This window comes from Lithobates pipiens, unplaced genomic scaffold, assembly GCF_037356315.1.
Source record: "Lithobates pipiens isolate NorthernLeopardFrog02 unplaced genomic scaffold, aLitPip1_a1.2 Scaffold_18, whole genome shotgun sequence".
NCBI classification, from domain to species: Eukaryota; Metazoa; Chordata; class Amphibia; order Anura; family Ranidae; genus Lithobates; species Lithobates pipiens.
In genome coordinates, this window is record NW_027507758.1 from 655202557 (window position 1) to 655490914 (window position 288358).

The 288358-nt window shown below is 48.4% G+C and overlaps 1 protein-coding gene across 1 annotated transcript; it reads left to right on the forward strand.

The window, feature by feature from the left end:
* Positions 1-21948: 21948 nt before the first annotated feature.
* On the forward strand, positions 21949-222156 carry PLB1 (phospholipase B1). Its single transcript, XM_077489431.1, has 57 exons — positions 21949-22099; positions 34789-34838; positions 42584-42644; positions 45614-45672; positions 49488-49525; positions 49682-49725; positions 51210-51264; positions 51355-51406; positions 58066-58143; positions 72938-73000; positions 74701-74783; positions 86224-86290; positions 93465-93548; positions 96184-96249; positions 96547-96630; positions 98945-99011; positions 99085-99143; positions 103426-103499; positions 105682-105725; positions 112354-112462; positions 115404-115464; positions 117407-117487; positions 120703-120768; positions 121429-121529; positions 126861-126942; positions 132250-132354; positions 136502-136597; positions 137342-137413; positions 140584-140649; positions 143447-143507; positions 150593-150651; positions 155025-155098; positions 156404-156447; positions 160383-160491; positions 166197-166248; positions 170266-170346; positions 173462-173527; positions 176189-176289; positions 177976-178057; positions 182280-182384; positions 182484-182579; positions 185806-185877; positions 188229-188303; positions 199071-199134; positions 201363-201421; positions 202726-202793; positions 203122-203165; positions 204279-204378; positions 205338-205389; positions 206966-207046; positions 209336-209401; positions 210435-210529; positions 211283-211364; positions 211781-211879; positions 213748-213843; positions 216771-216845; positions 220476-222156. Exons 1-57 carry the CDS (start codon positions 22036-22038, stop codon positions 220686-220688), a joined length of 4302 nt encoding a protein of 1433 aa, XP_077345557.1. The 5' UTR covers positions 21949-22035; the 3' UTR covers positions 220689-222156.
* The last annotated feature ends 66202 nt before the right edge of the window (positions 222157-288358 follow it).

A 288358-nucleotide genomic window follows, 5' to 3' on the forward strand; every position in this document is an offset into this window, starting at 1 on the left:
ATATGCGTGCGTGTGCGCAGATGCACCGGAGGTGTTCTGACAGGGGCTGAGGTCACAGGTCGTATTCTTCAGCCGCCATCTTGGGTACTGGCTAGCCCTTCCTGACAATATCAGGCTCTACCACCAGTTACGTGACAGTCAAGTTCCAATGTAACCTATGTGTTACTATATTATATCACTCTGGATTCTGTTCGTGAACTATGAATCTATCAATTTTAACATGAGTCGTTCTATGTCCGGTTACAATATCAATCAAGGGCTACTATTATTCTTGCGGACTGTTTATGAATTATGAATTATTGAATTTATTACATATGTAAAAATAGATTTTTCTCTAGTACTTTTTCATTCTTTTCTAATGATAGGGATTAGAGGAACTTTAGAATATGCAGGTACCATCTTTGTGTATATAGATATTTATATTATTTATTATGAATTATTAATGTGTGTTATTGTGATACAAAGTATCAGAATATATTATATATTTTTTTTTGTCTACAATATATTCTGATACTTTGTATCACAATAACATAATAATCACAATTTCTTTTTTATTCAATATAATTTTTTGGCCCACCATATACTTCATCTAAAGCTTTTAGTCCATATGATAGGGATGGGGGCAGATGACTACGTTTGCCTCATACAAAGTCCCATAAACTCCCCTCCCGTGGTAGGTCTGTTATTATCTTGTTTACACCCTGGTGGGGGTCAATGTTTAAAGATTTTATCAGTGGATTTATCCCGATATATAAACCTCAACGTTTCTCAACCATCGATATCAGCGATTGGAAAGGGATAAGGAATTGATAAGGAGGTCAGGTTACTGGATCAACTCTTTTGCAACATTGTTCAGCAATATCTTTCATGTGATTCGTAGGATGACTAAGTGGATCTATCAGTAACATAAATCAATGATATTCTAAACATGCGGCAAAACGTTCCATTTGGTTCCTTTGTTCTACGGCACAGCCGGGGGCCCCTGAACCCGGGGGGCCCCACCTCTGCTCCACACTGTCCACACACCAGAAGGGATCAAGCCAGGTAGCGGTAATGTTAAGGCCACACACACCGAGGAAAACCTCCCGCGAGAGGCCACAGGACCATATCGCTTATCCCGGAGTTCATCTTTTTGAAATATAAAACTGTGATAAAATTTACATAAAAGCAACAACCAAGCTACTCTATACTCTATACAGGGGCGTAACTATAGGGGGTGCAGCAGTAGTGACCGCAACTGGGCCCTGTGATGCAAGGGGCCCATGCAGCCCCCTCTACATATGGCTGGCAGCAGCATAGGCAGCTAGGGGTACCAGTGCACCATGCACACGGGTGGCTGGAGGTGGAGGATGACTAGCAGAGCTCCATGCTCAACTATCGCAATGGCTGCTCTTTAGTTGTGCATTCCCCGCATGACCTGTGTCCTCGGCTGGCTCCTCAGAGTACCCCTCTCCTGCTCCATGCATTGCCGCTCAGTCCGATGTCTGTTCTCCCCAGCCAGAGTCCCGCCCCCCCGAGTCCGATCCACACTGCACTGCATAATTCTCCCGGGTAAACAAACTTTAAGCACACAGATACAGTGCAGCCCTATGAGAGCCCCCCGGAGGACACTGCAGGCTTGTCTGCCAGCCCCCCTCCTCCCCCATCATACACAGATGATGAAAGGTCTTTCTGGGAGATATGCTGATCGCCCGTCCAGCACACTGGATGGAGCCCAGGCCAACATGGATGAGTGTGTGGCCTGCAGCTTGGTCATGGTGAGTGAGAGGACCCCATCCCCCACACACCATTACATACCCCCTCCATTTCCCCCTGGGGACAGGGACCCCTTCTCACGTGGGAACAGGGACCCCCACCTCCCCTGGGGACAGGGACCCCTTCTCACCTAGGGGCAGTAACTTCATCTGCCCTGGAGAAAAGGACCTCATCTCTTCTGGGGACGGGGACCCCATCCTGCCTAGGGACAGTCCCCCAATGGGGCACCTAAAAATGTAAAAGAAAATAATAAAAAAAAAACTACTGATACCAGTGGTGGAACTACAGGGCTCACAAAGGTCATACCTGTGACCACGCCCTGGAGTTCCACCGCCAGACTCGGAGGGAAGGGCCCTGGCTGGGGTTCAGGGGGGCCCTTCGTGGTTTCTTGCATCGGGGCCCTGAAGGTTCTAGTTACGCCACTGACTCTATATGACTTTTCCTTGTCCCGGCCAAACAGGTCTGTACATGGAACACACAGTTCTTCTCTTATGAGGTCTCTCCCTGTGCTTCATGAACCAATCTAGAAGATACAATGGAGACAATTTTGCTGGGAATCTGAGAGTCATTAGCACCACATCCCTCGTATATACATAGTAAATCAAGAATCAAGAAGTTGCAATTTTTTTTAGGTTTGCGAAAACACAACAACAATATTGATAAAAAAAAAAAAATCTAAATTTTATTTAAGAAACAAAATCATATCCAATATAACCATACAATACATAAACAGATGCAAACTGATTGCGTCTCGACATGTTTCGCCTCAACGATGGCTTCTTCAGAAGAACTTATTATCAGACACTGTACATATGGTCACTGCATGTTCAATCAATATATAAAGTTATAAAAAAAAAATCTAAAGGCTCCAGAGTCATATGGATATATCAGTTGGATAATTTGGTGAAACAATAGAGAATGAATGAAATACTTTTATAGCGCACAATGCAAACTGAATCGCCTCTAGGCGCTGAGAGAGAGGTAGATAATTCTAGTGGTCCATCTGTAAGAAACCACGTTTATAACAAATCCTAGACATCATAGAGTGCAAGCGAAGGTTCCCTTCTTAAGTGAGTGGAGAAACCATAGTTCTCAAATTCCTCAGAAATCACCATAGGGAATCTCCCAAAGGAAGGGTCTCCAACGTTCCTCTCACGCTCCAGCATAGGGGCTCTGGCGCCCGGCTGTGCCATAGAACAAACTCAATCAGTTTGAGACTCAATACGTTTGCATCTGTTTATGTATTGTATGGTTATATTGGATATGATTTTAATGTTTTTTAAATAAAATTTTGATTTTTTTATTTTTTTATATTGTTGTGTTTTCACACCCTAAAAATACCAACTTCTTGATTCTTGATTTATTATTTAGAAGATACAATGGCCAAAAAAAATAAAAAATCATTCTAGATGTCTGAACAAGAAAGTTGTAATTGTATGTGAATAGTCATGGGAGTAGCAGGAATTGAAGGAGACAACATTTCTGGTAAATAGAGACCTAAAAATTATACATTATATGCCCAAAGTTTGCGAACATGTGACCATCACACTTATATGAGCTTGTTGGACATCCTTTTCCAAAACAAAGGCTATTGATATGGAGTTGTCCTCTCATGGATATTAATATGGAGTTATCCCCCCCCTACATGGCTATTAAAATGAAGTTGTCCTTCCATGGCCATTGATAATAATAACCATCAGGGGACAACTCCATATGGGTTTGCCACCCGCCCCCCACCATGGCCATTAATATGGATCTGTCCTCCCAATGGCCATATGGAGTTGCCGCCCTCCTCCAATAGCCATTACTATGAAGTTGTCCCCCCGTGGCCATTAATGTGGAATTGTCCTCCCGATGGTCATTAATAGGGAGTTGCCGCCCTCCTCCAATGGCCATTACTATGGAGTTGTTGGAGTTGTCCCCCCATGGCCACTAATAAGGAGTCCTCCACATTTCCATTAATATGGACAGTGGCGTAACTAGAACCTTCAGGGCCCCGATGCAAGAAACCATGAAGGGCCCCCCTGGACCCCAGCCAGGGCCCTTCCCTCTGAGTCCGGCGGTGGAACTCCAGGGCGTGGTCACAGGTATGACCTTTGTGAGCCCTGTAGTTCCACCACTGGCATCAGTAGTTTTTTTTTATTATTTTCTTTTCAAATTTTTAGGTGCCCCATTGGGGGACTGTCCCTAGGCAGGATGGGGTCCCCGTCCCCAGAAGAAATGAGGTCCTTTTCTCCAGGGCAGATGAAGTTACTGCCCCCAGGTGAGAAGGGGTCCCTGTCCCCAGGGGAGATGGGGGTCCCTGTCCCCACGTGAGAAGGGGTCCCTGTCCCCAGGGGAGATGGGGGTCCTTGTCCCCACGTGAGAAGGGGCCCCTGTCCCCAGGGAGAGATGGAGGGGGTATGCAATGGTGTGTGGGGGATGGGGTCCTCTCACTTACCATGACCAAGCTGCAGGCCACGCACTCATCCATGTTGGCCTGGGCTCCATCCAGTGTGCTGGACGGGTGATCAGCATATCTCCCAGAAAGACCTTTCATCATCTGTGTATGACGGGGGAGGAGGGGGGCTGGCAGACAAGCCTGCAGTGTCCTCCGGGGGGCTCTCATAGGGCTGCACTGCATCTGTGTGCTTAAAGTTTGTTTACCCGGGAGAATTATGCAGTGCAGTGTGGGTCAGACTCGGGGGGGGGCGGGACTCTGGCTGGGGAAAACAGACATCGGACTGAGCGGCAATGCATGGAGCAGGAGAGGGGTACTCTGAGGAGCCGGCCGAGGACACAGGTCATGCGGGGAATGCACAACTAAAGAGCAGCCAGTGCGATAGTCGAGCATGGAGCTCTGCTAGTCACCCTCCACCTCCAGCCACGCCTGTGCATGGTGCACTGGTACCCCTAGCTGCCTATGCTGCTGCCGGCCATATGTAGAGGGGGCTGCATGGGCCCCCTGCATCACAGGGCCCGGTTGCGGTCGCGACTGCTGCACCCCCTATAGTTACGCCCCTAAATATGGAGTTTCTCCCATCCTTCAATGACCATTAATATGGAGTTGACCCCCCCTCATGGCCACTGATAGGAAGAAGCCCCCCCATGGCCTATGGAGTTGCCCGCTTTGCTGCTATACCATCCTCCACTCCTCTTGGAAGGTTTCCACAAGATAGTGGCGGGTGCCTGTGGAAATTTTTGACCACCTATGGGGTCAGGTACTGATGTTGGATGACAGTCACCATTCAAATTCCAATTCATCCCAAAGATGTCCAGTGAGGATGAGGTCAGGGCAGTGCTGGGACAAGGTCATCCAGTGCCCAGGGCAAAGATGGTAAAGTGCTGCAGCACCATGTGGTTTGGTGTGTGTGAAAAAATGTGTGCGTTATCAGATGTGTAGGGGTACCTTTAACAATTAATGGCACTGCTGTGCATCTACCAAAGGACAGTGCGATTCTGTGTTTTGTCAAGAAAACCGCAATTTTGTGCATGATCCCGACAAGCAAGCGCGTGAACCATTTTTCAATAGAGGGCACTATATGACAGAACACCGGACCATAGTGAAAGTAACAGGGAAGAAGGTGAAGTGTCCTGGGAAGGAGAGCACGTTGAGGGTGGGAGTGTGGCTTGTTGGAGGAGAGAGTGATTATTAGCAGCAATAAATAGCAGAGATAAGGCAGAGTTGGATGAGCGGAGGAGTCCGGTAATCAGTATATGCAGTGAATACACAGTCACTATTGTCTGTGAGGCAGGAACAGCAACCGAAGCTCCCAGTGTGCCCTCCTCCCCTCAGTTTAAGACACCACCCAGGGAAGTCGTCCCCCCTCCCGCCCATCCCTTGTCCCGGCCCTGGGTCAGGGCTCTGTGCAGGACACTCGAGTTCCTCCAAACTAAACTCGTCACCCCATGTCCTTATGGAGCTGGCTTTGTACACAAGGGGACAGTCATGGTGGAACAGAAATAAGTCTTCACCAAACTGTTACTACAAGGTTGGAGGAGCACAATTGTCTATAAAAAGAGTCCCCTAGGCCTAGGCCAACCAAGGCCCCATGAAGGCGTTGAGGGCTTGTTGTTCATTCACATATCTCTGAAGGTTCTCAGGACACTCAAGTTCCTCCACACTAGACTGTCAAACCATGTCTTTATGCAGCTGGCTCCACTTTGCATCTACAACATCCTCCACCCATTCTGGGAAGACTTACCACAAGATTCTGGAGGGTGTCTATGAGAATTTGTGCACATTTGTGACGTCAGGTACTGATGTTGGATGAGCTGGCGTGCTCTGTGCAGGACATAAGAGTTCCTCCACACCAAACTGGTTGCAACATGTCTTTATGGAGATAGCTTTGTACACATGGAGGGCACAGTCATCTAGAACAGAAAAGAGTCTTCACCAAACTGTTACCACAAGGTTGGAAGAGCACAATTGTATATAAAAAGAGTCTTCTAAGCCTAGTCCAACCAACGACACATGAAGGCTTTGTAGGACTCGTTCATTCACATATCTCTGAAAGTTCTCAGGACACACGAGTTCCTCCACACCAAACTGGTTGCAACATGTCTTTATGGAGCTGGCTTTGTACACAGGGGGCCACAGTCATCCAGAACAGAAAAGGGTCTTCACCAAACTGTTACCACAAGGTTGGAAGAGCACAAATGTCTATAAAAAAGAGTCTTCTAGGCCTAGGCCAACCAAAGACCCATGAAGGCTTTGTAGGACTTGTGTTTCCTGAGAACTTTCAGAGATATGTGAATGAACAAGTCCTACAAAGCCTTCATGGGTCTTTGGTTGGCCTAGGCCTAGAAGACTCTTTTTTATAGACATTTGTGCTCTTCCAACCTTGTGGTAACAGTTTGGTGAAGACCCTTTTCTGTTCTAGATGACTGTGGCCCCCCTGTGTACAAAGCCAGCTTCATAAAGACATAGTGTGACCAGTTTGGTGTGGAAAAAAAACAAGTGTTTCCTGAGAACTTTCAGAGATATATGAATGAACGAGTTCCTCCACACCAAACTGGTTGCACCGTGTCTTTATGGAGCTGGCTTTGTACACAGTGGGGGGGGGGGGGGGGGGCACAGTCATCTAGAACAGAAAAGGGTCTTCACCAAACTGTTACCACAAGGTTGGAAGAGCACAAATGTCTATAAAAAAGAGTCTTCTAGGCCTAGGCCAACCAGAGACCCATGAAGGCTTTGTAGGAATTGTGTTTCCTGAGAACTTTCAGAGATATGTGAATGAACAAGTCCTACAAAGCCTTCATGGGTCTTTGGTTGGCCTAGGCCTAGAAGACTCTTTTTTATAGACATTTGTGCTCTTCCAACCTTGTGGTAACAGTTTGGTGAAGACCCTTTTCTGTTCTAGATGACTGTGGCCCCCCTGTGTACAAAGCCAGCTTCATAAAGACATAGTGTGACCAGTTTGGTGTGGAAAAAAAACTAGTGTTTCCTGAGAACTTTCAGAGATATATGAATGAACGAGTTCCTCCACACCAAACTGGTTGCACCGTGTCTTTATGGAGCTGGCTTTGTACACAGTGGGGGGGGGGGGGGGGGGGGGCACAGTCATCTAGAACAGAAAAGGGTCTTCACCAAACTGTTACCACAAGGTTGGAAGAGCACAAATGTCTATAAAAAGAGTCTTCTAGGCCTAGGCCAACCAAAGACCCATGAAGGCTTTGTAGGACTTGTTCATTCACATATCTCTAAGTTCTCAGGAAACACAATTCCTGCAAAGCCTTCATGGGTCTTTGGTTGGCCTAGGCCTAGAGACCCATGAAGACTTTGTAGGACTCGTTCATTCACATATCTCTGAAAGTTCTCAGGAAAAAAAAAGAGTTCCTCCACACCAAACTGGTTGCACCATGTCTTTATGGAGCCGGCCTTGTACATGGGGGGGGGGGGGGGGGGCACAGTCATGCTGAAACAGAAAAGGGTCTTCACTAAACTGTTACCACAAGAGTGCACTTGTCTACAATGTCTTTGTATGATGGAGGATTACCAGGACCCTTCACTGGAGACACCTGATCTCTATAATGTGGAGGGGGTGCACATACCTTTGGTCATATAGCAGACATACTGTAGGTATTATGAGTGTAAGTCATCTTTGTATCCCAGATAGAATAACCCTTTAATGTGTTTATCGGTTTTGCGAACACAACAGCCTTGGGATCAGTCATTCTCATTGATAAGGAGCATTTCTGTTATATAATAACTGAATGTACAGATAAAAGTCACAGATTCCTCTGTTCCACCGCCACTGATAGATGACGAAGCAGCTGGATCTCCTTCATGTGCGGATTCATTCGTCTCTCTATTGGATGACATTTATTTTTAAATAATATAATATTATATAATATAATATAATAATATTGCATTAAACTTAGGCTGCCCATACATTATACCATCTACCAAAACCATATCATATGAGGTCAAACCTAAACACTTTCAATTTGTATGCAGTCAGGCCGGCCCGTCTACTACACAGGTGAAGGTAAATGTAAAGGAAATTGAACAAGAAATTGTATAATGTATGGCCCGGCTTAAAGTGATATTAAAGTCTTGTGTTTTTTTCTTTAAAAATAATAAATATGTTATACTTACCTGCTCTGTAATGGATCTGCACAGAGCAGCCCCGATCCTCCTCTTCTCACGGGCCCCCCCCGCCGGCGCTCCTGGCCCCTACTTCCTGCCAAATGCCCCCCACAGCTGGCACCTTGCACCTTGCTCTGTGTGTCCATTCAGACATGGAGCTGCAGTTCGGCCCCGCCCCCTCGCTCTCCTCATTGGCTCACTGACTTTGATTCACAGCAGCAGGAGCCAATGAGCCCCACTGTGCATCTCAGCCAATCAGGAGAGCGAGTCCCGGACAGCCAAGCGTCTCGTGAAACATCACCGGAATAGAGAGGGGGCTCAGGTAAGTATTAGGGGGGCTGAAGGGGGTTGAGGGGGGCTGCTTCACACAGAAGGTTTTTTATCATAACGCATTGAATGCACCTTCTGCCTTAGTCTAAACCAAATCACTTTTTTTTGTACCCTGAAAAGTAATGTCATAATGTGCTAGTATGCATCGCATGCCCAGTGACGGAACAAGGGGTGGACAGCTGCCCTGGGCGCAATGGTTTATTGCAGGGATGTGAGCACCTTGACCCTTACCCTAAGGGGGGGGGGGGGGTGCACAGTTTGCATCTTTGCCTTGGGCGCTCGATAGCCATCTCCCAAGACTCCTATAATCCCCCCCCCCCCGCTCAACCATTCACTGGTAAGTTCAGTGTGCTGCTGTTTCTCCTCCCCCCAGCTCTTATACAGCTGAGAACAGAGGGAATGTAATCCCTCTGTTTTTGCAACTTTGTCATGTATTAATAAAGCTGTACATACTGAATCCTCGTAACTAGTTTGTGTATCCAGGTGAATCATATTGTGGTTTAGAGGAGAAAGATGGCCTAGATTTGGTGGTAAATAGACATGTGCACTGCCAAAAAAAAATGTTTTCGTTTTTTTTTTGTTTGTTTTTCGGGTCATCCGTTATGATCGCAATTCGTAAATTTGTAAAATTTGAACATTCGGGAATTTGAAAATTCATAAATTTGCAAATTCAAACATTCAAAAATAAGAAAGAAAATCCGAAAATTCAAAAGAATAACTAACTATTAAATTATAGGTATTGAAATTTCCTTTCAAATTTGGCTGTTAGTGAACGTAACAAAAAGGAATTCATCCGAATTTACAAATTATCCAAAATAACGAATGCCGCATCTAAACCAAAGGAACAGAACAAAATAATAATAACATGTTTTTATTATTATAATTGTTATTTATTATTATTAATTTGTTACGCTAATAATAATAAATAACAAATTATAATAATAAAAACATTTTATTATTATTTTGTTCTGTTCCATTCGTTTAGATGCGGCATTCGTTATTTCGGATAATTCTTAACATCGGATAAATCCGTATTCGTTACTTTCACTAACAGCCAAATTTAAAAAAAGAAATTCCAATGCCTATAATTTAATAGTTAGCTGTTATTTCAGATTTTCGAATTTTCGGGGGTTTTTAGGATTTTCCAATTTCTAATTTTTAAACTTACAAATATTAAAATTAAAAAAATTTATTAAATGGATTTTTTTGTTAATTCGGATATTTCCGAATTAACGAATTTGTCGAAATTCGTAAAAAAAAAAAAAAAAAAAGAATTCGGAACGAAACAAATTGCATATGTCTAGCAGTAAAATTTTAATAAATATCTCCTGTTTTTTTAGCTTTAGCCGTATATTTTTTTTTGCTATTACCGTGACCTGCCAAAGAAATAAATAAATAAGTATTCTACGTTTCACGGTTCTAGCAATATGACAATTTTGCACACCTGTTTTTTTTTTTTTTTGCATACCCTATTCTTTTAGACATCTTTTCTTTCTCCTTACAGGTGAAAAGCAGTGGGGAAAAAAGGTAGCATTTTTGAATGCACATATATGTGTTCTATTGACCAGAATATTCATTTATTCTGGATATTAGAATGTGTTAACCACCTCAATGCCGGGAACTTTCGCCCCCTTCCTTGCCAGCCCAATTTTCAGCTTTCAGCGCCGTCACATTTCCAATGACAATTGCGCGGTCGTGCTACCCTGTACACAAATGACATTTTTTTTATCATTTTGTTTGCACAAATAGAGCTTTATTTTGGTGGTATTTATTCACGACTCTGTTTTTTAGTTTTTGCGATATAAGCGAAAAAAAAAAAGAATGGAAATTTGGAAAAAAAAAAACTATATTTTCTTCTTTCTATTTTAAAAGGAATCCAATAAAATCAAATTTTGTCATGAATTTAAGCCAAAATGTATTCTGCTACATGTTTTTGGTATAAAAAAAAAAAAAATCCCGTTAAGTGTATAATAATTGGTTTGTGTGAGGAGTGAGTGACTTGTATAGCGCTACCTATGCGAACTGAATCGCCTCAGGGCACTTTCTTGCCACCAGAGTCCATCTGTGGCTTTTTTTTTTTTGCGTGGTCCTTTACCCCGTAAGGTCCTGACACGCTTTGACATATACATATTAAGGCCAACTTTTTTTTTTTCTTTTTTTAGACAAGGTCTAATCAACCTACCAGCATGTCTTTGGAGTGTGGGAGGAAACCAGAGTACTCGGAGGAAACCCACGCAGGCACCGGGAGAACATGCAAACTCCAGACAGATGGTGTCATGGTCAGGATTTGAACCAACGACCCTATTGCTGCTAGGTGAAAGTGCTAACCACTGTGCTGCCTATGTGATCACGGACATATGTACGCAAATGATCATGTACAGATGTGTGCAGGTGATCACGGACAGATGTGTGCAGGTGATCATTGGAACATGTGGTTTTAGTGGGACATACAGGGCCGCTGATAGGCCAGTACAACTGGCTCTGTTGTACCGGGCCCAGACAGCAGGGGGGCCCGGGCAAGCTGAGCAGTAAAAGAATTAATATAATAAACCACAGCCGATCAGAGCCCATCCGACTCAACTACCAACTAAATAGCGCCCACAGGTGGCGGCAGGGGAGGCACTATTTCCTCTATTTCGGGCGCGGAAGAATGCCTCTCCCGCACCCGCTCCTCATGCTGGCTGTGGCTCAAGTCCCAGCCAGTGCGTCCTCTATCGTGCCCTCCCCCTGGCGCCGCGGAGTGATTCCTCCCCCTCCTCATGAGATAAGTGTCAGTGAGGCGAGTGGTGGTGGCAGAAGACAAAAAAGAAGTAGCTGCAGTCTGAATGGAATCGTTTGTGGACACTCCAGTCCAGGCAGCAGCAGGATCAGGGAAGAAGTGCCTCGTGGGGCTCAGCTAGAAGTTACACAGGTGTGTGCTTGCTTTGGGGGGGGGGGGGGGTCAAGATCTACTACTGATGCAGCAGCATATATACATTATGGTATTGGCAACATGGGTGGCACTGTCTGCAGCAGAATATGGCATTGGGTGGCATGGGTGGCACTGTCTGCAGGTAGCACATGCGTTATGGCCCATAACCCATGTGCTCCCTGCAGACAGTGCCACCTATGCCGCCAATGCCATATTCTGCTGCAGACAGTGCCGCCCATGACACTAATGTCATAACACATGTGCTGCCTGCAGAGACAGAGCCACAATGCTGGCAATGGCATTATGCCATTGGCGGCATGGGTGGAAATATCTGCAGCACAATATGGCATTGGCGGCATGGGTGGCGCAGTCAGCAAGTAGCACATGTGTTATGCCATAAGTGTCACGGGTGGCACTGTGTGCAGCACATTAAGGCATGGGTGACACTGTCTGTAGCACATTACGGCATTGGCGGCACGGGTGACACTGTCTGTAGCACATTACGGCATTGGCGGCATGGGTGGCACTGTCTGTAGCACATTATGGCATTGGCGGCATGGGTGGCACTGTCTGTCGGTAGCACATGCATTATGGCCCATAACGCATGTGCTGCCTGCAGAGACAGTACCACCCGTGACGCCAATGCCTTAATGTGCTTCAGACAGTGCCACCCATGCCGCCAATGCTTCGTTTCAAGGTGGGGTCTGGGGAGGGGCCAGGGGCGGGGCTGAAGGAGGGACCAGGGGTGGAGCTGAAGGGGGCCCCGTCAGGTAGGCTGTACGGGGCCCCATGATTTCTATCAGCGGCCCTGGGGACATATGTGGGGGACATGTGTTTTTATTATTTGGGGACATGTGTGTTTACACTAGACTGGTGATCAGTGAGTAAAAAGCTGTAAAAAAACAGCTCATACTCACTGATCACCAGACGGCTGCAGCGATCCGCTCTCCTCTCCTCAGCGATGACTTCTGTGAGAGGAGAGGAGAGCCGATTGTCTGTCTAGCAACCGGCTGTTTGTTTACATCACATGATGGCTGTGATTGGACATGGCCGTCATGTGATCAGGAGGGCCAATCACAGAGCCCTCCTGCCAATCCGAGATGCGCCGTGTCCGGGTGACGCGAGTGCATCGGGATCGCACCGCTGCGCGTGCGTGCGATCCCCCTCCTTCTGACGTACATTCCTGAACGTCCACTCAGAAGGAGAAGGCTCCTACCTGGCTGTTTATGTACACTGGCCTATGTACATTGGTGGGAAGTAGTTAACAAGCAGACACGCATAAAAAAATAAAAAACGTAAAAAGTTATGTTTTTTTAATGCCCCTCCCCCACTGACAACCTCACCCGAGTCTTTTTGAAAAGTTCTACTGGCTGTGGTGGCCCTTATCATAATAAAAGGGATACGCTTGTACCATTACCTCGATGACCTCCTCTTGCTGTCCCAGGATAAAGAGCAATTATTGATCCCCAAGGAGCAGGTCATCTCCACATTGGTTGACTTCAGGTGGCTCCTAAACCTGGAGAAAAGCCACCTAGTACCAGTCCAGCGTCTGATATACCTTGGGGGCCCGGTTCGACCCAAAGCACCATCTCCTCTCCCTGTGTGGAAAAGGTCCCAGTTATTCAGGAAAGAATTTCACAGGCTCTGAACTCCTCAAGCCTGAGGGCCTTACAGTGCCTAAGAATTATCGTCAGTGGAGGCCCGTCCATAGGGGGCGCCTGGGCGCCGTCCCCCCCCCCCCCCCCCCCATGTAGTAAAAAAAAATGTGGAATTTTTTTTTAAAACATGTCCATTTAAAAAATATATTATTTTTTTTTTTTAAATGTCCCTATGTGCACTGTATCCGGGCGCGGGCGCAGCGCAATATGGGAAGCGCCACGTCTATGCAATCACAAGATTGCAGACGAGGCGCTTCATTTGCCCCAAAAAAAAAGCGCTCTGTGGCGCAGCCGATCGCGCCACAGCTTCCGGCGCAATGGACTGGCCGAGCGAGTGCATAGACTTGCACTTTGAGTGAGCGGTGGGCGGTGCTTCCGACGTCACTCAAGGAAGTGACGTTGGCAGTCTGTTCTCTTCTCTTCTCACTGTCGTCCCGCCTGAGAGGATCACAGGTAAGGCATGGCCATGCTTTCTGCTTTCCTTATTAAATATTCTTTATTCAGTGGCACCCCCCTCCACATCCACAATATTTCTTATTTTCAGACCGGACCCCCCCCACCTCCACCCTTAATTCAATAGCTATTTTCGGCGGTATATTCTCAGCGCCGGCGGCATACAATCACCCCCCTTACTATCGTTGGTCGGCAGCATACAATTACCCCCCCCCCCACCTCCGCTAAACAAGATAAAAAAAAGGGTTACTATCGGTGGTCGGCAGCATACTAATCAGCTCCCACCCCCCCCCCGCTCAACAAGATAAAAAATATATATGCTTATAAAGATATATGCTTTTTTAGTTTACAGCAGATATGTGTGATTTACAGAATGCAGATATGTGTTATTTGCAGATTTCAGAATGCAGATATGTGTGATTTACAGAATGCGATTTACAGAATGCAGATATGTGCGATTTACAGAATGCAGATATGTGCGATTTACAGAATGCAAATATGTGCGATTTACAGAATGCAGATATGTGCGATTTACAGAATGTGATTTACAGAATGCAGATATGTGCGATTTACAGAATGTGATTTACAGAATGCAGATATGTGCGATTTACAGAATGTGATTTACAGAATGCAGATATGTGCGTTTTACAGAATGTGATTTACAGAATGCAGATATGTGCGATTTACAGAATGTGATTTACAGAATGCAGATATGTGCGATTTACAGAATGTGATTTACAGAATGCAAATATGTGCGATTTACAGAATGTGATTTACAGAATGCAGATATGTGAGATTTACAGAATGCAGATATGTGCGATTTGCAGAATGCAGAATGCAGATATGTGCGATTTACAGAATGCGGATATGTGAGATTTACAGAATGCAGATATGTGAGATTTACAGAATGCAGATATGTGCGATTTACAGAATGCAGAATGCAAATATGTGCGATTTACAGAATGTGATTTACAGAATGCAGATATGTGCGATTTACAGAATGTGATTTACAGAATGCAGATATGTGCGATTTACAGAATGCGATTTACAGAATGCAGATATGTGCGATTTACAGAATGCAGATATGTGCGATTTACAGAATGCAGATATGTGAGATTTACAGAATGCAGATATGTGCGATTTACAGAATGCAGAATGCAAATATGTGCGATTTACAGAATGCGATTTACAGAATGCAGATATGTGCAATTTACAGAATGCAGATATGTGAGATTTACAGAGTGGAGATATGTGAGATTTACAGAATGCGATTTACAGAATGCAGAAATGTGCGATTTTCAGGTTGCTTTAGTAGAGCCTTTTGTATAATGTGCAGCCTGGTATATGATGTGCAGAGCCCCGTGTATAATGTGCAGCCTGGTATATGATGTGCAGAGCCCCGTGTATAATGTGCAGCCTGGTATATGATGTGGCTTCCATAAGGGGCGTGGATTGTGAGAAGCGGGAGGGGCCAAATCGGGAGAGGTGGGGTCTTGCACCCACCCACATCCTAAAACTTCACCAGCTGCCACTGGTCACGATGGTCTCTACGACCCCCATGGTCAAATGGTCTCTGTGGAGGTTACGTCCCGTTCAGACGGGGTTCCTTCAGCAATGGCATTCGGGGGACATCAATCAGTCCATTCGCATAACATCAGTGATGAGGAACAGCCTCTTTTGGTGGCTTCAGCGCAGGAACCTACTCACTCGCCACTCCATTGCCCCCGTCTCATGAGTCATGGTCACGACCGACGCCAGCGGTGATGAATGGGGAGCCCTCTGTATGCCAGAGCTGGCACAAGGCAAGTGGGATGCTTGTCTCCACAATCCGGGCTTCAATGTCCTGGAACTTTCGGGCGGCCTGGTGTGCCCTTCAATCTTCTTCGCATCTCCTGAAAGGGGAGTCAGTGGTACTAAGGATGGACAACATCACAGCAGTCTCTTATGTGAGGGGGCAAGGGGGCACTCGGAGCCCCACCCTGCTCCAAGAGGTCGAACCCATCATGTCTTGGGCCCACAAGAATCTGGCCAATATTTCATCAGTCTTCATCTTCGTGGGCGGCATCCCGGCACGTGGCTCCAGATGTCTTCTGCAAAGTGGCCTCTTGGGCCTCCATTAGTACCTTTGTGTCACATTTCTGCATAGAGCCTCCTTCTCCATCTTCTGTGAACTTTGGTTTAAGGATCCTGTCAGCTGACGGGGCAAATTAAATCTTTTTTGTTCAGCATACCCGCCCCGCGTGGTCTGGCTAGTTATTCCCCACACGTAGGCTGCCATGGTAATTTTCCTTTCCTGATGGACTCCATGGCAGACGGAGTTCCCACCCACTTGGCCAAAGAATTGGCAAGTTCCGGAACGCAGTCCCGAGCGGCGAGTTCGAATTTATGGGTATGGGGTCCTATAGCATTGGAGAGGAGGCGGGGTTACCCCACACGTAGGCTGCCATGGAGTCCGTCAGGAAAGGAGAATTACGGTAAATATTTGATACAAAATGTTCAGTTTTATGTATTTATCGTGTCGTTTGCTCTAATGTAAACCTGGAAGCGATCAATGTATTGCTTTTATTACTCTGAGATGTTTACTGTTTTTTATGACTTCATATTACATAATTACAGTTTACCTCTCAAAGGTGGCCGATAAGACAGTTTATAGGTCTGAGAGATAAACAGAAGCTTCTCCCATGATTCCCTGAAACATAAAATACCCCCCCTCCCCCCCCCCCCCCCCCGAACACTCAGGACTATGTACATTTATAAATAACCTGTCACGTCTCTGAGTCAATTTTACATATATATATATATATATATATATATATATATATATATATATTTTTTTTTTTTTTTATTGTTTATATAACATCTTTAAATAAACATTTATTGGAGAGCGCCCCCCTGTGATACTGGTTTTATAGAGAATCCTGAGATTTATCAAAGCACAGCAAGAGTGGATTTTGTTTCAAGTTGCCAGAGAGGAAGGAGGAGGAGTCACCACAGCCATGTGACCACCAGCATTCCACCCACCGACACCAATGATGGGGCACTATTCCTCCCACTGATACCAATGATGGGGCACTATTCCTCCCACTGATACCAATGATGGGGCACTATTCCTCCCACTGATACCAATGATGGGGCACTATTCCTCCCACTGATACCAATGATGGGGCACTATTCCTCCCACTGATACCAATGATGGGGCACTATTCCTCCCACTGATACCAATGATGGGGCACTATTCCTCCCACTGACGCCAATGATGGGGCACTATTCCTCCCACTGACGCCAATGATGGGGCACTATTCCTCCCACTGACACCAATGATGGGGGACTATTCCACCCACTGACACCAATGATGGGGCACTATTCCCCCCACTGACACCAATGATGGGGCACTATTCCCCCCCACTGACACTAATGATGGGGCACTATTTCTCCCACTGACACCAATGATGGGGCACTATTCCTCCCACTGATACCAATGATGGGGCACTATTCCTCCCACTGACACCAATGATGGGGCACTATTCCTCCCACTGATACCAATGATGGGGCACTATTCCTCCCACTGACACCAATGATGGGGCACTATTCCTCCCACTGACACCAATGATGGGGCACTATTCCTCCCGCTGACACCAATGACGGGGCACTATTCCTCCCACTGACACCAATGATGAGGCACTATTCCTCCCACTGAAACAGATAATGGATAACCTGTGGATTTATAAGCTGTGTGCATATTCTGAGCTTCAGTTTTGTAAAACCACAGTTTTTTATTGTAAGCTAATGTCATCCTGATAAGCATGCAAATAGAAACCTATTTTCTATGCAATCTACAGAGAAAAAGCATTGAATTGTGTTCATTTTAAAATAACTAATGTTACTGCAAAAAGTATAATTTTTTCATTAATAATAATATTAATAGTAATAATAAAAGTATACAGTTTATTCTGTAATTTGTCCCATTTATGATAACCGTAACATTCCTTTTCTATTACAAAGCATGGCAAAACTGTTTTGTTTTTATATATTTTTTTTCACATTTTTAAAATGTGTCATTAAAAAATGTAAATAACAAAATAAAATAAAAAATAAAAAAGTCTAAGTATTAATGGTAATAAATAAAAAAAATAAAAAAAAATAAAAAAATCAGCAGCAATATATCAGGAAGGAGGTCTGATTCTGGGAGTATTTAAAGGGTTAATTAGAAACACATTTAATGTATTTATTTTTTTGAACTGGCGGGGCGTGCGTCCGCTGAGCGCATGTGCAGATCAAAGGTCACTGCTATGAATGAACAACATAAAAATGAAAATGCTGCGAGCGTCAATTTAGACAGGAGACGCGAGAGGAGCCCATTTACACAGAAGATCTGATTTGCTAATATTTGCCGCCGGGGAATTTACAATCGGAGAAACAAAAGCTTGTAAAACCTAAAGTTTTTTTTTTAATGTATATTTATTGAAAAATTTTTAATCAATACAAAAGAGTTGTAAATACGTTACAGTATTCATTAATATTGGCTAAACATAGCAATGGCTAAAGTTTTTTTTTTTTAAGGGCGTACATTGAAAAAAAAAAAAGAAAAAAATATGCCAAGCAGGTCTTTTTCAGCGGTCACTATATTTTTTTTTTTTTCTAATTATGTTTAACCACTTGGCGCCCAGGCCAAGTCTGACATTTCTCTCCTACATGTAAAATTCATCATTTTTTTTTGCTAGAAAATGACATAGAACCCCCAAACATTATATATGTTTTGTTTTTTTAGCAAAGACCCCTGGAGAATACAATGGAGGTCTTTGCAACTTTTTATCTCGCATGATATTTACGCAGCAATTTTTCAAACACGTTTTTTTTTCAGAAAAAAAAAAAGTTTCATGCTTTAAAAAAAAAAAAAAAACTGCAAAGTAAAGTTAGCCTAATTGTTTTGCATGATGTGATAGATGAAGATACGCCGAGTAAATAGATACCCAACATGTCACGCTTCAAAATTGCACGCGCTCGCGGAACGGCGCCAAACTTTGGTATTTACAAAATCCCCATAGGCGACTCTTTAAAATGTTTTACTGGTTACATGATTTGAGTTACAGAGGAGGTCTAGAATTATTGCTCTCGCTCTAACGTTCACGGCGACACCTCACATGTGTGGTTCGAAACACCGTTTTCATATGTGGGCGGGACTTACGTATGCGTTCGCTTCTGCGTACGAGCTCACGGGGACAGGGGCACTTTAAATTATTTTATTTTTTTTCTATTGTTAATTTTACTTTTATTGTTTTTAGTTTGACACTTTAAAAAAAAAAAAAAAAAAAAATGTGATGACTTTTATTCCTATTACAAGGAATGTAAACATCCCTTGTAATAGGAATATGGCACGATCGGACATATTTACATTGAGATCGGGGGGGGGGGGGGGGGGAATAAGACACCACATCTCACCTCTAAAAATCAAACCTCTAAAATAAAAAAAAAATGAAATTAAAAAATTAAAATAAAAACGATCACGGCTTCCCAGCCGAGGCGGCGCCGTTATTTGAATGCAGAGGCCGGGCGTGGCGTCATAACATCGCGCCCGGCCTCCGAACGATCATAGAGACTCTGCCGACCATCTGGTCCGCCGGAAATCTCTATGATTATTATCTGGGAGGCCGGCGGATCCTGTGACCGACTCACCGATGGAAGCGGTGAGTCGGTAAGAGCGCCGGAGGGCGGCGGGAGGGGACGCCGCTATGATCGTTCTTATGGTGCAGGGAATCGCCGGCTGAAAATGGCGATATCTGAATGATGTCTGTGGCCTCGGGAATCATTCGGATATAACCCCCGAAAGTCGAGGCCGTCTCGGGACGTACCTTGGGCGCCAAGAGGTTAAATGAATAAATTGTCGCCGATTGATTGATTAGCACAGAGATGATGTAATCCATGCACAGAGCACTCTGGGATCAATATGTAATCATCTATTGTGTAGGAGATACGTCCTGAGAAATGTAATCGGAGTTGCTGATTGGCTGATGAGTGATTAAATACAAAGTAACAATCGTTACATCATTTTAGTTCATTGCTTTGTAGATCACAGGGGTGACGATCGATCTGCATGTGACAGAAAACGATTTTTAAATAAAATGTAATTCTATTTCACCCCAAATTAACCCCAAATGAACCCCGATCATCCGATCAGCCGAACCCCTCCCTGCCCTTTTTTTTCCCTCATTAATTTGTAAACAAAATTTTCCTTTTCATTCATTTTGTTTATTTATTTTCCTTGTCACGACACACACTCACCGGCCACTTTATTAGGTACACCTGTTCCAATTGCTCGGTAACACAAATTGCTAAATCAGCCAATCACACGGGAGCAACTCATTGCATTTCGGCATCTAGACGCGGCGAAGACGACTTGCTGCATCAGAATGGGGAAGAAAGGGGATCTCGGTGACTTTGAACGTGGCATGGGTTGTTGGTGGCAGACGGGCCGGTCTGAGTATTTCTGGGATTTTCACACACCACCATCTCTCGGGGATTACATAGAATGTGGGGAAAAAGAGAAAATATCCAGTGAGCGGCAGTTGTGTGGAGGAAAATGTCTTGTTGAGGTCAGAGGAGAATGGGCAGACTGGTTCCAGATGATAGAAAGACAACAGGAACTCCAATAACCTCTCGTTACACCCAAGGTATGCAGAATACCATCTCTGAACACACAACACATTCAACCTTGAAGCAGATGGGCTACAGCAGCAGAAGACCACACCGGGTGCCACTCCTGTCAGCTAGGAACAGGAAACTGAGTCTACAATTGGCACAGGATCACCAAAATTGGACAATAGAAGACTGGAAAAACGTTGGCTGGTCTGATGAGTCTGGATTTCAGCTGCAACATTCAGATGGTGGGGTCAGAATTTGGCGCATGGATCCATCCTGCCTCGTATCACCGGTTCAGGCTGGTGGTGGGGGTGTAATGGTGCGGGGGATGGGGTATCACCGGTTCAGGCTGGTGGTGGGGGTGTAATGGTGTGGGGGATGGGGTATCACTGGTTCAGGCTGGTGGTGGGGGTGTAATGGTGTGGGGGATGGGGTATCACCGGTTCAGGCTGGTGGTGGGGGTGTAATGGTGCGGGGGATGGGGTATCACCGGTTCAGGCTGGTGGTGGGGGTGTAATGGTGTGGGGGATGGGGTATCACCGGTTCAGGCTGGTGGTGGGGGTGTAATGGTGTGGGGGATGGGGTATCACCGGTTCAGGCTGGTGGTGGGGGTGTAATGGTGTGGGGGATGGGGTATCACCGGTTCAGGCTGGTGGTGGGGGTGTAATGGTGTGGGAGATGGGGTATCACCGGTTCAGGCTGGTGGTGGGGGTGTAATGGTGTGGGGGATGGGGTATCACCGGTTCAGGCTGGTGGTGGGGGTGTAATGGTGTGGGGGATGGGGTATCACCGGTTCAGGCTGGTGGTGGGGGTGTAATGGTGTGGGAGATGGGGTATCACCGGTTCAGGCTGGTGGTGGGGGTGTAATGGTGTGGGGGATGGGGTATCACCGGTTCAGGCTGGTGGTGGGGGTGTAATGGTGTGGGGGATGGGGTATCACCGGTTCAGGCTGGTGGTGGGGGTGTAATGGTGTGGGGGATGGGGTATCACCGGTTCAGGCTGGTGGCGGTGGTGTACAGGCACCCCCCCCCGGTCGGTCAGTCACCAGCCCCGCTCTTACCCCATCTAGGTCACAGGCAGCGGCTTCCCCTGCTCCTCCGCCTCGGTGGCCAATGGGATCGCTTCTCTGCTTGGCAGTTACTGCAGTTGTTCCAGTGCTGAGTAAATGAGGCAAGGGTTCACTTTACAAAGAATACCCAATCATATACAGGGAAAATTGTAATGCATTTTTGTTTGCATATGATTGGATGATGGAAGTCAGCAGAGCTTCCCCTCGTTTACTAAGCTCTGGAGCAACTGCACCTGCAGAGTACTCAGTCTATTTGTCTTTAGTAAATCTCCCCCAATGCATCTTTGTATCAGTAGTGGGGTACAAATGAAACACTGATGTCATTTTTGTTGCAATCCGCGTGTCCCCCCCCCCCCCCGCCCGCTGTGTGTCGTCCCCCCCCCCCCCGCCCGCTGTGTGTCGTCCTAAGACGCAGTGACAGTCCCCCCCAGAGAGGGAGCCATCATGTCAGATAAGGTTTTACAAGGGTGACAGTGAAATGTTTGTGCTCCAGATGAGGTTTATTGCGCCTCCAGCCTGGGATGGCGCTCTCTCAAAGGTGAGAATGATAAGAGGCGGTTTATGGTCGGCGGGTTATCAGACACAAGCCGGGGATATAAAAGCCGGGCGTCTTCTCCAGCCATACACAGCGGTTTCTACCCTTCCACCGACTATGGGGGGGCAATACAGAGCGACCCTCCGCCTCCTCACTCTGCTTCTTCTACACCTGGCCAGAGGTAAGTCACAGATAAGTTATTATCGGGAACTTTATCATTCATGGCTTTAGGACCCCCCTCCAGTCCTTGGCACCCCGCTATGTGGTATCAGTGCACATTATATTAATCCCAAAACTAAAAATGTCATATATTGCAGCTTATCGATCACTAGATGTGGCGGCTGCATTCGTTTTCTTTTTTTTTTTTTTTTTAAGCTTTTTTCCACCCTCTGTTTTCTCCTGGTGATCGGGCCAGTAGCGCACCTCTGTATAAGAGCGCCACCTCTCTACATGAAGGACTGGGCACTTCCACCCGGCGGCACCGAGGTTGTGGGTTCAAATCCCAACCACAGTGCTACCCGCATGGAGTTCGCATGTTCTCCCTGCGCCTGCGTGGGTTTACTGCGGGCACTCCGTTTCCTCCAACACTACAAAGACCTGCTGGGGGGTTAATTGGCTCCGGATTAAATAGGTCCCAGTATGAGTATGTAGGAATGCGAGTTAGAGCTCCTTAGATACAAAGTAACATTGTTTATAAACATTGATCAGACGGGAGATGGAGAGATACAAAATAACATTGTGTATAAACATTGATCAGACGGGAGATGGAGAGATACAAAAAAACATTGTTTATAAACATTGATCAGACGGGAGATGGAGAGATACAAAAAAACATTGTTTATAAACATTGATCAGACGGGAGATGGAGAGATACAAAATAACATTGTGTATAAACATTGATCAGACGGGAGATGGAGAGATACAAAGTAACATTGTTTATAAACATTGTTTAAACAGGAGATGGAGAGATACAAAAATTTTATTTTGTATCTCTCTATCTTCTGTCTGATCAATATTTATATACAATGTTACTTTGTATCTATCTCGTGTCTGATCAATGTTTATAAAGTAACATTGTTTATAAACATTGATCAGACAGGAGATAGAGCGATACAAAGTAACATTGTTTATAAACATTGATCAGACAGGAGAGAGATACAAAGTAACATGGTTTATAAACATTGATCAGACAGGAGATAGAGAGATACAAAGTAACATGGTTTATAAACATTGATCAGACAGGAGAGAGATACAAAGTAACATTGTTTATAAACATTGATCAGACAGGAGATAGAGAGATACAAAATAACATTGTTTAGACAGGAGATGGAGAGATATAAAGTAACAATGTTTATAAATATTGTTTAGACAGGAGATAAAGAGATACAAACAATATTACTTTGCATTTCTTTCCCTCCCATCTGATTAATGTTTATAAACAATGTTACTTTGTATCCCTCTATCTCTTGTCTGATCAATGTTTATAAAGTAACATTGTTTATAAAAATTGATCAGACAGGAGAAAGAGAGATACAAAGTAACATTGTTTATAAACATTGATCAGATAGGAGAGGGATAGATACAAAGTAACATTGTTTATAAACATTGATCAGACGGGAGATAGAGCGATACAAAGTAACATTGTTTATAAACATTGATCAGACAGGAGAGAGATACAAAGTAGAATTGTTTATAAACATTGATCAGACAGGAGAGAGATACAAAGTAGCATTGTTTATAAACATTGATCAGACAGGAGTGAGATACAAAGTAACATTGTTTATAACATTGATCAGACAGGAGATAGAGAGATACAAAATAACATTGTTTAGACAGGAGATGGAGAGATACAAAGTAACAATGTTTATAAATATTGTTTAGACAGGAGATAGAGAGATACAAGCAATATTACTTTGTATCTCTTTCCCTCCCATCTGATCAATGTTTATAAATAATGTTACTTTGTATCCCTCTATCTCGTGTCTGATCAATGTTTATAAAGTAACATTGTTTATAAAAATTGATCAGACAGGAGAGAGAGAGATACAAAGTAACATTGTTTATGAACATTAATCAGATAGGAGAGGGAGAGATACAAAGTAACATTGTTTATAAACATCGATCAGACGGGAGATAGAGAGATACAAAGTAACATTGTTTATAAACATTAATCAGATAGGAGAAGGAGATATACAAAGTAACATTGTTTATAAACATTGATCAGACGGGAGATAGAGAGATACAAAGTAACATTGTTTATGAACATTAATCAGATAGGAGATAGAGAGATACAAAGTAACATTGTTTATGAACATTAATCAGATAGGAGAGGGAGAGATACAAAGTAACATTGTTTATAAACATCGATCAGACGGGAGATAGAGAGATACAAAATAACATTGTTTATAAACATTAATCAGATAGGAGAAGGAGATATACAAAGTAACATTGTTTATAAACATTGATCAGACGGGAGATAGAGAGATACAAAGTAACATTTTTTATAAGCATTGATCAGACTGGAGATGCAGAGATACAAAATAACATTGTTTATAAACCTTGTACAGATGGGACATTTGACTATTTGTATATACAGTGTTTGCTCGGATTGCCTTTGTTTTCAGTGCATTTGTACAATTTCTTGAAAAACTAAAGTAAAAAATATGCTGCTGTAATTTCTGGAGCTTTTCAGAAATGTGTCCTCCAACTCAATGAACCCTTCACATAGAATGCTGAATAATGAATTATCATTCACACAGAAAAGCCAGGTACTGTTTGTGTTGTGTTGGGTTTTAGGGTGTAGAAGGGTGCTATGCAAGAGCTCTAAGGTTGAGCGCTGGTTTAGGGATGACACAGTCGTGTGTTCACAAATGTCTGACACAGATCAGCCCCTGCTGCGGCCTCTCAGCTCATGACTTTCTATGAAGTCTGATCACTGGCGGGACTGAGGAAATGCTTCCTCCTGCTTGCAGCAGACTGATGACATTATCTCAGCCAGGGCAGTGATACCGATTCTATAGTTTGTGACAATTTTAAGAATTTCTTCGGACTTGTAAAGATCCTAAAAGTTGTGTGAATCTTTAGATTTTGCAGAGAGAACCTCGGAAAACTTCTGATGAGGAAAATAAACATTCATTCCGAGTCATTATCTGAACGTTCCAAATACAAATGTTCACTAAACATAAATAACAGTAAAATCTCTTTGATCTGCGGATCGTGTGGGAAATTTTCTGCCGACTCCAAAGAAAACAAACAAGAAATTCACATTTATTCACCTGCAAAAAAAGGAATTTAAAGTTTTATTTTTTTATTTTTTTTTAAATTAACTTAATCTGTATTATAGGAGAGCAGAACAAAAAAACACAAGGGGTGGGGGCAGAAGGAACACGTGCCCTGTACAGAACTTTATTATATAGAGGGGGCGCACCTTCCCTGCCTCCCCTTCAGATCCTCCAGATGCCACCTTGTGCAGAGCCCAGGATTGGGCATCCTGCATACAGTGGGGGGTGAAGGAGGGGCTGCACCCAGCATGGAGAGCAGAGCGAGCAATGGGGCCCCCATCACCACCATGTGTAGCCCCTCCTCCTCCACACTGGGACTAGGGGCTCCTATGTGTGTATGGGGGCTCCAGGGTTGTTTGTTCACTTTATTTACCTTCTCCAGCAGAGCGGAGATGGGGGTCCCCTCTTATCACCTCCTGCACCCTTCCTGGATGGGGGTCCCCTTCTACTAGAGGTGGGGAGGGGGGTTCCTGTATTCCTGGATGGGGGTCCCCTTCTACTAGAGGTGGGGAGGGGGGTTCCTGTATTCCTGGATGGGGTCCCCTTCTACTAGAGATGCAGAGGGGGGTTTCTGTATTCCTGGATGGGGTCCCCTTCTCATAGAGATGTTGAGGGGGGTTTCTGTATTCCTGGATGGGGGTCCCCTTCTACTAGAGGTGGGGAGGGGGGTTCCTGTATTCCTGGATGGGGTCCCCTTCTACTAGAGATGCAGAGGGGGGTTTCTGTATTCCTGGATGGGGTCCCCTTCTCATAGAGATGTTGAGGGGGGTTTCTGTATTCCTGGATGGGGGTCCCCTTCTACTAGAGGTGGGGAGGGGGGTACCTGTATTCCTGGATGGGGGTCCCCTTCTACTAGAGGTGGGGAGGGAGGTTCCTGTATTCCTGGATGGGGGTCCCCTTCTGCTGGAGGTGGGGAGGGGGGTTCCTCTATTCCTGGATGGGGGTCCCCTTCTACTAGAGATGTTGAGGGGGTTTCTGTATTCCTGGATGGGGGTCCCCTTCTACTAGAGGTGGGGAGGGAGGTTCCTGGATGGGGGTCCCCTTCTACTAGAGATGTTGAGGGGGGTTTCTGTATTCCTGGATGGGGGTCCCCTCTAATCACCCCCTGCACTCCTCCTAGATAGGGGTCCCCTCAAATGTATTCCCCCTGGATGGGGTCTCTTTCTACTAGAGGTGGGGAGGGGGTTCCTGTATTGCTGGATGGGAGTCCCCTCTAATCACCCCCTGCACTCCTCCTGGATGGGGGTCCTCTTCTGCTGGAGGTGGTGAGTGGGTTTACTTTATTGCTGGATGGGGGTCCCTTCTGATCACCTCCTGCATGCCTCCTGAATGTGGGTCCCCTTTTGCTGGAGGTGGGGAGGAGGGTTCCTGTATTCCTGCATGGGGGTCCCTTCTAATCACCCCCTGTACTCCTCCTGGATAGGGATCCCTTTCTACTAGAGGTGGGGAGGGGAGTTTCTGTATTTCTGGATGGGGGTCCCCTCTAATTACCCCCTGCATTCCTCCTGGATGGGGGCCCCTTTCCACTAGAGGAGAGGAGGGGGTTCCTGTTTTCCTGCATGGGGGCCCCTCTTATAACCCCCTGCACTCCTCCTAGATGGGGGTCCCCTTCTGCTGGAGGTGGGGAGGGGGGTTCCTCTATTCCTGGATGGGGGTCCCCTTCTGCTGGAGGTGGGGTTCCTCTATTCCTCGATGGGGGTCCCCTTCTGCTGGAGGTGGGGATGGGGGGTCCTCTATTCCTGGATGGGGGTCCCCTTCTGCTGGAGGTGGGGAGGGGGTTCCTCTATTCCTGGATGGGGGTCCCCTTCTGCTGAAGGTGGGGAGGGGGGTTCCTCTATTCCTGGATGGGGGTCCCCTTCTGCTGGAGGTGGGGAGGGGGTTCCTCTATTCCTGGATGGGGGTCCCCTTCTGCTGGAGGTGGGGAGGGGGGTTCCTCTATTCCTGGATGGGGTCCTGTTCTGCTGGAGGTGGGGAGGGGGGTTCCTCTTTTCCTGGATGTGGGTCCCCTTCTGCTGAAGGTGGGGAGGGGGGTTCCTCTATTCCTGGATGGGGGTCCCCTTCTGCTGGAGGTGGGGAGGGGGGTTCCTCTATTCCTGGATGGGGGTCCCCTTCTGCTGGAGGTGGGGAGGGGGGTTCCTCTATTCCTGGATGGGGTCCCGTTCTGCTGGAGGTGGGGAGGGGGGTTCCTCTATTCCTGGATGGGGTCCCGTTCTGCTGGAGGTGGGGAGGGGGGTTCCTCTTTTCCTGGATGGGGGCCCCCTTCTGCTGGAGGTGGGGAGGGGGGTTTCCTCTTTTCCTGGATGGGGTCCCGTTCTGCTGGAGGTGGGGAGGGGGGTTCCTCTATTCCTGGATGGGGTCCCGTTCTGCTGGAGGTGGGGAGGTGGGTTCCTCTATTCCTGGATGGGGGCCCCCTTCTGCTGGAGGTGGGGAGGGGGGGTTCCTCTATTCCTGGATGGGGGTCCCCTTATGCTGCAGGTGGGGAGGTGGGTTCCTCTATTCCTGGATGGGGGCCCCATTCTGCTGGAGGTGGGGAGGGGGGTTCCTCTATTCCTGGATGGGGGTCCCCTTGTACACAGTTTGATATCTTTGCTCTGGGCAGCATGCCCCAACATGCCCCAGTAGGCCCCAACATGCCCTTGCATGCCCCAACGTACCCTAGCATGCCTCAGCATGCCCCAGCATGCCCCAACATGCCCTAGCATGCCCCAGTACGCCCCAGCGTGCCCCGACGTGTCCTAGTGTGCCCCAGTATGTCACCACGGAGCGACCGCTAACAAGATCATTAATGTGACATTTGTCGCAATTAGGGATGAGCTTTGAGTTCGACTCGAACATTGCCTGTTGGCCTGTTCAGCGAACAGTGAACAATTTGGGGTGTTTGCGGCAAATTCGAAAAGCCGGAACACCCTATACAAGTCTATGGGAGAAATCGAAAGTGCTAATTTTAAAGGCTAATATGCAAGTTACTGTCCTAAAAAGTGTTTGGGGACCCGGGTCCTGCCCCAGGGGACATGGATCAATGCAAAAAAAAAGTTTTAAAAACTGACTTTTTTTCAGGAGCAGTGATTTTAATAATGATTAAAGTGAAACAATAAAAGTGTAATATTCCTTTAAATTTCGTAGCTGGGGGGTGTCTATAGTATGCCTGTGAAGGGGCGCATGTTTCCCCTGCTTAGAACTGTCCCTGCACAAAGTGTCATTTGTGCAGGAAAAAAAGTCATTTAAAATCACTCGCAGCTGTAATGAATTGTCGGCTCCCCGCAATACACAGAACAGTTATTGAAAGTCATTGATAAAAAAATAAATAAAAAAAAAGCGTGGGGTTCCCCCAAATTCAATTACCAGGCCCTAAAGGTCTGGTATGGATATTAAGGGGAACCCCGCATCAAATTTAAAAAAAAATTGACGTGGGGGTCCCCCTAAAAATCAATACCAGACCCTTTATCCAAGCACTCAACCTGTCAGGCCAAAGGAAAAGAGGGGGGGGGGCAAGAGAGCGCCCCCCCTAGAGCCGTACCAGGCCACATGCCCTCAACATTGGGAGGATGCTTTGGGGTCCCCCCCAAAGCACAATGTTGATGGGGACAAGGGCCTCATCCCCACAACCCTGGCCGGTGGTTGTGGGGGTCTGCGGGCGGGGGGCTCATCAGAATCTGGAAGCCCCCTTTAACAAGGGGACCCCCAGATCCCGGCCCCCCCCCCATTTGAAATGGTAAGGGGGTACAAAAGTACCCCTACCATTTCACAAAGAAAGTGTAAAAAATAAAAAGTCCTTTATTAAAAATAAAAACAAGAATAAAAAAAAAAGATTCCAGCGGTGGTAATCCACTCTTGCTATCCAGTGACGGATGATCATCTCTCCGGGGTATGAGTGCTCTCTGTATTACGGGAGCCGACAATTCATTATAGCCGCGAGTGATTTTAAATGATTTCTTTCTTTCAACACTCATCTTTATCTCTCAATCATTTATAATGTATCTCTATTCATCTGCTAAATCTTACCAGGAGATCATGTGACCCCGGCCAGGACTAGAGGGGTTCATTGGGTGACAACACTCTCCTAGTGCTTGGGAATGCAGCCGTGATGTTGTCACTCCACTGTAAAAAAAAAAAAAAAGAACCAAAATGAAGCGTTAGTAGCCAGTGACATCATTGGCGGTATTTCCACCCCCCGAACTGAGCACCGTTGCTATTGCCTTTGCTGTCCTCTGGAGGCATTGCATGCTGGGAAATGTATATTCAAGGAGGCCAGGCTACACAGAACAGCATCGCTCCCAACTGTCCCTCATTCCAGACAATGTCCCTCTGTCCCTCTTTCCTCCTCATTTGCCCCTCATGTTGCTCTGATTTGTATAGTTGTATATAAAATGCACTTTTTATCTATCAAAAAGTCTTTCCCAGTGATTAACTTTTCATCCGATTTCTAAATTGCTGCATTTGTAAATTCCAAAAGCCAATATAAAGGAATAATAGTGGTAAAAAAAAAAGCCCTTGTGGGTTTCACAAATCATTTTTGTTGTATAATTCTCCTTTAAGAGGGCGTGGCAGGGGGGGGCGTGTCCTATGCCTGCATACTTTTGCTTATAGGGGTCCCTCATTCCCATTTCAGAAAGTTGGGAGGTATGGGGTGGCATTGCAGACCTGCCTAGAGGCCCTCTGAAAGCCCTGCTAAATTGGGCTGCACAGGATGATGGGAAAGCATTGTATAACATGACTTAAAGAGTAACTCCACTTTTGTTGAGAAAAAAGCCCCTCCCCCTCTGGGTGGTCTCTGAACATTGCAGGGATTGTAACAAACTTTGCTGCAGATTTCTACATTTGTTATTCTGAAGAAATCCCTGTGTGTTCCTCTGTGTCCATGTGGGAAAGTGATTTTAATGGGGGCATTTAAAGTGGAGTTCCACCCAAAAGTCGAACTTCCGCTTATTTGTTCCCCCCCCCCCCCAGGTGCCACATTTGGCAACTTTCATGGGGGGGGGGCGGGGACCGGTTTTTTATAGGTACCCTGTCACCACTTCCATCGGACCTCAGCTCGAGCGGTTTCATAATCTGAGTGGTTTCATATTTATCAACCAGCTGCTGCAACTGCAGGGCTCTGAGCATTTCCTCCCCACCACATCTGAGCAGCCCATGTGACTATAGAGTCACACATGTGGGCGTATACACATTGACAGGCCACTCTCTCCCTCCTCCTCCATGCCCATTATCTAGCTAAAAACAACGGGGGATGGGATATTACATTTAGATTGATGGAGGCTTCACCTCCCTCCTACTTAAAGGGGTTGTATCCTTTTTTTTTTTTTTTAAATAACAAACATATACTTACCTCCACTGTGCAGCTCGTTCTGCACAGAGTGTCCCCAAACCTGCTCTTCTGGGGTCCCTCGGCGGCTCTCGCGGCTCCTCCCCACATCAGAAACCCCCCCCTGGGAGAAGCGCTCTCCCGGGGGGGGATAACCGAATGCTGGACTCGGCCCCGCCCCCCTGGCGCACATGTCATTGGATTTGATTGACAGCAGCGGGAGCCAATGGCTGTGCTGCTATAAATCTATCCAATCAAGAACCGAGAACCCCGGGCAGTGAGAGACAGCACGTCCCCGCTGGGTCAGGTTCGGGATGACTCGAGGGTTCAGGTAAGTAAAACGGGGGGGGGGGGGGGGCTGGGAGTCCGGTCACTGACGGGTGTTTCTTCACCTTAATGCATAGGATGCAAAAAACACGAACCTTTACAGCCCCTTTAATGCATCCTCTGCATTAAGGTGAAAAAACTTCTGACTTCTGACGCCCAGGCCGGAGGGGGCCGGACACAGAAATCTACCCACCATGTTGTTGCCAAAAAAATAATAAAGATTTGATTGTTGATATTTGTATGACATTTAAAACAGTTTATTGATATTACTTATATCATTTTACTCTGTATTCCAAAGACTGTTTTGTTTTTGACCATGTGACCGGCAGCAGAGGACTCGCAGCTCCTCCTGCTTCTGTTTCCCTGCAGACAGGCTGGGAGAGAGCCGGGGTCATGTGACAGCTGGATATCCATTGGGAAAAAGGGGACTTAGGTGGTTTATTTTATTAAAACAATTAAGGCGCCATTATCCATACAGGGGGTCCCCGGGTTTCCGAACCCGTTAGGGACTGTCCTCCTGTTTGTAAATCGGAAATGTTCGTAAGTCGTCCGCGTATGCGCAGAATGACAATTACGGACATTTCCGATGTTCCGTTGAAATGCCGTTCTGCGCATGCGCGGCAAATTACGGACATTTCCGATGTTCCGTTGAATGCCGTTCTGCGCATGCGCGGAAAATTACGGACATTTCCGTTATTTTCCGTGGCTCCGTCTGGCTGCGCATGCGCAGAACGGCCGATGTCCGCGCAGAACAGCAGAGGGTCCCCGCAGGGCCCGGTTCGTAAGTAGGAGTTTTGTTCGTAGGTCGGGCGTCCGTAAGTCGGGGACCCCCCGTATACAGAAATAGAAGGGAGAATGTAAATTACACAGTGCGTGCTGCGATGCGGAAACCCTGCGAATCCCCTGCGGGTTTCCCGCATCACGCGTCTGCCCCTGGCAGTTCACACTTGCCCTATGCCAACTGCTGGGAGTGTCAGTTAAAAGCTACTGACGCCCCAAAATCAGTTCGCCCATCGCAAGTGCGATCTGCAAACCCCGGTACAGGAATCAGATGTGAACAGCCATGCGATTCCGATTCTGCTGTGGACCAAAAAAAAAAGGGTCCTGTGCGAGTTTGGATGCAGATTCAGCCATACTACCTGTGTGGCTGAGATCGCATCGCACAAGAGATCGCATGTGATTTGCACTGCTGTGCGAATCACATCCATCTCAGACATCGCACCCTCAGTGCCGGTTCACACCAGCGCGATTCCAGTGCCGGTTCACACCAGCGCGATTCCAGTGCCGGTTCACACCAGCGCGATTCCAGTGCCGGTTCACACCAGCGCGATTCCAGTGCCAGTTCACACCAGCACGATTCCAGTGCCGGTTCCCGCATCGCATAGAACTCGCAGGCAGTACAAACTGCCCTATGCAAAACCACTGGGGCGCGTCAATAGAAAGTTAATGACACCCCCCCCCCCCCCCCCCCAGATCGCTTCGCATATCGCATCTGTGAATTCGGATAGGAATCGCATTGGGAGTGAGCATCAAAGCGATCCGATTCTGGTGCGGACAAAAAAAAGGGTCCTGCACGATTTTGGTCCGAATGCGATGCGAATTCAGCCGTACAATCTGTATACAATCTGTAGGGCTGAATTCGCATCGCACAGACATCGCATGCGGTCTGCACAGCAGCGCGTTGTGAATCGCATCCATGGCCTGACATCGCACAAGTATGAACCGGCACTAAGTCCTCTATTATTGTTTCCTGGTTGTAAATCGAATGTAATCTTTTAAAGTTTTTTAATCGATTAATGCTGAGAGCTTAATACATACAGTATGTTATCTTATCAGCACCGGCTTGTGAAATCCTTGTTTCTATGTATATTTTGTATGCTGTTTCCATGTATCGCTTGTAAAGATATTAGTCCCCAGAGGCGGCCATATTTCATTGTCATGTACTGTATATAAGATCTGCTTCCTGTGTATGCGGAGGGACTGTGCTGTGCATTCAGCTGTTTGATCAAAATTTGCAGTAATCTCTCTGCAGAGGTCTGACACACCCCTCAGAGCTGGAGTTCTCCAATCAGCAGGAAAGGGGCGTGATCTTTTTGCTGATTGCAGCGCTATAGGACTGACCATAGGCGTGTGTAGGGGGTGTGCCAGGTGTGCCTGGGCACACCCTAATCACTACATGCAGTGCCGATTCCCCCTATTGCCCGGGCTTTCCCCCCCCACCACGTGTTGCCCCCCCCTCACCCGCCCCCCAGTGCTGCTGGCCTTCCTCCTCTCCCCCGGCTGCTGCAGGGTATGTTTCAAGCTGGAGAGTGGGGGGGAAGGGGCTAAACAATATGTAATTTACCGACTCCTTCCTTTTCTAAATGAACACACTGAACACATTCACTCGCTGAGTTCATTCATAACTGAAGCATAGTAAACTGTGTTTACTATGCATTAAGAGATTAGGCTGAGTGTCTGGAGGTCCCATGCACCACACCCCCTAGTATTCCAGGAAAAGCAAGTATTGAGGAAATAGTTTTATTTTTTATTTTTTAGGTGCTAAAACAACATAAAATACATTTTGTATACAAATATTCAAGTTTTTTTTGTACAAGTTAAAATCATCAATAAAAGAAATGTTATACATGTACGTGGCAGTTAATCCAGTTTACTCAACATGTTTCGCTATATTTAGCTTCTTCAGGAGTAACTTTTGGATGCTACGCATGTAAAACACAAAATATATCAAAAATTAATAAAAGATGAACAAATAACATTTTTTAATATCAATAAATCAGTAAAAGAGCGGTAAAAGAGCAGAAGATAGCGGAGGAGCCCCGGCGAGAAGACCCCCGAAGTCGGAAGAAGACCCCCGGAGCTGTCTAATAAACGACTTTAAAAACCTGTGCTGTGTGTTTTTTTTTTTATTGCCACTTTTTCCCTCAGGTGAATGGGTAGGGGTACGATGTACCCGATACTCATTCACATAGGGTGGGGGGCCGGGATCTGGGGCCCCCTTATTTAAGGGGAGCTCCTGGATTCCGATAAGCCCCCCCGCCCGCAGACCTCGACAACCAACGGGCAGGGTTGTCGGGAAGAGGCCCTTGTCCTCATCAACATGTGGACAAGGTACTTTGGGGGCCCAAAGCACCCCCCTATGTTGAGGGCACATGGCCTGGTATAGCTTGCTCGTCCCCACCCACTTTCCTGACTGGCCGGGGCTGCGTGCTCGCATAAGGGTCTGGTATGGACTTTGGGGGCAACCCCACACCGTTTTTTCGGCGTAGGGGTTACCCTTAAAACCCATACCAGCCAACGGGGCTCGCGAGGTGTCAATCTCGCCCATGGAGGCGGCGACATAGACTTCCTTCGCTAGTCCCGCCTACCTGGAGTCACGTTCAAAATGAACGGACTTTACTCCGTGTGTGGGCAAGTCCGTTCATTTGGAAAGTCCGGCGGTCTAGCACACAGACGGGCGGATTGTCCGCCGGAAAGCCGAGTCCGGCGGACAATTCTGAGTCAAGACTTCTTTCAAAGTCCGCCGGGCTTTTGGGAAGAAAAAGTCCGCCGGAACCCACACACGGTCGAGTTGTCCGGCGCACTAAGTCCGCTGGATAGTCCGATCGTGTGTACGCGGCAATAGCGTTTTACATGTGCGGCATCCAAAAGTTTTCTCCTGAAGAAGCTAAATATAGCGAAACATGTTGAGTAAACTGGATTAATTGCCAAGTACATGTATAACATTTCTTTTATTTTGACTTGTACAAATGAACTTGAATATTTTTATACAAAATGTATTTTTTGTTGTTTGGCACCTAAAAAAAAACAATTTCCTCAATACTTGTCTTTACTATGATTCAGTATGTAAACCCCTTGCAAATATGCAGCCTCTCGATGTCTAAAGAACCAAACAGTTCAACTTTTGGACGCCTTTGGTTACCCTGCACCCAGAACGATCACGTCTTATTCTCGTTTTAGGTCACCCTGTTGGAACGGATAACAATGGAGAAGAACTGAGCAGTGACCCGGTAATTATTACTATATTTGGTACAGATCACCTCTTTATGTATGTTATCGATCAAACCCGTGTACATTGTCCGATCATATGCCTGAGCGCACGTGATCCGCCACAGGAAAGGCCGCTCTGCCGCCGTGTATGTAAATTGTACAGTCGGCAAGAGATTAATAATGAGAAGAAAAAAATCTTTTGGAAAGTTGGGGGTTCACAGACAGTTTCTGTTTCAGGTATCCCCAAAACGAGTGTGACGAGGGTGATAAACGGCGTTTACATTTTCTTACAGGGACTGAACAAAACAAAACACGTCTCATCATTTTACCATAGTATTTGTTGAGCTATAATAATGTTTTTTTATTTTTGTTATTGCATGCATTGTCTTTATTTTTATAAAAAAACAAAAAAAAAACAATGAACTGCATATGTGCGAGCGGCTCAGCACTGGTAATGCGATTTGTCGGCAGCCTGTGTATCTTGGGGCACCAATTGGAAACTCCCCACCTACACAGTGCCATCTTAATAGAATCATGGGCCCCCGGGGGGGGCAAAGTAATGCACTGGGGCCCCTACCAGGAAGATGGTGACCTATGGCGCACGTAGCAAACAGTGGTCGTGCCTAGGGATGAGCCGAAACACCCCCCGGTTCGGTTCGCACAAGAAGTTTCGGACGGACCGAAAATTCGTGCGAACTTTAGAACCCCATTGAAGTCTATGGGACGCAAACGTTTCGAAATAAAAAGTGCTAATTTTAACGGCTAATATGCAAGATGCTGTCCTAAAAAGGGTTTGGGTACCTGGCTCCTGCCTCAGGGGACTTGAGTCAATGCCAAATTTTTTTTTTAAAACTGCAGTTTTTTCGGGAGCACTGATTTTAATGACGATTACAGTGAAAAAAAAAAAGTGAAATATTCCTTTAAATATCGTGCCTGAGGGGTGTCTGTAGTATGCCTGTGAAGTGCCACGTGTTTCCCGTGTTTAGAACAGTCCCTGCACAAAATGTCATTTAACTGAAAAAAAAGTCATTTAAAACTGCTTTCGGTTTTAATGTAATGTCTGGTCCCAGCAATATGGATGAAAATAATTGAGAAAAATGGCATGGGTAGCCCCCCTACCCATTACCAGCCCCTTTGGGTCTTGTACGGATATTAAGGGGAACCCCGTACCCATATAAAAAAAGGAAAGGCCCCCCAGGCCCTATATACCCCGAACAGGAGACAAGACAGGGACTGTGTAGGTTTGTTGTGTTAAGTAGAATCTGTTTGAAATTTTGAACTGGTACATTTTTAAAGTGTAGCTCCAGTCAAAAAAAATATTTTTTTCAGCTTTTTGGAAAACATAGGGAAGGGTTATCACCCCTGTATAATTTGTTTTGTCGTCCATCTTTTTTCATCTCACTTGCTGTTGTCTCCTTCCGTTTGCAAGTAGGAGATATTTGTAAGTTGGATGTTTGAAAGTAGGGGCCTGCCCTATATGCTCTGCAGAAATGGCGGAACAAGGTGTTGGTTTTGCCACAACATTGTAAGCCCTCAAAGTGACTCTTGGTGGGCGCTGGAGCGCCCTGCTGTGAACGATTATATCAAGAATTGTAATTACATGACATTGTTGAACAGTGGTAGAAAAATTGGGCCTTTGGTGGTTGTGGTGCTGGTGCCACAACACTATAAGTCCTCACAGTTACTCTGGGTGGGCACAGGAAGGGGCCCTCCTGTGAAATATTATATCAAGAATTGTAATTACATGCCCCTGTTAAACAGGGGCAGAAAAATTGGGCCTTAGGCACTGCTTGCTGGTGCCACGACACTGCAACCACTCCCATATACTCTAGTTGGAGTGCAGGAATGAGCCCTGCTGCAAAGCATTGCATCAAAAATTGTAATTACGCGCCCCTTAAACAGGGGCAGAAAAATTGGGCTGGTGGCGTCACCCAGAACCAAAAATGTTCTTCCAAGCTATCAGCAGGATCATTGAGGAGGAAGAGGGTAGTCAGTCAGCATAACATGACAGTCACTCAGCATCAGCATAGGCAGTCTTGAAGGGATGTGACATTTAAAAAAAAAATTATTCGGTTACATCAGCTTTAGGTGCTTGGTAGCTGGTGGTGATCCAAGACTGATTCATCTTTATGAAGGTCAGTCAATCAACCAAGTCGGTGGACAGGCGCACCCTGTGATCGGTTACAAAGCCACCAGCAGCACTGAAGGTGCGTTCCGAAAGAACGCTGGATGCAGGACAGGCCAGTAGCTCAATTGCATACTGTGCAAGCTCTGGCCAGTGATCCATCCTCAAGACCCAGTAAGCCAGAGGATTTTCGGTGGGAAAGGTGTCCAAGTCTGACCTTGCCCCTAGGTATTCCTGCACCATGTAAATTAGACGCTGGCGATGGGTGCTGGAACCGATCATACCTTGGGGCTGCGGACTAAAAAATTGTCTGAACGCATCGGTCAGACAGCCACCTTCTCCACCGCTCCTTCTGACTGACCGAAGCCTCAGTTTGTAACCTCCCAGTCTCTGGGAACGCGTTGCACAGACCTTTCTGCAAGGCCTCCCGGAGATGTCTCATCCTCTGCTCCCTCTGCGATGGCAAGATAAGGTCGGCAACCTTACCCTTGTACCGTGGATCAAGGAGAGTGGCCAGCCAGTAATGGTCCCTCTCCTTGATCCGAAGAATACGAGGATCCTTCCGCAGGCTTTGCCGGATCAGGGAGGCCATGCAGCGTAGGTTAGCTGAGGCATTCGGTCCGGGGGCCTCTGGGTCACTAAGGACAACATGATCCGCAGCTACCTCCTCCCAGCCACGTACAAGTCCACGTGTTTCTTGGGACTGTAAATCATCCCTAAAAGACTGCTGCTTCTGATGCTGAGTGCCAGCCTCCACCTCCATGCTGACACAATCATCCTCCTCCTCCTCTTCCTCTTCCTCCTCCTCATCCTCTTCCTGTGTGATGGGTGGCACAGCAGGAACACTGTCTGGATAAAGGGGGCCTTGAGAGGCAAGGAAGTCCTCCTCTTCCTGCCTCTGTTCTGTCTCAAGTGCCCTGTCCATTATTCCACGCAGCGTATGCTCCAAGAGGTGGACAAGAGGTACAGTGTCACTGATGCATGCACTGTCACTGCTCACCATCCTTGTGGCCTCCTCAAACGGTGACAGGACAGTGCATGCATCCCTGATCATGCCCCACTGGCGTGGTGAAAAAAACCGAGCTCCCCTGACCCTGTCCTGGTGCCGTAGTCGCACAGGTACTCATTGATGGCCCTCTGCTGCGTGTGCAGCCGCTGCAGCATGGCCAACGTTGAGTTCCACCTGGTGGGCATGTCACATATAAGGCGGTTCTTGGGCAGGTTCAACTCCTTTTGGAGCTCAGCCAGCCGAGCACAGGCATTAAAGCGGTAGTAAACCCGCAAATTTTTTTTTTTTTTTTTTTTTAAACCTGCAAAGCAAAAGGCATAATGAGCTAGTATGCACCGCATACTAGCTCTTTATGAAATACTTACCTTAGAACGAGGCCCCGACATCTGGCCCGATCCACGCCGAGGGAGCTGACATGCTCCCTCGGCGTCTCTTCCGGGTATCGCGGCTCCGGCGCTGTGAGTGGCCGGAGCAGCGATATCGTCACTCCCGCGCATGCGCATGCGCCGCTGCAGTCAGCGGCGCATACCGAGGGGAATATCTCCTAAACCGTACAGGTTTAGGAGATATTTTTTTTACCTACAGGTAAGCCTTATTATAGGCTTTCCTGTAGGTAAAAGTTAAAAAATTGACCATACAACCACTTTAAATGATCGGCGGAAATGCACACAGACTTTCCTGGCCTGCCTCAGGACATCCTGTAAGCCGGGGTACCTGCTGAAGAACCACTGCACCACCAGGTTAAGGACGTGAGCCACACAGGGCACATGGGTCAGTTGTCCCTGTTGGAGGGCGGAGAGGAGGTTGGTGCCATTGTCGCAAACCACCATTTCTGGCTTAAGCTGGCGTGGCGTCAACCACCTCTCGGCCTGCCCCTGCAAAGCTGACAAAACATCCGCCCCAGTGTGGCTCCTGTCCCCCAAACAAACCAGCGCAAGCAAGGCATGGCATCGTTTTGCCTGCGTACTTGCGTAGCCCCTGGAACACCTACGAAGCACCGCTGGTTCTGAGGACAGAGCACTGGAAGAGGCCATGGAGGAAGAAGAAGAGGAGGGGGTGGAGGAGAGAGGTGTGTCACAACCAATAGTAGCATTTTGGAGGCGTGGTGGCGGAACAACCTCCAACACTACTGCACCTTGTCCTGCATCCTTCCCAGCTGCCAGAAGAGTGACCCAATGGGCCATGAAGGATAGGTAACGTCCCTGTCCATGCCTGCTGGACCATGAGTCAGCGGTAATATGCACCTTACCACTGACCGCCCTGTCCAGCGAGGCAAGGACATTGCCTTCCACATGCCGGTAGAGAGCTGGAATGGCGTTTGTGGACCTGCCACTGAGGAACCGCACATTGCACAAGCTCACGGAAGGGGGCCGAGTCTACCAACTGAAAAGGCAGCAGTTGAAGTGCTAGCAATTTAGCCAAGCTAGCATTCAACCTCTGGGCATGTGGATGGCTGGGAGTGAACTTCTTTCGCCGGTCCAGCAGCTGGGGCAGGGACAATTGCCTGCTATAATCGGACGTGGGTGTACCGCTAGCAGAGTGCCCGGAAGCACTTGGCTGTGACACACCTAATTCTACACCTTCATTCCTCTCAGAGCAGGTTTCAGAGAGGACTGAAGGTCTAGTGGGGTTGGAGATCCCAGCTGATGAGGAGCAAGGAGAGGTCCACTTTGTTCTTTGATGTGGGTCTTTGAGGTAAGCTTGCCAACGAGCTGCATGGCAGGTCAACATATGTCTGGTCAAGCATGTGGTGCCCAAACGGCTGATGTTTTGGCCACGCGAGATACGCTTGAGACATATGTTGCAAATAGCAGCGGTGCGATCTGATGCACTCATCTCAAAAAAGGCCCACACCAAAGAACTCTTGGAATAACGTGCAGAGGCAGCGCCCTGCACAGGCGGAGCTCTGCGGTGTGATTCAGTCGGTGTGCTGCCCCCAAGCTGGCCCCCGGAGGGCATCCTGCCTCGTTGGAGATGGGCCTCCTCCTCCTTCTCCTCCTCCTCCTCCTCTCTCCTATCAGGCACCCACGTGGAGTCAGTGCCCTCATCATCCCCTCCCTCGTCATCACTGGAGAAAACCTGGCAGTATGCTGCAGCTGGTGGAACATGACTGCCAGATTCCTGTCCTTCTTGAGCATCCCCTCTCTCTGCACTCACACTACTGCCTTCCTCTAGCTGAGTGTCATCATCAGAGCCTACAAAACACTGGGCATCCTCCTGGAGCATGTACCCAACACTGTGCTCAAAGAGTTCAGGGGACTCCTCAGGAGGACATGGTGGATCTAGGAAAGGAGTCACTGATGATGACATTGAGACGAGGACATGTTGGCAGCTGCTTTGCTAGTACCCTGAGCCTGGGTGAGAGAGGATGAGAGAGGATGAGGAGGGCTTGGTCATCCACTCTACCAAGTCTTTGGTATGATGCGGCTCAACACGTCCAGCTGCCGAAAATAAGGACCATAAGGATAGGAGAGCTGGAGCATTGTGTGTATAAGGCAGCAGTGTGATCCAGGGGGAGGGGGTCAGAGAGCCGGAGCATTGTGTGTATGAGGCAGCAGTGTGATCGGGGGGGGCAGAGAGCCGGAGCAATGTGTGTATAAGGCAGCAGTGTGATCGGGGGGCAGAGAGCTGGAGCATTGTGTGTATAAGGCAGCAGTGTGGTGGGGGGGGGGGGGGGGGGGCAGAGACCTGGAGCATTGTGTGTATAAGGCAGCAGTGTGATCCAGGGGGAGGGGGGCAGAGAGCCGGAGCATTGTGTGTATGAGGCAGCAGTGTGATCGGGGGGGGGGGCAGAGAGCTGGAGCATTGTGTTTATAAGGCAGCAGTATGATCCAGGTGTAGGGGGGCAGAGAGGCGGAGCAATGTGTGTATAAGGCAGCAGTGTGATCGGGGGGGGCAGAGAGCCGGAGCAATGTGTGTATAAGGCAGCAGTGTGATCGGGGGGGGCAGAGAGCCGGAGCAATGTGTGTATAAGGCAGCAGTGTGATCGGGGGGCAGAGAGCTGGAGCATTGTGTGTATAAGGCAGCAGTGTGGTGGGGGGGGGGGGGGGCAGAGACCTGGAGCATTGTGTGTATAAGGCAGCAGTGTGATCCAGGGGGAGGGGGGCAGAGAGCCGGAGCATTGTGTGTATGAGGCAGCAGTGTGATCGGGGGGGGGGGGGCAGAGAGCTGGAGCATTGTGTTTATAAGGCAGCAGTATGATCCAGGTGTAGGGGGGCAGAGAGGCGGAGCAATGTGTGTATAAGGCAGCAGTGTGATCGGGGGGGCAGAGAGCTGGAGCATTGTGTGTATAAGGCAGCAGTGTGATCGGGGGGGGAGCAGAGAGCTGGAGCATTGTGTATATAAGGCAGCAGTGTGATCGGTGGGGGGCAAAGAGCCACAGCATTGTGTGTATAAGGCAGCAATGTGATGGGAGGGGGCAGAGAGCTGGAGCATTGTGTGTATAAGTCAGCAGTGTAATCGGGGGGAGGGGCAAAGAGCCGCAGCAATGTATGTATAAGGCAGCAATGGGATCTAGGGGGCAGAGAGCTGGAGCATTGTGTGTATAAGGCAGCAGTGTGATCGGGGGGCAGAGAGCCAAATTATTGTGTGTGTATAAGGCAGCAGTGTGATCGGGGGGCAGAGAGCTGGAGCATTGTGTGTATAAGGCAGCAGTGTGATCCAGGGGTAGGGGGGCAGAGAGCCGGAGCAATGTGTGTATAAGGCAGCAGTGTGATCCAGGGGGCAGAGAGTTGGAGCATTGTGTGTATACGGCAGCAGCGTGATTGGGCGGAGGGGGGCAGAGAGTTGGAGCATTGTGTGTATACGGCAGCAGTGTGATTGGGGGGAGGGGGACAGAGAGCCGGAGTATTGTGTGTATAAGGCAGCAGTGTGATCCGGGGGGCAGAGAGCTGGAGCATTGTGTGTATAAGGCAGCAGTGTGATCCGGGGGGCAGAGAGTTGGAGCATTGTGTGTATACGGCAGCAGTGTGATTGGGCGGAGGGGGGCAGAGAGTTGGAGCATTGTGTGTATACGGCAGCAGTGTGATTGGGCGGAGGGGGGCAGAGAGTTGGAGCATTGTGTGTATACGGCAGCAGTGTGATTGGGCGGAGGGGGGCAGAGAGTTGGAGCATTGTGTGTATACGGCAGCAGTGTGATTGGGGGGAGGGGGACAGAGAGCCGGAGTATTGTGTGTATAAGGCAGCAGTGTGATCCGGGGGGCAGAGAGCTGGAGCATTGTGTATATAAGGCAGCAGTGTGATTGGAGGGAGGGTGGCAGAGCCGGAGTATTGTGTGTGTATAAGGCAGCAGTGTGATTGGGGTTAGTGGGGCAGAGAGCCGGAGCATTGTGTGTATAAGGCAGCAGTGTGATTGGGGTTAGTGGGGCAGAGAGCCGGAGCATTGTGTGTATAAGGAATGTAAAATTCATGTTAGTGGTCCGCGGGATTCAAAATTGTGAGTTTAGGAAGGTTGGTGACCCCCCATCTAGAACATACTGTATCTCAGGACATGGATATGGATTCCTTAGATAACATTCAGATGGCACTTTTCGAAGTAAAAAATATTGATCGGAGGAGTAAATGAGTGGGGGGAGGGTACAAAGGCTAACGCGTTCCTTTGTAGTTCATTAAACTCTTATTATCTTCCGCAGAGATATCTGTTCCCGTGTAATCGTAATACAAACATTCGATCTGGAGTGGAGCCAACGTCAGGTGAGTGACTCTCCTCTCCACAAGGACTCCTCTCTCCCTCCTCCATTCATTGTATGCAGACACTGAGAACTTTTTCAAAGGGTTTTTTTTTTTTTTTTTTTTCCTGGTGTGAAACTTTTATATGTTTAAAGTCTGAATGTCCCGAGGAGTGGAAATCATCTGTATAGTGACCCGAGACGGATAGAAATAGAAAGTCCAAAACACTTTTATCAATTCAAATACTGACAGCCGAATAAAACCCGAAACCCCAGCGAGGTGGCTGACCGTTTTGTCTTATAGAAGGAAAAATCTTTCTTCATGGCCTCTGTCAGTGTCGGGGGGTGTCGGGACCGACTGAACAAGTGAACCTAGATCAGAGGGGTGCACAGAACAGGCTTCTGGCTAATGAATGGAGGAAAAGCTTTACTGTTAGAAGTTCAGCTTCACTTCAAATCTACAAGAATTTGCGGAAAGTATGAAAGCTGAAATAGTCAGAGCTACTGCGAGTGCACAAGGTAGGTAGTTGTGGAAGGGCTAATTAAAGAGCACCTGTCACAAGTCCATTCATTCAACAAAAATATTCTCATTCGATTATATGAGCATTTACTATAATTCATTTACTTGTAATCTCCTCCCCTGTGTAGTCATCCAAAAGCCCTGAGACCGCTTCTGAGTGCCGCCATCTTGGATGCAATATCAGCAGCCCCAGCTGCCACTCAAATGATACTCTATAGTGGGGGTATTGAATTGAAGGAGGTCCATTCACTAAAATTTTCTTCCAGGGGGGGGGGGGGGGGGGTTTGAATCTCAAGACTGTATGATGACTCAGATTGTAGACATTGTACTGTACGTCTATCAAAAAATGAGAAATTCCATAGAAATTCCACAGTATTTATTCCCATCAGAGTGCCCCTTTATGTCAGGTTCCCTCATTTGAGTGCCCCTTTATATCAGGTGTCCCCATCAGAGTGCCCCCATAGATGAGGTTTTCCCATCAGAGTGCCCCTTTACGTCAGGTTCCCCCATCGGAGTGCCCTCCTACATCATGTGTTCCCATCAGAGTGCCCCCATACACAAGGTTCCCTCATTGGAGTGCCCCTTTATATCAGGTGTCCCCATCAGAGTGCCTCCATAGATGAGGTTTTCCCATTAGTGTGCCCCCATAGATCAGGTGCCCCATCAGTGTGCCCCCATAGATCGGGTGCCCCATCAGTGTGCCCCCATAGATCAGTTGCCCAAATCAGTGTGCCCCCATAGACATAGATCAGGTGTCCCCATTAGATGGACCTCATAGGAGAGCAGGTGTCCCCATCAATGAACAGGTGTTCCTCACAGTCCCCCTATTAATCAGGTGTCACCCTACAGAGTGCCCCCATACAGCAGGTCTCCCCATCATAGTGTCCCCATACAGCAGGTCTCCCCATCATAGTGCCCCCATACAGCAGGTCTCCCCATCATAGTGCCCCCATACAGCAGGTCTCCCCTTCATAGTGCCCCCATGCAGAAGGTCTCCCCATCACAGTGTTCCCATCAATGACCAGTTGTTTCCATCATAGTGTCCCCATACAGCAGGTCTCCCCATCATAGTGCCCCCATACAGCAGGTCTCCCCCTCATAATGCCCCCATACAGAAGGTCTCCCCATCATAGTGCCCCCATACAGTAGGTCTCCCCATCGTAGTGCCCCCATACAGCAGGTCTGCCCATCATAGTGCCCCCATACAGAAGGTCTCCCCATCATAGTGCCCCCATACAGAAGGTCTCCCCATCATAGTGACCCCATACAGTAGGTCTCCCCATCATAGTGCCCCCATACAGTAGGTCTCCCCATCATAGTGCCCCCATACAGTAGGTCTCCCCATCGTAGTGCCCCCATACAGCAGGTCTCCCCTTCATAGTGCCCCCATACAGAAGGTCTCCCCATCACAGTGTTCCCATCAATGACCAGTTGTTTCCATCATAGTGCCCCCATACAGTAGGTCTCCCCATCATAGTGCCCCCACACAGTAGGTCTCCCCATCATAGTGACCCCATACAGTAGGTCTCCGCATCATAGTGCCCCCATACAGCAGGTCTCCCCTTCATAGTGCCCCCATGCAGAAGGTCTCCCCATCACAGTGTTCCCATCAATGACCAGTTGGTTCCATCATAGTGCCCCCATACAGAAGGTCTCCTCATCATAGTGCCCCCATACAGAAGGTCTCCTCATCATAGTGCCCCCATACAGCAGGTCTCCCCATCATAGTGCCCCCATACAGCAGGTCTCCCCATCAGTGTGTTTCCATCAATGACCAGGCGTCCCCATCAGAGTGCCCATCCTTAAATTTCAGTTGTGAACCATCACAGGGCACCTGTAGATTGGTAGAATCCATCTAAGTCATGGATAGGTCCCTGTAGACAAGCAGACAGGGGGTGGGGGCTTGAAGAAGAAGCTTGCTGCAGGAGGTGGAAAGTGGGCGGAGAAACTTGCTGAAGATGGCGCCCAAGTGACATAATTGGTTTCTATGACCCCGGTGATCCTAGCAACCTATGATGTTAGTGCAACAGAGATCTAGTGCTGCAGACTCTCAGGCTTACAGTCTGGGTGGGAGTGTCACTTGGTCCGGGTCCGGACCGTGGTCCCCATTTTTAATGAAGGCTGCTCTATAGTATTCCCCTTCATTCTTCTCCTGGTTGCTTGATATATTATGTAGGGAGGTGCAGGGTGGAGGAGCTGGGCCAGCACAGAGAGTATTTAGACATTCTAAGAAAGAGGCGGGGAATATGATATGCAAGGAGGGAGATGTACCGGAGGTTTGGCTTCCTGCTTTACCTGACATGAGAAATCAGCAGATTGTTCACTCATTGCTACTGTGGGCATTTCCACTGGAGGGCATTTGGAAGATGGCAGAACACTGCCTGGGATAGTGCAGGCTCTAGAAGTCCCTCCTCAATAGGAGTGTCACCTAGAGCAACGATAACCTGTATTTATTTATTTTTTATCTCTTCCAGTCCATTCTCTGAGTCCTTCCGACATTAAAGTCATCTCTACTCTCCGAAGCTTGAATATTGTAAGTATCTCATTCTGAAAGGTCAATGGCTTCTTTATTATTCCATGCACTGGGTTCTCTATCTGTGGGGGGTCCTTCCTCAGGGGACCAACAAGGGGACACCAGAGGGAGATATTTTCCATAATGTTTATCAAAAATACTAGTCCCGCCGAACTAAGTGATTTCGGCCAGTTTTCGGCCCGTGTGTACCCAGCATTGGTACAGCAATCTGTACGTTTATTTCCGTTCAGCCCACAGGGTGTGTGCCCAGCTTTAGGCTCATGGCAAACGGGACCAAATGCTGACTTCCTTCGTGGCGTTACTCTTCGCACAATAGCTTGTCCCCAGCTCCCAGAGGTCTCCTGGAACGCGCAATCATCACTTGGTCATCAAACTCATGTGTCCAAATCCCAAAAATAGGGACAGAGGCGGCAACAAAAGCACATTTTTTAGCACAGCGGGGAAAGGTTGGAGCCATGGCCAGGTTTCCATTAGTGCGCCGTCCTGTCCCGGTTACCTCTGTAGCCTTCATTTCCTGTCCCGGTGACCTCTGTAGCCTTCATTTCCTGTCCCGGTGACCTCTGTAGCCTTCATTTCCTGTCCCGGTGACCCCTGTAGCCTTCATTTCCTGTCCCGGGTTACCTCTGTAGCCTTCATTTCCTGTCCCGGTGACCCCTGTAGCCTTCATTTCCTGTCCCGGTTACCTCTGTAGCCTTCATTTCCTGTCCCGGTTACCTCTGTAGCCTTCATTTCCTGTCCCGGGTTACCTCTGTAGCCTTCATTTCCTGTCCCGGGTTACCTCTGTAGCCTTCAATTCCTGTCCCGGTTACCTCTGTAGCCTTCATTTCCTGTCCCGGTTACCTCTGTAGCCTTCATTTCCTGTCCCGGTGACCCCTGTAGCCTTCATTTCCTGTCCCGGTGTCACAGGGGCGTCACTAAGTGTCATCTCTCACTGACAGCAACAAAAACCTAATAGAGGACCAGCTAGTAGTTACTCGCCGTCAACTGGACTTCTTCTGTAATTGTAAAGATGTTTCATTTCTTCTCCAAGTTCGGATCTAATGAGTGTCCAGGAAGAGACCCCAACATCTATAACCACACAGGGAGCACCGACACCTTCAACCAACCATCATGGAATATGTGGATGTTGATTGAACAAGTACAGGATGTCCTCCAAAGAACGTCCCTTTTACTTATGATGTAGGAAAACTGAGTCTAGACCTGTAGAGTTCTTGTCCTACGTTGGGCCATTTGTATGCTGAGATGTTGCTTTATCACCCCAATCTATAGACTTTTGCATTCCACTGCATATGCCCATATAACAGATGGGTTCCACAAATTTCATCCCTCCCATCCTGTTCTTGGACAACCAATAGGGCCCCTACCAGCTCGCATTAGGTGTCCCCATCACAGTGCCCCTTTACATCAGGATCCCCCCATCACAGTGCACCTTTACATCAGGATCCCCCCATCACAGTGCACCTTTACATCAGGATCCCTCCATCACAGTGCACCTTTACATCAGGATCCCCCCATCACAGTGCACCTTTACATCAGGATCCCCCCATCACAGTGCACCTTTACATCAGGATCCCCCCATCACAGTGCCCCTTTACATCAGGATCCCCCCATCACAGTGTCCCCGTACATCAGGTTCCCCCATACATCAGGTGTCTCTTTCACAGTGTCCCCATACATCACAGTTGTGTCCCCCTTCCTCTTTTCCTCCTTTCCTCTTTGTACTCACAGATCACAAATGCTGTTTCCACCTGCAATGAAAGCAGCTCCCACTTCCTCTCCTGCGCTGAGTCTCAGCCTCAGTCTCAGTGCCAGCTCTCTTCTGCCCCCTGCAGGAGGGAGGAGAAAGCTGAATCCTCTCTCCAGCAGAAGCCATCCAATGCTGCTCCTTCTGACAGGGGTGACATTGCAGTTACTCCTGTCAAAGAAGAGCGGCACAAGCAGCCAAAACACCAGTGCACCTCTCAACACAGCACCTGCTCCCCCCCCCCCCATTGTCCTGGCCCTGATCACAGGCCCCCTATGTGCCTAGAGCCCCTGGGAGGTGCCCAGGTGTGCCCATTCAAGCCCTGCCATGAGGACTGGAGGAAGGTGTCTGTGCTACCTGTGTGGATATCAAGGTTGGGGTAAACGCTCATTATTACTGAAGAAGTGCATGGAGAAGATACAACCCATCTTCAACATTACAGAACAAGTCCAGCTGAATGTGACCAACTACTACCAGATCTACCATGACCTGGATACATAGGACCACCCCCTACCAGATCTACCATGACTTGCATACATGGGACCACCTAATACCAGATCTACCATGACTGGGATACTTGAGACCACCTAATACCAGATCTACCATGACCGGGATACATGAGACCACCTACTATCAGATCTACCATGACCAGAATGTATAGGACAACCTACTACCAGATCTATCATGATCAGAATGCATAGGACCACCTACTACCAGATCTACTATGATTGGGATACATGGGACCACCTACTACCAAATCTACTATGAGAGCGGGATACATGAGACCACCTTGTATCAGATCTACCATGACTGGGATACATGGGACCACTGACAACCAGATATGCCATTACCGAGATACGTGGGGTAACCTACTACTAGATCTATCATGACGGGATACATGGGACCGCCTACTACTAGATCTACCGAGACCTGGATACATGAGACCACCTACTATCAGATCTACCATGACCAGAATGTATAGGACAACCTACTACCAGATCTATCATGATCAGAATGCATAGGACCACCTACTACCAGATCTACTATGATTGGGATACATGGGACCACCTACTAACAAATCTACTATGAGAGCGGGATACATGAGACCACCTTGTATCAGATCTACCATGACTGGGATACATGGGACCACTGACAACCAGATATGCCATTACCGAGATACGCGGGGTAACCTACCACTAGATCTATCATGACAGGATACATGGGACCACCTACTACCAGATCTACCATGACCGGGATATATGGGGCCACCTACTACTAGATCTATTGTGACCGGGATACATAGGACAACCTACTACTAGATCTACCATGGCCTGGATACATGGGACAACCTACTACTAGATCTACCATGGCCTGGATACATGGGACCACCTACTATTAGATCTACCATGACTGGGATACATGGGACCACCTACTACTAGATCTACCATGACCGGGATACATGGGACCACCTACTATTAGATCTACCATGACTGGGATACGTGGGACAACCTACTACTAGATCTACCATGGCCTGGATACATGGGACCACCTACTATTAGATCTACCATGACTGGGATACGTGGGACCACCTACTACTAGATCTGCCATGGCCTGGATACATGGGACAACCTACTACTAGATCTACCATGGCCTGGATACATGGGACCACCTACTATTAGATCTACCATGACTGGGATACGTGGGACCACCTACTACTAGATCTACCATGGCCTGGATACATGGGACAACCTACTACTAGATCTACCATGGCCTGGATACATGGGACCACCTACTATTAGATCTACCATGACCGGGATACATGGGACCACCTACTACTAGATCTACCATGACCGGGATACATGGGACCACCTACTATTAGATCTACCATGACCGGGATACGTGGGACAACCTACTACTAGATCTACCATGGCCTGGATACATGACCTAATAGAGGGTCTAGCCCCCCCCCCCAAGATAAAAGTAGACAGTATGGCTCCCTCCATTGAGTATGACATCTTGTGTGTGACATATTGCTCTTTTATTTACAATCTTGTATCCTTGTGTTCCACAGAAGTCAGATGACAGCCCCAACAAGAGCAAGTTTGCAAGGTAAGCTGGGAATTCTTTCTTGGGGAGCGGAGATCTATGGGGCGGGAGATTGACACGTGATCATATCATATGATTGGTGTCAGATTTGGAGAAATTATGAGGAGTGATAGGAATGAATCGGTTCTTTATCGGTGCTTTCTCTGTTATTATCACCAGGCTGGAACAGACCCTCCTACGAGCCAGCCAGCTCACCGAGTCATGTGAGTAGATTTCCGCTGTGTTACATTGTATCTTATGCACAGGCCGGTAGAGGAAAGTAGTCCGACCCCGGGTCACACTGATGTGACAATCGCTCTGACTTTAGAGCACTTTTCGCATCAGAAGTCGGACCCCATTCGGTGCAATGGAACCCTTCTAATCGGTGCTCCAACTTAGAAAAAGGTTCCTGCACTACTTTTGGTCTGACTTTGGTAGGACTTGCATTGACTTCTGTTAAGTCAGTAGCATGCAAGATGTGTCAAAGTTGCGCCGGGATCCAACTTCGAAGTCGTGGGCAGTGTGAACCCCGAGCTTAACTAGAAAATATGTTAGTAAGGAGAATTCATTGAGGCGTAACTAGAATCTTCAGGGTCCCTGGTGCAAAAAAACATGACAGGCCCCCCTGATCCCCTGGCCCGGGGCCCTTCCCTCCGAGCCTGGTGGAAGAATGCCAGGGCCCATCGCAAGTGCCACCTTTGCGATCCTGATATTTCCGCCACTGGTGTCAGAAGTTTATTATTTTTGTTATTTTAGTTTATTATCTTTTTTTACCATTCTATGTTATCTTTATTTTATTTTTTTTCCAATATTGTCTATTACTATTTTTTTACAATTTTTCAGGAGCCCCATTGGGGGGGCTTTGGTGAGATATCAGGGGTCCAAACAGACCTCCGATGTTTCACCTTTGAGACAGAGAAAGGAGATTGAGCACACAGCCCTCTATCTCTGCAGCCTCAACTGCATAGAATGAATGGAACAGGAAGAGCTCTGTACAGAGGCTTCCTGTTCATTCACAAACTGGAGCATAGGAAACACAGTTTTCAGTTATGAAGGGACAGACTCAGTAATCGGTACGGATCACTGACTCTATTCATTCAGGTAAGGAAGAGACAGGTAAATTACACATTTACCAGCCCCTTTCCTCTCTCCATCCTGACAAAACCTCCCCCGCAGTGCCGGCAGGAGAGGGGAAGGAAGAACCCAGCAGAGCTGTTGGGGAGAAAGGGGGGGGGGGGAGTGGAAGAGAGCACAGGGGAGCCAGGAAAAATGATAGGGGCCTGGGGGAGCGCTAATAAGCTGGATAGAAAGAACCGATCCCCTCCCTCCTACAGCTGTTGAATGTCTGCCGGAGGGAGAGGAGGAGAAGCGGGCATTTAGCAGCTGTAGGAGGGAGGGGATTGGTTCCTCTATATGCTGCCGCCCCTCCTATCCAGGTGTACAGGGGGCCACACAGGCCCCCTTGGAGCGTTTGGCCTGGTTGCAATTGCGACCCCTGCAACCCCTGCAGGTACTCCCCTGTGAGATCTGCTAAGACGTGTTGATCTTGGTGAAATCTCATTTGCCAGGATCGGCTTCTTCCCTTTTTATCAACTACAAAATGACTCAATGCAGAAGAGAATACACCCGGCCCCTTAACAATGTGAAAGCATTTGGTCAGTGGTTGCATTTATTGTATAAAAATGTTTATTGTGTTCCTCTTTGGCAGACGTTGGACAAAAATTGTATTACTCCGTCTCCAACGTATCGCCGGTGTCACAGAAGTGAGTATTTAGACAGGAACGTATGTTCAGGACATTGCTCTGCCAGATCTTGTAAAACCTTCTAAAAACTGCTTTGTATTTGCATTTCAGTAACCTGGTGGATGAGGCCAAGAACTTGGTGCAAACTCTCAAGCAAGATTTGGTAAGTGCGATGGATGGTGCAATCTTGTATTAAAAATGTGCCATGAAAAAGTTTAAAATTGTTGTATGTTTCGATACTGTATGGCTAAGGCAGGCCATAAGATGAAGTCATTTTCTTTCCTGCAACCATAGGTTTCCCTATCAATGCAGTCAGTTTTGATGGGGGAATCCCTCGCGCAGAGCTACTGTGTTCTCCCGACAGGGTGGGCATGGGGAACCGACCCTGCTGGGAGAACACAGTGATTATTGCTAGCGGCTAGCCAGAAAAAAAGAACCTAGTGCTCACGGCACGGTGTAACCCCTCAGGATCTTAATAGGCAGACCAGGCGAGTAGATAAAAATAGTATTAAAGTTTATTACATGTGAACATTCAATAAATAGAAAAAGATAACATTATAAAACACAGCAATATACCCCAATACACGCATTGGTATGGAGACAAGCCGCCCTTAGGAAGGTTGGTAGGCTAGCATATGTACATACTGGTGGTGACCCCTGACATGTTTCGGACCTATGTAGTCCTTCTTCAGAGGTTTATGTCATTTGGGTCATGAAAGTTCTATAATGTAGATATATATAGTATATTAGTAACACAATAATCAGTATCTAAATGTATCAAAAAAGTGCACGTATCTTATCACATCTAACATCTATCACATTTCATGTTGGAAGTCTTATGGCGTGTTTATGTGGTTTCCATCCATCCCGGTTGAAGGGCTTCAACCATAAATAGTATATTAGTAACACAATAATCAGTATATAAATGTATCAAAAAAAGTGCACATATCTTATCACATCTACCATGGGAAACCCCTAGACACACATGAGGTCAAGAAGGTAAAGGTAAGCCCAATAAAACCAGCAGCTCCTTCGGGGGTCAGTGCTACATTAGTAACACAATAATCAGTATATAAAAGTAGCAAAAAAGTGCACATACCTTATCACATCTAAGTTGGCAGCAGTAGAAACTGTACTTACAAAATACACAAATAATTGATACAACCAACCGGAAATCTGAGGGTGAATGGTCTCACAGATCGAACCTCCTACCCTTCTTGGTTCCATCTTTGGGCTCATCATGGCGGCACAATTCGATCCGTGAGACCATTCACCATCAGATCTCCGGTTGGTTGTATCAATTATTTGTAGATTTTGTTAGTACGGTTTCTACTGCTGCCAACTTAGATGTGATAAGATATGTGCACTCTTTTGATACTTTTATATACTGATTATTGTGTTACTAATGTAGCACTGACCCCCCCGAAGGAGCTGCTGGTTTTATTGGGCTTACCTTTACCTTCTTGACCTCGTGTGCATCTGGGGGTTTCCCGAGGTAGATGGCCCAAAGAATTGCAGAAACTGACACTGGATCCTCTTTTTGGGATATTTATTTAAAAGATAACACAGTCTCTTAACGAAGGGTGGAGGGTTAGGAAGGAAATTCAGGTACCTTTTTGGAATTGCAATAGATAGGAAGTCTCTCACAATAGAAGTCCAGAGAGTTACAGTTTCACAGCTGGATTCTCACAGCTACCGGATAGACCTCCTCTCACCAGGCCTAGAGTGTTTAAGTAAAGCAAAGTCTCTGCCACAGACTTGGATGTAACTGAAGGACGTAGGTAAAGTTAGAGAGCCATCATACGGTACCAGTATTTCGCAGCCGGTCCGGCGATACCGTATGAGTGTAGATCCATTTAGTGTCCTTCAACTGAGCCTCCAGGCTCCTTCAGAGGAGCCAGCCTTGTGCCTGGCCTCCTCCAGAACAGTCCTCCCCTGGTTGCTTCTCCAGTTGCCGGGCCTCTCCACAGATGAGACGGCACCGGACCACCTTTGAATCCTCCTTTCAGTTACTTTGCCTCGGGCTATCCAGCCCCGAGACTCGGAATTGGATGGATCCGCACCCCAGGCCATGAGGGCCATGGGAGCTGCTCAGGAGGACCAGGACCAATCAGACAGAAAGATCTTCTGGACCGGAGCCCAAAAGCACATGATGGCAGTACCTTAAGTACCCTCTCCCAGAATGCACAGCAGGATGACACTCCCACTGGGCTGGTTCTGAGAAAAGTGGCACTCGATACGCCTATCTCAACTGCGTTCTCACACTTGCCAGCGGTGGCAGTGACACCTGTGGTCGAGGAGAACCCAGTGCAATCCAGCTAGACTGGTACTGAAACCATAATTTGGCATAATTAACCCTAAAACCCAACTGTGGTTTTAGGAATATTAAATAGAAAAAAAAAACATATAGCGCTTGCTCGTCAGGAGCCGGCGCTACACTAATATACTATTTATGGTCGAAGCCCTTCACCCGGGATGGATGGGAACCACATAAACACGCCATAAGACTTCTTATATATCTGCATTATAGAACTTTCATGACCCAAGTGACTTAAACCTCTGAAGAAGGACTACATAGGTCCGAAACATGTCAGGTGTCACCGCCAGTATGTACTAGCCCACCAACCTTCCTAAGGGCGGCTTGTCTCCATACTGATGCGTGTATTGGGGTATATTGCTGTGTTTTATAATGTTATCTTTTTTCTATTTATTGAATGTTCACATGCAATAAAGTTTACTACTATTTTTATCTACTCACCTGGTCTGCCGATTAAGATCCACAGGGGTTACACCGTGCCGTGAGCACTAGGTTCTTTTTTCTGCCGTTGCATTGTGGATTAGACAGACCTGGTTTTTGAACATACACCTACCATTTCCTCCTGATTTCATTGGTAGCATGCCAAAATCTGACATTCTGGTTGTACCCAAGAAGATCGATGGAACAATCAGCCTGCCCATACATGGTTCAAATCTTGGCCGGTGTCTGCTGAACCAGCCAATATTCGAACCATCTATGGCCGGCTTTAAAGTGGGTGTAAACTTTAGCCTTAATGGCATTTAGTTTGTAAGATCCCTGTGTATCCTAAAGCATCACCACCTATTTGTAATAGAATAACCCGTCTCTCTATTTTTTGGAGTTCAGGACTGCTGAACTTTTGCAGCTTCTGTGCAGCTACTTCCTGTCTACACTCCAGGGGTGGCTGCATGGTACTGCCTTGCATCGGCATAGCTACCAGCTGTCCCTCATTTGGTGCAATGTCCCTCTGTCCCTCTTTCCTCCTCATTTGTCCCTCATGTTGGTCTAATCTGTATAGTTGTATATAAAATGCATTTTTTGTCTTTCAAAAAATGTTTCCCAGCACTAAACCTTTCATCTAATTACTAAATTGCTGCATTTGTAAATTTCAAAAGGCAATATAAAGTTATAGTAGTGGTAAAAGCACTAGTGGGTTTAACTAATAATTTTTTTTGTATCATTCTCCTTTAAGGGGGCGTGGCTAGGGGTGTGTCCTATGTCCACATACTTTTGCTAATAGGTGTCCCTCGTTCCCATCTCAAAATGTTGGGGAGGTATATATGGGGTTTGCTGATAGTGATAACTAGGGATGCACCAATACCGATACCGGTATCGGTATTGGCGCAGATTCTAGCCATTTTCACGAGTATCGGAAACCGATACCGGAAGTGACGTAGCTTGGGAGCGGACCGCCGCCTCCGCCCCTCCGGACAGTGCCCTCCCCGCCGCCTCCTCCCCTCCGGACAGTGCCCTCCCCTCCGCCTCCTCCTTCCCTCCGGACAGTGCCCTCCCGGCCTCCTCCTCCCCTCCGGACAGTGCCCTCCCCGCCTCCTCCTCCCCTCCGGACAGTGCCCTCCCCGCCGCCTCCTCCCCTCCGGACAGTGCCCTCCCCGCCTCCTCCTCTCCTCCGGACAGTGCCCTCCCGCCTCCTCCTCCCCTCCGGACAGTGCCCTCCCCGCCGCCTCCTCCCCTCCGGACAGTGCCCTCCCCGCCTCCTCCTCCCCTCCGGACAGTGCCTTCCCCGCCTCCTCCTCCCCTCCGGACAGTGCCCTCCCCGCCGCCTCCTCCCCTCCGGACAGTGCCCTCCCCGCCTCCTCCTCTCCTCCGGACAGTGCCCTCCCGCCTCCTCCTCCCCTCCGGACAGTGCCCTCCCCGCCGCCTCCTCCCCTCCGGACAGTGCCCTCCCCGCCTCCTCCTCCCCTCCGGACAGTGCCTTCCCCGCCTCCTCCTCCCCTCCGGACAGTGCCTTCCCCGCCTCCTCCTCCCCTCCGGACAGTGCCCTCCCCGCCGCCTCCTCCCCTCCGGACAGTGCCCTCCCCGCCTCCTCCTCTCCTCCGGACAGTGCCCTCCCGCCTCCTCCTCCCCTCCGGACAGTGCCCTCCCCGCCGCCTCCTCCCCTCCGGACAGTGCCCTCCCCGCCGCCTCCTCCCCTCCGGACAGTGCCCTCCCCGCCTCCTCCTCCCCTCCGGACAGTGCCCTCCCCGCCTCCTCCTCCCCTCCGGACAGTGCCCTCCCCGCCTCCTCCTCCCCTCCGGACAGTGCCCTCCCCACCGCCTCCTCCCTTCCGGACAGTGCCCTCCCTGCCTTCTCCTCTCCTCCGGACAGTGCCCTCCCCGCCTCCTCCTCCCCTCCGGACAGTGCCCTCCCCGCCGCCTCCTCCCCTCCGGACAGTGCCCTCCCCGCCGCCTCCTCCCCTCCGGACGGTGCCCTCCCCACCTCCTCCTCCCCTCCGGACAGTGCCCTCCCGCCTCCTCCTCCCCTCCGAACAGTGCCCTCCCTGCCGCCTCCTCCCCTCCGGACAGTGCCTTCCCCGCCTCCTCCTCCCCTCCGGACAATGCCTTCCCCGCCTCCTCCTCCCCTCCGCACAGTGCCCTCCCCGCCTCCTCCTCCCCTCCGCACAGTGCCCTCCCCGCCTCCTCCTCCCATTGGCATCACTAGGTGCAGGCCCACCCATCCTAACAGCCCACAAGCGTTGTTTTCTTGCTGCACAATGCCTTTAGTCCCTGACTGTCTCCTGTACCATGCCTTTAGTCTCTGACTGTCTCCTGTACCATGCCTTTAGTCTCTGACTGTCTCCTGTACCATGCCTTTAGTCTCTGACTGTCTCCTGTACCATGCCTTCAGTCCCTGACTGTCTCCTGTACCATGTCTGCAGTCCCTGACTGTCTCCTGTACCATGTCTGCAGTCACTGACTGTCTCCTGTACCATGTCTGCAGTCTCTGACTGTCTCCTGTACCATGCCTGCAGTCTCTGACTGTCTTCTGTACTATGTCTGCAGTCTCTGGCTGTCTCCTATACCATGCCTGCAGTCTCTGACTGTCTCCTGTACCATGCCTGGAGTCTCTGACTGTCTCCTGTACCATGCCTTCAGCCCCTGACTGTCTCCTGTACCATGCCTTCAGCCCCTGACTGTCTCCTGTACCATGCCTGCAGTCTCTGACTGTCTCCTGTACTATGTCTGCAGTCTCTGACTGTCTCCTGTACCATGCCTGGAGTCTCTGACTGTCTCCTGTACTATGCCTGCAGTCTCTGACTGTCTCCTGTACTATGCCTGCAGTCTCTGACTGTCTCCTGTACCATGCCTGGAGTCTCTGACTGTCTCCTGTACTATGCCTGCAGTCACTTCTGCCTATTGTCTCCTCCTTCCCTCTACCAGCTGTCACCTCTGCCCCCATGTCTCCCAATAACCCTCCTATCCCCATCCCCCCCCCCCCCCCTAGCGATCACAGCCTTTTCCATCTAAACTCTCCCACCCCACAATCCCTACTTCACCCCACCCTCAACTACCTTGCCCTCACTTACCCCTCCCACCCTGCCATCATCACCCGGCATCCCAAACAACAACCCCCCCCCCCCCACCTCCCAAACCACCCCTCTTCGTATATGATAGGTATCGGTAATTGGTATCGGCGAGTACATGTCAAGGATCGGTACTCGTACTCAGTGTCAAAAAAGTGGCATCGGTGCATCCCTAGTGATAACAGACCATGCATAATGTATGTCGAGTCCGTGTCTTGTAACCTCCATCGGACGGATTTGTGAGCGCGACAACGCAGGAGCACAACTGGGAGACGGGGGACAGAGCGTTGTCACCTTATAACAGGAAGTGCCGGAAAGAAACATTATCATTGAAGGAGTACCAGGGAGTATTTTCATGAAAGCTGTAGATTTAAAAATAATAAAAAAAACTCTCTTGAAATGACATTAACATGTTAAAGCGTATAAGAGAATTCAGTAATTGAGTTTACATCTAATTTAAACGTTCTAAAAGCCCCCTTTCACACTGGGGTGCTTTACAGGCGCTACAGCGCTAAAAATAGCGCCTGCATATCGCCTGTAAAGTGCCTCTCCTGTGTGAAAGTCCCCGAGGAGCGGTGCGCTGGCAGGACGCTAAAAAAAAAAGTCCTGCAAGCAGCATCTTTGGAGCGGTGAAGGAGCGCTGTATACACCGCTCCATCACCGCTCCTGCCCATTGAAATCAATGGGCACTGCTGCAGAAACGCTGCCAAAGCACCATTGCAGCGGAGCTTTTTGGGTTGTTTTAACCCTTTTTCAGCCACTAGTGGGGGGGGGGTTAAAGCCGCCCCGCTAGTGGCTGAATACCCCCCCGCAAAAACGACGGTAAAGGCGCTGCTAAAGATAGCAGCGCTTTACCGCAGAGAGCCCCGACGCCCCATTGTGAAAGGGGTCAAAGGAAAAAAAAAAAGTGATGTGCACGGCTCGATCTTCTGTAAAGCTCTGTGGAGAAAGAACTAGAAGTATAAGTAAAAAAAATACAGAAAGTAACGGTCTCTCCTGCTCCCAGGTCGTGTCTTTCGCGGACGATTGGAAGATGATCCTGATCTTTGTAACAGCAGAAGATCCGTGTAACTTCTGTGTTCAGGTAAAGATTTACCACAAGAGTCTTATAATGTTTTATAATCTCTTATAATGTCTTATAATCTCTTATAATCTCTTATAATCTCTTATAATGTTTTATAATCTCTTATAATCTCTTATAATGTTTTATAATCTCTTATAATCTCTTATAATGTTTTATAATCTCTTATAATGTCTTATAATGTTTTATAATCTCTTATAATGTCTTATAATGTCTGCTACCCTGAGAGATACAGTATTAAGTCGGTGGACCACAAGTGAGATGTAAAGCCTCGTTACATACAATCAGATTTTCAGACGGGAAATATGTGATGATGGGGCTGTTGGCGGTAAATCCGACCGTGTGTGCGCGCTCCATCGGACAATTGCTGACGGATTTTCCGCGGACAAATGTTGGATGGCAGGCTTTAAAATTTTCTTTTTCCGCTGAGACAAATGTGTGTTGTCGGATTTTCCGAGCGCGTGTACACAAGTCCGTTGGACAAACGTCCAAAGTACAAACACGCATTGCTCGGAACCGAGGACGAGCCGGAAGCGGTCAGTCTTGTAAACTCGCGTGCGTAATGGAGAATTAACATTTGCGACGCGGCAAATGATAAAATGTGAAAATGCGGCGCAACAATTCTCTTCTTCTATAATGAGATAATAATGGAGCTGCTTTGCTGGTGACACTGATGGAGATATTGCAAACGAATTTTCAAAGGCTTTTATCTTCTAGTGATATCAAGAATAAGATTATTATATTTTTTGTTTTTTTGTTTATTTGGTGCAAGTTACCACAACACCATTATCCCGGAGTTTTTAAGATCAAAGATACAACTATGTCGGTGTCCCTTGTTATTGTTACATTGTATTTTTTTAAATGTAACTGCCGATTCCCAAACTGTCAGTTGAAGTAAAACACACAGCCAAGTATTATTCTACACAATTTTTTTATCGTGCAATAAAAAAAGAAAACAAATAAAATTAAATACGATATCTGCCAATAGAACTTAACCAAAAAGTGCATTCTGTGCATCCAAAAATATAGAAAATATACCAAATCCAATCATTATTATTCAACCAAAAAATAAAATAAAAGCCTCATGCATGTGTCCTGCTTCTTAATATAGGGGGTCACCAACGCCAAGAGTTGGTGAAAGCAGGGGTCCGTCATCCGGAGATAATTCCAAAAATCATCCGGATTATTCTCCTGGAGCTCCCGCAGCAAAGGCATATGACAGAATTGGCCCCCATTAATAAAGAAACCAATTTTTGGTCCAAGAAATCCCCCTCCTCCTGTTCCTGGACTGGACTTGGATCAAAGCAATAACTCCAAGGCCAATAATAAATAACACGTTCTCTCCTCCGATTCCGCAACATGGCTGGTTGATGAAAACCAGAAACGAACTGAAAAGCGTGAATCAACACTCACCAAACTTCTACACACATGAAATTAGCAGAAGGAGCCCAAAGGGTGGCGCTAAAGAGCTGAAAAACCACGTAGTACATCAGTACATTCATGTTTGTTGGCTGACAATTCCTTGCCGTTTGTATGCAAAACAAAATCCAGGCACACGCCCTTCGGACAAAACTCAGAGGTTTTGTCTGCGGAAAATCTGATCGTGTGTACAGGGCTTAAGTCTACAGTACTTTTCATGACCACTAGGAAGCATCTTGTTCCCAACAACCATGAAGAACAGGGCTTGCTGTAGGTCACGATCATAAAAGAGTCAAGGCACTCAGGACTTGTTGTAGGATAAGTACTGTATATATATATATATTTGATATATTTGATATATTTGATATATTTGTGGATTTGCTCATACCAGAAAAACATCTGTCACTTAAAGCACAGCTTCAGGCTATATATGGGTTCTTTAATCTAGTGGGCAGCCTTGGCTGCATTACTCGCCTTCAATCCAAAGTTGACCCCATAGTTCCTCTTCTTCACCACATGATGTCCTCGAGCTTCCCAGGAAGGCTCAGGAATTACTATGAGTGCAGGGTGTCATATCCTCACCCCTTGAGCATGGCACCCAGGGCAGGACGTACCATTGAGCTTGACTGGGCTCAAGCCCATGGGCCCCGCCCAATAGGGGGCCCCGCCGAGATACATAGCCGAGTGTACTTCGCTCAGCTCCGTTCACAGTCACACCCAGTCCCGACCTATGATGGACATAACACAGGGACTGGATATGACTGTGAGCCATGCTGAGTACACTACTCTCGGCTCCGCTCGGGACTGCGAGAGGACCCGAGAGCCGCTGGGAGGACCCGAGAGCCGCTGGGAGGACCCGAGAGCCGACGAGAGGACCCGAGAGCCGACGAGAGGACCCGAGAGCCGATGAGAGGACCCGAGAACTGCCGAGAGCTGCCGAGAGGACCCGAGAGCCACCGAGAGTATCCGAAAGCCGCCGAGAGGACCTGAGAGCCACCGAGAGTATCCGAAAGCCGCCGAGAGCCACCGAGAGGATCCAAGAGCTGCCGAGATACACAGGACTCTGTATCTCGGTAGCGCCATTTTTAAACTTCAAGACTGCAATGACAAGGCAGCAAATGACACTGCCAGACTGCATTGATGGGCATTTAAATGTAAGGTTTTTTTCCTTAAAATTCCCTCCAAAACTTGGGGTGCGTGTTATACGCCGGCGCGAGTTGTACGCCGATAAATACGATAATGTATAGAAGGTAGGGCCCGAAAGTGACTCAAGCCCAGGGGCCCCCACCACCCTAAGTCCTGCCCTGATGGCACCCTGCAGGTTTTGGATAGAGTAAGGGAGGGTTATAGCCCCTGTCAGTTTTTTTTTTTTTTTTTTTTACTATCCTTGTCCCATTGCAGAGATAGCCCATAACTTCCTGCCCCATAGCCAAACAGGAAGTGACAGGAAATCTATGCAAATTAAGGGAATCCATTCCCCCCCAGGCCCTCAGAACTAGTGTCCTCGCTCGAAAAATTTCAGGGCAGGTCTTAAACAGCAAGGGGTGTGGCCTTGACAGGAAGGGGTGGACCATATTTAAATTAAAGGGGGAAATGAGTCTAGTCAGGCCTAGGGCAGCACAAAACCTAAATACACTACTGTCCCGGACTATCCACCATTGGGAGAGGACCAAGGAGCAGGAAGAGGACTCGATGGGGTTGATTTACCAAAACTGGAGAGTGAAAAATGGTGCAGAGCTCTGCATGGCAGCCAATCAGCATCTAAATTCAGCTTGTTCAATTAAGTTTTTCCAAAAAAACAAAACAAAAAACTGGAGTCTGATTGGTTACTATGCAGAGCGGCATCTGATTTTGCACTCTTCAGTTTTTGGAAACCAACCCCATTGAGTCATGTGACCAACCAGAAAAAACGGAATAGAAAGGCAAAGCATAGTGCTGGTGGGGCTCTTGGGAAGGGAGGGTGGGCACTATGGCCCAGAGTTGGGTTTTCTAAAGTTTTATGTCCTTTCATGTCAGAAATTCAATATGAAGAAGAAATAAAGAAATAAACGATTACCTGTGATTTCCATACTAAAGCAGAAGAACAGATGGGAAGTTCACGTGATTGTCTCCCCTCCCGGCACTAACCTACATTGTGCTAATGAGCCAAAAAACATCGACCATCATGTTAGAAACAAAATGTGTTACACATGTATGTAACTACAGCATGCAGAATACCAGGTGATCGTTCCTAGAAGTAGGGCAGACGGTGGACATATGGAAATCCTTTCTTTACAGTGCCTTGAAAAAGTATTCATACCCCTTGAAATTTCCCACATTTTCTCATGTTACAACCAAAAACATATTTTATTGGGATTTTATGTGATGGACCAACACAAAGTGTCACATAATTGTGAAGTGGAAGGAAAATGATACAAATAAATATTTGAAAAGTGTGGGGGAGGGGCATTTGTATGGCGCCCCCCGGAGTCAATACTTTGTAGAACCCCCTTTCTCTACAAGTCTTTTTGGAGCAATAGTGCTCCATCATTGGTATCAGTGGGAGGAATATTGCCCCATCATTGGTATCAGTGGGAGGAATATTGCCCCATCATTGGTATCAGTGGGAGGAATAGTGTCTCATCATTGGTGTCAGTGGGAGGAATAGTGCTCCATCATTGGTGTCAGTGGGAGGAATAGTGCTCCATCATTGGTGTCAGTGGGGGGGAATAGTGCTCCATCATTGGTGTCGGTGGGAGGAATAGTGCCCCATCATTGGTGTCAGTGGAGGGAACAGTGCCCCATCATTGGTATCAGTGGGAGGAATAGTGCCCCATCATTGGTATCAGTGGGAGGAATAGTGCCCCATCATTGGTGTCAGTGGGAGGAATAGTGCCCCATCATTGGTATCAGTGGGAGGAATAGTGCCCCATCATTGGTGTCAGTGGGAGGAATAGTGCCCCATCATTGGTGTCAGTGGCAGGAATAGTGCTCCATCATTGGTATCAGTGGGAGGAATATTGCCCCATCATTGGTATCAGTGGGAGGAATAGTGCCTCATCATTGGTATCAGTGGGAGGAATAGTGCCCCGTCATTGGTGTCAGTGGTGGGAATAGTGCCCCATCATTGGTGTCAGTGGGAGGAATAGTGCCCCATCATTGGTATCAGTGAGAGGAATATTGCCCCATCATTGGTGTCAGTGGGAGGAATAGTGCCCCATCATTGGTATCAGTGAGAGGAATAGTGCCCCATCATTGGTGTCAGTGGGAGGAATAGTGCCCCATCATTGGTATCTTTGGTTGGAATAGTGTCTCATCATTGGTGTCAGTGGGAGGAATAGTGCCCCATCATTGGTGTCAGTGGGAGGAATAGTGCCCCATCATTGGTGTCAGTGGGAGGAATAGTGCCCCATCATTGGTGTCAGTGGGAGGAATAGTGCCCCATCATTGGTATCATTGGTTGGAATAGTGTCTCATCATTGGTGTCAGTGGGAGGAATAGTGCCCCATCATTGGTGTCAGTGGGAGGAATAGTGCCCCATCATTGGTGTCAGTGGGAGGAATAGTGCCCCATCATTGGTGTCAGTGGGAGGAATAGTGCCCCATCATTGGTATCATTGGTTGGAATAGTGTCTCATCATTGGTGTCAGTGGGAGGAATAGTGCCCCATCATTGGTGTCAGTGGGAGGAATAGTGTCCCATCATTGGTGTCAGTGGGAGGAATAGTGCCCCATCATTGGTGTCAGTGGGAGGAATAGTGTCCCATCATTGGTGTCAGTGGGAGGAATAGTGCCCCATCATTGGTATCATTGGTTGGAATAGTGTCTCATCATTGGTGTCAGTGGGAGGAATAGTGCCCCATCATTGGTGTCAGTGGGAGGAATAGTGCCCCATCATTGGTGTCAGTGGGAGGAATAGTGCCCCATCATTGGTGTCAGTGGGAGGAATAGTGTCTCATCATTGGTGTCAGTGGGAGGAATAGTGCCCCATCATTGGTATCAGTGGGGGGAATAGTGCCCCATCATTGGTATCAGTGGGAGGAATAGTGTCTCATCATTGGTGTCAGTGGGAGGAATAGTGCCCCATCATTGGTGTCAGTGGGAGGAATAGTGCCCCATCATTGGTGTCAGTGGGAGGAATAGTGCCCCATCATTGGTGTCAGTGGGAGGAATAGTGTCCCATCATTGGTATTAAATCCACGTAAAGATTTTTTCAGGCCGGTTATATTCAATGTGTTTTTATTACATTCGTTATCATAAAGAAATAAATGGAAAATGAAAATACTTTGAGTTGGCGGGATTCATGGTTGGGTGATTCAGCGCGGAGCGTCCTGCCAGCAGATCGGGTTTTGTTCCCATTAAAGCGCCAATTGTCCGGAGATAAGATAACGCGGCCCGGTGACAGAGATCAGCAGATAGCGATCGATCTATTGAGGACAGGCAGATACCATCTCTGTGTAATCACCGGCCGGCATCGATTATCTCAGGCGGCGGTGATAAAGGATGTGGAAATAATGAGAATGGAATAAAAGATTCCCAGTGAAGGATTGTCGCTCGTTTCCTTGTTTACTGGAGCTGGAAAGTCATTACTCCTCATCCCATCCGACCCAGAGACTCAGAAATGTTATAACACACCCAACATCAGATCTCCTTCCTATAAGAAGTGCTATCATTGTGTCATTGTAATATTTCCAGGTATTTATCCCCCCCCCTCCCCCCCCTGACAATGCCTTCATCTGATCTTCTCTCCATAATGGTGACACCATCTTTGTCCAGGCATCATCCAGGGTCACCTTCCACTTCCTGGACTGAGATCCTGTCTCAGGGATGATCAAACCATGTAAATCCTGGTGTCTGCACAGGCTCCTGACACAGATCAGCCCCTTCTGCTGTTACCTTGTAGCATATCCAAAGCAAAGCTGTGTTCTAAATTGCCAGCAAACGACATTTTCCTGCTGGCTTAAATAAATAAATGGCACATGGATCCCCCCAAATGTCCCCCCCCGAAATACCCGCTGGTGATGTCGGCGACGGCTTCCTTAGCAACCATTGGCAAGCTGTCATATATATAGTAGTGGCAGAACTAATGCTTTAATATATGATGTTTGGCTCCCGCTGAGCAGTAAAGCCTCATACACACGATCAGATTGTTGGCCAACTAAACCGTGGACTTTTCTCCGAAGGGCATTCTCCCAAACTTGTCTTGCTTACATACAGCCACACAATTCTTGGCCAACAATCACGAATGTAGTGACGTACTACGTGGATTTTCAGCTCCTTAGTGCCACCCTTTGGGCTCCTTCTGCTAATTTCGTGTTAGTAGAAGTCTGGTGAGTGTTGATTTGCGCTTTTCATTTCGCGCTTTCCCGTTAGTTTCTGAACAGGCCGTTCGTCAACCAGCCATGTTGCGGAATCGGAGGAGATAACGTGCTATTTATTATTGGCCTTGGAGTTATTGCTTTGACCCAAGTCCAGTCCAGGAACAGGAGGAGGAGGAGTCCTTGGACCAAAAATTGATTGCTTTATTAATGGTGACCAATTATGTCATATGCCTTTGCTGCGGGAGCTCCAGGAGAATAATCATTATTTGCTGAATTATCTCCGGGTGGCGGACCCCTGCTTTCACCAACTCTTGGCGTTGCTGACCCCCCTATATTAAGAAGCAGGACACATGCATGAGGCTTTTATTTTATTTTATTTATTGGTTGAATAATAATGATTTGATTTGGTATATTTTCTATATTTTTGGATGCATAGAATGCACTTTTTGGTTAAGTTCTATTGGCAGATATCGTGTTTAATTTTATTTGTTTTCTTTTTTTTTTATTGCACAATAAAAATATTGTGTAGAATAATACTTGGCGATGTGTTTTACTTCAAATGACAGTTTGGAAGTAGGAAGTTACATTTTATAAAAATACAATGTAATAAATACAATGTAATAAATACAATGTAACATTCACAAAGGACACCAACATAGTTGTATCTTTGGTCTTAAAAACGCCAGGATAAAGGTGTTGTGGTAACTTGCCCAAAAAACAAAAAAAGACATAATAATATTATTCTTGATATCACTAGAAGATAAAAGCCTTTGAAAATTAATTTGCAATAACTCCATCAGTATCACCAGCAAAGCAGCTTCATTATTATCCCATTATAGAAGAAGAGAATTGTGCGCTGCATTTCCACATTTCATCATTTGCCGCGTCACGAATGTTAATTCTCCGTTACGACCGCGAGTTTACAAGACCGACTGCTTCCGGCTCGTCCTCGCTTCCGAGCAATGTGCGTTTGTACTTTGGACGTTTGTCCGATGGACTTGTGTACACGCGTTTGGAAAATCCGACAACAGACATTTGTCCGCGGAAAATTTATAAACCTGCCATCCAACATTTGTCCGTGGGAAATCCGACAACAATCGTCCGATGGAGCGTACAAAAGGGTCGGATTTTCCGCCAACAGCCCCGTCATCACACAATTCCCTTCGGAAAGTCCGATCGTGTGTAACGAGGCTTAAAGTGGGGTGCCCCCTAAAAAATTAAGTCAGCAGCTACAAATACTGCAGCTGCTGACTTTTAATAATCGGACACTTACCTGTCCCAGGGTCCAGCGATGCGGGGGTACAAAGCCCCCCCCCCCTCGTTCCCCGCTCCGCTCGCGGCGCCGGCATTCTTACTGTGGGCACCTGGCTGTGGCTTCACAGCTGGGCACCCACTGCGCATGCGTGAGCGGCACAGGGCGCCGTGATAGGCGGCACAGTCATCTGGGACACGTGACAGGTCCCAGATGACTGTGCGGCGCCGAGGGGAAGTGATGTCACCAACCCGGGCAATGAAGATGGCAGACTACGAGGGACCCCCCCTAGCAACAGGCATTTAGAGGTGAGTAAAAAATTATTATTTTTTTCCAATTATTTTTAATTTTATTTTTTTTAAGAATTTTAAACAACTTTTCATTTTTTTTGGTGGCAACACCACTTTAAGGCAAAGACCACAGTAAGTAAGCCAGAACAGCCAATCAGAATCTCTCTTTCCTTACTCTAACACGAATAAAATAAAATGATTTTGGTTGCGGAGTGTTGAGGCTCCTCCTTGAGTTCTTTGATCTCCGGCACTGAAAAAAAGGCAAGATGGAGAATTTGCATTAAGCGGCGTTAGAAGAAATCCGTTGGGTGTGGCGCTTATCAATCCTGGCACACATTCTGATTTTCCAAGTTCAAGATTTAATCAAAGAAAGTTCCTGTTGGCAGTTCTCCCTGCGTTTTTGCTCGGATAATATTCCATAATCATTGCGATTATTGTTACTCAACATGACTTCTGCCTCTCCCGAACCTGAATTAAATGCTTTTCTTATGTCTCTAATGTATTCTAATGCAACGTAACATATGATTAGTGTATTAGCAAAATAGAGCCCCCTGGTGGTGGACTTTTACTTCATCCACAGCACTTGCTTGCGGGACGGTCAGACTGTCTATGAAGCTCTCTATTTTTAAGCCACTACTAGACGCCACTTTTTTAAAGCCTATACCAAGCCGTATATTTCACTTCGACTACTGCTCCGGGGGCCGATTGCTACCCTGCCCCCAGTGTTTCCTCTAGTCCCTTTCTCTGCCCACTCGACGGGTCTGGGGATACTGTGGGCCTTTGTTGTCCACCTGCAGTAGAGCATTTATAGGTGTCTTGGCCTTGATTTTTTTTTACCGTCTACCTCTGGGGGGCCTTGGAGATTAAGAAATCACTCGAAGTGCCCGATTTTGTCTTGTTGCCTTTAATTACAAACATCCTGGAATATCTATTTAATGCTTCATTTTGATTTAAATGTGCTTTTGCTACCTACTCACCCCTGTGGAAGGAGACGTGAGCGCTCTGAAACGCGTAGGGTGACAAGATTTATAGTCTACTGTACTATATATTATTGATAACCATGTTGTTTTAAGCTGTTTTTCTATGATATGTTTTTATGATAGTTCAATTAATACATTTTGTTTCTGATTTACGTTTTTGATCTTTTGTACGTGCCTTCTAAAGTCCACCACTAGGGGTTCTCTTTTTTACTAGTTCCCAATTATTGGATGTGGCACAACAAGACTGCCGTTCTATACAATTTTCTTATGTTCAGTGTATTATTATTATTATTATTATTGTTATTATTTAATCGCCTATGGAATTAATTAAGCGTTTACGAATCTGAATAATAATAATTATTATTATCATTATTATGTACTAATACTGCAGCCCTATATCAAGCTGCCTTCAGCACACTGTAGATCCGGACCTCATCTCCCACAGTCCTCATCTCCAGCAGTCCAACATGTCCCCTGTACTGCTCTCCAATGAAATGTGCTGCTAAGACAGTGCAAGTGTTGTTGATTGGTCAGCTTGATTATTATTATTATTATTATTATTATTAATAATAATAATAATAATAATAATTAATAATTATAATAATAATATATTAATAATAATATAATAATAATAATAATAATAATAATAATAAAGAGATAAAATGAGGTGCCACTCAGGTAGAGAGGTAAAATCCAACTAGACTGCTGTGAGCGCAGACAGGGACAGGGGAGCTCATCTCAGCTCCAAGCTCAAGTGTCAAAGGAAATGAAAAGAAATTTAAGGGTGAAATAAGGACGGCTAAGATAGAACACGAAAGACACATAGCGGAGGAGAGCAAAAAAATCCCAAGAAATTCTTAAAAAAAAAAGTTTAAAAAAAGTAAAAAAGGGAGGACAGACCATATTGGCCCCATAAAGATTGAGGAAGGACATCTGGTTACAATGGATGGGGAGATGGTGAAGGTATTGAATTTATTCTTCTCCTCAGTCTTCACAAGGGAATCGGAGGGCTTCAGTAACCAAAACTGCAGTGTTTATCCTCATGACACATCACAGGAAGCCCCTCCATGGTTATCAGAGGACAGAATTAAAATTAGACTTGGGAAACTTAACATTAATAAATCACCGGGACCAGATGGCTTGCACCCGAGGGTACTTAGGGAACTCAGTCAAGTAATCGCCAGACTGCTGTTCCTAATTTTTACTGACAGTCTACTGACGGGAATGGTACCAGCTGATTGGAGAAAAGCCAATGTAGCACCAATATTTAAAAAGGGCCCCAAATACATCCCTGGGAATTACAGACCAGTCAGACTAACATCAATAGTATGTAAACTCTTGGAGGGGATGATAAGGGACTATATACAAGATTTTAGTAATGAGAACGGTATCATTAGCAGTAATCAGCATGGATTCATGAAGGATCATTCTTGCCAAACCAATCTACTAACCTTCTATGAGGAGGTGAGTTGCCAGCTAGATAAAGGAAGGCCCGTAGACGTGGTGTATCTGGATAAAGGAAGGCCCGTAGACATGGTGTATCTAGATAAAGGAAGGCCCGTAGACGTGGTGTATCTAGATAAAGGAAGGCCCTTAGACGTGGTGTAGCTAGATAAAGGAAGGCCCGTAGACGTGGTGTATCTAGATAAAGGAAGGCCCGTAGACGTGGTGTATCTAGATAAAGGAAGGCCCGTAGACGTGGTGTATCTAGATAAAGGAAGGCCTGTAGATGTGGAGTATCTAGATAAAGGAAGGCCCGTAGACGTGGTGTATCTGGATAAAGTAAGGCCCGTAGACGTGGTGTATCTGGATAAAGGAAGGCTTGTAGACGTGGTGTATCTAGATAAAGGAAGGCCCGTAGACGTGGTGTATGTAGATAAAGGAAAGCCCGTAGACGTGGTGTATCTGGATAAAGGAAGGCCCGTAGACGTGGTGTATCTAGATAAAGGAAGGCCCGTAGACGTGGTGTATCTAGATAAAGGAAGGCCCGTAGACGTGGTGTATCTAGATAAAGGAAGGCCCGTAGACGTGGTGCATCCAGATAAAGGAAGGCCCGTAGACGTGGTGTATCTGGATAAAGGAAGGCCCTTAGACGCGGTGTATCTAGATAAAGGAAGGCCCATAGACGTGGTGTATCTAGATAAAGGAAGGCCCGTAGACGTGGTGCATCTAGATAAAGGAAGGCTCGTAGACGTGGTGTATCTGGATAAAGGAAGGCCCGTAGACGTGGTGTATCTAGATAAAGGAAGGCCCGTAGATGTGGTGTATCTAGATAAAGGAAGGCCCGTAGACGTGGTGTATCTAGATAAAGGAAGGCCCGTAGACGTGGTGTATCTAGATAAAGGAAGGCCCGTAGACGTGGTGTATCTGGATAAAGGAAGGCCCGTAGATGTGGTGTATCTGGATAAAGGAAGGCCCGTAGACGGGGTGTATCTAGATAAAGGAAGGCCCGTAGACGTGGTGTATCTAGATAAAGGAAGGCCCGTAGACGTGGTGTATCTAGATAAAGGGAGGCCCGTAGACGTGGTGTATCTAGATAAAGGAAGGCCCATAGATGTGGTGTATCTGGATAAAGGAAGGTCCGTAGACGTGGTGTATCTAGATAAAGGAAGGCCCGTAGACGTGGTGTATCTAGATAAAGGAAGGCCTGTAGATGTGGAGTATCTAGATAAAGGAAGGCCCGTAGACGTGGTGTATCTGGATAAAGTAAGGCCCGTAGACGTGGTGTATCTGGATAAAGGAAGGCTTGTAGACGTGGTGTATCTAGATAAAGGAAGGCCCGTAGACGTGGTGTATGTAGATAAAGGAAGGCCCGTAGACGTGGTGCATCTAGATAAAGGAAGGCCCGTAGACGTGGTGTATCTGGATAAAGGAAGGCCCTTAGACGCGGTGTATCTAGATAAAGGAAGGCCCGTAGACGTGGTGTATCTAGATAAAGGAAGGCCCGTAGACGTGGTGCATCTAGATAAAGGAAGGCCCGTAGACGTGGTGTATCTGGATAAAGGAAGGCCCGTAGACGTGGTGTATCTAGATAAAGGAAGGCCCGTAGATGTGGTGTATCTAGATAAAGGAAGGCCCGTAGACGTGGTGTATCTAGATAAAGGAAGGCCCGTAGACGTGGTGTATCTAGATAAAGGAAGGCCCGTAGACGTGGTGTATCTGGATAAAGGAAGGCCCGTAGATGTGGTGTATCTGGATAAAGGAAGGCCCGTAGACGGGGTGTATCTAGATAAAGGAAGGCCCGTAGACGTGGTGTATCTAGATAAAGGAAGGCCCGTAGACGTGGTGTATCTAGATAAAGGGAGGCCCGTAGATGTGGTGTATCTAGATAAAGGAAGGCCCATAGATGTGGTGTATCTAGATAAAGGAAGGCCCGTAGACATGGTGTATCTAGATAAAGGAAGGCCCGTAGACGTGGTGTATCTAGATAAAGGAAGGCCCATAGATGTGGTGTATCTGGATAAAGGAAGGTCCGTAGACGTGGTGTATCTAGATAAAGGAAGGCCTGTAGATGTGGTGTATATAGATAAAGGAAGGCCCGTAGACGTGGTGTATCTAGATAAAGGAAGGCCCGTAGACGTGGTGTATCTAGATAAAGGAAGGCCCGTAGATGTGGTGTATCTGGATAAAGGAAGGTCTGTAGACGTGGGGTATCTAGATAAAGGAAGACCCGTAGACGAGGTGTATCTAGATAAAGGAAGGCCCGTAGTTGTGGTGTATCTAGATAAAGGAAGGCCTTTAGATGTGGTGTATCTGGATTTTTCAAAAGTATTCTACACAGTTCCCCCATAAACGTTTACTGTACAAAATAAGGTCCGCTGGCATGGACCATAGGGTGAGTACATGAATTGAAAACTGGATGGAAAAGGACCTGGGGGTCCTAGTAGATGATGGGCTCAGCAATGCCAAGCTGCTGCTAACAAAGCAAACAGAATATTGGCATTAAAAAGGGATCAACTCCAGAGATAAAACGATAATTCTCCCGCTCTACAAGACTCTGGTCCGGCCGCACCTGGAGTATACTGTCCAGTTCTGGGCACCAGTCCTCAGGAAGGATATACTGGAAATGAAGCGACTACAAAGAAGGGCAACAAAGCTAATAAAGGGTCTGGAGGATATTAGTTATGAGGATAGGTTGTGAGCTCTGAACTTATTCTCTCTGGAGAAGAGACGCCTGAGAGGGGATATGATTTCATTATATAAATACCGGACTGGTGACCCCACAATATATAAATACCGGACTGGTGACCCCACAATATATAAATACCGGACCAGTGACCCCACAATATATAAATACCGGACTGGTGACCCCACAATATATAAATACCGGACCGGTGACCCCACAATATATAAATACCGGACCGGTGACCCCACAATATATAAATACTGGACTGGTGACCCCACAATATATAAATACCGGACTGGTGACCCCACAATATATAAATACCGGACCGGTGACCCCACAATATATAAATACCGGACCGGTGACCCCACAATATATAAATACCAGACTGGTGACCCCACAATATATAAATACCGGACTGGTGACCCCACAATATATAAATACCGGACTGGTGACCCCACAATATATAAATACCGGACTGGAGACCCCACAATATATAAATACCGGACTGGTGACCCCACAATATATAAATACCGGACTGGAGACCCCACAATATATAAATACCGGACTGGTGACCCCACAATAGGGAGAAAACTTTTTCGCAGAAGGCAGTATAACAAGACTCGTGGCCACTCATTAAAATTAGAAGAAAAGAGGTTTAACCTTAAACTATGTAGAGGGTTCTTTACTGTAAGAGAGGCAAGGATGTGGAATTCCCTTCCACAGGCGGTGGTCTCAGCAGGGGGCATTGATAGTTTCAAGAAACTATTAGATAATCACCTGAATGACTGTAACACAGAGATATACAATGTTATACTGACATATAATCACACACGTAGGTTGGATTTGATGGACTTGTGTCTTTTTTCAACCTCACCTACTATGTAACTGTGATCCATAAGCTGCACATCATGAAGTAGACCCATGTCCATGGAGTGAGAGGAATGGCAGCCTCAGCCCGGACTGAGAGTGTGGCCGGACTGGAGGCCGGGCTGAGGCTGCCATTCCTCTCACTCCATGCACATGGGTCTACTTCATGATGTGCAGCTTATGGATCATTTCCTTTGAAATAATAATAAAGAACAACACATGCTATTTACTTTACTGCTTCTTGAATATTTTTTGTATTTTGTATCATTTTTTTTTCATTTACTTTAATCAATTGTTTTTTGTTTTTTTTTACTTCTTACTTTTTCTCTGGGTGTGTTTGGCAGTCCAGATCTTCAGCCAGGATAGACCAGCTTGGTTATTAATATATAATAATAATAATAATAAAGAGGCGCACATACAGTATGTTACTTTTAGCAGCTTGAATGTATTTGAGTAATAAAAAAAAGAGGGTTCAGTTGGCCTTTAATTAGCAGGGATATTGTTTTATAATAAGCACATGTATTATGTGTCTACAGTCATTTTTGAATTTTCTGATTTTGAACAGGAAGACCACACAGAACACAAAATCAGGGAACTGAGCCTGGCCCTGGACTACCTGCAGCAAGAGGTAAGTGAGAGTCACACATTAACCTCTTTGCGCCCGCGCTGCAGCCTATCAGTGCACATCAGTGCCGCCTCATCAGCGCACATCAGTGAAGGAGACAAAATACCCGTTTGCCAAATATTATAGCAAACTATGAAAACTTTTTTTTTTTTTTTTGGTCTTTTTTTGTTTGTTTAGCAAAAATAAAAGCCCCAGTAGTGATTAAATACACCAAAAAAAGCTCTATTTGTGTTTAAAAAAAAAAGTGATAAAAATCTCATATGAGTACATTGTTACATGACCGCAATTGTCATTGAAAGTGTGACAGCGCTGAAAGCTGAGAATTGGCCTGGGCAGGAAAGGGGGTAAAAGTGCCCGGTACTGAAGGGGTTAAGATTCCAGGTGCATATGAGGGGCACATACCCGAAAATTATCCAGCCAAGCAACATTTCCAGCTGTGCGTTCAATGAAAATAATTCAATGCGTTTTACATACAACGATCGTAAATCTCGGAATCTGACATGAGCTGCCTGTAATCTACTGCACCGCACCACCGGTAGAGGGAGGGGCAACAATCTCAACCAATCAGAGCGGCACCGATAGAGGGAGGGGCAACAATCTCAACCAATCAGAGCAGCACCGATAGAGGGAGGGGCAACAATCTCAACCATGCTAATCAGAGAATGTATCTCACATAGAGTGGTGCTGTGGATACATAGGGGTATAATACCTGCCACGTCCCAATTAATATTATAAAATAATAATCATGAAATAAGGATAAAAATCAACAATAAAACTAATAAAATTAATTAATAAAATGTTGATTTTTATCCTTATTTCATGATTATTATTTTGCATATGGTGCCTAAAAAGTCCAGAAGCCCCACCTTTTGTCTTTCTTGTAACCAATCAGAGCAGCACCGATAGAGGGAGGGGCAACAATCTGAACCAATCAGAGCGGCACCGATAGAGGGAGGGGCAACAATCTCAACCAAACAGAGCGGCACCGATAGAGGGAGGGGCAACAATCTCAACCAATCAGAGCAGCACCAATAGAGGGAGGGGCAACAATCTCAACCAGAGCGGCACCGATAGAGGGAGGGGCAACAATCTCAACCAGAGCGGCACTGATAGAGGGAGGGGCAACAATCTCAACCAATCAGAGCAGCACCAATAGAGGGAGGGGCAACAATCTCAACCAGAGCGGCACTGATAGAGGGAGGGGCAACAATCTCAACCAATCAGAGCAGCACCAATAGAGGGAGGGGCAACAATCTCAACCAGAGCGGCATTGATAGAGGGAGGGGCAACAATCTCAACCAATCAGAGCGGCACCGATAGAGGGAGGGGCAACAATCTCAACCAATCAGAGCAGCACCGATAGAGGGAGGGGCAACAATCTCAACCAATCAGAGCAGCACCAATAGAGTGAGGGGCAGCAACTCAAAACCAAATCAGAGCTTTACTGCCTTGTACAGTACTGTCACTGAAGTGCGTGACTATGATCATAGAAGGCCGGCCTGATTGGCTGCAGGTTTAGGGTCTGTTCTTCTTATGGACCGAGTTGGCTGGGGGGGGGGGGGGGGGGGGTACAAGGTTGAACTTGACGGACTTCTATGTTTTTTTCAGCCTAGCCCACTACGTTATTATTGGTTCTTACAATTCTTTCCAGAAATAAAAATCATTAAAAAATGATGGGCTTTTTTTTTTTTTTTTTTTTACAGATGCCAAAGACTTTGGTGAGTTTGGTGGACCTAACCTTGCTCAGCGGGCTCTTCCTGTCCAACCCCGAGAACTCTGATATCAGGTGAGTGGGTCTTTAGTAATATGCCCGAACCATTGTGACCGATGTGCTTTGATGTGCCATTTCAGTATACAAGATGGCTTAAATCTCCAACTATAAAAGAATGCGTAGAGAGACGCCTGCACAAGCACTGCACTCTGTATATATCATTGTGAGTTGGTTTGTCCTTCTCTGTTCTGTAGGCCATGGGACGGGATGCATGACTTATGACTCATAACCAGGTGGCCTGCTGACTCGTGTTATCTCATGATAATCTTAAAGGGTCATTGACTTGTATAACTATATATTTTATACCAATACATCATTTACTAACCACTTCCCTCTCCCCTCTTTCTATTGGTATGTTGAACCATATATAAGCTGTAACGCACCTAATAGAATGCACAACCTGCTTCTTGTCTCATGGTGACTCCGGATATCTGAGGGCCCTGTTGGCATGGCAGGACTTAGGGTGCTGAGGGCCCTGTTGGCAGGGCAGGACTTAGGGTGCTGAGGGCCCTTGGGCTTGAGTTACTTTCGGGCCCTACCTTCTATACATTACCGTATTTATCGGCGTATAACACACACCCCAAGTTTAGGAGGGAATTTTAAGGAAAAAAACTTACATGTAAATGCCCATCAATGCAGCCTTATCAGTGTCCATCTGCAGCCTTGCCCATCCATCTGCAGTGTCATTTGCAGCCTTGTCATTGCAGTCTTGAAGTTTAAAAATGGTACCGACGAGATACGGAGTCCTGTGTATCTCGGCGGCGCTCTGGCCCTCTCGGAGGCTCTTGGCGGCTCTCGGGTCCTCTCTGCGGCTCTCGGGTCCTCTTGCAGTCCCGTGCGGAGCTGAGTGTAGCCGAGTGTACTCGGTTACGCCCAGTCCTCGTGTTATGTCCATCATAGGGCAGGACTGGGCGTGAATGAGTGGAGCGGAGCCGAGTACACTCAGCTATGTATCTCGGCGGGGCCCACGGGGCCCCCTATTGGGTGGGGCCCATGGGCTTGAGCCCAGTCAAGCCCAATGGTAAGTCCTGCCATGCCTGTTGGTGTACCTAAATGGACGGGGGGGTCGTCCAGAATACCTACTATTTCCTTTCAGGGTCCTCATTACAGGAAAAGAATGTATTGTAGCGATATGTTATCCTTATAAAGACTTAGTAATGCAAATGTTACTGCACAATTGTATCTATTGGAAATTGAATGGCAACCAATACCGTCCACTCAATACCGAGTCTACTGCTGTGTGGAATGCCTTACCAGTAATATTAGATAGAGGAACCATGATGGAAAGGCTTCACAATGTAAAAAAAACAGTATTTAATAATAATAAAAAAAAAGATAAAAAAATCAAAGTTACAAATAATAGCTTTCCGACCGTGTGTACGCTCCAACGGACTTTTGCTGGCCGAATTGCAGCCAGCAAAAGATTGAGAGCAGGTTCTCAATTTTTCGGTCGGAGAAATTTCCGATCGGAAAATTCCGATCATCTATAGAAATTTCCGACGCACACAAAATTCCAATGCGTGCTCGGAAACAATTTGACGCATGCTCGGAAACAATTCGACGCATGCTCGGAAACAATTCGACGCATGCTCGGAAGCATTGAACTTCATTTTCTCGGCTCGTCGTAGTGTTGTACCTCACGGCGTTCTTGACGGTCAAAAGTTCAGCGAACCGCGTGTAGGCAAGCCAAGCTTGAGCGGAATTCCGTCGGAGAAACCACACAAGATCTTTCTGACGGAAAATCCGCTCGTGTGTGTGTGTGTGTACACGGCATAACATTCTTACACAGGATTGGTAACACAACATTACTGCACAATTGTATCAGTTGGAAATTGGGAGGTTATACATTCTGTCCGCCCAATAGAGTCTACCGCTGCGAATGCCTTACAAGTAATATTATATAGAGGAGGAGCCATGAATAGTCTGAACCTGTCCTTTCAGACTATTTTGACATCTTAAGTGCAAGATTTTTTTTTTTTTTTAAATGGTGTGGGGGTCCCCCAGGCACTATATACTCTGAATGGAAGTATATATACTATACAACCTTCCTTCTATACTCTGCAGAAAATTGGGCATTAGTTGTTGGTGGTGCCAGAACACTGTAAGTCCTCACAGTCCCTCTCGGAGGGCGCTGGAACGCCCTGCTGTGAAATATTACATCAAGAATTGTAATTATATGCCCCTGTTAAACAGAAAAAATGGGCCTTGGGTGGTGGTGGTGCCACAACACTGTACGCCCTCACAGATACTGTTGGTGGGCACAGGAACGCGCTCTGCCAGTTTCTTGTCCTTCTGTGGCACCCCCTCTCTCTGGGCTCACGTTACTCTCTTCCTCAACCTGGGAACCAACATAGAAGCCTTCAAATCACTGCGCATCCTCCTGCAGCATGTACCCGACACTGTGGTGGAGTAGTTCGGGGGACTCCTCCATGCATGATGGTGGGGCTACGGAAGGAGTGACTGTGGACAAGGAGCCGGTGAAATAGGCCGGTTTGGCAGCTCCATGGGAACGAAAACGACTCTGAGTCTGGGTGACAGAGGATGAGGAGGATGGGGAGGATGGGGAGGATGGGGAGGATGGGGAGGATGACGAGGATGGGGAGGATGGGGAGGATGAGGAGGATGGGGAGGATGGGGAGGATGAGGAGGATTGGGAGGATGGGGAGGATGGGGAGGATGGGGAGGATGGGGAGGATGGGGAGGATGGGGAGGATGCGGAGGATGGGGAGGATGGGGAGGATGAGGAGGATGGGGAGGATTGGGAGGATGGGGAGGATGGGGAAGATGGGGAGGATGGGGAGGATGGGGAGGATGTGGAGGATGAGGAAGATGAGGAGGATGAGGAGGATGGGGAGGATGAGGAGGATGGGGAGGATGAGGAGGATTGGGAGGATGGGGAGGATGGGGAGGATGCGGAGGATGGGGAGGATGGGGAGGATGGGGAGGATGGGGAGGATGGGGAGGATGGGGAGGATGAGGAGGATGGGGAGGATGAGGAGGATGGGGAGGATGGGGAGGATGGGGAGGATGGGGAGGATGGGGAGGATGGGGAGGATGAGGAGGATGAGGAGGATGGGGAGGATGGGGAGGATGAGGAAGATGAGGAGGATGAGGAGGATGGGGAGGATGGGGAGGATGGGGAGGATGGGGAGGATGTGGAGGATGAGGAAGATGAGGAGGATGAGGAGGATGGGGAGGATGTGGAGGATGGGGAGGCTGGGGAGGATGGGGAGGATGTGGAGGATGGGGAGGATGGGGAGGATGGGGAGGATGAGGAAGATGGGGGAGGATGGGGATGGAGGATGGGGCTTTGTTATCCACTCCACCAACTCTTCTGCATGTTGTGGCTCAATAACAAGCGTGCCCCACGGCCACCGGCTGAGGATGCATCACGTCCACCACCAGCACTGTTGGCTGTAGACACAGAGGCTGCTTGTCCTCTTTTAGTGGACTGTGAGCGTCTGCCTCTCCTTGGTGGCCTTCCGGACATGATGGGGATTTTGTTTTACAGCACCACACTACATTGTATTATATTCTGTGTACACCACACTACATTGTATTATATACTGTGTACACCACACTACATTGTATTATATACTGTGTACACCACACTGCACTGTATTATATACTGTGTACACCACACTACATTGTATTATATACTGTGTACACCACACTACATTGTATGATATACTGTGTACACCACACTGCACTGTATTATATACTGTGTACACCACACTACATTGTATTATATACTGTGTACACCACACTACATTGTATTATATACTGTGTACACCGCACTACATTGTATTATATACTGTGTACACCACACTACATTGTATGATATACTGTGTACACCACACTGCACTGTATTATATACTGTGTACACCACACTACATTGTATTATATACTGTGTACACCACACTACATTGTATTATATACTGTGTACACCACACTGCACTGTATTATATACTGTGTACACCACACTACATTGTATTATATACTGTGTACACCACACTACATTGTATGATATACTGTGTACACCACACTGCACTGTATTATATACTGTGTACACCACACTACATTGTATTATATACTGTGTACACCACACTGCACTGTATTATATTCTGTGTACACCACACTACACTGTATTATATACTGTGTACACCACGCTACATTGTATTATATACTGTGTACACCACACTGCACTGTATTATATTCTGTGTACACCACACTACATTGTATTATATACTGTGTACACCACACTACATTGTATTATATACTGTGTACACCGCACTACATTGTATTATATACTGTGTACACCACACTGCACTGTATTATATACTGTGTACACCACACTACATTGTATTATATACTGTGTACACCACACTACATTGTATGATATACTGTGTACACCACACTACATTGTATTATATACTGTGTACACCACACTGCACTGTATTATATACTGTGTACACCACACTACATTGTATTATATACTGTGTACACCACACTGCACTGTATTATATTCTGTGTACACCACACTACACTGTATTATATACTGTGTACACCACGCTACATTGTATTATATACTGTGTACACCACACTGCACTGTATTATATTCTGTGTACACCACACTACATTGTATTATATACTGTGTACACCACACTATATTGTATTATATACTGTGTACACCACACTACATTGTATTATATACTGTGTACACCACACTACATTGTATTATATACTGTGTACACCACACTGCACTGTATTATATTCTGTGTACACCACACTACACTGTATTATATTCTGTGTACACCACACTACATTGTATTATATACTGTGTACACCGCACTACATTGTATTATATTCTGTGTACACCACACTACATTGTATTATATTCTGTGTACACCACACTACATTGTATGATATACTGTGTACACCACACTGCACTGTATTATATACTGTGTACACCACACTACATTGTATTATATACTGTGTACACCACACTGCACTGTATTATATTCTGTGTACACCACACTGCACTGTATTATATACTGTGTACACCGCACTACATTGTATTATATACTGTGTACACCACACTGCACTGTATTATATACTGTGTACACCACACTACATTGTATTATATACTGTGTACACCACACTACATTGTATTATATACTGTGTACACCACACTACATTGTATTATATACTGTGTACACCACACTACATTGTATTATATACTGTGTACACCACACTACATTGTATTATATTCTGTGTACACCACACTACACTGTATTATATTCTGTGTACACCACACTGCACTAGTTGAGTGGAGTCTGACCGCTCGGTTGGTTGCTGTGCATTATGTGGGCTGATAATGGAGGTTCCGATAATCTAGATGTGTATGTTGTGCAGTGATGAATTGCTTTATGGTCCTCTGTTGCTATTGATTAATCTGGGTGAAGATTATTGAGCCTCTCCATATTTCTAAGCACCAATAAATGATTACGTATAATCGATGAGGGTGAAGTGACGGGGCGGCACTCTGCCATTTCATTGGTTGGTTTATTGTGTAATCTGTGGAGTGGAGCTATTAGTGTTTTCAGACGTGATCAGATCAGGAGCAAAGTTACAGAATAGCAAATATTCATTTGTTGTTGTTATTTTTAGATATATATGTAATAGAGGTCAGCCTGATATAAAGGATGTTATCCGTGTATGTTAGAAACCGTGTTCTATGTATAGTACATAATATATATATATATATACACATTACATAACCAACGTCTGCTTCCAGGTTTGTAGCCCCGCATAGTGTTTGGGGCACTATTCCTCCCACTGACACCAATGATGGGGCACTATTCCTCCCGCTGACACCAATGATGGGGCACTATTCCTCCCACTGACACCAATGATGGGGCACTATTCCTCCCGCTGACACCAATGATGGGGCACTATTCCTCCCACTGACACCAATGATGGGGCACTATTCCTCCCGCTGACACCAATGATGGGGCACTATTCCTCCCACTGACACCAATGATGGGGCACTATTCCTCTCACTGACACCAATGATGGGGCACTATTCCTCCCACTGACACCAATGATGGGACACTATTCCTCCCACTGATACCAATGATGGAACACTATTCCTCCCACTGATACCAATGATGGGGCACTATTCCTCCCACTGATACCAATGATGGGGCACTATTCCTCCCACTGACACCAATGATGGGGCACTATTCCTCCCACTGATACCAATGATAGGGCATTATTCCTCCCACTGATACCAATGATGGGGCACTATTCCTCCCACTGACACCAATGATGGGGCACTATTCCTCCCACTGATACCAATGATAGGGCATTATTCCTCCCACTGATACCAATGATGGGGCACTATTCCTCTCACTGACACCAATGATGGGGCACTATTCCTCCCACTGACACCAATGATGGGGCACTATTCCTCTCACTGACACCAATGATGGGGCACTATTCCTCCCACTGACACCAATGATGGGGCACTATTCCTCCCACTGATACCAATGATGGGGCACTATTCCTCCCACTGACACCAATGATGGGGCACTATTCCTCCCACTGACACCAATGATGGGGCACTATTCCTCCCACTGACACCAATGATGGGGTACTATTCCTCCCACTGACACCAATGATGGGGCACTATTCCTCCCACTGACACCAATGATGGGACACTATTCCTCCCGCTGACACCAATGATGGGGCACTATTCCTCCCGCTGACACCAATGATGGGGCACTATTCCTCCCACTGACACCAATGATGGGGCACTATTCCTCCCGCTGACACCAATGATGGGGCACTATTCCTCCCACTGACACCAATGATGGGGCACTATTCCTCCCGCTGACACCAATGATGGGGCACTATTCCTCCCACTGACACCAATGATGGGGCACTATTCCTCCCGCTGACACCAATGATGGGGCACTATTCCTCCCACTGACACCAATGATGGGGCACTATTCCTCTCACTGACACCAATGATGGGGCACTATTCCTCCCACTGACACCAATGATGGGACACTATTCCTCCCACTGACACCAATGATGGGGCACTATTCCTCCCACTGACACCAATGATGGGGCACTATTCCTCCCACTGACACCAATGATGGGGCACTATTCCTCCCACTGATACCAATGATGGGACACTATTCCTCCCACTGATACCAATGATGGAACACTATTCCTCCCACTGATACCAATGATGGGGCACTATTCCTCCCACTGATACCAATGATGGGGCACTATTCCTCCCACTGACACCAATGATGGGGCACTATTCCTCCCACTGATACCAATGATAGGGCATTATTCCTCCCACTGATACCAATGATGGGGCACTATTCCTCCCACTGACACCAATGATGGGGCACTATTCCTCCCACTGACACCAATGATGGGGCACTATTCCTCCCACTGATACCAATGATAGGGCATTATTCCTCCCACTGATACCAATGATGGGGCACTATTCCTCTCACTGACACCAATGATGGGGCACTATTCCTCCCACTGACACCAATGATGGGGCACTATTCCTCTCACTGACACCAATGATGGGGCACTATTCCTCCCACTGACACCAATGATGGGGCACTATTCCTCCCACTGATACCAATGATGGGGCACTATTCCTCCCACTGACACCAATGATGGGGCACTATTCCTCCCACTGACACCAATGATGGGGCACTATTCCTCCCACTGACACCAATGATGGGGTACTATTCCTCCCACTGACACCAATGATGGGGCACTATTCCTCCCACTGACACCAATGATGGGACACTATTCCTCCCGCTGACACCAATGATGGGGCACTATTCCTCCCGCTGACACCAATGATGGGGCACTATTCCTCCCACTGACACCAATGATGGGGCACTATTCCTCCCACTGATACCAATGATAGGGCACTATTCTTCCCACTGACACCAATGATGGGGCACTATTCCTCCCACTGATACCAATGATAGGGCACTATTCTTCCCACTGACACCAATGATGGGGCACTATTCCTCCCACTGATACCAATGATGGGGCACTATTCCTCTCACTGACACCAATGATGGGGCACTATTCCTCCCACTGACACCAATGATGGGGCACTATTCCTCTCACTGACACCAATGATGGGGCACTATTCCTCCCACTGACACCAATGATGGGGCACTATTCCTCCCACTGATACCAATGATGGGGCACTATTCCTCCCACTGACACCAATGATGGGGCACTATTCCTCCCACTGACACCAATGATGGGGCACTATTCCGCCCACTGACACCAATGATGGGCACTATTCCTCCCACTGACACCAATGATGGGGCACTATTCCTCCCACTGACACCAATGATGGGACACTATTCCTCCCGCTGACACCAATGATGGGACACTATTCCTCCCGCTGACACCAATGATGGGGCACTATTCCTCCCACTGACACCAATGATGGGGCACTATTCCTCCCACTGACACCAATGATGGGGCACTATTCCTCCCACTGACACCAATGATGGGACACTATTCCTCCCGCTGACACCAATGATGGGGCACTATTCCTCCCGCTGACACCAATGATGGGGCACTATTCCTCCCACTGACACCAATGATGGGACACTATTCCTCCCACTGACACCAATGATGGGGCACTATTCCTCCCACTGACACCAATGATGGGGCACTATTCCTCCCACTGATACCAATGATAGGGCACTATTCTTCCCACTGACACCAATGATGGGGCACTATTCCTCCCACTGATACCAATGATAGGGCACTATTCTTCCCACTGACACCAATGATGGGGCACTATTCCTCCCACTGATACCAATGATGGGGCACTATTCCTTCCACTGACACCAATGATGGGGCACTATTCCTCCCACTGACACCAATGATGGGGCACTATTCCTCCCACTGATACCAATGATAGGGCATTATTCCTCCCACTGATACCAATGATGGGGCACTATTCCTCTCACTGACACCAATGATGGGGCACTATTCCTCCCACTGACACCAATGATGGGGCACTATTCCTCTCACTGACACCAATGATGGGGCACTATTCCTCCCACTGACACCAATGATGGGGCACTATTCCTCCCACTGATACCAATGATGGGGCACTATTCCTCCCACTGACACCAATGATGGGGCACTATTCCTCCCACTGACACCAATGATGGGGCACTATTCCTCCCACTGACACCAATGATGGGGCACTATTCCTCCCACTGACACCAGTGATGGGACACTATTCCTCCCACTGACACCAATGATGGGACACTATTCCTCCCACTGACACCAATGATGGGGCACTATTCCTCCCACTGACACCAATGATGGGACACTATTCCTCCCACTGACACCAATGATGGGACACTATTCCTCCCACTGACACCAATGATGGGGCACTATTCCTCCCACTGACACCAATGATGGGGCACTATTCCTCCCACTGACACCAATGATGGGGCACTATTCCTCCCACTGACATCAATGATGGGGCACTATTCCTCCCACTGACATCAATGATGGGGCACTATTCCTCCCACTGATACCAATGATGGGACACTATTCTATTCCTCCCACTGACACCAATGATGGGACACTATTTCTCCCACTGACACCAATGATGGGGCACTATTCCTCCCACTGACACCAATGATGTACCACTATTACCCTACTGATATTGATGGGATGCTGTTCCTCCCAATGACACCAATGATGGGTCACCATTCCTTTTATTGACATTAAAGAAGGGGTATAATTCCTTTTACTAACACCCACGATAAGACACTAGGACACCAATGACACCAACAATGGGGCACAATTTCTTCCATTGACTACAACAATGGGACACTATTCCTCTCAATGACACCAATGATGGGGCACTATTCCTCCTACAAACACCACATATCAGGACATTTAATAAATCCCACTGGCCACAGTCTGACCCCCTTAAAGTCTAAAGGACAGAAATCTGGCCTTTCATTTAGAAGGTTTGGAGACCCCTGATCTAGCTCAAGAGCTAACAAGAAGCACATTGATAGAAAGGGAAAGCAGAGTGCTGGAGAGATGAGCTCATCCCTGCGCTGCTTCTCCTTTCACTGTCCTGTCACAGACTGGAGGCAGTTCCAGGATGACCTGGAAAATATGCAAATCGACAAACAATAAATCAGATCTTCACCCCCCAGATCACCTGAAGCTCTGCACACGGCCTCCCCCCTTTTTTATTGACTCATTTTTATTTTTTTGCATTCTAGTCCTGACCCCACCCATTCTCACCTAGGCAACAATGGCATTTCCCTGCTGCCTCAGCCTCCTGGGATTCCAGGTCACATATCCCAGGAGTCTGCGGGAGTACCAGCTAACCAGTGGGTGGGGGCAGCTGTAGTCCTCATCGGAGGTAAGGGATTCCAGGTCACATATCCCAGGAGTCTGCGGGAGTAACAGCTGACCAGTGGGTGGGCAGAGCTTTGGTTGTCATTGGAGGTCAGGGATTCCAGGTCAAATATCCCAGGAGTCTGCGGGAGTAACAGCTAACCAGTGGGTGGGCAGAGCGCTGGTTGTCATTGGAGGTCAGGGATTCCTGGTCACATATCCCAGGAGTCTGCGGGGGTAACAGCTAACCAGTGGGTGGGGGGAGCTGTGGTTGTCATCGGAGGTCAGGGATTCAAGGTCACATATCCCATGAGTCTGCGGGAGTAACAGCTAACCAGTGGGTGGGCGGAGCGCTGGTTGACATCAGAGGTCAGGGATTCAAGCTCACGTATCCCATGAGTCTGCGGGAGTAACAGCTAACCAGTGGGTGGGCGGAGCGCTGGTTGACATCAGAGGTCAGGGATTCAAGGTCACATATCCCATGAGTCTGCGGGAGTAACAGCTAACCAGTGGGTGGGCGGAGCGCTGGTTGACATCGGAGGTCAGGGATTCCAGGTCACATATCCCATGAGTCTGCGGGAGTAACAGCTAACCAGTGGGTGGGGGGAGCGCTGGTTGACATCGGAGGTCAGGGATTCAAGGTCACATATCCCATGAGTCTGCAGGAATAACAGCTAACCAGCGGGTGGGGGGAGCTGTGGTCCTCATCGGAGGTCACCTGGCTGAACCTGGAAGAGGTAGCCAGCTTTCGATGATTGGGGAGGACCAACATTCGCGGCACAGGACCACAGGACCCAAACTGCTGCGCCTGATTGGATCGAAGCAGGACAACTCTGGATCCACTGGACAGGTGAGTATCTGAGTCCAGGACAACACTGCATGACAAGTGTGTGGGGCTAAAAAAGAAAGTCAGAGGAGCGACTGAAGTTCCTCTTTAAATGAGATGAATGGGTTGTATTGTAGGGTCGGATCTGATAGGTGGCGCTAACCTTGTGTGTTTATTTCCCACCAGGGAAACCTGTGAGTGTTTCAGGAAGCCGTCCGTCTATTATAAAGCCATGCTCCGCTTCTCCTTCCAGGTGAGCCAATCACATGACCACATGCAATCACTATATTAATGGGTATATTACACAGGAACCAGACCGCTAGTGTCAGCACTGTGCGGTATTTGCTTTTCTTGTGGTTGAAAATGAGGTTTTCATATCTGCCCGGCCCCGATACCTGTAACCAAGGTGTCGCCGGCGGCTCGGGGTCAAGTACAGAGTATCAAGACGCAGCAAGACAGGCGCGGTAGGATGTTATTAAACCAGAGGCCCTATAATATAAAAATAAAGCCCCCCACGGTGGTGGAATGCCAGGACTGGGTCGCAAGTGAGACCTTTGTGACCCTGGTAGTTCCGCCACTGGTGTCAGTAGTCTTTTTATTTTTATTTATTTATTTTTTAACATTTTATTTTATTTATTTTTAATTATTTAAAAAAAAAAAAAAAATTCAGGAGCTCAATTGGGGTCTAAATAGACCTCCGATGTTTCACCTTTGAGACAGAGAAAGGGGATTGAGAACACAGCCCCCCCATATCTGCAGCTTCAGCTGCACACAATGAATGGGCAGGACGAGCTCTGTACAGAGGCTTCCTGTTCATTCACAAACTGAAGCATAGGAAACACAGTTATGAATAAACACAAAGGAGAAATATAATTATAGAGCTAGTCTGGCGGAAAGACTCATTAGAGGCGCCACATCCCTTTTTGTAAATAAGACATAGGAAAGGAAAATTGGGACTTTTCAAGCGCATACAAAGACAATCATTTAGAAAAATAGAAAATGTATTTTGATAAAAAAAATTCATAGGTGAAAATATAAGAATTCCACAATAAATCAGTAACAATTACCAACAAAAGTGTAATTGTATCTCTACATGTTTCGCCTTTTACGGCTTCTTGTGGAGATTCTGTTACACTAGACACTGTGTATGTAGAATGATCACTAAAATAGAAAAATATATATCAGAGAAAACAATTTAGAAAAAAACATTGTTTGTTTCTTCTAAATAGTTTTCTCTGATATATATTTTTCTATTTTAGTGATCATTCTACATACACAGTGTCTATTGTAACAGAATCTCCTGAAGAAGCCGTAAAAGGCGAAACATGTAGAGATACAATTACACTCTTGTTGGTATTTGTTACTGATCTATTGTGGAATTCTTATATTTTCCCCTATGAATTTATTACTGTCTTTGTATGCACTTGAAAAATCCCAATTCTCATTTCCTATGTCTTATTTATGAATGAACACAGTTTACTATGCTTCAGTTATGAATGGACCGAGTCAGGGATTGGTAGGCATCACTGACTCTATTCATTAAGACAAGGAAGGGGCCACTGAATGACACATTTACCGGCCTCTTCCCCACTCTCCATCCTAAAAAGCATCTCCTGCCGCAAGAGAGGGGAGGGGGGGGGGGGGAACCCAGCAACACTGTGGGCGGATGGGGAGGGCAGGAGAGGGCACAGGAGCAGGAGGTGGATAGGAGGGGCAGTTGGGTGGCATGTAGAGCAATAGATTCCCTCTGTTTTCACCTGGTGATCTGGCCAGTAATGTGCCTCCTGTATTAGAGTGCCCCCGCCCACTCTGGATGAAGGAACACAGGAGGTACCTTTGGACAGCAACATTGTCAGTCTGGGGGGGAGGGGACTGTTAGATGGACTAGCAGATTTAGATACACTAGCAAATCAAATCCAAACTCCAGCTCACACGTTATAATCAGTGGCAGCAAACAGTTTTGTTCCTTGTAGGATGAAAGTTTTACATAAAAAAAAAAAGAAAATCATTGTGCACCCCTGTCAGTGGCAAATGGTTTATCTCATCCCTGTAACTGCAAGAAAATGTGTTCTTTTGAAAAACAACAGACTTGCTGGCAGGATCACCAGATAAAAATTAAGGGGAAATAAAAGCCTAAAAAAGGAAACTAATGCAGCCATCGCATTTAAGAATTGGTAAGCTGCAATGTAATACATTTGTGATTTTGAGTGTAATATCGCTTTAAATAAAAGATTCTGAAAGCTCCACGACATTGAGATTGTATTGTGTGTGGAACGTTGAACATTGTAGCAGTCACGCTCCGTCAGACGCGTTCCGTCAGTCTCTGTGCGTCACCCTATAACCGATGCCAAGGTCTTCACACTCTGACCTGACGTGATAATCCGCCAACGTTGTATCTGAGCTCCATCGGCAGATAAGGACTATCAGGGGATCGGTCCGAGGCGGGTCCAGGGAACGCCGCAGATAATTATTATTGGATTTATCTGGAAATCTCAAATCAAAGTTCAGTGTCATCTTCTGATGGACCTTGTGGGGTCACTAAGTAACTAGAAGATACAAAGAAAGATTTATTTCCAGTTGTCACGTTGGGTTCAAGTTTGTTGATTGTGAAGGAGGTTTTCATAAACTCACCTCAACCTTCTCTGCTTTATAATATAAATCCGAGGTTCTCATGAGGAACATTTCCATAAGAACCAATTCCCATCATATCCCCGACACCGGAACATCGGGATCCAAAACAATCAAGTCCCGGCATTCTGGACTCATGAAGGTTTCAGAACAATGACACGCCGACACTTGGGGGTCCAGAACAATGACACGCCGACACTTGGGGGTCCAGAACAATGACACGCCGACACTTGGGGGTCCAGAACAATGACACACTGACACTTGGGGGTCCAGAACAATGACACGCCGACACTTGGGGGTCCAGAACAATGACACACTGACACTTGGGGGTCCAGAACAATGACACGCCGACACTTGGGGGTCCAGAACAATGACACACTGACACTTGGGGGTCCAGAACAATGACACACTGACACTTGGGGGTCCAGAACAATGACACACCGACACTTGGGGGTCCAGAACAATGACACGCCGACACTTGGGGGTCCAGAACAATGACACACTGATACTTGGGGGTCCAGAACAATGACACACTGACACTTGGGGGTCCAGAACAATGGCACACCGACACTTGGGGGTCCAGAACAATGGCACACCGACACTTGGGGGTCCAGAACAATGACACACCGACACTTGGGGGTCCAGAACAATGACACACCGACACTTGGGGGTCCAGAACAATGACACACCGACACTTGGGGGTCCAGAACAATGACACACTGACACTTGGGGGTCCAGAACAATGACACTCTGACACTTGGGGGCCCCAGAACAATGACACACTGACACTTGGGAGTCCAGAACAATGACACACTGACACTTGGGGGTCCAGAACAATGACACACTGACACTTGGGGGTCCAGAACAATGACACACTGACACTTGGGGGTCCAGAACAATGACACACCGACACTTGGGGGTCCAGAACAATGACACACCGACACTTGGGGATCCAGAACAATGACACACTGACACTTGGGGGTCCAGAACAATGACACACCGACACTTGGGGGTCCAGAACAATGACACACTGACACTTGGGGGTCCAGAACAATGACACCCTGACACTTGGGGGTCCAGAACAATGACACACCGACACTTGGGGGTCCAGAACAATGACACACCGACACTTGGGGGTCCAGAACAATGACACCCTGACACTTGGGGGTCCAGAACAATGACACACTGACACTTGGGGGTCCAGAACAATGACACACCGACACTTGGGGGTCCAGAACAATGACACACTGATACTTGGGGGTCCAGAACAATGACACACTGACACTTGGGGGTCCAGAACAATGACACACTGACACTTGGGGGTCCAGAACAATGACACACTGACACTTGGGGTCCCAGAACAATGACACTTCCACATTTTGGGGTCCCAGAACAATGACACACTGACACTTGGGGGTCCCAGGACAATGACACACTGACACTTGGGGGTCCCAGAACAATGACACACTGACACTTGGGGGTCCCAGAACAATGACACTCCGACACTTGGTGGTCCCAGAACAATGACACACTGACACTTGGGGGTCCCAGAACAATGACACACTGACACTTGGGGGTCCCAGGACAATGACACACTGACACTTGGGGGTCCCAGGACAATGACACACTGACACATAGGGGCTCCAAATGTTAGAGCGTTATTGTTATGGGACCCCCAAGTATCAGTGTGTCATTGTTCTGGACCCCCAAGTGTCAGTGTGCCATTGTTCTGGACCCCCAAGTGTCAGTGTGTCATTGTTCTGGACCCCCAAGTGTCAGGGTGTCATTGTTCTGGACCCCCAAGTGTCAGGGTGTCATTGTTCTGGACCCCCAAGTGTCAGTGTGTCATTGTTCTGGGACCACCAAGAGTCGGAGTGTCATTGTTCTGGGACCCCCAAGTGTCAGTGTGTCATTGTTCTGGACCCCCAAGTGTCAGGGTGTCATTGTTCTGGACCCCCAAGTGTCAGTGTGTCATTGTTCTGGACTCCCAAGTGTCAGTGTGTCATTGTTCTGGACCCCCAAGTGTCAGTGTGTCATTGTTCTGGACCCCCAAGTGTCAGTGTGTCATTGTTCTGGACCCCAAGTGTCAGTGTGTCATTGTTCTGGACCCCCAAGTGTCAGTGTGTCATTGTTCTGGACCCCCAAGTGTCAGGGTGTCATTGTTCTGGACCCCCAAGTGTCAGTGTGTCATTGTTCTGGACTCCCAAGTGTCAGTGTGTCATTGTTCTGGACCCCCAAGTGTCAGTGTGTCATTGTTCTGGACCCCCAAGTGTCAGTGTGTCATTGTTCTGGACCCCCAAGTGTCAGGGTGTCATTGTTCTGGACCCCCAAGTGTCAGTGTGTCATTGTTCTGGACCCCCAAGTATCAGTGTATCATTGTTCTGGGCCCCCAAGTGTCAGTGTGTCAATGTGCTGGACCCCAAGTGTCAGTGTGTCATTGCTGTAGGACCCTCAAGTGTCAGCGTGTCATTGTTCTGGAGCCCCAAGTGTCAGCGTGTCATTGTTCTGGAGCCCCAAGTGTCAGTGTGGGGTCCCAGAACAATGACACTTCCACATTTTGGGGTCCCAGAACAATGACACACTGACACTTGGGGGTCCCAGGACAATGACACACTGACACTTGGGGGTCCCAGAACAATGACACACTGACACTTGGGGGTCCCAGGACAATGACACACTGACACTTGGGGGTCCCAGGACAATGACACACTGACACATAGGGGCTCCAAATGTTAGAGCGTTATTGTTATGGGACCCCCAAGTATCAGTGTGTCATTGTTCTAGAGCCCTCAAGTGTCAGTGTGTCATTGTTCTGGACCCCCAAGTGTCAGTGTGCCATGGTTCTGGACCCCCAAGTGTCAGTGTGTCATTGTTCTGGACTCCCAAGTGTCAGTGTGTCATTGTGCTGGACCCCCAAGTGTCAGTGTGTCATTGTTCTGGACCCCCAAGTGTCAGTGTGTCATTGTTCTGGACCCCAAGTGTCAGTGTGTCATTGTTCTGGACCCCCAAGTGTCAGGGTGTCATTGTTCTGGACCCCCAAGTGTCAGTGTGTCATTGTTCTGGGACCCCCAAGTGTCAGGGTGTCATTGTTCTGGACCCCCAAGTGTCAGTGTGTCATTGTTCTGGACCCCCAAGTGTCAGTGTGTCATTGTTCTGGGACCCCCAAGTGTGAGGGTGTCATTGTTCTGGACCCCCAAGTATCAGTGTATCATTGTTCTGGGCCCCCAAGTGTCAGTGTGCCAATGTGCTGGACCCCAAGTGTCAGTGTGTCATTGTCCTGGGACCCCCAAGTGTCAGTGTGTCATTGTTCTGGGACCCCCAAGTGTCAGTGTGTCATTGCTGTAGGACCCTCAAGTGTCAGCGTGTCATTGTTCTGGAGCCCCAAGTGTCACGTGTCATTGTTCTGGAGCCCCAAGTGTCAGTGTGGGGTCCCAGAACAATGACACTTCCACATTTTGGGGTCCCAGAACAATGACACACTGACACTTGGGGGTCCCAGGACAATGACACACTGACACTTGGGGGTCCCAGAACAATGACACTCCGACTCTTGGTGGTCCCAGAACAATGACACACTGACACTTGGGGGTCCCAGAACAATGACACACTGACACTTGGGGGTCCCAGGACAATGACACACTGACACTTGGGGGTCCCAGAACAATGACATACTGACACTTGGGGGTCCAGAACAATGACATACTGACACTTGGGGTCCCAGAACAATGACACATTGACACTTGGGGGTCCCAGGACAATGACACACTGACACATAGGGGCTCCAAATGTTAGAGCGTTATTGTTATGGGACCCCCAAGTATCAGTGTGTCATTGTTCTAGAGCCCTTAAGTGTCAGGGTGTCATTGTTCTGGACCCCCAAGTGTCAGTGTGCCATTGTTCTGGACCCCCAAGTGTCAGTGTGCCATTGTTCTGGACCCCCAAGTGTCAGTGTGTCATTGTTCTGGGACCTGCAAGTGTCAGTGTGTCATTGTTCTGGACCCCCAAGTGTCAGTGTGTCATTGTTCTAGACCCCCAAGTGTCAGTGTGTCATTGTTCTAGACCCCAAGTGTCAGTGTGTCATTGTTCTAGACCCCAAGTGTCAGTGTGTCATTGTTCTAGACCCCCAAGTGTCAGTGTGTCATTGTTCTAGACCCCCAAGTGTCAGTATGTCATTGTTCTAGACCCCCAAGTGTCAGGGTGTCATTGTTCTGGGACCTGCAAGTGTCCAGAATGCTGGGACTTTTCCTCCATTGTTCTGGATCCCATAGAGCAGTGATAGTGAACCTTGGCACCCCAGATGTTTTGGAACTACATTTCCCATGATGCTCCACTACACTACAGAGTACATGAGCATCATGGGAAATGTAGTTTCAAAACATCTGGGGTGCCGAGGTTCTCCATCACTGCCCTAGTGCCAGGATCAGGGATATGAAGGGAATTGGTTCTTATGGAAATGTAATATTCCACTCGCTTTTAGAAATAAAGCTCCACTTCTGGAGTCTATAGACACACAACCTTCGGCGCCCTCCGATATGATCGACTCTTTTCCTGAGAACATTCCCTTTCCTACCTCTGGTCCTCGTCTATAATATGGTGATAATGAATGAACTGAATGAATAAACTTCTTTGGGATTATGTCTTCTCCCGATGGGCGCCCAGCTCTGGGTAGAAAAGCCGGGTATTGTCCTGTAGGCTCGGGCTGTGCCAATGGAAGAGCCAAGCCTTCTTTGGGTGAAGAATATATGGACAATGCCCATCTCCTGACCTAAACCCGTCTGTTTTCTCTCTTGTCTTCTTAGTCTGCACTGGAGAGGATAATAAGCTCCAAAAGGTACGACACCAGAGAAGACTTCACGGTGGTCCTTCACCCCGTCCTACACATGGTGAGTATCATGCAGACCTACATTTGGTTCTGCCGGGGGGCTTCACCTACTCATTATCTGCTCCAGCGCGGCACCTCGCACCTTCCAATTTGGAAGCCAAGTCAACACCATAAACTGTTTTTTTGCGTTCCTCAAACCATTCTTGAACCATTTTTGCAGTGGGGCAGGTAGGTGCCCCCCCCCCACCCCCACCACCGCCTCCTACTGGAAGTCTAACATGGCAGCCGGAGGAGATCATACAAATGCTGCTACTCAACGGTCAATTGTTAGATCATTTTTCAGAGGGGGACCTAAGTGCAGATAAAAAAAAAGTGGGGATCATGTGACCAGACCCTAGAGAGGAGGGAACGCTGACCATAGCTGGGACATGGGAGCCTATAGGTGACATCACCGCCCCAGGCATTACCAGCCATTGATGAGCACTCCCCTGTGTCAGTCAGTGGTGGCTGCATGGGAGAGGAGGGAGCACTGGTAAAAGCTGGGACATGGGAGCCTATGGGTGAAGTCACAGTGCCAGACATTTCCAGCTATTGCTGAGAACTTTCTCTTCTCCCCTGCAGCCATCGCTGGCTGACACAAGGGATCACATGACCAGGCAGGAGAGAGGAGTGAGCACTGATAATGGCTGCTGGGACATGGGAGCCTATGGGTGACATTACCAATCCAGTGTTACAGCCATTGTTCAGTGCTCCCTTGTGTCAGTCAGTGGCAGCTGCAGGGAGTGCCTACAATAGCTGGGACATGGGAGCCTATGGGTGACATCACAGATCCAGTGTTACCAGCCATTGTTCAGTGCTCCCTTGTGTCAGTCAGTGGCAGCTGCAGGGAGTGCCTACAATAGCTGGGACATGGAAGCCTATGGGTGACATCACCATTCCAGACATTACCAGCTATTGTTGAGCATTCTCTCGTCTCCCCTGCAGCCATTGCTGGCTGTCACAGTGGATCACATGACCGGGGCGAGAGCGAGGAGGGAGTGCTGACAATGGCTGGGACATGGGAGCCTATGGGTGAAGTCACAGTGCCAGACATTTCCAGCTATTGCTGAGCACTTTCTCTTCTCCCCTGCAGTCATCACTGGCTGACACAAGGGATCACATGACCAGGCAGGAGAGAGAAGTGAGCACCGATAATGGCTGCTGGGACCTGGGAGCCTATGGGTGACATCACAGATCCAGTGTTACCAGCCATTGTCCAGTGCTCCCCTGTGTCAGTCAGTGGCAGCTGCAGGGAGTGCCTACAATAGCTGGGACCTGGGAGCCTATGGGTGACATCACAGATCCAGTGTTACCAGCCATTGTCCAGTGCTCCCCTGTGTCAGTCAGTGGCAGCTGCAGGGAGTGCCTACAATAGCTGGGACATGGAAGCCTATGGGTGACATCACCATTCCAGACATTACCAGCTATGTTTGAGGTTTCTCTCATCTCCCCTGCAGCCATTGCTGGCTGTCACAGTGGATCACATGACCGGGCGAGAGCGAGGAGGGAGTGCTGACAATGGCTGAGACATGGAAGCCTGTGGATGAGGTCATTGATCCAGGCTTTACCAACCATTGCTGAGCACTTCCTCTTCTCCCCTGCAGCCATTGCTGGCTAACACAGGGGATCATGTGACCAGACAGGGGAGAGGAGTGAGTGCCGACAATAGCTTCTGGGATATGGGAGCATATGGGTGACATTACCGATCCAGGCATTACCAGCAATTGTTGAGTGCTCCCTTGTGTCAATCAGTGGCAGCTGCAGGGGAGATGAGGGAACGCCGACAATAGCTGGGACATGGAAGCATGTGGGTGATGTCATCGCTCCAGGCTTTACCAGCCATTACTGAGTGCTTCCTCTTCTCCCCTGCAGCCATTGCTGGCTGACACAGGGGATCACATGACTGGACCAGAAAGAAAAGCAAGCACAATGGCTGGGACACGGGAGCCTATGGGTGACTACATCGTTCCAGTCATCACCAGCCATTGTTGAGCGCTCTCTCTTCTCCCCTGCAGCAGTCGCTGACTGTCAAAGGGGATCACATGACCAGACCAGAGAGAGGAGGGAGTGCTGACAATGGCTGGGAGATGAAAGCCTATGGGTGATGTCATTACTCCATGCTTTACCAGCCATGTCTAAGCTCGTCCTCTTCTCCCCTGCAGCCATTGCTGGCTGACACAGGGGATCACGTGACTGGACCAGAGAGAAAAAAAGCAAGCACAATGGCTGGGACGCGGGAGCCTATGGGTGACTTCACCGTTCCAGCCATTACCAGCCATTGTCAAGTGCTTCTCTGTGTCAGTTAGTGGCAGCTGCAGGGAAGAAGGGGGAGTGCTGACAATAGCTGGGATACGGTAGCCTATGAGTGACGTCATCACTTCAGGCATTACCAGCCATTGTGGAGCGCTCTCCCTTCTCCCCTGCAGCTGCCGCTGGCTGACACAGCGGATGACATTGCTGGAATTAGGTAAGTGTATAGATTTTTCTTACACAGGTTAGTCAGCATAGATGATAGGAGGGGGGAGGGGACATTTTAAGACTAGTTAGGTTTAGACTGGAATTCTACTTTAAGACTAATAAATTGATCATTTATCATTGAAATGAAAATGTTGTCAGTATTTTCTGTATATCATAAAAGACGTCTCTTCATTTGTAAGGTGGATTCTGAGAAAAAAAACATTAACAACTATGGAGAGGTGTATGAAGTGCAGTGCTCTGAACAGGTAGGTTCCAGGAAATCATTTCATTTTACATGTAAATAACTTACAAAAATCATTGTGCACAGTAATAATCCCAATAATGTGTCCAATGGGTGCATTTCCTATGATTATCATCAGCACCATCTAGTGGCCATATTGTAGTAATTCCCTAATTGTGATATTTGAGGAAAATACCAAATCCTGGCCACTAGATGGAGCTGACATGATATAAAATCATCTTTGTCAGCGTAGTATAAAGTACTGATGAAGTTTGATGACTATGGAGGGGGGTAATGATGTCATGTTTGGCTCCACCTACAGGCAACGCCCTTCCTGAACACGCACAAGAACAGTCCCTACGTGTTGCTTAACGACATGATGGGAGTGGAGAAGAGCGGACCGCAGGTAAGATGGAAGAGACCTTGTCACCATGTCACCATGTCACCGGTCCATTCATTCCAGCAAAGATCTAAAAAGATTCTATGTGCCCCAGACTGGTTCTGGGTGGCGCCATCTTGGATGTGATGTCAGCAGCCCCGCACAGATCTGTTCCTTATGTGACCCGTTACAGTATTCCTCTTCACTCCTCTCCCAGCAGCTGCATTAAAAGTTATTTAGGGAGGGGAGGGGCAGAGGAGCTGGGCCAGCACAGACAATAATTTGTACTGAGATGAGAGGTTTGTGCAGGAGGGGGGGTTGGGGCTCTTTGTGCTATGAAGGGTAATAGGAATGATGGGGGGAGAATTGTGCTAGGGGGGAGGTTGGGGGGGGTGTTGGGGTATTGTGCTAAAAGGGGGGATTGGGGGGTTGTGCTAGGAAAAGGGATTGGGGGGATTTGTACGAGGAGGGGGGATTTGTGCTAGGAGAGGGAATTGGGGGGATTTGTGTGAGGAGGGGGGATTTGTGCTAGGAGAGGAGATTGGGGGGATTTGTGCTACGAGAGAAGATTGGGGGGATTTGTGCGAGGAGGGGGATTTGTGCTAGGAGAGGAGATTGGGGGGATTTGTGCTAGGAGAGAAGATTGGGGGGATTTGTGCGAGGAGGGGGATTTTGCGAGGAGAGAGGATTGGGGGATTTGTGTAAGGAGAAGAGATTCGGGGGATTTGTATGAGGGGGGATTTGCGTTAGAAGAGGGGATTGGGGGGATTTGTACAAGGAGGGGGATTTTTGCTAGGAGAGGAGATTGGGGGGATTTGTACAAGGAGGGGGGTTTTGCTAGGAGAAGGGATTGGGGGGATTTGTACGAGGAGGGGGGATTTGTGTTAGAAGAGGGGATTTGTACGAGGAGGGGGGTTAATGCAAGGAGAGGGGATTGGGGGGATTTGTACGTGGAGGGGGGATTTGTGTTAGGAGAGGGGATTGGGGGGGATTGTGCTAGGAGAGGGGATTGGGGGGATTTGTTGTGCGAGGAGGGGGGTTTGCTAGGAGAGGAGATTGGGGGGATTTGTACGAGGAGGGGGAATTTATGCTAGGAGACGGGATTGGGAGGATTTGTACAAGGAGGGGGGATTTGTGTTAGAAAAGAGGATTTGTACGAGGAAAGGGGTTTTTGCAAGGAGAGGAGATTGGGGGGATTTGTACGAGGAGGGGGGTTTTACTAGGAGAGGGGATTGGGGGGATTTGTGCGAGGAGGGGGGGTTTGCTAGGAGAGGAGATTGGGGGGATTTGTATGAGGAGGGGGAATTTGTGCTAGGAGAGGGGATTGGGAGGATTTGTACGAGGAGGGGGGATTTGTGTTAGAAAAGAGGATTTGTACGAGGAAAGGGGTTTTTGCAAGGAGAGGAGATTGGGGGGATTTGTACGAGGAGGGGGGTTTTACTAGGAGAGGGGATTGGGGGGATTTGTGCGAGGAGGGGGGGTTTGCTAGGAGAGGAGATTGGGGGGATTTGTATGAGGAGGGGGAATTTGTGCTAGGAGAGGGGATTGGGAGGATTTGTACAAGGAGGGGGGATTTGTGTTAGAAAAGAGGATTTGTACGAGGAAAGGGGTTTTTGCAAGGAGAGGAGATTGGGGGGATTTGTACGAGGAGGGGGGTTTTACTAGGAGAGGGGATTGGGGGGATTTGTGCGAGGAGGGGGGGTTTGCTAGGAGAGGAGATTGGGGGGATTTGTATGAGGAGGGGGAATTTGTGCTAGGAGAGGAGATTGGGGGGATTTGTACGAGGAGTTTTTTTTTTTTTTGCTAGGACTAGGAGAGGAGTTTGGGGGGATTTGTATGAGATGGGGAGATTTGTTTTAGGAGAGGGGATTTGTGCGAGGAGAGGGGTTTGGGGGATTGGTACGAGGAGGGAGGATTTGTGTTAGGAGAGGGGATTTGTACGAGGAGGGGGTTTTTTGCTGGAAGAGGAGATTGGGGGGATAGGTACGAGGAGGGGGGATTTTGCTGGGAGAGGAGATTGGGGGGATAGGTACGAGGAGGGGGGATTTTGCTGGGAGAGGAGATTGGGGGGATAGGTACGAGGAGGGGGTTTTTTGCTGGAAGAGGAGATTGGGGGGATAGGTACGAGGAGGGGGGATTTTGCTGGGAGAGGAGTTTGGGGGGATTGGTACGAGGAGGGGAGATTGGGGGGTGACGGTCCTCTTGTGACTGATCTCCGTGATAAAAAGCAGCTTGTTGGTAAAGATCTCACCGGGCAAGTTGTCTCTAGAAACTGCTGCATCCTGCTTCTTATTGTGCATTTTGGGGTGAACTTATCTAAAGTAACTTCTTCTGCTTTCAGGAGAGGAAAGTCGGTTCCAACTTCACCTGCGCGGACCTGAGCCCATCAGACGCGGTGCCGACGTCCGGTACGTAGATCTCACCAGCGGTGGATTTGGCTTTGTTGGTCACAGAGATGAATCAACTTTTATTTCTATTTAGTTCACAATCTGAAGGCGGCCGACTTCAAGGTCATCGGCGCCCTGGGAGATTCGCTCACTGTAAGTACCGCCCACTGCGAATAGTTAACTTCATATACATTGTAGCAAGATTCAGAATTAATGTATAATTTAATTATTAAAGGTTTACGGGGAGGGTTAGTGTTGGGATTACGGGGAGGGTTAGTGTTGGGATTACGGGGAGGGTTAGTGTTGGGATTACGGGGAGGATTAGTGTTGGGGTTACGGGGAGGGTTAGTGTTGGGATTACGGGGAGGGTTAGTGTTGGGATTACGGGGAGGATTAGTGTTGGGGTTACGGGGAGGGTTAGTTTTGGGATTACGGGGAGGGTTAGTGTTGGGATTATAGGGAGGGTTAGTGTTGGGGTTACAGGGAGGATTAGTGTTGGGATTACAGGGAGGGTTAGTGTTGGGATTACAGAGAGGGTTAGTGTTGGGATTACAGGGAGGGTTAGTGTTGGGATTACAGGGGGGTTAGTGTTGGGATTACAGGGAGGGTTGGTGTTGGGATTACAGGGAGGGTTAGTGTTGGGATTACAGGGAGGGTTAGTGTTGGGATTACAGGGGGGTTAGTGTTGGGATTACAGGGAGGGTTAGTGTTGGGATTACAGGGAGGGTTAGTGTTGGGATTATAGGGAGGGTTAGTGTTGGGATTACAGGGGGGTTAGTGTTGGGATTACAGGGAGGATTAGTGTTGGGATTACAGGGAGGGTTAGTGTTGGGATTACAGGGGAGGTTAGTGTTGGGATTACAGGGGGGTTAGTGTTGGGATTACAGGGAGGATTAGTGTTGGGATTACAGGGAGGGTTAGTGTTGGGATTACAGGGGAGGTTAGTGTTGGGATTACAGGGGGGTTAGTGTTGGGATTACAGGGAGGGTTAGTGTTGGGATTACAGGGGAGGTTAGTGTTGGGATTACAGGGGGGTTAGTGTTGGGATTACAGGGAGGGTTAGTGTTGGGATTACAGGGAGGGTTAGTGTTGGGATTACATAGAGGGTTAGTGTTGGGATTACAGGGGGGTTAGTGTTGGGATTACAGGGGGGTTAGTGTTGGGATTACAGGGAGGGTTGGTGTTGGGATTACAGGGAGGGTTAGTGTTGGGATTGACTGAATTTTGCCCCGTCAGTCATTATACTGCAATTAACTAAAATAGGGAAAAGGGAGATATTATACTTCCTTAACCACTTCCCGACCAGCGCACGCCGATGTACGTCGGCAGAATGGCACGGGCAGGCATATTGGCGTACAGGTATGCCCAGTTTTAAATGCCGCCCTGCCATCGCGTGTGCGCCGCCGGCGGCGTGCCGGTCGGGAAATAAAAAAGATACAACCTGCTGGGAAACGTACTCCACTCCTTTATCCCATCGATCAGCTCATTCTTGGCAGGATTCGGGGCTTTATAGAGCAGGAATTCACTATGATGTCATCAACCTAAGGAAAAAAACGTTCTTCCAAATGAGATCAAAGGCATTACATCTGTGCGCTTCCTCTTGGCGATCGTCTTTAAAGCTGGCCACACACACACACCAGGAGAAATTCGATTTTTAAATTTTTTCTTGTTAAGAACTTTCATTCGATTTTTTTTAAAACAAACAAATTTCTAGCAATTTGTGTCGTTTTTATTTAGGAAACTCCATTTTTTCCACAATCAAATGTTAAAAGTAAAGGAAATTTTGAAGCACTTTCAAATGCCATTCATAAGTCATCGAATGTACTGAGAATTTTCCTATGAACAGTCAATTGTAGACATGTGCGCTGTCCGAAAATTGTTTCTTTTCATTTCATTCGTTTTTTGTTTGTTTTTTTGTTTTTCAGGTCATTTTTTATGATCGCAATTTGTGAATTTAAAAAAAAAAAATCGTAAATTTGAAAAAAATTGTTTGTTTTCATTTCATTCGTTTTTTTTTTTTTGTTTGTTTTTCAGGTCATTTGTAATGATCGCAATTTGTGAATTAAAAAAAAAAACGTAAATTTGAAAAAAATTTGTTAATTTGAAAAATTAAAAAACCTGAAAATTCTAAAACCTGAAAAAATATCTAGTTTTTTAACGAATTTCGACAAACTCATTAAACCGGAAATATCCAAATGAATGAAAACCTGTTTAACAAATTTATATGAATATTGGAAAATTCGCAAATTTGAATATCCGAAAAATTCGTAAATTAAAAAAATTCGTAAATTCAGAATTCGAAAATCTGTAAGTTCTGAAAAACGAAAAATTCGAAATCCGAAAATCCGGAAATTTTAAAATACGAAATTCAAAAGTTCGAAAATCCAAAAAAATGTTTAAATCTGAAAGTCAGAACAAAAATTCAAAAAGAACGAAAATCCAAAAATAAGAATGAAACTTCGAAGATTCGAAAGCCCGAAAATTCAAAAAATCTGAAATAACTAACTAATAATAACTTAACTACTACTAACTATTAAATTAGAGGTATTGGAATTTTCCTTTCAAATTTTACTGTTAGTGAACGCAACAAATACACATAAAACAAAAAAAGTTGCGCAAATATAAAACCAAGTAAGTGATCGATGACCAACAGATCAATGTAGATAATCACATATACAAGACCAACGATTAACACCATGAACTCCGACTCATGATTAAAGAGTGAAAAAACCCGTGTCACTAAAGAAGTGATAAATAATGGATGGATGTGATAAAAAGTGAATACAAAAAAGGAAATATAATGTAAAATGAGATACCTATAATGTGAAAATAGATACGTCAAAAACACAATTCAATTGATAACAAGTGCAAAAAAGTAAAAAAAAAGTAAAAGTTCATAGGATGACGCTGAAACATAAAAAAAAGGAAACGCGTTTCAAGATCATCCTATCAACTTTTTTCACTTTTTGCACTTTTTTTTTCACTTTTTGCACTTGTTATCAATTGTGTTTTTGACGTATCTATTTTCACATTATATGTATCTCATTTTACATTATATTTCGTTTTTTTGTATTGTATAACTTAATAATTAGTAATAGTTACATTATTATTCAGAAAAGTTTGTTAAATGGTTTCTCGTTAATTTGGCTATTTCCGAATTGACTAATTTGTCTAAATTCGTTAAAAAACTAATTCGGAACGAAACGGGTTGCGCATGTCTAGTCAGCCCAAATTGTGCCCCCCCCCTCCCCCCATGTAATCTGCATGGCTGTCCTCTAAGCATAAATTCCCCCTTTCGTACAGTACAAATCCACCCTGCTGACATCCCCCCTCCTGGTCTTTACCCCCCCCCCCCCCCAGCTCATCTTACCCTATATTCTCCAGGCACAAATTTTGGCCCCCCCCAAAAAAATTGTCCCCCTCCTTGCACAAATCCTCTAACCTTCAAATCCCCCCCCCCCTTCTAGCATAAATACCCCCCAATCAACCCTATTAGCACAAATACCCCCCTCCAGAAAAAAAAAAAGAAAAATTAGATCTTAGCACAAATCTCCTCTTCACCCATCTCCCCCCCGCAACACAAATCTCCCCCCCCCCTGCGCCCCAAATTACCACTCCTAGCACACCTACCCAGATTTCCCTAGAACAGTGATGGCAAACCTTGGCACCCCAGATGTTTTGGAACTACATTTCCCATGATTTTTATGCACTCTGCAGTGTACTGGAGCATCATGGGAAATGTAGTTCCAAAACATCTGGGGTGCCAAGGTTTGCCATCACTGCCCTAGAACTATTCTTAACCCCCTGCTACCCCTCTCAAAATCCCCCTCTGGACACAAATTGCCTCCCTCCCTGAATCTCCTTGTGGTACCCCCACCACCTCACATGGCAGCTGCCCCCTCCTGCCCACCCCTTGTCCCTGGGTTATGCCTTTCTGATTGTTTTTGGTTGTGAAACTTTTCAATAAACCTGATTTATATGATTTAAAAAGGGAAAAAAAAAAACAATGTAAAAATAACAACAAAATACACAAACAAAAATAGTAAATAAGCACAAATGCAAAGAACATACAATGCGCACAAAACGCACAATACAGGTGATCTATTTTTTTTTTTTATTTAATTTCAAGCAAATTTTGTCCCAGCAACTCTATGAGCAAAATTGGGAGATTGGACTTTAGCAAACATTTTTCTGCCACTAGATGTCCTCAGTCTGGTGTCGGGGCATCATTCCACTGACTTCCTCAGAGCCCAGGTCATCCTGGCCCCGCCCCCAGCCTGTGTCTGGACAGTGAAAGGAGAAGCTGAAAGTGGCAAATGCTTCTATCAGCACAAATCACGGAATGACAAATTACCGATAACAGAACGTCATTTTATTGTGTGTTTTATTTCTGTCTGGAGTTTCAGTCTAACGCGGATTCTCTTTGGTGTTCCAGGCAGGAAATGGCGCCGGAGCGTTTATCATGGACATTCTAGACGTGGTATCCGAATACCGGGGAATGTCCTGGAGGTCGGTGTGAATTGTGGGGCAGATTCTGTGATATTCGTTTTCTTGTAATACGAAGTTAATATTCAGGCCACGTTCACACTTTGTGTAGCGAATGTTTGTGTGGGGGGCGATTTTCACGCGAGGGCAGCCCCTCCCCCTCCAATAATGGAAGGGAGCTCCGGCTCCTTTTTTTGGCGTTTTGCTGCAGATTGATTCTGTTGTGCGACAACTGTGGCAAAATCGCACCGTGTTTGGGGTGCCATTTAAAAATGAAACACGTGTCCTGCATATTGCAGTGATTGCCACGTGATTTGAAATTGCGGGCAGAATGGCGATGATGACAAATCGCTAAGCATGAATGGGGCCTGACAACTATCGAAACGTGAAACAACATGTAAGGAACCAGAATTGTAGACTTATCTAAAGACACACTTTAATGGTTATGGTCAGATTTACTTTATTTGGTTTATAAACAAATTGTTTATATTGTTTATTTATCCCTATAAATATTATATAATACCAGTATATTTAGGAGACAAACATTGATCACAGGATGTATCAATAACACTCAAGGGTTGATTTACTAAAACTAAAGAGTACAAAATCAGGTGCAGGGTGGGTGGTGCAGGACGAATAGTACAGGGTGGGTGGTACAGGGTGGAGAGTACAGGCTGGGTGGTACACGGTGGGTGGTACACGGTGGGTGGTACACTGTAAGTGGCACAGGGTGGGTGGTACACGGTGGGTGGTACACGATAAGTGGCACAGGGTGGGTGGTACACGGTGGGTGGTACACGATAAGTGGCACAGGGTGGGTGGTACAGGATGGAGAGTACAGGCTGGGTGGTACACGGTGGGTGGTACACGGTAAGTGGTACAGGGTGGGTTGTACAGGGTGGGTGGTACAGCATAGATAGTACAGGCTGGGTGGTACAGGCTGGGTGGTACAGGGTGGAGAGTACAGGCTGGGTGGTACACGGTGGGTGGTACACGGTGGGTGGCACAGGGTGGGTGGTACACGGTGGGTGGTACACGGTAAGTGGCACAGGGTGGGTGGAATAGCATGGATAGTACAGGGTGGATGGTACAGGCTGGGTGGTACAGGTTGGGGGGTAAAGGGTGGGTAGTACACAGTGGGTGGTATAGGGTGGATAGTACAGAGTGGGTGGTACAGAGTGGGTGGTACAGGGTGGGTGGTACTAGGTGGGTAGTACAGCATGGATAGTACAGGGTGGGTGGTACACGGTGGGTGGTACAGGGTAGGTAGTACAGCATGGATAGTACAGGGTGGATGGTACAGGCTGGGTGGTACAGGTTGGGGGGTATAGGGTGGATAGTACAGGCTGGTTGATATAGGGTGGATAGTACAGGCTGGGTGGTACAGGGTGGGTGGTACTAGGTGGGTAGTACAGCATGGATAGTACAGGCTGGGTGGTACAGGTTGGGGGGTATAGGGTGGATAGTACAGGCTGGGTGGTATAGGGTGGATAGTACAGGCTGGGTGGTACAGGGTGGGTAGTACTAGGTGGGTAGTACAGCATGGATAGTACAGGGTGGGTAGTACAGCATGGATTGTACAGGGTGGATGGTACAGGCTGGGTGGTACAGGTTGGGGGGTATAGGGTGGATAGTACAGGCTGGGTGGTATAGGGTGGATAGTACAGGTTGGGTGGTACAGGGTGGGTGGTACTAGGTGGGTAGTACAGCATGGATAGTACAGGGTGGGTAGTACTGCATGGATAGTACAGGGTGGATGGTACAGGCTGGGTGGTACAGGTTGGGGGGTAAAGGGTGGGTAGTACAGGGTGGGTGGTACACGGTGGGGGGTACAGGATGGATAGGATGGATGGCAGAGCACTGCACCCTGATCCCACCCAGTTGTGTGACAATAGCAAATTCATTTTTGCTATTTTCACACTAAAGTTCCTCCCCGCCAATCAGGAGGTAGGTCGTGAGACCTGTTCCCTGATTGGCCAAATCGTGAGGCGATCCCATTGGATGCCTAGCCCTTAGGAGGAACAGAGAGGAGACACGCGGCAGAGGAAGCCCTGGAAGGAGCGGACACCAGAGCCGCAGCCCGCACCCCGGGAGAGGATAGATAGATAGATAGATAGATAGATAGATAGATAGATAGATAGATAGATAGATAGATAGAAGGATATTAATGTATCTCTTTCATTCTCGCTCCTCTTCCTCTCTGTAGTATCGGTGGAGATGAAGACCTCAGTAACGTGACCACATTGGCAAGTATGTTCCATGAGAAAGTTTTTTGCAACTTTGTTTATTGAGATAAAAAGGTTTCCAGTACAGAATGATTTGAGCTATAAACCATCTTATGGTAAAAGCATTTCCAGAAATGTGCTGTGCCAATATTAATGACAGGTCCACTTTACAGTCTGCGTCCACCCAGATATGATATTTGGGAATCAACTGGCTTCTAAAATCCTGGAGATGCCCCGTCTCCCCTCCCCCATCACAAAGTTTCCGTCCTACATCATTGTCCATAGGCGTAAAGCCAGCTGATGAAGGCGGCGAGTGACGGATCTTCCAGCCTGTGATTGGACAGTGAGAGGAGAAGCGGCAGACTGATCAGCTCATCACTTCACTCTCTCCTCCTATGAGCACGCTTCTTGCAACTGACTGGCTCAATGAGCCTCGTAACCTCTCCACAATGACGGATATGTGAGGAGAGAAATGGCGGAATCTAGTGCTCTCCGTATATAATACATTTATTTCCCATAAAACAGGGATTAAAAGTCTCACAAGTGTGGCACCCCAAGCAGTGTTAGCTGGACAGACATAAAACATCGGTTTCTCACAGATAAGATGGCCACCATGTGATGTCACCATGCAGGCTCCGCCCTCCCTAGACGCGTTACGCCAAGGCATAGACTTCTTCAGTAGGGGTGGGGCTAAGACGTCTGTACATCCCCTTCTCACACACTGGTGGCTAATCAGCCGCTCATCAACCCAGCCTGACCCCAGACGTTGCCTGATCCCGGACGTTGCCTGATCCCGGACGTTGCCTGATCCCGGACGTTGCCTGATGCCGGACGTTGCCTGATCCGGACGTTGCCTGATCCTGGACGTTGCCTGATCCAGACGTTGCCTGATCCAGACGTTGCCTGATCCCGGACATTGCCTGATCCCGGACGTTGCCTGATCCCGGACGTTGCCTGATCCCGGACGTTGCCTGACGCCGGACGTTGCCTGACGCCGGACGTGGCCGGACGTGGCCTGACGCCGGACGTGGCCTGACGCCGGACGTGGCCGGACGTGGCCTGACGCCGGACGTGGCCTGACGCCGGACGTGGCCTGACGCCGGACGTGGCCTGACGCCGGACGTTGCCTGACCCCGGACGTTGCCTGACCCCGGACGTTGCCTGACCCCGGACGTTGCCTGACCTCGGACGTTGCCTGATATGGAAGAGGGGTCATCACAGAATATAACTGGGGACACGTATCTTCAAAATAAAAAAAAGGTCCAATTATGCCACTATTATGCAATTTTAGGAGCCTAACTACTGATTTTATATATATATATATATATATATATATATATATATATATATATATATATATATATATATATATATATATATAGTGTCTCCCCCGCAGCCACCTTTACAGCAATATACCACAACACTGTCAGTATATCTACTACTGATCGTAAGGTCAACAAGTAGACATAAATACAAATCTCGGCACACATGAACATCCGCAGACACCCGCTATCGTCCGCCTCCGCTATTATCCGCTATTATCTGATTCTGCAGATGGAGGAAAATCCTATTTTTCTACCCGTCTGCAGAGCGGATCGGATGAACATGGACAGACGGTTCCCCATAGAGGAGAACGGAGAGCTGACAGGGCGGTCCCTGCACAGTGTTCGGAGACCGCCCCGTCCGCCACCGGCTCAGCTGGGACAACGGAGCGATCCCTGCTGAGTGAGCGGATCATCACAGGGCGGATCATTACTGATCCGTCCCGTGTGAAAGGAGCCTTACACTCCAATCAGCCTTAACCACTTAAGGACCGGGCCTGTTTTCCAGACTTGGTGTTTGCAAGTTAAAAACAGGGGGGGGGGGTTTGCTAGAAAATTACTTAGAACCCCTAAACATTAAACATTTTTTTTCCTAACACCCTACAGAATAAAATGGCGGTCATTGCAATACTTTTTTTTTCATACCTTATTTGCGCAGCGGTCTTACGAGCGCACTTTTTTTTTGGAAAAAATTAAATTTTTGGAATTAAAAAATAAGACATCACTAAAGTTAGCCTAATTTTCTTTTATATTGTGAAAGATAATGTTACGAGTAAATTGATACCCAACATGTCACGCTTCAAAATTGCGCCCGCTCGTGAAATGGCGTCAAACTTTTACCCTTAAAAATCTCCATAGGCGACGGTTTGAGTGATGGAAGAGGTCTAGGGCTAGAATTATTGCTCTCGCTCTAGCGATCGCGCCGATACCTCACATGTGTGGTTTGAATACCGTTTTCTTTTATGGGCGCTGCTCATATATGCGTTCGCTTCTGCGAGTGAGCTTGTCGGGACGGGGCGCTTTAAAAAAAAAAGAAGAATTTTCTTATTTATTTTACTTTATTTTATTGATTTTAAAACAGTTAAAAAAAAAAAAATGGGTCACTTATTCCTATTACAAGGAATTAAACATCCCTTGTAATAGAAAAAAAGCGTGACAGGTCCTCTTAAATATGAGATCGGGGGGGGGGGGGGGTCAAAAAGACCTCACATCTCATATGTGGACTTAAATGCAATAAAAAAATAAAAATAAAAAAATTGTCATTTGAAAAAATGACAACAAAAAAATTTCACTTTTAAGAGGTATGGGCGGAAGTGACGTTTTAATGTTGCTTCTGCCCTGCTATGGTATGGAGATGGATGGGGGGGGGTCATCTTGGCATCACTCTTATCCATACCCAGCTAGGAAGAGGACCCGATCGCCTACGCTGCTACCAACGGCTCCGGTAAGCGGTGGAGGGCGCTGGAGAGTGGCATGAGGTGGGGGGGACCCTCTCCCGCCGCTAATAACGGTGATCTTGTGGCGAATCCGCTACAGAGACCACCATTATCGTAAACCGGACCACCCACTGAAGAGATTGTTATGGCAGCAGCTGCTGCTGTTGCCGAGATATCCAACTTAAAAGTGCCGACATGTGTATATATATATATATATACAGTGGGCGGTCGTTATTAATAAACTCCTTATTCTCCTCCATTTAATTATTATTTTCCTGCTTTTTTTTATTTATTTTTTTATGTTCACGTCTATTTGTATAAACGATAAACAATGAAAACTTTTTTTTCTGTTTGCTTTGTTAGTTAACATTTTTACACATAAATATTAACATATATTTACACATTTCACATTGAAAAAGTGCAAAAAATAAATTAAGAAAAATCTATTTATTTCATTTGTAAATAACTTTTCAATGCATTGTACTATTGCTGACAGCTCAAGTGTTAAAGGAGTCCGGTAATTGGAGCTGTCAAAAAAGAAAAAAAAAAGCAGCGGGTGATGTTTATTAACAACATTGCTCAGGAGCTGAAACACTAAAAATAAAAAGAAACATTGTTTCTTTTTGTATCTTTCTGTTTCTTCATCTGCAGATCAAATGGATGAACAAATGCTCCTCTGTTTAACCCCTTGTTAACCCTTAGTTTACTCTAATCGGCTTTAATTAACTGCTTATTCTCCTCCATTTAATTATTATTTTCCTGTTTTTTTTTTGTTTTTTTTTTCATGTCTTTTTTATAGACGATAAACAATTAAACCTTTTTTTTTTTTTTTTTATTTGTTAGTTAATATTTTTACACATAAGCATTAACATATATTTACATATTTCAGATTTGAAAAAAACACAAAAAATAAATTAAGAAAAATCTATTTATCTCATTTGCAAATAACTTTTCAATGCATTGTACCATTGCTGACAACTCAAGTGTTAAAGGAGTCCAGTAATTGGAGCTGTCAAAAAAAAAAAAAAGCAGCCGGTAATGTTTATTAACAACATTGCTCAGGTGCTGAAACACTAAAAATAAAAATTATTTCTTTTTGTATCTTTCTGTTTCTTCATCTGCAGATCAAAGGGATGAACCAATGTTCCTCCATTTAACCCCTTGTTAACCCTTAATTTACACTAATCAGCATTAATTAACTCCTAATTCTCTTCCATTTAATTGTTATTTTCCTTCTTTTTTTTTTTTCTTCACATCTATTTTATAAACGATAAACAAATTAAAACTCTTTTTGTTTGCTTTCTTAGTTAATATTTTTATACATATATATTAACATATATTTACACATTTCACATTGAAAAAGCACAAAAAGAAAAAACAAATAAATAAAAAAAATCTGTTTATTTCATTTGTAAATAACTTTTCAATGCTTTGTACCATTGCTGACAGCTGTTAGTTACATATAGTTACATAGTAGATGAGGTTGAAAAAAGACATAAGTCCATTAAGTCCAACCCACGTGTGTGATTAAAGGAGTTTTAAAGGAGTCCTGTTATTGGAGCTGTCAGAAAAAAAAAAAGCAGCTGGTGTTCTGGCAGATAGTGTCCTGCCATCATATAGTGTCCGCCCCGTACTGCGCATGTGCAGTACGGGGCAGAAGAAGCTTCGGAAAATCTCCGAAGATGAACGGCGCCTGCGCCGTGAGTGGAGGTGGTAGCCCCACCATCCAAGCGGACATAGGGTTGTGAAAATTAGAGGGCCCCTCGCGGGCGAGCTTTGCTCGCCACGCTGCGCTCGGCTCTTTTTATTCTAACTCTGTGTCCACTTGGATGGTGGGGATGGAACCTGGACTCACGGCGCAGGCGCTGTTCATCCTCGGCTATTTTCGGAATCCGTGTGTGCTGTGTACTGCGCATGCGCAGTACACAGCGGACACTATCCGATGGGGGACCATATATGATAGGACACCGGCAATGTTTATTAACAACATCGCTCAGGCGCTGAAACGCTAAAATAAAAAAGAAACATTGTTTGTTTTTGTATCTTTCTTTTTCTTCATCTGCAGATCAAAGGGATGAACCAATGTTCCTCAATTTAACCCATTGTTAACCCTTAATTTACACTAATCAGCTTTAATTAACTCCTAATTCTCCTCCATTTAATTGTTATTTTCCTGCTTTTTTTTTTTTTACGTCTATTTTATAAATGATAAACAAATGAAAACTTTGTTTTTTGTTTGTTTTCTTAGTTAATATTTTTACACATATATATATTAACATATATTTACACATTTCACATTGAAAAAGCACAAAAAGAAAAAACAAATAAATAAAAAAATCTGTTTATTTCATTTGTAAATAACTTTTCAATGCATTGTACCATTGCTGACAGCTGAAGTTACATATAGTTACATAGTAGGTGAGGTTGAAGAAAGATGCAAGTCTATCAAGTCCAACCCACGTGTGTAATTAAAGGAGTGCTGTAATTGGAGCTGTCAAAAAAAAAAAAGCAGCCGGTGTCTTGTAAAATAGGGTCCTCCATCAGATGCTGTCCTCTGCGTACTGCGCATGCGCAGTACACAGGAGCACAGATTCCGAAAATTGCCGAGGACGAACGGCGCCTGCGCCGTGAGTCCAGGTTCTATCCCCACTATCCAAGTGGACATAGAGTTAGAATAAAAAAGAGCCGAGCGCAGCGAGGCCGAGCCCGAAGCGTGGCGAGCGAAGCTCGCCCGCGAGGGGCCCTCTAAAATTCTAAACCCTATGTCCGCTTGGATAGTGGGGCTACCTCCTCCACTCACGGCGCAGGCGCCGTTCAGCTTCGGAGATTTTCCGAAGCTTCGTCTGCTCCGTACTGCGCATGCGCAGTACGGAACGGACACATATCGATGGTCGGACTCAATTGGGCAGAACACCGGCAATGTTTATTAACAACATCGCTCAGGCGCTGAAACGCTAAAATAAAAAGAAACATTGTTTCTTTCTGTATCTTTCTGTTTCTTCATCTGCAGATCAAAGGGATGAATTATTTAATTTGTAAATAACCTTGGTTTTGTACCATTGCTGATAGCTGAAGTGAAAACAAAACAGTTCCGGTAGGGATCGTTAATTGGTATCGGCGAGTACTAAAAAAAAAGTAAAAAGTATCGGTACTCATACTCGTAATAAAAATGGCATTGGTGCATCCCTAGTTATAACCCTCCCCTTGATCTATCCAAAATGAAAAAAAAAAAAGTTTTGCTCATAGTTACCGCATGCAGACCAGTCGCCGCAGTTGTACTGCGACAGCATGGCTCGGCTGCGCAAATCGCCATCATATACCTAAACTCCTGAGGAAGCTCAAATGAGCGAAACATGTTGAGTGGTATTTATGGGATTGCTAGATAAGCCAGCCCATTCTGGAAATCTTCCATGTTTGATGCTTTTTAATGTCATATGAATGTATATCTGTATTTGTTTTTCTGTTGTTTCTCTAATAATAAACAAAACTTTTTTATGGATACGGTATTGTAACCCTCTACCTTTTATTTGTGGCACCACCAAAAGTCCCGGGGTTGGTTGACCCCAAAGTCCAAATTCTTGTTTTATCGGTTACAATATTGGGATGCGGTGTCGTGTTTGATTTATCTGCCCCATTTCTATCACTCGACTCTTATCTTCCAATGTGGATTCCTAATCATAATAACCTTTTTATAGAAATCTGTTTAGCAAAACCTCTGATTGTTGGAGATAATCATTAGAGCGATCCCTACGTTCCCCTAATGAGCCGTCCCGTAGGGATTACTATAAAGTGGAATCAGGCTGTAGTAGAACGATCCTCCGTCTTTGGATTATTTTTCTGGTATAATAATACTGCCGTGTACCTACCTAACCCTACCTACCGCTTTCCTCTGCAGACATTCTCCGGATGTTTAATCCCGGTATACAAGGATACTCCATAGGGAAAGGCTTTCATGTTCTGCCACGATCCGCCCTAAACCGAGCCGTTCCCGGAGCCAAAGCAGAGTAAGACCTTTTCCAAATGATAATATGCCCCACCCCCCCCCCTCTCCAGTCATTGGACGACCTCATCTCACCTCGTACCTCCTTCAAAGGGCCCATCCTGAGACAAGACGTTCTGTGATTGGATGGGGCCCATCTTATGTTACATTTCTTATACATTGATAGATCCAACCCATGTATCAACCATGGCGGGTGAACAATAATGGATGCGCGACACTCGCTGCGTTTCAAATGTGTTCTTCCATGAAATTCGACAAATTCGTTAATTTGGAAATATTCAGAATGGTGATTTGTGTTCCTCCAAAGACACGCTGGGAGGTTGATTGGCTCCCGTCTAAATTGGCCCCAGTATGTATGTATGTGAGTTGGGGACCTTAGAGTGTAAGCTCCTCGGGGGCGGGAACTGATGTGAATGTACAATATACATGTAAATTGTCAGCGATATATACAGTGCCTTGCGAAAGTATTCGGCCCCCTTGAACTTTTCAACCTTTTGCCACATTTCAGGCTTCAAACATAAAGATATAAAATGTTTATTTTTTGTGAAGAATCACCAACAAGTGGGACACAATTGTGAAGTAGAACGAAATCTATTGGATTTTTGAAACTTTTTTTAACTAATAAAAAAATGAAAAGTGGGGCGTGCAAAATGATTGGGCCCCCTTGTGTTAATACTTTGTAGAGCCACCTTTTGCTGCGATTACAGCTGCAAGTCTCTTGGGGTGTCTCTATCAGTTTTGCACATCGAGAGACTGAAATTCTTGCCCATTCTTCCTTGCAAAACAGCTGGAGCTCAGTGAGGTTGGATGGAGAGCGTTTGTGAACAGCAGTTTTCAGCTCTTTCCACAGATTCTCGATTGGATTCAGGTCTGGACTTTGACTTGGCCATTCTAACACCTGGATACGTTTATTTGTGAACCATTCCTTTGTAGATTTTGCTGTATGTTTGGGATCATTGTCTTGTTGGAAGATAAATCTCCGTCCCAGTTTCAGGTCTTTTGCAGACTCCAACAGGTTTTCATCCAGAATGGTCCTGTATTTGGCTGCATCCATCTTCTCCTCAATTTTAACCATCTTCCCTGTCCCTGCTGAAGAAAAGCCCAAACCATGATGCTGCCACCACCATGTGTGACAGTGGGGATGGTGTGTTGAGGGTGATGAGCTGTGTTGCTTTTACGCCAAACATATCGTTTTGCATTGTGGGTAAAAAGTTGGATTTTGGTTTCATGTGACCAGAGCACCTTCTTCCACATGTTTGGTGTGTCTCCCAGGTGGCTTGTGGCAAACTTTAGACAAGACTTTTTATGGATATCTTTGAGAAATGGCTTTCTTCTTGCCACTCTTCCATAAAGGGCAGATTTGTGCAGTGTACGACTGATTGTTGTCCTATGGACAGACTCTCCCACCTCAGCTGTAGTCCTCTGCAGTTCATCCAGAGTGATCATGGGCCTCTTGGCTGCATCTCTGATCAGTCTTCTCCTTGTCTGAGCTGAAAGTTTAGAGGGACGGCCAGGTCTTGGTAGATTTGCAGTGGTCTGATACTCCTTCCATTTCAAAATGATCGCTTGCACAGTGCTCCTTGGGATGTTTAAAGCTTGGGAAATCTTTTTGTATCCAAATCCAGCTTTAAACTTCTCCACAACAGTATTACGGACCTGCCTGGTGTGTTCCTTGGTCTTCATGATGCTCTCTGCGCTTTCAACAGAACCCTGAGACTATCACAGAGCAGGTGCATTTATACAGAGACTTGATTACACACAGGTGGATTCTATTTATCACCATCAGTCATTTAGGACAACATTGGATCATTCAGAGATCCTCGCTGAACTTCTGGAGTGAGTTTGCTGCACTGAAAGTAAAGGGGCCGAATAATTTTGCACGCACCACTTTTCAGTTTTTTATTTGCTAAAAAAGTTTAAATTATCCAATAGATTTCGTTCCACTTCACAATTGTGTCCCACTTGTTGGTGATTCTTCACAAAAAATTAAAATTTTATATCTTTATGTTTGAAGCCTGAAATGTGGCAAAAGGTTGAAAAGTTCAAGGGGGCCGAATACTTTCGCAAGGCACTGTAAATACCTGAAATAAGTGTTTAAAAATAAACAATGTGAAGGAAAATGATTTAGGTAGACAAGTCCTGTGGTTATTGTTGAGTTATCTGGTCCGGGCTCTCGGCCGGGCTTCAATGTCCTCTGGTCACAGAAGGGTTCATGAAAGATAATTAGGAGTCTGTATTTCCACCTGCCTTGTATATATGGGGGATCTATTGATTGGGGGGATCTATTGATTGGGGGATCTATTAATTGGGGGGACCTATTGATTGGGGGTCTATTGATTGGGCGGGTCTATTAATTGGGGGATCTATTGATTGGGTGGGTCTATTGATTGGGGGATCTAATGATTGGGGGGGTCTAATGATTGGCAGGATCTATTGATTGGGTGGATCTAATAATTGGGTGGATCTATTGATTGGGTGGATCTATTGATTGGGTGGGTCTATTTATTGGGTAGGTCTATTGATTGGGCGATCTATTAATTGGGGGGTCTATTGATTGGGGGCTCTATTAATTGGGGGATCTATTGATTGGGGATCTATTAATTGGGGGGTCTATTGATTGGGGGCTCTATTAATTGGGGGATCTATTGATTGGGGATCTGTTCATTGGGGGATCTGTTCATTGGGGGATTTATTGATTGGGGGATCTATTGATTGGGGGATCTATTGATTGAGGGGCTCTATTAATTGGGGGATCTATTGATTGGGGGATCTATTGATTGGGATGATCTATTGATTGGGGGATCTATTGATTGGGATGATCTATTGATTGGGATGATCTGTTGATTGGGATGATCTGTTGATTGGGGGATCTGTTGATTGGGGGATCTGTTGATTGGGGGGGTCTGTTGATGGTTCTGACCCGTTTGTGTTCCGGTTCCTTGCAGTGATATGCTGGAGCAGTCCCAAAACTTGGTGACGGCCATGAAGAGGATGAATTCTTCAAGGGTGAGTGAAGTTTATAAGGAAAACACAAAGGCAATTTACAGTCTATGTACAGCCAGAACTTCTTCTCAGTTGTGAATGAAGAGGGAAGGGTTAAAGCTGAAGTTAAATCTTCTTATATTTTCTCTGGTTCTCCCTCAACATGATCTGTTTTCATCACATTCCTTATTTTAGACCCACGGATGTCACCCCCGGGTCTCTGTGCTTCTCTATGTAATGCAGGCAAATCATGGCTGGTGGGAGGGGCAAGCAGGGGGCAGTACATACCTTCCTGATATCATCCCCCCCCCCGCTCCCAGTACTCGCAAGCAGTGGGGCTCATGGGATGAATTATTAAATTATCAAAATGCATTGATAGGTGAGTGTCAGGCTAAAGCAGTGGGACCTGTGACCCCGGGGGCTGGATGTGGCCCTTTGCTTAACTTTATCTGGCCTTTCAGACACTATTCCATCCACTGATACCAATGATGGGGCACTATTCCTCCCACTGACACCAATGATGGGGCACTATTCCTTCCACTGACACCAATGATGGGGCACTATTCCCCCCACTGACACCAATGATGGGGCACTATTCCTTCCACTGACACCAATGATGGGACACTATTCCTCCCACTGACACCAATGATGGGGCACTATTCTTCCCACTGACACCAATGATGGGGCACTATTCCTCCCACTGACACCAATGATGGGGCACTATTCCTCTCACTGATACCAATGATGAGGCACTTTTCCTCCCACTGACACCAATGATGGGGCACTATTCCTCCCACTGATACCAATGATGGGGCACTATTCTTCCCACTGACACCAATGATGGGGCACTATTCCTCCCACTGACACCAATGATGGGGCGCTATTCCTCCCACTGACACCAATGATGGGGCACTATTCCTCCCACTGACACCAATGATGGGGCACTATTCTTCCCACTGACACCAATGATGGGGCACTATTCCTCCCACTGACACCAATGATGGGGCACTATTCCTCCCACTGACACCAATGATGGGACAATATTCCTCCCACTGAAACAAATGATGGGGCACTATTCCTCCCACTGACACCAATGATGGGGCACTATTCCTCCCACTGACACCAATGATGGGGCACTATTCCTCCCACTGACACCAATGATGGGACAATATTCCTCTCACTGAAACCAATGATGGGGCACTATTCTTCCCACTGACACCAATGATGGGGCACTATTCCTCCCACTGACACCAATGATGGGGCACTATTCCTCCCACTGACACCAATGATGGGGCACTATTCCTCCCACTGACACCAATGATGGGGCACTATTCCTCCCACTGACACCAATGATGGGGCACTATTCCTCCCACTGACACCAATGATGGGGCACTATTCCTCCCACTGACACCAATGATGGGGCACTATTCCTCCCACTGACACCAATGATGGGGCACTATTCCTCCCACTGACACCAATGATGGGGCACTATTCCTCCCACTGACACCAATGATGGGGCACTATTCCTCCCACTGACACCAATGATGAGACACTATTCCTCCCACTGACACCAATGATGGGACACTATTCCCCCCCACTGATACCAATGATGGGGCACTATTCCTCCCACTGACACCAATGATGGGGCACTATCCCTCCCACTGACACCAATGATGGGGCACGCAAATCATTCTGACAATTTGGAATTCGTTAGAAAATTAATAAATTAATGTGAACTGATTCCAGTGCGGAAAAAAAATTGCCAGCCCCTTTTGTGCGGATGCAGTGCAATTCGAGTCATGCTAAATGAATGGGCTCAAATTGCACTGCAAAGGATCACATATGATTTGAACCGAAATGCAGTGTGATTTCTGTTCGATTCGCATGCGGTTACCCACACCGCATTTCATTGTATGCAGTCATTTTTTTTAATGTATTTATATATTTGTTTATTTATTTTGATTAGAAAATTAATTATGCTGAAGACTGGAAACTGCTTACTATCTTCATTGGAGGAAATGATCTGTGTGGAATCTGCAAGGACCCAGTAAGTGACAATGATACCTAAATGACTACATCTAAAGCCAGGGACATGGTGGCCTCATGGGCCTTCCTGCCAGGGACATGGTGACCTCATGGGGCTTCCTACCAGGAACATGGTGACTTCATGGGGCTTCCTACCAGGGACATGGTGACCTCATGGGCGTTCCTGCCAGGCACATGGTGGCCTCATGGGCCTTCCTGCCAGGGACATGGTGGCATCATGGGCCTTCCTGCCAGGGACATGGTGACCTCATGGACCTTCCTGCCAGGGACATGGTGACCTCATGGGCCTTCCTGCCAGGGACATGGTGGCCTCATGGGCCTTCCTGCCAGGGACATGGTGACCTCATGGGCCTTCCTGCCAGGGACATGGTGACCTCATGGGCCTTCCTGCCAGGGACATGGTGACCTCATGGGCCTTCCTGCCAGGGACATGGTGACCTCATGGGCCTTCCTGCCAGGGACATGGTGACCTCATGGGTCTTCCTACTTGGGACATGGTGACCTCATGGGTCTTCCTGCCAGGGACATGGTGACCTCATGGGTCTTCCTACTTGGGACATGGTGACCTCATGGGTCTTCCTGCCAGGGACATGGTGGCCTCATTGACCTTCCTGCCAGGGACATGGTGAAATCCTGGGCCTTCCTTCCAGGGACATGGTGACCTCATGGACCTTCCTGCCAGGGACATGGTGACCTCATGGGCCTTCCTGCCAGGGACATGGTGACCTCATGGGTCTTCCTACTTGGGACATGGTGACCTCATGGGCCTTCCTGCCAGGGACATGGTGACCTCATGGGTCTTCCTACTTGGGACATGGTGACCTCATGGGCCTTCTTGCCAGGGACATGGTGACCTCATGGGCCTTCCTGCCAGGGACAAGGTGACCTCATGGGCCTTCCTGCCAGGGACATGGTGGCCTCATGGGCCTTCCTGCCAGGGACATGGTGGCCTCATGGGCCTTCCTGCCAGGGACATGGTGACGTCATGGGCCTTCCTGCCAGGGACATGGTGACCAGGTGGACAATCCTGACAGGGACCTAGTAACTCTATTGGTCCCCCTGCATGGGCCATGACAACTACACTGGTCACCTTTTGCCCTGGAAAGGGTGTCTACTTTGTAGCGAACTTCTGTCAGATGAGTAAACCTGTGAGATGAGCGGGGTCGCCGCTGCTTTTAAAATTCAACATCTAACCAGTCATACGGAGTTCTAAGTCCTGTATTTCACTATAGAAACTCACTTTACTGTTAAAAAGAAGTGTAAAATGCAAAACTCCATTGGGTGTAACAAGATGTCCGCTTTCCCCCTTCTCAGTGTATCCTTATGCCTTGTACACACAGTCGGACTTTCCGACGGAAAATGAGCGATCGGATCGCGTTGTCAGAAAATCTGATCGTGTGTGTGGGCTCCACCTGACTTTTTCCGTCGGAATTGCCGACACACAAAGTTTGAGAACTGGATCTAAAATTTTCCGACAACAAAATCCCATCTTTTTAAATTCCGATTGCATGTAGACAATTCCGACGGACAAAGTGCCACGCGTGCTCAGAATAAATTACGAGACGAAAGCTATTGGCTACAGGCCCATTTGTAGTACCTACCTCACCTCGTTCTGAACGTTCGGATTTTCCGACAACTTTGTGCGACCGTGTGTATGCTAGACGAGTTTGGGCCAAAATCCATCGGAAAAAATCTGACGGATTTTGTCGTCGGAAAGTCCGACTGTGTGTATGGGGCATAACTGTGGAGGAGTGCGGGGGTTTAGCAAGATGTCGGCGGCGGAACGTCACTTCCGTTACACATTCTGAGGGGTCGCTGAACCTGGTGAAACAAGGGCAAGGAGAAAAAAGTTGTCGCCGCCTCGGTGGCAGCCATTTTGTTGGTTTGTATCGGAGCGGACTAATAATGTAGCGGAGTGTATACGGTTGCCGGTCTTGTGCCAAAACAGCAATTCATGGAAATCTCCAATTACTGAGGGTTTACAGTAAGCCCTTGTACACACGGGTCGGACATTCCGACAACAAAATCCGTTGGATTTTTTCCGACGGATTTTGTCCGAAACTGGTGTTGCATACACACGGTCGGACAAAGTTGTCGGAAAATCCGATCGTTCGGAACGTGGTGACGTTATTTCGTTACGACGGGACTACGTTCAGGCTAGTAGCCAATAGCTTTAATCTCTTAATTTGATCTGAGCATGCGTGGCACTTTTTCCGATCGGAATTCTCTACAAACAATCGGACAAAGTCCGATCGGATCATGTTGTCGGAAAATTTTACAGCCCAGCTCTAAAACTTTGTCGGTCGGACATTCCGAAGGAAACAGTCCGATGAAGCCCATACACGGTCGGATTATCCGACAACATGGCCTGATCGGACATTTTCCGTCGGAATGTCCGAGCGTGTGTACAAGGGGAAGTGATGTAATTGGAGATCTCGAGTGCCTAGATGAGAAAGCCCCTCCTTCCATGAAGACATCTGGGATGTATGACATCATTTTGGCCTAGGCCAGAAACCAGGAAGTAACTGAAGAAATGTTCTAAGCCCTTGTACACACGGTCGGAGATTCCGTTGGAATGTTTCCGATCGGAGCGTTTTGTCGGATATTGCGACTGTGTGTGGTCTGCATTGGACTGTTTCCGTCGGAATATCCGACGGACCAACTTTTCCAACTTGCCAGAAAAATTTTCCGACAAAATGCTCCGATCGGACATACTCCGATCATGTGTAGCCTACTCCGATAGGACAAAGTGCCACGCATGCTCAGATCAAATTCCTAGACCAAAGCTATTGGCTACTAGCCTGAACGTAGTCCCGTCGTAACGAAATTACCTCATCACGTTATGTACAATCGGATTTTCCGACAACTTTGTCCGACCGTGTGTATGCAACATCACTTCCGGAATTAATCCGTCGGATTAGGTAGTCGGAATCTCCGACCGTGTGTCTAAGGGCTAAGTGTTTTAAACAAGTAAATATAATCCACCTTCCTATCTATTTAATAAAGCTAGCAGCAGCATTAAAAATAAAAAAATAAAATAATAAAAAATTAAATACATTTTAATAAAATAAAAAATTAGCAGGATTAAAAATAGTTTGTTGACTGAGAGAGTTTAGTTTCTGTGGATGAATGGTAAATGTTCATCCTTCTCTTTAAAAAAAAAAAAAAAAAAAAAAAAAGTTGATACATTAACTTTGTTTTATTGGTTTCTGACAGATCTATCATTCTCCTGAACAATTTGTATACAGAATCAAACAGGCCCTGGACTACCTGCAGAAAGAGGTATTGATCACCTGTCTATATATCGTATATTTATCTTGTCCATAGAGTGATGTCAGCAATGTTTAGGAGCAATAGAAAATGTTTCCTTATTATCATTTCCTGTTTTTCTTTGTCTATCAATAACTTTTTTTTTCTATTAAAGTTTATCTTTATAAGTTTGTGAATTTGAGTCAATTCCTGACATGTCACAATATATTGCAACAATGTAATTCTTCAAGAAAGATCCACCTTTTATTATTAAACTGTCACTGAATTCCAACCAGTAAATTATCAATCTGCAACATTGTTTAAGAATAGAATTTCCCTTTTCGCTTCCTTCATCCCGCCTATAGGAAGTGTCTCGATTTTTCAGTTGGTTTCACCTCATTTTGAAGGTTGATTTCATTGTACCCAGTCAGACTTTGTAAGAAATTACTTTACTTTCAAAAGTGATTTCGTGGTCTGAGTTGTCACAGCTGCTATCTAAAGATTTCTAGATTACTGTGAGAGGAGAGAGGGAGCAGCAGCCGCTACACACGGGTATTGTTATAGGGGACACTACGTATGGCTTACCTTTAATACTGTATATTATAGGAAGACCGGATGCAGACAGTCACCAGCTGTGACGGGATTCCTGTTCTCTTAATGCATTTGTTTAATTGGCTACTTTTCTGTCTTCAGGTTCCCAGAATGTTTGTGAATTTGGTGACTATTCTGGACATTATACCATTAAAGGAAATGTTTGATGATGATAGAACTCACTGTCCACGGAGAATGATGAGGTGAGGCTACCAACATTGCTCCTCACATGCTGTATACTGTAGTCTGCACTCCCTGCGCCTGCGTGTGACGTCCACAGGAGAGTCATCTAAAGTGGAGTTCCACTCATAATTTGATCTTTAGCTCAATCTGTACATTCCCGCAACTTGAACAACATGGGGGGATCTAGGATGGAGAAGGACCTGGGTGTCCTAGTAGATGATGGGCTCAGCAATGCCAAGCTGCTGCCAACAAAGCAAACGGAATATTGGCATTAAAAAGGGGATCAACTATATATATATATATATATATATATATATATATATATATATATATATATATATATATATATATATATATATATATATATGGGCGGAACTCCACTTTAACAAATGAATATTCATCTTATTGCAAAATTGCCCCTCTGACTAGTAGGATTCCATAACAGAGAACAATGGCACCCTGACACTTGGGGATCCAGAACAATGACACCCTGACACTTGGGGATCCAGAATACTGACACCCTGACACTTGGGGATCCAGAACAATGACACCCTGACACTTGGGGTCCAGAACAATTACACCCTGACACTTGGGGGTCCCAGAACAATGACACCCTGACACTTGGGGATCCAGAACAATGACACTCTGACACTTGGGGGTCCAGAACAATGACACCCTGACACTTGGGGATCCAGAACAATGACACCCTGACACTTGGGAGTCCAGAACAATGACACCCTGACACTTGGGGATCCCAGAACAATGACACCCTGACACTTGGGGTCCAGAACAATGACACCCTGACACTTGGGGATCCAGAACAATGACACCCTGACACTTGGGGTCCAGAAAAATTACACCCTGACACTTGGGGGTCCCAGAACAATGACACCCTGACACTTGGGGATCCAGAACAATGACACCCTGACACTTGGGAGTCCAGAACAATGACACCCTGACACTTGGGGATCCCAGAACAATGACACCCTGACACTTGGGGGTCCAGAACAATGACACACTGACACTTGGGGGTCCAGAACAATGACACACTGACACTTGGGGATCCAGAACAATGACACCCTGACACTTGGGGTCCAGAACAATTACACCCTGACACTTGGGGGTCCCAGAACAATGACACCCTGACACTTGGGGATCCAGAACAATGACACTCTGACACTTGGGGGTCCAGAACAATGACACCCTGACACTTGGGGATCCAGAACAATGACACCCTGACACTTGGGAGTCCAGAACAATGACACCCTGACACTTGGGGATCCCAGAACAATGACACCCTGACACTTGGGGTCCAGAACAATGACACCCTGACACTTGGGGATCCAGAACAATGACACCCTGACACTTGGGGTCCAGAAAAATTACACCCTGACACTTGGGGGTCCCAGAACAATGACACCCTGACACTTGGGGATCCAGAACAATGACACCCTGACACTTGGGAGTCCAGAACAATGACACCCTGACACTTGGGGATCCCAGAACAATGACACCCTGACACTTGGGGGTCCAGAACAATGACACACTGACACTTGGGGGTCCAGAACAATGACACCCTGACACTTGGGGGTCCCAGAAAAATTACACATTAACACTTGGGGGTCCCAGAACAATGACACCCTGACACTTGGGGGTCCAAAACAATGACACCCTGACACTTGGGGGTCCAGAACAATGACACACTGACACTTGGGGGTCCCAGAACAATGACACGCTGATACTTGGGGATCCAGAACAATGACACCCTGACACTTGGGGGTCCAGAACAATGACACACTGACACTTGGGGGTCCAAAAGAATGACACACTGACACTTGGGGGTCCAGAACAATGACACCCTGGCACTTGGGGGTCCAGAACAATGACACACCGACACTTGGGGGTCCAGAACAATGACACCCTGACACTTGGGGGTCCAGAACAATGACACCCTGACACTTGGGGGTCCAGAACAATGACACACTGACACTTGGGGGTCCCAGAACAATGATACCCTGACACGTGGGGGTCCATAACAATGACATTCTGACACTTGGGTATCCAGAACAATGACACACCAACACTTGGGGTCCAGAACAATGACACCCTGACACTGGGGGGTTCATAACAATGACATTCTGACACTTGGGTGTCTAGATCAATGACACACTGGCACTTGGGTATCCAGAACAATGACACACCGACACTTGGGGGTCCAGAACAATGACACACTGACACTTGGGGGTCCAGAACAATGACACCCTGACACTTGGGGATCCCAGAACAATGACACCCTGACACTTGGGGGTCCAGAACAATGACACACTGACACTTGGGGGTCCAGAACAATGACACCCTGACACTTGGGGGTCCCAGAAAAATTACACATTAACACTTGGGGGTCCCAGAACAATGACACCCTGACACTTGGGGGTCCAAAACAATGACACCCTGACACTTGGGGGTCCAGAACAATGACACCCTGACACTTGGGGGTCCAGAACAATGACACACTGACACTTGGGGGTCCAAAAGAATGACACACTGACACTTGGGGGTCCAGAACAATGACACCCTGGCACTTGGGGGTCCAGAACAATGACACACCGACACTTGGGGGTCCAGAACAATGACACCCTGACACTTGGGGGTCCAGAACAATGACACCCTGACACTTGGGGGTCCAGAACAATGACACACTGACACTTGGGGGCCCCAGAACAATGATACCCTGACACGTGGGGGTCCATAACAATGACATTCTGACACTTGGGTATCCAGAACAATGACACACCAACACTTGGGGTCCAGAACAATGACACCCTGACACTGGGGGGTTCATAACAATGACATTCTGACACTTGGGTGTCTAGATCAATGACACACTGGCACTTGGGTATCCAGAACAATGACACACCGACACTTGGGGGTCCAGAACAATGACACACTGACACTTGGGGGTCCAGAACAATGACACACCGACACTTGGGGGTCCAGAACAATGACACACTGACACTTGGGGGTCCAGAACAATGACACACCGACACTTGGGGGTCCAGAACAATGACACACTGACACTTGGGGGTCCACAACAATGACACACTGACACTTGGGGGTCCAGAACAATGACACACTGACACTTGGGGGTCCACAACAATGACACACTGACACTTGGGGGTCCAGAACAATGACACACCGACACTTGGGGGTCCAGAACAATGACACACCCACCCCTCATCTCATGGGGTGATGAGCCCTTCCTCTTACCTATAACGCAGCTCACCCTTTTCTCTGCATTGTAATCTCTTTCTGTATATATCTTTCCTGTGTTATGTCACACTGACCTCGTACAGATCAATCAGTTCTATAGGATCAAAGAGTAAGACTGAAATAGAAGGAGCGTGATAGGGAGAAGTGACGAGATGACAGGGATAAAATGTCTCTGAAATCTCATGTTTATGATGTTCTATCAATATGTGAGCAGATTGCTGCCGTTATCGTCCAAGTTCAATGTCACCCTGTGACAGCCTTGACCTGATCCAGAGATACCGAGGTCTGGAGACAATTACCAACTCATTGTGATCAGTCATTGTTATGCCTCGTGCACACGATCAAACAATCCGGTGGAAAAGTCCAGCGGACTCAAGTCCGCCGGACAATCCCCCCGTGTTTAGGCTCCGGCGGACTTTTTTTACCCAAAAGTAATTCAGCGGACAATCCGGCCGTGTGTGTGCCAGTCCGTCGTACTTTTGAAATGAACAGACTTTTCCCGCTCGGAGAAAAGTCCGCTCATTTTCAGCACGTCTCCAGGTAGCCGGGGCCAACTAAGGAGGCGTCGCTGGCCCCGTCACCTGATATGGACTTAAAAGGGAATCCCTACACCGAAAAATCGGCGTGGGGGTCCCCCCCCTAGGTCCACATCAGACCCTTATCTGAGCACGCTACCCGGCCAGCCAGGAAAGGGGGTGGGGACATCATCCGGTGATGTCTCTATATAAGTCGCCGCGCGCCGAATCCCTGCCATTGTGAGCGGAGGCAGCGACGAGGCAACATCTCCTGAAGAGAAGAGAAGAACAGAAGATGGCGACAGCAGCGACAGAAGACCGGGCCACCACTTGTAAAAGAGCTAGAAGAAGGCGCGGTGGCCCGGCAAGAAGAACTAAAGAGGGGGACAAGACCCCCGAAGAGGGGGACAAGGCCCCGAAGTCGGAAGAAGAAGAAAGCCAGGCTCCTCCGCTAGCAAAAGAGCTAGCAGAAGATAGCGGAGGAGTCCGGCGAGAAGACCCCCGAAGACAGACAGAAGACCCCCGGAGCTGTGCAATAAACTATTTTAACCCTTGTGTGTTGTGTTTTTTTTAACTTTTTTTTTTTACAGGTGAATTGGTAGGGGTACATTGTACCCCATACTCATTCACATAGGGTGGGGGGCCGGTATCCGGGGGCCCCCTTATTAAAGGTATGCCCCCCGCCCGCAGACCCCGACAACCAACGGCCAGGGTTGTCGGGAAGAGGACCTTGTCCTCATCAACATGGGGACAAGGTGCTTTGGGGTGGGGGGGCGCGCGGCCCCCCCTTCCCCAAAGCACCCCCCATGTTGAGGGCACGCGGCCTGGTACGGCTCATGAGGGGGGGGCGCTCGCTCGTCCCCACCCCCTTTCCTGGCCGGCCAGGTAGCGTGCTCGGATAAGGGTCTGATATGGACCTGGGGGGGACCTCCACGCCGTTTTTTTCGGCGTAGGGGTTTCCCTTTACGTCCATACCAGGTGACGGGGCCAGCGACGCCTCCTTCGCTGCTCCCGGCTACCTGGAGACGCGCTCAAAATGAGCGGACTTTCCTCCACGTGTGTGGGCGAGTCCGTTCATTTCAAAAATACGCTGTATTAGTCCGTATTAGTCCGCTGAAAAAGTGCCGTGTGTGGGCAAGTAGCCCGTTTGGAAAGTCCGGCGGACAGTCCGGTGGAAAGTCCGCCAGATTAAGTCCGCCGGATAGTCTGCTACGTGTGTATGCGGCATTATGTATACAAACACCTCAGGCTGGCAGGTACACCAAACATCTAGAGCTGGGGTCTCCAAACTGCAGTCTGTGGGCCAAGTCTTGTCCACTGCAGCCTGCATGACCAGTAAAGCCACCACCCCCCCCCCCCCCCCATTTGGAATCGGTTGCCCAACACAATGTTCCAACAGCAGGTCTGGATTTTAAGGCCTTTCAAAGGAGGTTATTTGACTCAATGATAGAAAAATCAAATGTTATGAGGAACTATTTTTCTATGACTGTTCAAAGCAAAATCTAGTGGTGTATGGCCATCTTTAGAAAGGTATGGAGGGTGAAGTAATATTGTGTCTCTTGGCAGCGCGCTGTGCGGATGTGTGGTGGACTACCCAGAAGGCTCAACAGAAATAGAAGTTCTTCGATCTTTCAATAAGCAGTACCAGGTAAGCATGTGATATATCATAGATGCATTGTGATATTTAGGTGGGACTTTCATATTTTTGTGTGCTTGCTGGTCTGTATTCTTCTTTTTGCATTCCGTACTTATTACTTACTATTGGACCTTTCTGCTGCCTGACACATGTGACCACCCTCCTCAAAATATTCCACCCGCTTGGCCTCCAAGAATCGGCTCCTCCCTTGTTCTCTTCCTACCTACCTAATCATTCCTTCAGTGTCACCTACAACTCTATCTCTCCTCTTCCTCTTTCTGTAGGGGTCCCAAGTCTCAGACCCCTTCTATTCTCTATCTGCACTTCCTCTCTGGGCCATTTCATAACCTTACATTCTTTTCAATACCAGCTCCATGCCGACAACACCCAAATCTATCTCTAATTATCACCTCGCACCTTCTGTCTTCTCATCCATCACTAATATATTAACTGACATCTCAATAATGATGTCACATCAGTTACTCAACTTAATTTTTTTTTTTAAACTGAGCTTATAATTCCTCCCCTTCCCAGACTTCTCTATGGAGAGCAATGACAGAACTATCAGTTCATACCAGGGTGCTAGACAATCATAGACTTTGACTTCTACTTTCAGCCCCACATCAATAACTGTTGAAATCTTGGCACCTTCACCTGCATACCATTTCCAAATGATGCCCCTTCTTAACCAACGACACCACCGAGCTACCAATCCACTGCCTTCTTATCTCAATTATTGCAACTCCCTCCTTGTTGGCCAGCCTCTACATAGACTATCCTCACTTCAGTCCATCATGAATTCCATTCGGTGTCCTTCACAACCCACTCTGCCAATCCCTTCACTGACCTCCCATTCAGTGTCCTCCACCCTTCTCGGCCAATCCCTCCACTGGCTTCCATTCAGTGTCCTCCACCCCTCTCTGCCAATCCCTCCACTGGCTTCCATTCAGTGTCCTCCACCCCTCTCTGCCAATCCCTCCACTGGCTTCCATTCAGTGTGCTCTACCCCATTCTGCCAAACCCTCCATGGCTCCATTGGCTTCCATTCAGTGTCCTCCACCCCTCTCATCTGATCCCTCCACTGGCTTCCATTCATTGTCCTTCATACCGAACTCTGCCAATCCCTTCAATGGCTGAATCTCTGATCCGACCCTTCCACTGGCTTCCATTCAGTGTCCTCCACCCCTCTCATCTGATCCCTCCACTGGCTTCCATTCATTGTCCTTCATACCGAACTCTGCCAATCCCTTCAATGGCTGAATCTCTGATCCGACCCTTCCACTGGCTTCCATTCAGTGTCCTCCACCCCTCTCATCTGATCCCTCCACTGGCTTCCATTCATTGTCCTTCATACCGAACTCTGCCAATCCCTTCAATGGCTGAATCTCTGATCCGACCCTTCCACTGGCTTCCATTCAGTGTCCTCCACCACTTTCTACCAATCCCTCCACTGGCCTCCATTCGGTGTTCTCCATCCCTCCCTGCCAATCCCTCCACTGGCCTCCATTCAGTGTCCTCCACCTCTCTCATCTGATCCTTCCACTGGCTTCAATTCAGTGTCCTCTCCCCTCTCATCTGATCATTCCACTAGCCTCCATTCAGTGTCCTCCACCACTTTCTACAAATCCCTCCACTGGCCTCCATTCAGTGTCATCCACCCCTCTCATCTGATCCTTGCACTGGCTTCCATTCAGTGTCCTCCACCCCTCTCATCTGATCCTTCCACTGGCCTTCATTCAGTGTCCTCCACCCCTCTCTGCAAATCCCTCCACTGGTCTCCATTCAGTGTCCACCACCCCTCTCTGCCAATCCCTCCACTGGCTTCCATTCGGTGTGCTCTGCCCCATTCTGCCAATCCCTCCACTGGCTTCCATTCAGGGTGCTCTACCCCATTCTGCCAATCCCTCCATGGCTCCACTGGCTTTCATTCAGTGTCCTCCAACCCTCTCATCTGATCCTTCCACTGACTTCTATTCAGTGCTCTACCCCTCTCATCTGATCATTCCACTGGCCTCCATTCAGAGTCCTCCACCAACCCTTCCACTGGCTTCCATTCAGTGTCCTCCACCACTTTCTACCAATCCCTCCACTGGCCTCCATTCGGTGTCCTCCACCCCTCTCTGACAATCCCTCTAATGGCTTCCTCTCAGTGTCCACCATCCCTCCCTGCCAATCCCTCCACTGGCCTCCATTCAGTGTCCTCCACCTCTCTCATCTGATCCTTCCACTGGCTTCAGTTCAGTGTCCTCTCCCCTCTCTTCTGATCATTCCACTGGCCTCCATTCAGTGTCCTCCACCACTTTCTACAAATCCCTCCACTGGCCTCCATTCAGTGTCCTCCACCCCTCTCTGACAATCCTTTCACTAGTCTCCATTCAGTGTCCTCCACCCCTCTCTGCCAATCCCTCTAATGGCTTCCACTCAGTGTCCACCATCCCTCTCTACCAATCCCTCCACTGGCCTCCATTCAGTGTTCTCCATCCCTCTCTGCCAATCCTTCTAATGGCTTCCACTCAGTGTCCTCCACCCCTCTCTGCCAATCCCTCTAATGGCTTCCACTCAGTGTCCTCCACCCCTCTCTGCCAATCCCTCTAATGGCTTCCACTCAGTGTCCACCATCCCTCTCTGCTAATCCCTCCACTGGTCTCCATTCAGTGTCCTCCACTCCTCTCTGACAATCCCTTTAATCGCTTCCACCCATTGTCCACTATGTGTCTCTGCCAATCCTTCCACTGTCTCCATTCAGTGTCTTCCATTTCTCTCTGCCAGCCCCTCCACTGGCCTCCATTTACATTCCTGCGTCTGCCAATCTATACACTGCCCTCTATTCAGTGTCCTCCACTCCTCTCTGCCAGTCCTTTTATTGGCTTCTGCTTGCCCAATGCATACAATTACAAAAAACTAACAACATACAAAGCCAACCACAACTCTTCCCCGAGCTACTTCACCAACCTTGTCTCAAAGTATCACCAAAATCATCCTCTCTCTGTTCCTCCTGAGATCTTCTATTCTCTGGCCCCTCATCTCCTCCTCCCATGCTCAACAGGACTTCTCCAGAGCCTGCTCCATCCTCTGGAACTCCCTAATCCAGCCTTTCTCAACCTTTTCAACACAGAGGAACCCTTGAAATAGTTCTCCGGTCTTGGGGAACCCTCTGCTAAAAATGAGAAATCTACAACTCATGATACATTAGTGTGGGAAGAATGGTCCTCACACTTGTGGTCATTGGGAAGAATGGTCCTTACACTTGTGGTCATTGGGATGAATGGTCCTCACACTTGTGGTCAGTGAGAAGAATGGTCCTCACACTTGTGGTCAGTGGGAAGAATGGTCCTTACACTTGTGGTCATTGGGAAGAATGGTCCTCACACTTGTGGTCATTGGGAAGAATGGTCCTTACACTTGTGGTCATTGGGAAGAATGGTCCTTACACTTGTGGTCATTGGGAAGAATGGTCCTCACACTTGTGGTCATTGGGAAGAATGGTCCTCACACTTGTGGTCATTGGGAAGAATGGTCCTCACACTTGTGGTCAGTGGGAAGAATGGTCCTCACACTTGTGGTCATTGGGAAGAATGGTCCTCACACTTGTGGTCATTGGGAAGAATGGTCCTCACACTTGTGGTCAGTGGGAAGAATGGTCCTTACACTTGTGGTCATTGGGAAGAATGGTCCTCACACTTGTGGTCATTGGGAAGAATGGTCCTCACACTTGTGGTCATTGGGAAGAATGATCCTCACACTTGTGGTCATTGGGAAGAATGGTCCTTACACTTGTGGTCATTGGGAAGAATGGTCCTTACACTTGTGGTCAGTGGGAAGAATGGTCCTTACACTTGTGGTCATTGGGAAGAATTACCTCCTTACAGATAGCTCAAAAGACCAATGGTGTCAGTGGGAACTTATCCGAGAGGCAGAAATGGCCCAATACTGAAGGAACCCCTAGCAACCTCTGAAGGAACCCTGGTTGAGAATCACTGCCCTAATCTGTCTGGTTGTCTCCTACACACCATAATGCTGAGAGACATGTGGACTGGTGTCACCACAGTAGGGGACTGTGCGCTCCCTTGCTATACCTGGATACTTGCTACTTCCCTCCCAATGTTGAAAATGGGTGTAAACCTAATTCGCCACAATGGAACACAAGTCAGCCAATGAAAGAAAGCAAATTCCTGTTATTTAACAAGATTCACCCAAACCTCCCCACAAAGATTCATTCCAAGGAAAAGAATAGCTGATATAGTACTACCCAAATTGTTCCTGGCAATAAAAAAAAAAACAAGATTTGACCCGTTAAATGTCATATAACACAAAGAAAAAATCCCGAAAGAAAATACTTGGCGAATCTCATCAGCTCTTACTTGGAGTGAATCTAACTATTTTTTTCACGGGGTGAATTTCTATAGAGAATGATTGCTACTAAATACAGCCGTTTATATGGCAGGCTTGTTCCTATACCCAGGTACTCATATTGAAGGGCTGTAAAGTCACACTCTTCAGGGCCATTTTTAAGGCAGGGCAAAAGGGGCAGCTGCCCTGGGCCCTGTCATTGTTGTGGGGCCCAAAGCAGCTGCTTCATACTTGCCAACTATCCCGGTTTAAATTCCCTCGCCCCTTGAGGTTTTAGTCCTGTGCCGTGTCCCAGATAACTCACATGGAGACCCTGTGTTTACATGGAAATTACCGGCATTCATATGTAAATAGAGGCGGGCGGCAGCATGGATATGTAAATCATGCCCCCCTGAGGTCATATCCACAGTAATCTCTAGTAACCAATCAACAAGCAGAATTCATGTGCTGTAACCTCTAGCAACTAACCAGTAAGCCTTAATGTGTTCTGTAACCTCTAGCAACCAGTCACTGAGCGGTAATGATACACTGTAACCTCTAGCAACCAGTCAGTGAGCGGTAATGATACACTGTAACTTCTAGCAACCAATTAGTGAGCGGGAATGATACACTGAAACCTCTGGCAACCGATCGCAATAGCTGCCTGATCTGATTCAGTAAACTGATTTTGAGTCTAGCTGCTATTTATTGTATGTCTCAGAGCAGGTGGAGAGCAAAACTGCATGGGGGGGGGGGGGCCCCAAGAAAAGTTTTTCCCAGGGTCCAATCAATATTAAAGACGGCCCTGACACTCTTAGTAATTATCTAACGTCTGTATGGGGGGGGGGGGGGGCACCAGCAAGTTTTCCCGCGCAGTGTGCGCAACTGTTAAGGGTCTGGGGGTGTCTTTATTCTCCTCCTTTGCTCCATATACTTTTTTTTCCAACGCTCAAGGAGAAATGAAGGTTAAATGTTGCAATGTCCTTTCAGGAAAAAACTCGGCAGTTGGTGGAGAGCGGATTGTACGACACCACAGATGATTTCACCGTCGTCATTCAGCCGTTTTTGGAACATCTCGAGCTTCCTCGAACTCCGGTAACAATGACATCATAAGAGAAGGCTTGAGGCCCCCGAAATGATTGTCACAGACTCTTTACTATCTGTGTTCCTTATTGTATCCAATATGACAGATCTCTCATCTCTGTAACACGACTTATATATTTTATAGTGGCTGAATTTGTTTTATTGTTTAAAACAAGGGGGTCCTCTAATTATGAAGAGAAAGGGGCGCACCAGCCTTGTGCATTATCCTTTTGGAAATATTTTATTAAAAGTACATAAAAGGAAAACTACTCACAAATATCTGTAGAGATCTTGCAATGTAAATAGTCACCGAATAGCAGCAATTGGTCTTAAAGTGCTTGTAAACCCTTACAAACTACTTTGACCTACAGGTGAGCCTAGATTAAGGCTTACCTGTAGGTCCAAGAAATATCTCCTAAACCTTTAGGAGATATTTACAAAAAGACAGGCACCACTGTCTACGGCGCATGCGCAGGCGCACTGAGCAGGCCGCAGAACGCTGCAATATGTCGCTCGTGTCGGCTCCCATAGATTGGGTTGTCACCCACCCGGGATTCACCTGCACAGTCCGGGTTTTGAATCATGTGTCCGGGGTTTCAGACTACCTAAAACCCGGACACATTATTTAGTCCGAACTGTGGTACCCCAATGTGTGGGTGGGAAATTTGAAGCCCAGCAGCCGGCAGGTACATCATGGATGAAAGGTGCTGGTGACTGAGGGGTGCTCTGCAGACTCTGATGTGAGGCTTTGGGAACCCTGATTTAAGAGGGAATGCTGGGAACTCCGATGTAAGTGGTGAGCAGAAACCCCCTTTACAGCAGAGTTCCCCTTTACACCAGAGTGTTTCCCCTTAAAAAAATAATAAAAATGCAGTTTGGCTTAAAGAAAAGGTGGCAACCAGTGGGGGCTGGTGGTATATTTTTTTAGGGGGTGGCAAACAATGCACCCCCCCCCCTCGATTGGTCACCAGCCCCGCACTTGATTGGTCGCCAGCCCCGCACTTGATTGGTCACCAGCCCCACACTTGATTGGTCACCAGCCCCGCACTTGATTGGTCACAGCCCCGCACTTATCCTATCTAGGTTGTGGGCAGCTGTTCCTCTGGTCGGAGGCTTCCCCTGCGCCTTCCCCTCCTCGACATCACCGTGCGTCTCCTTCCTCATCCTCCTAGGCGGCCAAACGGATCTCCGGTCTCCGATTGGCCAGAAAGAGAATCAGGAAGACGATATTTATTCGCTATTATCACACAACTGGGTGGGCTCAGGGCACAGAGCTCTGCGCCACAAGCCCACCCTTATTTGAAGCCTATTAGAGCCTCTGGCTCTAATCATGTGCTTAAAAAAAGAAAACAAAACAACATTGGAATCCATGTGTCCGGTGCCCCGCATGTAGATTAGGGGGCCGGACGCATGGATAAAGGGGGCGGCGCCCCTGCACCCTGCATTACGGGTTGCCGCTGATGCCCCCTCAGAACCCCAAACCCTCAGTTGGTCCAGAGGAAGGCCTAATAAAGTCCAATTTACTTATTTAGGGGGGCAGCTCACCTGTGCCCCCGTATGGACCCTACCCTACCCATAATTGTGGCTCCCAACCGGTTACCAAATCACTTAAGTGGCCCTCACTCTTCAAAAGGTTGAGCACCCCTGGGCTAGACTCAAGAATTGTCTCTTAGGCTGGGTTCACACTGCTGCGATGCGGGAACGCTGTGAATCTACTGCGGGTTCCCGCATCGCATGCCTTCCCGGCGGCAGTTCTCACTGCTCTATGCGAACTGCTGGGAGTGTCAGTGAAAAGTTAAAGACACCTCCAAATCAGTTCGCATATCGCAGTGCGATCTGCAAACTCGGACAGGAATCGAATCGCATGGTGTGAACACCCAATGCGATCCGATTCTGCTGCGGACCAAAAAAAAAAGGGTCCTGTACAAGTTTGGGCCGGATGCGATGCGAATTCAGCCATACTATCTGTACGGCTGAAATCGCAATCGCACAGAGATCGCATGTGATTTGCACTGCAGTGCGAATCGCATTCGATCTCGTACACCGCAGCAGTGTGAACCCAGCCTTAGACGGAATGCGAGTGTCAGGTAAAACAGATAATAATAACATAAAATTACGATATAATCGATATTAATAACATAAAATTATGAAATAAGATAACTAAAAAAAATACACCAAAGTCGCATTGATTACCTCCGGCAGGTCACAGCGGGGTGAGATGGGTGGAAAATGAGAGTCGTATATCTGCATAATGGGGCTTAAAGTGGTTGTAAACCCTTACAAACCACTTTGACCTACAGGTAAGCCTAGATTAAGGCTTACCTGTAGGTCCAAGAAATATCTCCTAAACCTACACGGCTTAAGAGATATTTGCTGAAAGACAGGCACCGCTGTCTACGACGCATGCGCCGTAGACAGCGGCGCACAGGCGCACTGAGCGCGGCATTTTCAAGTACGGAGCTGCCGCGCGTGTCGGCTCCCGTGCGCATGCGCGGGAGTGACGTCATCACGGCTTCGCCGAATGACAGCGGCGGAGCTGCGAGACCCCCACCAAGAAGATGGACGCGCCGGACTACAGGGGACAGCGGTGACTTCGCTGGCTCCTGTGTCAGGTAAGTGACACATAATAGACTACTATGTGATGCGATGCGATGCGATGTATAGTAGTCCATTATGCTTTACCTTTGCAGGGAATGAAAGAGGCAGGGTTTACTTCCTCTTTAAGCCCTTGTACACACGGTCGGAGATTCCGACGGAATGTGTTCTATTGGACCGTTTTGTCGGATAATCCGACTGTGTGTGGTCTCCATCCGACCCGAATATCCGACGGACCAAGTTTTCCAACTTGCCGGTAAAATTTTCAGACAAAATGCTCCGATCGGACATACTCCGATCATGTGTAGCCTACTCCGATGGACAAAGTGCCACGCATGCTCAGATCAAATTCCTAGACCAAAGCTATTGGCTACTAGCCTGAACGAAATAACGTCATCACGTTATGTACAATCGGATTTTCCGACAACTTTGTCCGACCGTGTGTATGCAACAGTTTCGGACAAAATCCGTCGGACAAAATCCAACGGATTTGGTTGTCAGAATGTCCCACCCGCGTGTACAAGGGGCTAAGACAGAATGTGAGTGTCAGGTAAAATAGATAATAATGACATAAAATTACGATATAATCGATAATAATAACATAAAATAATTTTATAATTTTATATTAATTAAATAAGATAACTAAAAAAAACACACCAAAGTCGCATTGATTACCTCCGGCAGGTCGCGGCGCGGTGAGATGGGTGGAAAACGAGAGTCGTAGATCTGCATAATGGAGCTTAATAGCCATTTTATCACATGGCTGTAAAAGTAACTGTTATCTATTGTTGTACATATTATGATTAGCGAAGGATGGAGAGAAATCGATACAAAGTACACAAATGTATAGAATAGAAGGAAGATATTCCCAGGCTTGGAGTGATCACTGCAGATCTCTGCAATTAAAAGTGGAAGGAAATCACGCTGTGTGTGGCTTCATTATAAATATAGTGACCTCTGGCCAACGAGCCCAACGCCCATTTGTAAAGCTCGGGTCTCCTTGCTTTGAAAACAGTTAAAAGTTGTTGTTTTTTTTGTTTTTTTAATATATATAATAATATTGCAATCAAAGTTGCAAACTTTTTAGCATTGCTGGAGACGGACTCACCGTTTTTAGTAACAGAATGTCCCTTTATTAAGGCGACGGTTATAATTCTTTCATAGAGTTTTGGGGTCGTTCGCAAACATCCCCCGAGTCCGGGTTCACACCTAGGCGGCTGTATTTGATGCGTTTTTCAGGCACGTTTTTTTCAGTGCATTTTGCGTTTTTAAACCAGCGTTTTTTTCACGCATTTCTCGTTTTTTTTTCTTTCTTTCTTTAAACGCACTGTAAAACACGAGGTATAAATCTGGTTGCTAAAGAGGGGGCCGGGAAGCCAGCTGCCGCGCCCGGGCTCCTCCCATCCAATCAGATTGTGTCTCTAGGCTCATTGGCTTAAAGTCGTACTTTTGATGATCAGGCTCATTCCGTATTGAATAGAATATATGTTATTGATTGTTACATTCTATATTTTATACTGTGGAATATTCACTGACAGATTTTCGGCTGCTGTCTTTTATACAGGAGGGATTTCCTGACCGAACTTTCATGGCGCCGGACTGCTTCCATTTTGGCGCCAAAGCTCACGCACAGAGCGCCCTCGGCTTATGGATTAACATGGTTAGATCATTTAACATTCTATCAAAATCCTCTGGTTTTCATCCTTTTGTTCCTGGGAAAGAGATGGAAGCAAGATAGAGAGATACAAAGAAACATTGTTTATAAACATTTATCAGGCAGGAGATAGATACACAAAAACATTGTTTATAAACATCGTTCAAACAGGAGATAGAGAGATACAAAGTACCATTGTTTATAAACATTGATCAGACGGGACATAGAGGGATACAAAATAACATTGTTTATAAACATTGATCAGACGGGAGCTAGAGAGATACAAAGTAATATTGTTAATAAATATTGATCAGACGGGAGATAGAGAGATACACAGTAACATTGTTTATAAACATTGATCAGACAGGAGCTAGACAGAGAGATACAGAGTAACATTGTTTATAAACATTGATCAGACGGGAAATAGAGGGATACAAAGTAACATTGTTTATAAACATTGATCAGACGGGACATGGAGAGATACAAAATAACATTGTTTATAAACATTGATCAGACAGGAGCTAGACAGAGAGATACAAAGTAACATTGTTTATAAACATTGATCAGACGGGAGATAGAGAGATACAAAGTGGAATTGTTCACAAACATTGTTCAGACAGGACAGTACGAAAAACATTAATACATCAGCTGTCTGACTTCAGTCTAAGCTTATGTATTATCTCACTACAAGCCATGAATGTTTGGTGTGAATGATCTTCATGTACTAATTTATTTCTTTTCTTCTCCCAGTTTGAGCCAGTCGGCCAGAAGAGCAATAAACTGGGAATTAACGAAAGCATTGGCGTAGTCTGCCCCCCACAGGTAGCAAATAGTATTGCTGACATTTGTAAAATAAATATGCTGTACAATATATTATTATTATTATTATTATTATTATTATCATTATTATTATTATTATTATTATTATTATTATACAGGATTTATATGGTACCAACAGTTTATGCAGAGCTTTACAATATAAAAGAGAGAAAATACAATAAAATACAAGAGGGTTAAGAGGACCCTGCTCAGAAGAGCTTACAATCTAACATATAATGATTGTATATACAATATATAGTGATTATAGTAGCTATGAGTGATAATAAAGGAGAGAGAGAGAGAATTAGGACTAATGAGGCCATTCCAGATGTTGTTATTTAATTGGATGATGAAACATATAAAATAAAAAGTATTCAACATCTTTAGTAACAATGTTCCATAGACACGCCTTTTACCTTTGTCTGGATTGGGAGTCTTCATTTCATAATTAGAGACCAGTTAAAGCCCAACTCTAACCCAAACCACGACTCAAGCTTCGGATAGATTTGGGAAGGGTTGGACATTAGACATGTGCACTGCTGAAAAATTTGTTTTCATTTCCTTTGTTTTTTTTTTGTTTTTTTTTCATTTTGCGGATCATTCGTTATGATCAAAATTTGTTATTTTGAATAAATTTGTAAAAAAAAAAAAAATTGGGAAATTCTGAAAAATGTGAAAATGTGATTTTGGAAATTGGAAAATTCAAAAATTTGGATTTGGAAATTCGAAAATAAAACAACATTTTGCGGATCATTCGTTATGATCGAAATTTGTTATTTTGAATAAATTTGTAAAAAGAAATTGGGAAATTTTTCGAAAATTTGATTTTGGAAATTGGAGAATTGGGAAATTCGAAAATAAAACAATTCGAAAATCCAAAAATAAGAATGAAAATCCAAAAATTTGAAAGAACGAAAATCTGAAAATTTGGAAAATCTAAATAATAACTAACTATTAAATTATAAGTATTGGGATTTCCTTTCAAATTTGGCTGTTAGTGAACGAAACTAATACGAATTTATCCGAAGTTACGAATTATCACAAATAACGAATGCCGCATCTAAACGAATGGAACGTAACAAATTAATATTAATAAATAATAGCAATAAAACGTTTTTATTATTATTAATTTGTCAGGTTCCATTTGTTTAGATGCGACATTCGTTATTTGTGATAATTTGTAACTTTGGATAAATTCGTATTCGTTACGTTCACACACGCACACGCGATCAGACTATCCGGCGGACAATGCGCCCCGTGTGTGGGCTCCAGCGGACTTTTTCTTTCCAAAAGTCCGGCGGACTTAGAAAGAAGTTTTGACTCAAAATTGTCCGCCGGGCTGCAATCCGGCCGTCTGTGCGCTAGACTTTTAAAATGAATGGACTTGCCCACACGGAGAAAAGTCCGTTCATTTTTAACGTGGCTCCAGGTAGACGGAACTAGCGCAGGAAGTCAATGTCGCTGCCTCCATTGGCGAGATTGACACCTCGCTGGCCCCGTCACCTGGTATGGACTTAAAGGGGAAGCCCTACACCGAAAAAACGGCGTGGGGGTCCCCCCCACCCCTCAAAGTCCATATCAGACCCTTATCCGAGCACGCAGCCTGGCCGGTCAGGAAAGGGGGTGGCGGCGACAGAAGACCGGGCCACCGCTAGTAAAAGAGCTATAAGAAGATAGCGGAGGCTGGGCAAGAAGAACCGAATAGGGGGACAAGACCCCCGAAGTCGGAAGAAGACCCCCGGATGGCGGCAGCAACGACGAAGAAGAAAGCCGGGCTCCTCTGCTAGTAAAAGAGGTAGCAGAAGATAGTGGAGGAGTCCGGTGAGAAGACCCTCCAAGACGGAAGACCACCGGAGCTGTCCAATAAATTATTTTAATAACATGTGTTGTTTTTTTCTTTACACCTTTTTCCCCCAGGTGAATGGTTAGGGGTGCATGGTACCCCAATACTCATTCACATAGGATGGGGGGCAGGTATCTGGGGGGCCCCCTTATTAAAGGGGGCTCCCGGATTCCGATAAGCCCCCCGCCCGCAGACCCCGACAACCAACGGCCAGAGTTGTCGGGAAGAGGCCCTTGTCCTCATCAACATGGGAACAAGGTGCCCTTCCCCAAAGCACCCCCCCATGTTGAGGGCACGCAGGCCTGGTACGGCTCAGGAGGGGGGGAGGGGGGCGCTTGCTCGTCCCCACCCCCTTTCCTGACCGGCCGGGCTGCGTTCTCGGATAAGGGTCTGATATGGACTTTGGGGGGACCCCCATGCCGTTTTTTCGGCGTAGGGCTTCCCCTTTAAGTCCATACCAGGTGAAGGAGCCAGTGAGGTGTCAATCTCGCCGATGGAGGCGGCAACATTGACCTCCTTTGCTAGTCCCGTCTACCTGGAGCCACGTTCAAAATGAACGGACTTTCCTCCGTGTGCGGGCAGGTCCGCTCGCTCGGAAAGTCCGGCAGACCTCCGCTGCAAAGTCTGGCGGTTTGTCCGCTGGACTAAGTCCGCCGGATAGTCCGATCGTGTGTATGCGGCATAATAGCCAAATTTGAAAGAAAATTCCAATACCTATAATGTAATAGTTAGTAATAGTTATTATTTCAGATTTTCAAAATGTTTGGGTTTTTTAATTTTCGGATTTTCATTCTTTTGAATTTTTCAGATTTTCGTTCCTATTTTCGGATTTTTGGATTCTTGAACTTCCTAATTTTCAGATTTTCACATTTCTGAATTTATGGATTTTCGAAAAAATTTGTTAAACGGATTTTCGTTAATTCGAATATTTCCGAATTTGTTGAATTTCGCCGAAAAAATGAAATTCGCAACTAAAACGAATTGTACATCAGGATTTAAATGTCGTCTGTGCCCCCATAGAAATGAAATCTGGCTTGGAAAAAGTATGCAGGTCAGGAGTTCTGACTTTCTAATCTACGTTGTCAGGGAATCAAAGTTTAAAGTCGCGGGTTCAGCGCGACAACGTAACTCACGTCTCACACAGGAGATCAGAGATGACATTTTGGATATTTTTGGAGTACAATAAAAATGACTCTGCAGAAGATTTAGGAGGAATCCTTCCCCTTTGGCTACTCTGTTACATATTTCATGAATGTCATTTCCTTGTACGATCCGGTTAGTCCCCTCCCCCCCACCATTCCTGGTTCATACATTGTGTCTTCTCCTCTAGGGTGACCCCTATGTGAAGACCGCAAAGAACAGCAACTATGTCTATCCCACCGTTACTACCGATCCGGTGAGTACTCCAGTAATGATTATTCTTTTATCGGCCAATGGGAAGCACTTTCACGTCCCCCTGTAAGAGAAGAGTGCAGAATTATCATTCCACCTTTCTAAATACGTTTTCAGCAATAAATGTTTTTTTTTATATATATATGTAAAAGTATAAAATGTATTGAAAAGTGTCTGTGCTTCCAGGTGCATCAAAACAAATGATGTGCAAATTTGGATACTGTACAAAATAAACACAAGAGGGCGCCTTCATCTAGGTGTAGCACGTTATTAAAAAGAATAAAAAGACAATAAAAATGCACTCACTAGCTAAAAGTGGATAAAGGCGTGTCATTAAGATGATGTTGACAGGAAGTGGAGGGGGTGTGACTACATTGTAGTCACGCCCCCTTCACTTCCTGTCATCTTCACCCAGCCGAGAGAGGTGCTGTTTGGAGCCGCAGCCATCTTGCTATTTCAGGAAGGTGCTGTCGTTTATGTTCCAGCCTGAAGCCCGACAGCTGCACTTCCATCAAGAACTCTGCTTAAGCCAGCCACGTACCCGCTGAGCTCTGCAGCCTTACGGTGCACCTATGGAGGTCTGTATGGGTTTATGAAAAGACTTGATCTACTTTTAACTAGTGAGTGCATTTTTATTGTTTTTTTTTATTCTTTTTAATAAATCACTACACCTAGATAGAGGCGCACTCTAAGTGAAAATGTCAAAATTGGGCCCAATTAGCCATTTTCCCTCCCCGGTGCCATGTGACTCGTTAGTGTTACAAGGTCTCAGGTGTGAATGGGGAGCAGGTGTGTTAAATTTGGTTTTATCGCTCTCACTCTCTCATACTGGTCACTGGAAGTACAACATGGCACCTCATGGCAAAGAACTCTCTGAGGATCTGAAGATAAGAATTGTTGCTCTACATAAAGATGGCCTAGGCCAGTGATGGTGAACCTTGGCACCCCAGATGTTTTGGAACTACATTTCCCATGATGCTCATGCACTCTGCAGTGTAGTGGAGCATCATGGGAAATATAGTTCCAAAACATCTGGGGTGCCAAGGTTCGCCATCTCAGGCCTAGGCTATAAGAAGATTGCCAAGACCCTGAAACTGAGCTGCAGCACGGTGGCCAAGACCATACAGCGGTATAACAGGACAGGTTCCCCTCAGAACAGACCTCGCCATGGTCCACCAAAGAAGTTGAGGTCACGTGATCAGCGTCATATCCAGGGGTTGTCTTTGGGAAATAGACGTATGAGTGCTGCCAGCATTGCTGCAGAGGTTGTAGGGGTGGGGGGGTCAGCCTGTCAGTGCTCAGACCATACGCCGCACACTGCATCAAATTGGTCTGCATGGCTGTCCTCCCAGAAGGAAGCCTCTTCTAAAGATGATGCACAAGAAAGACCACAAACAGTTTGCTGAAGACAAGCAGACTAAGGAGATGGATTACTGGAACCATGTCCTGTGGTCTGATGAGACAAGATAAACGTATTTGGTGTCAGATGGTGACAAGCGTGTGTGGGGGCAACCAGGTGAGGAGGACAAAGACAAGCGTGTCTTGTCTACAGTCAGGCATGGTGGTGGGGGTGTCATGGTCTGGGGCTGCATGAGTGCTGCCGGCACTGGGGGGCTACAGATCATTGAGGGGACCATGAATGCCAACATGTACTGTGACATACTGAAGCAGAGCATGATCCCCTCCCTTCAGAGACTGGGCCGCAGGGCAGTATTCCAACATGATAACCACCCCAAACACACCTCCAACACCACCACTGCCTTGCTAAAGAAGCTGAGGGTAAAGGTGATGGACTGGCCAAGCATGTCTCCAGACCTAAACCCTATTGATCATCTGTGGGGGATCCTCAAACGGAAGGTGGAGGAGCGCAAGGTCTCCAACATCCACCAGCTCCGTGATGTCATCATGGGGGAGGGGAAGAGGACTCCAGTGGTGACCTGTGAAGCTCTGCTGACCTCCATGCCCAAGAGGGTGAAGGCAGTGCTGGAAAATAATGGTGGCCACACAAAATATTGACACTTTGGGCCCAATTTGGACATTTTCACTTAGGGGGTGTACTGACTTTTGTTGCCAGCGGTTTAGACATTAATGGCTGTGTGTTGAGTTATTTTGAGGGGACAGGAAATTTACACTGTTATACAAGCTGTACACTCACTACTTTACATTGTAGACAAGTGTCATTTCTTCAGTGTTGTCACATGAAAAGATAGAAGAGAAGATTTACACAAATGTCACTGAGGGGTGTACTTACTTTTGTCAGATACTGTGTGTGCATTAGGATCTCATGACCTAATCTGAGAGGAGCTGCATCCACTTCACCTGCCGTTCCCTACCACCCTCCTGGCCCTCTTATGTGCCCCCCGTTAAATGACCGTTGGGCTCATTTGAATTTGGATGGTGTGCTTTCTTTAGTACGCAGCCACAGCGTGCTATATAGAAAGGACCCTTGCTCTATGGGTGGAAGCAGCGGTTTCTCTGCCGAGATCTGACCTGCACTTTCTGAGTCTGAGCTAGAGCTTTTGAATCAGCAGGGAGCATGAGCTTTGCAGAGCTATCAGTCTGACTCAGCAGAGGGCGCAGTGCACCTCTGCAGAGAGGCCGCTGCTTCCACACACCGAGGCAAAGGTTCCTTCTCTGCAGCATGCTGGCAGGGAACAGGCTTTTCTCCACAAGCTGTGGCTGCTTCGTAAACAAAATGATCTTTTTAGACTCTGCCCACCTTCTGTGATGATGGACGTGAAATGTAGTAAGTGGATGTAAATGATCATTTGACGTTGATGTGTTTGCTTCCTTGTTTCTAGGTGTACGGCAGCCAGGTGCAGTGTGCAGACCGATCGAAATCTCCACAAGTCCCAACCTCCGGTAATACTTCATTGTCACAACTACTACAGAAACTACACAGGGAGCTTTCACCCGGAGCTTCTCGACTCCTTCCTGTAACAGATATAATGTACAAAGTCTTATAGTCGGTTTTCTTTTTAAAGCAACCACAGCCTAAGTAGAAAAACCCGTCCCCTGCCAGCATGCTGTGAAGAAAGACCCTTGCTCTCTGTGCGGAAGCAGTGGTCTCTCTGCAGAGGTCTGAGACACCCCCTACTGAGCCAGACCTATATATATATATATATATATAGCGATACCCCCCGAAGGAGCTGCTTTTTGTTTGTTCAGTCCGTTACTCTGCCTCTCAACCCCCAAAGGACTGTCCCAGCCCCCCTCTGGTGCCCCTTTCTGGAGCCCCCCTTCTGGCGCCCCCTAGCAATGTGATTAATGGAATAACAGTGGGAAATAACACACCGACGCAGTTCTGCTCTCTCAAGTTTACTTGGACCAGAGCAAGGTTTAAAGCAGGGGTCTCCAAACTTTTCAAACAAAAGGGCCAGCTTATAGTCCTTCAGACTTTAGGAGGGCCAAGTTGTGGCCAGCGTGGGCAGAAAATGTCCCGGGCCCCGGCATCAGTGAGAATAAATATGGCCTCGGGGGTTGGTGGTCAATAGGAGTAGGTGTAGTGCCCCTACTATTAGGAGGAATAGTATCCAATCATAGTTGTCGGTGGAAGAAATGGTGCCCCACTTTCGGAGACAGCGAGAGGAATAGTGGCCCAAGGGCCCAATAAAGGCTAGCAAAGGGCTACATCTGGCCCTCGGGCCGCAGTTTGGAGACCCCTGGTTAAAGCGGGAGTCCACCGGGACTCCGCGTTTTTTTTTTTTTTTTTAAAAGCCAGCAGCTACAAATACTACAGCTGCTGACTTTTAAAATAGTGACACTTACCTGTCCAGCGCGCCCGCGATGTCGGCACCCGAAGCCGATCTGTAGATCGTATGTCGGGTGCTGCCGCCGCCATCTTGGGTATGGGAATCAGGAAATGGAGCCTTTCGGCTTCATTTCCCGGTTCCCTACTGCGCATGCGCGAATCGCGCTGCACAATAAGGACGCTCCCCGCTGCCTCTGGGATCCGTGTGTTTCCCAGCAGGCAGCGGGGCACTTGCAGAAAGGGGCGGGCACTTGCGGAAAGGGGCGTAATATACGCCCCTTTCCGCAGAGAGCTATCCTGGAAGTGGGTGTAGATACCTGTACTTTACAGGTATCTGCACCCCCCTCCCCCCTGAAAGGTGCCAATTGTGGCGCTGGAGGGGGGGAGGGTTCCGATGAGCGGAGGTCCACTTTAGGGTGGACCTCCGCTTTAAAGGGGTATTAGTCAGCCAAGCCCTGCATAAGTAGCCAGGACTTGATTGAAACTGTTCTCAGAACAGTCCATAACGCTTTGCAACAATAAAAGAATAATAACAACGTACAGGGATTAAATGGACTCCCAAAGGAAGCTGCTGATTGATGTAGAACACTAAAAGGGGAACCCCAGGCCGGCCTATAGTACCTTTAACCAGGGCCGGTGCTACCACTAGGCAAACTAGGCAGCTGCCTAGGGCGCACTGCTGCTCAGGGGCGCCCGGCCACTGCTTTCCCTCTGTGTCTGCATGCTCTGCAGGCTGCAGCATGTAACCAACTCAGTCCTAGGCAGCTGCTTCATCCGACCAGTAGTGTAATTAGAGGCGCAGCGCAGCACTGGAGCCAGCGCTAGAGGAAGCAGAGCCAAATGCTACCTGTATAGTGGTGCCTTCTGTCACATGGGCAGGGCCAAGGGGGTGGAGTCAGGGGTGGAGCCAATTGGGGGTGGAAAAATTTGGTTTCGCCTAGGGTGTCAAAAATCCCTGCACCAGCCCTGCCTTTAATACTAGGACACAATGAGGTAATTTAACCCTTTCACGACTAAGCCTATTTTTGGCATTTGATGTTTACAAGTTAAAATCCATATTTTTTGCTAGAAAATTACTTGGAACCCCCAAACATTATATATGTTTTTTTAGCAGAGACTCTAGAGAATAAAATGGTGAATGTTGCAATATTTTATGTCACACGGTATTTGCGCAGCCGTGTTTTAAATGCAACTTTTTGGGAAAAGGGACACTTTCATGAATAGAAAAAAAACAAAACAGTAAAATGATCCCATTTTTTTTTTTGCGTAATGTGAAAGATGATGTTACGCCGAGTAAATAGATACCAAACATGTCACACTTTATAAAACGCACGCACTCGTGGATTGACGACAAAGTACGGTACCTAAAAATCTCAATAGTCGACGCTTTAAACATTTTTTACGGTTACCAGGTTAGCGTTACAGAGGAGGTCTAGCGCTAGAATTATTGCTCTCGCTCTGACGATCGCGGCGATACCTCACATGTGTGATTTGAACACCGTTTACATACGCGGGCGCGACTTCCGTATGCGTTTTCTTTGCTTCGCGAGCTCGCGGGGATGGCGGGCGCTTTAAAAAAAATTTTTTTTATTTTTTTATTTATTTTAAAATGACTAAATTGTTTTAAAAAAAATAAAATAAATTGATCACGTTTATTGCTATCACAAGGAATGTAAACATCCCTTGTGACAGTAATAGGCGGTGACAGGTACTCTTTATGGAGGGATCGGGGGTCTAAAAGACCCCCCTACCCCTCCTTTACACTTCAATGTATTCAGATCGCCGAAAACGGCGATTCTGAATACCGGATATTTTTTTAAAACCGGCGCCATTGGCAGCCGAGAAAACGGGAAGTGACGTCATGACGTCACTTCCGTGTTTACTATGAGGAGACTGGAACGAAGCCGATTACGGCGTCATTCCAGTTTCTCCCCAGCAGCCGGAGGCAGCGGACATGGAATCGGTGCTCCCGATCGAGCGGGAGCACCGGTAACAGCGGCGGGAGGCGGCTTTTAGCCGCATCGGTTGTTATGGCTGGATAGCCAATCGCCTGCTGAAAAAAACGGTACCGGGATGATGCCTGCAGGTGCGGGCATCATCCCGGTATACCCCCCGGAAGCCGAGTACGCATATCTGCGTACGCTCGGCGGGAAGGGGATAAACACCAGTGATGTGTCCCCTTTAAGAGTGACAACAATAATGTTCTAAGCCCTTGTACACACGGGTTGGACATTCCGACAACAAAATCCATCAGATTTTTTTTCTGACGGATTTTGTCCTAAACTGGTGTATGCAACACACGGCCGGACAAAGTTGTCAGAAAAATCTGATCGTTTGGAACGCGATGACGTTCGTTCGTTACGACGGGACTACGTTGCGGCTAGTAGCCAATAGCTTTGGTCTCGTAATTTGATCTGAGCATGCGTGGCACTTTGTCCGATCGGAATTCTCTACGAACGATCAGAAAAAGTCAGATCGGATTTTTTTTTTCTGAGATCCTGCTCTCAAATTTTTTTCCGTCTGAATTTCCGATGGAAAAAGTCCACACACGATCGGATTTTCCGACAATATAATCCGTTCGGACCTTTTCCGTCTGAATTTCCAACCGTGTGTACAAGGCATAAGAGCAAGGCCTTGCTTTTGTTTTCTTCACCGGCACATTGGAGCTCTATGGAGAAGGGTCCCTCAATGTAACAGAGTGATGGGGAGCAATATAGTTACATAGTTAATCAGATTGAAAAAAGACACAAGTCCATCTAGTTCAACCATGAAAATAAATAAATAAATGATATCATACAATGCCATATATACAATCCTATACCCACAGTTGATCCAGAGGAAGGCAAAAAACCCCAACAAAGCATGATCCAATTTGCTACAATATAAAATAGCTGGTGCTGTGATATAGCACTCCTCTACTAGATCTGGATAACAGGTGTCTGTGCACAGTGTTCAAATATGGTGCTTTATGGAAGACAATAGAATTCCTGGGCAAAGCCCCCTCACCAACCCTGTACGCATTCAGTAGACCTCCAAAGAGCGATCAAACGATTCTCCTGGCTGAAGATGTGTCCCAATATCTTCAGTCTGCTGACCCGGTGAATCGCCGATTTCATGACATTCCGCGTTGCTGCAGAGCATCCTTCTGGAAGCAGGCGGGGTTCTGACCCTCCAGACTGGAGGTGCAGGCTGTGTGCCGCTTGGTAGAAGATTGCTCTCCCAATGGGCCCCAGGATACAAGGCTCTTGGGCCGGGTCCGCCCTGTACTTTTATACGCTCTCCCACAATTCTCTTGACTCTCTGCAGTGCAGCCTGGGATTGGCAGTCCTGCCCCCTCAAACGTCAGTCAGGCTGCTTTGTGCTGGGACTTCATATCCCACAGTTCTCTGCTGCTGCTCCCTGATGATTGGCTCTCGGTCTCTTCCAATGGGGAGGCTACAGGGTGAGCAGTTCTGTGTGTAAAAGAGGAGAGGATTGAAAAGCCCAGGCAGCTGCTAGCAGTGGTCTCTCCAGACCTATACAGAGAGACCACTGCTTCCACGCAGAAGGAAAGGGGACTGTCTCTTTACTCAGGCAGATGGTGCTTTATAAATGTAGTCAGCGGTCATAAATTGAGCCTTTTGTTTTGCTGCAACTGGAATGTGTTTCAGTGACATTAACTAAAAGTTGAATTGGGGTTTCTGTAATTAATCCCACACTCACTGCTGATTGAAGATAGGTCTGACTCGGCAGGGGGTGTGCTGGACCTCTGCAGAGAGACCACTGATTTGCTGGTGTAGCCCTACCCTCGTAGCAAAAGAAGCAGTCCTTGCAGCTCTGTTTGTTTTGTTTTTTTAATTAGGGAAATTGAACTCAGATAGGGAAGGGTTATTATGGGATGCCCATTTGATCAGTAGAACTCTTTATACACCCAGAGTGGCGGCTGGTGTTTTTTTTGGGCGACAAACAATCACCTGTCTCCCCCCCATCCTGAAATAGATAGGGGGAGGTGGCGATGGATGGGGGGGGGGGGCGGTGCCCGTGTGCCCTTAATGGACGGGCCACCCCTGACACCCGGTATATACACACTTTCTTCTTGTACCTCCAGCACAGAGTTGCTTGCAGAACAATAACTCCCGGGACCAGCTAGCACAAGTTTCAGATTCAGCACAGTCTCAGCTGAATCTGGACGAAGGCCCTTTGCAGGCGGGGACCGCGGCTCCCTATGGTTTAGCCCAAAAAAATAGAGGACTTTGATGCTAGCTGTCCTATATGTGGCTACTGCTCCCAGTACCACCTTTTCAGGCACTGCCAGCCCTCCTGGCTGCAGATGCCCCTTTTTTCCTGCCAGTGCCACCACAGTAGGTCCTGTTTGTAGGTCCTGTTTGCACCCACCCCCCAGACTGGGGAGCCCCTTCAAAGGCCATGACAGCCTAACACTCCATCTCCAGCTTCCACCTGAACTCTCCTCCCCAGCTGGGCTGACCCTGAGTATTTGAGGAGGCCCTCCCTCTGCCGACCCTCTGTTGGGAATTGGTCAGGGCCTTCAGAACACTCCATGCAGCCCCACCTTACTTCCCCTCCCATTCTTCTGGAAGGTTCCAGTACATTCTAGAAGTAGGGGTGGTCTCAGCAGGCCAGCCAACCGGGGGGGAGGTGGGGTGGTGGTGGCAGCGTAGGATTGTTTGCGGCCCCCCAAAACAAAAAACACCAACCGCCACTGTGTGGGGGTGCTGAATATCTTAATCCCCGGCATGTCCCACCTTACTTCCCCTCCCATTCTTCTGGAAGGTTCCAGTACATTCTAGAAGTAGGGGTGGTCTCAGCCGGCCAGCCAACCCGGGGGGAGGTGGGGAGGTGGGGTGGTGGTGGCGGCAGCGTAGGATTGTTTGCGGCCCCCCAAAACAAAACCCACCAACCGCCACTGTCTGGGGGTGCTGAATATCTGAATCCCCGGCATGTCCGCTCCCTCCAGCTCCTTCATCCCTACTGAATCCTGGAAGTGTGGAATGCTAAAGACTTTTCCAGTAGGGGGCATAGTTTGGACGTTCCACCCAACGGAGAGGTAAGTATATTCAGCGTCTTCTCTAGTAAAAGCCAAGCTCTTTGGGGGGAAATCCCATGACCCCATGTCTAGGGTAGCCGAGGGCTTATTTAACGATAAGGCTGCTTTACTAATGAAGGTAAAGTAATACTAAACGCACGTTGTATAACGTACATTCTCCCTTCTATTGCTGTATATGGATGATGGCTCTGGAATTATTTTAATAAAAAAGAAGAAAAAAAGATTAGTCCCTTTTTCCTAATGGGTATCCAGCTGTCACATGACCCGGCTCTCTCCCAGCCTGCCTGCAGGGAAACTTAAGCAGGAGGAGCTTCTAGTCCTCTGCTGCTGGTCACATGATCATCATTAAAAAAAAAAAAAACAGCCTTTGGAATTAGGAGTAAAAATAAATAATATCAATAAACTGTTTTACATTGTCATACAAATATATGTTTGAAATGAAATCTTTATTATTTTTTGGCAATAACACGGTGTGGGTGGATTTCTGCCAGCCACAGGCTGTGTCACGCCCTCTCCGGCCTGTGTCTTAGAATAAGAGGGAGGTGAAGCCTCCATTAATCTACAGGTAATATCCAGCCCACCCCCCCATTGTGTTTAGCTGGTGAGGGGGAAGGGAGTGGCCTGTCATTGTGTATACGCCCACATGGGTGACTCTATAGTCACATGGGCTGCTCAGATGTGATAGGGAGGAAATGCTCAGCAAAGAATCTCACTGAGAACTGAGCATGTGCAGAGCTGCCTCCACCGCTCTGCAAAATCCCCAACTGCATTGGGGACATGGACAGGAGGGGGCGATAGAGAGCAGCAGATATTTTGCAGAATACAGAAAAGTATGAACAGAATGGAATACACCATTTATTGAGAGTTTTTTTTATGATGGGGGTTTAGGGACACTTTCAGGGGTCTCCAAACTACGGCCCTCCAGTTGTTCGAGAACTACAATTCCCATCATGCCCAGGAATGTCTGAGAATGTCAGAGTTTTACAATGCCTCATGGGACGTGTAGTTCCGCGACAGCTGGAGGGCCGTAGTTTGGAGATCCCAACTGACCGACTAAATAACCCCCCTGCCTGCTGTCATTGTCCTGTGATTCCAAGATTCTGTTTTATATCCTCTATGAGAGTAATAAGCTCTACTAACATTTCATTTCAGTCCATGCACTGCGGCCGGCGGACATCACTGTAGTTGCAGCACTTGGCGATTCACTGACGGTAAGAATTAATAATCATTTGAAATGGGCAGGTGGGCCAATAAGCTGCTCTATAAAAGTGCATTTTATTCCTAAGGAAGATCTTCTCTCTTTTTTTTTCTGCTCCCTTTATAGTAAGGTGCCCCACCCCCCATGCAATGCTTGCGGCTGGATCTCTTACAGTGTAGGCTTTTTGATTTTGAATAGTGACGGGAAGGTTTAATTAAAACCCCTTTCAGGTTATTTTGTTTTCTGCCTGCGTCCTGATAGGGAGATCTCCTTTCACTTCCTGTCCAAAAGATGCTACAGGAAATGAGAGGTAATTCCTCCAAAGAGAGTTGTCATAGCAATGAGTGTCCCCATTGAAGGAGTTTCCTTCAACCCTTGCTCCAGGGGCGTACCTACAGGTACATTAACCCCTGTAGGCCTGGATGTGGGGGCTAGTGCTGCCTCCCTGTATGTCTGGATGTGGGGGCCAGTTGTGCCCCCCTGTAGGCCTAGATGTGGGGGTCAGTTCTGCCCCCCTGTGGGCCTGGATGGGGGTAACAGTGCTGCTCACCTGTATGTCTGGATGTGGGGGCCAGTGCTGCCCCCCTGTAGGCCTGTATGTTGGGGCCAGTGCTGCCCCCCTGTAGGCCTGTATGTTGGGGCCAGTGCTGCTCACCTGTATGCCTGGATGTGGGGGCCAGTGCTGCTCCCTGTAGGCCTGGATGTGGGGGCCAGTGCTGCCCCCTTGTAGGCCTGCATGTGGGGATCAGTGCTGCCCCCCTGTGGGCCTGGATGGGGGGAACAGTGCTGCCCCCCTGTATGCCTGAATGTGGGGGCCAGTGCTGCCCCCCTGTATGGCTGGATGTGGGGGCCAGTGCTGCCCCCCTGTAGGCCTGGATGTGGGGGCCAGTGCTGCCTCCCTGTAGGCATAGATGTGGGGGCCAGTGGTGCCCCCTTTATGCCTGGATGTGGGGGCCAGTGCTGCCCCCCTGTAGGCCTGAATGTGGGGGCCAGTGCTGCCCCCCTGTATGCTTAGATATGGGGGCCAGTGCTGCCCCCCTGTATGCCTGGATGTGGGGACCAGAGCTTCCCCCCTGTAGGCCTGTATGTGGGGGCCAGTGCTGACCCCCTGTAGGCCTGGATGTGGGGGCCAGTGCTGCCCCCTTGTAGGCCTGGATGTGGGGATCAGTGCTGCCCCCTTGTAGGCCTGGATGTGGGGATCAGTGCTGCCCCCCTGTGGGCCTGGATGGGGGGGAACAGTGCTGCCCCCCTGTATGCCTGGATGTGGGGGCCAGTGCTGCCTCCCTGTAGGCCTGAATGTGGGGGCCAGTGCTGCCCCCCTTTACGCTTAGATATGGGGGCCAGTGCTGCCCACTTGTATGCCTGGATGTGGGGACCAGAGCTGCCCCCCCGTATGCCTGGATGTGGGGACCAGTGCTGCCCCCTTGTATGCCTGGATGTGGGGACCAGTGCTGCCCCCTTGTATGCCTGGATGTGGGGACCAGTGCTGCCCCCCTATACACCTGGATGTGGGGGCCAGTGCTGCCCCCCTGTACACCTGGATGTGGGGGCCAGTGCCGCCTCCCTGTATGGCTGTATGTGGGGGCCAGTGCTGCCCCCCTGTATGCCTGGATGTGGGGACCAGTGCTGCCCCCCTGTAGGCCTGGATGTGGGGGTGGTGGCATGTAGAGGAACAGATCCCTTCATGTAGTTGCTGAATCCCCGCTTCTCCTCCTCTCCCTCCTGCAGATATTCAGCAGTTGCAGGAAGGAAATGGAGGGCAATCGGTTCCTCTACATGCCGCTCCTGCCTCCTTCCTATCCCTGTCCTACATCCCCGGGCCCCCGTGTGCTCCTGTTGTCGTGTGCTGTTCATTTTAAGTTCATTTGCAATGACCCCGGAGAAAAGGGACTATAGATCCAATTTCTAGCAGTGAAATCACACACACAATTAAAATAAAAAAATGAAAATTAGTTTAAAGCGGATTTAAAAGGTACAAGTTTTTTGTTTGTTTTTTACCTTAAAGAGGAGCTCCACCCTAAAGTGGACCTTCCGCTCATTGGAACCCTCCCCCCCTCCGGCGCCACAATTGGCACCTTTCAGAGGGGAGGGGGGTGCAGGTACCAGTACAGTACAGGTATCTGCACCCACTTCCGGCGTAGATTCTGCAGAATATACGCCCCTTTCCGCAGAATCTAGGCCCCTTTCCGAAAGTCCCCCGCTGCCTGCTGGGAAACACACGGATCCCAGAGACAGCGGGGACCATCCTTATTGCGCAGCGCGACTCGCGCATGCGCAGTAGGGAACCGGGAAATGAAGCCCAAAGGCTCCACTTCCTGATTCCCATACCCAAGATGGCGGCGGCAGCACCCGAGAGACGATCGAGAGATCGGCTTCGGGTGCCGACATCGCGGGCGCGCTGGGCGGGTAAGTGTCACTATTTTAAAAGTCAGCAGCTGCAGTACTTGTAGCTGCTGGCTTTTAAAAAAAAAAAAAACGACGGACTCCCGGCGGACTCCCGCTATGACAGGAGCAGCTGGCTCAAGTTTTAAATATGTTACACTTACCCAAAAATAATCAATTAAATTGTGTGTATAATTACAAAGACGAAAAATTGAAAAATTGTGAAAAAAAATTATGATTGATTCATTGGTGCTGCAACTTCAAAATAATCTAAATACTCAATTTAACTTATATGGAAACAAAAATAAAGCACGCAACCATAAATAAATAAATTAACACAGTGATCAGAAATGGTTAAAAAAACAGTGCAAATAGTCCACATAAATTTTGGTCTATGTGTATTCAGTGCCAAGCATGGATATCTGTCATATTCAGTGCTGCATATTCTTACTTCAGAGAAAGAAAGATTTAAATGGCCTCTTACCAGACGGGATGGATCATGGATCCCAAGTTATAGAGATCTAACACGCTTGTTATCAAAAGTAGCTGCCTGCGGCGTTCTCCTCTGTGGGCTCAGCTGCAAAGAATTCCTTCCCCAGTAATGATAGCTAAACCACAATCTTCAGGAACAATATCCAAAGGTGTCCAGCTCCACCGATAAATTGGTTCAATGCTCTCCAGCAAATATAGCAGGTGTGAAATTCAAAAAAGGGGGGGGGGGAACTGCAGTAGAGGGAAGTGCAGTAGAAACTAAAGTTTTATTTTCCAATATCATTGCACATTAAATTAGCATAGAATAATTAAATGAACACAACCGCAGACCTGGAACGTGGTGACGTCACATATAACTGCTCCACCCAATGTGTTTCCCTGTAAGAAGCATCGACTGAGAACAGAGGCGATCATGGGATGTCACTCACCACGTATTTCGTACTGAACTAGGCAGGCGGGACAACGGAAGTGACACATTAACTACTTGCTGACCAGCCATGGCAGTTTTACTGCGGCAGAATGGCACGTCGCTTCGCCTTTTGGCCACTAGTGGGGGAGCGTGCGTGCAGCAAGTGCCCCGGGGCCAACGCGAGCGATGACCGCCGGGCTCCTGCAATCGCTTGTGACAGAGCGAGAACCAGGATCTGCGTGTGTATCCAGTTTTCTATGAGTATTCACTTTGATACGGAATCCCCTGTTTGAAAGTATCATACCAAGACACTCGTGATCATTGATTTACAGGTGGTTCCTGGGTGTTGTTTGCCTGGTAATTCGCTCTGACCTCATTGCGCTACCTTGCTTTTTCCCTTTGTTTGAAATTACTTTTTCGATCACTGATTGATTTTGTTTGGGCACAATGTCGCACAACCGCGCAATTGTCAGTTAAAGCGACACAGTGCCGAATTGCAAAAAATGACCTGGTCATTGAGCAGCCAAATCTTCTGGGGCTGAAGTGGTTAATACAAGACCACCCCCCCCGTCTCACTAAGAAAACCAAATTGTTGCAATTCACAGCACAAATTTGGATACTAAAAATATAAATCCTCTTCTATTAAAACAATATTTAACAAAATATTTAAAAAGGGGGAAGGAAGTCTTTGCAGCTGAGCTGACAGAGGAGAACGCCGGAGGTGACTACTTTGTTAACAATCGTGTTAGATCTCTATAACTTGGGGTCCACCCTGTCTGGTAAGAGGCCATATAAATTTTTATTTCTCTGACGTAAGAATATGCAGCGCTGAATATCACGGAGATCCAGGCTTGGCACTGAATACACATAGACTTTATTTATTCACCAAAATTTACTTCAGATGTGGACTTTTATCACTGTTTTTTTTTAACCATTTATGATCATTTTTGTTTCAATATAGTGGACATGGTTGTGCAACTTTAGAAATTTTTGAAAAACACAACCATGAACAAAAGCTTCTCCCCTCCATTCATAGCATTCTAAAGATCACCCATTATTGGTTATTCAACAACCTTCCATTACTGTTTAATATCCCATTCCAGGCTGGGAACGGCATTGGCTCCAACCCAGGAGACGTTCTGGATGTGCTCAGTCAGTACCGCGGATTATCCTGGAGGTAAGCAGAACACAATCCAGACATTACACGGGATATACTCTGTATATGAATGACCTGTATGTACTATAGGTCAGCCTTGAGGTTTCTTCAGGCAAAATGCCTAAAAATGTATGAAATTTGTTCATAGGAGCCAGCAGGTTGCCCTTTAGTTACACAAATCCACAGGTTTTCATTATATGCACCATTACAACTAGACACTGCCATCCTAACAACCAATGATGTCATCAGTTGATAAGGCGGATGTCTGTTGCCTCCACAGCATCCTTGTTTTACCCTTCTCCACCCCTCTCCCTGAGCACTGGGTTGACATTAGCTTGACTGATGGAGAAAAACCAAGGGAGAAGAGAAACATTGGAATACTAGTCAGTACTAGGGTGCAAAAGTGCATTTTCCTTGGAAGACTAAATCACCTCTGTGACAGACCTAGCCGGGACACAGGCTTTTTAAGATGACTGAATGCGAGCCTCTTGCCGACTGATTATGGGCCCTGGATTTTAAGGGGCACAGGGTGAATGAGAACCCCACTATGATCTGTGCTAGTCAGATTCAATGCTGTATATATGTATATATAATGTGTGTTGTCTCATGCTGTTGGGACACAAACTGTTAGATGCTAATGTCATCAACTCCAGCCACCTGTTTGTTATGTAAATGAGTCTAGTCTGGCTTGTAGGAGTATTCACACATTGTTGTTTGTGCTGATTAACCCTGTGTTTATGTTTATGGTAATGTTTATTGAATTGTTAGTGAGCTAGGAGCCGAAAAGTCTTATCCCTCAGTCAACTAGTCTGAGTGTTGATTTAGATAATTAGCTCATGCTAATTAGGTTAGGTTTTAGTCTTCTACTGTATTATAAATACTTGGCATTTTGGTTCTAATAAATCAGTCCATGTTGAGCAGCTAAGCAAGTGTCATCTTGCTTTGTGCTTGTGAGCGGTTGGAATATCTGCTATCTACTGTATATTCAGACTGGGAGGAAGTGGTATATGACGGAAGCACTCAATCGGAGTGTGGGATCGGTTCTGTCACAACCTCTAACGTTGGGTGTCCTACGTGTAGATGTTGCTACGTTGTGTAAAGCTATTAGAACTGCTAAACATTTTAGAATGGGGTGTCTCGAGACATAATTTTAACCGCTTAAGGACCGCCCCACATACATATGCTGGGGCAGGGGCAAAAAAAAAAGATTATAAGCATTATAAAGACCCAAAAACATTTTTTTTTTTGTTTTTTTTTTTGTTTGTTTTTTTATTGGAGTTGGCTTAACAGTACTAATAAAGATATTCATGATTGTACATATTTCAGTATTGGAGGAGATGGGACACTGGATCACGTCACAACGCTTCCGAGTAAGTATTAAAAAAAACACATAATATTGTTTCAGTACTTACCCTTATTTTTCTTTCTGGTGCCTATTAATGGCATGTGGATAGACACCAGGACGTAGATAAAAAAAAACAGGACACCTTCGTAAAGGCCAACCCCACCCAGCATTCCTATGTCAGTTTTCCTGGTTGTTGGCAGGCTGAAGCAAATGTTCTGCAATACTGACACCCCACCTCAAAGCCTTTACAAAGCCAAATGACAGCATTACATTCCAACCACAGGTTCTCAGGAACACCTTCATTATGGGCTTGTTGGAGGAGACAGTGACACAAACAGCTCTGTGGAAATCCTAATAATAAATTCAGAAAGAGTTCTGGTCACAGTCCTGTGCACTTCAAGCTGAGCATATGATGGAACTACTTATGGCCAAAAAGGTTCCTCAACACTTGACCATATATCAGTTTGTTGGAGATCCCATTCCAAAAACAAGGCCATTAATCTGAAGCCAATGGCCATTCATCTAAGGTTGCTCCCTCCCCCTACAGCAAATTGGCCCCCCTTTCTGGCAATAACACCTACTCTTCCGAGAAGACTTTTTTTTTCACATACCTGTCTGGACGCCAAAGTTCCCGAGAGGGCTTCCCTTATGGCTGAGTGCAGGGCAACCCTGAAGGTGGTGGCAGGGAGTGGTATGCCCAGAGAAGCAGGGGTTGTCTGCTGTGACACGCTGAGTGATGAGATGTCTGCTGGGTGGTGGTTGGACAAGCAGGATGCACTGCTGGGCAGGAGTCCCTCAGATGTACCAGATGAGACTTGGCAGAAGGGAGAGCCAGAAGCAGGGTCAGCAGCCAGGCCAGTAGTCATACACAAAATATCAGCCAGGGATAAAGCAACAAGCAGGGTCAGGATTAAGCCAGGGTTATACACAGGTAATCAGACAGCAGCGGAGTCCAAAGAGCAAGCCAAAGGTCATGCACGGATCAGCAGGTAGAAGCAGAGTCAAAGGAGCAAGCCAGGGGTCAAAGCCAAGAGTGGAGACAAGACAGGTCAAAGGCAAGTCGGGTCAGCAACAGGAAATCCAATAATATCAGAAACTCAGGAACACACGGGGGAGCTGAAGATCATCCAGCAACTAGTGGATCACGCTCCTGGCTTTAAATAGGCAGCTGGGCACCAGAATCTGTCACAAATTGTGTGCGCAATTGCACATGAATCTTTGTGGCCGTTTGCGCCCTTGTGCATGCACATTTGCATTGGCGACCGCCTATATGCCAATCTGCAATTCCCTTGGGCATTAGCAGATGTGCCAGTTCTTCGGCGAAGCATTCTCTGACAACTTTCCACAAGATATCAGAGAGTGTCTGTGGGAATCTGTGCCCATTAGTGAGGTCAGATGCCGATTTGGATGAGAAAACCATGAGAAGACCAGGCTCACCATTGGCATTCCAATTCACCCCAAAGGTGATCAGTAAGGATGAGGTCAGGGCTCCATGCAGGACACTCGAGTTCCTCCACACCAAACTAGTCACACCATGTCTTTATGGAGCTGGCTCCTCTGTGCTGGGAAGGATTCCCACAAACTTTTGGAGTGTATCTGGTGGGATTTTTGCCTATTCCGCCAAAAGGGCATTGGGGAGTTCTGGTATTGATGTTCAACCCAAAGGTGCTCAGTAGGATTGAGGTCAGGGATCTTGAATTCCTCCACTCTTCTAGAAAGACTTTCCACAGGATTTTGGAAGGTGTCTGTATACATTTGTGAGGTAAGATATGCCGCTTACACACGTAGCGGACTATCCGGCGGACTTAGTCCAGCGGACTTCCCGCCGGACTGTCCGCCGGACTTTCCGAACGGGCTACTTGCCCACACACGGCACTTTTTCAGCGGACTAATACAGCGTACTAAGTCCGCCGGACTATCCGCCGTACTTTTGAAATGAGCGGACACACGCGGAGGAAAGTCCTCTCATTTTGAGTGCGTCTCCAGGTAGGCGGGGCCCGCGAAGGAGACGTCGCTGGCCCCGCCACCTGGTATGGACTTATAGGGGAACCCCAACGCCGAAAAAATCGGCGTGGGGGTCCCCCCAGGTCCACATCAGACCCTTGTCCAAGCATGCTACCCGGCTAGCCAGGAAAGGGGGGGACGAGGGAGTGCCCCCCCCCTCCTGAGCCGTACCAGGCCGCGTGCCCTCAACATGCGGGGTGCCTTGTCCAAGCACCAAGCACCTTGTCCCCATGTTGATGAGGACAAGGGCCTCTTCCCAACAACCCTGGCCGTTGGTTGTCGGGGTCTGCGGGCGGGGGGCTTATCGGAATCGGGGAGCCCCCTTTAATAAGGGGGCCCCCGGATACCGGCCCCCCACCCTATGTGAATGAGTATGGGGTACAATGTACCCCTACCCATTCACCTGTGGAAAAAAAGTAAAAATAAAACACAACACACAAGGGTTAAAATAGTTTATTGCACAGCTCCGGGGGTCTTCCGTCTTCGGGGGTCTTCTCGCCGGACTCCTGTGCTATCTTCTGCTAGCGGAGGAGCCCGGCTTTCTTCGCCGCCGCCGCCCTCTTCTTCCAACTTCGGGGGTCTTGTCCCCCTCTTCGGTTCTTCTTGCCGGGCCACCGCGCCTTCTTCTAGCTCTTTTACAGGCGGTGGCCCGGTCTTCTGTCGCCGCCGCCTTCTGTTCTTCTCTTCTTCTCTTCAGATGTTGCCTCATCGCTCTCTCTGCTCACAATGACGGGGACAAGGCGTGCGGCGACTTATATAGGGACATCACCGGATGATGTCCCCGCCTATTATGATGTCACAGTCCCAGCATCCTCTGGGTTGTCGGCAAGAGGCCCTTGTCCTCATCAACATGGGGACAAGGTGCTTTGGGGTGGGGGGGCCGCGCGGCCCCCCCTTCCCCAAGGAAACCCCCCATGTTGAGGGCACGCAGCCTGGTACGGCTCAGGAGGGGGGGGGGCGCTCGCTCGTCCCCCCCCTTTCCTGGCCGGCCGGGTAGCGTGCTCGGACAAGGGTCTGATGTGCACCTGGGGGGACCCCCACGCCGTTTTTTTTGGCGTTGGGGTTCCCCTTTAAGTCCATACCAGGTGACGGAGCCAGCGACGCCTCCTTCGCTGGCCCCGTCTACCTGGAGACGCGCTCAAAATGAGTGGACTTTTCTCCGCGCGGGAAAAATCCACTCATTTCAAAAGTACGGCGGACTGGCATACCAACGGCCGGATTGTCCGCCGAAATGTGAGTCCGGCGGGAAGATTGGAGTGCAAAAATACTTTCTAAGTCCGCCGTACTTTCGGGTAAAAAAATTCCCCCGGAGGCTACACACGGGGGGAATTGTCTGGCGGACTTGAGTTTGCCGGACTTTTCCACCCGATTGTTTGATCGTGTGTACGCGGCAGTACTCATGTTGGATGAGAAGACCTGGCTCAGGACGCTGTTCAGTATAGTTGAGGTCAGGGCTCTGTGCAGGACACTCAAGTTCCTCCACACCAAACTGGTCAAACCATGTTTTGTCTGAAGCTAGTTTTGTACACGGGGGGGGGCACAGTCATGGTGGAACAGAAAAGGGTCTTCACCCAACTGTTTCCACAAGGCGGGAAGAGCACAACTGCCCACAATGTTTTTTTTTTTTATTTGTTCTATATTCATAATTTGGCAAATGTTACATTTGTATTTGTTACATTCCCTTTTACATTGCACATTATGGAATTTATTATTGATTCCCCATTAAAGTAACCCCACCCCATCCCCGATGACTGATGTAACTTCCCATAGACAAGGAACCTAAGTGGATGGAGAAAAATACTTTATAAGGGAAACGTAAAAGGGTTCTTACTGATTGAATTCTATTATTGTCATACTACTATGTACAGCGCACTTCTGTCAGAGCCTCCCCAATAATGGCAGGGATGGTCCGCCATTCTGGAAATCTCCATTACAGAATGTTCTTATTTTTTACAGATATTCTTCTTGAGTTCAATCCATTTGTCACGGGATACTCTACAGATACCGGCAAGAACACGGATCCCCTTTCTTTCCTCAATGAAGCTGTTCCTGGGGCCAAATCCTTGTAAGACTTTATTTAAAAAAAAAAAAACTGATGTAAAGGAAAGGTTCATTCTTCTCAGCTTTTTAGTTGGACCCTTGGAAGAGAAGAGTTTTATGTGAATTGTCTTAGAAATTCAGGAAAGATAACTTTTCCTGTTGAAGTAAATTGGACTTTATTAGGCCTTCTTCTGGACCAGCTGAGGGTTTGGGGTTCTGAAGATGCAGGATGAGAAATATCTAGTGGGACCTCAAATAAAATACATAAACACAAGTGCAAAACACAGCGTCCTTCCAAATTGCAGTGCTGTGATAAAGCAATATTGACAAAAACTGACAATATTCAAATATTCAATTAATATATAACACCCAGTGTCCACTTCGTGAAAAGATGTGAAAATGATTCAAGCGCCCCTTAATAAATTCTCATATTCCAGATATGTGTGTGGGGGTCATAACCCGTTGCAAGGCGGTCTTGACTTTATGGGCTTACCAGTTACCTTGTCTTGGCCTGCTCCTCTACTTCTAGGGGTTCCCAGGGTTGATACCCAACGACTTGAACACTGACACAGATGAAGTCATCTTTAAAAAGTTTTATTTTGCAGTAAGAACTCTCAAATAACACAGTTTCTTAGGGAACAGAGGGCACGGGGTGAAGAACTCAGGTACCTTGAACTGCAGGTCTAGCAAAGTCTCTATCTCCATCCAGAGAGTAGCCACTCGCAGCTGGGTACTTCAAGGCTGAACAGACCTCTAGCCAGAGATCATGGCAGTCAGCACATTGACTCAAAACTTGAACAATCAACTGAGGGTGAATAGGAACCTTTTCCTCCGTACCTGGAACGTTTCCCGTCTCCTCACTGGTGCTGGAAAAGTGTGAATTTGTCAATGTCCTTCTCAACTCAGTAAGCAGGCACTTCTCAGGATGTCACTTGCCGGCCCTCCTCCGAAGAGTCCTCCCCCGGTCACTTCCACGAGCTGCGGTGTCCCTCCAAGCCGAGAGCACACCCGGACACCCGGACACTCTGAATCCTCCCTCAGTTACAGCTCCTCAGACCAGCCAGTTCCGTGACTTGGGAATGGACGGATCCCTACCCCAGACCAGGCAGGTCCATCAGATGCCACTGATAGGAAGATGTTGCGGGGTGCCGAACACCCCGTGACTGGGACCCCTCACGGGGCTACCCCGGTCCTGGAACCAGAACAGACCACACGGGTCTCACGAACAACTCCAGAACCCCGAACACGTGACCCACACTCCTTTAAGTACCCCCTCCCAGACTCCTTAGCGGGTCCGGCACTCCCACTGATTGGCTCCGAGAAGGCCGATACCGAAACATCCAACCAGACCTGGTTCTGGCCTGTCATGTGCCCCTCACCGCTCACATGACCAGGCAGAACTTCCAAACACAGCCTGGCCAGACTGGTGTTAAGGCCAACCTACACAATTACCCCTCAGAACCTTTATTGTTCTGAGGCAAAAACTAAATTTACACGCGTGTGACATTTGATCCCAAATGTCATCTGCTACATATGCATTTCCAAATCTTCAAAATCCACACCGGTGATCAAAGTGCTTCACCACTCCCAACGGACAGGAACTCACCCCAAAAATATACCTCACTTTTTACAGATAGGCATATAGAGCATCCAGAAAATATTCACAGAGCTTCACTTTTCCCACATTTTGTTATGTTACAGTCTTATTCCAAAATGAATTAAAGTCATTAATTTCTTCAAAATTCTACAAACAATCCCCCATAATGACAACGTGAGAGAAGTTTGTTTGAAATCTTTGCAAATTTATTAAAAATAAAAAATGAAAAATAAAGCCCATGTACATAAGTATCACAGGCTCCTCCCATGTACATAAGTATCACAGGCTCCTCCCATGTACATAAGTATCACAGGCTCCTCCCACGTACATAAGTATCACAGGCTCCTCCCATGTACACAAGTATCAGAGGCTCCTCCCATGTACATAAGTATCACAGGCTCCTCCCATGTACACAAGTATCAGAGGCTCCTCCCATGTACATAAGTATCAGAGGCTCCTCCCATGTACATAAGTATCAGAGGCTCCTCCCATGTACATAAGTATCACAGGCTCCTCCCACGTACATAAGTATCACAGGCTCCTCCCATGTACACAAGTATCAGAGGCTCCTCCCATGTACATAAGTATCACAGGCTCCTCCCATGTACACAAGTATCAGAGGCTCCTCCCATGTACATAAGTATCAGAGGCTCCTCCCATGTACATAAGTATCAGAGGCTCCTCCCATGTACATAAGTATCACAGGCTCCTCTCATGTACATAAGTATCACAGGCTCCTCCCACATACATAAGTATCACAGGCTCCTCCCATGTACACAAGTATCAAAGGCTCCTCCCATGTACACAAGTATCACAGGCTCTTCCCATGTACATAAGTATCACAGGCTCCTCCCATGTACATAAGTATCACAGGCTCCTCCCATGTACATAAGTATCACAGACCCCTCCCATGTACATAAGTATCACAGGCTCCTCCCATGTACATAAGTATCACAGGCAGGCTCCTCCCATGTAGATAAGCATCACAGGCTCCTCCCATGTACATAAGTATCACAGGCTCCTCTCATGTACATAAGTATCACGGCCTTTGCTCAATACTTTGGTGAAGCTCCTTTGGCACCAATTAGAGCCTCAAGTCTTGGTGAGTATGATGTATGATGAGTATGATGTATGATGAGTATGATGTATGATGAGTATGATGTATGATGAGTATGATGTATGATAAGTATGATGTATGATGAGTATGATGAGTATGATGTATGATGAGTATGATGTATGATGAGTATGATGTATGATGAGTATGATGTATGATGAGTATGATGTATGATGAGTATGATGTATGATGAGTATGATGCTACAAGCTTGGCACTCCTATTTTTGGGCAGTTTCTCCCATTCTTCTTTGTAGGACCTCTCCAGCTACATGAAGTTGGATGGGGAGGGTCGGTGCACAGCCATTTTCAGATCTCTCCAGAGATGTTCAGTTGGGTTCAAGTTTGGGCTCTGACTGGGCCACTCACAGAGTTGTCCCATAGCCACTCCTTTATTATCTTGGCTGTGTGCTTAGGGTCATTGTCCTGTTGGAAGATGAACCTTCGCCCCAGTCTGAGGTCCAGAGCGCTTTGGAGCAGGTTTCCATCAAGGACGTCTCTGTACATTGCTGTGTTCATCTTTCCCCTGATCCTGACTAGTCTCCCAGTTCCTGTCACTGAAAAACATCCCCACAGCATGATGCTGCCACCACCATGCTTCACAGTAGGGATGGTATTGGCCAGGTGATGAGCGGTGCCTGGTTACCTCCAGACATGACGCTTCCCATTCAGGCCAAAGAGTTCAATCTTTGTTCCATCAGAGCAGAGAATTTTGTTTCTTATGATCTGAGAGTCCTTCAGGTGCATTTTGGTAAACTCCAGGCGGCTGTCATGTGCCTTTTACTGAGGAGTGGCTTCCGTCTGCACACTCTACATACAGGCCTGATTGGTGGAGAGCTGCGGAGATGGTTGTTCTTCTGGAAGGTTCTCCTCTCTCCACATAGAAATGCTGGAGCTCTGCCAGAGTGACCATCAGGGTTCTTGGTCACCTCCCTTAATAATGCCCTCCTCCCCCGAAAAGTGGGGGGCAGAGCTGCGAGGGGGGCTGTGGTGTAAAGTGGGGGGTAGAGCTGCGAGGGGGGGCTGAGGTGTAAAGTGGGAGGCAAAGTTGCAGGGACACTGTGGTGTGAAGTTGGGGGAAGATCTATGGGGGGGGGGGCTGGGGTTTGAAGGTCAGAGTAGCTGCACAAACATGCAACTCAGACCTCTGCCTGAAAGAAATGTTAGCGATCAGACTTCTGTGAATTTTAATTCAATACCCCTGCTATAGAGGAAAGATGCCTGTACTTACCTATTCTCAGTGTGCTTTGGTCCAGTCATGTGATCAGCTCCCAATGCCGGCTTCAGGGGAGCGGTGGGACAGTGGACAATGGATGCCCCATAGTAAGCCTATGTGTGACGTCATCGCCCAGGCATTGCAGAACTGTTGCTGCTCTCTCCTTTCCCAGGAAATCCGGTTGCTGGGGAGATCACATGACCAGACCGGAGAGCCCCGATAATAGGTAAGTATAGACATCTTTCTTATACAGGATAGTTAAAGAGGAAGTAAACCCTGATGGGTTTACTTCCTCTTGTCTCCCTGCAAAGGTAAAGCATAATGGACTACTGTGCATCGCATCGCATCACATCGCATCGCATCGCATAGTAGTCCATTATGTGTCACTTACCTGACACAGGAGCCAGCGAAGTCACCGCTTTCCCATGTAGTTCCGAGCGTCCATCTTCTTGGTGGGTCTCGCTGCTCCGGCGCTGTGATTCGCTGGAGCAATGATGACGTCACTCCCGTGCGTGCGCACGGGAGCCGACACACGCGGCATATCTCCGCGATCTGTGGCTTACCCAGTGCGCCTGCGCGCCTCTGTCTACAGCGCATGCGCCGTAGACAGTGGTGGCTGTCTTCAGGTAAATATCTCCTAAACTGTGTAGGTTTAGGAGATATTTCTTGGACCTACAGGTAAGCCTTAATCTAGGCTCACCTGTAGGCCCTTGTACACACGGTCGGACATTCTGCCAACCAAATCCGTTGGATTTTGTCCGACGGATTTTGTCCGACGGATTGTGTCCGAAACTGTTGCATACACACGGTCGGACGAAGTTGTCGGAAAATCCGATCGTTCAGAACGTGATGACGTAATTTCGTTATGACGGGACTACGTTCAGGCTAGTAGCCAATAGCTTTGATGTAGGAATTTGATCTGAGCATGCGTGGCACTTTGTCCGATCGGAATTCTCTACACATGATCGGAGTATGTCCGATCGGACCAGTTTGTCGGAAAATATTTCCAACAAGTTGGAAAATTGGGTCCGACGGATATTCCGACGGAAACAGTCCGATGGAGACCACACACAGTCGGATTATCCGACAAAACGCTCCGATCGGACACATTCCGTCAGAATCTCCGACCGTGTGTACAAGGGCTAAGTCAAAGTTGGTTGTAAGGGTTTACAACCACTTTAAAATCGGAGTTAGAAGGGGTGTGGGAGCAGATTTAGGATAGGTTTAGCCCAGATTTCCACTGTAAGGAAAAGGGACATTCTTTGGAGGACAGTGAGGTCACAGTTTGGATGGAGAAGACACAAGATGTGTGAACTGGGTCTTCTATGTTCAACTGGAACAACCATCATTGAACATCGAGGGCCTTCAGCATCATCCATCCACATATAGTTCAATTTTAACATCTCAACATCTCCAGTTTTAGTAACAATTTACACCTTTTGGCCATGTAACTCGAAGAGCTAACACCTATGCAGCCTTCTCGACACCAACAATGGTGTTGTCCACCTAGGACAGGACGGCACCACAACTTTCACACCTCCTATCCTGTTCTTGGACAATCAACATCTACACATTCCATGGTGAAGACTGCAGGGAAAGGTCGTGTACTATACGGGGGTATATATTACTACTTGAAAACAATTTGAAATGCTTGCGATGGCGGGATACAAGTGTGGGCTTTAGTTTTAGGCGGGGTTCTTCCTTCAGAATGGAACACAAATATGTATTTTTCTTCACTGCAAAGGTGAATTTAGTAAAATGTAGAACGTTCCTATTATCTCACTGCCGTTCTATTCTATTTTCCAGTGACATGCTCACACAAGCCAGAGCTCTGATAGACCAGATGAACAGTGACAAGGTAACCCATTGACCGCTGTAGGCCATTTTTATTTATATTTTTAAGAGTGTATCTAAAACCAAAACTTTTTTTTAAACTTTGGAATAGTGTAGGCAGGGGTCAAGTCCTGGGGAAAAAAGTGTGGTAACTCCCACCCAAGATCCACTCCCCCACCAAAAAAAAAAGAAAAAAAGTAGGACATCGGGGCACATCAAGGCACGGGGCACATCAAGGCACGGGGCACATCGGGGCATGGGACACATCAGGCCACATGGCACATCAGGGCACGGGGCACATTATGGCACATCAGGGCACATTATGGGGAACATCAGGGCACAGGGCACATCAGGGCATGGGGCACATAGCACATCAGGGCATGGGGCACATTATGGCACATTATGGGGCACATCAGGGCACATTATGTGGCACATAGCACATCAGGGCACATTATGGGGCACATAGCACATCAGGGCACATAGCACATAAGGGCAGGGGGCACATCAGGGCATGGGACACATCAGGCCACATGGCACATCAGGGTATGGGGGAAACGTTGGCACATCAGGGCACATTATGGCACATCATGGCACATTATGGGGCACATAGCACATCAGGGCACATAGCACATAAGGGCACGGGGCACATCAGGCCACATGGCACATCAGGGCACATTATGGGGCACAGTGGGGCACATAAGACATCAGGACAGGGGGCACATTACGGCATGGGGCACATAATGGGGAACAGTGGGGCACATAGGACATCAGGGTAGGGGGCACATTATGGCATGGGGCACATAATGGGGCACAGTGGGGCACATAGGACATCAGGGCAGGGGGCACATTACGGCATGGGGCACATAGGACATCAGGGCAGGGGGCACATTAAAGCATGGGGCACATCAGGGCACATAATGGGGCACAGTGGGGCACATAAAACATCAGGGCAGGGGGCACATTACGGCATGGGGCACAGTGGGGCACATAGGACATCAGGGGGCACATTTGGGCATGGGGCACATTGTCATCTTACTAGCCAGTATGCAGAGTAGCGCAGGAAGCGTTTGGCTGTAGTAAGCTCTCCCTCACTTCACACATCGCTGTTCGCTCCCCGGCGGCCCCTCCTCTCTTCTTGTTATCCCCATTGGCTAGTGACATCATCTGGGATAGACCATAGACGAGAAGAGAGGGGGGGCCGCCGGGGAGCGAACAGCGATGTGTGAAGTGAGGGAGAGCTTACTACAGCCAAACGCTTCCTGCGCTACTCTGCATACATCTCATTCGGGCGGCTCGATTCCTGCAAAGGGAACGGCGTTCCTGCTGTGAAAATAGTGCAGGGACGGCGTTCCCGCAGGACTCGAGCCCTGAGCGTAGGGAAGGGTCAACAGCCACCCGTTTGCTCTTAAGCTCTTGGAGTCCCTTTGGGAAGACTTCTTCTCCCCCTCCAAAGAAAGAGAAATCTTTTTATGGATGGTTGTCACATTCAACAAGTGTCCCCAGTGGGGACATTTTTTCATATTTTTCATGACTGTTGGGTATTGGTAAGGGGGGGGGGGGTGGTTTTTAAATTTGATGACCTTGGGGGGCTGAGGAACCCTATACGTCTGACCCCTACTGTGTTTGAGCTTCTACCTGCTGGCCCGTATGTCATTGCTGTGTGCTGTAGCAATGCCCATTGGGTGGAATCAAAGCCTGTGAAATGAGTGACCATTCTTCGGCCAGGATAATTCTTCAGAAGATTGAAGGCACAGGCAGGGCCACCTTAGAAATCATGGGGCCCTGTACAACCTACCTGACACGGACATGGCCCTCTTGAACATCCAGAGGACAGTAATGAAACAGTACGTCAAGCGTGTTGTGGTGAATTGGTTATGTGGCAAAATTGTGCCAACAGTGAGAGGGGCTTTAAAATTAAGCCTATATACTGAGTGCAGGCGTATGTATCGTACAGAGCGCAGGTGTCAGGAGTATCTATTGTACAGAGTGCAAGTGTCAGGAGTATGTAACATACAGAGTGCCAGGAGTTTGTATTGTACAGAGCGCAGGTGTCAGAAGTATCTTTTGTACAGAGTGCACATGTCAGGAGTATGTAACATACAGAGTGCAGGTGCCAGGAGTATGTATTGTGCAGAGTGCAGGTGTCAGGAGTATGTATTGTACAGAGTGCAGGTGTCAGGAGTATGTAACATACAGAGTACGGGTGTCAGGAGTATGTATTGTACAGAGTGCAGGTGTCAGAAGTATATATTGTACAGAGTGCAGGTGTCAAGCGTATGTATTGTACAGAGAGCAGGTGTCAGGTGTATGTATCGTACAGAGTACAGGTGTCAGGAGTATGTATCGTACAGAGTGCAGGTGTCAGGAGTATGTATCGTACAGAGTGCAGGTGTCAGGAGTATGTATTGTATAGAGTGCAGAGGTCAGGAGTATCTATTGTGCAGATTGCGGAGGTCAGGAGTATCTATTGTGCAGAGTTCAGGTGTCAGGCGTTTCGTCATCATCGCTTAACTTCTGGTCTACTTGGAAGGCACACGGATGCCCGTCCGCTTCCTGCATGATTGGACAGTGTGGGTATACATGTTTTGAGTTTTTTTTTTACAGTGTTTGCATGTATAGCGAACGTTTTAAACAATAAATACGATGCATTTTTATGCTATGAGAGGTCCTTCTTCTCTCTCTTTTTAATCGATTGCTTGTTTTGCTACTGGAGCTATTGGATTACACTACTACGAGGACGGGGAAATACCTTCCCGTCCCTGGGTGACCACTAAGTGAGACTGGTCCTTTTTGTTATATAACAAAGGGGTCAACACCATCTGGTGAGTGCGGGTCTTCATCAGAGCTCAGGGTGGCATCGCGGCACCACAGGGCTCTGTTTTGGTGATTCAGGCACAGCACACCTTTGCACAATTTTTATGAATGGAATTTCACTTTGGATTCAACGATGGGGAATTCTTTGGCACTGAGCACTTGATCAATTAATTGAGATCAATCGCGATCCTATTTGTTTTCCATCACAGTTGCAGTAGAAGTGATTTATTTTGCGAGCGCTGCCTATCACATTTATTATAGTTTGTTCATTGGGGAAGGTATTATTTATTCTATTCTACAGGGAGGAATTTTTCTTTTTTTTTTTTTTTTTTGTTGTTTTTGTTTATGTGTCAGAGCGGCTTTAAAGCTGAACTCGGGGCAAATATAAAAGACATAAATTAGTGTGACCTGGTATCCTCCTCTCACAGTCCCCCGTACAGCAGAGCTGAAGTGTAAGAGGAAGAAGCAGCACAAAGAGCCAAACAGAAGCAGCTGATAGAAAGAGAGAGGAGAGTGACAGAGGGATTGCTTATCACTGTAATGTTTTTTTTTTGTTTTTTTTTGCTGTCCAGTCACAGGCTGGGGGCGGGTCCAGGACAACCTGGGCTCAAAGGAAGTGGATTAAATGATGTCAGCCTTTAGATTAAAGACATCAAAAATAGGAAAATATCCGGATTGAAGGGGAATATTTTGTTAAAAGTTTGTTTTCTTCTTATTGGACAAATGCAATTTCGTTTATTTCTGAATTCATTTTTTTTATGAATTTAGACAAATTCGTTAATTTGGAAATATCTGAATTAAGGAAAACCCAATTAACAAATTTTTCAGAATATTGAAAATTGGTAAATTCAAAAAAAATCATAAATTGGTAAATTAAAAAAAAAACGGAAATTTGGGGGAAAAAAACGGAAATTCGGAAATACGAAAAAATACGGAAATTAGAAAATTCGAAAATCTGAAATAGTAATAGCTAAGTTATTATTAGTTAGTTATTAACTATTAAATTATAGGTATTGGAATTTCCTTTCAAATTTGGTTGTTCGTGAACGTAACAAATACGAATTTATCTGAAATAACGAATGACGTATCTAAACGAATGGAAAAAAACAAATTAATAATAATTACAATAATAATAATGAAAACTTTTTATTATTATTATTTATTTATTGTTACATTCTGTTATTTTCTCCTTCTCACATTTCTGACATTTTTTTTCTTTTGTTTGTAGAGAATTCGTAATACTACAGACTGGAAGATCATCACCGTGTTCATTGGTGCCAATGACCTCTGTGCCGCTTGTACGGACAGTGTAAGTGTATATATATATATATATATTGGAGTGTAACCTTTCATTCCAGCTGCTTGTGACATCATTCGTTACATTGAGCTACATTGTACACAGCAATGCTTACAATGTAATTATAATCTGCAAAGACAATTATTTTTAGCAGGTGATCTTTCTTTTCAGAAGATACTTTGGGATCTATTTATAAAAAAAATACATTTGCTGTGCAATTGTCGCAGCATTCGCACAGCCAACAAGCACGTTCCCCGTACAGTCACAGTGATCACATGGGACAGACAGGGCCAATCACAGCTAATCACAACAAAAGACACTAAATTAATCAGTTTCATTCAGTAAAAATGGTTGCTTATACCAATCAAATTCACTGGTATAAGCGGGGGCGGTGCTATGTCTACAAAAAATCTGGGGATAGAGCCCATAGCAGCGTAGTAAAGAAAGTCATACGCTTGGGTGGGCATACACATGTATATACAGTAATATACGTGTGTGTGTGTGTGTGTGTGTGTATATATATATATCCTCAGAAAGCCCCCCCCCTTATATCAAGGTCCACAGAGAGCCCCCCACTTACATCACAGTCCCCGGAGAGCCTCCACCTTACATCGGGGTCCCCTGAGAGCCCCTTCTTACATCAGGGTCCCCAGAGAGCCTCCCCTCCCCTGCAGAGACTCGGGGCTTAAGCCCCAAAAGCCACCCTCTAGCGATGCCACTGGGTGTAAGCACTCATAATGTGTAAAAAACACGCCTAGCCCGACACTCTGCACAACATTAAGCCCGACACTCAGCCCGACGCTCCACCTGACACTCAGCCCGACACTCAGCCCGACACTCAGCCCGACGCTCCGCCCGACACTCAGCCCGACGCTCCGCCCGACACTCAGCCCGACGCTCCGCCCGACACTCAGCCCGACGCTCCACCTGACACTCAGCCCGACACTCAGCCCGACGCTCCACCTGACACTCAGCCCGACACTCAGCCCGACGCTCCGCACGACACTTAGCCCGACGCTCCGCCCGACACTCAGCCCGACGCTCCGCCCGACACTCAGCCCGACGCGCCGCCCGACACTTAGCCCGACACTTAGCCCGACACTTAGCCCGACGCTCCGCCCGACACTTAGCCCGACGCTCCGCCCGACACTTAGCCCGACGCTCCGCCCGACACTCAGTCCGACGCTCCGTCGGACACTTAGCCCGACGCTCCGCCTGACACTTAGCCCGACGCTCCGCCCGACACTGAGCCCGACGCTCTGCCCGACACTCAGTCCGACGCTCCGCCTGACACTTAGCCCGACGCTCTGCCCGACACTCAGTCCGACGCTCTGCCCGACACTCAGTCCGACGCTCCGCCGGACACTTAGCCCGACGCTCCGCCCGACACTTAGCCCGACGCTCCGCCCGACACTTAGCCCGACGCTCTGCCCGACACTCAGTCCGACACTCAGCCCGACACTCAGTCCGACGCTCTGCCCGACACTCAGTCCGACGCTCCGCCCGACACTTAGCCCGACGCTCCGCCCGACACTTAGCCCGACGCTCCGCCCGACACTTAGCCCGACGCTCCGCCCGACACTTAGCCCGACGCTCCGCCCGACACTCAGCCCGACGCTCTGCCCGACACTCAGTCCGACGCTCAGCCCGACACTTAGCCCGACGCTCCGCCCGACACTCAGCCCGACGCTCCGCCCGACACTCAGCCCGACGCTCCGCCCGACACTCAGCCCGACGCTCCGCCCGACACTCAGCCCGATGCTCCGCCCGACACTTAGCCCGACGCTCCGCCCGACACTTAGCCCGACGCTCCGCCCGACACTTAGCCCGACGCTCCGCCCGACACTTAGCCCGACGCTCTGCCCGACACTCAGTCCGACGCTCAGCCCGACACTCAGTCCGACGCTCTGCCCGACACTCAGTCCGACGCTCTGCCCGACACTCAGTCCGACGCTCTGCCCGACACTCAGTCCGACGCTCAGCCCGACACTCAGTCCGACGCTCAGCCTGACACTCAGTCCGACGCTCAGCCCGACACTCAGTCCGACGCTCAGCCCGACACTCAGTCCGACGCTCAGCCCGACACTCAGTCCAACGCTCCGCCCGACACTCAGCCCGACGCTCCGCTTGACACTCAGCCCGACGCTCAGCCCGGCGCTCAGCCCGATGCTCCGCCCGACACTCAGCCTGACGCTCAGTCCGACACTCTGCCCGACGCTCTGCCCGACGCTCTGCCCGACGCTCTGCCCGTAGCTCAGCCTGACGCTCCGCCCGACACTCAGCCCGACGCTCCGCCCGACACTTAGCCCGACGCTCCGCCCGACACTCAGCCCGACGCTCCGCCCGACACTCAGCCCGACGCTCCGCCCGACACTTAGCCCGACGCTCCGCCCGACACTTAGCCCGACGCTCCGCCCGACACTTAGCCCGACGCTCCGCCCGACACTTAGCCCGACGCTCTGCCCGACACTCAGTCCGACGCTCAGCCCGACACTCAGTCCGACGCTCTGCCCGACACTCAGTCCGACGCTCTGCCCGACACTCAGTCCGACGCTCTGCCCGACACTCAGTCCGACGCTCAGCCCGACACTCAGTCCGACGCTCAGCCTGACACTCAGTCCGACGCTCAGCCCGACACTCAGTCCGACGCTCAGCCCGACACTCAGTCCGACGCTCAGCCCGACACTCAGTCCAACGCTCCGCCCGACACTCAGCCCGACGCTCCGCTTGACACTCAGCCCGACGCTCAGCCCGGCGCTCAGCCCGATGCTCCGCCCCGACACTCAGCCTGACGCTCAGTCCGACACTCTGCCCGACGCTCTGCCCGACGCTCTGCCCGACGCTCTGCCCGTAGCTCAGCCTGACGCCCAGCCCGACGCTCCGCCTGACGCCCAGCCCGACACTCAGCCCGAAGCTGCTCTGATAGGGAGATAATACAAAATACATAATAAAAAAAAGCAATCCATGTATTAATATTAAGATACATGGGTGAAGATTCTGATTATTACACATGACCCCCCCACCCCCCCCTCCCCCCCCCCACACACACACAGAAAATCCTTTCCGTTAAACTGTATTGAATGTTGCTGTAAATACGATCACATTTACTTTTTAACTTTTTTTTTAGAATTTCTTCTCAGCTACAAATTACATCAGTCGCATCAGAGAGGCCTTGGACCTGCTGCATCAGGAGGTTGGTTCAACATTTCTGAGACTTTATTCATAGTGCCCAAAGATCACTTGTTTTTGCCCAAATTTGCACAGAACAAACATAAATGCAAATAGTATCTGATTGTGTTTATAGAGATCCATCAACAAATCATTTCATCACTGTAAACAAAATGAACGCCCAGCAATCCGTATACCGTGTGCTCTATCTATTGTGAATGAGACCTATTCATTCTCTCTTTCCCCCTCCCCGCTCTTTCATTTTCTTCTCTCTCCTCCCCCCTCCTCTCTCTCTCTCGTCTTCCTCTCTCCTCCTCTCTCTTCGTCTTCCTCTCTCCTCCCTCCTCTCTCTCTCTCTCTCTCTCTCTCTCTCGTCTTCCTCTCTCCTCCCCCTCCTCTCTCTCTCTCTCTCTCTCTCTTCCTCTCTCCTCCCCCTCCTCTCTCTCTCTCTCTCTCTCTCTCTCTCGTCTTCCTCTCTCCTCCCCCTCCTCTCTCTCTCTCTCTCTCTCTCTCTCTCTCGTCTTCCTCTCTCCCCCCCTCCTCTCTCTCTCTCTCTCTCTCTCTCTCTCTCGTCTTCCTCTCTCCTCCCCCTCCTCTCTCTCTCTCGTCTTCCTCTCTCCTCCCCCCTCCTCTCTCTCTCTCTCTCTCTCTCTCTCTCTCTCTCTTCGTCTTCCTCTCTCCTCCCCCCCCTCCTCTCTCTCTCTCTCTCTCTCTCTCTCGTCTTCCTCTCTCCTTCCCCCCCTCCTCTCTCTCTCTCTCTCTCTCGTCTTCCTCTCTCCTCCCCCTCCTCTCTCTCTCTCTCTCTCTCGTCTTCCTCTCCCCTCCCCCTCCTCTCTCTCTCTCTCCTCTCTCTCGTCTTCCTCTCTCCCCCCCCCTCCTCTCTCTCTCTCTCTCTCTCTCTCTCTCTCTCATCTTCCTCTCTCCTCCCCCTCCTCTCTCTCTCTCTCGTCTTCCTCTCTCCTCCCCCCTCCTCTCTCTCTCTCTCTTGTCTTCCTCTCTCCTCCCCCCCTCCTCTCTCTCTCTCTCTCTCTCTCTCTCGTCTTCCTCTCTCCTCCCCCCTCCTCTCTCTCTCTCTCTCTCGTCTTCCTCTCTCCTCCCCCCTCCTCTCTCTCTCTCTCTCTCTCTCTCTCTCTCTCTCTCTCGTCTTCCTCTCTCCCCCCCCCTCCTCTCTCTCTCTCTCTCTCTCTCTCTTGTCTTCCTCTCTCCTCCCCCCCTCCTCTCTCTCTCTCTCTCTCTCGTCTTCCTCTCTCCTCCCCCCCTCCTCTCTCTCTCTCTCTCTCTCGTCTTCCTCTCTCCTCCCCCTCCTCTCTCTCTCTCTCTCTCTCTCTCTCTCTCTCGTCTTCCTCTCTCCTCCCCCCCTCCTCTCTCTCTCTCTCTCTCTCTCGTCTTCCTCTCTCCTCCCCCCCTCCTCTCTCTCTCTCTCTCTCTCTTGTCTTCCTCTCTCCTCCCCCCCTCCTCTCTCTCTCTCGTCTTCCTCTCTCCTCCCCCCCTCCTCTCTCTCTCTTGTCTTCCTCTCTCCTCCCCCTCCTCTCTCTCTCTCTCTCTCTCTCTCTCTCTCTCTCTCTCTCTCGTCTTCCTCTCTCCTCCCCCTCCTCTCTCTCTCTCTCTCGTCTTCCTCTCTCCTCCCCCTCCTCTCTCTCTCTCTCTCTCTCTCGTCTTCCTCTCTCCTCCCCCCCTCTCTCTCTCTCTCTCTCTCTCTCTGTCTCCTCTCTCCTCCCCCCCCCTCTCTCTCTCTCTCTCTCTCTCTCTCTCTCTCGTCTTCCTCTCTCCTCCCCCCCTCCTCTCTCTCTCTCGTCTTCCTCTCTCCTCCCCCCTCCTCTCTCTCTCTCTCTCTCTCTCGTCTTCCTCTCTCCTCCCCCCCTCCTCTCTCTCTCTCTCTCTCTCTCTCTCTCTTGTCTTCCTCTCTCCTCCCCCCTTCCTCTTTCTCTCCCCCTTCTCTCCTCTCTTCCCCTCCTCCCTCTTTCATTCTCTCTCTCTTTCTCCTCCACCCTTCCTCTCTCTCTCCCCCCCTCTCTCTCCCTCCCTCCCCCATTCATTTTCTTCTCCCCCTTCCTCTGTTCCTCTGCCTCCCTCTCTCTCTCTCCCTCCCCCCTCTCTGTCTCTCCCCCCTCGCCTTCCTTCTCTCTCTCTCCCACTCCCCCCTCTCTCTCTCTCTCTCTCTCTCCTTTCTTCCCCTCCCATCTCTTTCATTATCTCTCTCCCCTCCCTCTCTCTCCTCCCACCTTCCCTTTTTATCCTCTCTTCTCCCTTTCTCCTCCCCCCTCCTCTCTCTCTTTTCATCTATCTCCTCCTCCCTTCCTCTGTCTCCCCCCCCCATTCTTCTCCTCTCTTCCAATCTCCTCTCTTTCATTCTCTTCTCTCCCCCACTCTCTCCTCTTCCCCTCCTTCTCTCTCTCTTTCTCTCCTCCCCCGCACTCTCTCTCTCTCTCTCTCTCTCTGACTTCTTTTTCCTCCCCTACTTTCTCTCCTCCCCCTCATATCTCCCTCTCTCTCCTCTCTTCTCCTTTCCATCCTCTACACCCCCTCATCTCTCTCTCTCTCTCCACTCTCTCCTATTGCTCTCTCTTGCCCCCTCCTTCTTTTCCTCTCCACTCCTCTCCTCTGTCTCCTATCTCTCTCTGTTGTCCCCCCTTCTTTTCATCTCCTCTCCTTTCTCTCTCTCTCTCTCTCTCTCTCACTCTTCCAGGTCCCCCGGGCATTTGTCAATCTGGTGGAGGTGATGGACATCTTCCCGCTGAGAGATGGTGTGTTGGACAATCGTGTGGAATGTCCCACTTTCCTTACAAAGTAAGCCGTATTCTAGCACGCTGCATATACTCATCTAGATTTGCCGCTCCTTTTGGCCATGAGGATCAAATAGAGGAAGTTACAAATGAGAACGTTCACAGAGCAGAACACTAACATGTAATAAGTTACATAAAAAATAAATCTTGACCGATGATGATAAAATACCATTTTCACATGGTTTAGTGCCAGTCACATGGCCAGTTTCTTAGTAAGATAGCTAGGCACTCGAAATTGGAGCAAAAAGTCCAAGGGACTGAGGAAGTCTGGAGGTCTCAGAGGAGTAAGAGAGCCCGGGGTGCCAGGGGATCCCCTACTGAGAAGCCAGAGAGTATGGAGGCACCCAGGTGCCTGAGGATTCTCTACTGAGAAGCCAGTGAGTATGGTGGCGCAAGGTGCCAGGAGATCCCCCTACTGAGAGGTCAGGGAGCATGGAGGCGCCCGGCTGCCTGGAGATCCCTTACTGAGAGGTCAGGGAGCATGGAGGCGCCCGGGTGCCAGGAGATCCCTTACTGAGAGGTCAGGGAGCATGGAGGCGCCCGGGTGCCAGGAGATCCCTTACTGAGATTTCAGGGAGCATGGAGGTGCCCGGGTGCCAGGAGATCCATTACTGAGAGGTCAGGGAGCATGGAGGAGCCTGGGTGTCTGGAGATCCCCTACTGAGGGGCCAGGGAGCATGGAGGCATTCGGGGGGCCAGGAGATTCCCTACTGAGAGGCCAGGGAGTATGAAGGCACTCGGTTGCCAGGAGATCCCCTACTGAGAGGCCAAAGAGCATGAAGGAGCCCAGGGGCCAGGAGATCCCTTACTGAGATTTCAGGGAGCATGGAGGTGCCCGGGTGCCAGGAGATCCATTACTGAGAGGTCAGGGAGCATGGAGGAGCCTGGGTGTCTGGAGATCCCCTACTGAGGGGCCAGGGAGCATGGAGGCATTCGGGGGGCCAGGAGATTCCCTACTGAGAGGCCAGGGAGTATGAAGGCACTCGGTTGCCAGGAGATCCCCTACTGAGAGGCCAAAGAGCATGAAGGAGCCCAGGTGCCAGGAGATCCCCTACTGAGAGGCCAAAGAGCATGAAGGAGCCCAGGTGCCAGGAAATCCCCCTACTGAGAGGCCAGGGAGCATGGAGGTGCCCGGGGTGCCAGGAAATCCCCTACTGAGAGGCCAGGGAGTATAGATGCGCTCGGTTGCCAGAGATCCCCTACTGAGGGGCCAGGGAGCATGGAGGAACCTGGGTGCCAGAGATCCCCTACTGAAAGGCCAGGGAGCATGGAGGAACCTGGGTGCCAGAGATCCCCTACTGAAAGGCCAGGGAGCATGGAGGAACCTGGGTGCCAGAGATCCCCTACTGAAAGGCCAGGGAGCATGGAGGAACCTTGGTGCCAGAGATCCCCTACTGAAAGGCCAGGGAGCATGGAGGAACCTGGGTGCCAGGAGATCCCCCTACTGCAAAACCAGGGAGCATGGAAGTGCCCTAGTCAGAAGCCAGGAAGCATGGAGTTGCCCAGGGTGCCAGGAGATCCCCTACTGAGAGGCCAGGGAGTGAGCTCAGGCAGCAGGGAAAAGCCAAGAGTCAGGAAAGCTGGCGATGTGGTCTGAGGGGCCAATAGATCATTATTGTTTGATGTTGGCATACAATCTATCTCTGTATATATGTTATTGTGTCATGATTGTGTAATTTCACCTGTACAGGCTGCTGTGCCCATGTGTTCTGAGCTACCCTATGGATTCCTACGAGACGCAGATAGTAAAGGACACCAACCTTGTTTATCAGGTGCAGTACTGCGTTTTATCCTTTCCCCCGATATTACACAGAACAGCAAAATTAACTGCAACTGGCTTATTGGTGGAATTTCTCATAATTTTTACATGAGCTCAACCCTACTGAGCACCTTCATAAGCCAAATATTCTCATCCACCATCAGAACCCGAACTCACAAATACGTATAAATTCCCACAGACACAGCGCAAAATCTTGTAGAAAGCCTTTCCAGAAAAGTGGAGGAATTCAAGAGCCCTGACCTCAAACCTACTGAACACCTTTGGTAGGAACTGGAATGTCTGACTGCAAACCAGGTCTTTTTTTTTGGTGCCCCATGAAGGGCCCCACACGAAAGCCAGGTCTATTTTTTGTGAAGGGAGGGGGGTGGTGTTGCGCTACCTCTAGTATATTTTTTGGTATATTACCACGGTATTGCCAAAATATTAGTTGTATATCCAGCAATAAACGATAAAGTGCATTTAAGTGCAATAATCAGTGAATAATCTTAAATTAATTAATTCAATAAATTAAATCGGTATGTTTAAAAACGCATAATAGTTTTAAAACAACGAGAGACACAATAAACAATCTCTAAACAACAAAAACAAAAAAAATTAATATAAAATTATAACTAATAGGTGACTGTATCACTTGTGCAATAAATATGAAGTATAGGTGAATGGTTCAAAAAGTGATAGATTGCAAGCAAATAAAGCAAAATTGACTCAAGATATATAAGTAACGTATATACAAATAATTCGACTAGCTACATAAATATAAAGTGCGATATTGAATTTTAGTCCTTGATCCAGTGTGCAAATATTGGTGCAAACGTGCTTCGCTGGAACACTATATATAGCTATCTTGGTATTATAGTGACACTGTGCCTTTAAGTGCAGAAACTAAATCAGATCTTCAGTGTCCTAGACACCAGTGGAAAAAATGGGTGATTACCTTACTGCTGTAAGGTATACAGCGTATAGCAGAGTAATCTTTAGGAGGAGGGAGAGTCCCTTCAGCTCGGTTCAATCCTGGACTTTCATTCACTTTTAAGTGGAGCCAGGGGGATGGGGGGGGAGAGAGGGGTGGTAGTAATCCTTTTCTTCCTCTCTTTCACTGGGTGCCTCGGATTATATCATTCTCGATATGCATTTAAAAGAGATAAAACAGGCCCACCATGGTGTAGTATTTTGAATGGAAAAGGTATTTTTATTTAAATATTTAAAAACACTCACATTTCTGTAGCATAAAAGAGCGTTGTATAAACGAGCGCCGAGCTCGTATCTCAATGCCTGAGCGTCTGTTTTGGTTTCTTCGTTAGCCTCGGGTCCTACGCGTTACGTCACGGCACGTGACTTCAACAGGGTGCCGTGACGTAACGCGTAGGACCCGAGGCTAACGAAGACACCAAAACAGACGCTCAGGCATTGAGATACGAGCTCGGCGCTCGTTTATACAACGCTCTTTTATGCTACAGAAATGTGAGTGTTTTTAAATATTTAAATAAAAATACCTTTTCCATTCAAAATACTACACCATGGTGGGCCTGTTTTATCTCTTTTAAATGCATATCGAGAATGATATAATCCGAGGCACCCAGTGAAAGAGAGGAAGAAAAGGATTACTACCACCCCTCTCTCCCCCCCCATCCCCCTGGCTCCACTTAAAAGTGAATGAAAGTCCAGGATTGAACCGAGCTGAAGGGACTCTCCCTCCTCCTAAAGATTACTCTGCGATACGCTGTATACCTTACAGCAGTAAGGTAATCACCCATTTTTTCCACGGGTGTCTAGGACACTGAAGATCTGATTTAGTTTCTGCACTTAAAGGCACAGTGTCACTATAATACCAAGATAGCTATATATAGTGTTCCAGCGAAGCACGTTTGCACCAATATTTGCACACTGGATCAAGGACTAAAATTCAATATCGCACTTTATATTTATGTAGCTAGTCGAATTATTTGTATATACGTTACTTATATATCTTGAGTCAATTTTGCTTTATATGTTACTTATATATCTTGAGTCAATTTTGCTTTATATGTTACTTATATATCTTGAGTCAATTTTGCTTTATTTGCTTGCAATCTATCACTTTTTGAACCATTCACCTATACTTCATATTTATTGCACAAGTGATACAGTCACCTATTAGTTATAATTTTATATTAATTTTTTTTTTGTTTTTGTTGTTTAGAGATTGTTTATTGTGTCTCTCGTTGTTTTAAAACTATTATGCGTTTTTAAACATACCGATTTAATTTATTGAATTAATTAATTTAAGATTATTCACTGATTGTTGCACTTAAATGCACTTTATCGTTTATTGCTGGATATACAACTAATATTTTGGCAATACCGTGGTAATATACCAAAAAATATACTAGAGGTAGCGCAACACCACCCCCCTCCCTTCACAAACTACACAAATTTGGACACGAGTTTGGTCCATACGGTGTATGCAGCACCCATTACTTTGTATACATCACAAATTCCTTTTAGCGCAGGAGTACCCACCCTACACTATCCAGGTCTATTTTTTGATGCCCAACGTGAGGCCTGACACACAAGTGAGGTCTTTTTGTTGGTGTCAAAATTGTGGCCTGACACACACGTGAGGTCTTTTTGTTGGTGTCAAAATTGTGGCCTGACACACACGTGAGGTCTTTTTGATGATGCCCAACGTGGAGACTGACACACAATCCAGATATTTTTGTTGGTGCCCAGCGTGGGGCCTGACACACAAGCCAGGTCTTTTTGTTGGTGCCCAACGTGGGGCCTGACACACAAGCCAGGTCTTTTTGTTGATGCCCAACGTGGGGCCTGACACACAAGCCAGGTCTTTTTGTTGATGCCCAACGTAGGGCCTGACAAACAATCCAGATCTTTTTGTTGGTGCCCAACGTGGGGCCTGACACACAATCCAGATCTTTTTGTTGGTGCCCAACGTGGGGCCTGACAAACAATCCAGATCTTTTTGTTGGTGCCCAACGTGGGGCCTGACACACAATCCAGATCTTTTTGTTGGTGCCCAACGTGGGGCCTGACACACAAGCCAGGTCTGTTTGTTGATGCCCAACTTGGGGCCTGACAAACAATCCATATCTTTTTGTTGGTGCCCAACGTGGGGCCTGACACACAATCCAGGTCTTTTTGTTGATGCCCAACGTGGGGCCTGACAAACAATCCATATCTTTTTGTTGGTGCCCAATGTGGGGCCTGACACACAAGCCAGGTCTTTTTGTTGGTGCCCAACGTGGGGCCTGACACACAAGCCAGGTCTTTTTGTTGATGCCCAATGTGGGGCCTGACACACAAGCCAGGTCTTTTTTTGGAGCCCAACTTGGGGCCTGCCACAAAAGCCAGTTCTTTTTTTGGTGCCCAACGTGATGCCTGACACACAAGCTAGGTCTTTTTTTGGTACCCAACTTGGGGCCCTGACCTCACGAATGTGTGCAAATTCCCACAGACACCCTCCAAAATCTTCTGGAAAGCCTTTTTTCCAGAAGAGTGGAGGAATTCAATAGCCCCAACCTTGACCCTACTGAACATTGATACCCGACCTCCCCAATGTTCTTTTGGCAGAATGGGCACAAATCCCAACAGATACACTTCAAAAGTTTGTGGGAAGCCTTCCCGGAAGAGTGGAGCCAGCGCCATAAAGACATGGTGTGACCAGTTTGGTGTGGAGGAACTCATCCTGCACAGAGTCCTGACCTCAACCCTACTGAACACCTTTGGAATGAATTGAAACATCAAATTTATGGCATCCAATGTGGGACCTGACGTGCAAGCCAGGTCTTCTCATCCTCCAACAATTTGGGAGTGCTATAGCCAAGAGATGCGTTTCTGTAAAAAAACGCTACTTAACGCTAACGCTAAAAAACACGCAAAAACGCCAATGCAAAAAGCGGTAAAAATCGCGGTTTTAACGCTGATTTTTCCAGGCGTCGGAGCTAGCTTTGCAGCCAGTTTTTTAAAACGTCCGTGTGCATGAGCCACTAAATCTTGTGGAAATCCTTCTCATAAGAATGGAGGAAGTGAAAGCCACAAAGGAGGGGCAACTCTATATAGATGGTCAGGTGTCCACACGCTTTTAGCCATATGGTACAAAATACAAGGGCTGGTATTCAAATACTGAATTCTGCCTATCCCCACCCTTCCTTTGCCCAGAATTGGCACACATGGACTAGAAATAATGACAAGTTCTTATGTTTCTTTTCCTATAACAGTCCAGTCTGCGGCAACTGGTCGATTCTGGAAGATACGACACAAGAGATGACTTCACGGTGGTTCTGCAGCCATTTTTCCGTAATATCAAGATTCCATATCATACGGTAATTGTTTAAAAAAAAAAAACTCGAACAAGAATCTGCTCCATGGCCTATTATATAACAGTGCCGCTGATGATCGGTGTGTTTTTCTTCCCTATCTAGGATGGGACACCAGATGTCTCGTACCTCGCTCCAGACTGTTTCCACCTCAGTCAGAAGTCTCACTCCCAGCTGGCCAGGATGCTCTGGAACAACATGGTAATGTGTACATTCTGGGCTGCGGGAGCCAATGGCAGGGAGGGGCAAATGCACAAATGTTAAATGTTCTTTAGCCCAGACTAAACCCAGTGGCTTGTGAGCCACATGCTGTCTTCAAGTTATGCATGGCCTTATATGCCTCTCCCGAGTGACCAGACAATGTAAGCATTCAATGTAGCCACAACTTATCTGCATATGACAGAGCGTGGAATGAAACATGTAATGTGGTCACATGACCCCAGGTGACCAGGTAGGGTTGCCACCTTTTCTTCAAGTCAAACCCAAACACTTTAGCAGCACACGGCAAATAATTTTTTTATATTATAAACTATAGATATATTTTGCTATTAAAATACATTTCTAATCATATGAAGTTAAGAACAAGAGTCCCCCTTTACATCAGAGTCCACAGAGTTCCCCTTTTATATCTGAATCTACAGAGCTCCTCTTTTACATCTGAACTCACAGGGTTCCCTTTCACGGTAAGGGGGGACTCTGCAGACTCTGATGTAAGGGAGAACTCTGGGGACTCTACCACCATAAGGGATGCTCTGGGAACCCTCATCTAAGGGGGAACACTGAGACCTCTGATGTACGGAGAAGACTCTGATGTAAAGGGGCAACACTGTGGCCTCTGGTGTAAAGGGGAACTGTGATGTAAGGGGTGCTCTGAGAACCCTGATTTGCCTTAGTGTACTCACTCAGAGGCAGGAGAGAGAAGGGGGGAGGAAACTTCAGTTACAGACAGGGATGGATGGTGAGCTCACTCACCCCTTGACAGTCATCGCCTCTCATCCAGATGTATCTGAGGCTGCTGGACTTCAAATTTCCGGCCCCAGCTTACTTTCCTATTCTGAGGCACAGCACGGGGATTGGAGTGTGGGTAGACACAGAGGGGTAAGGGAGGGGGAAGAGGCACATATCGCGCCCTCTCTCCTCTCCTGTCTGTGTGTGTGATTGGGAGGGGAGGGGATTGTTAGTGCTGGCTTTGGGCAGTGTGAAAGAGTGTAAAAGACACCCTCAGCTTAGACTGCAGCCAGCAACCCTGCTGGGAAGCCATAGTCCAGCCTAAATAATGTGTCCGGGTTTCAGGCAGTCTGCAACCCGGACGCATGATTCCAAACCCGAACTGTCCGGGTGAATCCTGGACAGGTGGCAACCCTATGACCAGGCCATCCCATTGACACTTTCTGTAAATACAAGCTGTGGGCTGATTGGGGGGGGAACGGGGGAGATGGTGCAGTACACTAACCACCTCACCTGGTCACCATCAGCCCGCCGATACCTGTATATACAGAATATGCCATAAAGGATGACCCGGTCATCTGTTGTCATGTGACCACATGATATGGTTCATGCGGTGACGACTTCCACTAACCATGCTCAACTTCAGCCAGTCCAAACCTTTATATACAGAACATGTCAAAGGGATGACCCAGTGGTGTCACTGACCACCTTATATGGTTCATGTGGTGCAAACTTCCATTACGTATCTCGCCTAGTCACCATCAGAAAATCCAACTGCTACATTTTGCAAACCCAAATGTCTCCCGTATCTGCGTGGAGAGTTCTGTATTGCTCATTCTGGTAAAGCAAACAGCAGAGGCCACCAACTAAGTGCAGTATATAGGAAAATACTGTATTACATTTTTTTTCCTATATACTGCACTTAGTTGGCGCCCTCTGCTGTTTCCTTTTATATATTGCAGAGAATTACTTCAGTCTTATTGAGGACTTGCCACAAATATCTTCGGACCTATGGACTTTTTAGTATAACCCCCACACCCCCCCCCCCCCCCACAGCACATTCATGCGTGTCTGCTTATGCTGTAGCTTAGCTGCATCCATACCTGGGCCATTCTCGATAATTGTCCATTCCGGTGCAGCTCTCCATTTTTTCTTCATGTAGCTTTTATGGTATTATACTATTATGTTGACGTAGGAGCTGGAAGGCAGTGGGTTGGATTTACCAAAGGCATATAGACCGTGTACACTGCAAGTGCTCTCATTTGCCCCAGAACTCGGTGAAACATCACCTTGTAGAGAATACCCAATCAGGTTCCAGATTTGGCCTGGAGACTGCGATGGACTGACTGGATCAATCACTAGTCGTAGGTAGGTGGCTCCATGGGCAGCGAGAAGAGAGTCCCTACCAGTGGGTTGAGCCCACCGTTGGATGGTGGTGGTGGACCCACTTGGGGGCTTGGCCTGCTACCTCCCTTGTATGACCATGTGGTCATTTCAGCGAGAAGACTTGGGTGAGGAGGGAGCTCCCGCTGTCCAGAAAATGCAACCCTTGATGTAGGGTTCACAAAACATTTATTGAAAACGTACATCGAACCGACGCGTTTCGGGGAAATAGACTCCATTCTTAAGTGCTGTTAGTGCGTACTTAAGGGTGGAGCGATTTCTGAATTTCGAACTTCAGATTGACAGAATTGCCGGCTGTTGCTGATGCAGAGGTAGCAAGAGCTGCTACGGAAGCAACCAGCTGGCACTCTGTCAGTCTAGAGTCTGAAATGTAGAAATTGCTCAGGGAACCACCCCCACCCATAAGTACGCACTAACAGCTCTGAAGAAAGGGGGAGTCCATTCCTCTGAAACGCGTTGGCTTGATGTACATGTTTGCATTTTCAATGAATGTTCTGTGAACCCTACATCAAGAGTTGCACTTTTCTAGACACTGGGCGCTCACCTAAGTCTTCTCGCTGAAACGACCACATGGTCATACCAGCCCCCAAGAGGGTCCGACCACCACCATTGCCCACCATTGTGCTCAACACAGTGGAAGCGATTCCTTCCTTACTGCCCCACAGAGCCACCTACCTGCCACTAGTGACCCATCCAGTCAGTCCAGCGTGGTCTTCAGCCCAAACCTGACACCCGATTGGGTATTCTTTACAAATGAAGCTTCACCACCTTCACTAAGCTCCAGGGAAAATGAGTGCAGCAGCCTGCACAGTCTACTTACCTTTAGTAAATCGCCCTCATCGTGTCCCGGTACTGACCTTCTCACATGAAGATGTACATTCTCCGAACGATGATCAGCAGAAAATTGTCTTTACGAAAAACTCAGAGAAGTCAGAACCTTCCCATCCTCCATTATCAGCACAGGAGGAGTTTATAACGTGTGAGGGTATATTCTAATCCTTCTCACTATCCCATATCTCCTCATTCCCCATATATGGGGTCTTCTCTTATTTATTTATTTTTTATTATTATTCAGCTTGAGCCCGTCGGGCAGAAAACGGACACTCTGGACTTGGCAGCCAGCCTTTCACTGAAGTGCCCGACTGAGGTAAGAAAACCGAAAGCTGAACTCCAGGCATGTAAATCTACCCCTCCATAGCCGCAAAGGACATAAAGCCGCTTTGTGGGCCCCATGCCACATTGCAAACCCAGATATTACCTTGTGACTGTAGCAGTGACCTCATCACTGGGCTGTACACAGCCTGTGCAGAGAGCGGAGTTGTGGGAGGGGCCCCCGAAGGCTCCACCCACTACAGGAGGGGGGGGGGACAAGACCAGCCCCCCTGCACAATGTTATACCACCAGAGCATGCACACGAGAAACCTCCAGAAACCTGCAAGGGGGGCCCCAAGATGGAGGCTGCTTAGGGGTCTCCATAGAGGTTAATCCGGCACTGCCGCCATCCTATAATGCAGTGGTCTCTAAACTGCGGCCTGGGGGGTCAAATGTGGCCCTTTGCTTGCCTTTATCTGGCCCTTGGGGCACTGCTGACACCAACAATGGGACATAATTCCTGTTACTGACATCAACAATGGAGCGCAATTTCTCCCACTGACACCAATAATGGGATATTATTTTTTCCAATTATACCAATGATGGGGCACTATTCCTCCCACTGACACCAATGATGGGGCACTATTCCTCCCACTGACACCAATGATGGGGCACTATTCCTTCCACTGACACCAATGATGGGGCACTATTCCTCCCACTGACGCCAATGATGGGCCACTATTCCTCCCACTGACACCAATGATGGGGTACTATTCCTCCCACTGACACCAATGTTGGAGCACTATTCCTCCCACTGATACCAATGATGGGGCACTATTCCTCCCACTGACACCAATGATAGGGCATTATTCCTCCCACTGATACCAATGATGGGGCACTATTCCTCCCACTGACACCAATGATGGGGCACTATTCCTCCCACTGACACCAATGATAGGGCACTATTCCCCCCACTGATACCAATGATGGGGCACTATTCCTCCCACTGATACCAATGATGGGGCACTATTCCTCCCACTGACACCAATGATGGGGCACTATTCCTCCCACTGACACCAATGATGGGGCACTATTCCTCCCACTGACACCAATGATGGGGCACTATTCCTCCCACTGACACCAATGATAGGGCACTATTCCTCCCACTGACACCAATGATGGGGCACTATTCCTCCCACTGACACCAATGATGGGACACTATTCCTCCCACTGACACCAATGATGGGGCACTATTCCTCCCACTGATACCAATGATGGGGCACTATTCCTCCCACTGACACCAATGATGGAGCACTATTCCTCCCACTGACACCAATGATGGGGCACTATTCCTTCCACTGACACCAATGATGGGACACTATTCCTCCCACTGACAACAATGATGGGGCACTATTCCTTCCACTGACACCAATGATGGGACACTATTCCTCCCACTGACACCAATGATGGGGCACTATTCCTTCCACTGACACCAATGATGGGACACTATTCCTCCCACTGACACCAATGATGGGGCACTATTCCTTCCACTGACACCAATGATGGGACACTATTCCTCCCACTGACACCAATGACGGGGCACTATTCCTCCCACTGACACCAATGATGGGACACTATTCCTCCCACTGACACCAATGATGGGGCACTATTCCTCCCACTGATACCAATGATGGGGCACTATTCCTCCCACTGACACCAATGATGGGGCACTATTCCTCCCACTGATACCAATGATGGGGCACTATTCCTCCCACTGAAACCAATGATGGGGCACTATTCCTCCCACTGACACCAATGATGGAGCACTATTCCTCCCACTGACACCAATGATGGGGCACTATTCCTTCCACTGACACCAATGATGGGGCACTATTCCTCCCACTGATACCAATGATGGGGCACTATTCCTCCCACTGACACCAATGATAGGGCACTATTCCTCCCACTGATACCAATGATGGGACACTATTCCTCCCACTGACACCAATGATGGGGCACTATTCCTCCCACTGACACCAATGATGGGGCACTATTCCTCCCACTGACACCAATGATGGGGCATTATTTATCTCCACTGATGCCGGGATATTTTCTTCTCCCACTGGCCAAAGTTCAGCCCCCCTAATGTCTGCAGACTCTGCCCGGCCAAATATAAGAAAATCTGTTCCGAATAGATATATTCCGCTTGAACACCAAAAGGAACATAAGAGACTCCAACCCTTCACCACTCCTAAATCCGGAGCACTCCTCCCCCACCCCGTATATACAGACCCCATTATATTGTTGCAGGTGGAATGTGGTGAAGGCTGGGATGCCGGCAATGAAGATGAAACAAAGTAACTCTTTTCAATCTCCTTCATAAAATGTATTTCTATTCTATTCCAGGCTCAGCCATTCCTGAGGACCTATAAGAACAGCAACTACAATTACCCCCCCGTGACAACTCCAGCACCAATCACGGTATGGATTATAAGGGGGGCGGGGTGGTCTTTCTTTTTGCATTGTTTCTATTCGCTGTAGTAAGATGTCCTTTGATAACTAAAAAGGAGACCATCCATAGGGAAAGCATTTCCATTTCTCTAAGTGGTGGTGACCCGGAATCATTGGGGCCCCCAGGACCCCGGATCCCACTTCTCTTATTGCTGCTGTTGTTGAAGGTCAACCCACAGAACTTTCGTTCCCTGAGCGGCGCTGTTGATTGGATCAGTGTTCGGGGGAGGTGTCGGACTGCTGGAGAGTGGAGCCTCTGCTTTATATGAGAGAGACGTGGCCTGACCCTCCTAGGTGCTGGCAGCACTGGGTATTTCAATGGTGGACCGTGCCTGGGCGATTGTCAGTATGGCCTTGACGAAAATGTGCACACCAATGGAGACCCACCCTTGGTAAGATGAATGGCAGCTTAATCGGATATCCCCATGATTAAGCTCTGAGCAGCGAGGCGAAACGCGTTGGTGGCGTGGCCTGATGGGAGTCAGGGCTGAGACTGCCATTCATCTTGCCAAGAGTGGGTCTGCATTGGTGTGCGGCTTCCGGGACAGTCAAGCCCCTCCCCTGGCCACAGCAGTGGGCACAGGACTATCATCCCTTACAGCCCGAGCGGCACACATTCTCCCATATAGGTTTTTTTTTTAGTCTCCTACATGCAACAGGGTGACAACAACACAGCACAATTGGGGGACAGGAACAGAAAGTTGTCACCCCAAAACAGGAAGTGCCTGAACAAATCAATTGACTTTTACTAGACTACATCCCCCGCCTACTTGCTTGCCAGGGCCTGAATGACATTTCCCGGGGGCCCCATCTGGTCAACAGAGGGGCCCAGGAGATGGGAGCAAAGAAGGGACTTTTATTTTTTGGGGCGTAGGCAGATAAAGTCGGTGCCGCTGTTTACTGCACCTTGGGGGGGTGGATGAGGTATAGGTGGAGTTGGGGGGCCCTGTCAAAAAGCCTGTACAGGGCATCCTGTTTTCTAACAGCAGCCCCGCCCTGGAGGATCCCGTGAGAGGTGCACCCATGGAGAAGGTGACTACAGAGAGCCGGTTCTGTGAGTACTAATGCAAGGAGAGGCTGTTAGGGAGAGATGGCTGCTTAAAGTGCTGCATATGCTTTCACATGTGACTACTGCGGACCGTCATCTAAATGTGATTGGCTGTGTATTGCCAAGTGGCTCCAGAATGTATGTCGATGTGATGTGACTGGTATGCCATTCCCTGAATTCCATCAAGTCTGTGCAGCCATCAGTGACCCCCCCCCCCCCCCTAATCCATGTGTCCGGCCCCTAATCTACATGCAGTGTGCTGGACGCATGGATTCCAATGTTTTTTTTTTTTGTAGAAGCATGTGATTAGAGCCTAAGGCTTTAATTGAAATAATATTCGCTATTGTCTTCCTGATTCTCCTCCCAGCCAATCAGGAAGCCAGTCCTGATACCTGTCACCCGATTGGTCGAGAGGAGAAGCGATCCTATTGGGCGTTGAGGAGGAGGAAGAGGGAGGAGTCACAGGGGAAGCCTCCAAAGCCGAGGAGGAGGAAGCACTGCCCGCAACCTAGATGGAATAAGTGCGGTGCTGGTGACCCCCCCCCCCTCCTAACAATTATACCACCAGCCACCACTGGCAGCCATTCTACTCATGTGTGGACATTTCCTTCCTTGGGATATGAAGGTCAATGGCAGAGAATGTTGTGTGGAGGCCTCAGGCATGGAGAGGGCACAAGATGGCGGAGGGTTTAATCTCAGCGGAAGGGGCGGTGGTTTAGCAGAACAGGAGAGGGGTGGAGACTTGTGCTCTTGGCGCCATTACTAGCCAATCCCAAAGCCCCTCTTACATGAAGATTTAGAAAGACAGAAAACTATTTTTGAAAAAGACAGCAACGTGTTAAAGGTTCAATGAGATTTTGGATATGATATTGTATATGCCATTTACATCGACAGAACTCAAAATACCGATGAAGTGAACTGATACTAGAATGACTGTGATCATCGAATATGGCTCCTTTGATAGGGTGACCAGACGTCCCCGATATCCAGGGACCGTCCCCGGACTGAGGACACCGTCCCCGGACTGAGGAGTGAGGACACCATCCCCGGACTGAGGACAGCGTCCCCGGACTGAGGACACCGTCCCTGGACTGAGGAGTGAGGACAGCGTCCCCGGACTGAGGACAGCGTCCCCGGACTGAGGACACCGTCTCCGGACTGAGGACTGAGGACAGCGTCCCCGGACTGAGGACACTGTCCCCGGACTGAGGAGTGAGGACAGCGTCCCCGGACTGAGGACAGCGTCCCCGGACTGAGGACACCGTCCCCGGACTGAGGAGTGAGGACAGCGTCCCCGGACTGAGGACACCGTCTCCGGACTGAGGACTGAGGACAGCGTCCCCGGACTGAGGACACCGTCCCCGGACTGAGGACACTGTCCCCGGACTGAGGAGTGAGGACACCATCCCCGGACTGAGGACAGCGTCCCCGGACTGAGGACACCGTCCCTGGACTGAGGAGTGAGGACAGCGTCCCCGGACTGAGGACAGCGTCCCCGGACTGAGGACACCGTCTCCGGACTGAGGACTGAGGACAGCGTCCCCGGACTGAGGACACTGTCCCCGGACTGAGGAGTGAGGACAGCGTCCCCGGACTGAGGACAGCGTCCCCGGACTGAGGACACTGTCCCCGGACTGAGGACTGAGGACAGCGTCCCCGGACTGAGGACACTGTCCCCGGACTGAGGACTGAGGACAGCGTCCCCGGACTGAGGACACTGTCCCCGGACTGAGGAATGAGGACAGCGTCCCCGGACTGAGGACAGCGTCCCCGGACTGAGGACACCGTCCCCGGACTGAGGAGTGAGGACAGCGTCCCCGGACTGAGGACAGCGTCCCCGGACTGAGGACACCGTCTCCGGACTGAGGACTGAGGACAGCGTCCCCGGACTGAGGACACTGTCCCCGGACTGAGGAGTGAGGACAGCGTCCCCGGACTGAGGACAGCGTCCCCGGACTGAGGACACCGTCTCCGGACTGAGGACTGAGGACAGCGTCCCCGGACTGAGGACACCGTCCCCGGACTGAGGAGTGAGGACAGCGTCCCCGGACTGAGGACAGCGTCCCCGGACTGAGGACACCGTCCCCGGACTGAGGAGTGAGGACAGCGTCCCCGGACTGAGGACAGCGTCCCCGGACTGAGGACACCGTCCCCGGACTGAGGACACTGTCCCCGGACTGAGGAGTGAGGACACCATCCCCGGACTGAGGACAGCGTCCCCGGACTGAGGACACCGTCCCCGGACTGAGGAGTGAGGACAGCGTCCCCGGACTGAGGACAGCGTCCCCGGACTGAGGACACCGTCTCCGGACTGAGGACTGAGGACAGCGTCCCCGGACTGAGGACACTGTCCCCGGACTGAGGAGTGAGGACAGCGTCCCCGGACTGAGGACAGCGTCCCCGGACTGAGGACACCGTCCCCGGACTGAGGAGTGAGGACAGCGTCCCCGGACTGAGGACAGCGTCCCCCGACTGAGGACACCGTCCCCGGACTGAGGAGTGAGGACAGCGTCCCCGGACTGAGGACAGCGTCCCCGGACTGAGGACACCGTCTCCGGACTGAGGACTGAGGACAGCGTCCCCGGACTGAGGACACTGTCCCCGGACTGAGGAGTGAGGACAGCGTCCCCGGACTGAGGACAGCGTCCCCGGACTGAGGACACCGTCTCCGGACTGAGGACTGAGGACACCGTCCCCGGACTGAGGACACCGTCCCCGGACTGAGGAGTGAGGACAGCGTCCCCGGACTGAGGACAGCGTCCCCGGACTGAGGACACCGTCCCCGGACTGAGGAGTGAGGACAGCGTCCCCGGACTGAGGACAGCGTCCCCGGACTGAGGACACCGTCCCCGGACTGAGGACACTGTCCCCGGACTGAGGAGTGAGGACACCATCCCCGGACTGAGGACAGCGTCCCCGGACTGAGGACACCGTCCCCGGACTGAGGAGTGAGGACAGCGTCCCCGGACTGAGGACAGCGTCCCCGGACTGAGGACACCGTCTCCGGACTGAGGACTGAGGACAGCGTCCCCGGACTGAGGACACTGTCCCCGGACTGAGGAGTGAGGACAGCGTCCCCGGACTGAGGACAGCGTCCCCGGACTGAGGACACCGTCTCCGGACTGAGGACTGAGGACAGCGTCCCCGGACTGAGGACAGCGTCCCCGGACTGAGGACACCGTCCCCGGACTGAGGACCCCGTCCCCGGACTGAGGACACCGTCCCCGGACTGAGGACCCCGTCCCCGGACTGAGGACACCGTCCCCGGACTGAGGACACTGTCCCCGGACTGAGGAGTGAGGACAGCGTCCCCGGACTGAGTACAGCGTCCCCGGACTGAGGACACCGTCCCCGGACTGAGGAGTGAGGACACCATCCCCGGACTGAGGACAGCGTCCCCTGACTGAGGACACCGTCCCCGGACTGAGGACACTGTCCCCGGACTGAGGACCCCGTCCCCGGACTGAGGACCCCGTCCCCGGACTGAGGACAGCGTCCCCTGACTGAGGACAGCGTCCCCTGACTGAGGACACCGTCCCCGGACTGAGGACACCGTCCCCGGACTGAGGACACTGTCCCCGGACTGAGCACCCCGTCCCCGGACTAAGGACACTGTCCCCGGACTGAGGAGTGAGGACACCATCCCCGGACTGAGGACAGCGTCCCCTGACTGAGGACACCGTCCCCGGACTGAGGACACCGTCCCCGGACTGAGGACCCCGTCCCCGGACTGAGGACCCCGTCCCCGGACTGAGGACAGCGTCCCCGGACTGAGGACAGCGTCCCCTGACTGAGGACACCGTCCCCGGACTGAGGACACTGTCCCCGGACTGAGGAGTGAGGACACCATCCCCGGACTGAGGACAGCGTCCCCTGACTGAGGACACCGTCCCCGGACTGAGGACACTGTCCCCGGACTGAGGACCCCGTCCCCGGACTGAGGACAGCGTCCCCAGACTGAGGACAGCGTCCCCGGACTGAGGACAGCGTCCCCTGACTGAGGACAGCGTCCCCTGACTGAGGACACTGTCCCCGGCCTGAGGACCCCGTCCCCGGACTGAGGACCCCGTCCCCGGACTGAGGACAGCGTCCCCGGACTGAGGACACCGTCCCCGGACTGAGGACACCGTCCCCGGACTGAGGACACTGTCCCCGGACTGAGGACCCCGTCCCCGGACTGAGGACCCCGTCCCCGGACTGAGGACAGCGTCCCCTGACTGAGGACAGCGTCCCCTGACTGAGGACACCGTCCCCGGACTGAGGACACCGTCCCCGGACTGAGGACACTGTCCCCGGACTGAGCACCCCGTCCCCGGACTAAGGACACTGTCCCCGGACTGAGGAGTGAGGACACCATCCCCGGACTGAGGACAGCGTCCCCTGACTGAGGACACCGTCCCCGGACTGAGGACACCGTCCCCGGACTGAGGACCCCGTCCCCGGACTGAGGACCCCGTCCCCGGACTGAGGACAGCGTCCCCGGACTGAGGACAGCGTCCCCTGACTGAGGACACCGTCCCCGGACTGAGGACACTGTCCCCGGACTGAGGAGTGAGGACACCATCCCCGGACTGAGGACAGCGTCCCCTGACTGAGGACACCGTCCCCGGACTGAGGACACTGTCCCCGGACTGAGGACCCCGTCCCCGGACTGAGGACAGCGTCCCCAGACTGAGGACAGCGTCCCCGGACTGAGGACAGCGTCCCCTGACTGAGGACAGCGTCCCCTGACTGAGGACACTGTCCCCGGCCTGAGGACCCCGTCCCCGGACTGAGGACCCCGTCCCCGGACTGAGGACAGCGTCCCCGGACTGAGGACACCGTCCCCGGACTGAGGACACCGTCCCCTGACTGAGGACACCGTCCCCTGACTGAGGACACCGTCCCTGGACTGAGGACAGCGTCCCCTGACTGAGGACACCGTCCCCGGACTGAGGACACTGTCCCCGGACTGAGGAGTGAGGACACCGTCCCCGGACTGAGGACACCGTCCCCGGACTGAGGACAGTGTCCCCTGACTGAGGACACCGTCCCCGGACTGAGGACACCGTCCCCTGACTGAGGACAGCGTCCCCTGACTGAGGACACCATCCCCGGACTGAGGACAGCGTCCCCTGACTGAGGACAGCGTCCCCTGACTGAGGACACCGTCCCCTGACTGAGGACAGCGTCCCCGGACTGAGGACAGCGTCCCCTGACTGAGGAGTGAGGACAGCGTCCCCGGACTGAGGACACCGTCCCCGGACTGAGGAGTGAGGACACCGTCCCCGGACTGAGGACACCGTCCCCGGACTGAGGAGTGAGGACAGCGTCCCCGGACTGAGGACACCGTCCCCGGACTGAGGAGTGAGGACACCATCCCCGGACTGAGGACAGCGTCCCCTGACTGAGGACACCGTCCCCGGACTGAGGACACTGTCCCCGGACTGAGGAGTGAGGACACCGTCCCCGGACTGAGGACACCGTCCCCTGACTGAGGACACCGTCCCCTGACTGAGGACACCGTCCCCGGACTGAGGACACCGTCCCCGGACTGAGGACAGCGTCCCCGGACTGAGGACAGCGTCCCCTGACTGAGGACAGCGTCCCCTGACTGAGGACACCGTCCCCGGACTGAGGACACTGTCCCCGGACTGAGGAGTGAGGACACCATCCCCGGACTGAGGACAGCGTCCCCTGACTGAGGACAGCGTCCCCTGACTGAGGACACCATCCCCGGACTGAGGACAGCGTCCCCTGACTGAGGACACCGTCCCCGGACTGAGGACACCGTCCCCGGACTGAGGACAGCGTCCCCTGACTGAGGACAGCGTCCCCTGACTGAGGACAGCGTCCCCTGACTGAGGACAGCGTCCCCTGACTGAGGACAGCGTCCCCGGACTGAGGACACCGTCCCCGGACTGAGGACAGCGTCCCCTGACTGAGGACACCGTCCCCGGACTGAGGACACTGTCCCCGGACTGAGGAGTGAGGACACCATCCGCGGACTGAGGACAGCGTCCCCTGACTGAGGACAGTGTCCCCTGACTGAGGACACCGTCCTCGGACTGAAGACACCGTCCCCTGACTGAGGACAGCGTCCCCTGACTGAGGACACCGTCCCCTGACTGAGGACACCGTCCCCGGACTGAGGACACCGTCCCCGGACTGAGGAGTGAGGACACCGTCCCCGGACTGAGGAGTGAGGACAGCGTCCCCGGACTGAGGACAGCGTCCCCGGACTGAGGACACCGTCCCCGGACTGAGGAGTGAGGACACCATCCCCGGACTGAGGACAGCGTCCCCTGACTGAGGACACGTCCCCGGACTGAGGACACTGTCCCCGGACTGAGGACTGAGGACACCGTCCCCGGACTGAGGACAGCGTCCCCTGACTGAGGACACCGTCCCCGGACTGAGGACACCGTCCCCGGACTGAGGACACCGTCTCCGGACTGAGGACATCGTCCCCTGACTGAGGACAGCGTCCCCTGACTGAGGACAGCGCCCCCTGACTGAGGACACCGTCCCCGGACTGAGGACACCGTCCCCGGACTGAGGAGTGAGGACACCATCCCCGGACTGAGGACAGCGTCCCCTGACTGAGGACAGCGTCCCCTGACTGAGGACAGCGTCCCCTGACTGAGGACACCGTCCCCGGACTGAGGACAGCGTCCCCTGACTGAGGACACCGTCCCCGGACTGAGGACACCGTCCCCGGACTGAGGACAGCGTCCCCTGACTGAGGACAGCGTCCCCTGACTGAGGACAGCGTCCCCGGACTGAGGACAGCGTCCCCGGACTGAGGACAGCGTCCCCTGACTGAGGACAGCGTCCCCGGACTGAGGACAGCGTCCCCTGACTGAGGACAGCGTCCCCTGACTGAGGACAGCGTCCCCTGACTGAGGACACCTTCCCCGGACTGAGGACACCGTCCCCTGACTGAGGACACCGTCCCCTGACTGAGGACAGTGTCCCCTGACTGAGGACACCATCCCCGGACTGAGGACACCGTCCCCGGACTGAGGACAGCGTCCCCTGACTGAGGACACCTTCCCCTGACTGAGGACACCGTCCCCTGACTGAGGACACCGTCCCCTGACTGAGGACAGCGTCCCCGGACTGAGGACAGCGTCCCCGGACTGAGGACAGCGTCCCCGGACTGAGGACACCGTCCCCGGACTGAGGACACCGTCTCCGGACTGAGGACACCGTCCCCGGACTGAGGACACCGTCCCCGGACTGAGGACACCGTCCCCTGACTGAGGAGTGAGGACACCATCCCCGGACTGAGGACAGCGTCCCCTGACTGAGGACAGCGTCCCCTGACTGAGGTCACCGTCCCCTGACTGAGGAGTGAGGACACCATCCCCGGACTGAGGACAGCGTCCCCTGACTGAGGACAGCGTCCCCTGACTGAGGACACCGTCCTCGGACTGAGGACACCGTCCCCTGACTGAGGACAGCGTCCCCTGACTGAGGACACCATCCCCGGACTGAGGACAGCGTCCCCTGACTGAGGACACCGTCCCCTGACTGAGGACACCGTCCCCCGACTGAGGAGTGAGGACAGCGTCCCCGGACTGAGGACAGCATCCCCGGACTGAGGACACCGTCCCCGGACTGAGGAGTGAGGACACCATCCCCGGACTGAGGACAGCGTCCCCTGACTGAGGACACCGTCCCCGGACTGAGGACACTGTCCCCGGACTGAGGAGTGAGGACACCGTCCCCGGACTGAGGACAGCGTCCCCTGACTGAGGACACCGTCCCCGGACTGAGGACACCGTCCCCGGACTGAGGACACCGTCTCCGGACTGAAGACACCGTCTCCGGACTGAAGACACCGTCCCCGGACTGAGGACAGCGTCCCCTGACTGAGGACACCGTCCCCGGACTGAGGACACTGTCCCCGGACTGAGGAGTGAGGACACCATCCCCAGACTGAGGACAGCGTCCCCTGACTGAGGACAGCGTCCCCTGACTGAGGACAGCGTCCCCTGACTGAGGACACCGTCCCCGGACTGAGGACAGCGTCCCCTGACTGAGGACACCATCCCCGGACTGAGGACACCGTCCCCGGACTGAGGACAGCGTCCCCTGACTGAGGACACCGTCCCCTGACTGAGGACACCGTCCCCTGACTGAGGACAGCGTCCCCTGACTGAGGACAGCGTCCCCGGACTGAGGACAGCGTCCCCTGACTGAGGACAGCGTCCCCTGACTGAGGACAGCGTCCCCTGACTGAGGACACCGTCCCCTGACTGAGGACAGCGTCCCCGGACTGAGGACAGCGTCCCCGGACTGAGGACAGCGTCCCCGGACTGAGGACACCGTCCCCGGACTGAGGACAGCGTCCCCGGACTGAGGACAGCGTCCCCGGACTGAGGACACCGTCCCCGGACTGAGGACACCGTCTCCGGACTGAGGACACTGTCCCCGGACTGAGGAGTGAGGACACCGTCCCCGGACTGAGGACAGCGTCCCCTGACTGAGGACACTGTCTCCGGACTGAGGACACCGTCCCCGGACTGAGGACACTGTCCCCGGACCAAGACTGTACCTGGTTTTGTCCCTGGCAGGGCCATTGATAAGCCAGCACAGCTGGTCCTGAGCTCAGCAGAGGGGACCCGGGCAACCTCACAGATGGTCGGCGTTGGGGAGAGTTACAAGCAACAATCTCCCTGTGTGGCTTTCAATAAAGCATTTGACAGCCGCTTCTCTGTACTCTGTACATAGCGCACCCCTGAACTCTGTACTTTGTACATAGCGCACCCCTGTACTCTGTACATAGCGCACCCCTGAACTCTGTACATAGCGCACCCCTGAACTCTGTACATAGCGCACCCCTGAACTCTGTACATAGCGCACCCCTGTACTCTGTACATAGCGCACCCCTGTACTCTGTACATAGCGCACCCCTGAACTCTGTACTCTGTACATAGCGCACCCCTGTACTCTGTACATAGCGCACCCCTGAACTCTGTACTCTGTACATAGCGCACCCCTGTACTCTGTACATAGCGCACCCCTGTACTCTGTACATAGCGCACCCCTGTACTCTGTACATAGCGCACCCCTGAACTCTGTACTCTGTACATAGCGCACCCCTGTACTCTGTACATAGCGCACCCCTGAACTCTGTACTCTGTACATAGCGCACCCCTGAACTCTGTACTCTGTACATAGCGCACCCCTGTACTCTGTACATAGCGCACCCCTGAACTCTGTACTCTGTACATAGCGCACCCCTGTACTCTGTACATAGCGCACCCCTGTACTCTGTACATAGCGCACCCCTGTACTCTGTACATAGCGCACCCCTGAACTCTGTACATAGCGCACCTCCGAACTCTGTACTCTGTACATAACGCACCTCTGCGCTTCTTTGGTAAGAATAAAATACAAAATACGCATTAAATTTTTTTCTTCTTGACATTTCGTAGTCATATCCCTAAAAGTGTTAAAAAGTATCTTTTTTTTTTTATCTCATGGAGGACATGTGAGAAATAACGTATAGTATACATTATATAATCGCTCCATAAACACGTATCGCATACACTGCATATATAGTTTGAGGAAAATTATGCTTAGAAAATAGTTTACCATTTGCCAATAAATATATATATATATATATATCTATGTCCCCGGATTTGGTCACCTTATCCTATGACTGTCTATAGTGATGTCGTATTTCTTATGTGATGCAGAACTGGGGCAGTGACATGGAATGCCGAAACTATGCAGCCGTCTCTGACAGCGTGCCGACGTCAGGTGAGGAACCATCAAGAATGTTCTTCTTTCCCTGTCTGCACCCTTATATGGAAACTTTTATTCTGCGAGTCTTAGGCAGCGTACACACGATCGGATCTTTGGTCGGAAAAAGCTCTGATGGTTTACCCGACGGGATTTCGCTCAAGCTGTCTTGCGTACACACGGTCACACACAAATTCCGTCTGTCAAGAGCGCGGTGACGTACAACACGTACGACGGGACTATAAAAAGGAAGTTCAATACCCAGTGCGCCACCCTTTGGGCTCCTTCTGCTAATGTCGTGTTAGTCGAAAGTTTGGCGAGAGACGATTCGCAATATTTTGGAAAATACTTGCCTATATGTGCTTTTCTTCAAATCGGACAGTTTGTTTGTGAGTAGGCAGGTACATTCAAGAAATACGATGTCCAATTAACAAGGGACACCAATCAACCTCATTGAGCTTTAAAAAGACAAGATAATAATGTTGTTGTGTAAAACACACAAAAAAAAAAAAATGATGGAGATGACTAGAAAATAATTTCAAAATATTCCAAAAAAAAGGAGTTCTTGATTAAGAAAAAAAAAAAAATGAACATTAAAAAAAAAAAAAATCCCAATTTATTATGGCTTTAACCACTTCAGCCCCGGAAGATTTTACCCCCTTCCTGACCAGAGCACTTTTTGCGATTCGGCACTGCGTCGCTTTAACTGACAATTGCGAGGTTCATGCGACGTGGCTCCCAAACAAAATTTACGTCCTTTTTTTCCCACAAATAGAGCTTTCTTTTGGTGGTATTTGATCGCCTCTGCGGTTTTTGTTTTTTGCGCTATAAACAAAAAAATAGCTAAAATTTTGAAACAAAAAACACATTATTTTTTACTTTTTGCTATAATAAATATCCCCCAAAAATATATATAAAAAAAAAAATGTTCCCCTCAGTTTAGGCCGATACGTATTCTTCTACATATTTTTGGTAAGTGATTATTGATTGGTTTGCGCAAAAGTTATAGCGTTTTCAAAATAGGGGATAGTTTTATGGCATTTTTATTAATCTTTTTTTTTTTTAAATGGCGGCGATCATCGATTTTTATTGTGACTGCGACATTATGGAGGACACATCGGACATTTTTGACACATTTTTAGGACCATTGTCATTTATACAGCGATCAGTGCTATACAAATGCAGTGATTCCTGTGTAAATGACACTGGCAGTGAAGGGGTTATCCACTAGGTGGCAGTGTAGGGTTTAATTGTGTCCTAGGGGCGTGTTGCTAACTGTGTGGGGGCGTGGCTGTGTTTTGCACATCGCTGATCTCTGCTGCAATCACAGGGAGCAGAGATCAGTGACACTGTTGCTAGGCAGAACAGGGAGATGATTATTTACTTTAGCATCTCCTCGTTCTTCCTCTTCGTGAGGCGATCGCGGGTATTCCCGTGGCAGAACGAGTCCGCGGGACCCGCGACCTGACTCACGGAGCTTGGCGCGGGGGCGCACACCGCCTCTTAAAGGGCAATGTACAGGTTCGTGATTCTGCCTTGTACGTGCCCTTCTGCCAACGTATATCGGCGCGAGGTGGTCGGGAAGCGGTTAGAAACAAAAAAAGCTTATTCATGAGAGGAGGAGAAATAATGAAGAAAGAAGTTTGTGAGAACTCTGTGTAAATATGCGCATTTACAATCTAGAGTTGTATAGAAGAAGAGAACACGCTGCATTAAACTATTAAAACAAATTCAGCGTGACGAATGTGCTATGTCCATTACGAGCGGTAGTTTTACCAGACCGATCGCTTCCGTCTCGTAGTTGAATCCGAGTTTTTGCGCGTCGGATTTTCGGACAGGAACTTTTTCCCGACCGAAAAATTGAGAACCTGCTCTCATACTTTGGATGGCCGAAATTCCGCCAGCAAAAGTCCGATGGCGCGTACACGCGATCGCATTTCCCACGACCAAAAGCTCTCATTGGACTTTTGCTGGCTGAAATTCCGATCGCGTGTGTACGCGGCATTAGTGCTTGTATGACCCTGAAAGGTGTAGCTTTCGCTGACTCTATCTGTGCATTTTCTGTCACATCTAGAGCATGTGGCCACAGAAATATGGGTCAGCAAATTAGCTGGATATTTGGGCTGCAGTAACTGAACGTATTTTGGTAATGTCATGGTTGATGTTACAATCAACAATCATTGGTTTTGATACCAATTAAGTTTGCTCCTCCTCATGTTTTCCAATGTTTCTATTTTTTCTTTCAGTTAATAAGCTGCGTCCCGGCGACATTCGCGTGGTGGCAGCGCTGGGTGATTCACTGACGGTAGGTCACATAGTTGGTAATGTTGAATTAAGACACCAGTCCATCCTGAGTGAGTGTCTACAATTGTCCCTATCCCTGTACATTGCACACTCACATCGGTTCCCAGGGCCGCCTTTAAGGCAGGGCAAAAGGGGCAGCTGCCCTGGGCCCTGTCATTGTTGTGGGGCCCAAAGCAGCTGCCTCATACTTGCCAACTATCCAGGTTTAAATTCCCTTGTCCCTTGAAGTTTTATTCCTGTGCTGTGTCCTAATATCTGTGTGAAGTGCTGCTACTAATGCTGCCCAGCTCTGCCCTATTGTTGTTTGCAAGTGACTCACCTGCAGACCCTGTGTTTACATGTAAATAATCAGCATTCATATGTAAATAGCGGCGACAATACTAAGTAAATAGCTGTGACTGGTGGCATTTATATGTAAATAAAGGTGGCATTCCTATGTATATCATGTTCCCCTGCTGTGAGGAGGTGATGTGCTGTAACCTTTAGCAACAAATCAGTGAGCCGTAACATGTGCTGTAACCTCTAGCAACTAGTAGTAAGCAGTAATGATATGCTGTAACTGCTGGCAACCAATCGCAATTGCTGCCTGATCTGATACAGAAAAATGATTTTAGGTCTAGCTGCTATTTATTGTATGTCTCAGAGTAGATGGAGAGGGAATTTGCAAGGGGGGTGGGGGGGGGGGGGATACAAGAAAAATCTTGCCCAGGGCCCAATCTGTATTAAAGATGGCCCTGTCGGTTCCTACACCCTCAAGGAGCCACAATCCAAGGTCCCCATTCATATACTAGGGGCCAATTTTGGACAGAAGCCAATTTACCTTCCTGCATGTCTTTGGAGTGTGGGAGGAGACTGGAGTACCCGGAGGAAACCCATGCAGGCACAGGGAGAACATGCAAACTCCAGGCAGGTAGTGTCGTGGTTGAGATTTGAACCAGCGACCCTTTTTACTGCTAGGCGAGAGTGCTAACCACTACACCACTGTGCCGCCCACTACACCACTGTGCTACCCACTACACCACTGCGCCGCCCACTACACCACTGTGCCACCCTTGATGTGCCATAGGTCTTCATCTATTTAGTATAAATAAAAAGTGCCGATTGGTCCCGATCAACTTGACAACTTATAATAAAAGCAAAATTAACAAAAAGTGATATATAAGTAATATTGGTGGATCAAAGCAAGCACCCCAGTTGGAGTTAGTAGGTCAATCCCTGTGGGTTTGATGCCAATGCCCATTTTGCCCCTCTTTAATACATTCCTGGAAGATTCTCCTGCTGAACTAATTGTAATGTGTTTTGTAGGCTGGTTTCGGTGCCAGAGCAACCTCTATCCTGAATGTAGCCACGGAGTGGAGGGGGATTTCCTGGAGGTGAGAGCTGCTTATTCTATGATGTCACAATTAATGAAGAACATGATTGAAATTGGACAATGTGTAACTGTACCAAATATAAGATATCTTCCATAGTAGCCAATCAGATGCTTGTACAGCCACGTTCACCCTGCCTGCTCTTAGTGTAATATCTAAGCTCCTAAAATGTGTCCTATAAATTAGTTGCATTACATATACTGAGGATAATTGGAACAGCTGGAATCTGATTGGCTATAACAGGGACAGCTTTTTTTATTTTTTTTGTTAAATAAATTGTTGTGAAATAATTGTGGGCATTATTTAATTGCGATGTGTCCTTTTCTTTCAGTATTGGAGGAGATGACACTTTGGACAAAGTCACAACAATTCCAAGTAAGTTCTTTAGCTTTCATGAAAGGACTGGTCCACACATACAAGTTATATCGCGGTTATAGGCGGAGTCTGGCGGGCTGCTGGCTTCTTCTATTGGTAGTAGAAGGTGACCACTCCCTGCCATAGTTCCTGCCTCTGTTTTCTGTCACCTTGGAGTTTCGTGATCCCATCAAACTTTGGGCGCATCAACTCCTTTGTTTTGTGTTCCTTATGGTATGAACAAATTAAAAATGAACAAGGAGAGCGGGGACCACCCTTCAAGTGTCATAGCAGGAGTACAGACCTCTCCAGCACAGCCCCTGTTGTGTAAAATCTATTTTCGGATCCTTTAAAGTCGAACTAGACTCCACCTTTTCCCTCCAGACCACCACCGGCGCCCTAAAGGTTCCTCACTGTGTTTTTCTTTTTTTTTTTTTAAATACTAACTGATGTGATGAGATCAGCGTTGCTCTCTACATCAGTACAGTTTGAAGGATGCTATAGTGATGGCTCCTCAGGGGTGGGACCAAGCACTGTGCACTCACGGTACAGTCCTCAGTCTTCTGGTTTGAGAGACAATGTGTGTCTTTCAACCTGGGAAGGCTGAGGACATCTTGTGGCCAAAAAAGAGGCGCTGTAGGGGACGAATTCAGATTAAATTTGAGTAATGCGGGGCACATTTTTACCCAATCGACCTCTAGTTTGGACTAAAAAGTGCTAAAAAAATCACTATGAAAAAAGAATGGACATAATATCACCACCTCTGCCTCCAGTCTTCACTTACTTTCAAAGCTCCAAAGACAATAGAGTCTGTTCATGGGTATCAGATGGCAACCCCCAATGCACACCAGGGTACCAGGCGCAGGGTTCCAAATTTGCAGGATCCAGTAACTTAGTCCCTCATGGGTGGAGCCACATTGCCCAGTCGGGGGCTCAGGCATCCAACACCTATTTTGGAGTGCTGAGTTTTGAAGAATCTCAGGCCAGAGTAGCTCTGCAGTAGGGTGAAGATCGATCGGGGGCTGAGACTAGTGTTACCTCTCTTCTTTTATAGGGGGCTCTAATGATATAACGGAACTCTTTGTATCATTTCTGAATGATTTGTCATTGGTTTTTCTCTATTTAACTTTTAAGACATCTTGAAGAAGTTCAATCCCAACGTAAAGGGATACTCCACCGGGACCGGCCGGCTAAATGAAATGTTCAATGTGGCTGTTAGTGGAGCCAAGGCAGAGTAAGTGAAAGTGTATACAATATGTATATAGCATGTATATTGCCCCATGCACCCGGGGGGTAAAGGCACAGTGTGCATGGGGCCTAGCTCAGCATCTCTCTTTCCCTTCCCAGTAGTGACTTGTTCTCTCAACGGCTCATCTCCCCCTGATCCAGCAATGACTTCAGTAGCATTTACTTAGCAGCTCAAATCCCCTGCTCCCCCCTCCCAGCAGTGACTTTGCAGCTGATTTCATCCTGTCCTCCCCCCTCCCCGGAAGTGGCTCAATGACCTACCTGCCCATCTGCAATGCAAGAACAATACCTGTTGACCTGCCAGAATTGCACTCAGCTCCTATTTTCCTATGGTGGGCTGACAATGCACAGCATTTATTTGGTGTCAGCCCTGCCCATTGTCTTTTGTTAAACTTTCCAACTGTCTTGTTATCCACAGCATAGTAACTAAGTGACTTGTAGTCCAAATAGAGAAACTGATGGGGGTGGTAAACAGTTTCTATGAGTTAACATAGAAAGTGTTACCAGGACACAGGACATTGGATTTTTGGCAAGATCGAGCAGTATTGTTTTTGCACTTATCCTGCAGATATAACAAAAGGCTTTCAATGGTGTATTTAATACACAAATAGGGAGGAAATGAGAAAAGTTCACAGATCCCCCTTACGGTTTGCCCTAGATCCTAAGTGACTATTTCTTGCCAAAACGATCTGTTGGGGTTTTAATGGATCTTGGATGTTTACATATGGTATTTATGACTCAATCGTTAGCCTTGTACTGTAAGTGTTGCCTGCATTTTGATGTTATAGTATCTCTCTACTATGCGACCTTCTGTACTTGTGTACTGCTACCCCTTTTTTTATGTTAATAAAAAAAATATTTGAAAAGATAACAAATACTGAAAGAAAAACTTGACTAAACACTGGTATAGATTCTCTTTAATAATAAGATGTTGTCCTTTGTCAGGAACATAACAACCCAGGCGAGGACACTGGTGAATAAGATGAAGGAGAGTACGGTGAGTAGAACCAATGTGTCCACACAAAGTTGTTACTCAATTTTATTGTCATTCGTTTCCTGGTTTTATACAGAGTGGGGAAGCTCTGCTGAGTTTTTAGGAGAACCTCTGCTGGGTTTGATGAAAACCTCTGTCGGGTTTTATGAGGGCCTCTACTGGGTTTCAGAAGAACCTCTGCCGGATTTGATAAGGGCCTCTCCTGGGTTTTATGAGGGCCTCTGCTGGATTTGATGAGGACCTCTACTGGGTTTAATGATAGCCTCTGCTAGGTTTGGTTGGAAACTCTTCCAGCTTTCATGAGAACTTCTCCTGGGTTTGATGAGAACATTTGTGGGGTTTTATGAGAACCTCTCCTAGGTTTGACAAGGACTTCTCCTGGGTTTAATGAGAACCTCTGCTGGGTTTGATGAGAACTTCTCCTGGGTTTTATGAGAACCTCTGCTGAGTTTGATGAGGACTTCTGGGTTTTTATAAGAACCTCTGCCAGGTTTGATGAGGTCCTCTCCTAGAATTGATGAGGTCCTCTCCTAGAATTGATGAGGACCTCTCCTGGGTTTGATGAGGACCTCTCCTGGATTTGATGAGGACCTCTCCTGGGTTTGATGAGGACCTCTCCTGGATTTGATGAGGACCTCTCCTGGGTTTGATGAGGACCTCTCCTGGATTTGATGAGGACCTCTCCTGGATTTGATGAGGACCTCTCCTGGGTTTGATGAGGACCTCTCCTGGATTTGATGAGGACCTCTCCTGGATTTGATGAGGACCTCTCCTGGATTTGATGAGGACCTCTCCTGGGTTTGATGAGGACCTCTCCTGGGTTTGATGAGGACCTCTCCTGGGTTTGATGAGGACCTCTCCTGGATTTGATGAGGACCTCTCCTGGATTTGATGAGGACCTCTCCTGGGTTTGATGAGGACCTCTGCTAGGTTTTAGTGACAACCTCTCCTGGGTTTCACGGGAACCTCTGTCAGGTTTTATGAGAACCTTTGTTGAGGAGAACCTCTGCTGGATTTGATGAGGATTTCTGCTAGGTTTTGATGAGAACCTCTCCTGGGTTTTACAAGAACCTTTACAGTGTTTGATGAGGACCTCTGCTAGGTTTTAATGAGAACCACGACTCCTGGGTTTTAAGAGAACCTATGCTGGGTTTGATCATTTTAGTGTAAACAAATACAATATAACATCCAATTTTTGGGTTAAAAAGGTTAAAAAAAAGAAAAAGTCGTGTCAAGTAAACAGATACCAAACATGTCAATCAAACCTTAAAACTGCATGTGTTTGTTAAATCTCAAAAAAAAAATCTAAAATGTCCGAAAATTCTCATGAATGCTGTACAGCCTGTGATGGGGTGCATTGAAAAAAATTGTTTTTTTTGTGCACTACGATGCATTGGCAGCCCATTGAGAACGAGAGGCCAAATCTTTTTAAAGTGTGAAATGTATGAGAGGTAACAGAGCGTGACACAACAGAGAAAACACACGAGCAACCTTCAGCCATTGAGGATTTACAAGCCCCATAATGACCCTTCCAACCCCAGGAACCCCTCCCCCTCTCATATATTTTTCTGCCTTACAGGTTATTAATTTTGAAAACGACTGGAAGTTGATCACCATTTTTATTGGGGGCAATGACCTCTGCCAGTACTGCCATAACAGAGTGAGTAGACCACTGCCGAGTGAATTACAGGTTTTGTTATCCAGGTAGTCATTAGAATAGCAAATCTTTCATTGATATTATTTTAGATACATTGGCTTCCATGAATAGATACTTTGTTTTCTATATATTGTTATTCATTTTGTTCAGGACTAAAAAGGATACGTTTATTTGTTTTACATTTCTATTTACTGAGGTAAATATTCCATATGACTATATCAAATATATTATTTTCAGGCAGCTATACCATCCTCCAACGCTTTACTACTGTGCTGTGAATAGGCTGTAGTACAGAGCCTTGAAAAAGTATTCACACCCCTTGTAATTTTCCACATTTTCTCATGTTATAACCAAAAACATAAATGTATTTTATTGGGATTTTATGTGATAGACCAACACAAAGTGTCACATAATTGGGAAGTGGAAGGAAAATGAAAAACGATTTTCATTTTTTTTTTACAAATAAATATCTGGCATGTGGGGTACATTTGTATTCGGCCCCCTTTACTCTCATACCCCTAACTAAAATCTAGTGGAACCAAAAACCTTCAGAAGTCCCCTAATTAGTAAATAGAGACCACCTTTGTGTAATATAATCTCAGTATAAATACAGCTGTTCTGTGAAGCCCTCAGAGGTTTGTTAGAGAACCGTAGTGAACAAACAGCATCATGAAGGCCAAGAAAAACACAACACAGGTCAGGGATGAAGTTGTGGAGAAGTATAAAGCAGGGTTGGGTTATAATAAAATCTCCCAAGCTTTGATCATCTCACGGAGCTCTGTTCAATCCATCATCGGAAAATGGAAAGAGTATGGGCACAACCGCAAACCTACCAAGACATGGCCGTCCACCTAAACTGACCGGGCCGGGCAAGGAGAGCATTCATCAGAGAAGAGCCAAGAGGTCCATGGTGACTCTGGAGGAGCTGCAGAGATCCACAGCTGAGGGGGGAGAATCTGTCCACAGGACAACTATTAGTCGTCTCTCCACAAATCTGCCCTTTATGGAAGAGTGACAAGAAGAAAGACATTGGAGAAAGAAAGTCATAAGAAGTCCTGTTTGTAGTTTGTGAGTAGCCATGTGGGGGAGGGGGCAGCAAACATGTGGAAGAAGGTGATCTGGTCAGAGGAGACCAAAATTCTACTTTATGGCCTAAAAGCCAAACGCTATGTGTGGGGGAAACTAACACCGCCCATTCCCCGAACACACCATCCCCACCGTGAGACATGGTGGTGGCAGCATCATGTGGTGGGGATGGTTTTCTTCAGCAGGGACAGGGAAGCTGGTCAGAGGTGATGGGAAGATGGATGGAGACAAATACAGGACAATCTTAGAAGAAAACCTGTTAGAGTCGGCAGAAGACTTGAGACCGGGGCGGAGGTTCCCCTTCCAGCAGGACAACGACCCGAAACATCCAGCCAGAGCTACAATGGAATGGTTTACATCAAAGCATATTCATGTGTTAGAATGGCCCAGTCACAGTCCAGACCTAAATCCCATTGAGAATCTGTGGGCAAGACTTGAAAATTGCTGATCACAGACGCTCTCCATCCAATCTGACAGAGCTTGAGATATTTTACAAAGAAGAAGAATGGGCAGAAATGTCCTCTCTAGATGTGCAAAGCTGGTAGAGACATCCCCAAAAAGACTTGTAGAGAAAGGGGGTTCTACAAAGTATTGACTCCGGGGGGGGCGCCATACAAATGCCCCTCCCCCACACTTTTCACATATTTATTTGTATCATTTATCATTTTCCTTCCACTTCACAATTATGTGACACTTTGTGTTGGTCCATCACATAAAATCCCAATAAAATACATTTACGGTTTTGGTTGTCACATGACAACATGGGTTTTATAGCGGAAAATTCCAAACACACCTCCTGATATACAGACAGCCAATAGAGGGAGCTATTACCGGTATACAGAAGATATACATTCAAAAAGTGTTCAGTATGCAAGTATAAAATGTAAAAGTTTTGTGAAAAAAAAAAATGGCTTTACAGCTGCACTTTGCAGTATATTTCACAATGTGCTAATGATGAATATATACTGTCATGTGACTCGGGTACACGGCGTAAGAAACGGGTGCGATACATGAAGTATGAAGGTATCGTGCTAAATTGTCATGTCATAAATAAGGGGAATTAGAAGGTAATGTCGTCTAATATATCTTCCTACTAAATATTACTCTATATAAATGTAGTTAAGATTTATAATTAGTTTTACTAATATTTTTAATTATTTAAAGTTGAGTAAAATTGATATTTCCTTTTTTTGTTTGCCTTCTCAGACACGATATTCTCTGGAGAATCACATGAAACATCTTCAGACGGCTCTGGACATCTTCTATGATGAGGTATAGTACGGTCACACCCAGGGCTAGTAATGCATACGGTGTGCATCACCCGCCAACCTGATCAATAATATCAGCCATAGGTGCTATTAGGAAGGGGAGGGGCCCTGAGTCTGCAGCACGGGGCTGTGATCTTCAGAAGACGGACAGCTACATTGTAATTGTGTATCTTATCCTCACCTATAGGGATTCATTTATTACATCTGTTTACCAATCAATCACTAATCATAGTAATAAAATAGTAATAGTCAATGGCGTCTCCAGCTTTCATATTTAGGGGGGGGGGGCACATGGGGGGACAGGGATAAAGGAGGGGGGCAACCATAAAATGCAATATATATATATATATATATATATATATATAGAGTAGAATGCACTCCAGAGGTTATCAATGCAGCTTCACCAGTGCCCATCAATGCAGCTTCACCAGTGCCAATCATTGCAGCCTCCCCAGTGCCCATAAATTCAGCCTCACCAGTGCCCATAAATTCAGCCTCACCAGTGCCCATAAATGCAGCCTCACCAGTGCCCATCAATACAACCTCACCAGTGCCCATTAGTGCAGCTTTACCAGTGCCCATCATTGCAGCCGCACCAGGGCCAATCAATGCAGCCTTAACAGTGTCCATCAGCGCAGCCTCATCAGTGCCCATCAATGCAGCCTCACCAGTGTACATCAATGCAGCCTGATCAGTGCCCATCAATGCAGCCTCACCAGTGCATGGTGATTAGAGGGAGGAGAGGGAAGGGGGGCACATGGGGGATCACGCTATAAAATTGGGGGGGTCGTGGCCCCCTCAGGCCCCACCTTAGTGACACCACTGGTGATAGTAGACAGGTTCCTAAGGCTCCTCAACAGCATAGTATTCGACCCTGAAGAGCACGCCCCAGAAAGGCCTCCCAACCTCCTTGTGATGCATTTGCAGATATCATAAGGTGATGGCACTCAGTAAGAATAAAGTTTGTTGGGAAATCCCCCATGATGCTTTGCAAGGCTCAGTATCCATTTATCAGTTTGCGATTGGTTTCTCCTCAGGTGCCCCGTGCTTTCATCAACTTGGTGGAGATCATGGAGATAGAAGGACTACGCGCGGTGACCGCAGACACCATTGGCTGCAGCCTCTTAAAACCGTAAGTGTTGACTCTAATCTACTAGCAAGCTTGTGACGTCTTCCAACAACATGGCTTACACCGACCTTGTGACACCATATTTGGCTGAGGCCATAAAGAGAACCTGGGAGGACAGAAATCTGGGAGAGATCACCGCTAACATGTTTGATAGATACAGTCTACAGTCTCTCTCATCCTGGCTTTTCTACCTTGTCAGTCACTGACTTGGAGCAAGCCTAGGAAGTACATGTCTGTAAACTGAAGCTGAAGCTATTGACCTCTGTAAACCTTTTGTAGGGATAATAGAATGATGGCATTGACTGATTTGGCTGGTTCAGTGTTCTGATGGACAATCTGGCACCATATGAATGAATATCAAGCAAAACCTTCAGTGACAGTAGAAACGCCCATTAATTCACATCTGTGATCCATTAAAACACATATATTTTTCTTTAAATTTAGCTAGCGTCATCACGAAAATCAACTGAAAGTTGAAAGCAGTCTTGCAGTAGGAGTGTTTATGAGCTTGGGGGAAGGTCCTTAGGAACAGAAGAGACAGAACTTGCCGAGTGCCTCTAGTGTGGTGATCGGTATTGGGGTGGGGCAGTGGCACATAGTCCATAAAAGGACCGCCCCCGTTATGCAATAAATATAGGGGGGCCGTACTTTACACACTGCCCGGAGGGCAAAGTGATCCTCTGTACATTCTGTGCTTCTTGTATATTCCACTGAACTGCCCTTGTAATACAAGTAAATCCATTTGTTCCACCGCAGTAACGCCTGTCCGTGCTTTATAAATCCGCGAGATGGATCTCCAGAGCTGAACCAGATCAAGAAATTCAACAGAGATCTGCAGGTGAGGATGTGACCAGTAGGGGGGCGCTCTTATACAGCCGAGTGACTTGTGTCCGCAGACCGAGATCGTTACTCCAGGCTTCTAGAGAGTGTCAGAAACATAAGAAGACATTTATGGCAACTTTGTATATATTTCACTTCATTTATTATGATCGGGAATTTGATAAAATCTCATGTAATTTTTGCAGCCAGATTAATGTGTAATATTACATAAGAATAGTTTGTATTTTCATTTGATTTCGCACATGGAGGTCTCGGCGCCTTTCCCACATAATGCAGCACTCTTCCATACTCTGTTATTTGGGATTGACCTGCTCCGGGTTCTATGCAGTGTCTGTGACATCATCGGGTGCCGATTTATTGCGGATTTATAATACTGTAACATTTGTCTTTGATTCTTATTCTCTTTCTATTCAGGTTCACTTGGCTCAGCTACCAGAGAAGTACACCGAGCGGGAGGACTTCGCTGCGGTGGCTCAGCCCTTCTTCAGGAACACAATTGTGCCAGTGGACAATGTAAGTCTCACATTTCTCATTGATATCATTATTCAGAAATTGCACCGCCCTGAATGAATGAATGATTTATATAGCGCTACAACTGCAAACTGAATCGCCTCAAGGGGCTTGATCCGTCCTGTGCTTCCTGTTCCTTAGAAGAGGAGGGTCTTGAGTTTTTTTCTGAAGGCCAATGTTTTTTTTCTATGCGGATGTTAGTGGGTAGAGCATTTCATAGCCGTGGTCCTTGGACTGCGAATCTTCGCTCTCCCTTTGCTTTGTAACGGGATTTAGGTATGAGAAGGAGGTACCTGGTTAGTTGATCGGAGGTTGCGATTCGGTGTGTCTTTTATGTTCAATTAAATCCTCCCTCCTGCCTCCCCTTGTTGCACAGGTGTACCGGCCCCTCCCCTTCTTGCACAGGTGTACCGGCCCCTCCCCTTCTTGCACAGGTGTAGCGGCTCCTCCCCTTCAGTCTTGCACAGGTGTCCGATTCCTCCCCTTCAGTCTTGCACAGGTGTACAGGCACCTTCCCTTCAGTCTTGCACAGGTGTACCGACTCCTCCCCTTCAGTCTTGCACAGGTGTACAGGCTCCTCCCCTTCAGTCATGCACAGGTGTACAGGCTCCTCCCCTTCAGTCATGCACAGGTGTACAGGCTCCTCCCCTTCAGTCATGCACAGGTGTACAGGCTCCTCCCCTTCAGTCATGCACAGGTGTACAGGCTCCTTCCCTTTAGTCTTGCACAGGTGTAGCGGCTCCTCCCCTTTAGTCTTGCACAGGTGTTACTGACTCCTCCCCTTTAGTCTTGCACAGGTGTAGCAGCTCCTCCCCTTTAGTCTTGCACAGGTGTAGCAGCTCCTCCCCTTTAGTCTTGCACAGGTGTAGCAGCTCCTCCCCTTTAGTCTTGCACAGGTGTAGCAGCTCCTCCCCTTTAGTCTTGCACAGGTGTACCGACTCCTCCCCTTCAGTCTTGCACAGGTATTACCGACTCCTCCCCTTCAGTCTTGCACAGGTGTTACCGACTCCTCCCCTTCAGTCATGCACAGGTGTAGTGGCGCCTCCCCTCTAGTCTTGCACAGGTGTACCGACTCCTCCCCTTCAGTCTTGCAAAGGTGTACCGGCTCCTCCCCTTCAGTCATGCACAGGTGTAGCGGCTCCTCCCCTTCAGTCATGCACAGGTGTAGCGGCTCCTCCCCTTCAGTCTTGCACAGGTGTACTGGCCCCTCCCCCTTCAGTCTTGCACAGTTGTACTGGCTCCTCCCCTTCAGTCTTGCAGAGGTGTAGCGGCTCCTCCCCCTTCAGTCTTGCACATGTGTAGCGGCTCCTCCCCTTCAGTCTTGCACAGGTGTACCGGCTCCTCCCCCAGACTAAAACATCTTTCTCTGATTTCACTGCACACTGTGAGCTTCTCTCCATATACATTTGAAGCTGCAGCAAGTCAGATAGAGCCCCGTCTAATTTCCTGGCTGGAGGAGGTCCAGCATTAGCCTGACTATCCCTGGCCCAACCCCTTTCACTCATTGGACGATAGGTCTTTCAATCATGGAGGGTCAGCATCACATGTGGGTGTCACTTATGCAAATACAGCCCACCTAGGAACTCCCACTCCTCCAGACTGACAACTGCCCATCAAGGTGTTATTAATATTTGCATAACCCCTCCCACTGCTTGCATCAGGGCTGAGGGCTATGGTGAGGAGTAGTGAGGCCGGGGGAGGGGGGAATGTCTTCAGGAAGGAATGTACAGCCCCCTACCAGCCCCTCCCACCAGCCATGATCCGCCTCCATTACATAGAGAAGCACAGAGACCCGGTGATGACATCACTGAGTATAAAATGACATCAGTACATTTTAGGTTTTAATTCAATGAATTCTGTTCTTTTCTCAGCTCGGACAGCCGGACGTCAGCTACTTCTCCAAGGACTGCTTCCACTTCCACGAGCGCGGGCATGCAGAGATGGCGAAGGCGCTGTGGAATAACATGGTATGTCGGGTCACCCGCCCCACGCCGGGCACCGCGCAACGTTCAGTACAAATAGGCAGTTTATAAAGCTTCGTATTAATAAAAATACCAAACATGTCATACTTATATAGCCAAAAGACAATGCCAGTGTGGCTCTCCAGTTCTGGGAGGGCGTCCATGGATGCCCTCCCAGAGCCGGGCGCACTCTGTGACCAATGAGTCCTGTAGACACAGCTAATCACAGATCGGGGTAAAGGGCCAATCACAGCAGCCATTTACTATGTGATCAGCTGTGTCCAATCACAGCTGATTACATATAAACAGACTTGATGGGTATCGGCATTCCTTTCCTCACACACTCTGTCTGTGTGAGGAAAGGAGAGCTGGCAACTAGCAAGGCTGACACAGGGCACAGTAAGGACATTCTTCACACTAATAATCAGTGCCAATCAGTGCAGATGAATGAAGATCAGTGCCCATCAGAGCAGCCCCATCAGTGCCAATCAGTGCTGACTTATTAGTGCCTATCAGTGCAGATCAGTGCTGGTTATAAGTGCCAATCAGTACAGCCTCATCAGTGCCCAATCAGTGCAGCCTCATCAGTGCAGCCTCATCAGTGCAGCCTCATCAGTGCAGCCTCATCAGTGCAGCCTCATCAGTGCCCAATAGTGCAACCTCATCAGTGCAGCCTCATCAGTGCAGCCTCATCAGTGCAGCCTCATCAGTGCAGCCTCATCAGTGCCCAATAGTGCAGCCTCATCAGTGCAGCCTCATCAGTGCAGCCTCATCAGTGCCCAATAGTGCAGCCTCATCAGTGCAGCCTCATCAGTGCCCAATAGTGCAGCCTCATCAGTGCAGCCTCATCAGTGCAGCCTCATCAGTGCAGCCTCATCAGTGCCCAATAGTGCAGCCTCATCAGTGCAGCCTCATCAGTGCAGCCTCATCAGTGCAGCCTCATCAGCAAACATCCATGAAGAAGAAAATGTACTTGTTTTCAATATACAGAGCCTTGAAAAAGTATTCACACCCCTTGATTTTATTGGGATTTTATGTGATAGACCAACACAAAGTGTCACATAATTGTGAAGTGGAAGGAAAATGATAAATGATACAAATAAATATGTGAAAAGTGTGGGGGAGGGGCATTTGTATGGCGCCCCCTTTACTTTGATACCCCTAACTAAAATCTAGAGGAACCAATTGCCTTCAGAAGTCACCTAATTAGTAAATAGAGCCCACCTGTGTGTCATTTAATCTCAGTATAAATACAGCTGTTCTGTGAAGCCCTCAGAGGTCTGTTAGAGAACCTTAGTGAACAAACAGCATCATGAAGGCCAAGGAACACACCAGACAGGTCCGGGATAAAGTTGTGGGGAAGTATAAAGCAGGGTTGGGTTATAATAAAATCTCCCAAGCTTTGACCATCTCACGGAGCTCTGTTCAATCCATCATCGGAAAATGGAAAGAGTATGGGCACAACCGCAAACCTACCAAGACATGGCCGTCCACCTAAACTGACCGGGCCGGGCAAGGAGAGCATTCATCAGAGAAGAGCCAAGAGGTCCATGGTAACTCTGGAGGAGCTGCAGAGATCCACAGCTCAGGGGGGAGAATCTGTCCACAGGACAACTATTAGTCGTCTCTCCACAAATCTGCCCTTTATGGAAGAGTGACAAGAAGAAAGACATTGGAGAAAGAAAGTCATAAGAAGTCCTGATTGTAGTTTGTGAGAAGCCATGTGGGGGAGGGGGCAGCAAACATGTGGAAGAAGGTGATCTGGTCAGAGGAGACCAAAATTCTACTTTATGGCCTAAAAGCAAAACGCTATGTGTGGGGAAAACTAACACCGCCCATCCCCCCGAACACACCATCCCCACCGTGAGACATGGTGGTGGCAGCATCATGTGGTGGGGATGGTTTTCTTCAGCAGGGACAGGGAAGCTGGTCAGAGGTGATGGGAAGATGGATGGAGACAAATACAGGACAATCTTAGAAGAAAACCTGTTAGAGTCGGCAGAAGACTTGAGACCGGGGCGGAGGTTCCCCTTCCAGCAGGACAACGACCCGAAACATCCAGCCAGAGCTACAATGGAATGGTTTACATCAAAGCATATTCATGTGTTAGAATGGCCCAGTCACAGTCCAGACCTAAATCCCATTGAGAATCTGTGGCCAGACTTGAAAATTGCTGATCACAGACGCTCTCCATCCAATCTGACAGAGCTTGAGATATTCTACAAAGAAGAAGAATGGGCAGAAATGTCCTCTCTAGATGTGCAAAGCTGGTAGAGACACCCCCAAAAAGACTTGTAGAGAAAGGGGGTTCTACAAAGTATTGACTCCGGGGGGCGCCATACAAATGCCCCTCCCCCACACTTTTCACAGATTTATTTGTATCATTTATCATTTTCCTTCCACTTCACAATTATGTGACACTTTGTGTTGGTCCATCACAGAAAATCCCAATAAAATACATTTATGGTTTTGGGTGTGACATGACAACATGTGGGGAATGTCAGGGGGTATGAATACTTTTTCAAGGCACTGTATTACAACAGACACAAAGAAAAACTTTTTTTTTTCAAAATGTTCTGCCTTTTTTTGTTTATTTACCAAAAAATAACCCCCAGTGGTGATTAAATACCACCAAAAGAAATCTCTATTTGTGTGAAGAAAATGATACAAACATCATATGGTTACAGTGTCACATGACCGCGTAATTGTCATTCAAAGTGTGAGAGCGCTGAAAGCTGAGAATTGGCCTGGGCAGGAGGGGGGGGGGGGTGAAAGTACCCGGGGTTAGTCATGTGTCCAAAAAAAAAAGGGGTTAAAGAGCATGGGGGAGGGGGAGGACTGCATGGGGCCCCAAGATTGGTAATGGTGGCCCCTGACCCAACCGGTTATTTATTTTTTAATCTCTTTATCTTACAATACGTTTGTTTTCCCAGCTGGAGCCGGTTGGACAGAAAACGGACTACAACAACTACACCTACGACCGGAACAGACTGAAATGTCCCACCAATGTAAGTGAACCCGACTCCTAACTATAAATATCCAGGCACATCACTGAGCGGGGCAGAGCAGGAGGTGAAGAGCGCCCTCTGCTTCAGGCGGCATGTTGTTCGAGGGTGGCACCAAATTTTATGCCTTTGGTGGCTCACCTGATGCCTTGGCGTGGCCAGTAAAAGTGCTAATGGTTCCACCTTTCCTGGTCAGCTCTTCCTACCAGACGTGAAGGGTGCTCTTCTCTCCATTCCCAGACGGACAGCCAGCCTGGGGGAGAATATGGCAGCAGTGGGGGGTAGGGGGCACCTAGTGGAGCAGGAAGGGGTTCTGAGATGTGACCTGGTAGGGCAAGCTGTGTGTCAGTTGAATGCGGTAGAAAGAGAGATTTTGAGAAACGGTTGGGGGGGGGGGATAACATGAACATACCCTTGGAAGATGTAAGTTTGGGGGTGTATCTACATCAATGGGATGCAAGGTATCCCTGGAAGAATTTTATAAGGAGTCACAGGGAGTAATAAAAGTTTTTTTTTTTCCAGCAGCAGATGTGGGGAATGGGGGGGGGAGTTGTTTGTGGAGATGTGATCTGGGGATGGGGGGTGAGTTGTTTGTGAAGACAGGATCTGGGGATGGGGGCAGTTGTTTGTGGAGATGTGATCTGGGGATGGGGGGGTTGTTTGTGGAGATGTGATCTGGGGATGGGGGTGTTGTTTGTGGAGATGTGATCTGGGGATGGGGGGGTTGTTTGTGGGGACGTGATCTGGATATGGGGGAGTTGTTTGTGGAGATGTGATCTTGGGATGGGGGGGGGGGGGGTTGTTTGTGGAGATGTGATCTGGAGGTGGGGGATTTGATTTTGGAGATGTGATCTGGGGATGGGGGAGTTGTTTGTGGAGATGTGATCTGGGGATGGGGGAGTTGTTTGTGAAGACGTGATCTGGGGATGGGGGAGTTGTTTGTGGAGATGTGATCTGTGGATGGGTGGGGGGAGTTGTTTGTGAAGACGTGATCTGGGGATGGGGGGAGTTGTTTGCGAAGACGTGATCTGGGGATGGGGGTGTTGTTTGTGGAGACGCAATCTGCGGATGGGGAGTGAGTTGTTTGTGGGGATGTGATCTGGATATGGGGGAGTTGTTTGTGGAGATGTCATCTGGGGATGGGGGGGGGGGTTGTTTGTGAAGATGTGATCTGGGGATGGGGGGGTTGTTTGTGGAGATGTGATCTGGGGATGGGGGGGGGTGTTTGTGGAGATGTGATCTGGGGATGGGGGGGGGTTGTTTGTGGAGATGTGATCTGGGGATGGGGGGGTGTTTGTGGAGATGTGATCTGGGGATGGGGGGGTGTTTGTGGAGATGTGATCTGGGGATGGGGGGGGTTGTTTGTGGAGATGTGATCTGGGGATGGGTGGGGGGGGAGTTGTTTGTGAAGTCGTGATCTGGGGATGGGAGGAGTTTTTTGCGAAGACGTGATCTGGGGATGGGGGAGTTGTTTGTGGAGATGTGATCTGGGGATGGGGGAGTTGTTTGTGGAGATGTGATCTGTGGATGGGTGGGGGGGAGTTGTTTGCGAAGACGTGATCTGGGGATGGGGGAGTTGTTTGTGGAGATGTGATCTGGGGATGGGGGAGTTGTTTGTGGAGATGTGATCTGTGGATGGGTGGGGGGGAGTTGTTTGCGAAGACGTGATCTGGGGATGGGGGTGTTGTTTGTGGAGACGCAATCTGCGGATGGGGAGTGAGTTGTTTGTGGGGACGTGATCTGGATATGGGGGAGTTGTTTGTGGAGATGTGATCTGGGGATGGGGGGAGGTTGTTTGTGGAGATGTGATCTGGGGGTGGGGGATTTGATTTTGGAGATGTGATCTGGGGATGGGGGAGTTGTTTGTGGAGATGTGATCTGGGGATGGGGGGAGGTTGTTTGTGGAGATGTGATCTGGGGGTGGGGGATTTGATTTTGGAGATGTGATCTGGGGATGGGGGAGTTGTTTGTGGAGATGTGATCTGGGGGTGGGGGATTTGATTTTGGAGATGTGATCTGGGGATGGGGGAGTTGTTTGTGGAGACGCAATCTGCGGATGGGGAGTGAGTTGTTTGTGGGGACGTGATCTGGAGATGGGGGGAGTTGTTTGTGGGGACGTGATCTGGGGATGGGGGGAGTTGTTTGTGGGGACGTGATCTGTGGATGGGTGGGGAGGTTGTTTGTGGAGACGTGATCTGGGGATGGGGGGTGAATTGTTTGTGGAGAAGTGATCTGGGGATGGGGGGCTGTTGTTTGTGGGGACGTGATCTGGGGATGGGGGGTGAATTGTTTGTGGAGAAGTGATCTGGGGATGGGGGGCAGTTGTTTGTGGAGACGTGATCTGGGGATGGGGGGTGAATTGTTTGTGGGGACAGGCACTGGGGAGGGGGGCTGGAGTTGGGCAACAACCTGGACTCACCCTTTTAGTTGGGTGGAGCGGGTTGAGTGGAGCGGGTTGGTTGGAGCGGGTTGTGTGGAGCGGGTTGGGTGGAGCGGGTTGAGTGGAGCGGGTTGGGTGGTGCGGGTTGAGTGGAGCGGGTTGGTTGGAGCGGGTTGTGTGGAGCGGGTTGGGTGGAGCGGGTTGAGTGGAGCGGGTTGGGTGGTGCGGGTTGGGTGGAGCGGGTTGGTTGGAGCGGGTTGTGTGGAGCGGGTTGGGTGGAGCGGGTTGAGTGGAGCGGGTTGGGTGGTGCGGGTTGGGTGGAGGGGGTTGGGTGGAGCGGGTTGAGTGGAGCGGGTTGGGTGGTGCGGGTTGGGTGGAGCGGGTTGGGTGGAGCGGGTTGGGTGGAGCGGGTTGGGTGGAGCGGGTTGAGTGGAGCGGGTTGGGTGGAGCGGGTTGAGTGGAGCGGGTTGGTTGGAGCGGGTTGTGTGGAGCGGGTTGGGTGGAGCGGGTTGAGTGGAGCGGGTTGGGTGGTGCGGGTTGGGTGGAGCGGGTTGGGTGGAGCGGGTTGGGTGGAGCGGGTTGGGTGGAGGGGGTTGGGTGGAGCGGGTTGGGTGGAGGGGGTTGGGTGGAGCGGGTTGGGTGGAGCGGGTTGGGTGGAGCGGGTTGTGTGGAGCGGGTTGAGTGGAGCGGGTTGGGTGGAGCGGGTTGGGTGGAGGGGGTTGGGTGGAGCGGGTTGGGTGGAGGGGGTTGAGTGGAGCGGGTTGGGTGGAGGGGGTTGGGTGGAGCGGGTTGGGTGGAGCGGGTTGGGTGGAGCGGGTTGTGTGGAGCGGGTTGAGTTGAGCGGGTCGGGTGGAGCGGGTTGGGTGGAGCGGGTTGGGTGGAGCGGGTTGGGTGGAGCGGGTTGTGTGGAGCGGGTTGAGTGGAGCGGGTTGGGTGGAGCGGGTTGTGTGGAGCGGGTTGAGTTGAGCGGGTCGGGTGGAGCGGGTTGAGTTGAGCGGGTTGAGTGGAGCAGGTTGGGTAGAGTGGGTTTAGTGGAGCGGGTTGAGTGGAGCGGGTTGAGTGGAGCGGGTTGGGTAGAGTGGGTTGGGTGGAACGGGTTGGGTGGAGCGGGTTGAGTGGAGCGGGTTGGGTGGAGCGGGTTGGGTGGAGCGGGTTGAGTGGAGCGGGTTGGGTAGAGTGGGTTGGGTGGAGCGGGTTGGGTGAAGTTGCAGTGGGGACCTCGTATCATTTGGCTTCATGTCGTGTTGTTCCAGGACCGCCCTTACCTCTTCACCCTGAAGAACAGTGGTCTTCCCCAGGACTTGGTGGAACCTGAGAAAGATGATGGAGACCAGGTTCCGATGTGGTCGGTGATCGTGGCCTCCATCGGCGGCGTGGCGCTGGGATGTCTGGTCGTGGGTATCGCCATGAATATGTCATTTAAGAAGAAACTCCGCAAACAAACCCAAAACAGAAGCTCCTTCTGAGGGCCGCGCCGCGTCCTTCGCACGCCGTATCGCAGGTTTTGTAGACGGTGGCCTTTTATTTAGTAAGGGACGATGTGCAAACCCTCAGCCACCAATCAGAAGCCATCCATTCTTAACAAATCTGTCTGATTGGCTGCTGAGGCTCACAGCACATCACGGCCCTTTCCCCTAGATAAGCCCTCGTGTCTCCGGGATATTCGGGGTGTTGCCCCCGAAGTCTTCTCCATCCTCCAACTTCTGCAGTTGGATCCATCACAACATCTGGAGAAGGTTTTTGGCCACCAGGTTTTCCGATACTAAAATGTTAAAGCCCAACTCCAGCCAAAACCTTTTCCTTTTTTTAAAGTCTTGGAGGGATGGCGGAAGGTTTGGGGCCCCTGTGATGGTTGTATTGCTGTCTGTGATCTCTTATGAGACGGAAAACCTCGACGCCTCTTGTCTACTCGGCAAACGCCAAAGAGAAGAGGAGGAGAAGAGAACATCTCTTTACAGGCAGCAATATAATCTCCTCCACATGGATACAGACAGAATTCAGGACCTGATAGAAGTTCTAATCCTTCTGCATCCAAAACTAAAGACCGGGCCGGAGTTGGGCTTTACGTTGCGTTGAAAGCCGCCATCTTTATAAACGAGATTCACTTTCAGTGGTAAGTTCAGCCAGCGCCGGGACACCTGCCTGCTGGAGCACCCGAGTATCAGTTCTGGGTGGAACAATCCCGTAATGTTGCTACAAAGTAATCAGTGATTGGAAGTAATTGCACCACTCTGAATTTTGGTTTCCCTTTGAATATAAATTGTCGGTAACGGGTGTTTATAAATAAATTTTGCATAGGTGCCCCCCCCCTCCCCCATTGAAAAACTGCATTTAAATTTGCTCCTTTCCGAAGGGTGCACTATTGAATGTTCTTGGGGTTTTCAGATGTGTAAATTTGGAAAATACCACAGTATGGCCACTAGGTGGCTCTAACTTTCATAGGAACAAAGTATGATCCTCAGTGCCATCTAGTGGCCATAATGTGGTATTTTCTACATTTACACGTTCAAATTGCAGAGACTATAGCCTGAGAACATTCGATTTTGCTCAATTCACACACAGCAAATTTACATACAGCTTTGATGGATAAACAGCTATGCATTTTTTTATATTATTATTATTTTTTTTTTTTATAAATACCCCCCTAAGTGTAAAAGGAAGGGGTAATTTTTCCTCTCCAAGTGTCCTGTAAATAATGTACATCCTCATCCTGCACTGATGTGGAAAATGTTTAATACCGGCGAATATCTGAAATACTTCTATAAAGAAAAGATGAATAGATCTTAAAACAAAAAAAAAGAAAATAATATATCTAAAATACTTCTATATAAAAATAAAAAAAAGACGGATTAATAATGTATTGTAAAGTGAATCCCTGTATACATGATCACTGGAAAAATAAATAAGAGCAATAAAAATACTTTTTTTTATTGAGTTTGGTTTTAATTGTTTCTTAATGGGTCAAAAAAGAAAAAAAAAACAGGTCAGTACCAACACTGACAGCAAGAGGGGGGGGGGTCGCCTGAACCTCTTCTGAAGATGCTAACTGCCTGGCTGCCCCCCTGACTTTAATTCCCATCGACTTACCAACCAGGAAGAAAATTGCCTGTGTAATGTGTGCTGAAACAGCAGCTTGTAGTCCATGTAGCAGGGTGACAACGTGGAAGCAGAAATAGGAGACGGGGGGACAGTGTTGTCACCTTGTTACAGGAAGTGCCTGAACAAGGACCCCCGTGGCAGGATCGCCAAAATAATTTTACATAAAAGCTTCAGATTTAGACGTATTATAATGACAATAGTAGGATTTTTTATATACAGCTTACCTGTAAAATCCTTTTCTTGAGAGTACATCACGGGACACAGGAGCTTCATTACATAGTGGGTTATATAGGCACCTCTGGTGATTGGACACTGGTTGACCCAATTAAAGAGAATTCCTCCCCTATATAACCCCTCCCATTAGGGAGGTACCTCAGTTTTGTAGCAAAGCAATAAGAAACCACGTAAAACCCAAGAGGGGCGGGAGCCCTGTGTCCCGTGATGTACTCTCAAGAAAAGGATTTTACAGGTAAGCTGTATATAAAAATCCTATTTTCTTGATCATACATCACGGGACACAGGAGCTTCATTACATAGTGGGATGTCCCATAGCAATGCTCAGGTTGAGGGGAGGGAGACACAGATCATGAATCTAGACCGCCAGGGACCTGAGGACCTAAACTGCAGCCTGCAGTACACTGCGCCCGAAGGCGATATCCTCTTGCCCTCTGACATCCACCTGATAGAATCTGGTGAATGTGTGGACTGATGACCAAGTCGCAGCCTTACAGATCTGAGCCAGGGAGGCCTGGTGATGCACTGCCCAAGAAGCACTGACAGCCCTAGTAGAGTGCGCTTTCACCTGAAAAGGAGGAATCTTCCCCTTTAAGTCATAGGCCTGAGAAATAACCTGTCTGATCCACCTTGAGAGAGTGGACTTTGACGCTGCCTGACCCCTTCTAGGGCCTTCTGGCAGAATAAATAAACAGTCAGTTTTTCTTATCTGAGCAGTTGCTTGAAGATAAAGACTGATTGCTCTAACCACATCTAAAGTGTGTAAGGATTCTTCCTCTATGGACTGAGGGTTTGGAAAAAAGGATGGTAGGATTACATCCTGATTCAGATGGAAACCTGAAACTACCTTAGGTAGAAAAGACCCGTTGGGACACATAACCACCCGGTCCTTATGGATAATTAAATAGGGCTCTTTACAGGAAAGAGCTGCCAATTCTGATACCCTTCTAGCCGTGGATATGGCTACTAGGAAAACCAGCTTCTTTGTCAGGAGAGTTAAAGAAGCCAGATGCAGAGGTTCAAATGGTTGGGCCTCTAAGGCCGAGAGAACCAAATTCAGATCCCATGGGCATACCAGAGGTTTGACTGGCGGTCTCATCCGCATAGCCCCCTGGATAAAAGCCCGTACTAGGGAGTGTGATGCAAGCGGTCTTTGAAAAAAAGACCGATAGGGCCGAAATCTGCACCTTGATGGTGCTTATGGCCAAATTCATTTCTAGGCCTGACTGGAGAAAGGCCAAGATTCTGCTAATGACATACCTTCTAGGATGCCATCTCCTGGGTTCACACCAGGAAACATATGTCCTCCAGATCTTGTAATAGATACGCCTGGAGGCCGGCTTTCTGGCATTGACCAGAGTGGAAAGGACTGGCCCCGAAAGGCCACGGCCTCTCAAAATGTGGGTTTCAGCAGCCAGACCGTCAAATTCAGACTGCGTAAGGCAGGGTGGTAAATTGGACCCTGTGAGAGCAGATCTGGCCGGAGGGGGAGGGTCCATGGCCTGCCCACTGCCAACTTCATGATTTCTGCGAACCATGGTCGCCTGGGCCAAGCCGAGGCCACTAGAAGGACCGACTTCGCCTCCCTCTTGACCCTTCCCAGGAACCGCGATAGCAGCGGGCTCGGGGGGAAGGCATAGATCAGATTGTACTGATCCCAGGGAACCGTCAGAGCATCTGACCCCTGAGCAAGTGCATCTCTTGTCCTTGATACAAAGTTGTCCAGTTTCCTGTTGAATCTGGACGCAAACAGATCCACGTCTGGAGTGCCCCACTTGTAACATATGTCTTGAAACACATCGGGGTGCAGAGCCCATTCTCCTGGGCACAACTGCTGGCGGCTGAGATAATCCGCCTGCCAATTCTCCACTCCTGGGATGAAGACTGCAGAGAGGCACGGAACATGCTCTTCTGCCCAGACAAGTATGCGATTCACCTCCTTATGGGCCACCAGACTTCTGGTACCGCCCTGGTGATTGATGTAAGCCACTGCGGTGGCATTGTCGGACTGAATCCGAACTGGGAAACCTCGCAGTCTGTGAGACCACTCTCTGAGTGCCATGTAAATTGCCCGAATCTCCAAGACATTTATGGGCAGCAGACTTTCGGTCGCAGACCATTTTCCCTGCGAGCATGTTCCCTGCAACACGGCTCCCCAGCCTATCAGGCTGGCATCCGTGGTGACAATCTTCCATGAGAGGGGAAGAAAGGTTTTGCCTTTCAGCAAATTTTTGGTCTGTAACCACCAGACAAGACTTTTGCGTGCCCGAGGGGATAAACGCATAGGAAGATCCAGGGATTGGGGCTTCCTGTTCCAAATCGCAAGGATGCATCTTTGCAGGGGCCTTGAGTGGAACTGGGCGAATGGAACGGCCTCGAAAGAGGCGACCATCTTTCCCAACAGTCTCATGTACAACCGAATGGAGGAAGATCTTCTGCCCAGAATCAGGCGCACTAGATCTCCAATGGCCAAGGCCTTTGGCTTTGGAAGGAACACCCTGCCCTGAGCGGTGTCGATAATCAGACCCAGGTAATCCAACCTGGTGGTCGGTTGTAAAGACGACTTTTCTAGGTTTATAATCCAACCTAGGCGGCCCAGATGTTCTAGCGTTTTGGTGACGCTGCGACTTAGGCACGTTGCAGTTCTCTCTACGAGAAGCAAGTCGTCTAGGTAAGCCATGACGGCTATGCCCTGAACTCTTAAGATTGCTAAGAGAGGGTCTAGAATCTTCGTGAAGACTCGGGGGGCCGTGGCTAGGCCGAATGGCAGGGCCACAAATTGAAAATGGCGCTGCTCTACCGCGAACCTCAGAAACTTCTGGTGTGCGGGAAATATTGGCACATGGAGATATGCATCCTTGATATATATTGATGCCATGAATTCTCTTCCTTGCAGGGAGGAGACCACAGTGCGTATTGACTGCATCCGGAAGGTCTGGATGTGTAGAAACCGGTTTAAGTCTCTCAGATCCAAGATAGGTCTGACACTTCCGTTTGGTTTTGGAACGGTGAAGAGATTCGAATAGAAACCTGAACCCTGATCTTTCGGGCTCACTTCTACTATCACACCCTGGGATAGTAATTGATCTAAGGCCAGAAATAGCGGTCTCTGCTTTATTGGATCCCTGGGGATCCTTGACCTTAGAAAACGGGAAGGTGGAATCTTCTGAAACTCTAGCCTGTAGCCCAGAGACACTGAAGAGATCACCCATCTGTCCTGAATCTCTTCCCGCCAGGCGCCTGCAAACTGCAGGAGCCTTCCCCCCACTCGGCCGAGCGGGGGCGCCCCTTCACAAGGATGTCTTGGAGGTCTGCCTGGCAGGCTTCCGCCCCCAAGTCTTTTTCTGTCCCTGGGCTCGGCCCTGAGGCTTTCTAGCCGAGGAGGGCTGGGAAGGCCGTCGCCACTGTTTAGAGCTTGACGCTTCGGGAGAGAGAGTACGCCTGAATGAAGGACGTTTACTCTTTTTGACTGGAAGGAGTGTAGATTTACCTCCCGAAATATTTTGGACGAATTTATCTAATTCCTCTCCAAACAACCGTTCCCCTTTAAACGGGAACCCAGCCAAATGCTTTTTGCATGACATCTCAGCAGCCCAATTCTTTAGCCATAGAGCCCTTCGTATGTGTACCAACATGAGGGACAAACGTGATGCTTGTTGGACAGAATCCAAAATCGCATCAATTATGAAACATAAGATGTGAGGCATCTCTGCATATTTCTCTACTTCCTCATTAGGAAGGAGTTCAAACATCTGTTTAACCTGTTCCTTAAGGAACTGACACAACCCCACGGCTGCGACTGTAGGTTGCACCACAGCGCCGGCCATGGAAAAGGAGGCTTTTAACAAGGTTTCCAGCCTTTTGTCAGCTGGATCCTTAAATACCTGCGCATTATCCAAAGGACAAGTTAGGTTTTTATTCACACAAGAGATAGCCGCATCGACAGATGGGACCCCCCATTTCTTGGTGAAACTTTCCTCCACGGGATAATACATAGAAAACCTCTTGGGAGGAGTAAACAGTTTATCGGGATGTCCCCAGTCCTCATACATCAAGTCAGCCATTAAAGGATGAATTGGGAAGGAACAAGCAGTCTGTGGAGCTTTCCTGACTCCCAGGGAAGAGACAGAGGATGTAGCGACTTCAGCAGCCGGCATTCTGAATGTGGTACGCACCAATTCAGTATAATACTGCACCTGCTTTCTGAGTGCCTGGGAGGAGGGGACTGACTCCTCTTCCTCTGACTGATCCGACTGCTCATGATCCCTTTCCAAAGATAGGGATCTCTCCTCATTTTCAGAGCAGCTGTCTGAGAGAGGGATTTCAGCAGAGGGAGGTGATCTACCCCTTTTCCTGCTATCTTTTAGGGAAGCAGAAATAAAATTCATTATCCTCCCTTCAAAACTCTCCAATGAAGCCCTAAGGGAGTCCTCAGTGACATAGACCGGGGCTGCGACATTAGGAGAGGCTGCAAAGCCTGAAAGGGGCACTGACTCGTCTTGAGATGCAGGCTCCACTCTTGCAGAGGGGGATGGTAATCTGCATGCACTTTTGGAACCCCTGGACCTAGGCGGTGACCTGCCAGTGCTTTTGTTACCTGCCCCTGAAACCCTCTTACGAGGAGACATAGTACTGAGCTACAAAGCAGAGTTACTAGTGTAAAATGCAATCACTTTGTTGTGCTTAAAGTCTCACAATAAATCAATATTAGCTTAACTGCACAATATGATGCCGAGTAGGTGTCTTAAGGTTCGCCTGGATCCAATCCCACGGATGCTTACAGCCCACAGCTCCTGTGTCTCACCTTACAGTCCCCTGACGCTCTGGGCTTTTAAAAACGGCCGTTTTGGCGCCTGCATTGCAGTCTGGAGCACTTGATTGTGCACAGCTGGCAACCACACCCCCCCCCTCTCCCTATTAGGCCGGGAGCGTGCCCGGCGCGCGTGCACGAGGACCGCGGGATCCGGGGGGGGGGGGGGAAGGGGAACCCAAAAGGAGTGACCTGGGACCCTCTGATCTGCGTGGGACCCCTTTTTACTTTTATTGTGGCAGGGACTGCAAGGAGACGTGAGTAGCTGGGAGGACCAGGCATTTCACTGAGCGTGTTTGTTTGAAAGGCATGTAAGTATGCATCAGGCTTGCTCTTACTCCCTCAAGTGGTGGAAACCAGGTAAGACATACAACTACTCACAATGAAGAAATCCATTCATATATTAAATATATAGGATGACTTCCCATACCTGTCCCCGCCGCAGGAATTGCTGATCTCAGACCAATTCCAGCCTTCACCCATCACGGCGGGTATTGTTAGCCAACCTTCAGGCGTATCTGGGGTTCTTACGAAAAGATCCTCCTACCTGGGCCTTGTAAAAAACTCTGCCAGAAACTTACGGGCGCCCTGAGTAAACAGTACCCCAAGTCTGGTTGTCCCAGAGTCCAGTCTTCCAATGGAGAGGACTTACAGGCAAAACCTCGTGTTTTCGGCAGACGAGGCCCGGGTACCATACCATCTTGGGAGTCAATTATCGGCCCGAGGTATGGATCTGGTTTGTTGTAGCCCTTCGGCCCTCGCCGGGACCCGCATAGAGCTAAGTTTTACGTGACCATCGACCAGACACTGGCGAAAAAACTGAGGTGCCTCCCTAATGGGAGGGGTTATATAGGGGAGGAATTCTCTTTAATTGGGTCAACCAGTGTCCAATCACCAGAGGTGCCTATATAACCCACTATGTAATGAAGCTCCTGTGTCCCGTGATGTATGATCAAGAAAACATGTTACAGCTCACAGGAGATTTTAGTGATTGGGTGTGTATCGGGTTTACATATCTTTTCATGGTAAGCAGACATAAAAGTTACCTGTAGAGGGCGCTCTCTGTATATACATATAGAGGACATCTAATGCTCAGCATCTGATCATTGAGGGCAGTAGATGTGTCCTATTGAGGAAATACCGAGGCCCAGAGAAAGAATATCTGATCATCAATTACAAAATTACTTCCAAGCGGGAGGAAAAACTCCCTGATATGAAATAATCTTGTTTTACAAATAAACATTCACAATGTACATAAAAGTGAAGTGTGTTTCATTTTTTTATTTTTTTTTAGCTTTGTTTTGTTTTGGAGCTTGGAAAGGTGAGACCCAATGTCCGGTTTGTTTCCTGTAGAGATTCGCCCCCCTGTATTTGTCCCGGCGACCACCCAGACAGAAAATGAGGGCAGATTCTTAAATCAATTCTGGCCTTCCCTTCAGTTTTGTACACTTTAAGTGGCTCCTCCGCTGGACTGAAATGACTTCCTCTGATTTCACTGCACACTGTGAGCTTCTCACCATGTGCACTAGGAAACACTGGGATAGGAATAGGACTCGTCTCCGCTAGGAAACACTGGAAGACACTAGGACTCTTCTCCGCTAGGAAACACTGGGGAACACTAGGACTCTTCTCCACTAGGGATAGGAATAGGAATCGTCTCCACTAGGAAACACGGGAAGACACTAGGAATTTTCTCCGCTAGGAAACACTGGAGGACACTAGGACTCTTCTCCGCTAGGAAACACTGGGAACACTAGGACTCTTCTCCGCTAGGAAACACTGGGGAACACTAGGACTCTTCTCCACTAGGAAACACTGGGGAACACTAGGACTCTTCTCCGCTAGGAAACACTGGGGAACACTAGGACTCTTCTCCACTAGGAAACACTGGGGGACACTAGGACTCTTCTCCGCTAGGAAACACTGGGGGACACTAGGACTCTTCTCCACTAGGAAACACTGGGGGACACTAGGACTCTTCTCCGCTAGGAAACACTGGGGGACACTAGGACTCTTCTCCGCTAGGAAACACTGGGGAACACTAGGACTCTTCTCCGCTAGGAAACACTGGGGAACACTAGGACTCTTCTCCACTAGGAAACACTGGGGAACACTAGGACTCTTCTCCGCTAGGAAACACTGGGGGACACTAGGACTCTTCTCCGCTAGGAAACACTGGGGGACACTAGGACTCTTCTCCGCTAGGAAACACTGGGGGACACTAGGACTCTTCTCCGCTAGGAAACACTGGGGGACACTAGGACTCTTCTCCGCTAGGAAACACTGGGGAACACTAGGACTCTTCTCCGCTAGGAAACACTGGGGAACACTAGGACTCTTCTCCACTAGGAAACACTGGGGGACACTAGGACTCTTCTCCGCTAGGAAACACTGGGGGACACTAGGACTCTTCTCCAATAGGAAACACTGAGGGACACTAGGACTCTTCTCCAATAGGAAACACTGGGGAACACTAGGAATCTTCTCCAATAGGAAACACTGGGGGACACTAGGACTCTTCTCCACTAGGGATAGGAATAGGAATCTTCTCCACTAGGAAACACGGGAAGACACTAGGAATTTTCTCCGCTAGGAAACACTGGGGGACACTAGGACTCTTCCCCACTAGGAAACACTGAGGGACACTAGGACTCTTCTCCAATAGGAAACACTGGGGAACACTAGGACTCTTCTCCAATAGGAAACACTGGGGGACACTAGGACTCTTCTCCAATAGGAAACACTGGGGGACACTAGGACTCTTCCCCACTAGGAAACACTGAGGGACACTAGGAATCTTCTCTACTAGAAAACACTGGGGAACACTAGGACTCTTCTCCGCTAGGAAACACTGGGGAACACTAGGACTCTTCTCCACTAGGAAACACTGAGGGACACTAGGACTCTTCTCCAATAGGAAACACTGGGGAACACTAGGAATCTTCTCCAATAGGAAACACTGGGGGACACTAGGACTCTTCTCCACTAGAAAACACTGAGGGACACTAGGAATCTTCTCCACTAGAAAACACTGGGGGACACTAGGACTCTTCTCCAATAGGAAACACTGAGGGACACTAGGACTCTTCTCCAATAGGAAACACTGGGGAACACTAGGAATCTTCTCCAATAGGAAACACTGGGGGACACTAGGACTCTTCTCCACTAGAAAACACTGAGGGACACTAGGAATCTTCTCCACTAGAAAACACTGGGGACACTAGGAATCTTCTCCAATAGGAAACACTGGGGGACACTAGGACTCTTCTCCACTAGAAAACACTGAGGGACACTAGGAATCTTCTCCACTAGAAAACACTGGGGGACACTAGGACTCTTCTCCAATAGAAAGCACTGGGGGACACTAGGACTCTTCTCCACTAGAAAACACTGAGGGACACTAGGAATCTTCTCCACTAGAAAACACTGGGGGACACTAGGACTCTTCTCCACTAGAAAACACTGAGGGACACTAGGAATCTTCTCCACTAGAAAACACTGGGGGACACTAGGACTCTTCTCCACTAGGGATAGGAATAGGAATCTTCTCCACTAGGAAACACGGGAAGACACTAGGAATTTTCTCCGCTAGGAAACACTGGGGAACACTAGGACTCTTCTCCGCTAGGAAACACTGGGGAACACTAGGACTCTTCTCCACTAGGAAACACTGAGGGACACTAGGAATCTTCTCCAATAGGAAACACTGGGGGACACTAGGACTCTTCCCCACTAGGAAACACTGAGGGACACTAGGAATCTTCTCTACTAGAAAACACTGGGGAACACTAGGACTCTTCTCCGCTAGGAAACACTGGGGAACACTAGGACTCTTCTCCACTAGGAAACACTGAGGGACACTAGGACTCTTCTCCAATAGGAAACACTGGGGAACACTAGGAATCTTCTCCAATAGGAAACACTGGGGGACACTAGGACTCTTCTCCACTAGGGATAGGAATAGGAATCTTCTCCACTAGGAAACACGGGAAGACACTAGGAATTTTCTCCGCTAGGAAACACTGGGGGACACTAGGACTCTTCTCCGCTAGGAAACACTGGGGAACACTAGGACTCTTCTCCACTAGGAAACACTGAGGGACACTAGGACTCTTCTCCAATAGGAAACACTGGGGGACACTAGGACTCTTCCCCACTAGGAAACACTGAGGGACACTAGGACTCTTCTCCAATAGGAAACACTGGGGGACACTAGGACTCTTCCACACTAGGAAACACTGAGGGACACTAGGACTCTTCTCCGCTAGGAAACACTGGGGAACACTAGGACTCTTCTCCACTAGGAAACACTGAGGGACACTAGGACTCTTCTCCAATAGGAAACACTGGGGAACACTAGGAATCTTCTCCAATAGGAAACACTGGGGGACACTAGGACTCTTCTCCAATAGGAAACACTGAGGGACACTAGGAATCTTCTCCACTAGAAAACACTGGGGGACACTAGGACTCTTCTCCACTAGGGATAGGAATAGGAATCTTCTCCACTAGGAAACACGGGAAGACACTAGGAATTTTCTCCGCTAGGAAACACTGGGGGACACTAGGACTCTTCTCCGCTAGGAAACACTGGGGAACACTAGGACTCTTCTCCACTAGGAAACACTGAGGGACACTAGGAATCTTCTCCAATAGGAAACACTGGGGGACACTAGGACTCTTCTCCACTAGGGATAGGAATAGGAATCTTCTCCACTAGGAAACACGGGAAGACACTAGGAATTTTCTCCGCTAGGAAACACTGGGATAGGAATAGGAATCGTCTCCGCTAGGAAACACTGGAAGACACTAGGACTCTTCTCCGCTAAGAAACACTGGAAGACACTAGGACTCTTCTCCGCTAGGAAACACTGGGGAACACTAGGACTCTTCTCCACTAGGAAACACTGAGGGACACTAGGACTCTTCTCCAATAGGAAACACTGGGGGACACTAGGACTCTTCCCCACTAGGAAACACTGAGGGACACTAGGACTCTTCTCCAATAGGAAACACTGGGGGACACTAGGACTCTTCCCCACTAGGAAACACTGAGGGACACTAGGAATCTTCTCTACTAGAAAACACTGGGGAACACTAGGACTCTTCTCCGCTAGGAAACACTGGGGAACACTAGGACTCTTCTCCACTAGGAAACACTGAGGGACACTAGGACTCTTCTCCAATAGGAAACACTGGGGAACACTAGGAATCTTCTCCAATAGGAAACACTGGGGGACACTAGGACTCTTCTCCACTAGGGATAGGAATAGGAATCTTCTCCACTAGGAAACACGGGAAGACACTAGGAATTTTCTCCGCTAGGAAACACTGGGGGACACTAGGACTCTTCCCCACTAGGAAACACTGAGGGACACTAGGACTCTTCTCCAATAGGAAACACTGGGGAACACTAGGACTCTTCTCCAATAGGAAACACTGGGGGACACTAGGACTCTTCCCCACTAGGAAACACTGAGGGACACTAGGAATCTTCTCTACTAGAAAACACTGGGGAACACTAGGACTCTTCTCCGCTAGGAAACACTGGGGAACACTAGGACTCTTCTCCACTAGGAAACACTGAGGGACACTAGGACTCTTCTCCAATAGGAAACACTGGGGAACACTAGGAATCTTCTCCAATAGGAAACACTGGGGGACACTAGGACTCTTCTCCACTAGAAAACACTGAGGGACACTAGGAATCTTCTCCACTAGAAAACACTGGGGGACACTAGGACTCTTCTCCAATAGGAAACACTGAGGGACACTAGGACTCTTCTCCAATAGGAAACACTGGGGAACACTAGGAATCTTCTCCAATAGGAAACACTGGGGGACACTAGGACTCTTCTCCACTAGAAAACACTGAGGGACACTAGGAATCTTCTCCACTAGAAAACACTGGGGACACTAGGAATCTTCTCCAATAGGAAACACTGGGGGACACTAGGACTCTTCTCCACTAGAAAACACTGAGGGACACTAGGAATCTTCTCCACTAGAAAACACTGGGGGACACTAGGACTCTTCTCCAATAGAAAGCACTGGGGGACACTAGGAATCTTCTCCACTAGAAAACACTGGGGGACACTAGGACTCTTCTCCACTAGGGATAGGAATAGGAATCTTCTCCACTAGGAAACACGGGAAGACACTAGGAATTTTCTCCGCTAGGAAACACTGGGGAACACTAGGACTCTTCTCCGCTAGGAAACACTGGGGAACACTAGGACTCTTCTCCACTAGGAAACACTGAGGGACACTAGGAATCTTCTCCAATAGGAAACACTGGGGGACACTAGGACTCTTCCCCACTAGGAAACACTGAGGGACACTAGGAATCTTCTCTACTAGAAAACACTGGGGAACACTAGGACTCTTCTCCGCTAGGAAACACTGGGGAACACTAGGACTCTTCTCCACTAGGAAACACTGAGGGACACTAGGACTCTTCTCCAATAGGAAACACTGGGGAACACTAGGAATCTTCTCCAATAGGAAACACTGGGGGACACTAGGACTCTTCTCCACTAGGGATAGGAATAGGAATCTTCTCCACTAGGAAACACGGGAAGACACTAGGAATTTTCTCCGCTAGGAAACACTGGGGGACACTAGGACTCTTCTCCGCTAGGAAACACTGGGGAACACTAGGACTCTTCTCCACTAGGAAACACTGAGGGACACTAGGACTCTTCTCCAATAGGAAACACTGGGGGACACTAGGACTCTTCCCCACTAGGAAACACTGAGGGACACTAGGACTCTTCTCCAATAGGAAACACTGGGGGACACTAGGACTCTTCCACACTAGGAAACACTGAGGGACACTAGGACTCTTCTCCGCTAGGAAACACTGGGGAACACTAGGACTCTTCTCCACTAGGAAACACTGAGGGACACTAGGACTCTTCTCCAATAGGAAACACTGGGGAACACTAGGAATCTTCTCCAATAGGAAACACTGGGGGACACTAGGACTCTTCTCCAATAGGAAACACTGAGGGACACTAGGAATCTTCTCCACTAGAAAACACTGGGGGACACTAGGACTCTTCTCCAATAGAAAGCACTGGGGGACACTAGGAATCTTCTCCACTAGAAAACACTGGGGGACACTAGGACTCTTCTCCACTAGGGATAGGAATAGGAATCTTCTCCACTAGGAAACACGGGAAGACACTAGGAATTTTCTCCGCTAGGAAACACTGGGGGACACTAGGACTCTTCTCCGCTAGGAAACACTGGGGAACACTAGGACTCTTCTCCACTAGGAAACACTGAGGGACACTAGGAATCTTCTCCAATAGGAAACACTGGGGGACACTAGGACTCTTCTCCACTAGGGATAGGAATAGGAATCTTCTCCACTAGGAAACACGGGAAGACACTAGGAATTTTCTCCGCTAGGAAACACTGGGATAGGAATAGGAATCGTCTCCGCTAGGAAACACTGGAAGACACTAGGACTCTTCTCCGCTAAGAAACACTGGAAGACACTAGGACTCTTCTCCGCTAGGAAACACTGGGGAACACTAGGACTCTTCTCCACTAGGAAACACTGAGGGACACTAGGACTCTTCTCCAATAGGAAACACTGGGGGACACTAGGACTCTTCCCCACTAGGAAACACTGAGGGACACTAGGACTCTTCTCCAATAGGAAACACTGGGGGACACTAGGACTCTTCCCCACTAGGAAACACTGAGGGACACTAGGAATCTTCTCTACTAGAAAACACTGGGGAACACTAGGACTCTTCTCCGCTAGGAAACACTGGGGAACACTAGGACTCTTCTCCACTAGGAAACACTGAGGGACACTAGGACTCTTCTCCAATAGGAAACACTGGGGAACACTAGGAATCTTCTCCAATAGGAAACACTGGGGGACACTAGGACTCTTCCCCACTAGGAAACACTGAGGGACACTAGGAATCTTCTCTACTAGAAAACACTGGGGAACACTAGGACTCTTCTCCACTAGGAAACACTGAGGGACACTAGGACTCTTCTCCAATAGGAAACACTGGGGAACACTAGGAATCTTCTCCAATAGGAAACACTGGGGGACACTAGGACTCTTCTCCACTAGGGATAGGAATAGGAATCTTCTCCACTAGGAAACACGGGAAGACACTAGGAATTTTCTCCGCTAGGAAACACTGGGATAGGAATAGGAATCGTCTCCGCTAGGAAACACTGGAAGACACTAGGACTCTTCTCCGCTAAGAAACACTGGAAGACACTAGGACTCTTCTCCGCTAGGAAACACTGGGGAACACTAGGACTCTTCTCCACTAGGAAACACTGAGGGACACTAGGACTCTTCTCCAATAGGAAACACTGGGGGACACTAGGACTCTTCCCCACTAGGAAACACTGAGGGACACTAGGACTCTTCTCCAATAGGAAACACTGGGGGACACTAGGACTCTTCCCCACTAGGAAACACTGAGGGACACTAGGAATCTTCTCTACTAGAAAACACTGGGGAACACTAGGACACTTCTCCGCTAGGAAACACTGGGGAACACTAGGACTCTTCTCCACTAGGAAACACTGAGGGACACTAGGACTCTTCTCCAATAGGAAACACTGGGGAACACTAGGAATCTTCTCCAATAGGAAACACTGGGGGACACTAGGACTCTTCTCCACTAGAAAACACTGAGGGACACTAGGAATCTTCTCCACTAGAAAACACTGGGGGACACTAGGACTCTTCTCCAATAGGAAACACTGAGGGACACTAGGAATCTTCTCCACTAGAAAACACTGGGGGACACTAGGACTCTTCTCCAATAGAAAGCACTGGGGGACACTAGGAATCTTCTCCACTAGAAAACACTGGGGGACACTAGGACTCTTCTCCACTAGGGATAGGAATAGGAATCTTCTCCACTAGGAAACACGGGAAGACACTAGGAATTTTCTCCGCTAGGAAACACTGGGGAACACTAGGACTCTTCTCCGCTAGGAAACACTGGGGAACACTAGGACTCTTCTCCACTAGGAAACACTGAGGGACACTAGGAATCTTCTCCAATAGGAAACACTGAGGGACACTAGGAATCTTCTCCGCTAGGAAACACTGGGGGACACTAGGACTCTTCCCCACTAGGAAACACTGAGGGACACTAGGAATCTTCTCTACTAGAAAACACTGGGGAACACTAGGACTCTTCTCCACTAGGAAACACTGAGGGACACTAGGACTCTTCTCCAATAGGAAACACTGGGGAACACTAGGAATCTTCTCCAATAGGAAACACTGGGGAACACTAGGACTCTTCTCCACTAGGAAACACGGGAAGACACTAGGAATTTTCTCCGCTAGGAAACACTGGGGGACACTAGGACTCTTCTCCGCTAGGAAACACTGGGGAACACTAGGACTCTTCTCCACTAGGAAACACTGAGGGACACTAGGACTCTTCTCCAATAGGAAACACTGGGGGACACTAGGACTCTTCCCCACTAGGAAACACTGAGGGACACTAGGAATCTTCTCTACTAGAAAACACTGGGGAACACTAGGACTCTTCTCCGCTAGGAAACACTGGGGAACACTAGGACTCTTCTCCAATAGGAAACACTGAGGGACACTAGGACTCTTCTCCAATAGGAAACACTGGGGAACACTAGGAATCTTCTCCAATAGGAAACACTGGGGGACACTAGGACTCTTCTCCACTAGGGATAGGAATAGGAATCTTCTCCACTAGGAAACACGGGAAGACACTAGGAATTTTCTCCGCTAGGAAACACTGGGGGACACTAGGACTCTTCTCCGCTAGGAAACACTGGGGAACACTAGGACTCTTCTCCGCTAGGAAACACTGGGGAACACTAGGACTCTTCTCCACTAGGAAACACTGAGGGACACTAGGACTCTTCTCCAATAGGAAACACTGGGGGACACTAGGACTCTTCCCCACTAGGAAACACTGAGGGACACTAGGAATCTTCTCTACTAGAAAACACTGGGGAACACTAGGACTCTTCTCCGCTAGGAAACACTGGGGAACACTAGGACTCTTCTCCACTAGGAAACACTGAGGGACACTAGGACTCTTCTCCAATAGGAAACACTGGGGAACACTAGGAATCTTCTCCAATAGGAAACACTGGGGGACACTAGGACTCTTCTCCACTAGAAAACACTGAGGGACACTAGGAATCTTCTCCACTAGAAAACACTGGGGGACACTAGGACTCTTCTCCAATAGGAAACACTGAGGGACACTAGGAATCTTCTCCACTAGAAAACACTGGGGGACACTAGGACTCTTCTCCAATAGAAAGCACTGGGGGACACTAGGAATCTTCTCCACTAGAAAACACTGGGGGACACTAGGACTCTTCTCCACTAGGGATAGGAATAGGAATCTTCTCCACTAGGAAACACGGGAAGACACTAGGAATTTTCTCCGCTAGGAAACACTGGGGAACACTAGGACTCTTCTCCGCTAGGAAACACTGGGGAACACTAGGACTCTTCTCCACTAGGAAACACTGAGGGACACTAGGAATCTTCTCCAATAGGAAACACTGGGGGACACTAGGACTCTTCTCCACTAGGAAACACTGAGGGACACTAGGAATCTTCTCTACTAGAAAACACTGGGGAACACTAGGACTCTTCTCCGCTAGGAAACACTGGGGAACACTAGGACTCTTCTCCACTAGGAAACACTGAGGGACACTAGGACTCTTCTCCAATAGGAAACACTGGGGGACACTAGGACTCTTCTCCAATAGGAAACACTGGGGAACACTAGGAATCTTCTCCAATAGGAAACACTGGGGGACACTAGGACTCTTCTCCACTAGGGATAGGAATAGGAATCTTCTCCACTAGGAAACACGTGAAGACACTAGGAATTTTCTCCGCTAGGAAACACTGGGGAACACTAGGACTCTTCTCCGCTAGGAAACACTGGGGAACACTAGGACTCTTCTCCGCTAGGAAACACTGGGGAACACTAGGACTCTTCTCCACTAGGAAACACTGAGGGACACTAGGAATCTTCTCCAATAGGAAACACTGGGGGACACTAGGACTCTTCCCCACTAGGAAACACTGAGGGACACTAGGAATCTTCTCTACTAGAAAACACTGGGGAACACTAGGACTCTTCTCCGCTAGGAAACACTGGGGAACACTAGGACTCTTCTCCACTAGGAAACACTGAGGGACACTAGGACTCTTCTCCAATAGGAAACACTGGGGAACACTAGGAATCTTCTCCAATAGGAAACACTGGGGGACACTAGGAATCTTCTCCACTAACAAACACTGGGGGACACTAGGACTCTTCTCCAATAGGAAACACTGAGGGACACTAGGAATCTTCTCCACTAGAAAACACTGGGGGACACTAGGACTCTTCTCCAATAGAAAGCACTGGGGGACACTAGGAATCTTCTCCACTAGAAAACACTGGGGGACACTAGAACTCTTCCCCACTAGATAAAACTGGGGAACATTAGGAATCTTCTCCGCTAGGAAATACCGGCGGACACTAGGACTCTATTCCATGAGGAAAAACTGGAGGACACTAGGATTTTTCTCCACTAGGAAACAGTGGGGAACACTGGGAATCCTCTCCAATAAGAAACACTGGGGGATACTAGAAATGTTCTCCACTAGGAAGCCTTGGGGGACACTGGGAATCTTCTCCATGAGGAAGTTCTGGGGAACACTAGGAATCTTCTCTACTAGGAAACACTGGAGGACACTAGGAATCTTCTCTACTAGGAAACACTGGAGGACACTAGGAATCTTCTCTACTAGGAAACACTGAGGGAACACTAGGAATCTTCTCTACTAGGAAACACTGGAGGACACTAGGCATATTCTCCATGAGGAGACACTGGGAACACTAGGAATCTTCTCCATTAGGAAACAGTAGGGCACACTAGGAATTTTCTCCTCAAGGAAACACTAGGGGACACGAGGGATCTTCTCCACTAAGAAACACTGGGGGGCACTAGGTATCGTCTCCACTAAGAAAAAGTGGGGGACACTGTGAATCTTTTCCAATAAGAAACACTGGGGAACAATAGGAATCTTTTTCGCCAGGAAACACTGGGGGAGCACTAGGAATCTTGTCCACTAGGAGGCTCTGGGGGACACTGGGAATCTTCTCCATAAGGAAACACTGGGGAACACTAGGAATCTTGTCACTAGGAGGCTCTGGGGGACACTAGGAATCTTCTCCATAAGGAAACACTGGGACCACTAGGAATATTCTCCATAAGGAAACATGGGGGAACACTAGGAATCTTCTCCAATAGGAAACACTGGGGGACACTAGGAATGCTTCTCCATAAGGAAACACTGGGGAACACTGGAATATTCTCCACTAAAGGAAACACCGGAGACACTAGGAATCCTCTCCAATAGGAAACACCGGGGGACACTAGGAATCTTCTCCAATAGGAAACATGGGGAACACTAGCAATCGTCCTCAATAAGAAGCACTGGGAACACTAAGAATAATCTTCAATTGGAAACATTTGGGGGATACTAGGAATTGTGGCAAACATTCTGGCTGGTTGGGCGGTTAACTAACTGAACTGCAGGTGGTTAACCAGTCTTGAACACAAGTCCTTTGGGATACCAGGTACCAGCACAACCAGGGCTTACTGGCAACTTTTGGCCTAGAGTACAACCAAGATGCCAATTGTGAAGCTGCCCTCTCACTCTCCATCTTCCCTGCCTCCTCCCAACCCCAATCCTAGGCAAGTATTCTCTGCTCACTGGGCAGCGCCTGCCATGCCGGTCGGGTTCCTAAACTGCCTGGCAGGCAGTAGCCAGGGCAGCTTGATTGGGGCTGGCCGGGGGAAGAGAGCCTCCGGTGGGGCATGGAGCTGACCTCTGCTCATACACCATCCATGTTGGGGGGGGGGGGGGGTGGCTTGCTCTGTCTGTCCTCATCCCGCAATTGGATAGGACACTGGTGGGGACTTTGTACTCCTTTTCACCAGGAAGCCTTTACGCATGACCGCGTCGGAAGTGGTGCAGTCTTTTTTACAGGGCATTAGAGCAGCCTAGGGGAAATTGCCCCCCTGCCCAGTGCGCCCTATAGCACAACCTTGTAAGTTAAATCCATAGAACTATCTGCTGGTCTTTGGGAATAGAGACAGATCAACAGAAAAGCTACAGATCTGTAAAGGTGACCACGATATTAATGCACAGCATACAAATAAACGTACAATAAATCACATTAAATACATTGCTGTAACCATTTGCAGATTTCAGAATGTGTCAGAATCCATGAATCAGACTGAGACAGAAGTACAGTTAAATCTCACTTGTTTAATAATAATAAAAAAAGGTAAACCGAGTAAACGTAGTCAAAACATAGCAGGGTTCAGGAACCAGAAAGGATAGTCAGACAAGCCAAAACGTCAGGGAGCCGGAGAAGTAGGACAGCAAGCAGGATCTGGAGCCAGAAGGAATGCCAGCCAAGCAAGTCTCTAACAGGAACACAGGAGAGCGTCTCTAGAGATGTGACCAAGGCGAAGGCAGAGATCATCTGAGCTGGACGGCTTAAGTAGGTAGGACTGACGAGCAGGATCATCAGCAGTGAGTCCCCGTGGAGAGAGATAGGAGCTAGCGATTAGCCGACAGCTGAGCCGCCAGCTCAGAAAAGGAAGGGCTGAGCCCAACCCTGACAGATGGTTTTGCACCTGAAGAGCGTGAGAATTCATTACCGAAGTTCATCAAGCCCCCTAATTACAAGGAGCTGGCGTGTGGTCTCAGAGATTTACCGACTCCGACCTCTCCGGGGATGAGAATTACATCGGCTTTAATTAATGACTTGGCTCGGTGTGACATATTGATTTGTTTTCCCCTCTGGCCTTTGCAATAGCCTGAGCTGACTGTGGACAAAATTGCCTCACAAATGACTGTTATATTTCAGAGGCGTCCGGAGGCTGGTGTCACGGAGTTGCCTGGCCCTGAAGAAACGCTTCCTCAAATGCCTTTAACCCTTATCAACGCGCTCCAGTCCAAACTGGAAAGTAAACTCTGTTATGCCTACAGGAAGCACAGCCCGTGTGCGGAGTAGGGATGAGCCGAACACCCCCCGGGTTCGGTTCGCACCAGAACTTTCGAACAGACCGAAAATTCATACGAACTTTAGAACCCCATTGAAGTCTATGGAACTCAAATGTTTGAGATAAAAAGTGCTAATTTTAATGGCTAATATGCAAGATATTGTCCTAAAAAGGGTTTGGGGACCCGGCTCCTGCCCCAGGGGACATGGGTCAATGCCATTTAAAAAAAAAAAAACAGCCATTTTGGCGGGAGCACTGATTTTAATGACGATTATAGTGAAAAAAAAAGTGAAATATTCCTTTAAATTTCGTGCCTGGGGGGTGTCTGTAGTATGCCTGTGAAGTGCCACGTGTTTCCCGTGTTTAGAACAGTCCCTGCACAAAATGACATTTAATGGAAAAAAAAGTCATTTAAAACTGCTTGCGGTTTTAATGTAATGTCGGGTCCCAGCAATATGGTTGAAAACCATTGAGAAAAGTGGCATGGGTAGCCCCCCCTTCCCCATTACCAGCTCCTTTGGGTCTTGTATGGATATTAAGGGGAACCCCGTACCCATATTAAAAAAAGGAAATGCGTGTGGCCCCCAGGCCCTATATACTCAGAACAGCAGTATACAGGCGGTGCAAACAAGACAGGGACTGTGTAGATTTGTTGTGTTAAGTTGAATCTGTTTGTAATTTTCAACCGGTACATTTTTAAAGTGTAGCTCCAGTCAAAAAAACTATTTTTAAGCTTTTTGGAAAACATAGGGAAGGGTTATCACCCCTGTATAATTTGTTTTGTCATCCATCTTTTTTCATCTCACTTCCTGTTGTCTCCTTCCGTTTGCAAGTAGGAGATGTTTGTAAGTTGGATGTTTGAAAGTAGGGGCCTGCCCTATATGCTCTGCAGAAATGGCGGAACAAGGTGTTGGTTTTGCCACAACATTGTAAGCCCTCAAAGTGACTCTTGGTGGGCGCTGGAGCGCCCTGCTGTGAACGATTATATCAAGAATTGTAATTACATGCCATTGTTGAACAGTGGTAGAAAAATTGACCTTTGGTGGTTGTGGTGCCACAACACTGCAACCTCTCCCATATACTCTAGTTGTCGGAAATTCCCATATCGTGTGTACACAATTCCGACGCACAAAGTTCCACGCATGCTCGGAATCAAGCAGAAGAGCCGCAAGGGCTATTGAACTTCATTTTTCTCAGCTCGTCGTACGTGTTGTACATCACCGCGTTCTTGACGTTCGCAATCTCCGACCAACTTTGTGTGACCGTGTGTATGCAAGACAAATTTGAGCCAACATCCGTCGGAAAAAAACCCATGGGTTTTGTTGTCGGAATGTCCAATCAATGGTCGATCGTGTGTATGGGGCATTAGTCTGTAGGGTTCAATATTGAGTTGGCCCACCCTTTGCTAGCTGCTCTTCTGGGAAGGCCGTCCACAAGGTTTAGGAGGGTGTCTATGGAAATGTTTGACCATTCTTCCAGAAGTGCATTTGTGAGGTCGGGCACTGATGTTGGACGAGAAGGCCTGGCTCGCCGTCTCCGCTCTAATTCATCCCAAAGGTGTTCTATCGGGTGGAGGTCAGAACTCTGTGCAGGCCAGTCAAGTTCCTCCACCCAAAACACACTCATCCATATCTTTATGGACCTTGCTTTGTGCACTGGTGGGCAGTCATGTTGGAACAGGAAGGGGCTCCAAACTGTTCCCACAAAGTTGGGAGCATGAAATTGTCCAAAATGTCTTGGTATGCTGACACCTTAAGAGTTCCCTTTACTGGAACTAAGGGGCCAAGCCCAACCTCTGAAAAACAACCCCCACACCATAATCCCCGCTCCACCCAACACCATAATCCCCCCTCCACCAAATGATTGGGACCAGTGCACAAAGCAAGGTCCATAAAGACATGGAAGAGCGAGTTGGTCTTGGTATGCTGACACCTTAAGAGGTCCCTTCACTGGAACTATGGGCCAAACCCCTGAAAAACAACCCCCACACCATAATCCCCCCTCCACCAAATGATTTGGACTGCCCCCCCCCCCCTCCACCTTAACCCTTTGTGAAGGTATGTGAGCTTATACTGCAGGTGGGTTAAATAGAATTTAAAAGAAGGTTAAAAAAAATAATTTCCCGATAGTAGCACAGATGGTGTATTTATTGGATGCTATTAGTTGATCACTAAATGGTTTCCCATGTTGCAGGAACTGGCACGAAGGGGGCACTACATTACACCGTGTTGGTTCCCAGCAATAGAAAAATTCCAATGTACCGTATTGTGACAGATCCACCAACATAAACCACAAAACGTTACCCCTAATCTCTGTTTTCCCAATAACACTCTACACCAAGACACAGTATTATTCCTTGCAATCGGACCCCTTTATCAGGTCAGTGAGACTCTGCTCCTGACCTTCTCTTACCTTCTGTTTACACCCACCACAACCGGGATATCACACTTCCAACACGACCCTCCATAAAATAGAAAATACTCTGCTCCTGACCTTCTCTCCACCTTCCCGATTACCCCCACCACTGGGATATCACACCTCCAACACGACTGTCCACAAGGGTACAAAATACTCTGCTCCTGACCTTCTCTTACCTTCTGTTTACACCCACCACAACCGGGATATCACACTTCCAACACGACCCTCCATAAAATAGAAAATACTCTGCTCCTGACCTTCTCTCCACCTTCCTGATTACCCCCACCACTGGGATATCACACCTCCAACACGACTGTCCACAAGGGTACAAAATACTCTGCTCCTGACCGTCTCCCGATGTTTCTGATACCAAGCCCCATCATGGTGTCAACATCTCCGATATAACTCTCCATAAGGTAGAAAATTCTCTGCTTCCAAACTTCTATCTTACTTTCCGATTACACCTACTCCCACCTCACCCCCCCCCCCCCCGACCACCCCTTCCTGGGATTTCCCACCTTCCAACATGACCCTACGTAAGGTGCAAAACCTTCTACTTTTGAACTACCTTATTATTTTAGATACACTCACCAGCCTTAACCAACCAACATGAAATTAGTTGGCTTTAGTGAGGCCATTGGGCTGTTGTGCTCCTCACCAGCTCCTCCAATAGCTCCTTGGAGTGGACATGCTGTCCCTAGATGCATGCCTGAGCACCAGGCCACTCATGTGGATGGAGACAGCCACAAAGTCCTTTAGGTACATGATAGGACTCTGGTGGGAGATGACGTTTACCGCCCACCCCCCACAGTTACCACAGTTACCACGCCATTCTCTATTTCAATTACGGACACAGGCTGCAGTGTTTTCATACAGCTTTGGAGACGGGTACATCCGACCGAGACCCACACTAAAAGAAATATTTCTCGTTTTACTTCATAGAGCGCTGCAATGTGGACTGGTACAGAGCTAAGAAGAATTAATTATTCATCATATGATATATCTCCCAACTAGCCACACCTTTCCATGTTGTTTTATGTTGGTCTGCCGGTTTACACAGACTCGGTTCCTGTTCCCAAGGCTCTGATGAAGAGGTTGTCCTCGAAACGTGTCGGCCATAATCTAAATACTTGCCCTTGCATGGGCATGTCCCACTTTTAACTTATAAGTGCATATTTTGTAGCTTATATTTTGTGTCATGTAGTTTTTAATATATATATTTTTTATGTGTGTATTCCATTATACATGAATAAACTGTATGAGTTTGATGCAAGCGGTTACATAGTTACATAGTTAGTAAGGTTGAATAAAGACACCAGTCCATCCAGTTCAACCTGAGTGAGTGTCTACAATTGTCCCTATCCCTGTACATTGCACACTCACATTGGTCCCTACCCTCAAGGAGCCCACATGGAGCCCACATAGCCCAAATGGATGGCAGGCGCGTTGATCACGCGCCTGCCACCCATTTCTCCCACATAGTCTTATTCAGACCAACCCTGGTCAGTCTAGGCGCGGGGCACGTACAATCATTTTCTCCAGGTTTATTGTTTTAAATAGTAGTACAACTTCACAGTAGCAACGCCGTCACTAGCGCAGGAGTAATTCTTCTTTTTTTCTGTCCTTATGGTGCATTGGACAGACGGGACAAAATGAGGGTGTTCTCCTCAAAGGATGAGCAGTTGCTGAAGCTATGGCGTTCCCATATGTATGTTCCAAGCTTAAGTCTCTTGTAATGGGCACTCCATGTGTCTTAACCTCAACGTTTGGGAATGCCAAATGAGGAAAGGGGATTAGGGTGGTGCATTGGACAGACAGGGCAAAATGAGGGTGTTCTTCTCAAAGGATGAGTAGTTGCTGAAGCTATGGAGACCAAAGAAGAACTTCCCAGATGCACGTGCCAAGCTTAAGTCTCTTGTAATGGGCACTCCATGTGTCTTAACCTCAACGTTTGGGAATCCCATATTGTTCGTGGTTGGCCAAAGGGTGAGATAGTAAGAGGAAAGGGGATTAGGGTGGTGCATTGGACACATGGGGCAAAATGAGGGTGTTCTTCTCAAAGGATGAGCAGTTGCTGAAGCTATGGAGACCAAAGAAGAACTTCCCATATGCACGTGCCAAGCTTAAGTCTCTTGTAATGGGCACTCCATGTGTCTTAACCTCAACGTTTGGGATTGCCATATTGTTCGTGGTTGGCGAAAGGGTGAGATGGTAAGAGGAAAGGGGATTAGGGTGGTGCATTGGACAGACGGGGCAAAATGAGGGTGTTTTTCTCAAAGGATGAGTAGTTGCTGAAGCTATGGAGACCAAAGAAGAACTTCCCAAATGCACGTGCCAAGCTTAAGTCTCTTGTAATGGGCACTCCATGTGTCTTGACCTCAACGTTTGGGAATCCCATATTGTTCGTGGTTGACCAGTAAAACTGTGTGACATCATCGGGGGGGGGGGGGGGGGGGGGTGGTCTGGGCTGAATGTCTTTGCTGATTGACTCTTTGCTGATGAGCCCAATTTTAACACATATCAGTGTGATCAATACGCGGAGACCTGCGATCGATATACTTTTCTAAAGAGGACTCCCTTAATTCCTTCTTCCAGCTTCTGTAGACAAGCACCATGGTGCCCAAAATAATCCGGTATTGACGGAAAAGAGAGTTATCTTCCACGTCGGAGCGCGGTGCCATGAATTGTTAATAGAGACGGGTGAGCTTGTCATTCTACGGAATGCAATTAGACGGCACAGAACGGTTTATTGAGTTTGGCTCGGACGCTAACTCTGACCCGACAGTGATTGGGAGAGTCGGGAGGTGAGAGGCCGCTCTGCCATACACGTGTAGTCATTACAATTCACTGCGGATGCCGTACACCGAAGGGCAAGGGGGCAGAGGATGTGACATGTCACTGTATGACACATGGCAGAATATCGGCACCAATCTCAGTACAGCAAGGACAACCCATCCGCGGTGAATGGGGTTCTGTGATTGGCAGGAAGTTCTTATGGCGGCTTCTGGATAAAAAAAAAACGAGAGAAATTCCAGTTGAAAAAAAATAAAAAATTGCTGTCCAAGTTAAATCTTCAGGTTGAACGGAAGACGCAACGGTCATTGGTCACCGAGTTTAACCAAAATACAAAAATAAATACATTAATAATCTTCATCAGAACCCCAAACCTGAAGTGATCCAATCAGGACCTGAATTGAATCGAGCTGGATCTCTACTTGCTGAGCCACCTGAGATGCTGGACAGCTCCCCGGACATTTCCTTCGACAATCTTGCCTTGTCTGTTGTTTCTGGTGAACCTTGAACTCTATGCTCCTCCCATGAACTTCCCATTTAAGCCACGCCCCTGCACTTCCTGTTTGTCAGATTATTGTGCTCTCTCACTCTTGTCACTCTGGCTGCCGTTAATCTCTTCGCTACCACTCCTTACCCACCCTTGGCTTGTTCCTTGACTACGCTTCCACTTGATGCCGACCTGCAGCCACTCCTTGATCCCTACCTGCTATTGGCCCCGCCATCTTGTTCACCTCCTTGTGGGGGCGCTCCTAAAGACCACGACCTGGTACTAACACATAGCAAAACCCATCCCCACCATCAGGAGCTCTGGTGAATACTGGTTAGTGCTTAGCCCTTGTACACGCGGTCGGAGATTCCGACAACCAAATCCGTCGGATTTTGTCCGACGGATTTTGTCCGAAACTGTTGCATACACACGGTCGGGCAAAGTTGTCGGAAAATCCGACGTGATGACGTTATTTCGTTACGACGGGACTACGTTCCCGCTAGTAGCCAATAGCTTTGGTGTAGGAATTTGATCTGAGCATGCGTGGCACTTTGTTCCGATCGGAATTCTCTACACATGATCGGAGTATGTCCGATCGGAGCATTTTGTCGGAAAATTTTACCAACAAGTTGGAAAACTTGGTCCATCGGATACTCCGACGGAAACAGTCCGATGGAGACCACACACAGTCGGAATATCCGACAAAACGGTCCGATAGGACACATTCCGTCGGAATCTCCGACCGTGTGTACAAGGGCTGAGACCTCGCACCTGAGCCTGCGTCATCCGGCAGGGAGACCTGCTTGCATGCTTCTCCTGCTGGTCGGTGGGAGCCTCTCACTGTTCTTGATCACCGAGCCTGACCCCTGACCCCTGACCATCATAGGAAGGCAAAACAAACCATATAAAGCATGACGCGCCACTCTTATGTAAGTTTGTAATTTTTCTGTGTTGGATTTAACTGCATCAGGTTATTATCGTTCCGTAGTATTCTGACATCTAGTGGAGGTTTTGGGCCACTGCAACTTGTATACTATTTGATTTTGGTTTCTCCCTTTGTCTTCCCCTCCTGTTTAGTGCTAGTTAGTTTAGTTTTCCTCATTTCTTCCATGTTCCCTTAGTCAGTGTTGGCTCTTTACAGAAACAGGGCTTTAAAAAAGTCATCATCTTCTTACACTTCAAAGACTGGTAAAGCATCCTCTGTTCTGCAATTATCTGAAGTAAAACTTCTGGGCGTCTCCTACACCCCTTCTCTCTGCACGGGCTATGTACAGCACAGTGATGATATCACTGCTACTTTAACAAGGTAATATCTGGGCTTGCAGTGGCATTTGGTGCACACAAAGCGGATTTTTGTTCTTTGCGATATATTTAACCTCTTTTAGCCTGAGCAATACCCGAAAGACAGTTATAGCGCGGGCTTAAATTGCCGGAAGGGTGTCCATGTACGTCCTCCTGTGCATTTGCTGCCCGAGTGCCCCCGGCGGGGTGCGGGCGGCACACTCTGTGATCAGGGAGTCCAGGAGACTTGGCTGATCACAGATCAGGGTAAGGGGCCAATCCCGGCAATTTATCATGTGATCAGCTGTCAGCCAATCACAGCTGATCATGTGATGTAAACGGAAGCTGGTAATTGGCTTTTTTCCCTCAACATGAAGAGAAAAAAAAGCAGATTACCGGCTTGTATAAACGGACATCAGTCCGGCACACGGAAACACACTGCCGCTAAGCAGTGCCCACCAGTGCCACCTACCAGTACTCACCAGTGCCACCTATCAATGCCCACCAGTGTCACCTATCAGTGTCTCATTATCAGTGCCAAGTATCAGTGCTGCCTATCAGTGTCCCCTACCAGTACCTATCAGTGCCACCTACCAGTACCCACCAGTGGCACTTATTAATGCCCACCAATGCTGCCAATCAGTGCTCATCAGTGCCTCATCATCAGTGCCAACTATCAGTGCTGCCTATCAGTTTCACCTACCAGTGCCTATCAGTGCCCACCAGTGCCACCTACCAGTACCCATAAGTGCCACCTATCAATGCCCACCAGTGCCACCTATCAGTGCTGTCAATCATTGCCCATCAGTGTCTCATCATTAGTGCCAACTATCAGTAGTGCCTATCAGTGTCACCTACCAGCACCTATCAGTGCCACCTATCCTTGCCCACCAGTTCTGCCAATCAGTGCCCATCAGTGCCAACTATCAGTGCTGCTTATAAGTGTCACCTACCAGCGCCTATCATTGCCCACCAATTCTGCCAATCAGTGCCTCATCATCAGTGCCATCTATCAGTGCTGCCTATGAGTTTCACCTACCAGCGCCTATCAGTGCCCACCAGTGCCACCTTATCAATGCCCACCAGTGCCACCTCTATCAGTGCTGTCAATCATTGCCCATCAGTGCCTCATCATCAGTGCCAACTATAAGTGCTGCCTATCAGTGTCACATACCAGCACCTATAAATGCCACCTACCAGTACCCACCAGTGCCACCTATCATTGCCCACCAGTTCTGCCAATCAGTGCCCACCAGTGCCAACTATCAGTGCTGCTTATAAGTGTCACCTACCAGCGCCTATCAGTGCCCACCAGTGCCACCTACCAGTACCCACCAGTGCTACGTATTAATGCCCACCAATGCCACCTATAAGTGCTGCCCATCAGTGCATCATCTTCAGTGCCAACTATCAGTGCTGCCTATCAGTGTCACCTACCAGTGTCTATCAGTGCCACCTATCAGTGCCCATCAGTGCTGCCTATCAGTGCCACCTCATCAGTGCCTCCTGATAAGTGCCACCTCATCAGTGCCCATCAGAGACGCCTTTTAGTGGCTTTTGTTTGCTTTTTACATCTTCGGTCTGTTTTTATTTGTTTAGCAAAAATTACCCCCTCCCCCCCCCCCCCCGTGGTATTTAATCAGAATGATAAAAATGTCCTATGTGTACAATGTCACATGACCGCGTAATTGTCATTCAAAGCTGAAAATTGGCCTGGGCAGAAATGGGGTAAAAGTGCCCGGTACTGAGGTGGTAAGTTCTGCTGTCATGTGATCAGCACTGGGCTTCGCTTATTTTTTTCATCTCAACTTTTGCAGTTTTTATAAAGTAAAAGAAGTTTCTGGCGGTAAAATAAGAGGAAAGATGTGAAAGTAAATCTTAATCATTCTGCTGTCATTATAAGCAGATTTGGTTGGTCTGCGGAGGATTTCCCGAGTGAATGGTATAAAGAATAATTGTGCGGGTGAGGGGTGAGGGGTGAGGGGTGAGGGGTGAGAGGTGAGGGGTGAGGGGTGAGGGGTAAGGGGTGAGAGGTGAGGGGTGAGGGGTGAGGGGTGAGTCGGGGTCGGTGGGAGCGAGAAATCAGACGGATTTGATGCACCTTCAGGGGGCGGCCGCCGTATAATGTGACGTGAAATCCAATATTCTGCGGCCTCAGAAAAAGGAACGTTTGATGGTTCTGCTGCCTACAGAGCTTCTGTCCTATCACAGGATGTGCTGCTCTTAACCCCTCCTCTACCAAAGTCCATCTATAAACAGCCTGGTATACAAGGGGTTAAAAAGGTTTTTTAAGCCGGTGATCACAGAACCGCCCAATTACATATAATGATGAAGAAGTACTGGGGGGATGTCTATATTGAGGGGTCCATGCTAGGGTTGCCACCTGTCCAGGATTCACCCGGACAGTTCGGGTTTGGAAACATGTGTCCGGGTTTCAGACTGCCTGAAACCCGGACACTATATTCAGCCTGGACTATGGCCTCTCAGCAGGGTTGCTGGCTGCAGTTGTCTAAGCTTAGAATGTTTGTTACACTCTTTCACACTGCCCAAAGCCAGCACTAACAACCACCCCCCCCCCCCCCCAAACACACACACAGATGGGAGAGGAGAGAGGGCTCCATCTGTACCTCTTACTCCCATGAGAGGTGCCAAGGGGTGAGTGAGCTCACCATCCATCCCTGTCTGTGACTGAAGTATTCCCCCTTCTCTCTCTTGCCTCTGAGTGAGTACACTAAGGTAAATCAGGGTTCTCAGAGCACCCCTTACATCAGAGTTCCCCTTTACACCAGAGGCCACAGTGTTCCCCCTTACATCAGAGCCCTCTCCGTGCATCAGAGTTCTCAGTGTCCCCCCTTAAATCAGGGTTCCCAGAGCATCCCTTATGTTAGAGTTCCCAGAGTCCCCCTTTACATCAGAGTCTGCAGAGTCCCCCCTTACAGTGAAAGGGAACTCTGCAAGTTCAGATGTAAAAGGGGAACTCTGTGGACTCTCATGTAAAGGGGGGACTCTTGTTATTAACTTCATATGATTAGAAATGTTATTTAATAGCAAAATATATGTATAGTTTATACTATAAAAAATAAAATTGCATTGCGCCCCTAAAGTGTCCGGGTTTGACTTGAAGAAAAGGTGGCAACCCTAGTCCATGCTGAGGAAGAGGTGTACTCAGGGGTCTGTACTGAGGAGTCTGTACTGAGGAGTCTGTACTGAGGAGTCTGTATTGAGGGGTCTGCACTGAAGGGTCTGTACTGAGGAGTCTGTACTGAGGGGTCTGTACTGAGGAGTCTGTACTGAGGAGACTGTATTGAGGGGTCTGCACTGAAGGGTCTGCACTGAGGAGTCTGCACCGAGGGGTCTGTACTGAGGGGTCTGCACTGATGAGTCTGCAGTGAGGTGTCTGTACTGAGGAGTCTGTACTGAGGAGTCTGTACTGAGGGGTCTGTACTGAGGAGTCTGTACTGAGGGGTCTGTACTGAGGAGTCTGTACTGAGGGGTCTGTACTGAGGAGTCTGTACTGAGGAGTCTGTATTGAGGGGTCTGCACTGAAGGGTCTGCACTGAGGAGTCTGCACCAAGGGGTCTGTACTGAGGGGTCTGCACTGAGGGGTCTGTACTGAGGGGTCTGCACTGATGAGTCTGCAGTGAGGTGTCTGTACTGAGGTGTCTGTACTGAGGAGTCTGCACTGAGGAGTCTGCACTGAGGAGTCTGCACCAAGGGGTCTGTACTGAGGGGTCTGCACTGAGGGGTCTGTACTGAGGGGTCTGCACTGATGAGTCTGCAGTGAGGTGTCTGTACTGAGGTGTCTGTACTGAGGAGTCTGCACTGAGGAGTCTGCACTGAGGAGTCTGCACTGAGGAGTCTGTACTGAGGAGTCTGCACTGAGGGGTCTGTACTGAGGGAGTCTGCACTGAGGAGTCTGCACCGAGGGATCTGTACTGAGAAGTCTGTACTGAGGGGTCTGCACTGAAGGGTCTGTACTGAGGAGTCTGTACTGAGGAGTCTGTACTGAGGAGTCTGCACTGAGGGGTCTGTACTGAGGAGTCTGTACTGAGGAGTCTGTACTGAGGAGTCTGCACTGAGGGGTCTGTACTGAGGAGTCTGTACTGAGGGAGTCTGCACTGAGGAGTCTGCACCGAGGGATCTGTACTGAGAAGTCTGTACTGAGGGGTCTGCACTGAAGGGTCTGTACTGAGGAGTCTGTACTGAGGAGTCTGTACTGAGGAGTCTGCACTGAGGGGTCTGTACTGAGGAGTCTGTACTGAGGAGTCTGTACTGAGGAGTCTGCACTGAGGGGTCTGTACTGAGGAGTCTGTACTGAGGGAGTCTGCACTGAGGAGTCTGCACCGAGGGATCTGTACTAAGAAGTCTGTACTGAGGGGTCTGCACTGAGGGGTCTATACTGAGGGGGTCTGCACGAGGAGTCTGCACTGAGGGGATCTGCACCGAGGGGTCTGAACTGGAGTGGGGGGGGGGGTTGTACTGACTGAGGATTTATACTGGGAGGGCCCGAATTTCATCTAATTCCTTTTGAATTGCCCAAAAGGAAGATGTACACAACAATGTCTGCGCCCCGTCATTCATTGCACTCAGACAGCTGCGGGTGTCATGGCTGCCTGACTATAACGGCCGGCGGCGGGGATTCCTCGTTTAGCGTGGGTGAAGGAAAAGATTGATTTTCTCCAGGGTGGGGGGGGCGAGCCCGGAGTTGGCCTTTAACATGATACAAAAGTCACCCCGTTGCCCGGTGTAGGAGGGTGCGGCGGAGCACAGGGGGGTCTCGGGGTTCAGTCGGTATAAATTGAGCCCCCCAAATTCTCTGAAGGTAAAGGATGCGCCGGGGCCGGCAGAGGGACCCCCTATAGAGCGCCGAGTCCATTCACTCCATAGAAGAAGGACAGCAGGACGCGTCACCCCGAAGAAAAGACGTCAACCGCGGCCTCTTCACACCCAGACAGAGCGCCGCGCCCTCGTAATCAACGCTCACAATGACCGCCATCAATCAGACAGGAGCCATCTTGTCCGGCACGGCGGCGGAGGAGGAGGAGGAGGAGGAAGAGGAGGAGGAGGAGGAAGAGGAGGAGGAGGAGGAGAGCCACGGAACCCACAGTCCTAAGAGAGAGAGAATGAAATAGATAAAATGATGATGGAGGCAGAACAAAGAGCACGGCGAGGAATCCGCGCCTCCGCACGTCGATGGGCTTTTGTTCGAGTCCAGCGGGTCTCACATTCCCATACAAGTCTATGGAAGTGCAAAATCTGCTCCAAGCCGGTCAGAAGGAGGTCAATTCCAGGGGAAGGACCCCAACAATGGACGATCCCCGGAGCCTCAAGCAGTTCCGGGACAAGGCCATCTAGGGGCAGCATGCTAAACTGCCCCCCCCCCCCCCCCCCCCGCCTTAGATAGATGAGCATTATGTGTTAGCAAAAATTTCCCCACCCCCACAAAAAATAATTCAACACTAATCTGCATGCTCACCCCCCCCCCAGCACAAATCTTCGCTCCCCCCTCCCATCTCAAATCCTCTCCATCCTCAAATCCCCCCAGCACACCCCCCCCCCCCCAACAAAAAAATCCCTCCTCCTAGCAGAAATCCTCTACTCCTAGCACAAATGCCCTTCAATCATCCCTACTGCCACAAATTACCCCCCCCCCCAAAAAAAAAAACGTCCCCTCCTAGCACAAATCTTTGCTCCCCCTCCCTTCTCAAATCCTCTCTATCCTCAAGTCCCTCCAACACACCCCCCCCCCCCAAGAAATAATCTCTCCTCCTAGCAGAAATCCTCTACTCTTCAAATCCCCACACTCCCCCAAGTACACAACCTCCCCCTCGACACTCCAAATCCCCCCTCCTAGCACAAATGCCCTTCAATCATCCCTACTGCCACAAATCACCCCCCCCCAAAAAAAATGTCCCCTCCTAGCACAAATCTTTGCTCCCCCCTCCCTTCTCAAATCCTCTCTATCCTCAAGTCTCTCCAGCACACCCCCCCCCAAGAAAGAATCTCTCCTCCTAGCAGAAATCCTCTACTCTTCAAATCCCCACACTCCCCCAAGTACACAACCTCCCCCTCGACACTCCAAATCCCCCCTCCTAGCACAAATGCCCTTCAATCATCCCTACTGCCACAAATCACCCCCCCCCCCCCAAAAAAATGTCCCCTCCTAGCACAAATCTTTGCTCCCCCCTCCCTTCTCAAATCCTCTCTATCCTCAAGTCTCTCCAGCACACATCCCCCCCCCCCATAAAGAATCTCTCCTCCTAGCAGAAATCTTCTACTCTTCAAATCCCCACCCTGCCCCAAGTACACAACCTCCCCCGACACTCCATATCCCCCCTCCCAGCACAAATACTCTCCAATCATCCCTACTGGCACAAATCCCCACCCTCCCAAAAAAATGTCCCCTCCTAGCAGAAATACCCTCCAATCATCCCTGCTGGCACAATCCCCTCCCCCCCAAAAAAGTCCCCTCCTAGCTCAAATCTTTTCTCCCCCCATCTCAAATCCTCTCTATCCTTAAGTCCCTCCAGCACACATCCCCCCAATACAAAATCTCTCCTCTACTCTTCAAATCCTCACTCTCCCCCAAGTACACAACCCCCCCCCCCCCCCCCACACACACACACACACACTCCAAAACCCCCCTCTAACACAAATGCCCTCCAATAATCCCTACTGGCACAAATCTCCCCACCCCCCAAAAAAGTCCCCTCCTAGCGCAAATCACATCTCCCCTCTACCAATATCACCTCTTCTAGCACAAACATCCCAGCACCCCTCCCAGAACAAATACTCTTCTCCTATACCCCCTCCTAAATCCACCCAAATCACCTTTCCTACCAAATTCTAATACCAAACAGAAATACCCTCCCCCCCAAATCCCCCCCCCCCCCCCATTTCACATGATACAACAGTGCCCAAAAAGAAAAAGTATATAAAAAAAGAATTATAGAAAATGAATACAATTAATTAACCACTTCAGGCCCTGGAAGATTTGGCTGCTGAATGACCAGGCCATTTTTTGCGATTTGGCACTGCGTCATTTTACCTGACAGTTGCGCGGTCATGCGACCCTGTACCCAAACAAAGTTGATGTCCTTTTTTTCCCCACAAATAGAACTTTCTTTTGGTGGTATTTGATCATCTCTGTGGTTTTTTCATTTTTTGCGCTATAAACAAAAAAAGAGCGACAAATTAAAAAAAAACACAATATTTTTTACTTTTTGTTATAATAAATATCCCCCAAAAATATATTAAAAAAAACATTTTTTTCCCTCAGTTTAGGCCGATACGTATTCTTCTACATATTTTTGGTAAAAAAAAAATCTAAATAATCGTCAATTGATTGGTTTGCGCAAAAGTTATCGTGTCTACAAAATAGGGGATAGATTTATAGCACTTTTATTATTATTATTTTTTTTTTACTAGTAATGGTGGTGATCTGCGTTTTTTATCAAGACTGCGACATTATGGCGGACACATCGGACATTTTTGACACATTTTTGGGACCATTGGCATTTATACAGCGAACAGTGCTATAAAAAAAGCACAATCCAGTAAACAGTCCGAGGTCAGGGTAGGTAATGGGAAAGCACAATCCAGTAAACAGTCCAAGGTCAGGGTAGGTAATGGGAAAGCACCATCCAGTAAACAGTCCGAGGTCAGGGTAGGCAATGGGAAAGCACAATCCAGTAAACAGTCCAAGGTCAGGGTAGGTAATGGGAAAGCACAATCCAGTAAGCAGTCCGAGGTCAGGGTAGGTAATGGGAAAGCACAATCCAGTAAACAGTCCGAGGTCAGGGTAGGTAATGGGAAAGCACAATCCAGTAAACAGTCCAAGGTCAGGGTAGGTAATGGGAAAGCACAATCCAGTAAACAGTCCGAGGTCAGGGTAGGTAATGGGAAAGCACAATCCAGTAAACAGTCCGAGGTCAGGGTAGGTAATGGGAAAGCACAATCCAGTAAACAGTCCGAGGTCAGGGTAGGTAATAGGAAAGTACAATCCAGTAAACAGTCCAAGGTCAGAGCAAGTAGCGGGCAAAGATAATTGAGTAAACAGTCCAAGTTTGGGGCAGGTAGCAGGGAAATATAATCCAGAAAAAAGTTCAGGGTTAAGGCAGGTAGCGGGGAAATGTATACCAATAAACAGTCTGAGATCAGGGCCGGTAGCAGGCAAGTGTAATCCAGTAAACAATCTAAGGTCAGGACAGGTAGTGGACAAACATAATCCAGGAAACAGTACAAAGTCAGGACAGGTAGCAGGCAAACGTAATCCAGTCTAAATTCAGGGTCAGGACAGGTGGCAGGCAAACGTAATCCAGTCTAAATCCAGGGTCAGGACAGGTGGCAGGCAAACGTAATCCAGTCTAAATCCAGGGTCAGGACAGGTAGCGGGCCAACATAATCCAGTAAAAAATCCAAGGTCAAGACAGGTGGCAGGCAAATGCAATTTAGTACACAGTCCAAGATCAGGGCAGATAGCACATAAGTATAAATCAGTAAACAGTCTAAGGTCAGGGCAGGTAGACAATCCAAAATCAGAGCAGATAGCAGGCAAGTGTTATCCAGTAAAAAGTCCAAGGTCAGCGCAGGTAGCAGGCAAACGTAATCCAGGTGTAATGGATGTGATTAGAGTATCATGATAAAATGATATATACAGTGGTGTGAAAAAGTGTTTGCCCCCTTCCTCATTTCCTGTTCCTTTGCATGTTTGTCACACTTAAGTGTTTCGGAACATCAAACCAATTTAAACAATAGTCAAGGACAACACAAGTAAACACAAAATGCAATTTGTAAATGAAGGTGTTTATTATTAAAGGTGAAAAAAAATCCAAACCATCATGGCCCTGTGTGAAAAAGTGATTGCCCCCCTTGTTAAAACATACTATAACTGTGGTTATCCACACCTGAGTTCAATTTCTCTAGCCACACCCAGGCCTGATTATTGCCACACCTGTTCACAATCAAGGCATCACTTAAATAGGAGCTGCTTGACACAGTAAGGTCCACCAGAAGATCCTTAAAAGCTACACATCATGCCGAGACCCAAAGAAATTCAGGAACAATTGAGAAAGAAAGTAATTGAGATCTATCAGTCTGGAAAGGGTTATAAAGCCATTTCCAAAGCTTTGGGAATCCAGCGAACCACAGTGAGAGCCATTATCCACAAATGGCGAAGACATGGAACAGTGGTGAACCTTCCCAGGAGTGGCCGGCCGCCCAAAATTACCCCAAGAGCGCAGCGACGACTCATCCAAGAGGTCACAAAAGACCCCACAACAACGTCCAAGGAACTGCAGGCCTCACTTGCCTCAGTTAAGGTCAGCGTTCATGCCTCCACCATCAGGAAAAGACTGGGCAAAAATGGCCTGCATGGCAGAGTTCCAAGGAGAAAACCACTGCGGAGCAAAAAGAACATCAAAGCTCGTCTCAATTTCTCCACAACACATCTTGATGATCCCCAAGACTTTTGGGACAACATTCTGTGGACCGATGAGACAAAAGTGGAACTCTTTGGAAGGTGTGTGTCCAAGTATATCTGGCGTAGAAGGAACACTGCATTTCATAAAAAGAACATTATACCAACAGTAAAATATGGTGGTGGTAGTGTGATGGTCTGGGGCTGTTTTGCTGCTTCAGGACCTGGAAGACTTGCCGTGATAAAAGGAACTATGAATTCTGCTGTCTACCAAGAGATCCTGAAGGAGAATGTCCGACCATCTGTTCGTGTACTCAAGCTGAAACGAACTTGGGTTCTGCAGCAGGACAATGATCCTAAACACACCAGCAAGTCCACCACCGAATGGCTGAAGAAAAACAAAATGAAGACTTTGGAGTGGCCTAGCCAAAGTCCTGACCTGAATCCAATTGAGATGTTGTGGTATGACCTTAAAAAGGCCGTTCATGCTCGAAAACCCTCTAATGTAACTGAATTAGGACAATTCTGCAAAGATGAGTGGGCTAAAATTCCTCCAGGACGCTGTAAAAGCCTCATTGCACGTTATCGCAAACGCTTGGTTGCAGTTGTTGCTGCTAAGGGTGGCCCAACCAGTTATTAGGTTTAGGGGGCAATCACTTTTTCACACAGGGCCATGATGGTTTGGATTTTTTTTTCACCTTTAATAATAAACACCTTCATTTACAAATTGCATTTTGTGTTTACTTGTGTTGTCCTTGACTATTGTTTAAATTGGTTTGATGTTCCGAAACACTTAAGTGTGACAAACATGCAAAGGAACAGGAAATGAGGAAGGGGGCAAACACTTTTTCACACCACTGTATATATATATATATATATATATATATATATATGATTGCTACTGCCTATCAGCCTTAACCTTATTCAAAGAAAGCTCACCCCTTCCTTATTGTGAAACTGAACTGCAAAGAGTTAAGAGGATTGTGCCTCCTTTCCGAGACTACACCAAAGACAAAACACCAATATCTTAGAAGGAAGCCCTATATACCCTATATAGCTATGATCGATTGCTACCCCCTGTATGGAAATCAGCCAGCCAAAAGCTTATACATTGTCACAATATTATGTTTTACATGTGCCTTGTCTTGTCTGAAGCAAAAGTCCGGCTGCTATTATATAAGCTGCGAAAAGAGGAAACAATAAAGAAGAAGTAACTTTACACCGAACTGTGTGTGTCTCGGAGTGAATTACTTCGGTGTGCGCACTCCATACAGAAATTATACCAGGATATAAAAGTCCGGATGGTTCAGTCCAATCCAACACAATTTGGTGCCCAACGTGGGGTCAAATTATTACTCCACACCACCAAAGATCTGGCCCCATCATTGGAACACCCCAATCGAGAATAACTGCGGCACAAAGGGCTCCCCTGATGTACATAACATTGAACCCCCCCCTTTTTTTGCGAGCCCACCGGACCCTGAAAAACAGCCCATGCCATTTTACAGAAGGATTGCCCAAATACGAAAAGACATACGCTGCCGCGTGGCCCCGATTTGGGGAGCCTGTGTGAAATGAAGGCAGGGGATGCTTACTGGCCGGTGATGGAGAAATGCTTCGATGAGTGTACAGTTTATAGTGACAATAGCTATGACTCAGGATGTGAATTTGTGTCCCAATTGAAGGCCTGGGCTCAAGATCTCCTGGCCAAGACCAAGCGACTAGTATACAAGATATTACACGGGACAAGGGCAAATCTGTGGAGAAATTTCACACTAGAATCACACAAGTGTTTACTGATTTGGGTTTCGGCATGCAGAACAAAGCACAAACACACACATGCTGGCTGTCGTATTTGTCTCGGGTCTCAAAGAACCAATCCAAAAGGGTCTGCTCTTATCACGCCCAGAGTACAGAGTATTACCCCTTGATACGTTGTTATTAGTGGCAAAAGGTCTAGAATCCTCACAGAGCAACAGAAAGGTAGCTCCCCTCATGATGGCCTCTGACACACCGTATCTGCCCCCAGCAACACAAAATCCGCGTGTCTGCTACAACTGCGGAAGACCCGGCCACTTCAAAAGAGAATGCCGAAGCCCTCTGAAGTTTACCCACAGACAACCAGGCCCCAACCGTGGTCCGCACAAAAACGCTCAATATCAGAGACATGACACCCCACCTCGCCCCTCTCCGGATCAAACAGACCTTCTCCACTAGGATTCCAGCAAGCCTGTGTCACCTACCCTTGCCATGGTATCCTCTGGAGACTTAGGAGGCCCTTTTGCAAAAATAACCCTTCCCATCGAGGGCCAGCCTACCACTTTCCTATGTGACACAGGTGGTGCCAGATCCGTGATCAGGGCAGAATAACTACCCGATACCTCATTCCTATCAGACATTGATATAACATGCGTGGGGGTTGGTGGAACACCCAGGAAGAATCCCCTAACCCGCCCTCTACAAGTTGGCAATTTTCCTGACCTACTAGCAAGTTTTGTGGTCTCGCCCACATGCCCCTTAAATCTGTTAGGGGCTGACGTCTTGTCCAGACTCCAGGCTTCTATTTCTTTCCAACCCGATGGTGGTGTCCTGGTCTCCTCACCGCTAACCATCGATGATGCCTCAGCTATGTTCCACCCCCCTTCTTTTATCCCTGGATGCACAAGGTGAGGCTGGAATCCCAAAGGAGGTCTTGGATCGAGTCCCCCCATGCCTGGGGTTCACAGGGCCTGAAGATATAGGACACCTAAAAGAGCCACCAGTCATGGTGCAACTGAAGCCTGGGGCCCCCTTGCCCCCAAAGCCACAATACCCCTTGAAACCAGCTCAATCTGCATCCATCTCAAAGCAAGTCAAGGCCCTTTTGTCAAATGGAGCTCTGGTACCTCCCCGTGTAACACACCTCTGTTTCCAGTGAAGAAACGAACCGCAAAAAGAGAGACAGAAAAATACAGAATGGTAGAAGACCTCAGGGCCGTGAACGAAGCTACTATACTGGAAACACCCATCGTGCCCAACCCACACACCTTGCTGGCAGGAATACCACCCACAGCAAAATAACTTACAGTGGTCGACCTGGCAAACACTTTCTTCCGTATCCCTCTTGACCCCGTTGCCAATTCCTGTTTGTTTTCACCCACGAGGGGCGGGGCTATACCTGGACTGTTATGCCACAAGGGGCCCAGAACTCCCCCTCCTAATTTGCCAAAGCAATGGCCCTCATTCTGGACACCTGGATGGAATTGCACCCGGACATTGTACTCCTCAAGTATGTAGATGACCACCTGCTCTGTGCAGATACCCTTGGAAATGCCTCAATCTTCTCCGAAAGTCTCTTCCGCTACCTAGCCAAGCAAGGATGCAAGGCCTTCGAAGCAAAAGGTTCAGTGGTACAGAGAAAGGGTGGTTTTCCTAGGTCACTGCATCTCCCAAGGCACTCGATATCTCACTGAAGAAAGAATTGCTGTAATCAGGGCCATCCCCTTGCCTCAAGGTCAAAAGCCCCTACATGCTTTTCTAGGATTAATCTCCTATTGTCACTCCTGGATCCCAGGAGCCTCCCTCTTGATGCAACTTTTCTATGATGCCCTGAAATCTGATCTTTCTTTCCCCAGAGGCTATGAACAATTTTGAGGTTCTGAAGGAGATCCTCTCCACGGACTTACAAACTGTTTGTCTCAGAGAGACAAGGACATGCCACAGGAGTTTTGGCTCAGGCCCATGGCAACCGGCTCAGACCCATTGGTTATTACTCCTGCCAACTGGATTCAGTGGCCGGGGGGGACCCTCCTGTCTCAGAGCCGTCTTTGCAGCCCAAGCTCTTCTGGACAAGACCACTGACCTTGTGTTGGGCCACCCTCTGATCCTCCTTGCCCCTCATGAGATAACTGCCATATTGAACCAAATAAAGTGTAAGCACCTGTCCTCAGCAAGACACCTCAGACTCCAGTGTGCCTTGCTTCTCCCCGATAACATCACTCTCCTCCGATGTGATACCCACTCTACTTCCCCTTCTCGAGGGTGGAACCTCTTTGGAGAATGAAGATCCTCATCTCATCGCTCATGACTGCTTCGAAGTGATGAAAATGCAAACAACACACCTACCAACAGTCAGTGGAACAGCCCTTGAGAATCCTGACTTGACAATTTTTGTGGATGGTTCCAAGTATGCAGACAGCACTGGACAGTACCACACAGGATATGCAGTCACCACCGAAGATACAGTTCTTCAGGCTTCAGCATTACCCTCCTCCATGTCTGCCCAGGAAGCAGAACTCCAGGCCCCGACTATGGCATGCAAATTGGCAGAAGGAAAGAGAGCCAACTATGGCATGAAAATTGGCAGAAGGAAAGTATTATATTTATACAGATTCAAGACATGCCCTTGGCGTTGACTGTGATTTCGGGGTCATCTGGAAAATCAGGGGGTTCCTAACAGCAGCAGGTACACCTGTAAAACACAGTTCAGCTATCAAGGACTTAATGGATGCCCTACTCCTCCCAACACAGGTGGCTATACTTAAGGTGAAGGTGCACGGCAAACTGAATTCCCAAGAAGCACGAGGCAATCACCTGGCAGATACCTCTGCAAAACAAGCTACAAATGGAAGTGGTCAGCAAAGTGAATGCACCCATCCTGGATGATCCAATGAATACCCCTGAAGAATCTGTACAAACCACCATGATTCTATAAAACCCTCTTGTGAACAGGACCCATCTCAAGGAGCAACAAGAGGCAGCTGACCAAGAAGAGAAAGAAGTGTGTATCAAGAAAGGAGCTACAGAACCTGAAGGAATCATGGAATTAAACAAGAGACCGTGTCTGCCACGATCAATGTTTCCCACAGTGGTACAGTGGGCCCACGGTGTCTCTCACCTGTCGGAACCCTCGATGAACACCTTGATCAACAAATACTACTTGGCTCCAGGGATCATCCCACTTACCAACAACTTCTGCAAGTCATGCACCATCTGTGCCAAATGCAACCCAGGAAGAACAGAAAAGGTACCTTTGAAGCATCTAGCAAAGGCCCAGTACCCCTTACAGAGAATGCACATCGACCACATCCAGATGCCAAAAAGTGTCCGATACAAGTAAACATTAGTCATCATTGACATGTTCTCAGGATTGCCTGAAGCCTACCCCATCACCAACATGACAGCAAAGACTTCAGACAGAAATAATGTGCAGATATGGCGCCCCAGAGGTTATAGAGAGTGAACGGGGTCGGCTTTCACGGCCTCAGTGACCAGAGAAATATGGACAGCTTTAGGGGTCACACTAGCTTTCCACACCCCATACCATCCTCAAAGCAGTGGGAAAGTGGAAAGATTGAATGGCACAAAAAAGTCTAGAATGCAAAAAAATGTCTCAGGAAACAGGAATGAGTTGGCCAGATAGCCTACCCTTTGTCTTATTCAGTGTTAGGTACACTCCAAGGGGGAGCCATGGTCTGTCACCCTATGAGATATTGTATGGCTCAGCCCCAAGTTTGGGTTGTTACTTCCCACAACAGTCACAACTCCAATCTGATGTGTTGACTGATTATGAGACTGCTTTAACTCGAGAATTAACTCGTATCCATCCGCAGGTATTTTCTTCCATTCCAGATCCTGAGTTAGATACAGGAACACACAAGCTGGTCCCCAGTGACTGGGTCCTGATAAAGAAGTTTGGGGGAAAGCGCACCCTTGAACCCAGATATGATGGTCCTTTACAGGTTCTCCTGACAACCGCCACGTCAATCAAGGTGGCTGGGAAGAACTCGTGGACAGGGCCGGATTAAGAGCATCCTGTGCTTGGTGCTGAGGATTTTGATGGGCCTTTTACTGGGCACCCTTCTGCTTTCCAAGAGCCTGTACTGGCATGCGCCCAAACTCAAAAGAGCGCAGCCGCACAGGCATAACACTAGGGAAGCCTGGCATTTGATTTGCCAAGTTTCTGTAAGGGCCATGCATCGGCGTGCCCTCTGAGCTGAAAGAGTGCAGCTGCGCAGGCCTAACACTATGGAAGCCCCAGACTTCTATAAGAGCCCTGCATTGGCGTGCCCCAGGCTTCTGTTAGGACTGCTCATGCAGTGCCCATTATTAATCTCACCACCCTGCCCAAGCGGTGCATGTGGAATGCAGGGCCCGTCAGGGGAGATCTCTTCCCGTTGGCCCATTGCTTTTCATGTCCTTTTTGGGTGGCTGGGCCTATATTAAGGTAGGGGCCTGGAGCTGCAGCTCCAATAGCCCCTATGTTAATCCAGCCCTGCTCGTGGATACACGCCTCCCACTGCAAGAAGGTCCCTGTACCCAAGGAGACCGAGGGGACTAAACCATGATCCTGTATATATCCTTTTCATTGTGATTATTGTTCAGGCACAGGAGGTAGCCATCAAACAGGCAGATGGCATAACACAATTCTGGTATAACCCCTTCCCGCCGAGCGTACGCAGATATGCGTACTCGGCTTCCGGGGGGTATACCGGGATGATGCCCGCACCTGCAGGAATCATCCCGGTACCGTCTTCTACAGCGGGCGATTGGCTATCCAGCCATAACAACCGATGCGGCTAAAAGCCGCTCGGCTGTTATGCCGGAGGAGCGGGAGGGGACGTCCCCCCCTCCCGCCGCCTCCCGCCGCTGTTACCGGTGCTCCCGCTCGATCAGGAGCACCGATTGCGTGTCCGATGGCTCCGGCCGCTGGGGAGGAACTGGAAAGAAGCCGTAATCGGCTTCGTTCCAGTCTCCTCATAGTAAACACGGAAGCGACGTCATGACGTCACTTCCCGTTTACTCGGCTGCCAATGGCGCCGGTTTTAAAAAAATATCCGGTATTCAGAATCGCCGTTTTCGGCGATCTGAATACATTGAAGTGTAAAGGAGGGGTGGGGGGTCTTTTAGACCCCCGATCCCTCCATAAAGAGTACCTGTCACCGCCTATTACTGTCACAAGGGATGTTTACATTCCTTGTGACAGCAATAAAAGTGATCAAAATTTATTTTATTTTTTTTTTAAACAATTTAGTAATTTTAAAATAAATAAAATAAATAAAAAAAAATAAAAAATTTTTTAAAGCGCCCGCCGTCCCCGCGAGCTCGCAAAGCAAAGAAAACGCATACGGAAGTCACGCCCGCGTATGTAAACGGTGTTCAAATCACACATGTGAGGTATCGCCGCGATCGTCAGAGCGAGAGCAATAATTCTAGCACTAGACCTCCTCTGTAACGCTAACCTGGTAACCGTAAAAAATGTTTAAAGCGTCACCTATTGAGATTTTTAGGTACCGTACTTTGTCGTCAATCCACAAGTGCGTGCAATTATAAAGTGTGACATGTTTGGTATCTATTTACTCGGCGTAACATTATCTTTCACATTATGCAAAAAAAATGGGATAATTTTACTGTTTTTTTTTTTTTAATTAATGAAAGTGTACCTTTTCCCAAAAAGTTGCATTTAAAACACCGCTGCGCAAATACCGTGTGACATAAAATATTGCAACAATCGCCGTTTTATTCTCTAGAGTCTCTGTTAAAAAAATATATATAATGTTTGGGGGTTCCAAGTAATTTTCTAGTAGAAAATATGGATTTTAACTTGTAAACACCAAATTCCAAAAACAGGCTTAGTCATGAAAGGGATAATTCATCTAATACACATGTTGCCACCTTTATATCTCCTTATGAAAAAATACTTCCAGGTACTTATCACGCGAGCCGGTCCAATGATAGAGCATTAGGCCCCGGGACTATATATATATGTGTTCCTGACACCAATTGGGGTAACAGTTGTGATTACTGGAGGTCAGTGGGCTGGAACACCAGAACAGACTGGGGTTACAAGCCCATGAACGCCTTGAATAGAAAGGACAGAAATGGGAAGTCACTTATATAAGTAGAATGGCAATCCTGAAGCACACGATTCCCAGACAGTTCAGGCTGACCAATGAGAATCCTATCATAAAGAAAAAGAATGGTCAGTAATATCGTGTAGTGACTGATGGATGGTATTGTCCTCTAACCTCCAACACAATATCAACAAAGATAGTGTGGGTTCCCACAGACAGGTAACCCCAAGAAAAAGTGAGGATCACTGAGGAACAATAACCATTAATGTATAACCATTTCAAAAATGTATTTTATACAAAAATATTTGCCATCTGACATTGAAAAATTCATAGATATGTCACTTAACCACGTAAAACATAGTATGTGGAAGGGCAACCTTGGGGAAACCCTGTGTAAAATAGGTATCCAAGATTAGAAAATTCTCTCCAATCCTGGCAAGTACTAGCCTCGGGTGGGACACTGATACACAGACAACTCGTGTTAACAAACAACATATAATATAAACACCGTCCGGACGCCAGTAGGATCTGACCCTGGTCCCAGATTTGCATAAATACCAGAAAACTTGATAGATTACAAATTTAAGGCCAAAAAAGCTGCAAAATCAGCAAAAACCAGCAATATAGGGCAAGTGTTGAATCCCCCCCGGTGGCTCGAGCCGACAAAAAGTAAGAAAAGTGTAAGACAGAAACTGGCCAGGAAAATATATAATGTCATCGTAAACCTCAAAATATCAACAAAAACTTCCCAAAATGTATCTGGCGTAATCCTGTATGCGCGTTAATTGCCATGCGTGATGATAGTGTTATCAGTCAATATATGGCAGTCAGTTTCAAATAGGGCTTATATAGATGTTCGAATACTGAAAATGAGGGTCACGGAACATGCCGCTATATAGTCACTATATACCTATATAAACCTTTCCTTTGGCAACGTAAGTGTACTATTTCATGGCAGGTTTTAAACCGTTGGTGCAAGCCTGTCCATAGCGTCCGCTGTGAGGACAGCGGTAACACAACCAGGTTAACCGTATCAAAGTGTGACTACTTGCGTGTATCACCAGCTCCACTCAGTCTTGGATAGAGCATTCTGGCCATCAATCGCCGCGCTGGGGTGCTTCACCCGGTGCTGCAATCCTGCGTACACTTTCATACCAATACCGGCATTAGTAGACTCCTGGTCAGTTCGTATCAAGTCCTGTATCCTGTTACGATCGGCTCACTGCCTCATGGGGATCCTTCTCCGCTGCTTTCGCAGCGTGATGTCCAGGCGGAAGTGACGTCAACGCGTTTCACAAGCAGTAGTGTGTAGCCTATGATGGGGAAATGGACATTACAGTTTTAGAAAGAATTTCTAACTGAAAGACATGTTCAATAACCCAGAGTGGGTAGTTCCCCAAACTACATCTAACTCCCTGAGGCCCCATTTGCAGACACTAGGGGACATGGTGGCCATAGCAGACCCTACCTTCGAGGACACTATGGCCGCAGAGACCGGGTTCTAAGATGCCAATCTCTATGTGTGTGGGGGGGCTAGACCTCATTTGGGAACAGTACCCCTAAACATACCCCCAGAACACGAGACTTGTTTCCTCAGCCTATTTACCAAATCAACCACTAACCACTCCCTGTGTGAACATTGGAAAAAAGAGTATCCTATAGTCACCAAGACCCCCCAAGCCAGGAGAAGGCATCACCATATATCCTGGCAATTACACAGGTTATGGACGGTATCAGGGAGTGGGGAAACCTCTTGGAAATTTCACCACAGGTTACTGCGGATCTTATAGTGAGGTATCCGCAGATCGGGTGCAAAATCAAATCCAGTCTGTAGGAGACATGAAAATCAGAAGTAGGATGACAGGACAATGGACGGGGAATGTGCACTGGCTAAGGCCATAATGCCTCTGCATATTTTCTCAGTAATCCTGGAACCAGAAACAAACAACACACCCAGGCCTAACAGGAGACGTAGGAGTGCCCCAGCGGGGAGCTTTGATCCGCATGTATATATAGATTCCATAGGTCCCAAGGGGGATCCCAGATGAGTTCAAAGCAAGAGACCAGGTAGCAGCAGGATTTGAGTCTCGTATCCCCATCATCACTGTAAACAAGAATGTAGATTGGATAAGCTACATCTACTATAACCAACAAAGGTTTGTAAACTACACCAGGGATGCACTACAAGATTAAGGCCTCATGCACACGAGACGCAGTTAAACGCGCGTTCAGATGCAGTTGGACAGTTTTTTCAACTGCACCTGAACTCATTCAATGTTATCCTATGTGTCCATGCACACAGTCTCGTTTTTTTCCGTTTATATGCAGTTGCGTTTAATCTCGTTTTTCCAGAAGCAAAAAAATGCGTTCAGAAACAAAAATTTCTGCGTTTCAGACGCAAAACGCGGCAAAACGCGGTAAAACGCGGCAAAACGCCGCTACCGCGTTTAGCCGCGTTTGCGTTTATATGCGTTTTTAAAGGTGACCTTTTTTTTTACATTAAAAATCTCAAAAATGATTGCAAATGATGAAAAACCATTAGAAAAATATTTTAAACAATTGCAATTGCAAGTGGACAATCCACAACTTGTAGCAAGTGACGTGGCAAGTGGACAATCCACAACTTGTGGCAAGTGACATGGCAGGTGGCAAGTGATGTGGCAAGTGGACAATCCACAACTTGTGGCAAGTGACGTGGCAGGTGAAGTGGCAAGTGACGTGGAAAGTGGACAATCCACAACTTGTGGCAGGTGACGTGGCAAGTGACCTGGCAGGTGACGCGGCAAGTGACTTGGCAGGTGACGTGGCAAGTGGAAAATCAACAACTTGTGGCAGGTGACTGGCATGTGACGTGGCAAGTGGACAATCCATAACTTGTGGCAGGTGACGTGGCAAGTGACGTGGCAAGTGGACAATCCACTTGTGGCAGGGGACGTGGCAAGTGACGTGGCAAGTGGACAATCCACTTGTGGCAGGTGATGTGGCAAGTGACGTGGCGAGTGGACAATCCACAACTTGTGTCAGGTGACGTGGCAAGTGGACAATCCACAACTTGTGGCAGGTGATGGGGCAAGTGATGTGGCAAGTGGACAATCCACTTGTGGCAGGGGATGTGGCAAGTGACGTGGCGAGTGGACAATCCACAACTTGTGTCAGGTGACGTGGCAAGTGGACAATCCACAACTTGTGGCAGGTGATGTGGCAAGTGATGTGGCAAGTGGACAATCCACTTGTGGCAGGTGACGTGGCAGGGGATGTGGCAAGGGACGTGGCAAGGGACGTGGCAAGTGGACAATCCACAACTTGTGGCAGGTGATGTGGCTGGTGACGTGGCAAGTGGACAATTCACATCTTGTGGCAGGTGACGTGGCAGGTGACGTGGAAAGTGGTGTGGCAAGTGGACAATCCACAACTTGTGGCAGGTGATGTGGCTGGTGACGTGGTAAGTGGACAATCCACAACTTGTGGCAGATGGCATGGCAGGTGACGTGGAAAGTGGACAATCCACATCTTGTGGCAAGTGACGTGGCAGGTGATGTGGCAAGTGACGTGGCAAGTGGACAATCCACAACTTGTGGCAGGTGACGTGGCAGGTGATGTGGCAAGTGATGTGGCAGGTGATGTGACAAGTGGACAATCCACATCTTGTGGCAAGTGACGTGGCAGCTGATGTGGCAAATGACGTGGCAGGTGACGTGGCAAGTGACATGGCAAGTGGACAATCCACATCTCGTGGCAAGTGACGTGGCAGGTGATGTGGCAAGTGACGTGGCAAGTGGACAATCCACAACTTGTGGCAGGTGACGTGGCAGGTGATGTGGCAAGTGACGTGGCAGCTGACGTGGCAAGTGGCATGGCAAGTGGACAATCCAAAACTTGTGGCAGGTGACGTGGCAAGTGACGTGGCAGGTGACGTGGCAAGTGATGTGGCAAGTGGACAATCCACAGCTTGTGGCAAGTGACTTGGCAAGTGGACAATCCACAACTTGTGGCAGGTGACGTGGCAAGTGAACAATCCACAACTTGTGGCAGGTGACGTGGCAAGTGACGTGGCAGGTGCTGTGGCAAGTGACGCGGCAAGTAGACAATCCACAACTTGTGGCAGGTGATGTGGCAAGTGACGTGGCAGGTGATGTGGCAAGTCACGTGGCAAGTGGACAATCCACAACTTGTGGCAGGTGATGTGGCTGGTGACGTGGCAAGTGGACAATCCACAGCTTGTGGCAGGTGGCATGGCAGATGACGTGGAAAGTGGACAATCCACATCTCGTGGCAAGTGACGTGGCAGCTGACGTGGAAAGTGACGTGGCAAGTGGACAATCCAAAACTTGTGGCAGGTGACGTGGCAAGTGACGTGGCAGGTGACGTGGCAAGTGATGTGGCAAGTGGACAATCCACAGCTTGTGGCAAGTGACGTGGCAAGTGGTCAATCCACAACTTGTGGCAGGTGACGTGGCAGGTGACGTGGCAAGTGAACAATCCACAACTTGTGGCAGGTGGCGTGGCAAGTGACGTGGCAGGTGATGTGGCAAGTGACGCGGCAAGTAGACAATCCACAACTTGTGGCAGGTGATGTGGCAAGTGACGTGGCAGGTGATGTGGCAAGTCACGTGGCAAGTGGACAATCCACAACTTGTGGCAGGTGATGTGGCTGGTGACGTGGCAAGTGGACAATCCACAGCTTGTGGCAGGTGGCATGGCAGATGACGTGGAAAGTGGACAATCCACATCTCGTGGCAAGTGACGTGGCAGGTGATGTGGCAAGTGACGTAGCAAGTGGGCAATCCACAATTTGTGGCAGGTGACGTGGCAGGTGATGTGGCAAGTGGACAATCCCCAACTTGTGGCAAGTGACGTGGCAAGTGGACAATCCACAACTTGTGGCAGGTGCCGTGGCAAGTGACACGGCAAATGCAAGTGTACAACTGCTCTCTATGCTGCTGCTGCTCACTCTGATCAAAATAGCAGAAATAGTTAAAAAAAATGCTTTGAGAGCTTGGGGAGGGTCTACATGATGTTATCTTTATAAACGCGTTTAAACGCAAACGCGTCTAAACGCGTCTAAACGCGGCATGCAAACGCGGCAAAACGCGCGTTTCTAAACGCGCGTTTCAGCTTTTTTTTAACAGAGGATTCATCTGCGTCTCGTGTGCATGAGGCCTTAGCCGAGCAACTAGAGGCCACTTCACAGATTACCTTCCAAAACCGTATGGCTTTGGACAGTGGAGTCACTAGGGGGTGGCTTTTGGGGCTAGAGCCCGGAATCTGGGGCCCATAGCCCTGAGTCTCCAAGGGGATGGGAGGTTCTCTGGGGACCCTGATTTTAAGAGGCAGGCTCTCTGGGGAACCTGTATTAAAAGGGGAGGCTCTCCGGGGACCCTAATGTAAGGGGGGGGGGCTCTCTGGGAACCCTCATGTAAGTGGGGGGCTCTCTGGGACCCTGATGCAAGGGGGAGGCTCTCTGGGGACCCTGATGTAAGGGTGGGCTCTCTGGGGACTCCGATGTAAGGAGGAGGCTCTCTGGGGACCCTGATGTAAGGGTGGGCTCTCTGGGGACTCCGATGTAAGGAGGAGGCTCTCTGGGGACTCCGATGTAAGGAGGAGGCTCTCTGGGGACCCTGATGTAAGGGTGGGCTCTCTGGGGATCCTGATGTATGGGTGGACTTTCTGGGGACCCTGATGAAAGGGGGGGCTCTCTGGGGACTCCGATGTAAGGAGGAGGCTCTCTGGGGACTCCGATGTAAGGAGGAGGCTCTCTGGGGACCCTGATGTAAGGGTGGGCTCTCTGGGGACCCTTATGTAAGGGTGGGCTCTCTGGGGACCCTGATGTATGGGTGGACTTTCTGGGGACTCTGATGTAAGGGTGGGCTCTCTGGGGACTCTGATGTAAGGAGGAGGCTCTCTGGGGACTCCGATGTAAGGAGGAGGCTCTCTGGGGACCCTGATGTAAGAGTGGGCTCTCTGGGGACCCTGATGTAAGGGGGGGGCTCTCTGGGGACCCTGATGTAAATGGAGGGCTTTCTGGGAATATATACACACACACATACACATATATTACTGTATATACATGTGTATGCCCACCCAAGAGTAAGACTTTCTTTACTTCGCTGCTATGGGCTCTAGCTCCAGATCTTTTGTAGTCCTGGCAATGCCCCTGGCTCTGGATAAGGTCCTAGCTGAGAAGGGGGATGTGTGTAAAATGTTACCCGAGACAAGTACATGCTGTACCTATATACCAGGCAACACTGGCCCAAATGGTAAAGTGAGTCTGGCCATCAGGAATCTTAAGGATTTGTCTGAGGAATTAAAAAAGAATTCAGGGCTCTCCAACCCCTGGGATCAGAACTTCACCTGGATCAGGGGGGGGGGTGGCAGGGAATATTAAAACAGATCGGAATAGCCATCCTAATCATTTTAGTGACCTTGGCTGTGATAGTCTGCTGTATTCTCCCCTGTCTTAAAAAGTGTGTAGAAAAAGCTGTTGACCAATCTACTCCCAAATATGTGAACCAGGAAACACCTTACACTCCATTACAGACACTCCCTCCCTGAGATGCAACACCATAGGGTTACAGGGATAGGGAGCACCTGCCCCTCTCTAAGCTGTATCGAGGAGGGGTAGTGAGTTAGTAAGGTTGAATAAAAACACCAGTACAACCTGTAAATGGCTCCTATCCCTGTACATTGCACACTCACATCGGTCCCTACCCTCAAGGAGCCCACAATCCAAGGTCCCCATTCATATACTAGGGCCAATTTACCAACCAGCATGTCTTTGTAGTGTGGGAGGAAACCCAAGCAGGCACAGGGAGAACATGCAAACTCCAGGCAGGTAGTGTCATGGTTGGGATTTGAACCAGCGACCCTTCTTACTGCTAGGTGAGAGTGCTAACCACTACACTACTGTGCTGCCCCAAAGCACAGTTACCTCCACTTGGCTGGTTCTTCCACGTCTAGGGGTTCTCAGAGTTAGTACCCAACAATTTTGGACGCTGACACCTTAAAAGTCCTTTAGAAAAGGTTTTTTATTTGCAGGGGTAATAACATCCAACAACACAGTCTCATATGGGAACAGAGGACAAGGGTAAAGAAACTCAGGCACCTCGAACTGCAATATCAGAAAGTCTCTAATACCACCCAGAGAGTAGCCACTCGCAGCTGGGCGCTTCAAGGCTGAACAAATCTCTAGCCAGAGATTATGGCAGTCAGCAATTTGATCCAGAACTTGTGATATCTTTGACCTTGAGTAACTGGTAACAGAAGTGAGCAGGAACCTTTTTCCTCAGTACCCGGAACGTTCTCTGTCTCCTTGGCAGTACTGGAAAAAGCGTGGAGTCGTCAATGTCCTTCACAACCCAGCAACCAGGCACTTCTCAGGATGCCAGCTTGCCGGCCCTCCTCCGAAGAGTCCTCCCCCGGTCGCTTACACGAGCTGCGGTGCCCGGGCGCCAAGCCGAGAGCCAGGGCTGCTGATAGGGGGGGACCACCAGTCCTCCTGTAGGGGGCCCCGGCACACAGAGGGGCCCAAACAGCAAGAGGAATCAGTGTTCTCGATATGAGGAGCAATTACAGAAAGATGCCCTGTGCGGCTCTCTGCAGCAGATAAAAGCTGGTTTCTCTCCCTCCCACCAGCTTTTAGCTGCTGCAGGGAGAGACACGGGGCATTGTTCCTGTAATTGCTTCCCCCTCCCTGTTCTATTATAAAAGGGCTCATTTACGCAGGTTCTCTGTTATGTTTGTGTCCGCTAATAATAATTTTAGTGTAGTCTGTATGGGGCCCCATGATTTCTAACAGCAGCCCTGCCGAGAGCATACCCGGAAGCCTTGAATCCTCCCTTAGTTACTGCACCTCGGACCAGCCGGTTCCGAGACTCGGGAACAGACGGATCCACACCCCAGACCAGGCGGGTCTATTGGGCTCAGCAAACTGAAGCATGTTGTGGAGCGACAAACGCTCCTGTGACCAGGACCCCTTGCGGGGCTACACCGGTCCAGAATCAGGAACAGAACGCTAGGGCCTCATGAACGAACCCAGAACATGTGACTTCAACATCTTAAGTACCCTTCCCCAGACTCCTCAGCGGGGCCCGGTGCACCCACTGATTGGCTCCGGGGAACGCTGATACCCAAAACATCCAACCAGGCCTGGTTCTGAGCCTGTCATGTGCACCTCACTGTACACAAGACCAGGCAGAGCTGTAACACAGCCCAGCCAAAACGGATGCAAAAGCTAAACCTACACAATTAACCCTCAGAACCCCTTTACTATTCTGAGGCAAAAACTACATTTGTACATGAATGACACTTTGTCCAAAGTGTCATCGCTACATATATATATATTACCCTCACATATACTGCTTACTGCTTATCAGCCTTAACCTTATTCAAAGATAGCTGCAAGCTCACCCCTCCCTTATTGTGAAACTGAACTGCAAAGAGTTAAGAGGATTGTGTCTCCTTTCTGGTACTACATCCAAGACACAACACCGATATCTTAGAAGGAAGTCACCTTATATAGCTACGATGGATTGCTACCCCCTATATGGACATAAACCAGCCAAAAGCTTATACATTGTCACAACATTATGTTTTACATGTGCCTTGTCTGACACAAAGGTCCGGCTGCTATTATATAAGCCTTGAAAAGAGGAAACAATAAAGAAGAAGTAACTTTACACTGAACTGTGTGTGTCTCGGAGTGAATTACTTCGGTGTGCGCGCTCCATACAGAAATTAGACCAGGAGCAGATATAAAAGTCCGGATGGTTCGGTCCGATCCAAGACACAGGAAACAGTCTAAGGACAAGACCGGTAGCACGCAAATGCAATCCAGCAAGCAGTCCAAGGTCAGGGCAGGTAGTGGGGAAAGTGCTGTATACAACTAAACTGTTGAAGGTCAGGATATGTTGCACACAAGTGTAATCCAGTCAATAGTACAAGGTCAGGGCAGGTAGTGGGCAAACATAATCCAGTAGAAAATCCGAAGTCAGAGCAGGTATCAGGCATGTGTTATTTAGTAAATAGTCTGCAAGTCAGGGCAGGCAAGGTGGCCGACAAATGTAATCAGGACAGGGCAGGCAAGTGTGATTCAGCAAACAGTTCCGGGTCAAGGCAGGTAGTGGGCAAGCATAAACCAGTACACAGTCCAAGATCGGGGCATGTAGCAAAGAAATATAATCCAGTAATCAGTCCAAGGTCAAGGCAGGTAGCGGGAAACGTAAACCAGTAAACAGTCTAAGGTCAGGGCAGGTAGCCAACAAACGTAATCCAGCAAACAGTACTAAAGCCACGAAAGGTAGCAGGCAAATGTAATCCAGCAGTCTAAGGTCAGGGCAGGTAACAGGCAAGCCTAATCCAGCAAACAGTCTAAGGTCAGGGCAGGTAACAGGCAAGCCTAATCCAGCATATAGTCTAAGGTCAGGGAAGGTAGCAGGCAAGCCTAATCCAGCAAACAGTCTAAGGTCAGGGCAGGTAGCGGGGAAACTTAAACCAGTAAACAGTCTAAGGTCAGGGCAGGTAGCGGGGAAACTTAAACCAGTAAACAGTCTAAGTTTAGGGCAGGTAGCCAACAAATGTAATGTCAAGAGAGGTGTACATAACCATCGCTGTACTGGTTATGTACGGCACAGCGATGAGGTCACTGCTACTTTTACAAGGTAATATCTGGGTTTGTAAAAGCATTAAGTGTTATAAAAATTAGATTTATGTCCTTTATGGCTATTGAGGAATATATGGAAATGAAGGTTTTCATGCCCAGAGCTTGAAGAGCATAAAAGCCGAGCCTCAGTCCTGGCATGACCTCTGCAACCCTGGTCACATGACTTTCCCCATGCCACCTGGCAGCTCTGCATTAGTACCCAACCCCCCCCCCCCAAGGAGTGTCTGTCAGCCTTATCACAATGGAAAAGGTGAGTCTCAGCGTGTAAACAAGCTCCATAAATAAAGCGGCTTACACCGGAGATTAGGATGAGAGTCATAGGGACGTGTCCCGCGCACGTGACTCATCTCTATGGGGAGATACAAACCGAGCAATGCCGTGCTGCAACCCATACTGGCCAAGAAATGATCATATTCCACCCACAGCTAACCGGCCACCAACATGGAGACCCAACTCCACCGACAGCAGCTTGGACCCCTTCCGTTATCGGGGGGGGGGGGGTCTGAACAGGAAGACCTAAATTTGGTGCGCCGCTCATACAGTACACCTAAAAACCCCAACCACTAAAACCTCCTACGAGTTTTAACACGTCAACTCAGACCTTGTTCTATTTAAATCTGCAGCTTCCATTAAATTAATCCCCGGTGATCCTGCCATGGAGGTCCTTGTTCAGACACTTCCTGTTTTAGGGTGACAACGCTCCGTCCCCGTCTCCCAGTTGTGCTCCTGTGTTGTCACCCCTCTCACACGCTCCCCTGACTGATACAACAGCCAATAGGATATAAACAAAAGGATCTCCAAATAGAAACTCACCGCAGCATAAATGTAACAAAAGAGTTTATTGAACATAAAAATGTATAAAGTATCAATAAACTTCTTTAGCTACATTTATGCTGAGCTTCTATTTGGAGTTCCTTTTGTTTTTCCTTTTATCCTATTTTGCCTGAACTCCAGAAAGCCCACCTAATACCAGATTGAGTGGAGTGGATTGTTTAATTGAGGTTTTCCCTTTTTATCCTCTTTTGAATACAAATACAACCGGCAGCCATGGCACCGCACATTGATCCGGTGTGGTCCATTAGTCACTAATCACTAATCATCTGATGAGCAGGTGACACTGGAGGCAGCGCATGTAGACAGGAAGTGGTTGGAAGAGGCTGCTGTGGGGCCCAGAAGCACGGGGGTGGGGGGTCAGAAGCACGGGGGTGGGGGGTCAGAAGCATGGGGGTGGGGGGCCCAGAAACATGGGGATGGGAGGCCCAGAAGCATGGGGGTGGGGGGGTCAGTTGCTATTGACTACACAGCGATGTGTACAGCCTGGCACCAAGGGCACTGATAACACTTCTGCGTGGCATTAGCACTAAAGTGCACCAAAAAGGTGCCCTAGCATAGTCAGAAGCACACAGCTGTTCTGCTGTCAGTAAAATTAAGTCAGGAGAGGATGGGGGGGGGGGGGTTGGGCCAAGCCATGCTGTGTGTATCTAGAGACGCACACAGCCCAGCTCAAGTGCAAGCCCCCAGAGGAAGTGATTTCCTATGGGGGGGGGGGGCATAGAGAAGAGGAGGAGCCAAGAGCAGCAGCAGGGGACCCGAGAAGAGGAAGATCAGGCCGCTCTGTGTAAAACCATTTTTACAAAAAAATGTAAAATAAAGATTTAAAATCAACTTTCACTGCAAAGACCATCAAAATGTAATGGGGGGGGGGGGGGGGGGCATTCAATGTGGGTAAGTGGGTTTATAGTACTGACACCAATGTTGGGGGTTATTATTGCATCCACTGACACCAATGTTGGGGGTTATTATTGCATCCACTGACACCAATGTTGGGGGTTATTATTGCATCCACTGACACCAATGTTGGGGGTTATTATTGCAGCCACTGACACCAATGTTGGGGGTTATTATTGCATCCACTGACACCAATGTTGGGGGGTTATTATTGCAACCACTGACACCAATGTTGGGGGGTTATTATTGCAGCCACTGACACCAATGTTGGGGGTTATTATTGCAGTCACTAACACCAATGTTGGGGGTTATTATTGCATCCACTGACACCAATGTTGGGGGTTATTATTGCAACCACTGACACCAATGTTGGGGGTTATTATTGCAGTCACTAACACCAATGCTGGGGGTTATTATTGCATCCACTGACACCAATGTTGGGGGTTATTATTGCAACCACTGACACCAATGTTGGGGGTTATTATTGCAGCCACTGACACCAATGTTGGGGGTTATTATTGCAACCACTGACACCAATATTGGGGGGTTATTATTGCAGCCACTGACACCAATGTTGGGGGTTATTATTGCAACCACTGACACCAATGTTGGGGGGTTATTATTGCAACCACTGACACCAATGTTGGGGGGTTATTATTGCAGCCACTGACACCAATGTTGGGGGTTATTATTGCATCCACTGACACCAATGTTGGGGGTTATTATTGCAGCCACTAACACCAATGCTGGGGGTTATTATTGCAACCACTGACACCAATGTTGGGGGTTATTATTGCAGCCACTGACACCAATGTTGGGGGTCATTATTGCAGCCACTGACACCAATGTTGGGGGTCATTATTGCAGCCACTGACACCAATGTTGGGGGTTATTATTGCAGCCACTGACACCAATGTTGGGGGTTATTATTGCAGCCACTGACACCAATGTTGGGGGTCATTATTGCAGCCACTGACACCAATGTTGGGGGTCATTATTGCTGCCACTGACACCAATGTTGGGGGTTATTATTGCAGCCACTGACACCAATGTTGGGGGTTATTATTGCATCCACTGACACCAATGTTGGGGGTTATTATTGCAGCCACTAACACCAATGCTGGGGGTTATTATTGCATCCACTGACACCAATGTTGGGGGTTATTATTGCAGCCACTGACACCAATGTTGGGGGTCATTATTGCAGCCACTGACACCAATGTTGGGGGTCATTATTGCAGCCACTGACACCAATGTTGGGGGTTATTATTGCAGCCACTGACACCAATGTTGGGGGTCATTATTGCAGCCACTGACACCAATGTTGGGGGGTTATTATTGCAGCCACGGACACCAATGTTGGGGGTTATTATTGCATCCACTGACACCAATGTTGGGGGTTATTATTGCAGCCACTAACACCAATGCTGGGGGTTATTACTGCATCCACTGACACCAATGTTGGGGGGTCATTAGTGCAGCCACTGACACCAATGTTGGGGGGTTATTATTGCAGCCACTGACACCAATGTTGGGGGTTATTATTGCAGCCACTGACACCAATGTTGGGGGGTTATTATTGCAGCCACTGACACCAATGTTGGGGGTCATTATTGCAGCCACTGACACCGATGTTGGGGGTCATTATTGCAGCCACTGACACCAATGTTGGGGGGTTATTATTGCAGCCACTGACACCAATGTTGGGGGTTATTATTGCATCCACTGACACCAATGTTGGGGGGTTATTATTGCAGTCACTGAGACCAATGTGTTTTTTTTTTATCTCGGCCACTGACACCGATGTTGGGGGTTATTATCTTGGCCACTGACACCGATGTTGGGGGTTATTGATGCATCCACTAACACCAATGCTGGGGGTTATTATCTCGGCCACTGACACCAATGTTGGGGGTTATTATCTTGGCCACTGACACCAATGTTGGGGGTTATTATCTTGGCCACTGACACCGATGTTGGGGGTTATTGATGCATCCACTGGTAAATATATTCATATAATAATTGTCCTGGTGATGGGGGATTTGCTGACGCCGTGGCAGGAAGCTGCTCTCCTTAATCCCGGAGAGATGATTATCTTATCACACGAGAAATCTTCATACAAGTGAACGATCCAGAGACAATGTACAGCGGATACTCTGAGTCATGTGACCCGCTGCCTTTCTATGCACTTTGTCATTAATAGTGACTTCATTACAGAACTTCGGACACATGTATGAGGTCATCTACATGGACAGGAGACTGTGCTGACACTGTGCTCTGCTCATTCCTCATTTATAATAAAATGGAACTCCAGGCAAAAATCATTTTTGACTTATTCATTCTTTCACGTTCCTATCTATGAAATCTCTGCTGTTCTCCCCCATTTCAACCCACCCTCTTCTTACCCAGTGAACCTCTCTACTTCCACATCATTCCCTGCATGAGCGGCAGCTGCAGGGGAGAGGAGAGAACACTCGACAATACCTGGGAATTCCGGGAAGCCACGACATCACCTGTAGGCTCCCAGCCAATGCCGGTGCTCCCTCCTTCCCCCTGCAGCCGCCACTCACTGACACAGGTGATCACTTCAGCAGACCAGAATGGGCAAGAAATAGGCAGGTAAAAAGATCTTTTGATACACAGGGTAGGCAGGCTTTTTTTTGGGGGGGGGGGGGTTACACTATATCACCAAAAGTATTGGGACACCTGCCTTTACACGCACATGAACTTTAATGGCCCCCCAGTCTTAGTCCGGAGGGTTCAATATTGAGTTGGCCCTTTGCAGCTATAACAGCTTCACATCTTCTGGGAAGGCCGTCCACAAGGTTTAGGAGGGTGTCTATGGGAATGTTTGACCATTCTTCCAGAAGAGCATTTGTGAGGTCAGGCACTGAGGTTGGATAAATAAAAACAACTAGGGGAGCGCTTTTCCAAAGAATAGTACCCTGTTTCCCCGAAAATAAGACCTAGCATGATTGTCGGTGATGGCTGCAAAATAAGCCCTGCCCCCCAAATAAGCCCTACCCTGTTTCCCCGAAAATAAGCCCTACCCTGAAAATAAGACCTACAAGGACTTTAACTAGGGCTTATTTGGGGGGTAGGGCTTATATTGCAGCCATCACACTAGGTCTTATTTAATCACGCTAGGTCTTATTTTAGGAGAAACAGGTTATATAATCAATGATGATTGAATCCATATGAATCATGTGAACTTTATTGGCAAAGAAACAAATAGTACGTGTTGCTGCCAGAAAGTACATATACAAAACAAGATAAAATTCGGCAGATCAAATGCCCGGTGGCACCCGATGGGGCTCTATTGAAGTGTAGTTGGGTTGACACCTAATCCCTTTAAACCCGAACACCTATGAAATACACGGGTTCTGTGTATCACAAGGTCCTCCCACAAGGAGCTGGGGCAAAGATACCCCTTCATACATTATATTGCCCAAAGTATTGGGATATCCCTTAAAAACCATTGGCATTTAATGCAGATTTGGCACCAAGTGAGTTTAGTTACCACCATAATCAGCCACAGAACCCGAGTAATTAATATGTGTTCAGTATTAAAGGGATGAGGTGGCAGTCCTACGGTGTAGGTGCTCAGGAACGTGGACAGATAATCCAAAGATGCCAAAAGCAGAGGCCTGTCAGCCAGCCCTGAAGCTGAAGAGTGCGGAACGTCCAGGGAGATGATGGAAAAGGGACTGGCTGCGTTCCCTGTGATTCAAGGGGACATGCCATACTGGCGCTGGTGGGGTTAACCAGAGAAGCGGTGAGAGAGCGTTCCCTCTCACTTGGTCTTCTGAGTTTGTGAGCAGTGGCTTCAGTTTGGTGTTACCCTTCCTTGGTTATCTATTGTTGTGCCTGCTCGTTGTTGCAATCTCCCCTCTAATTCATCCCGAACGTGTTCTGTCGGGTTAAGGTCAGGACTCTGTGCAGGTCAATCAAGTTCCTCCTCCTTAAACACGCTCATCCATGTCTTTATGGACCTTGCTTTGTGCACTGGTGAGCAGTCATGTTGGAACAGGAAGGGGCCGTCCCCAAACTGTTCCCACAAAGTTGGGAGCATGAAATTGTCCAAAATGTCTTGGTATGCTGACGCCTTAAGAGTTCCCTTCACTGGAACTAAGGGGGGCCAAGCCCAACCCCTGAAAAACAACCCCCACACCATAATCCCTGCTCCACCCCCACACCATAATACCCCCTCCACCAAATGATTTGGACCAGTGCACAAAGCAAGGTCCATAAAGACATGGATGAGCATGTTTGGGGTGGAGGAACTTGACTGGCCTGCACAGAGTCCTGTCCTCAACCCGATAGAACACATTTGGGATGAATTTGAGTGAAGACTGCGAGCCAGGCCTCCACTTGCAATGCAGTCAGGAAAGTACCATTCTCCTGGCAACCGGCAAACCCAGACACGTCCATCGGATTGCCAGACAGAGAAGTGTGATTGGTCACTCCAGAAAACCCGTCTCTGCTGCTCTAGAGTCCAGTGGCGGCGTGCTTTACACCGCGGCAATCCGACGCTTTGCATTGCACCTGGTAATGTAAGGCTCGGCTATGGAAACCCATTCCATGAAGCTCTCTACGCACAGCGGTTGTGCTAATCTGAAGACCACACCAAGTTCGGAGGTCTGTAGCTATTGACTCTGCAGACAGTCGGTGACTTCTGCGCACTGTGCGCTTCAACATCGGCTGACCCCGCTCTGTCATTTTTATGTGGCCTACCGCTTTGTGGCTTGAGTTGCTGTTGTTCCTAGTTGCCACTTTGTTATAATGCCACTAACAGGTGACCGTGGAATATTTAGTAGCAAGGAAATTTCACGGACGGATTTATTGCACAGATGGCGAACCCAGTGCCACGTCACACGGTGCCACGCTTGAGTGACCCATTCTTTCACAAATGTTTGTAGAACCCGTCTGCATGCCTAGGTCCTCCGTTCTATACACCGGTGGCCATTGAGGTGGCCAGTCCAATGGTTTTGAGGGAAGTCCCAATACTTTGGGCAATATAGTGTATCAAGGGGTATCGGGGGCATCTGCCGATCTGGCAAATGTTGCTGATTAATATAAAGACATGAATTTTGATTATGATTCTTAGGGGACTGATGATGTTATATGATGCTATGGGGTGGGAGGGACCATTCATTCTGTGGTTCTGATTGGTGGATGTTCACTTGAATGCTCTTTCACAGCTGTATGTCCTTATCGCCTGCCTGACGAAGGGGTCCTGCGTGGCTCCGAAACGCTGCTCTGTACTATTTAGTGATGTGATCTTTCTTGGATAAAATCTATTTGGACGAAATTGATGATCCTTGGTGTCCTGGAGAATATCTACGTATTCTTCCCCACTGATCAGCAGTGAATTGGTTTTAGTCGGGGTTTCCTGAGACTTGAGAATGATTTTAGGGGTTCCTCTGGGGTAAGAAGGTGGAGAACGGTTGCTCTAATCTGCCCTTTCTCTGATGATGATTGGTCCCTTCTATGAACTCTCCAGTGTTATGTGGTTCTGACCACACGCCGCTCCCTATCGCTGTGTATCACATATGGCGGGGGGGGGGGACGGATGGTAGACGGGTGGAAGGCGGATGGTAGACGGGTGGAAGGTGGATGGTAGACGGGTGGAAGGCGGATGGTAGACGGGTGGAAGGCGGATGGTAGACGGGTGGAAGGTGGATGGTATGACGGATGGAAGGCGGATGGTAGACGGGTGGAAGGCGGATGGTAAATGGATGGAAGGCGGATGGTAGACGGGTGGAAGACGGATGGTAGACGGATGGAAGACGGATGGTAGACGGGTGGAAGGCGGATGGTAGACGGGTGGAAGGCGGATGGTAGACGGGTGGAAGGCGGATGGTAGACGGGTGGAAGGCGGATGGTAGACGGATGGAAGACGGATGGTAGACGGGTGGAAGGCGGATGGTAGACGGATGGAAGACGGATGGTAGACGGGTGGAAGGCGGATGGTATGACGGATGGAAGGTGGATGGTAGACCGGTGGAAGGCAGATGGTAGATGGGTGGAGAGCGGATGGTAGACGGGTGGAAGGCGGATGGTAGAGGGGTGGAAGGCGGATGGTAGATGGGTGGAAGGCAGATGGTAGACGGGTGGAAGGCGGATGGAAGACGGGTGGAAGGCGGATGGTAGACGGGTGGAGAGCGGATGGTAGATGGGTGGAAGGTGGATGGTAGACGGGTGGAAGGCGGATGGTAGACGGATGGAAGGCGGATGGTAGACGGGTGGAAGACGGGTGGAAGGCGGATGGTAGATGGGTGGAAGGCGGATGGTATGACGGGTGGAAGGCGGATGGTAGACGGGTGGAAGGCGGATGGTAGACGGGTGGAAGGCGGATGGTAGACGGGTGGAAGACGGATGGTAGACGAGTGGAAGGCGGATGGTAGACGGGTGGAAGGCAGATGGTAGACGGGTGGAAGGCGGATGGTAGACGGGTGGAAGGCGGATGGTATGACGGGTGGAAGGCGGATGGTATGACGGGTGGAAGGCGGATGGTAGAGGGGTGGAAGGCGGATGGTAGACGGGTGGAAGGCGGATGGTAGACGGGTGGAAGGCAGATGGTAGACGGGTGGAAGGAGGATGGAAGACGGGTGGAAGGCGGATGGTAGACGGGTGGAAGGCGGATGGTAGACGGGTGGAAGGCGGATGGAAGACGGGTGGAAGGCGGGTGGAAGGCGGATGGTAGACGGGTGGAAGGCGGATGGTAGACGGGTGGAAGGCGGATGGTAGACGGGTGGAAGGCGGATGGTAGACGGATGGAAGACGGATGGTAGATGGGTGGAAGGCAGATGGTATGACGGATGGAAGGCGGATGGTAGACGGGTGGAAGGCGGATGGTAGACAGATGGAAGATGGATGGTAGACGGGTGGAAGGCGGATGGTATGACGGATGGAAAGCGGATGGTAGACGGGTGGAAGGCGGATGGTATGACGGATGTAAGGCAGATGGTAGACGGATGGAAGGCGGATGGTAGACGGGTGGAAGACGGATGGTAGACGGGTGGAAGGCGGATGGTAGACGGGTGGAAGGCGGATGGTATGACGGGTGGAAGGCGGATGGTAGACGGGTGGAAGGCGGATGGTAGACGGGTGGAAGGCGGATGGTAGACGGATGGAAGGCGGATGGTAGATGGGTGGAAGACGGATGGTAGACCGGTGGAAGGCAGATGGTAGATGGGTGGAGAGCGGATGGTAGACGGGTGGAAGGCGGATGGTAGAGGGGTGGAAGGCGGATGGTAGATGGGTGGAAGGCAGATGGTAGACGGGTGGAAGGCGGATGGAAGACGGGTGGAAGGCGGATGGTAGACGGGTGGAGAGCGGATGGTAGACGGGTGGAAGGCGGATGGTAGACGGGTGGAAGGCGGATGGTAGACGGATGGAAGGCGGATGGTAGACGGGTGGAAGACGGGTGGAAGGCGGATGGTAGACGGGTGGAAGGCGGATGGTATGACGGGTGGAAGGCGGATGGTAGACGGGTGGAAGGCGGATGGTAGACGGGTGGAAGGCGGATGGTAGACGGGTGGAAGGCGGATGGTAGACGGGTGGAAGACGGATGGTAGACGAGTGGAAGGCGGATGGTAGACGGGTGGAAGGCGGATGGTAGACGGGTGGAAGGCGGATGGTAGACGGGTGGAAGGCGGATGGTATGACGGGTGGAAGGCGGATGGTATGACGGGTGGAAGGCGGATGGTAGAGGGGTGGAAGGCGGATGGTAGACGGGTGGAAGGCGGATGGTAGACGGGTGGAAGGCGGATGGTATGACGGGTGGAAGGCGGATGGTATGACGGGTGGAAGGCGGATGGTAGAGGGGTGGAAGGCGGATGGTAGACGGGTGGAAGGCGGATGGTAGATGGGTGGAAGGCAGATGGTAGACGGGTGGAAGGCGGATGGAAGACGGGTGGAAGGCGGATGGTAGACGGGTGGAAGGCGGATGGTAGACGGGTGGAAAGCGGATGGTAGACGGGTGGAAGGCGGATGGTAAACGGGTGGAAGGCGGATGGTAGACGGGTGGAAGGTGGATGGTAGACGGGTGGAAGGCGGATGGTAGACGGATGGAAGGCGGATGGTAGACGGGTGGAAGGCGGATGGTAGACGGGTGGAAGGCGGATGGTAGACGGGTGGAAGGCGGATGGTAGACGGGTGGAAGGCGGATGGTAGACGGGTGGAAGGCGGATGGTAGACGGGTGGAAGGCGGATGGTAGACGGGTGGAAGGCGGATGGTATGATGGATGGGAACACCATGCCCCCCCCAGCCCCTGACATGGATCTGTACAATCCGATCTGACAGTTTTCCAATTTACGTCTCCCCATCGATCGGCGGCCTGAGCATTGCAATCTGCAGGAATTAGTTTTCCAGGACAGACGCGGCTCCCATCTCACATCTCCGGTCGGGGGGATCGGGGCCTCCTGCTCTCTACACTTTAATTAAAGTTGATTTTCTTTCTGCTGACTCGGCAGTATTCTGGGCTGTTGTGTTTTCATTGATAATGAGAGAGGCAATTAAAAGCAGAACTGGGAATACAGATAAGTTTCCTGCAAGGAATGCAGGATGATTGCAGGAGAATGAGGCGGGGGATGAGTGAAGATTGCAGGAGGATGAGGAAGGGGATGAGTGATGATTGCAGGAGGATGAGGCTGGGGATGAGTGATGATTGCAGGAGAACTAGGCGGGGGATGAGTGATGATTGCAGGAGGATGAGGCTATGGATGGGGATGATTGCAGGAGGATGAAGATGGTGATGAGTGATGATTGCAGGAGGATGAGGCTGGGGATGGGGATGATTGCACTAGGACGAAGATGGGGATGGAGGATAATTGCAGGAGGATGAGGCTGGGGATGCAGGAAGACGGTAGGAGGATGAGGCTGGGGATGAGTGAAGATTGCAGGAGGATGAAGCTGGGGATGGAGGATGACAGCAGGGGGATGAGGCTAGCAATGGAGGATGATTGCAGGAGGAAGAGGCTGGGGATGAGGGATGACGGAAGGAGGACAAGGCTGGGGATTGTTGGCAGGAGGATGAAGCTGGGGATGGGGATTGTTGGCAGGAGGATGAGGCTGGTGATGGGGATGTCAGCAGGAGGATGAGGCTGGGGATGGGGATGATTGCAGAAGGACGAGGCTGGGGATGGGGATTGTTGGCAGGAGGATGAAGCTGGGGATGGGGATTGTTGGCAGGAGTATAAAGCTGGGGATGGGGATTGTTGGCAGGAGTATAAAGCTGGGGATGGGGATTGTTGGCAGGATGAAGCTGGGGATGAAGGATGACGGAAGGAGGATGAGGCTGGGGATGGGGGGTGATTGCAGGGGGATGAGGCTGGGGATGGGGGTGATTGCAGGGAGATGAGGCTGGGGATGGGGGATGATGGTAGGAGAAAGAGAGGCTGGGGCTGGGGGATGATTTCAGGAGGATGAAGCTGGGGATGGGGGGTGATTGCAGGGGGATGAGGCTGGGGATGGGGGTGATTGCAGGGAGATGAGGCTGGGGATGGGGGATGATGGTAGGAGAAAGAGAGGCTGGGGCTGGGGGATGATTTCAGGAGGATGAAGCTGGGGATGGAGGATGACAGCAGGGGGATGAGGCTTGGGATGAGGAATGACAGAAGGAGGATGAGGCTGGGGTGAGGGATTGTTGGCAGGAGAATGAAGCTGGGTATGGGGATTGTCAGCAGTATGAGGAGGCTGGGGATGGGGATGATTGTAGGAGGAAGAAGCTGGGGATGGGGAATGACGGACGGAGGATGAGGCTGGGGATGGGGATTGTTGGCAGGAGGATGAGGCTGGGGATGGGGGTGATTGCAGGAGGATGAGGCTGGGGATGGGGGTGATTATAGGAGGATGAGGCTGGGGATGGGGGTGATTATAGGAGGATGAGGCTGGGGATGGGGGTGATTATAGGAGGATGAGGCTGGGGATGGGGGTGATTGCAGGAGGAGGAGGCTGGGGAAGGGGTTGATTGCAGAAGGACGAGGCTGGGGATGGGGATTGTTGGCAGGAGGATGAAGCTGGGGATGGGGATTGTTGGCAGGAGTATAAAGCTGGGGATGGGGATTGTTGGCAGGAGTATAAAGCTGGGGATGGGGATTGTTGGCAGGATGAAGCTGGGGATGAAGGATGACGGAAGGAGGATGAGGCTGGGGATGGGGGGTGATTGCAGGGGGATGAGGCTGGGGATGGGGGTGATTGCAGGGAGATGAGGCTGGGGATGGGGGATGATGGTAGGAGAAAGAGAGGCTGGGGATGGGGGATGATTTCAGGAGGATGAAGCTGGGGATGGAGGATGACAGCAGGGGGATGAGGCTTGGGATGAGGAATGACAGAAGGAGGATGAGGCTGGGGTGAGGGATTGTTGGCAGGAGGATGAAGCTGGGTATGGGGATTGTCAGCAGTATGAGGAGGCTGGGGATGGGGATGATTGTAGGAGGAAGAAGCTGGGGATGGGGAATGACGGACGGAGGATGAGGCTGGGGATGGGGATTGTTGGCAGGAGGATGAGGCTGGGGATGGGGGTGATTGCAGGAGGATGAGGCTGGGGATGGGGGTGATTATAGGAGGATGAGGCTGGGGATGGGGGTGATTATAGGAGGATGAGGCTGGGGATGGGGGTGATTATAGGAGGATGAGGCTGGGGATGGGGGTGATTGCAGGAGGAGGAGGCTGGGGAAGGGGTTGATTGCAGGAGGACGAGGCTGGGGATGGGGATTGTCAGCAGGAGGAGGAGGCTGGGGATGGGGTGATTGTAGGAGTAAGAAGCTGGGGATGGGGAATGACGGATGGAGGATGAGGCAGGGGATGGGGATTATCAGCAGGAGGATGAGGCTGGGGATGGGGGTGATTGCAGGAGGATGAGGCTGGGGATGGGGGTGATTGCAGGGGGAGGAGGCTGGGGATGGGGATTATCAGCAGGAGGAGGAGGCTGGGGATGGGGTGATTGTAGGAGGAAGAAGCTGGGGATGGGGAATGACGGATGGAGGATGAGGCAGGGGATGGGGATTGTTGGCAGGAGGACGAAGCTGGGGATGGGGGTGATTGCAGGAGGATTAGGCTGGGGATGGGGGTGATTGCAGGAGGATGAGGCTTGGGGACGATGGCAGGAGAAGGAGGATGGGGATGGGGATTCTCAGCATGAGCACAAGGCTGGGGATAGAGGATGACAGCAGAGGGATGAGGCTGGCAGTGGGGGATGATGGCAGGAGGATGAGGCTGGGGATGAGGGATGACGGAAGGAAGACAAGGCTGGGATTTTTGGCAGGAGGATGAGGCTGGTGATGGGGGTGATTGCAG

Excerpts from the sequence above, each read along its gene's own strand:
- PLB1 (XM_077489431.1), top strand. The coding sequence starts at position 22,036 with ATGGGGGGGCAATACAGAGCGACCCTCCGCCTCCTCACTCTGCTTCTT. Across the intron at positions 117,488-120,702 it reads GTGGAATCTGCAAGGACCCA|ATCTATCATTCTCCTGAACA; the intron begins GTAAGTGACAAT and ends GGTTTCTGACAG. Across the intron at positions 209,402-210,434 it reads TGGACATCTTCTATGATGAG|GTGCCCCGTGCTTTCATCAA; the intron begins GTATAGTACGGT and ends GTTTCTCCTCAG.